Source organism: Danio rerio, chromosome 6 (genome assembly GCF_052040795.2).
Source record: "Danio rerio strain M-AB ecotype USA chromosome 6, GRCz13ab, whole genome shotgun sequence".
In the NCBI taxonomy this organism is placed as follows: domain Eukaryota; kingdom Metazoa; phylum Chordata; class Actinopteri; order Cypriniformes; family Danionidae; genus Danio; species Danio rerio.
In genome coordinates, this window is record NC_141026.1 from 44,060,913 (window position 1) to 44,330,000 (window position 269,088).

At 35.0% G+C, this 269,088-nt stretch overlaps 8 protein-coding genes and 1 long non-coding RNA gene across 19 annotated transcripts in view; 4 read left to right on the forward strand and 5 right to left on the reverse strand.

Moving 5' to 3' along the window:
• The window catches only part of LOC137496000 (uncharacterized), an 18,034-nt gene extending 11,543 nt beyond the window's left edge, over positions 1 to 6,491 (forward strand). Inside the window, exons 5-6 of the mRNA XM_087256241.1 lie at positions 4,397 to 4,503; positions 5,783 to 6,491. Of these exons, the coding sequence (XP_087112367.1) occupies positions 4,397 to 4,503; positions 5,783 to 5,790 (115 nt within the window). The 3' untranslated portion in view covers positions 5,791 to 6,491. The remainder of the gene's footprint in view (positions 1 to 4,396; positions 4,504 to 5,782) is intronic.
• A 44,899-nt stretch (positions 6,492 to 51,390) lies between these two features.
• On the forward strand, positions 51,391 to 72,526 carry oxtra (oxytocin receptor a). Of its 3 annotated transcripts, XR_015492420.1 has the most exons (4): positions 51,391 to 51,492; positions 51,699 to 52,779; positions 68,445 to 71,066; positions 71,133 to 72,526. XR_015492420.1 is itself a non-coding variant. In XM_087254726.1 (3 exons), the coding sequence occupies exons 2-3, from the start codon at positions 51,864 to 51,866 to the stop codon at positions 68,693 to 68,695; spliced, it is 1,167 nt and encodes a 388-aa protein (XP_087110852.1). In that variant the 5' UTR covers positions 51,391 to 51,492; positions 51,699 to 51,863; the 3' UTR covers positions 68,696 to 72,526.
• A 5,605-nt stretch (positions 72,527 to 78,131) lies between these two features.
• On the reverse strand, positions 78,132 to 86,725 carry cav3 (caveolin 3). Its single transcript, NM_205738.1, is given in 2 exon segments — positions 78,132 to 78,814; positions 86,370 to 86,725. Coding segments are annotated over 2 exon segments (453 nt in total). The 5' UTR covers positions 86,481 to 86,725; the 3' UTR covers positions 78,132 to 78,472.
• Positions 86,726 to 98,047: 11,322 nt separating this feature from the next.
• LOC147836447 (uncharacterized) lies at positions 98,048 to 105,980 on the forward strand. Its single transcript, XR_015494044.1, has 2 exons — positions 98,048 to 98,248; positions 105,453 to 105,980. It is a non-coding gene; the product is annotated as an uncharacterized LOC147836447 (long non-coding RNA).
• A 9,900-nt stretch (positions 105,981 to 115,880) lies between these two features.
• Positions 115,881 to 121,896, reverse strand: gpr61l (G protein-coupled receptor 61-like). Of its 4 annotated transcripts, none has more exons than XM_087257815.1 (3): positions 120,115 to 121,896; positions 119,858 to 120,014; positions 115,881 to 117,601 (listed from the first exon to the last, which is right to left on the reverse strand). In XM_087257815.1, the coding sequence occupies exon 3, from the start codon at positions 117,510 to 117,512 to the stop codon at positions 116,235 to 116,237; it is 1,278 nt and encodes a 425-aa protein (XP_087113941.1). In that variant the 5' UTR covers positions 117,513 to 117,601; positions 119,858 to 120,014; positions 120,115 to 121,896; the 3' UTR covers positions 115,881 to 116,234. The 4 variants fall into 4 exon arrangements, with proteins under 4 accessions (XP_087113941.1, XP_087113940.1, XP_087113942.1 ...); XM_087257814.1 differs by having other exon boundaries at positions 119,858 to 120,036; positions 120,115 to 120,939; XM_087257816.1 differs by lacking the exon at positions 119,858 to 120,014 and having other exon boundaries at positions 120,115 to 120,324.
• A 138-nt stretch (positions 121,897 to 122,034) lies between these two features.
• Positions 122,035 to 138,902, reverse strand: parp3 (poly (ADP-ribose) polymerase family, member 3). The gene is given in 11 exon segments (NM_200501.1): positions 122,035 to 122,998; positions 123,106 to 123,249; positions 125,222 to 125,399; positions 125,673 to 125,753; positions 126,214 to 126,369; positions 126,822 to 127,042; positions 128,929 to 129,073; positions 129,196 to 129,375; positions 129,461 to 129,586; positions 136,469 to 136,663; positions 138,838 to 138,902. Coding segments are annotated over 10 exon segments (1,596 nt in total). The 5' UTR covers positions 136,655 to 136,663; positions 138,838 to 138,902; the 3' UTR covers positions 122,035 to 122,819.
• Positions 138,903 to 141,030: 2,128 nt separating this feature from the next.
• Positions 141,031 to 243,455, reverse strand: grm2a (glutamate receptor, metabotropic 2a). Of its 4 annotated transcripts, none has more exons than XM_087255098.1 (6): positions 242,802 to 243,455; positions 199,127 to 199,828; positions 161,744 to 162,581; positions 154,616 to 155,679; positions 144,659 to 144,836; positions 141,031 to 141,513 (listed from the first exon to the last, which is right to left on the reverse strand). In XM_087255098.1, the coding sequence occupies exons 2-6, from the start codon at positions 199,655 to 199,657 to the stop codon at positions 141,440 to 141,442; spliced, it is 2,685 nt and encodes an 894-aa protein (XP_087111224.1). In that variant the 5' UTR covers positions 199,658 to 199,828; positions 242,802 to 243,455; the 3' UTR covers positions 141,031 to 141,439.
• LOC147843600 (sterile alpha motif domain-containing protein 3-like) lies at positions 220,383 to 230,228 on the forward strand. Of its 3 annotated transcripts, none has more exons than XM_087258309.1 (6): positions 220,383 to 220,464; positions 223,568 to 223,588; positions 226,316 to 227,297; positions 227,380 to 227,538; positions 229,250 to 229,342; positions 229,570 to 230,228. In XM_087258309.1, exons 2-6 carry the CDS (start codon positions 223,578 to 223,580, stop codon positions 229,882 to 229,884), a joined length of 1,560 nt encoding a protein of 519 aa, XP_087114435.1. In that variant the 5' UTR covers positions 220,383 to 220,464; positions 223,568 to 223,577; the 3' UTR covers positions 229,885 to 230,228. The 3 variants fall into 3 exon arrangements, with proteins under 3 accessions (XP_087114435.1, XP_087114436.1, XP_087114437.1); XM_087258310.1 differs by having other exon boundaries at positions 220,402 to 220,464; positions 223,568 to 223,676; XM_087258311.1 differs by lacking the exons at positions 220,383 to 220,464; positions 223,568 to 223,588 and having other exon boundaries at positions 223,905 to 227,297.
• A 3,915-nt stretch (positions 243,456 to 247,370) lies between the features above and the next one.
• Positions 247,371 to 269,088, reverse strand: part of tex264a (testis expressed 264, ER-phagy receptor a) — a 145,510-nt gene continuing 123,792 nt past the window's right edge. Inside the window, 2 exon segments of the mRNA NM_205661.1 lie at positions 247,371 to 248,341; positions 265,247 to 265,427. Of these exon segments, the coding sequence (NP_991224.1) occupies positions 248,037 to 248,341; positions 265,247 to 265,427 (486 nt within the window). The 3' untranslated portion in view covers positions 247,371 to 248,036.

Genomic DNA, 269,088 nt, shown 5'->3' on the forward strand with positions numbered 1-269,088 from the left:
TGTATCATGTGATGTGACAATAGAGTATATGCACAGCTAAGGTTTTTCAGCCAATGATAAACTCAGAGAAAGCTTTGTGACTATTTTCAATTTCATCAGGTTCCTTTTACAGCATAGATGTTGTAATGTACTAACAATACATTTAGTTATATACATTTAAGCATTTATTCATTTAGTTGTACAGGCGTAAAATGAGACACAAAAACAGTGTAACCACTAGTGTCGTCAGGATTAGCAGACGAGTGCAAAAACTCTGTTGAAGATACTGGGGTGAAATAAACTGTCATATTTAAATAACATGGCGGGGGGAAATTAAATTTAATGCAGTGCTTCTTGTCCAGTCTGAGACGCACTTTATTGTATATCTATCAAGCAGTGAAGGTCATCAATTTTTAAATGTGGCATTTTGATAATGAAAAGGCAGTTCACTAGAAACGCTGAGGCTGGCTGGCTGAAATTAAAAGTGTGTCCATGTCCCCTATTGCGGACACACTCATTGCAATATACATACTAAAATGATAAATTGTGCGGTCCTAATGTACATTTTAAAATGCTTTTGGTTAGCCTCTCATACAAGTGCTTTGACAGCTGACCAAAAAAGCTGAAGATACTATACTTCATATCAAGTCCTGTGAGATTATATAAAAAAAATCTGTAGCCTATATCCAGTGTTATGTTATTATATGACTAAACTGGACGTCTCCTTGAGCCTGTTTGAATTATCAAGAAGCAAAAATAACAAAACTACTTGCACCGGAAGCGTTTAAAAGTGAAAAAAAATAAAAATTAGAGCAGCAGTTTCTAAACACACACTGTACGTGGGACAGGTTAAAATTAAGGTCAGTGAATTCAGAGTTTTCTTTTCTCATCATGAGGATAAAAAGAATATAATCAATGTAAATAGTGATATTGAGCACAAAGGAAGAACAGAGCTAATTAGTCCATAAAACGAGCTCATTATCTGAGAGACGTTCTCACATGTAATGTGTTGCTTTATTGTCAGCTTTTGTGAATAGAACTGGTGCTGTTTAATTATTTAAAGATTGTGTAATCAGAAGTGGTCACCTAAGCTTGAAACAAAGTTGGCAGTTTTTCTATGGTCATGTTCACGGTTTAGTTTGGTCTTTATCTTCTCAGCAGATAGCAATCTGTATGTGACGAGAATAAATTATATTGCGTTCATGAGAACTAATCTAAATAAAATTTGTACACTTTAATTTAAAGTAGATTCTATAAAGGACCTTTAACGTGCGGAACCTTTTCATTTCACCAAACCTTCTTAGAATTAAAAAAGGTTTTTAACTATATTAAACTGTTCTTCAAATAACTTGTTTGGAATTATTGTTTAGCATCACTGCCTAAACTTTGATCTGAGTTTATAATGAATTTTCTAGTTTAAGTATGAATTATCATATGCAGTTAAAGACAGAACAAAATGCAATCACTGTAGAAGTTTGTGCCATAAACTGAATATCAGCATATCCTAATATAATGTAAATGATGCCTCTCATATAAAATTTGTTGAAAAATACACCTCCATCAAGCAAAAGCTGCATGATGTGGCGTCATATTATTTTGTATCCCCATGTGTGCTGCATATATACAATAGTAATAGATAGAGCCCCAGAGGCGGAGCACCCAGATAACATCATCGACATATTTTCTACATATTTCACAATAAGGTGTCATTTACTTTAGATTAAGGCACACAATTCTTGACACCCAGGGTTCCCTTTCAGACTTTTTCCTTTTTCCGATGCAAGAATCATGAGTTTCTAAAACTTTGAATAGTAACTGTTGGATCTCTAGCTGAACTCCTTTCAACATGCTGGCTATGCTGTTGTATGCTTAAAAAGTATAATTGGTGCTTAAAGGCAGCTAAACAGACTGTAGAAGATGTAATTATGATAAAACAGTCCCAAAGCTACTCTTCTGTTACACACATAGAATAATGTGCTGTTTCTTTGCAAAAACAGCCCAGACGATATAGGATGTGTTATAAGTAGGTTTATAGCGTGCCTTCTTCAGTTCAGGGCAAATATACTGGGGTCTGAACGTCATATTTTAAGCAATAATTTTCAAAATGAGGAAAGTTAAACCCATAGGTAAATATTATGAATTTAGAATTTTTTTTTCAAAGTATAATACCAAATGGAATGCAAATAGAAACACAACTTTTCATTTTGGGATAAAAAAAAAACAAATTAAATTACAAATTTAGCTTCTAGCTTTAAACTCAATGAATGGCTTTTGCGGCTTGTTCAAACTACTTATTTAATCTTGAAACAACACAAGATTTGGGACAACTTAAATATTTTGTTGTTCAATCCATTTAAACTTGTAAAAACAATTAAGTTCACTTAATGTTGGGACAACATGAGGGTTTGTTTGGAGCCCAGCATTTAATTTACAGTGCATCAAAGATATATTGTGTAGACTCAAAAACAAAATAACTCATTGAACGAACTCAATTAAATTGAGTTTAATTCAATCCAATAAGTTTGTTTAGCACCAACCTAAAAAAAAAACTATTTACACACTTAAATACCATTGAGTTGGTCCAACATGATTTTATAAAATATTTTTTGTATTTAACTTAAACTCAAAGATTTGATAATATCATGTACTGTATGTCTATTATGTGTCGTACATCTTTTAGTTTTGTTTGAAGTTATCCTAAATCAACTAAAAAAGAAATTTTAAGCATACTTCATGAGTTACATATACAGTTGATTGAGACTGATCTTAGAACTTATTTTTTTCACAGTGGCCGAGAGAGCTTAACGCACTGCAAATTCTGAACACAAACAACTTAAAAAATGCGCTGCATTTTGTCATAACACAAACAAACGAAGGAACGAATTGCATTTATTAAATGTGCTGCATACTATAAAAACAACGTTTCACATTAATCATCAGTTTATTTAAGATAATAATTTACAAAAGTCAATGTAATTGTTTTATCAAGATATATATATATAAATTTGAAAGACCAAAAACAACTTTACTGAGCAACAGTCACAGCATAATAACACGTCCATATCTCAGCAGGGTTTGTCATGTTTTTGGGTCCCCTAGAAACATTTCTGTTGTGTCACGTGGATAAGTGTTGTGACAAAATGCAGCGCGTTTCTTCAGTTGTTTGTGTTGTGAGCAGTGGTGGAAAGAGTACTGAAAAAGCATACTTAAGTAAAAGTTCCACTACTTGCCTAAAAATGTAGTGTGAGTAGAGTAAAAGTACCTGTTGTAAATATTACTCAAAGTAGAAGTAAAAAGTTGCCCTTTTAAAAGTACTAAAAGTTAATGCATTTACATGTAATTTGTGGATGTGTGTAAACGTAAAATTCTGTAGTGCATTTAGTTATTGCCCAGCAGGCACACAACGTCATAAGACTTTAATATGAGGTTAGGTTTAGGTTGTGATGTCAGGTGACCAAAATTCAATGTCTAGTCAGCGTCTAAGGACAACATTATTTTGATGTCCAGTAATGACATCAAATGACATTGATATTTTGTCGATTTTAGGTTGTTAGAAAGTGACCAAAATCTAATGTCGAGCCAACATCTTAAACCAACGTCATATTGACATCAAATACTGACATTTATTCTGCAGTTATGGCAACCAAAATTCAACGTCTGATAGATGTCATACAGGTAACGTTGACACAACGTTAAGCTGTAACATCATTAGACGTTGATATTTGGTTGGTTTTAGGTTCTACTTTGAACTGTGACATAGGGCTGACGTTGACTTCTGATGTAAACCCGATTTTCATTTCCAAACAAAATGCAGCGTCTCCACGACGTTACAAATTCAATCTGACAGCATGTTTACGTCTTGTGCCTGCTGGGTGTTTACGGCCGTTTCGGTCATCATACAGTAAATATGTGCAGAGTTTATTGATAATGTTTTCATGCAAAGTATATATTTTTAAAAGGGGGAAAACAATAAATCATTGTATGAATGCTGTAATGTTTAAATAATTTACCATTTAAAATGCGTGAAGGTCATGTGAAGGTCTGGTTTCTTCAAACCAGAGCTGGAATTTTATATGTAAGGGATAGTAACAATCTTCAGTAATGACATGTGCTTTCTGTTTAATCTCAATGAATACATTTCACTTTGTTGTCTCACTCACTCAATGTCTGTCCACCATTTCTAATCAAGTGCTGAGTTTTCATGTTGAAATTCCTTAAATGAAGCCTTCTCTGGGTTGTGTCTTCCTTCATTTTCTAGGTTTAAAAGTGGAATGCATGTATAGATTGAGCTAGCAGAGGAAATTGGGCTTCCTTTTTTAAGCTCTGATGATTGAACACAAATTGTCTGGCTTGTGTTTTGGTGAGTAAAACGCAACACAGAAATGACTTTTTTTCCCTCCTTCACTGTTGCTTTTAGATATTGTCCAGCCATGCAGTGGACCATGTTTAGTGAAGGGCCTGAACCAGAAGAGAACCAGATTGATTGCTCTGATTTTCTCCCACTGCAATCTCATGGGCGGAAAGGTGAGTGTGCTCCCATGATGCATTGCCTCTCAGGCGTATGCAACTCCCACAGAGCTTGTCTCCCTCTTGTAACTCGGTTTCTTTCAGGGTTGGTATTTTCAAATAATGGGCACACCGAAGTAAACGCTACACTGCACAAAACCTATAGCCAATGTGTATTTTTAGAAAGATTAACATTCCAGCATGAGGATTATAATTATTTTTATGACCATTATAATCAAATGTAGTGGTTCGAGTCTGATTATCATATATTTTTATTGATTTTCAAAATGAGAAAGACCTAATGGTAAACATGCATTTTTATCAAAGGGAGAGTTTATATATTAAAATATATTATTTTGTGTATAACAGAAGAAAGAACAAATAAATAGTAAGCAAATAATAGCAGGATTATTGTTAAGGTAAACTATAACTTTAAGAGAAGCAATCAGCATCCATGTTTTGCTTATTTACTTTCGGAATAAGATAGGCACTTTACGTCTTCCTATAGTCTAGTGTCAATAGCAGATGCTGATAAATCTCCCACATTGTTTTTACAGCTGACTTCCTATTGAAGAGTCTCCTATCATCAAATTAGCTTTTCATTTGTCCACCTGAATGGCGCTGATAAGTATAACAATGAAGCCCTGTGACAGCAGATGGCTATACGTCTGAAGCTCTTGATTATCTCACGATGGCGTAAATTGAAGCAAACAGCAGCTGGAGATGAGCGTGAAGTTCAGAAGGAACCACCAACTGATGTGATTCGCTCATTCAGTGAAACATACACGCTGCAGAAAAATACTTTGATCAGAACAAATGAAGTTTTTGTAATTAAATATTAATATTAATATAGATTTTTTATTGTTTTCATTCCTTATTCCTTATATATCAGTAAGTAATTACATCAAGAATCGAAACGTTCAAATATTTAATCAGGTCTTTATTGTTGGGAAGTTTTTAAAGGTTATTAAAGCATTCTCATATCAAGACCAAATGGCTCTTTTTTTTGTTTTACACAGCAGATGCCCTTCCAGCTGCATCCCAGTACTGGAAAACACCCATACACACTCATTCACAAACATACACTACAGCTAATTTAGTTTATTCGATTCAACTATAGAACATGTCTTTGGACTGCGGGGGAAACCGGAGTACCCGGAGGAAACCCATGCAAACACGGGGAAAACATCCAAACTCTACTCTGAAACGCCAGCTGGAACTCTAGCGACCTTCTTGATGTGAGGCGACAATGCTAACCACTGAGCCCCCTTGAACATCTTTTCTTCTCTCCCTTCAGGTTTATGATCACTTTAGTATGGAGAAAAAAATACTTCACTGATTCCTCAAATGACCAGTGACATCAAACAACAACACAAACAGGCAGCAATACATCTGCTCTGTTGCTCCACACTTGAGTCCACTTATTTGTCCACTGGAAGAAAAGCCAGCTCTGATAACCCTGATGCGCCAGCAATCACATCTAATTTGTGTTGTGTTCATCTCTTTTGTGATGCTATGGGAGGTTTTCCACATCCCGCAAGTCACATTAAGGAAGAGAAGATGTGGAGTAGATCAGAATCTGTAACATCCAGCTTGATCCCAATCTCTTCTGCTGCCTCCAGATGGCCTTGAGGAATTGAAAACAAACCATCCTGTTGAGGATTCACAAGTCTGATGAGCTGCTGAAGCAGGTTATCTCCAATCATTTCTTATTTTTTCAGGCCCTTTACTTTGTGTTTGTGAAGGTGATAATGCTCACGAGAGTGATTGGCTGCGTTTTGTGTAAATATTATTGTTTTTTTTTTCTTTATTACATTTTGCACAGAGCAAGATTATTTTAAAGAAAACCATCCAGTTATTTCTATGCAACTTGGTTATTTATGCTCTACAGTTCAAAAGTTTAGGGTTGTTGTTTATTGTTCTAAAGTAGTTTCATATCCTCTCCAAGGACAAACACATTAAATGTATCAGAAATACACACACACACACACACACACACACACACACACACACACACACACACACACACACACACACACACACACACACACACACACACACACACACAAAATCACTGGGACTTTCTTGAGAGGTGACAGTGTTAACCACTGTGCCCCCCTATCTGTCAGTCATGTTCTTATTCATTCATTTTCTTTTCGCTTAGTCTCTTTATTAATCAGGAGTCGCCACAGCGGAATGAACTGCCAACTTGACCAACATATGTTTTACGCAGTGGGTGCCCTTCCAACTGAAACCCATCACTGAGGAAAATCCATACACACTCATTCAAACACGCGAACACGGGGAGAACATGCAAACTCCACAAAGAAATGCCAAGGCTTGAACCAGTGACCTTCTTGCTGTTGCCTCCATTACAGTGTCCCTGCTGAAAATGAACAAAACAATAAAAACCATCACTGAAGTAATGATTTCCTTTACAAATACCAATAAAAACTCCAATATACTTCCAATTGTAACCTTTAAAGCAGTACATTTGAATGGTTTCTTGTGTGTTTCAGGACATATTCCATAAGGATTGATTGCTTTTAACATGCAACCAGGCAGGTAATTACCATTAGAAGCATACAGAACCTATAAAACCAATATAATTTTCATTATAACCTATTCAATTCAATTCAGCTTTATTTGTATAGCGCTTTTACAATGTAGATTGTGTCAAAGCAGCTTCACATAAATGGTCATAGTAACTGGAACAGTGTGGTTCAGTTTTTAGTGTTTAAGTTCAGTTCAGTTCAGTTTAGCTCAGTTCAGTGTGATTTAATCATTACTGAGAGTTCAAACACTGAAGAGCAAATTCATAGATGCGTAGCTCTACCAATCCTGAACCATGCGAGGCAGTGGCGACAGCGGAGAGGGAAAAAAAACTTCACCTGATGGGAGTGAAGAAAAAAAAAACCTTGAGAGAACCAGACTCAGTTGGGCACGACCATTTTAATTTCTCCTCTGGCCAAAAGTCTTGTGCAGAGCTTCAGTCGCCGTGGTGGAGGCTGGAAGATGGCCTCAGCGAAGACTCATCTGTCCCTGGAGCGTCACTGGAATCAGACTCATGTTCTCCACTCCCCACGACCCTCAGCGCAGCAGCAGCTCAGGATATGGCCTGGTCCCGGATATGGAATCCTTGGGATCATCTCGTCGTTGGTCTTGGATCCAATCAGTGACTACGCATAATCTGGGGACCTCGGGATGAGTATCCCCAGGTGAAAATAGAGAATAAAGAGAATAATTAGCGTAGCTGCTGTTCATAGTGTATATAAGCAAGATGCAGAAGCCTGTGTGGAACCCGCTAGGTGATGCATTGAGTGTATGCTTTACTAAACAGATAGGTCTTAATTCTAGTTTTGAACTGGGAGAGTGTGTCTGAGCCTCGGACGTTATCAGGAAGGCTATTCCAGAGTGTAGGAGCCATGAAAGAGAAGGCTCGACCTCCTTTACTTGATTTTGCTATTCTAGGTACTACCAGAAGCCCTGAGTTTTGAGATCTTAAAGAGCGAGCTGGATTGTAGCGAGACAGAAGGTTGGTTAGATAAACAGGAGCTAGATTATTTAGAGCTTTATAGGTGAGAAGTAATATTTTAAATTCAATACGCAACTTAACAGGCAGCCAGTGTAAGGAGGATAAAATTGGGGTGATTTGATCATATTTTCTAGTCCTGGTCAGAACTCTGGCTGCTGCAACCTACAAAACCATTACAAACTATTACAAAACCATTAATACTTCTGTGAAGTTTTTATTTATTATTTTTGTCCTGCAGTGTTTATCAGTATTTTAATAATTTTTTTGAGATGTGAATGGAGACTTACTGGTATAAGGATTTCATGTTGTTGCTACACTGTGAAAGTCATTCAGTAATTTTACAGGGTTTACTGTAAAGTGTAAAAGGGTTTATATATATAAGCACAATTGTAGTAAACCAAATAAAATACAAATTCTTTATATTAAAAATAATACCAAATTAATAATAATAGCACATTTGACCCCTGATCCAAACCTCTAACAAACGTATGATTTATAAGCCAACCAATAACAAGTTCATAGACACCTACAATTAGTGGACATGGCAACGTTGAAAGAGTTCCCAAACCATCATGCATCGGTTGTCCATGGTTTAGTTCAAACTGCAAAACATAACAATGGTTTGGTGGTGTAAATTGGGAATAAATAGCTAATAGCCAACATGTGAGATGCCTGACAGGTAGTTACCGCGATGTCAATCATCCAGTTTCAGGAGTGAGATTCTGTACACACGCTGAATGATAATTCTCACCTGTCTGAATGCCTTTGTCACTTCTGAAGATTTTATAATATGTATGATGTTTAAACTATCCAAGTTTCCTCTTATATTTGACGTTTGTTACTACTTTTGAAGCATTTTGCAAACAGTCAGCAGCTATTCAATAATATATGTAACGGTTTATTAAAAAACATGTTTAACCTGTGAAGTGCTTCTTAAAATTCAGTCCAAATTTATTGAGTGTTTCAATCCAAGTCTTTTGAAGAATCCTCAGAAAACCTGAATTAAAATCCTTAATTATTTTGGATTTATTTTTAGCGCTTTATAAATGTTTTGAACTTTTGAGTGAAAATAGATTTTCAATGGTGGGTCAGGAATCTGTCAGGAATTTGTGGTTGTAAGAATAAATGGGAAAAAAATATTTAAATAGTCTTTTTTTCTAGAAATAAGTAATTTTTTATAACAATTTTCTCTTAAATTAATAATTTATTCATTCATTTGATTTGGTTTTGTGTTTGTGAAACTTTTGGTATTTATGTTTGTTATTTATGTTTATGAAACATTTGTGCTCTTTTAGTTGGTGTTTGAAGAATGAAACCGACAGAATATCTTTGTCTTTCTGTTTGTATCTCTGTTTGTATAATTAAAAAATATATACAAATAGAGATGTAAACAGACAGACAAGTGACAAGAAAAAAAGATCACTTTTGTATAAAAAACAAAAAAAAAAAAATACTTCACTGATTCCTCAAATGAGCAGTGACATCAAACAACAACTCTACAAACAGGCAGCAATACATCTGCTCTGTTGCTCCACACTTGAGTCCACTTATTTGTCCAGTGGAAGAAAAGCTAGCTCTGATAACCCTGATGCACCAACAATCACATCTGATTTGTGTTGTGTTCATCTCTTTTGTGATGCTATGGGAGGTTTTCCACATCCCACAAGTCACATTAAGGAAGAGAAGATGTGGAGTAGATCAGAATCTGTAACATCCAGCTTGATCCCAATCTCTTCTGCTGCCTCCAGATGGCCTTGAGGAATTGAAAACAAACCACCCTGTTGAGGATTCACAAGTCTGATGAGCTGCTGAAGCAGGTTATCTCCAATCATTTCTTATTTTTTCAGGCCCTTTACTTTGTGTTTGTGAAAGAGACAATGCTCACGAGAGGGATCTGCAGCGTTTTTGTGTAAATATTGTTAGTATTTTTTGTTCTTAATTACATTTTGCACAGAACAAGATTATTTTGAAGAAAACCATCCAGTTACTTCCATCTATACTCTACACTGTGACAAAAGTCTTGTCACCTATCCAAGTTTTAAGAACAACAAATAATAACTTGTCTTCTAATTGATCACTTGGTATTAGAAGTATGAAAGGCAAAGGCATCTAGATTACACTTATTTTATCTATAGATCATACAGATCAGGGGTGTCAAACTCAATTCCTGGAGGGCCGAAGCCCTGCACAGTTTAGTTCCAACCATGCTCCAACACACTTACCTGTAGGTTTCAAACAAGCTTGAAGGACTCAATTAGTTTGATCAGGTGTGTTTAATTAGGGTTGGAACTAAACTGTGCAGAGCTGCGGCCCTTTTGGAACTGAGTATGACACCTGTGATATAGATGATTCATCTGAAAAATCTACTATCTGCCACTTTTTCAAATGATCAACTAAAAGTCAAAATATTATTTGTTGCAACTGGCATCAACAACTTTTGTCAGGTGGTGAACTGTTCAAAAGTTTTTTTCAAATTGTTTTAAAAGTAGTCTCTTGTCCTTAAGGAAGGATACATTACGTTTATCAGAAATACACAAAAGAATTGTAATGAAATGTAAAAAAACTGAACAGTGTCCAATTCAAAAGTAACGTCCAATAAATAGATGCCAGTGAACTTATTTAGTTTAAGTTAAAGATTTTGTCATTTATTCAGTTGTAATTGCTTGTATATTTACTACTTAAATTAGTTTCATATAGTAATACTGCACAATAGTGATATACAATATTGATGTCATAATTTCAAACCTTGTAATTGTTTTTGCATGTATAACACTTGTTTTTGTTTTTCACATAAAAGGTAACCTGCAATATAATTAGGTGTTTATCATTGTTTAAGATTTATTCTTTCAAATTTGCTGTAATCTTCTATATTTGGCTGTAGAAATCTGTTGTTGCAGCATTGCATATTATGTATTTCAGTTTTATTTGTTCTTGTTCATTAAAAGTGTATCATTAATTTTTTTTTACTTATTATTTCCTAATCTCTAACAGTTTTATATTTACATTTGATGTCAAAATGATTAGTCCTCTTTTGAAATTGTTGTTAAAAAACATTTCCTAAATGCTCTTTAATGGAGAGATTTAAAAAAAACCATTTAATAACATAATAGTTTCTAATATTTTAAATAGATTTATTTTGCCTTTACAGTAATGACAGTGCTAATTATTTTACTATGCATTTCACAAAATACTAGTATTTAGCTAAAAATGCAATTTAACTATAATAATTAGGTTAGTGCTATATTAGGCAATACTGTGAAAATCTTCTTGCTATGTTAAATGTCAATTGGTAAATGTTTGAAAAAGAATACAAATTTTACCTGAGGGCTAATAATTTTGTCTTAAATTATACATACAGTATATGTCTCATTACCATTGTGTGTTTATTTGTTTATTTACTTATTATATTTTCAGGGCTCATCCTCCACATGAAGGTATCCAGTAGCCTGTGAACTTGCAGTTTGTGTTAGTGGAGTGTCTCTCAGGTACCCCTCATCTTTATTAACAAAATTCAAAATACCTCTGCTGTAATAACTGCTCCAGCAAACCAACAGAGTTCCTGGTAAAATTAGATGTGATTTTCTGTAGCGCAACACACTGAGTGCTAGTGCGGGAATGCAGACACATCACACTGCTTAATACCACAGGACCAGTGGGCTGCGACTTCTATTTAACACGTGAAAAAAGCCCTGATTTAATTTAGAAGAAAAGTGGGGAAAAGCGTGCAGGGGTAAATTGAAAGCAAGAGAAAAAAAAACATGTCTTTCATACAGAGAAATCCTTTAAGGCGTACTAGATAAACCTCTATGACTGTATCGTACTGTGTTCCAGGTTGTTTACCTTTAGTGTTGTGTAATTCAGGAGGAGAGGAGCACAGCTTGCTTTCTCAGATCCTCTTTCTTTCCTGTACTCGACGTGCTTTTATATTCCCACAAGGAATTTTCAGCGAGCGGTTGCGTTTATCAGAGCTTTTTGATCTGTCAGATTTTGTTCAGATTCTTCACTTTTACACTTGTTTCATATTAGCACTCTGCTGTTTTACTTATTTGATCATAATTTTAGTTATTAATAATACTACAAATATTAGAAGGGAGCAGTTGCAGTGGAGCTGAGTAATTACTTTTAACACTGCATGTGGAGAGTTTTATTGCCTCTGAATTAATTTGTTCAGATTTTAATACATTTTTAATGCATGAGAATGTCTTTTCGGCATAGTAAAATTATTTTTTTTAGCTAAAACAATGTTTACTGTCACAGGTATTAATCTTTAGGTTTCTAGTCTATATGTGTATGTTATTTAGAGATGTCTTAGAAGGACTTATGGACATGTGTTTTCACCACAGGATGAAAAAAATATAACTGAAACATAAATGATGCATTGACATTTTGACACACAACCTTGCTCAAAACACACACTGTTAGAAAAAAAACCCATAACATTTATGGTCAAAAACAGCAGCTGTGGATGCCAGTGTTTTAATGTTAAAAATATGGTTAAAACCATTAAATAAATGTAATTTTTTTTTTAAATTGTAGTAAACAACTGTATTTCATTAATTTATAATGTTAATTCACCAATGTTTTTAAGTACTAACATCTAAATATTACATCCATCCATCCAAAGCAGGGGTGCCCAAACTTAGTCCTGGAGGGCCAATGTCTAGCAGATTTTGCGCAGATGTTTCTAGAAAGACTAGTAAACAACTGATTAGTCGACCCAGATGTGTCTGATTGGGTTGGAACTAAGCTATGCAGGACACCGGCCCTCCAGAACAAGGGTTGGGTATCATTGGGGGTTATTTCAATACCGGTGCTAAATCATTACTTTTTAAAATGGTAACGGTGCCTAAACCAATACTTTTAAGCCACAAAATTATGGTGGATGACTCTAGATAAATCTTTTATTAGACAAAATCTTTAAAAATAAATTTAATAGAACAATATAATTAAAGTTTAAAGAAAACATCAATATGTATTTTATATATTTAAATTGCATTAATATATTTAGTTTGATCATTTGTTGGTTAGCATGAATTTAAGATTTTCATTATGAAATTACATTAGCTTACTACTGACCTGTGGAAAGGCTGTCATCAAAATACTGAACTTCTTTTTTCTAGGGTTGGCCTTGTAAATATGTTTACATGGTTATCAGTAATCTAATAATTTGCCTTAATCAGAATGAGACAATAATATGATTAAGGTGTTTACATGAGTTGCTTTTTGAATGTTCCTTTCATGATCCCGTCTTACATATCATAGAACCTTGATCTATTAACGTCATTGCGTCACCACGCTATCCATGTTTCCTCCAGAGTTTCATGTAATTTCAGGTGTTTCCTTTTTAAATTTTTTTTCTTTAACTGCAGTTTTTACTTTCATTCAGGAACATTTCATTCATGCCCCCATGACAAACAGGTATTTGATGCGAGCATTAAGTAAGGACTGGTGGAAGATTGCTCTTTTAATGGAATTTGATACCGCACGTTGGATAGAAAGAAAAAAAACTCCACATTTCGCGACGCAGATGTCTTTGGTCCTTTTAGGTAATCAAAAATCACTGTTTACATGGTAGTCTAGACTCTTAATATTCTCTAGACTCTAAGTATTGTCTTAATCATAATAAAATCAGAGCATTGGTGTCCATGTACATACACATTGAAAGTGCCAGATGATGTCACAAGCTTTCAGAGACAGTGCATTCCTCTGTCTTTAAGTTGATTCCAAGAGCCCTCAAATATGTCATTAAATTTGACGTGTTTCCCTCTTAGCGCAACTTTTGTAAAGCATCTGCTTCACATTGCTGTGTTAGAATCCTTAATTGTAAAATGTGCTTTAGAGCACTTAGTTTAAGCAAATTTGATGAACGGAATCATGCGTGTTGATCTGAAGAGAGTTGCTCTCGCTCTCCGAATGCGCTGTACTGCGTGCATTGCGTGCGTCCATTCCCTAAGCAACAAGAACAAATGTCTGACATCACCTGTCCGTATTTCCCAAAGTTGTTTAGAATTAAATGTTTAGAGATGGTGTGACAACGCGTACCTATGTGTGCCTTTGATGCACCCCTTGATGCTTCTTACGTCCTTGTCGCAGCACCAGTGGCACTGAAATTAGGCACCGAAATTCATATGCTGATTTCGTCCTGTACATACCAGTTACAAAGGTAGGTGCTTTGATGGCACCAGGTTTAGGTACCCAACCCTATTCAGGACTGAGTTGGGGCACCCCTGATCTAAAGGAAACTTACTATAAACCAGGTTATGAATGTTTACTGTAAAATATTTGCAGTTTTTTTTTACCTTTGAAATTACGACCATTGTTTACCACATACTTTTAAAGACCCTATTATTAAATCTGAAAAAAAAGATCTCAAGAATAGTTTTTTATGGGTCACTCTTTTGCGACCTTTTTCCCCTCACAAATTTATTTTACCTAAAGAGTGTTTCTCGCAATTTTGAGTTAAAGAGCACCTTCGATGAAAATTCAATTTTAAAAGCTGTTAAAACAGAATAGTGTGTGGGTATAGAGTGTCCACAGTCATACTGGAGTTATAGAAACACAGTAACGCTCTTTTAAAAAATGTTGTGACGTTAAAATAGGATCCAAATCTTTCTCATTTTAAAGCCTACTGCAATGTGATGTAGGAGTGTGGTTTCCTCGTCCATTGTTATAATTGACAGCCGTGTACTAACATGTCTTTGTAGTAAGGCGCAAAACAATATCCACAAGACAGGACATGTCCAGAACAACTGGGATTAAAAGATCTGTTTAGCTCTCTGTGATCATCTGCACTTCAAAAAGTAGTTTTACAAGTTTAAAACTATTTAAAACAGTGCATGTTTATAATAAATACAGTAAAATCACTATGTGTGCGCGCGAGTGTGTGTGAGTGTGTGTGAGTGTGTGTGTGTGAGTGTGCGTGAGTGTGCGTGAGTGTGAGTGTGCGTGTGTGTGCGCGCGTGTGCGCGCGTGTGCGCGTGTGTGCGTGTGTGTGTGTTTGTACAAACTTTATAATGACATTTTGTGTGACTCATCGTTGCAGAAAGGCTTGAATCTACTCCATAACAAATATATAAAATAACAGTTGGGAAGGTTATTACTGTGGTAAGGGAGATCTGCTTCATTCTTTTCTGTCACTGTGCTGTTTATCTACATGAAGGCTACACACACTGACATGCACGTGGAAAGGGTGGGCAGGGAAAATCTTTAATTGCATTAAAGGCACAGGCAACAAAAATAGCTAAAATTCCCCAGAATTAAAAAGGTCTAATAAATAATCTGATGGGTGTTTTGAGCTAAAACTTTACAAACATATTCTAAACACGCAAAAGACTAAAGGGGTAAGGGTAAATATGTGCCCTCACAATACAAAACACTTCTTTTCTTTTTTTGGAGAAGTGAGAATACATGATACAAAGCCAGAATTGTACATTGCAAACCTGATATTTTAAGAAAAAGTATGCAATATATAAAAAGCTATTTATTATGAAGCAATTTATTTTTGCCTGGCATATGATCAAAACATAGTGTAACTGCAAGATAAAAGTCAGTAAGAAAAGTAATAATTTTCAGAACTTAGATTTTATATCTTCAGATTTCGCCCCTCCCTCTCACATAATGCAGAGTTTTTTGTCTTGCACTTGTAAGAAATAAACTTGCAGTTGTACATTTCTTTATACCTTAATTGCAAAATACATTTCAAATTTTCCAATTCTAATGAGATAAAAGCAAACAAGATGTTAACTTGTGAGTTTATTGTTGAATATATAAACTCACAAATCATTTTGATTTTTTTATATTATTGCAGAAACAAGCTTCTGTAGAAGTCTCTCAACACATACTGATTCCAAAAGATCCAATGCAATCTCAGCATGAGGCTCATTTATGAATCACACATTTTCTAAGCATTCAATGTCATAAGACATTCACACACATACAGAATGCTGCTGGAGGTTGATGTTGATCTTGAAGCCTTGATCATGCATTACAGATTAATCACGCTTGTCTGGTGAAGCTTAATTACAGGATAATTTAATCACAGACAATTGTGTCTAGATCAAGCTTTTTTCCCCAGAATTATTATTTTGTGTCTTATGGCTCAATGACTTTTAAATGTTCGAAAAAATACTTTGATGCAAAAACAAAGCCAGCTATTGATTTTTCATTTATGCTTTGTAATCTGACAGACTTCACAAGGAACTTCTGTTGATAAGCTTTTGAGGAGTTAGTTGAGCGACTCCTTACTGAACTTGAAAGCTAGACTAAAATAAGACCAATAAATGCACTGTAAAACAACTTGCCCCATGTTAGGGGGAGATTAAAAAGGGGTATTTATAGATAAGATATCATTTACATCATAAAAATGAAAAAAAAAAGTGGCTCAGTGGTTAGCATTAAAACCAGCTTATGTTTTACAGCAAGTAAAACATATGCTGGAATAGTTGGAAGTTCATTCCATTGTGGCGACCTCTGATAATAAACAAACAAATTAAATAAATGATACAAAAATAGATGTTTTATGCAGAATGTATAAAAATTTCTTATGAATACACCTTTATGGAAATTTTGTCTGATATCGAAAACCAAGAAACCCTTATTTTTTGGAACCCAATAATCAATATATAGACCAATAAATGCAAATATTAATTTAAAATTTTCCTGAGCCTGATTACAAAAACAAAAGACAAACACTTACAGTGAACAACTGGTTGAAACTGGTTTATTACTCGGAAGTTCTGTTTCTTTGGGTTTATAAGCTATGGGTTTGAGTGAGATATTAATAGTTTTATTCCACAATTACATTTATTCTAAATTTCAAATCAAAATATTTTGTTATTTTGAAAAAATCAGGGTTATTCCACAAATATTGATTTCTTAACTTAATATTAAGTTTAAACATTGACATTCTGTTGCCTAAAAATGAATATAAACATGTCTGAAAACCCGGCACCTTTTCTGTTATTTTATTCTGCAAATGACAACAGTTTTATTTAAAATTTGGTTGAAATTACATTAGTATTTTACCGAATAAAACAACAATGTTTTACTCTAACACAAAACCAGGTTATACTTTACAATGTAAACTCAGAACAAATTGAAAATTTTTACATGGGTTCTTTTTTCTGCCTTTCTCTGAAAACATTTCCAAAAGGTTTTCATGGATATTCACCAATATTACATGACACTTATTTTAAACACAAACAAACTAAACTAACCCCCTTATGATTGTGAAGGACTTTAGGTGTATGGCCATTCACGATAAATGCTCTGTAAAAATACATATTTCATTATACATTTGACATAAGATTGATACATACCAATTATTTTTTATCATCATCAAAATTTAATAATCAGTTAAGTGTCTTTAGAATAAACTCAAAAATACATTTGTTATTAAAATCTTTAACTGGAATGGCACAGTCCCAGGGTCTACTGTTGTACCTAAAGAGCTGAAACTGATACCTTTTAGTTACATATTAGTACCTAAAAAATCCAAAAATGCTCCATTTTGGAAATTTTAGATGCTAATACTTTTTAGATTTGAGACTTTTTAGATTTTTTATTTTTTTATTTTAGACACTTACTGTTAAAGTAAATGTCCAGAAAAGTATAACTGCAGGCCCTTTGATCACCCCCTTGGAGGCTGGATGGAGTCATAATCCCTGCCTTCTCCATGTAAACAAATGAGACTTGGATCCAAAAAAAAAAAAAAAAAAAATTGAAATCTTACACTTCTTAATAAAATTTTCAGAATATATACATAATATGGTTTTGGTTATTGTATCTTCTCTCTCGTTGGCTGCAGGTCACTGCTGTTTTCAGTTAACTAGTAACTAATTTCAGACAGCATGATGATGGATTGCTAAAAAGCCAGGTATTGAGCATGCCAAATAATTTATTCATCTGCGATTCTCTCAAATCACGTCTTTGATCATTCACACTTCGTGATTGTCAGTCATGTGAACAATCGTTGATTTGCCTCAGATTGTGGGCATTTGTCAGTGTTTAAAAAAAACCTGTCAGCAAGTAAAAATCAGGGCTAAAATTGTGCATTGTGAACTTGGCATCATGGCTGATCAAATGAGGAGTTCAGGGGCGTGGCTGATTTAGCATGCAAGCCTTTGGTTGGAAATTTGATTCCATGACGTCGCCATTTTTGTCTGACAGCCTGCTCTCCGTCATTGGATTTCAGTTCATTCAATAGAAGAAGGTGATGTCTTGTCGTTCGACTTAAATTTGCCTTAAATTGTATAATATCAATCGTTTTATACAATGATAATTCATTGGAGTTATATCCAATACTTACCTCCCTTTGCTGAAAAGAGGTAACCTCAAAGACCCCAAAGTCAGCATACATGTACGATACCATCACAATTTCATAAGGTTTTGTTGTAAGAAGGCTTCATTGAATCAAGCATTGTCTGCACTCCTTTGCGGAGAGCATACCACAGGTCAGGATCTACAGATTCTTATTCTGCTTATAAATTTAAATGAGCTCCACAGGCTTGGACTTGATGTCTCGGAACAAGCTGAATTAAAATCAATGTGAATGCATAAAGTATGCAACTGTTCTCCTTCCTCGTCCCGCGTCCTTCGACCTGTCTGTGAGACAAAACGGCAGCAAACGCCACAGCGGCAGAACGTGCTGCCAAATGTTCCCGTGATTTACAGTAATCTTTTGAGTTTTTATGGAGAATCATTACCCGTCTCCTTGTGTGTGGTGCAATGGGAGGTTGAGACTGTCGAATCCCGAGATGAAACTGAGTAATTAGTGTCGGAGCGAATGAGGGAAGCCAATTTACTAGCTCTGAATGAATCCTCTGAATGCTGCTGTCCTGCGTCACCACAGCGCCATTATCAGCTCGACATTTCAACATCTTTAATAAGCAGCATTTGCATTCACCGCCTGCCCACGCCATCATTCCAGCATCGGAGACCTTCTCACCAAGTCCCATCGAGAGTCTTGCTTTATGTTGGTGAAAGATGCACTTTAGCTTCAAATGGTAAATGATTTCAGTCATTTAGCAGACTTTATGGCTTTCCTATTGAAGGTTTGGACTTGTGTCAAGATTTCTCCAGTTACCTGCAAAAAAAAAAAAAAAGCTTTTCTAGCATAGCATTTTCTAGACATGTAGAAAACATTTAAAGAAATTATAAATCCAAGGCATTTGAAAAGTAAGTGAAAAATAAAAAGTATTTATTAATATTGCTATTTTATCATTTTTTAGAGAATAGTCATGTTAATAAAGGCTTTTCACATTTTTTCACTTACTTTTCGACTTGATTTATAATTATTTTGTTTATCTTTATGAATCCCTTAAGGCTGATTTATACTTCTGTGTCAAGCACACGTTTGCTCTGGCACAGCCTTTGTGCGGTCGCATAGCCCTTACCATGACTGACGCGCACCTTTAAAAAAATTTTGCTACACGTTGCAACGGCGCATAGCGCAAGCTTTGTGATTGGTCAGCTTGGTGGCGCTGAAGAGTGTGGACGGGACCAAGAGCCGTGCAAACATGTTGGACAACTGTCGAGTCCCATAAAGGAGTTGTAAATGGAAAGTTTTCTTTTGTGTTTATCTTATGGTTAAATTTTTTGCAAGTCCGCTGATTCCCGCCTTAAGGCTTATTTATACTTTTGCATCAAGCCAGGCGTATGCTCCGGCGCAGCCTACACGTGGTTGCAGAGCCCTTGCCGTGGCCGTCGCCGATGCTGACGCACACCTCTCAAAAAATGTAACTACACGTTGCAATGACATGTAGCGCAAGCTCTGTGATTGGTTTACTTGGTAGCGCTGAGTGTGGGTGGGACCGAAAGCTTCGCATACCTGTTGGAGCAAATGTTTACAAGTGTCAAATCCCATGAAGGAGGTCGAGATGAAAAGTTTTGTTTTGTGTTTACCTTATGATTAAAGTTTTTGGACGTCCGCAGGTTCCTGCCTCAAAATGAGTGTGTTCGAACTACTTCTACATTAAAGTAGTGTTCAGAAAAAACAATTGATTTGGATTGATTGATTGATTTTGGATTTAAGTCAAAAATATTGTCTTGTTTTGAGAAGTAAAAAGTCAAAAATTAAGTGAGTGAGATCTGGGTTGCAGCTGGAAGGGCATCTGCTGTATAAAACATATGCTGGATAAGTTGGCGGTTCAGGCGACCCCAGATGAATGTTGGGCGATCCCTCGATAAATAAAGGGACTAATGAATGAATAATAATGATAATAATAATAATGATAATAATAATAAAAATAATAATAATTATAATAAATTAATTTAATAAATAAAGTAAATAAAAAAATACTTTTGCCATTTTATATGTATATATTGCAGTTTTAATCTTATGACTTCTAAACTGTTTTAATTGAACAAAAATTTACGAGTCCCTCACTTGCAAAAACAAATGTCACGGGTCCAAAAGCATTCACAACAAACCTGAATTTATTTACATTTGTAATGATATAGATATGACATACCTCAGTAATATCAAGCATGCAGCTTTCTTGAATATGGGCATGAACATAATCGCAAGTGTGATATTTGACTAACAAAAGTAGCATTGCAGTGTTTCATTGTTTAATTTTTAAATGAATCAGCTGTTTTCAACGGTTGTTACTTATATCAATATTCACTCTCTAATTTATCTTCAGATTTATCTTTTAATGTTATTAAAATGATACATGTTTGTTGCTAATAAAGTATACAGGGTAAATTGTTCTATATAGCATTATGCTTTATAAAAATGTATTGTCATTTTAGATGCCGAATTGCCCTGCATAATATAAACTTAGCAAATGAGCTTTACATCCATATTAAATGAATGAAACATCTGTGTTTATAAAGATCAAAGCTTCCGTGAAAAACAGAGAGACTGTAAATACTTTAATACATTTTTGGGAGGAGGTGAAAAGAGGTTGTAGCTGAAGTTGAATGGTTACCTCAGGAAGAGGTGAAATTTATAACCCGAGGCAGGTATTTTTAGACTAATAGTTCCTTAATGGCAGCTTTTATTAGCTTCCTACTGACAGAAAGCTGCAGGAACTGGACTAAAATGCCTCTTTGTGGACAGAACAGAATGATGCAGTATTAGTACAAATAACCACATTAGAGCTTAAACACTGAGTTCTTCAATAGGTGTAGCCCTAATGAATGTGTTGTTTTATAGCTTTGATATACTCTTGTAGTTTTTGTTAAAAAATGATATCAGTTGATAATGTATCAATAATAGTTTATTTTTATATATGATGTGTTTGTTGTATGATTTGTCATTATTTTATTGGTAACATTTTGGTTGTATTACTTTATCTACTAAATTTACTATAAAGACCAGAAAATGAACAATATATTAAAGTTTTTATTCGGCATGATGAAAATAAAGTTGCTCATTGTTCATGTTAACTCACAGTGCAAAAACTAATGTAAAACGAATGAATTTGGATTTTAATAATGCATTAGCAAATGCTGAACTATAATTAACTATGACATGGTTTAGTACTGTACTATAAACAGTTGAAGTCAGAATTATTAGCCCCCCTTTTAATTTTCTTTTATTTTTTTAAATATTTCCTAAATGAAACAGACCAAGGAAATTTTCAGAGTGTGTCTGATAATTTTTTTAGGTAACACTTTATAATAACTACACACTATAAATCATTTATTAAGAATTAGCAAATAGTGAATTCATTTTCCGTTAAGCATTAACTCTACATTAATAAACGTTAGTAAGCAGTTATAACTGCAGCTACAAATGCTCTATCCTTGACTTATAACCACATTTAAAATATGCTTAATAATTGTATTTTTATACTTAGTAAATGATGAATTTTTCATTACTAAATTAAGTATTGCATTATTTACAATTCAGTTGTATTTAAGAGTAGTTGAGGGTTTTTGGATCATTCAGAATGAGTTAATGATTAATAAACTATTGAAATCAACGTTTATATATATCTTATTATTCAGGCATATACTAATAGTTAACTAATATGTTAATAAATGCTTTATTAACTCAACTTCATGCAGTTTTGTCACCTAATCTAAATTGAGGACTATTTATGCTTAATTAATTCCTTTATAAATGACAAATAAAGGCTCAGAATAAAATGAACTATTATCTTTGCAATCTTTTCTAAAATGTAAAATTACTGTAAAGTTTAAATGTTGCTGAATAACAGGAGTGTCAAAATACAACAAAACTGGATAAAACAACAATATAATAATTAAACAATGTAAAAAATTTAATGTTTAAACTCTGCAATGACTTTATTTTAGATCAGGTTGCAAAAATTTGTTTTTTATTTGAAGTACAGTTTCATTTTTGTATCTATAATTGAATAGGAATGAATAATGTCATTTTTCCTGTTTAGAATTTAACTGAGCCTTTATTTGTCATTTATAAAGGATTTATAAAGCATAAATAGTCCTCATTTTAGATTAGGTCACAAAACTAGGTGAAGTTGAGTTAATGAAGCATTTATTAACATACATAGTAACCATTAATAAATGCCTGAATAATAAGACATATAAACGTTAATTTCAATAGTTTATTAATCATTTACTAACTCATTCTGAATGATCCTAAAAACCCTCAACTACTCTTAAATACAACTGGTTTGTAAATAATACAATACTTAATTTAGTTAATTAACCAATTAACATTAAATTAATGAAAAATAAATCATTTACTAAGTATGAAAATACAATTATTAAGCACATTTTAAATGTGATTATAAGTCAAGAATAGAGCATTTGTAGCTGCATTATAAACTGCTTTCTAACGTTTATTAATGTAGAGTTAATGCTTAACGGATGATGAATTTACTATTTGCTAATGCTTAATAAATGATTTATAGTGTGTAGTTATTAAACAGAACTTAAACTGTAGAAATAAACTGGGGGGTAAAACATATATATATATCATGGACGCCCAATCTGGCCCTTTCTCAACTACATATTTATTTTAATGTACTTCAACATAATTTATCTTAGTTACAAAACTGACATCATTTTAAAATTTAAAACAAAAAAGCTTGGTTCTATTACTATGTCGCAGAGATTGAATTTATGTCCCAAATATCTTGGAATTTTATTGATGATACAGTTTCTTTTAGTTTTTACATTCAGCAATTGGTGTATAAATTAAAAGTGGTTTTAGGCTTCTATTTTAGAATTAAGAACTGCCTTTCTTTTGATGCTAAAAGAAGCTGGTTGATGCAACATTTATGTCGATATTGGACAATGATGATGTTATCTAGATTCATGCTTTGTCTCAGTGTCTGCATGCATTAGATACTGTTTACCATGGTGCACCAAGATTTATAACTATTTTTAAATCCCTTACTCATCATTGTGTGTTTTATGCTAGGGTAGTTTGGTCTGCTTTTTTATCTGATTGGTCTGATTTTATATCTTTTTTTACAAATATATATATTAGGTTTACTTCCATCATATCTTCACAATTACATTTGTGAAAAACCTGTCCTATGGCCTTCAGACACAGGATATGTATTTACTGTCTATTCCTATAGTGCGGACTGAGATGGAAAAAAGGCTGTTAAATACGCAGCACCTTTGCATTAAATAACCCATGAAGTTGCAGTTTAGAGAACTAATTTCACTAAATGCATTTTAAGAGTATAAATGATTTAGAAATCGAAACAGGTTTGGAGATGTTTTGAGTAGTTTATCAATGAGTGATTCATGTTAACCGTTTATTATTGTTGTTGTTTTTGTTGTTATTGTCTGTCAGACCCATGTGACATGTATACTGCATAATCTTGATCAGGACGCTCTTATAAACGAGATTTTTAATCTCAATGTGTCTTTCCTGGTAAAATAAAGTTTATAATAATAATAATAATAATAATAATAATAATAATAATAATAAATGCTGTACAAGTATTATTCATTATTAGGTCATGTTAATTCACATCAATAAAGTTTTTGTGAAATGTAACCCATTTATTTTATTTTTATTATATTTTTAAATTAAATTGTAGTATGTATTGTAGTACAATGCATTCAAATAAATTAAAATGAGAAAAGTTCTCTTTCTGTTTACGTTTTATCTGCTATTGAGCAATGAACATTACTTTTGATGGTTTCAGTGGTCAATAATAACATTCAGATCAATAATAGATTCAGATCTTAAATGAATAAATATGAGGGTTTATCATACAAGTTGAATGTTCATAACATGAATATCTCCCACAGGAACAAAAAAACAACTCTTTATAAATCATAAAAAGCACACATTTGTCTGTTTTTGGACCTCAGAGTGGCCATTTACCCTTCTAGAGCCAGTGTAATTTACTGTGTTTCTCATTCCACAGGCCTGATGATTTGTGCTTTTGTAGCCTCTGCTTTTTCAGACTAATGGTCTAGTTTGGATTTAAGAGCTGCTGAGGTTTAGTTCTGATAGTGCTTGTTTATTTTCATTCGGGGATGTTTTACTGTTATGAAGCCATAATTTCACCCTCTGCTCTTAGTGTGAATTTATAAATAGCTTTGAGGATATGGGATTAGACTGCTTTGAAAATGACCAAACAAAGTGTAACTAATCACAGTGTGTGCAAATCATACAACCCAACTTCTGTAAATGTGGCAATAAAAAAAAATTATGCAATAAATCCCAAAATATGTGTTTTTTTATTTATTTAATCTTCATTTAATTGACAAGAGTAACAATTTAAAATAATGGTCCATTAGTTCATGTAATGTATTTACAGACCATAAGTAATGCATTTATTACATTATTTATTCAACTTTGTTAACATTCCTTATTATTATCTTAGTTTTTTTTTAACTCATAGTGCAATAACTAATGTTAACAAGTACAACTTTGGATTTTGATAACGTACAGTATATGTAAATGTCTCACTGTGATTAATAAACAATTTACAAGATTATCATTATTAATTAGTCTGTAAATGCATCAACTTACATTAACTAATGGACTATTATTCTAAAGTGTTGCCAACAAAAGAACAAAGTCAGAATTTACAATGATTTCTCTGACCAAATAAATGGTATTTTGCATATACTGTAAAATGTATAATAACCCTAACCCATCAAAATCTAAATTAGTTTATTAATGAAAAATTAAAGATTAGTACGTACAAGAAGGAAAAAAATCTAATTTATTATTTACCTTCTTGTTGTTTCAAACTCCTGAGATCTTTGTTCATCTTTCGAACACAAATTAATTTTTTTAGAAGAAATCAGGGAGCTCTCTGGCCATCCGTAAACAGCAATGGTCCTAATGGTCCTAATAATTTTGACCAACTGTACATTTCTGGAGATCCTGAGTTATGTAGTCAGAAGTACGTATGGCTGCATTACATCTTTAAAATAAATGCTACGGGGCGGTATAACGCCGTTCCTTTTTGCGTTTACCAGCTGACCGCTTACCTCCATATTGACAGCTGTTACCATTGTGTCCAGTTAGCTCGCCATGTATGTCGGTGGACTTGAGATGCAGATACAAGTTGACCATGTCAATGGGGTTAGAGTCTGGCAAAGAAAAGTTCCAGAATGCAGTTAAGACAAAAACTAAAGTCAAAAGACAAAAATAAACAAGTAAATAAAGGTGAGAATGTGGTAAAATCTAAAAACGTGATAAAAATCAGGTGACGGCTTTTATCTTTCCGGATTTCTTTTTTAACGTGTCGATTGGGTTTAAAGAAGGGGTCAATAGGTGCTTTTGAAAACACTATTGGTTGGGTTTAGGCAGGCTTGTCCAAACTCGTTCCTGGAGGGCCAGTGTCCTGCAAAATTTAGTTCCAACACCAATCAGACACACCTGGGCTAGCTAATCAACCTCTTACTAGGCTTTCTAGAGACATCCTTGCAGGTGTGTTTAAACAAGTTGGAACTAGTTTGGACACCCCTGGATTTATGGAAGGAGGAAAAATCTCTAAAAATGTATATAGAGGTATGTTTTCAGAATTAGCCTTGGTTGAAGAAATTTTAAAGACTGGAAATCTGTTTTTTGTAAATTATATAAAAGACATAAAAAATGAGCAAATTACAGACTAATGATTCCTATTGCATTTTATAAAATGTGCCAATGTTTTTATAATTTGTGTATTTTTTTTAATCAAGATTTTGGGCTTCATGTTGATTGTCTATGCATATATTGAAACAATCCAGTACAACACTACTGGCTCAGACAATGGAATATTTTCATGCCAGCAGCCCAATTTTATACAATATAAAACTTTGCTCTCATGGCGATTGTAATAATGAGGAGAAAAAAAAAGAGCCCATCAGGTTGTTAAGGGACAGATCTCATAAAATTACACCTCTCTTAATCCCAAGGTTGCTTTGAATGAGTCCGTCGAGCAAGCATGTTTAGCGCCCGGTGTGTCTGAAGTCATTAAATTCATTGCCAGTACTTTTTCCAGCAGTGCGAGAAATCCTATTTTGTCACTGAAGTTGAAGCTGCTTTGTGCGGGCTACATTCCCCAAGCGCTTTATCATCTTTAAAAGGTTGTTTTAGAATCGGAAGTGATGTAAAGGCCAGCGTTCGCCTGCTGACAGATGCTCGTGTTATTATCAGTTTGCACCAGGCGGATTAGTCACTTCTTCCAGGAATCTGCAGTTTGCAATCATCTTACATTTCACGTTATCGGTCATTGAATACTGATGTGACGCCACCAAGAGATTTCTGTGAAAGCAGCAATTAAGTTTTCATGCGTGTCTATTATAATGGATTTGTCAATTGCAGACAAAAAGTCTACGATATACTGACTACAAGTGAACAAGCTAAATGGATTAAGGCTGTAACAAACAAGCAAAAACTTGTCTTGAGTGTTCAAAAGCATTAAAGTAAGAAACTGCACTTCAAAATTTATGAACCTGCCAGTTGTTAATTTTATATTTATTTTATTATTATATATTTTTTGCTTATTTATTAAGTGTTCTTTTAATCTAAGTTTAGAAAAACAGAGAAAACACACTCCGTCCTCTATTTTTGAAAACTGAAATATGGTCACCCTGCTTTATCAACTTGTCTCTTGATTTTCAAATGCAATACATATTTTTTTAAAACCAAACAAAGTTTTTCTCCTGCACTAATCCATAATTGTGACTATTTTCAATTTCATACGGCTCCTTTTACAGCATTGATGCTGTAATGTAATTACAATACAATCAGTTATAGACTTAAGCATTCATTTAGTTGTTCAAGCATAAAACAAGATGAAAGACAGTGTAAGATCAGTAAGCAAGCTCAGAAACTCAGAAAAAAAGGTAAAATAAACTGTCATATTTAAAGGACACAATGGGGTAATTTAATGCAGTGCTTCTTGTCCGGTCTAAGAACCACTTTAAATCATATATCTATTAGGCTGTGAAGATCACTGATTTTTAAAGAAATCAGACCTTAAATGTGGCAATTTTATAATGGAAAGAGTTCTCCAGAAGCGCTGAAGCTGGCTTGCTGAAATTAAAAGTCCCTGTTTTAATTAAATACCCCATTATTTTATGTTTAGTTTTTGTTTTTGGGAAAGTAAAAATGCTTTTAAAAATAGAATAAATCTGAAAAGTATGCATTTGTGTAATCAAACAATCTGTATAAATGATGAAATGATGATGTAAATGACGATACAAGGCCATTTATCCACCATATTCAGACAATTCTATGTTTACCTGAGAAAAATCTTGTCTTCTAGTTGATTATTTGGTATCAGAAGTGGCTTATATGAAAGGCAAAGGCCTCTAGATTAAGCTTATTTTACCAAAATAAAATATGATCATGCCTTGATTTTTCATTATTTAATTAGGACGGTAAGGTCTAACTGTCACTTAACAGAAATAGTGTACAGTATAAAATGTAAAGTCATGATGCAGTGAAAAAATAATTAATATTGCGTATGACTCTCATGAGCTTGGAGGACTGCATCCATACATCTCTGGAATGACTTAAACAACTTATTAATAAAGCCATCTGGAAGAAAGCGTTCTTGCAGGACTCCCAGAGTTCATCAAGATTCATCTTCAATGCCTCCTCCTCCATCTTACCGCAGACATGTTCAATAAGGTTCATGTCTGGTAACTGGTCTGGCCAATCCTGGAGCACCTTCACCTTATTTTCTTTCAGGAACTTTGAAGTGGAGCTGAAGTATGAGAAGGAGCGCTATCCTGCTGAAGAATTTGCCCTCTCCTGTGTTTTTTAATGAAATGGGCAGCACAAATATCTTATTACCTCAGGCTGTTGTTGCCATCCACTCTGCAGTTCTCTCAAACATCCCCATGCTGAATGAAACCCCAAACCATGATTTTTTCTTCAACCAAACTTGACTGATTTTACAACTGGGATCGACAACAAGTTTTTTGTCAGGTTGTGTACCTGGTCCATGTTGTCTTCCCCATTTTAGAGTATCTCTGTTGCAGAATTATAGTTCCACATACTGTACTGCTCTGGCATGTAGACTACATTGTTTTGTACATTGTTTTTAGTCACTTTCAGTGATCTTGTGTGTACACAGATATTTCTATAAGACTACTATATATATATATATATATATATATATATATATATATATATATATATATATATATATATATATATATGTATATATATATATATGTATATATATATGTATATGTATATGTATATATATATGTATATATATATATATATGTATATGTATATGTATATATATATGTATATATATATATATATGTATATGTATATATATATATATATATATATATATATATATATATATATATATATATATATATATATATATATATATATATATATATATCCAGTGATGATATATGTATATATATATTGTTCCGTCATGTCCCCCATAAATAGACTCTGACTTATCTTTTTTTGCAGTTGTTTTGTTCTGCCACAATGCTGGTATTGAAGACATACTGCACGAAGTGAGGTGAGGCAAATGCTCTTGACAGTTTCAGGCAGTCCACTGCTATTGTTGTTGTTTACAGCATCTTTTTCTCTCTGTGCCTCTCAAACACACATTCTCAGCAGTCTTTGTAGAGACCAGACACGCATAATCTCAACATTTTCTCTGGTCTGTGCTGTATTTTCTAGTAAGGGGGACAGAATTGAAGAGCTTCAGTGTTGGATATAGTTTTAGAGCGTCTAATGCAGTAGTTATTTACTTTTCAGAGTAAAACAATCTGAGCGGAGTCTGACTTAATGCTTCAGGTGAGGTTAGCCAAAGAAGCAGTCAGATTTCTGTCTCTGAGCTACTTTCATTGAGTTTAAAGTAAGAGTTCTTATTAAACTCACTACCCATACAGTATGCATTTACAGGTGATTTCATGCTGAGGAAACACAGTGTTACCTCTTGGGTTTGCTTTTTTGCCTTGAGGGGAAAAATATATGTATGCCTATTTTCAATGTCAAATTCATTTTTGAGGTAAATAAAAAGGGATTATAGTATGTTATGTAAAATAATAATTGAATTTCTTGTCTTTATATTTATATGTGAAAGGTACTATTTTCTAAATGGAAATTTTTTGACACTATTTTTGTTTTTCATTGCAAGTTATTTTATTTGTAGTTATAATTATATATTATAATTATATGTTGATATTGTATTGTGATATTGTATATATGTCAAAATGGCAGCAAACTTTCTGATATTTTAAAAAATTTGAAATAATACATGTCTACTGTATAGTATACAGAGGGGAAAATAAAAATTTAACACATGATGTTGTCATTTTATAGAACAAAAATAATCTAAAAAATTAGTTATGCGTAATAACAATGATATGACACATGGAGAAAGTACTGAGCTATTGAAACATGTATAATACGTTTTATAAAAGGCTTTTTTTGGTGATGGAAGCTTAGATGCCTCTCATAGGGAGAATGAAGTCACATAAATTGCTTAGGGGTGAGTTTTTAGAGACTTCAAATCTGATCTTTATTTTGTATTTTCTGTTGGATTCAAGTCAGGCGATTGGCTGGGCCTTTTTACAGCTTGAGTTTCTTTCTCTGAAATCATTTGAGTTTTCTTGGATGTTTTGTATAGTTGACTTCCTCAAATGCCCACCCTGGTTTTATCTTCATCATCCTGGTAATATAGATGTGAGACTGAAGCAGCTAATATTAATTTACAATGATGAGGGACAGAGGGTTGCTGAATAACTACTGAGAGATTTCATTGCCTTTCTACACCTCCCTTTCTTTATGTGTTCAATACTTTTCCCCTTCACCATTTCATTTTATTACGCATAACTGAATTTGTAAACTAATTAGAATAGTTTTCTTTGCATATGTGGATTTCTTTGGTTGTTACCAATATCTGGGGAATTGGCAACGACACCTTTAGAAAGGCAACGGCACCAATAGAAACATGTTTTCTAAAAAAATGGTGACATGTTCAATACTTATTTTCCCCATTTTATATATATATATATATATATATATATATATATATATATATATATATATATATATATATATATATATATATATATATTATGTATGTGTGTGTGTGTGTGTGTGTGTGTGTGTACACATATAACTTTTTAGCAAATAAGTTTTTTAGCCAACTAAAGCATATCCTTATAGCAATCTTATAAGCGATTTGCTGTTTATGATGAAAAATAGTCTGACAATTATGTATAGATTGATTTCAGAGCCTTCAGAATTGTCAATAAGTGCGAACTCTTAACAAAGATCTGTTTTCATTTGTGACTAATCTAAATGCCTCTGATTGGCTATTGGTTAAAAAAAGATGCAGTTTGAAAAAACCTGCAGAGATCTGAATGTTATGCTGCAAACTGACACTTTTTATTCATTTACACATTTGACTCGAATGCCACAGCCTTACCATTTACAGGGACAGCTTACCCAGAAAAAAAGCTTTTTTTTTTCTTTTTTTTTTCCATTTTAAATGCATTTTTTCTTCAAGCCCCATTGATTTCTGACCCTGATCAGTGTCATTAGCAACCTGCTGTTCTTGTGTAAATCCACCAGAGGCTGCTGTTGACTGACTGACCAACCGAACTATCCCCACCATCCTCCTTCCATAAAGCCAACTAGTAGTGTTTTAAAAAGCACAGATTGACGTGCTCACACCCTTTCCCAAATATCTCCAGAAATGTATATACAATAGGGCTATGTTTTCAGAATGAGCTGTGTTGCACAAATTGATTACGTTGACTTAATCTTTTTTGCAAATTTAAGTGGATTGAACATAAGACAAGTGGTTTTCAAAAACTTAAATACTGTGTTCAAACCAAACGTGGTTCGCGCAGATAAATCACGTTATTGATGAGTAAAATAAACGCGTGGACATTTTGAGTTTACTCTTTTCATCTGCCAATCAAATTTGCTTCACAATAGATGCGAATTTATGTCATGGACAGGGCTTCTGTCTACCCGGTGACTCTATCGTATTGGCCAGCATGGATTTTATCGAGAGAATAGCTGTGTTAAGTGCTTTAAGAAGACTGAAAAACAGCGTTGATTCGTTTGGAGCGATGCCTGAGTCCACTAGATCCATTCTGAGGTGCACCTAGCTCTGTATGATTGTAAACTCCTGCAGAAACTATACCTGAATGATGGAAGTTTTAGCCTTGCTTCCGACTAAGCCGAGCTCAGATTGTTGAACTGTTGTCGGGTGTCGGCAGGAGGATTTCCCCCCGGGACACCAACAACAGGCGCTACGTCACTTCCCTATAAAAGAGATAGCTCCTGATTGGTTAATGCGACGTGAATGTCCGCTGAAGTTCAGATTTTCCAACTCGAGCGATTCGCGTGTCACTCGTGGTGCGTTATTCACATGAATAGAGTTATTCTCGCCGCCTCATTTGCACGTATCGTGCCGCAGGATGTGTATTTAAATCTTTGCATTGACTTAACATGTAAATCAGTGGCGCTTGATGCTTCTTCCTCATTTGGTGTGAAGGCAGCATAAGAATTGTGTTGTTTCAACTCATTTTAAATAAGTTGCTAAAACAAGCAGCAACAGTGTTTTTTGTGAACCTCCTATTACCAATATTCCTCACATATCACATTGTATCATTATGTATCATACGCAAGAGAAAGCAGTTCTACCAATCATTTTCAAGAGCCAGAAGGGTTTTAAATTTACATCAAAACACTTTTTTTTTTTCCATTCTTCAAAAATGTTTCATAAGTCCGGTACTCAGGGTGACACAGTGGTTCATAACCCTACTATAGACATTTTCTCTATACTCTCTGGGATTAATTACTGTTACACCTGAATTCAGATTCATGCAAGTCATGTTCCGTATTCTCTCTGTGTTTTTTGCTATCACTGCTGGCACCAGACACTCCAGTGAATATTTTTTTCTCTGGTCTATACAGAAGTTGGCAGGGATGGGAAAACCCAAGAGATTTGCTGGTGAATGGAGGTGAATTTTAAGAACTGCCCTTCAATTTTCCACACTCTCATTATGGCAGTGTTGCCTTCAATGCTACGATAGCCAAGCATGGTCTCTCCCAAAAGGTCACCAACATCTTCCTAGGTCTATTTATTTGCTGGTCTCTAACTCGTGGTTTCTGTCTTTCACAGTCTCTCTCTCTCTCTCATGTGTGTTTGTGGGCTCTGTCAACCATGCAGCAGCATTGTGTCAGTGGGTGCATACCAAGTGTGAACATGTCAATCCTCTTGTCTAGATGTCACACACATCTCATCATGCTGAGCATACATAAAATAGGACTGATGATGAGGTCAGGCAAGGACACAACACATTTCTCATGTTTAAGTGGGCAAACACACAATCCCCCTGTTTCCTACAGGATTTGAGGTTTGCAGTATGGTGGAGACATGCACTGGAAAAAAAACAGATGTAGAAACAGTTCAGTTTTCAGTTCAGAGTTAGAAAGACATGGACAGTCATTTTGAAATAGAAATTCGAAGACAACAGAATTCATAATCAGATGTTTTATTTACATGGTTTCTTAAAATAAATCCAAGTGATACAGTTTGATAATTAACAATTTCATTTAGACTACCTGAAAAAAGGTTTGTCATCGATCCCAGTTAAGAACAACAAATAATAACTTGACTTGACTTGAGTGGCAGAAGTTTGATTTTCAGTTGAATCATCTGTTAAACTACATACCAATCATCACAAATACTGCAGAAGACCTACTGGAACCTGAATGGACCCAATATCCTCACAGAAATCCATCAAGTTTGATGAAGGAAAAATCACAGTTTGGTTTTACATTCAGTATGGGGGCATGCGAGAGATCTGCAGAGTGGATGAAGACATCAACATCCTGATGTATCAATATATTTGTGCATTAAAACCACAGGAGAGAGAAAATTCTTCAGTAGGATAGCTCTCCTTCTCACACTTCAGCCTTTACTTTAAAGTTCCTAAAAGCAAAGAAGGTCAAGGTGCTCCAAGATTGGCTATCCCAGTCACCAGACATGAACATTATTGAGCATGTCTGGGGTAAGATGGGGGAGGCATTGAAATGAATTTAAAGAATCTTGAACTCTGGGAGTCCTGCGAGAATACTTTCTTTGCCATTCCAGATGACTTCATTTGAGATTGAAGTTATTTAAGTCATTGCAGAGATGTATGGATCCGTTCGTCCAAGCTCATGTGAGTTGTACACAATATTAATTATTTTACCACCGCACCGTGACTGTTTGTTTTATTCTGTTTATTATTTCTGTTAAGTGACTTGACTTTTGTCTAAGGAAAGTCAGACTTTACTGTCCTAATTAAATAATTGAAAATCAGGGCATGATCATATTTTATTTTGGTGAAATGGGCGTAATCTAGAGGCCTTTGCCTTTCATATAAGCCACCTCTGATACCAAATGATCAACTAGAAGTCAAGTTAATATTTGTTGTTCCTAAAACTTGGATAGGCGACAAGACTTTTGTCAGGTAGTGTATAGTAACACTTTATTTTGATAGTTTCCTTCATACTATTTATACTTTTGTTTGCAATTTGTGCTTTTGCTTATAATTACCTAAATAACAATAGTCAAAACAAATTTTTTTTAAGTATTAATCACTTTCGTTCTAGTCCCCAATAAACTCTATTAACAAACCATTAACTAACACTGCTAGCTTAATAAACTACTAATTAGTATTTTATTTTATGATATTACTTCTAATATTAATAGTTAGGTGTATTTAGGTTTTGGGTATAGGATTAGGGACATAGAATAAGATCATACTTTATAAGTTTTAATAATCAATATCTCAATAATAGGAGGTAAGAAGCCAGTAGCTACTTTAATAGAATGAGTTGTGAGTTAAACCAAAGTGTTAGCAAAAAGTCATACTTTACTGTTTGTTACACCAAAACAAATGGATAAGGATCAAATTCAGATTCATTTACATCCATTCAGCTCTCTCGAACTCCTAAGAAAATTGAATTATTCATAGAGTATTACTTGTCGCACTGAGGGCTTTTACAGTGGTCATCTGTCTAATCAAATAACAAAGAAGATATTTGTTGAAAATTGAACATGAGTGGCCTTATATTCATTTGATCTCGTTCATGCCCAATGGAAATGACAATGTGTTTCGACTGACCACTTGAATGGATGTCTGAAAATGCATGTTAGGTGAAAACAAGCCCTTTGTTTACCTAGCATAATCAACAGCAAGTCTAAAGGGCACAAGTGTAACCTTGTTATAAATACAGCTTATAATAACTTTCGCATTTGCATTTTTAACAGTGTTTTTTTCAATCGAACACATCAAGATCCTCGGCTCATTTGGAGTCATGGTAACCTCTGGTTCAGTGAGCGAGTAAGTGATCCGAGGTGATTCAATTCTGACTGATTCGCCGACCCAGCTTACGTTGCATGCCAGTCTGACACAGAAATGGCTCTTTCTATTTTTGTGTGATCCTCAGGACACTTCTAACAGATTTGCTGCTATCTCGCCCTGAGCACGCCGACTGGCCATAACACTGCAGCTATCAGGCCTGGAAAATAGAGGGATATTCGGTGAGGCTGAGAGCGTCGGATGACTAAGAGAAAAATGTGAGATGTTGAGAAATATATAACTTTACAGCCCCCAAAATGTTTTAAATCATGTTGTACATGCTAGCAAGCAGCATGTTTCTTTTTTGTCACAAATAATACAATATATCAAATGTTTAAAAGTAAGCTAAAGCCATTTAGAAGTATATATGCTTACAGTTTTTAGTTCAGTTATTGCATTTGTACTAATGTGACTGGAGTAGTTACCAGTACGCATTCCTAGACATTCTGTTGGAAATAAACCTGTCAACTACCTGTGTGTAAGGTTAATAGAATGTCAACTTATGTACAGTGTTTGCAGTGATACTTAAAAGGTTCTGTATAATAAAACAAAATTATGAATGTTAGTTTTAGTATTCAGTTTTAAGGATACTATTTAGCTAGTGTGCTCCAAAACATTGACAATATTTGTGTTTATAAAATATAAAACTCTTTTTGTCATGTGATGAGATGCTGACAACGGTGTCCGGATCCAAATGCAGGTTTATTATGAGAATGGTCAAGCAAGCAACTGTCAACACAGGGGCAAACCAGTACATACAGATCATCCAAAAGATATAGTTATAAACAGGTGATTGGTTAGTCCTGGCGGCAAGCAATGTAAACAACAAAACAAAGCAAAAGGTCAAACACGGCTACGTTAGACAAGGGAAGTGCATCGTAATGTTACAGATAACAAGACTTAGCACTGGTGTGTGCTGCTTTTAAAGTTTGTGTAATCAGTTCTAAATATCTTCAGCTGTGTGTTTTAGCAAACAGTGGAAAACCGGAACAGGTGTGGGTGTGTGGTGCATGACAAGACTTGTAGTTCATATGGTGACAGATTTGTGGTCCTGAGTGAAAGTGAATGGTTCCCAGCGATCTACAAGCCTGGATTGCTGGTGATTGTGACATTTATAAACATCCAAAGCTTGCAGTTTGTCACTTCTGCCTCAATTGATCAAACGTTTGTGTTTTTCTCATCACCTCATACTTTAGTTTCTCATCAAATCCTGAGCAATAAAGTGCTTTCTAGTATCTGACATGCCCCACCTCCTTTAAGACGCTTTTCATTTGATGCACTTGATCTTAACCACTCTCGCTAGCAGGGCTGTAATAAAAACAAGGACATAAAAAAGAGTAAAGCTACTCTGTTCCGCCCTCTCTTCATCTTTTTGCACATCAGTACCTTTGCTCTAAAGTTATAGTTACCATATAGTTACCTGTAGTTGCAAAGCAATACATCAACATATTATCTAAAGGGGACTATCAAAATACAGATTTATGGTTTCTCTCTTTGGAAACCCTTACTTCAAGTCTGCACAGATTAATCACCTTAATAACAACCTTAATAATGTGAGCTAGCAAAACAAACACTGTAAATTTTGACTTTAAATGTGATTGAATAACTTGGCCTACAGTGTATCCACATTTTTTGGATAAATTTTAAAAACAGTTTCAATACTATCAGCTAGCATTTGTCAAGGAACAAAAAACCACCCATTCCCCATGGCCAAACCAGCTGTCGGTGGCTAAAAGTATGAAATGAGGACTGGTGGAATGGTGTTTTGTTCTGCTTCACTAGTGGAAGGAGAATTTTAGAATAGTGGTGCAGTCATTTATGACACTTCTTTCTAAAAATCAACAACAGCAGTTTATAACTTTTGGATTCTGTTCTTCTATTGTAAGAGAATGGCAGCACCTGGTACATATTTTCAGTATCACCTTTGCTTGAATTGACACACTAATTCTGTTTAAATAAAATAATTAAGCCTGCTCAAGAACAGGTTTGAGCTACCAGGCCTGTTGCTATATGACAAAAACTTTCATATGAGTTAAGAAGAGCGACTCTATCCTGGATGAAATTGTCAATAATTAAATTCAGCTAATCAAATAAGCTACGAAGAACATATCACTGGTGTCAAAACCTTACTTTTGCTGCTTGTTCAAGCTACTTATTTAAAATAAGTTGAAACAACACAATTCTTTAGCTTTTTTGGGACAACTTAATTGTTTTATGTTCAATCCACTTAAATATAAAAAATGAAGTTAACTTCATCGATTTGTATTTGGACAACATGAAGGAAATTTTGCGGAACCCAGCATTTTTTACAGTGTACATACACATAAAGTCGGAATTATTAGTCCCCCTTTGAATTTTTTTTTCTTTTTAAATTATTTTCCAAATTATGTTTACCAGAGCAAGGGAATTTTTTATAGTATGTTTGATAATATTTTTTTCTTCTGGAGAAAGCCTTATTTGTTTTATTTCAGCTAAAATAAAAGCAGTTTTTAATAATAATAAAAAAAAAAAAAATTTTAAGGTCAAAATGATCAGCTTTTTTCAATAGTCTACAGAACAAACCACTGTTATTCAATAACTTGCCTAATTACCCTAACCTGTCTAGTAAACTTAATTAACCTAATTAAGCCTTTAAATGTTTCTTTAAGGTGTATAGAAGTGTCTTGAAAAATATCTAGTAAAATAGATTATTTACTGTCATCATGGCAAAGATAAAATAAATCAATTATTAGAAATCAGTTACTAAAACTATTCTGTTTAGAAACGTGTTGAAGAAATCTCTCCATTAATCAGAAATTTGGGAAAATAAACAGGGGGTCTAATAATTCAGTGGGGCTAATAATTCTGACATCAACTGTATATTCTCAATAAAATTACAAAACCTTTCAAAACTTCATATACAGTATATATGTAGCTACACGGCGCCTCAATATTTTTGGTGTCTAACTGCTGTCAGATCGACTAAAATGCTTACATAACATTTTTCCAGTCCTATTGAGCCATATACAATTAATATGGGACATATTACAGTTAAAATGGGACTTTGGGAATATACAGATTAAACTTAACCTCGCATAAACACAACAGTCAATCAAACTAATGTGGTAAAGCTCACAGTCATAGTAACAATAATAAGATTAAGCTGTGGCACACGCCAATTTTAATCACAATAAGCACCTAAGTTGCATTATAACTACTCTGACCAAAGTTTGCCTGTGCTCAGATATACATAGATGCCTTGTGTAATTCACACAAATCCATCAATGAATTCTGTGACATTATTCTGATTGTTGTTTCTATTGATTCTGCATTGCTGAACTGTAAATAAAACTCTCCTAATGGAGCATGAATCCACCGCAATGCCATCAACGAACATATTACTAATATTATTTTTCTGTAATTTTGTGTAAGTTGAGCAGTAACCAGTAATGAATGTTATGCAAATAATTGCAGCAAAAATAACCACACTTCCTAGCAAATAATCAAAAAAAAATATATATATAATGTTCCATGCGTAAACACTGAAATTGTAGGTTGTTCTCTAAATTAGATTTCCACTGAGCAAACATAGGCTTTTCAAAGCTGTTAAAAGTATAAAGTCATAAAGATAATGTGAGATCCCAGGGTTCCTCTGTATCAATATATATCTAAGGCCTCTCTTTATTTCTCTGACAAACTAATAAGCTAATTTTGTGCACTAAGAAGATTAAATTAGTTTCAAGTAAATGAGGTGTTGTCGGCTGCGATTTGCTCTTTTTTGAGTGAGGTTTGTGCATTAATTCCCACATTGCACATCCAATATACACTTCATTACACACTTTAGACTTTGTAAGCATATTAATGTTTCTGTGGATGTATGCCATTCTTAATCTTTTGTTTTTTTGTTCAGAATTTAATTTAGTCTGTTGTTGCTGAAACATAGATTTAAATTAACTTATATATGTTAATAACAAAATGTATATTAAAATAATATATGCTCATATTGTTGTTGTTGATATTATTTATATAGTATTCATATAATTGTTAATTTAATTTTAATATTAGCATGTGTAACTTACAAACGAGTAATTAAGCAATTCAACAAAGAGGAGAATTGTTAATATTAATACTATTTATTCTAAATTCAATTTGATTTATTGTTTATGATTATTATTGTTATCATTTTAAATATACTGTTGTAATGTAAATTTAATTGTTGCTTATTATTATTTAAAAATTTATTATTATATATAATATATGGTTATTGTTATTTAATTATTATTTAAAAATATACTAATATACACTAATATACATTTTAACTGTTTATTATTATCATTATTATTTAAAACAATATTAATACAATTCTAACATACATTTTAATTATTGTTTATATATGAATTTATTATTATTATTAATTGTATTTATTTACTATTCAATAAATTTGTAATTATCATGTATACATATTACACATTTGGTAATGTAGTATGTTTAACTTACAAATGAATGAGCATTGAGCAATTCAACATAAAAGGGGTAGTTATTATTAATATGAATATGAATTATTTTTAAGAATAAATAATTAAAGTGTTCGATTATTATTTTAATATTAGTGTTATTTAAAAATGTACTTATCTAATATCAGTTATTTTTTAATCAATGCATTATTATTATTATTAATATTATTATTATTATCATTTTTAATATACTATTCTAATATAAACCCTAAATATTGATTAATATTTTTAAAGATATAAAATTCTAATATACATTTTAATTTATTATTATTAGTTTTATTAAAATATAATATTCTAAAACACATTTTAAATATTGTTTATATATGTACTTTATATTTTTGTTGTTATTATTATTAAGCTTCCTTTTTATATCATATATTATATAACACGTGTGTATGACAATTATACATAATTGTTCACTTTGTACAGATTACGCTCTGTTTCTATATTAAAATATGATGCAGATATATTTTATGTCTCATAAAAAATGCACAAATGTTTTATTCTGCCTGATACTGCACATACAAGAAGCGTTTTGTAACGCAATTCAGAATTCAATGGCTTTAGCAATTTCAAAGTCCCATTTTGGAAGAGTCTGATGTGAAGATCTATATAGATGAGACGTCTTCATTCATAGAAATACTAAATTCTGACCATATCCAATTTGATTCGAGAATAAGCTCTCACATCTTATATTTATGAACCACCTTCGTGTTATTTTCCATCTTATCTCGGCGCTGTCAGAACAAAAAGAAAAATAACCCTTGAGAAAAGTGAGATGCTAGAAAAACGATGCTATCTCACTCCATATACAGCTCTGTAGACGCTTGCTTTTAGAAATACTTAGCAGAGCATTCGCTTCATTTACTGCTGATTTAAAAGGAATTTCAATACTGGCCCGCAAATGTCTTTCATTTTCTGATGTTTGGGAGCCTGTCTTGAATTTATATCGAACTATTTGATCCAGCGATATCTTGTCATGCTTGTCTATGTTAATAACTTGTGTTCTCTGTCAGCCCTGAAGTGTACAACAGTGCTGCCAAAATCCCAGAATGCATCTCGCAAAATCCCAAGCATGCCAAGATTTATATCTTCTTATCATGACTGTTTTTTTTAGCATTTACAATGTTTTTTAAAGATGCCCCATAGGATAAGAAACAATTAGTAAAGCTTAAATTATTTGTGTGTGTGTGTGTGTGTGTGTGTGTGTGTGTGTGTGTGTGTGTGTGTGTGTGTGCGTGCGTGCGTGCGTGCGTGCGTGTGTGTGTGTGTGTGTGTGTTAGCTTTGGTACAGGTTATTTAACAGTTCATATTGTGTATAATAATAATAAAATAAATCTTGAAACATACCTTAAGGGCAGCCAATGATGAGACCTTACTATTCAGAACAGGCATTGAATTAAACAATGGATTCAAGCTCTGATAAGTGTATAATATTAACAATGATATTTATAATATTAATAATTATTTTTTTAATTTAAATCTATCCTTAATATTTTATTATTAATATTAGTAAAATTTACTTTATTTACTTTCTTGTGCATATACTGTTATCATAATACAAAGCTCAATATTTGTACAACCCCGAATCAGAAAAAGTTGGGACAGTATAGAAAACACAATAAAAAAAAATAAAGTAGTGATTTCCAAATTGTCTGCAATTACACTGACAACAAATATGTAAGTAAAATATCGAAAACAATACTCCTCAAAGAAAGAAAGGAAGACATATGGATATTTGCATTACATTATTAAAAGATTCAAGGAATCTGGAGAAATTTCAGAAGGACAAGGGCGCAAGTCTAAGCTGAGCCATTGTGGTCTCTGATCCCTCAGGTAGCACTACATCAAGAATCGTCATTCATCTATAAGCATTATCACCCCATGGGCTCTGGACTACTTTGGTAAACCTTTGTCAACTACCACTATACATAGTTACATCCACAAATGGCAGGGAAAACTGTACTGTGCCAAAAGGAAGCCCTATGTTAACAGTGTCCAGAAGCACCGTCAACTTCTCTGGACTCGAAGGCATCTGGGATGGATCATCACACAGTGAAAACATTATTATTATTCACTGCTGAGTCCAAACACTGAAGGGCAATCCATCGATGTGCAGCTCTACAAGTCCCAAACTATACAAGACAATGGTGAGGAAAAAAACTTTACCAATTGGCAACATGTAATTTAGTTGGATGAATCAGTATTTTTTGGGAGAAATTGACACTTTGTGCTCTAAACCAAAGAAGAAAATGATCATCCAGACTGTTACCAGCAACAAATCCAAAAGCCAGGGTCTGTCATGGTATGGGGTTATGTCAGTGCCCTTGGCAAAGGTAACTTGCACTTCTGTGATGGCACCATTAATGCTGAAAAGTACAAAGAGATTTTGGAGCACAATATGCTGCCTTCTTTTCCAGGGGCGCCCATGAATCTTTCAACAAAACACTGCAAAACCACATTCTGCACACATTACAAAGTCCTGGCTGTGGAGGAAGAGGATACAGGTACTTGACTGGCCTGCCTGCAGGCCCAACCTGTCTCCAATAGAGAATGTGTGGTTCATTTTTGAAGACCCCGTACTGTTGGAAGAATGGCATAAAATTACACCTGAAACACTTCCTCGTTGGGTGTCTTCAGTCCCTAAATGTCTTAGGTGCTGTGAAAAGGAATGGCAACATCATAAAGTGGTAAATGCTTTACTGTCCCAACATTTTTAAATGCGATCCAAGCAAACAAAATTGTTTAAAAAAATGAATTAAAATCATTAGAAACACCTTAAATAATGTTTGTTGTATTGTCTGCAATAAATTACAAGTCAAAGTAAACTTAGAAATCACTTATTTCTTATTGATTTGCGTTTTTCATACTGTGCCAAAGTGTGTTTTAATTATATATAAGTGTAAATATATAACATTTAATCAGAATTATTTTAACAACTAATTTCTAATAAATCATATGAACTAAATTTGTTTTTGCCATGATGACAGTACATAATATTGTACACGTTATATTGCAAGGCACCAGTATTTAAATTAAAGCTAAAGGCTTAACTAGGTAATTTAGGGTACACTGTACTGTACTACACTGTAAAAAAAAATCCTGGTTGCCTTAAATTTTTAAGCTGAATCAAATTAACTTTCGATTCGATTGAACTTATATTATATTAAAAACGACTTAAAACAGCTTGCATGACTTATAAAATTAAGTTAGAACATGATTAACTTAGTTTAATAAGTTACAATGACCTAAAAACATATGCAGACAGGACTAATTGATAATATAATTTTGAAGGAAAGTCATTGTACAACACTGTTTTTTTTTTTTTCTGTAGCCAATCAAAAATAAACAAATTATTAAATAAAGAGCTAATGAGTCTAATAATATTAACCCTAAATATGATTCTAAAATAATAAATCTGCTTTTATAGTAACTGTTATAAAAATGTTCCATTTGAAAATGCATTACAAAATACATTTTAGTTTCTTCATATGGATGCTTTTAGTCCTCGGTAAATAAAATACAATTCTTAGAAGCTTTTGCATTCTGTAATAGGTACATTTGTCAAATACAAAATCATCTTTAGTGTGATGCAAACTGCACACATTCAGTGTTATAGATCAGTCATAGCTATCACCAGTGTGTGTATTTTACTTTTCTTATCAACACCAAAATAAGCTATAACATATGTGCATCATTTACCATTCAAATCTGCTCAAATATAAGTCTGCTAAAAAGAAATATTTCTGACCAATTGCAAATGGAAAAGTTTCCTTTATGACTATAATTCTACAACCACAATCTCCTACACTATATATCAGTCACAACACCCTTGAATGTATAAGTTTTTCAGTATTACTTATACAATCTATGTATATTTTTTGTCCTTCAGAAGAAGCAACTATGTGCTGTATGTCTAAATATAGAATCAATTTGAAGGCAGTTTTATGCATTTTTGCATTAGAAAAAATTGAAACAGCTTCTTTAGCCTACACATACAGTACATTAGCTTTGATTTTAAAGGCGGTGCTGTATTTTCTCTGTATGCAGCTGCATTTTGATAACACGAGCGGTGTCCTTTTGTCCCTGTTTTGTGTCTTTGTCCTCTCTCTTTCTCTCTATCTCTTGCTGGGTTCGCTCATCTGTCTGTGTAAAGGTAAATACAAAGTCGGACTGCCCTTCACTGACTTGATTTAATTTAATACTCTGCATTCAGTTTATTATCAGATAAACAATGCACCCCTATAGAATCTCAATCAGATCTATCGATGTAAAAAGTCCCATTGTTGATGTATCTAAAAGAATAATAATATAATAATAATTTACTTAGGAGCTCTGCATTCTCTGTATGTCTTTATGATTATGTTGATACAGAACAGACACTCTCACACTCGCAAATGATTATCGACTATATACAGCAATGATCCGTGAAAGGCCAAACACTGCTCAGCAGTAACTTGGTTTCCAGTGGCTGCACGAATGACTTTGAGCCAACCTTATGTTAATGAAAAAAAAGCAAAAAGAAAAAGGTCCATGCATCCTTTAGTACTGCTGAACACAATGTTGCTTTCAGTTCGTGTCTGATGAAGCACGGTTCCACTGATAAAAACAATGTAAAATCAAGGTAAATACTGTGATGCTCTTTTTTCTTACATTTGATTTTTATAACACTATTGGTTAAAGAAGAGTTTAGGTCAGTGGTTAGCTGGTCTAGGTGATCTAACAAGACTCGCTTTCTTTTCGACTTACAACAAAACCCACTCTAAGTCAGAGATGCCAAAGGTAGGGCCACCATTGGCCTATGGTAACCTTTGATTTGGCCCGCCATCCCATCTGAGTAGAGAGGGAGTATGATGGAGGTGGTTTTGAGGTTTCGTCACCTTGGAATTATAAGGTTGTATCTGCGTTCTGAATGAAGCTTCAAAGTTTTTGCATTCCATAGCAAACAGTATGTGTGCAACCAGCATATGCACAAATAAAAAGTCTTAAAATGTAAACAACATATAAAAAACATCCCATAATGTAAATAAGTTGTCAGTTAATAAGAATATGTCAATAACTCAATTTTAACAAAAATATCAGATATACCTTATAATTGTAAGGTGACAATTTGTCAATTCAAATTTAACAATACCATTTGTTTGTTTGTTTCATTGTTAAAAACTACCTGAAATTAAGTGTTTCGATTAAATAGTGTAAATTAAACATGTTTAAATGTAAAAACTGTGACCCGACAATACAGAGAATTTGGTAAACAAATCAAGTCAAAGGCAGCTTCTGCTTAACCAGTGTTTTCAGCATTGATCTCCACTGTGTTATAAATGGGATTGTTTATGTTTTCTTGCTATAAGCAGTGGCAAAGCGCAAAATGTGGGGAGCCCCCTGCACAGATTATTGATGCCACTGGCTATAAGTTATCATTTTAAATGCTATACTGCATTAGATAATATAATTTAAATTATTGTTTTCTATTTATAATGAAATAAATTAGGAAATTACCCACGGCAACTTTATTGTATAAAGTTTGGTATATTTACCTTCTGTCCATGGCTCTCAATGATATTTGGGTTTTGGCCTTTTATACGAAAAAGTTTGGGCACCCCAGCTCTAAGTAATGTATTTCACTATTTGCAAACATTTAGACAGCACCCTCTAGTGGTTTTTATCATTGGAAACGTTCAAAGAAACAAACCTTGAGCAATGTATTTTATGGTTTGCAGAAATGTAGACTGCTGAATACTGTATTTCCAATGAGCCTCCGTTGAAAATCTCCAGTAAGCCCCAGTCCTGTGGGTGAAAATGCCTTGTTGACGCCAGAGGTCAGAGGAGACTGTTTTGAGCAGACATAAAGTCAACATTAACTCAAATAACCACTTAAAACAAATTAGGTCTGTAGAGGAGCATCTCTGAATGCACGACACATTTAAACAAGTTCACCCAAAACTACAGTAGATTCCTGGAAAAAGTTTGCTTGGTTGGATGAGTTTCAATTTTTGTGGTGACATTCAGATAATAGGGTCACAACTGTTGTAAACAAGATGAAAACATGGATCTATCCTACCTTATATCCTGCCATTCAGACTGTTGCTGCATGCTGGTGTAGTGATAGGGGAAGATTTGGACCCCTTAAAGTCTGCGTGATTTGCAAGTTGCTGAGTCTTTATTTCAGTTTGTTGATGTACATCCTAATTGAATTGGAATATCGAGTAGGGGGCAGAGCTTTCTTTCATGCATCATTCCTTCATAGCAAAATAATGGTGGAGAGGATATTAATAGTTGCTATACAAGCCCTTAGGCTGAAAAGAAACAAAAGGACCTCCACGTCAAAGGCAGAAACAAATGGTCAGACTTTCATTAAAGATTACTAAAACAAACTAATTTACAGGGGTTTACCTTGCACAGATTATTCACCTTAAGTGAACTAGCAAAATAAGCAATGTAAACTTTAATTTCACACAGACTTTAAAGGTGGGGGGGGGGGGGGGTGGTTCACTACGATAATATATTTTACATTTTAGTTGATTTGTAATGTAGCTGTGTGAACATACATCTCTGAATGTAAAGTTTAATGCAAAGGGAGACATTAGCTTTTACAGAGTTAGCTTAGCAAAGCCTACAGCAAACGAAGTTTGGGGACTAAAAAAAATACATCAGCTATAATGATGTCATAAACCCTTCCGGTTACGCACATACACCCCGCATAGTAAAGGAGCATGGCCAGAGGCACTGTAATGTTATAACAGAGACACTTCCTGGTGATGTGGAGCTGATCTGCAAATCAAAGTACAGTATGTTAGCTGACCAATCAGAGCCTCTTGAAGGCAGGCCTTTCAGATTTCATGTTAGCTGAATAGCTATATATAATCAAAGTAAGATATATGAAAAAATATGGGATTTTCTACAAATGAAGAATGAGCACAAATTGCTTTGCACTCCATAAACACAACCAAGCCTTAAAAATCAAATCAAGCATCATTTAAGTACCATATTGTTGCTGATGATGTTAATTTTTTAAAAGTACAGTGTATGACTCCAATGTATTCGTTTTATGAAGCTCAAAAAAGCTCAAATAATCTCAGTCTTTTAGTTTGTTTTTAACATGTCAGTGAGTTCACCAGACTCAAAAGGCCTTCATAATGAAACAAGAGATTTGCATCATGTATGTCCAGCCAACAAATCTGCAGCAACTATGTGATGTTATCATGTCAAAATATCTCAGAGATATAGAAAAAACATGAATGTTTTTAGCGCCATGTTGAATTTAAAGAATGACAAATTAAGGCAGTTTCAAGGATAAAGTAGTAGTAAGGTGCACCTAAAATAAGTAGCTTATGAATGTATGTAGTGTATAGTGAAGCTACTAGAAACCAAGTTACTGCTGATGAGTTTTTAGCCTTTCATGGATCATTGCTAGCTAATCAATAATGTGTGTCTGTTCTATATCAGTATTTGTTTTTCCTAGTAGTTTATCGAATAAAAGAAACTTCTTTCAAAAACAAAAACATAGTGAGTATACCTTTTTCTAGGTGCACAGTTTATATCTGTATAATATTGTGTAGCCATATGTCTACATTGCATACTGAAATGTGAGTTATGTACGTTCAGTTAAAGTGTATAACTTTCTCAGGCTGAAAAGGAACAGAAGGACCACCTTTCCAAAGGTGGAAACAAATAATCAGAGTTTCATTGAAGATTACTAAAACAAACAAATTTACAGTGGATTAACTTGCATTAATTATTCACCCTAAGTGAATTAGCAAAATAAACATTGTAAATTTTGATCCCACACAGACTTTAAAACCAACTGAGCATCATTTAAAAACCATATTGCTGCTGACCATGTTCATTTTTTATGACTACAGTGTATTCATTTTAAAAGGTCACTCCCAAGTGGATAACGCATAATGTCAAATTGCCTTTATGGTGAAATAAAAAAATTGCATCATGTACCTACAGCCAACAAATCTGCAGCAACTATGTGATGCTATCATGTCAATATGTACTAATATCTCTGAGGAATGTTTCCAGCACCTTGTTGAATTTAAGGCATAAAGAATTAAGATGGATTTAATGGCAAAATTACTGATACGGTGCACCTAAAATAAGTAGTTGATGAATGTATGTACAGTAAACTGTATAGCAAAGCCACTGGAAACCAAGTTACTACTGATGAGTGTTTGGCCTTTCATGGATCATTGCTACCTAATCGATAATCACGTGTGTCTGTTCCACATCAGTATTTGTTCTTCATCAAATGTATGCAGTTTATTGAGCAAAAGAAACCTCTTTCTAAAACAAAAACATTACACCTTTTTCTAGGTGCACAGTTCATATATGTATAATATTGTGTAGCCATACTGAAATGTGCGTTAAAGGATATCACTTTCTCACTTCATCATTTCATCTGCTTTGTATTTTGTTCAGCACAATAACCAAATATTTGACAAATAAACAAACCCTCTGTACCATTTCATTTTAATTTTATTAATTTTCTCATTTATTTGTTTATAAAGGCATGGCTGACCATTTCTAGATACTTTCTTAGCCTCGTTTTTGTTTTAACCAGCTACACTCGCCAAAGGGAATAAAGGTCAAAAATCAAATTGCAGTGGAGCTGTGCCAGCGAGAATAACGGGCCAATACAAATCAAATTTCTGATAGATGAGACACGTTTTTTTCAGAAATCTACATATGAAAACAGCTTTAATTCTTTAACTGCCCAACAAAGAAAAAACATCGTTGAACTGGATTTCTTAACTTATGTTGTTATAGTAAACACACTCAATGCAATTTTTTCTAACACCTCCTATAATTTCTAAAATATCAACCTCTACCAAATAGTAGATATGTCAGTTTATGGTAAAAGTACCAGAATTAATACCTAAGACCAATTCATTTATATATATATATATATATATATATATATATATATATATATATATATATATATATATATATATATATATATATATATATATATATATATATATATATATATATATGTATATATATATATATATATGTATATATATATATATATATATATATGTGCAAGATAAATCATTTTTGAACACTAAATCATCTTTATTTTTTTAAAGTATGCCATAAAATATTTCAGATTTTCATTTAACATGTTATTTTATATATTTAATTTTTTACAATAAACCAAAATCTAGTGTAATAGTGAGTGCAACAGGATTATGTTTGTTTGATTTTTTGTAAACCAACAATGCTGTTTGTAAACTTATTTAAAACAGTTATTCTTTAAATGACTTCAACAGTCATTATTTAAAACAGTCTAAACTTGGTCAACTATTGGGTGGAGCAAGCTAAAGAGTTCAGAATGTTACCAATCAAACAAAAGTGATGCTTTTTCAAGCCATGGAGGTTCTTTGAAAAGTAAACTAGTTGTTTAAAGTTTGGTGAAGAAGTACAGAGCTGTTCCCTTTCTCCACTGAGAATAATGAGTGAGCTTTGCTGTAAATAAACAGCACTGTAAGAAGAATATGTCTGCTATAGGGTCAGCCAGGTCCTGCTATTTTCTGTAGAAGTAGCCAGACTGTTTTTGAAGCTAAAACTCTGATTATATAAGGTGACTGCAGTCACATTCCGAGCTCCTCTTTGGTGGCCAAAAGAGATTTTAGGATGCTTCTGTGATAGGGAGAGTGTTATTATGCCAATTATGGCCTGTGCGGCATGCCAGGAACCTGCATTTGCACAAGTATTTAGCTTGGATCCTCTATGAGCATCACATATCTGTTAGAAGAATCTCAAGCTGGGAAATCTGTGTGTCATTTCGCAGGAGCTGTTTGGGTAAATTTGTCATAAATTTTGTGATGGCACGTGAAGCCTATTCAGTGGTTTTGCCACTGTACAGTGGAAAGCATCTTGAAATTTAACAAGAGATGCCAATGACAGGTGTAATTTACAGCTCTTTGTGGTCTCAGCAAGATTTTTCTCACCACTGTGAAAAGGATTCTTTATACCTACTTGCAATGTAAGGCAGCTGAACAGTTTTATGCATATTTTCTCCATTGACAGTGGAGGCAGATGTTTTGTTCGGAGCATAATCACAAAGCAGAATGCAGAATCGTTCCCTTTGCACAATACCTTTTTTCTTTCCAGTCCTGGTGACCATGATAGCTAGCACATGGTTTGAAAGTTAAGATGTTAGATTATCTGAGTCAAATAAACCATTTCTTGCAGTTGCCCAGTGGGATATCTGAGGCAAAGTCCAGCTAAATGAGTGATGGTGAGATAGCTGTGCACCAGTGGGGCTGGAAAACATGAAGGCTGTTGTAGCATGAAGTGATTTATTCCCCTCGTATGCCACATTCAGGACATTCCACTTTTGGGTGTTATGAGTGACAGGAAAGTGAGTGATTTGGCTCCATTAATGGATTGAACAGTGACAGTCTATGATACGATGATCTTATCGTGTGTGTGATTCTTCTTATCACATCCTTTCTGACATTAAATATCCTTTAAAGGTGACATTAGATGACTATTTTACACACGTTGATATGATTTTTAAGGGTCTTAATGAAAAGTGTACTCAAAAAATTATATTCGCTGTTTGTTCAAACTACTTTTTCAAACTGAGCTGCAATAATACAATTCTTGAGTTTTTTAGGAGACAAAAAATTGTTTTATTTTCAATCCACTTAAATTTGCAAAAAGTAATGGGTTATTTATTTGTTTCATGTTGTCCCAACACAAATCAGTTGTGTGAAACGCAGCATTTTTACAGATATAAATTACTTTGGTTACATTTCTCAGTGGTGGTTTAAAAACCCCTTTAACCCTGTCAAAGTCCACAGTAATCTGTTTCACGTCTTTAAATGCTGATCCAGACTCTTCATAAACAAGCAAAACAAATTTGTATTGTATAGTATTGAATTATATTTTATATATATTGTCATCATCATCATCATCACAGCATGTAATAATTACTTTAATTGTGTTTACTTAACTGTATGATTTGAATTATACAACTCATTTGAAACACAGAAATTACTTTGATCCTGTCACCTCTATTAACTTGGAATGTGAATGTAGAAACATGCAGTTTTTGTAAAGCTGCTCTGAAACTATATGAAAATATGCAAATTAATTGAATCAAATTTCATTTCAAATGCATTTTTGCTGAAGAATAAAATAAATCTTCATCTAATACTCAAATTGGACGTACACTATTTCAGGTGACTTTCAAATTTCCTTAATATCGTAACAACACTAAAACTATCATAACAAAAAAAGCAAACTGTTTTTATTTCATGTCTAAATTTCTAATAATAGAGCTACACTGCTTATTGAAGTGGTAGCAATACCAGTGGGTTATTAACTATTGTGACATAATTTGAGGACAGTGATCATTTTTTTCAAAACATAAATAAATGTTTTTTATAAACAAAAAAAATCTAAAACTATAAAAAAAAATTGTGTTAATGGACATCTTTTATTTTACAACATGTTATCATCTGACATTAGCAATTTATGTTATTTCCATAACTGATTATGCATGTCATCTTCCTGAAGTGTGTTGACTTTGAGTTATTTTCCTGACCCTGGTGTGTGATGTCCACTGAGAGACACTGACGCAGATCAGGACTCAGGCATTCAGTTGATGGAGTGCGATAAGATCCATTTGGGGCATACTAATAAGTCATCTTGAGATATTCAAAACATGAGCTGCGAGCTAGCAAAGATAACAGTGCTGACTGCTATTTCACATGAATAAGTCAAATATTTTGTGTTGATGTCCTTGAGAGAAAAAGGCTGAAAAATATTATTCATATTTATTATTGCATGTAATTTAAGGATATTTCAGTTTTTTTTAAATATACAAAATAAGACCAGATTTTCCCAATATAAATCATTTGATTTAATTGCTGTAATAACTGCTCCATTTTCAGCATAAATGCCCCTTATGAAAAATGAAATATCGCCTAATTACAACGCAGTATGCAAGAAAACATACAGAGAATTCAGGCTATGACCAGAGGAGCTCAATGGTTTGTAATAGACCACACAGACCCCTAGTGGAAGTCACTGGTAAGGCAGGGTAGGGAGAACCATTGAGAAGATGTATAAGTGGTGATATCGTGACGCGATCCATTCAGTGTGAGCCGAGTGAGAGCAAAGCAGCTCCTCCACCTCCAGAACTCTCATTTACACCTACTCTGCATGCTGCTGGAGAACACCAAGCAATGGATAATAACTGTAAGTACTTGGTCTATTATGATTTAATTATTATTACAATATTTTAAGAAGTAGCCTGTTTTTAAGTTTGTTTAAAGAAATCCAAATGACTGTTTAATTGCATATTTAATACATTTTAGTTGTAAAAAGCGTGGTAATAATTACTCCCTAAAAACTTTAGGCAAAATGTCATATTTTTAAAAATAAAATCTGCTTATATCTCACAGTAAAGGTTGAAACGAGTTGAGGGATCACCACAACAGATCAGCAAAAGGAATATCCCTGTTCCTAGAGATCACCTGTTCGGTTAAAAGCTGCATTATGCGCGAGGAAAACTAGTTTCTGGCGTTTTTGTTTTGTTTTTGGAGACGCGGGCGTGCGCTTTGGACACCATGGAGGACATCTTCAAGGATCAAGACTTTTGGTCCTTTAATGAGTCATCCAGAAACGCCACCAATGAAACCTACGGCGTGAACCAGACGGTGAATCCCCTGAAGCGGAACGAAGAGGTGGCCAAAGTGGAAGTTACCGTGTTGGCCTTGGTGCTGTTCTTGGCGCTCGCCGGTAACCTTTGCGTCCTTATTGCAATCCACACAGCCAAGCACAGCCAGTCTCGCATGTATTACTTCATGAAGCACCTCAGCATTGCAGACCTGGTCGTGGCCGTCTTCCAGGTTCTTCCTCAACTCATTTGGGACATCACTTTTCGCTTTTATGGTCCGGACATCTTGTGTAGGTTGGTGAAGTATCTTCAGACTGTTGGGATGTTCGCCTCCACCTACATGCTGGTGCTGATGTCCATAGACAGATGCATGGCGATCTGCCAACCTCTTCGTTCTTTACACAAGAGAAAGGACCGCTGTTACGTGATTTGTTCATGGGCACTGAGCTTACTTTTCAGCATCCCGCAGGTTTATATCTTCTCCCTACGGGAGGTGGGTTCAGGAGTCTATGATTGCTGGGGAGATTTTGTTCAGCCTTGGGGAGCGAAAGCCTACATTACGTGGATTAGTCTGACAATATACATTATACCAGTGACCATTCTGAGTGTCTGCTACGGGCTGATAAGCTTTAAAATATGGCAAAACTTTAAAAGGAAGACGAAGAGGGACCAGTGCATCACTCTCACACCCAAAGCATCCAAAGGCAACGCGCTCGCGCGGGTCAGCAGCGTCAAACTCATTTCCAAGGCCAAAATCACCACCGTTAAAATGACTTTTGTTATCGTACTGGCTTACATAGTGTGTTGGACTCCGTTTTTCTCCGTGCAGATGTGGTCAGCATGGGATCCTGAAGCACCGAGGGAAGGTGAGTTTTTTTTTTATTTGATTTGTGTTTACGCACGTGCAAATGAATTCAAATGAAATTTGTTGTGATTATTAACTGTAAAATAAATTAGTTTATGGAATCAATCAAAAAAAAATTCATAATCTGTTTACTTTATTATCTTCTGTTCAAATTGCAAATGTTTTCCACCGTGATTTTGCTTTGTTTTTAACATGTTTTGAACTGATATTCTCAGTGACTTTTTGTGATATTCTTTGGGTAGAAAGATTGAGACTACCGAAAATTATCTTGAATTTACGATTTGTTATTGTTTTATTCTATTAAATACTCATGACATTTCTGCCAAATTTAAAAGCTATAAAATATTGATTAATTAATTGATTGATTGATTGATTGATTGTTTGATTGATTGATTGATTGATTGATTGATTGATTGATTGATTGATTGATTGATTGATTGATTGCACGATTACTGCCAAGTTTTGAGATATCTTTAATAAACACAATACGTTTTAGTTTTGAAGTGTTAAGAAATAATATAGCCCTAATTTTCTGTCACATCAAAACTATAAAAATATTTTTAGCAATTGTAAATTTCTTTTAAAAATCGTCACGTGAAAATGTTTATGCATTTTGAAGAAATTTTGACTTCAGAGAATGTATCTTACTTACTGTAAATATATATATAAATGTATACACACACACACACACACACACACACACACACACACACACACACACACACACACACACACACACACACACACAGATAGATAGATAGATAGATAGATAGATAGATAGATAGATAGATAGATAGATAGATAGATAATTCTGCAAGGATATATTTGTTGTCTGTAATATTGATGTTAAATAGGCTAGTTACCAAGCCTTTAGTGTTATTAAATATATAGCAAATTAAACAATTAAACTTTCTTCTAATATTTAGTATTGTCAGGGTGAGTACAAAAATGTAAATGGTTGTACCAAGTTTTTAAAAATCCATTCACAGAGCAAACATTTCTGCACTTGTTTACATTTTAACTGACGTTTTTCCATATTTTTTGGCAAAACATGATGGGCTGTAAAAAAAAAAAATGTGCATACACTCTCGAAAATAAAGGTAGGAGAGCTGTCACTGGGGTGGTACCTTTTCAGAAGATACACATTTGTACTTAAAGGGTCCATATTGGTATCTCAAAAGCTTACTTGTACCTACAAATTTGAAGTGGTAAACTTTTCTACTTTTAGGTACTAATATGTACCTTTGAGGTATCTTTAGGGAACCTATAGGTACAAATGTGTACTTTTGAAAAGGTACTACCCCAGTGACAGCTCTCATACTTTTATTTCTTAGAGTGTACAGTAAGCTTTGATGTGAGTGCTTTTCTTTGATGACATCGATTTTGAGGTCAACCTGGAAGTTTAGTTGATTTGAAAGTTTTTTCAGGGATGGTGGTGATATAATATGGAATAATTTAGCTTTAAAAGACCCTCGAAAACAGGTTACGTAGTCATGCATCAGAAATCAATAAAAAAATTGGCTTAAAGAAATAATCTACTGTCATCTGGATGGTGTTTTCAAGCAATGATGTTTTCACACCATCTAATATCTTTTTTCAGCTGATAAACATTTTCAGCAACCACTTAAACACACTTTTCAAAAAGTCCAAAGGTGAAAACTGTGGTTATCAGTCTGGTCTTGTCAGATAACCAACACATTTTAAAGGGCAGCCTAATGAGTTTTCAGCACTACGTTAAACGCTTCCTGACCATGATATTGTGTTCTTTCAAAAGCTAAGGTGCTTTTAATTTTTTTGTAATTCAAGGTATGAGATGAATAAGATTCTATCAGTCCAGAGCTGGTATTGCTGTGATGGGTATCTCACTTTTAAATCACTACAGATGTAGTCCACTATAAACAGCAGAGCCATAAAGACCGGCCTCGGGGAAACATTAATATTCAGCAGAGCAGCACCGCTTAAATCATGAGCGTCTGTATGAGAAATCACCCACCCAAATAAAACCCCAGACACAACTCCAGATTAAAAAAAATGCTGTTTTGAATATATAAGCATAATGAAGCTAGAAGACATTATTTGCACTACATATGATGAGATCAATGGCTTGACGTTTACAAATAGAGACATCCAGGAGCTCTAAAACTTACAGAGATATTGCATTTTATAGAAATAGTGACAAATTTGACGTTTTGGTAAACTCAAAAGTTCAAGGTTACAGTAACTGCATTTCTCCTCTTGTGTGTTTTAAAGAAAATGTCAATGAGCTAGATTCTTGCCAGGAGTTTTACTATGTTTGTCTTGTAGCAATAAAAAGAGTAAGGCATGGTCACACGTCATACACTTCAGAGAGACAAAATACACACTGTAAACCCCAACAGTCTACTTTAAAATTGACTGAAAGTTAATTCTACTCATTTGAAAAGAGTTTTGAACTCAGTGTTGAAGGTAATGATCTAATTAAATACCTCATTACTTCAACTTAAATGGAGTAAGTTCACAGTCCCATTAGGATTAGTTTTTTTTACTCAATGGTTTGTTGCAATAGGTTTCCTCAATTAGTTTTACAGTGCATACTTTTAAAATGCAAAAAATTCTGTTGTTAGAACTAAGTTCAATTAAGTTCATTGGATTTCACGCAATTCCTTTATGTTCTTAACACAAATCTATTAAGTTAACTTGTTTTTACAAATTTAAATTGATTGAACATAAAACAATTAAGTTATCCCACAAAAACCCCAAGAATTGTGTTGATTCAGCTCATTATAAATAAAGACTGTAGTTTGAAAAAGCAGCAAAAAATATTAGTTACTTAAAGCAAGTAAACCAATGGCATTAAAAGCAACAAGTTAACTTTAGAAAAATAATGTAAGTAAACCCATTGTAACTTGGAACTCCAAAGTTGACCTAATTTTTATAATTATGCTTATTGTTCTTAGTTTTTTTTAAGTCAACTAATCCCTTTTTACTGTGTCAGACTATTTTAGAACGTTTGTTTTCAAATAATTACTAAAATTATCACAATATCTCATATTTGGTGGTTCATTAAGTCTACTGTATGAAATGTACAATTATAGACTGAACACACACTGGAGTCTGGAAGAGCAGATTTAATTTACTATATGTCATTTTGCTTGATACAGAAAAGCTTGGGGAGAAAATCAAATATAATAAAGGTGTATTGGATAAAAAGTGATTAGTTTACTTTTATTTATTTATTTTTTTTAAAGTGAGTACAATTTGCATAATTATAAAAATTAGGTCAACTTAACAGTTTCAAGTTACAATGGGTTTACTTACACTATTTTATAATCAAGTCAACTTGTTGTTTTTAAGGCGGTTGGTTTACTCGCTTTAAGTAACTAATCACTTTTTACAGTTTGTTTATTTAATAATTTTAAGGTGTACTCATTTTTCAAAGTAAAGTCATCTAAACACTTTTTACTGTGTATGAGATACACACAGCCTCACAGCAAGTAACTGGTTCAAATCCTGGCTGGGCAAGTTGGCATTTCTGTGTGAAGTTTGCTTGTTCTCCTGTGTTTGTGTGGGGTTCCTCCGGGTGCTCTGGTTTCCCTACAGTCTATAGGTGAATTGGATAAACTATTGGGCATAGTGTATGGTTGGCGGTTCATTCTGCTGTGTCAGTCTCTGACGATTAAAGGGACAATGCTAAGGAGAATGAATGATTAATTTTTTTTTTTTCAAATTTAAGTGGATTGTTAACTTAAAACAATTAAGTTGGCCCCCAAAACACTTGAGAATTGTGTTGTTTCAACTCATTTTAAATTAAAAAAGCAAAAGTCATTTTTTAGTGTACTGACTTGTTTACTAAAAAAGTAACTCTGATGATGCACACATCATGGCAAAACATAAATATTAAGACAACACAGATTTATGCATTTACAGTGGCTGACATCACAGCTATAGAAAAACCCATGACATTTCTATAAATGTGTGGGGAAAAGCAGTTTCTTTTGGCCGAGAGAAGTGTTGTGTTTGGAAACATTGAAGATATAATGCTCAAAGCTCAGATCTAATAAGATTAAATGAGAGCTTTATGTTGAGACTCTTCTGGGTTTGGCAGTGTCATGGCAGGTTTGGCTGCTAGTGTTGTTCTCCTCTCCATGGCACTTACTTAAATTGCAAGAGCAAAACGGCTTTCCAGTAAGTCTTCCAAACTTTAGGAGTCAAAACATTTGGACAAATGAGAGTAATTGACCTGTTGGACTACAGTAAGAACATGCGTAGAGTTCATTTCATTTTATGCAATGGAGATCAAATATTTTGGGTCAGTAGGATTTTTTAGAAAGAAATTCATGCATTTGTTCAGCAAGTGTGCATTCAATAGAACCCTATTTTTTGTTTGTTTGTGACGCAGTCATAATTTGTTGCTGTTAAACATGGAATGCTATCAATTTGTCACATTTTTAATGAATCAAAAGAAGGTCAGTGCACTTAAATTAAACTGTGATATACACTATTAACCACAAAAAGACTATTTGGGTGCAAACACTGCTTTTGGGGATGTTTTCATCCACTCTGGGGTGATTTTGAAGCTTAATTTGGCCACAACTTTCTCTGTGTTTCAGCAAATAGAATGAATTTTGGTGACAAGTCTTAATTTGGGAGAAGTTTCAAATACACAATAATACACTCTGGGCAAATCTGTCCTTTGTTTTAGTGGCTACTTTTGCCCCCATGACTTCCATTATAATGACATTTTCTGATTTCAAAGCCATGCCATCATATTATTATGTATCTTTATTGTTGGGGGTTTTCCAGTTGGGAAGAAGTCAAATTTTTAATTTTTTTGCTGTTGATCATCAGTTGCAGTTCAAAGAAAGCTTAGTTTCCTGTCGGTGTGTCTGTATGTGTGAGTGAGTTTTGCGCACTTATCTTGGTGTGTCTGAGAAACCAAATCAAAATAAGCACCTCAGCTCTCAGAACACAGTAAACACAGTAAGTGTATTTATGCATGCATGCTAAAATCTGCTGTTTTACTCTATATAAAAGACAGACTCTTTTTTAAGGCCCATCTAAAGGGTGTATGGTGCCAACTGACGATCAACAGCAAGAATTAAAAATTTTTTACTTTTGTCAGCGGTACACAGCGAGAGAGTTGCTGGTTCGAGTCCTGTCTGGAAAAGTTGGCTTTTCTGTGTGGAGTTTGCATGTTCTCCCTGTGTTTGCGTGGGTTTCCTCTGGGTGCTCCGGTTTCCAGTCCAAAGAGCTATAGGTGAATTGAATAAGCTAAATTGGCCAGAGTGTATGTGTGGGTTTAATTCAAGAGTGTATAGGTGTTTCCCAGTGCTGGGTTGTGGCTGGAAGGACATCTGCTGTGTAAAACATATGCTGGATAAGTTGGCGGTTCATTCTGCTGTGGCGACCCCTGATTAATAATGAGACTAAGCCAAAAAAAATAATGAATGAATGGACTTTTGCCAACAGGGAAAAACACCAGCAATCAAAAATGCATGATAATTTGATGCCAAGGCTTTGGAATAGAAAAATGTTGTTATAATGGAAGTCAATAGGGCAAAAACAGCCACAAACATAACAAAAGGTAGTCAATTTGAACAATACACAAGGCTTAATGTCTTTGTGCATTTTAGCATTTTATGTGAAAAAAAAATTCATAATGCGCACAGAACTTAAGAATTGTTATGAATGTGTTACTATCATGCATATTAAGGTTAATCTTATTTTAATAATATTATAATATTAGACGGCACGGTGGCTTAGTGGTTAGCACTGTGACCTGACAGCAAGATGGCCGCTGGTTTGAGTCCCGGCTGGACCAGTTGGCATTTCTGTGTGGAGTTTGCATGTTCTCCACATGTTGGCATGGATTTCCTAAAGGTGCTCCGGTTAAATAAACTAAATTGGCCATGGTGTAGGAGTGTGTATGTAAATGTGAGAGTGTATGAGTGTTTTCCAATGCTGGGTTGCGACTGGAAGGGCATTCGCTGTGTAAAACATACGCTGGAATAGTTGGCGATTCATTCCACTGTGGCAAATCCTGATAAATCAGGGACTAAGCTGAAGTAAATGAATAATAATAATAATAAAAGAGCATAAATTATCCCCATGTTGTAATTACAATAGTACTTTGCCAAAAGAAAAAAAAATAATAATAATATTTCATTTGAATAAAAGATACATTTATGAATTATTAATTAACAATTTATTAATTCATTTACAAAACAAAGTTACATAACACAGAACTTCTTTTTAAAAAGTTAATACTAAAAACACATTTATGGGACTTTTATTACAAAAACAAAGTACAATAAATGATAAAATGTAATGCGGTAATGTAACAATATACACATTTTAATATTTCATTATTAACTCGCATAACTTATGCTTTCAACTTAAAAAAATTGTTTAACCATTAAAACAGTTCCTTTTTTTTCTTTGCACCCTATTTTTTTAAAACCTTTTCATTCTCCCTTTCTTTGTGTTCATTGATCTCCTTTCGATGGTACAGAGATGTGCTTGCCCAGTTTAACTGAGGCCTGTGAGCTCAGCACAAATAGAAAGTAGCAAACAGAAAAGCAATACACTTGACTGAAGCCTCATCTGGGTTTGTTGCTTACTCCTTTATTTCTAAATTCAATTTCCACTTCTCCGAGAGACAGAAGGCTCAAATACTGAATCTTTATGTCTTAACATTTGCTGTGAGTGACCACACAGATACGTACACTGAAAAATAAGTTCTTGCCAACCTGTTTGACTCTCAGTTAATCATTTATTTGCTTACATGTGATCCATATGTCTTATTTTCCAAGCTTGTTTTCCCAGTGCTTGCTCTTATTTAAAATGTGCCACTGCTAATAGGGGCACCCTTGATAAATACAAAGCAAAGAAGGCTGTGAAAAAATGTTTAAATTGTCTAACCATTTGCAATTATTCTTTTTATTTTATAATAATATTATTAATATTGATTACATTTTATTCAATTAATAGTAATAATTATTATTATTATTATTCACAAAACAAATATCTTATTGTTAAATACATGAGTGCTACAAGTATTGGCTCCCCTATGATTTTATATGACCAAAATATTTTTAATGTATATTGATATCTCTCATATAGTACACCTAATTAATGAGGAAGTTGAAATTGTTCAAACATGATATACTGTTTGACAGGACTTTACACATAAATAAACACACATAGTTCAGACTGTCAGTCATTCATCACAGTGGGTAAAACAAAGAACAGAGCTGTGATTAAAGGCAAAGGATTGTTGAGCTTCACAAAATAGAAAGCAGCGTTAAGTAAACAGTAAAAACATTAAATATGACCATTTCCAGAATCAAGGCAGTAATGAAGAAATTCTAGTCAGCTGTAAGTGTTATGGATCAGTCTGGAAGAGTCATGTGTCTGTCTTTTAGGAGGATGGTTTGAGTAGGTAGAGAAATCGCCAAGAATCACAGATGATGGATAATTGCTAAATTTAGTTTGATCTTAAGGTCAGAAAATCTACAAAACTACAACACAATATCACAAACATCACCACAAAGTGTTTGAAAGGGTTTCGTTTTATTTTTTGTATTATTATAATAAAATAAACTGTTAGACTAAAGCAATTCACAGCATTGGCAGGATCAACTATATAAATATATGATAGCTTAGGAGTGACCAAAATTGCTTGGATATTGGATAATCAAAAAACATATATACTAATGTCTCCTCTGCTTGTTTGCAAAAAGAACAGGAGCTATCGATGTCCAAAAATGTAGAAATACTGGAATTTACTGGATAAATTTTATGTAAAATTTTACAATTAATTATTTATTTTATCTTGTTGGAAATACAGTATTTCCCAGGTAAAAGCCATGTTAGCCTTCATTGCTCATATAGCTTATAAAGTGCCAGTATACTGAAAGGCAGTATAAATGAATGCACTGAAAAATGTGGTCCTACACATTTGTTTATTTGTTTTAAATCCCTATTGCTGTTTCCATATAAGCAAAAAATCATTTTAGATATTTAAATTCTGCATCGATTGATTTTTTTATTTTCAAAAATCATTGATGTTCTGTCTTGAATTGATTCTGAGCTTAGTTCTTAACAGCAGATGGCGCTGTATGATTTACAAACAGCCGTACTCTGCTTGCATCCAATTCCTTACAAATACCGCCTGAACCAAAAATACTTAATACATTTTGGAAAGTTGAAGTGCATAACAAGAGTTTGCATTATTTTTGGATCATAAAAACCAGCTTGCACAATGGCTCTTCCTTATAAGTGTTTGAGCGTACACATAAAAACTAGCCTAGAGCGCCATCTGCGCAGAATGATTCAAAAGAGAAAATACCAATGCATTTTTTAAATCTCCAAATCGTTTCATTTAACTGCTTTAAATTCTATTAAATCCTGTGTTAAATTCACTTCTGAGTTGACGCGAATTCGCATCAGGGGCAGGGATTCTGTCTGCCTGGTGACCCCAGCTTTTTGTTGCTAAATGACTAACATGGATTTTATTGAGAGAGTAGCAGTGTGCTTTTTGTGCTTTAGGAATGTTGAAAAACAGTGTAGATTCTTTCAGCATCGTGTCTGAGTCCACTAGATCCTTTCTGAGGTGCACACAGCTCTGTGAGTTCATAAACTCCTCCAGAAACTATACCAGCAGGAGAATTTCCTGTCGAGACACCAACAACAGGTGCTATGTCCTAATTAGGCTTCTACAAGAGCAAGCTCCTGATTAGTTAAGTTCAGATCTTCCAACTCAAGCTAATCACTTGATTCGTGCATCAAACATGCAAAATGCTCAATTTGCATTGCTTCATTTGCACGAATCGCATGGTACAAGACGCCTCATTTGCACAAATCCTGCAGTAGGAAGTCTAGTTGTGTGTATGCATTGTATTAACATGTAAATCACTCACGCTTGATGCTTCATCCACATCTGGTGTGAATGCACCATTGTGGTGTGTTTTTGTTGATCTCCAATATTCATTCCTTCATATGTTTTTTTTCTTCTTTCCACTGGGTTATTCTTTTCTTTCTATGTAGCCTTACCAGCACAACTTAGCTGTTTCTCTATTCCTGACACAGACCAATCTTTTTAAAATGCACCACAGTTTTTGGGGAAAGGTCTGTGGTACAGTAGGTGCATGGTTCATGTCTCAGATTCTTCTTTTTCACCCAGATGCATCATCCATTTTTGTCAGTGTGTGGACATCACTGGAGTTGATATCATACAAGCCAATATACTTTAGTATGCAATAGGCATGTTTAATTTAAAAACAAAGTCTACTTGCCAGCTAAATATTAATCAAAATATTGTCACCTCTTTTCCTCTTTTCATCCTAACAATCATATTTAAGGACTACTCAAGGTGCCAAGCACTGCAGTCATGCCGGTATTTCTAATGATAAACATTATTCATTTATTCATTATTCATGTTTGGATTCACAGAATTTGCAATATATATATATATATATTTTTTTTAGCTAAAAACAGGTTTGCTCAATGCCAGAATTCTCAGAACTCATAGTAGTAACCAAAACTCAGTGCTTTATTTAATTAATTTAGATTAATGGGACCGCACCATGATCAAAACTGACAGAGGGGTCACCCACACTCAAATACAGTACATTACAATACTGTAACAAATACTGTACAGTACATTACAAGTACTTTACATTACAATACTGTACTGTACAATACTTTACATTACAATACTGTACAGTACATTACAATACTGTAACATTACAATACTGTAACAAAAAAAAATATTCATATTCATTTATACATAAATCATAAAAATAAACAATTTATTTTTCTCATTGTTTTTAATATTTACCAGCATGCACTATAGCAAATTAATAATTAGGAACTCATTGTCACCCTTTTCCATGCAAAAAAAAAAAAAAAAAAAAACTAAACAAAAACATAAACTGCATAACTTAGCACACAAATGAAATATAAAAATGAAAATGAAAACATAACAAAACGAACAAATAAATAAGCAATCTTAACTTTTAAATAAACCTTTTTAATTTAAATTATTTTGGCTTCAGTCCTCACACCATAAACTGTAAAAAATATGTACATAGTATTCGCGACATCACCCATAGGTTTCTAAAGGTTCAAGTGGGCATGGCCAATGGTTGCCAATTTGTCCACGGGTCATCGCACCGACTGGGGGTAACCAAAAATGGGCAAAGAGGCGGGGCATGAGCGAGCTACAGATGCCTGCTAGCATTTTGCTTAGATGAGTTTTTTTTTTCTTTGTTTGTGTTCTGAATAGGCATGGGCTGGTATAAGATTCTGACGGTATGATAACCTTGGATATAAATATCACAGTTTCACGGTATGATAGTATTGAGATTACTGCTCTAAAATATATTCTTTTTAAATGTCTGAGTAAAAAACAAAACCTTTTTTCTTCTTTGTACACAATATATTTTAATTGATAACACTTTACAATAAGGTTCATTAGTTAATGCATTTACTAACATGAACTAATCATGAACAACACATGTACAGCATTTATTAATCATAATTGAACCTTTACTAATGCATTAATAACACCCAAGTCAATGCTTGTTAACATTAGTTAATGCACCATGAGTTAACATGAACTAACAATGAACTACTCCATTTTTATTAACTAACATTAACTAACATGAACAAATACAGTAGCAGATGTATTGTTCATTGTTTGTTCATGTTAGTAAATGCATTAATTAACATTAACTAATGAACCTTATTGTAAAGTGTGACCTTTCAATTTGAGGAACATTTAAAGTGTTTTGGAACAGTAAGGTAATTCAAAAAATTATTGACTTCTGTTGCCTTCAAAAACATTTTTTTTTACAATTTAAAACGACATCTTTAGAGATCTTTTCTGCTGGAGATACTGCTGTCCTAAAAAAAAAATGTAAGAACAGTACAGCAGAAAATTTTGATGGTTTTAAAACCTTGACTTTTCCAAACCGCGGCATACCTTGAACACAGTTATCGTCCCATGCTTAGTTCTGACCATGTGCTTGGTTGTGTACTAAAATAACAAATTCTGTTTGGTCTTTTAAAAACACTGTTGTAATACACTGAGCCACTAAGCATTGCTCTTATGATATTTTTCCACAGGAGGAAATTGCGAATTACTTCCAAATACTTCAAATATAGTCTGTGCTAGTAAATGCAACGCTATTTATGAAATCCTGGCATGACACTGCATGACAGTGTTTCAGATGACTGTTAAAGAATTTTTAGGAATAAAAATTTCACTCACCTGGGAAAAAGAGATCACTTGAATGGTTTGTGAGCACAATTATGTGTACACAGCATGCCATATTATCTAATAATTGTAAGAAATAATCCCAAAAGGCCACATAATATGTGTATAGCCACATATAACAAAACAAAAATATGATATATGTGCAGAGCTCAGTGGCTAATCAACTGAGGTGAAGTGACAGCGACCGGTGAGATCTAGCTGTCAATCAAATGGCCATGCCCTTAATTATGCAGACTTGATGTAAATTAAATGTAAAAAAAAGTCAGTTAAGGAATTGCATTTTCAGTTACGTCTGTATTAGCTTCACAAGGGAGAGCTGAATGTTGCCACTTGCCTTGCATTCTCTTTATATATTTATTCATTTGAGTTGCAAGTTCTGTTTGTTTGTTTTTTTTCCCAGGTTTCTTTTTTTTTAATCATAGATTCATTGCTAAAACATTTTTTATGAAAATATTTCACATAACAGTTCCAGTTTTCCGATTCTAATTAGATAAGCTGCTCTCTCTTTTCTATTTTTATCAGCTCTGAAAATGCAACTCAAATTTGAGTAAAATGTTGATAAACCAAACTGTTGTTTCTTTATTGTTACTTGAACAGTTTAACTCCTCCTTGCTAAAGTATGTCATTCTTATGCATCACAGTGTTCTGTAAACTACGGTATACAGTGTTATTAAAAAGCAAAATTGACAGTTAACCCTCTACTGCACAACGTAACCATATGGTAACATGATACTCATGTTCATTTCCCTGCCCCTGTTTCTTTAAGACCAACATATATTTTTTTTTTGAGTAGCCAATGATGTGCTTTGGTTAAGTCACATGACATCCAGTGTTTTTCTGTGGCTCAATTTCTGACAGACTGGCGTTTATTGTGTGTAGTTGTTAAATGCAAATGTAAATGTCAATAAAAGCAAAGGATCAAATTATGTCAGATCCACAAAAAAATCTGAAACATCACCTCCAGTAAGTTTTTTAAATCAAATTAGTTTTTTTGTCGATCAAAATCGATCACATGTATGTTACCAAATGGCAACACTTTGCAATAGTGGAACATGCAATATTGCAAGGGGTTAGCTAGATAGCAAGGTCAGCTGTGAACTTTTAAGTTGTAAGAATAACAACATGAATGCTAGTAATATAATGTTGATTAGTCATGTTAATGACATTTGCATTATGGATAAAATCTAGTTTTAATGGCAATACTACTTTTGAATAGATATGAATACAGGGAACAGTGTATTAGCGAGCACCATGTTCTATGTTAATTCAAAGAAGAAAAGGACAGTACTACTCTTCCTGCAGATGAAAATGAGGATGAGAAGGGTTTAGTGACCATGAGAATAATGCAGACTGGACATTTGATAGGGACATTTCAGGTACGTTAGCTCAGATGCAGATAAGACAGGCGTAGTATAGTATATAGGATAATATATTTAAACATTGTTAGCTAGTAGCTACATTATTCTGATGCATCTGGATATACTAGACTTGTTATTTATTTGTTATAATATTTACTTGAGAAAATATTTATATTTACTGTATGTTGTATATGTGATTCATCCATTTTCTTGTCGGCTTAGTCCCTTTTATAATCCGGGGTCGCCACAGCGGAATGCACCTGCAACTTATCCAGCAAGTTTTTACGCAGCGGATGCCCTTCCAGCCACAACCCATCTTTGGGAAGCATCCACACACACACTCATACACTACGGACAATTTAGCCTACCCAATTCACCTGTACTGCATGTCTTTGGACTGTGGGCGAAACCGGAGCACCCGTAGGAAACCCACGCGAAGGCAGGGAGAACATGCAAACTCCACACAGAAACGGCAACTGAGCCGAGGTTCGAAACAGCGACCTTCTTGCTGTGAGGCGACAGCACTACCTACTGCGCCACTGCCTTGCCGTTGTAAATATGATAATACAATTTTATGATTGTTTTTAATAATATTCAGCAAAAAAGAATAAAATAAATGAAAGCTGTTGGAATATGAGTTGTGGTAAAGTATGTATAAGGTGTCATTTATAAGTTCTAAAGCTCATAATGCTGCAACACCAATTAAATTATTTCAAACTAAATAAATGATTAATTATGCGGAAAGTTTTAAATTTGAAATTTCTCAGGTAGATCCACTGTTGGATGTTGTTGCCATATGGCAACATTTCATAAAGTACCTTAAAAAAAAGAATTGTTTCCTTTTTTTTTTTTACAGCACTTTAAGTTAAGCCATTTTAAGAAAAGAAAGTCAAATATTTTTTTTTTACAGGTTTATCAAAATGCATGCAGTGGAGGGTTAAATCTTACAGTTAAGGGTTTTCTCACTTCAGCTCTTGCTTGCGAACACTCCTTTCCCATGATGAAAATCACAACAACTTTGACCTCGAGTAGCTTATTGCTTAAATGTAAATAGGAGCATAATGAGTTTACCTCTTTCAGTCATCTCCTGCTTTCTAGCTTAGCAGATCTTTCAGCATTGTTATGAGCTAGCAAACAAGTTCTTGTTTATTCTGCCTATATGTGTCTGTTTGTAAAGCAAGGACAGCTCAGTGACAGATTCCACAGGCCGCTAACACTGTTTTTATAATAAAGAAGTCACATGACATCATGCAGTTTTGCAGTGCAAAACAAGATTGTCGGAAATGATAAAGCATGTCTGATTTTGGGGCTCAATGCTGAATGACACCAAAGCTTTTCACATATTTCTTAACTTCTTAGATAAATAAAACAGTGGCGCAGGCCCTTATCAAGATACATAACCAAAATAAATTGCTTCATTTGCAATGACTGTTGTATTAGTGTGCAACGTTTTCCCAGTGACATGTTTTCATCTTTCCTTCTGCAGTTGCTCATTCAGACCTAATCTGTGCTAATATGAGATCTGAGAGATTGCTCTGTATGAGGTTAGATATAGGACACAGCCCATGTCATTCATCTTAATTTTATAGTTTGGCACTGAATATCACTCTTATTTGATGTAAGGTTTACTTAAAAATATTCAGAAATTGCTAACAAACAGTAGATTTGCCTAATGAATCTTTGTTAAAAGTTTGTAGTCTTCTTGATTCAGACACCCGTGTCATAGTAATTTTATTATTTCAGTCACACATCCTTCAAACAATACTTACACTGTAAAAAAGTTGATTTACCTCAAAATTCTAAGGCAACTTGCTGCAGAACTTTTTTGAGTTTACTCAACTTAAATTAAGTCAAGTGCAGTACTCGGGTTAAGACAATTAAAAAAGCTCTGCAGCAAGTTGCCTTACAATTTTGAGTTGAATCAACTTTTTTTACAGTGTGTGTCTTGTCTAGTTACTGCAGCTTAAATTTTCTAGTTAGCTCAAATTTAACTTTCTAGTTAACGCAACTTCATTTTTATAGTTCTCATAGTTTATTCTTTTTCTACTTACAAAACTTAATTTTTTCTAGTTACTGCCACTTAATTTTTATCGTTATAACAGCTTTTTTTCTAGTTACCGCATGTTACATTTTCTAGTTACTGCAACATCATTTTTATAGTTCTCATAGCTTTTTTCTAGCTACTAAAACTTTTTTTCTAATTACTAAAAATTGTGTTCTCATAACTTTCTTTCTAGTTACAGAAATGTAATTTTTCTTGTTACAGCATGTTACGTTTTCTAGTTACTGCAACTTCATTTTTATAGTTCTTATAGCCTTTTTTCTTGTTACTGAAAATAAGTTTTTCTAGTTACCACAAATTCTTTTTTTTCTAGTTGCCGCAACTTAATTTTTTTAGTTACTGCATATTGTTTTCTAGTTACCGCAACTTCATTTTCATCATTCTCATAGCTTTTTTCTAGTTACCGAAACGTAATTTTTTCTAGTTACTGCAAATTATTTTTTAGTTACTGCAGTTTTATTTTTCTAGTTACTGCAAAATAAGTTTTTTAGTTACTGCAACTCTATTTTTATCGTTCTCATAGCTTCTTTTTTCTAGTTACCAAAATTAAATCTTCTAGTTACTATAACTTATTTTTTCTAGTTTCTGTAACTTATACTTTTCTAGTTATAATTACAAAATTATTACGACAAAATTATTAGCCCCTTTAAGCTATTTTTTCCCCAATAGTCTACAGAACAAACCATAACTATACAATAACTTGCCTAGTTACCCTAGCCTGCCCTGTTAACCTTATTAACCTAGTTAAGCCATTAAATGTCACTTTAAGCTGTGTAGAAGTGTCTTGAAAAATATCTAGTAAAATATCATTCACTGTCATTGTGGCAAAAATAAAATAAATCAGTTATTAGAGATGAGTTAATAAAACTATGCTGTTTAGAAATGTGTTGAAAAAATCTTCTCTCCGTTAAACAGAAATTGTAAAAAAAAAACAATAGGGAGCTAATAATTCTGACATTTTAAAGCTGTTTTCTTCTCCTCCACAGCGATGCCCTTTATCATCTCCATGTTGCTGGCCAGTCTGAACAGCTGCTGCAACCCCTGGATCTACATGTTTTTTGCTGGCCATCTCTTCCATGACCTGAAGCAGAATCTGTTTTGCTGCTCCACGCTCTATCTGAAGTCCTCTCAATGCCGCTATGATCCAGAGCAAGATTCCCGTAAGAGCAACTCCTCCACCTACGTCATCAAAAGCACCAGCAGCCAGCGGAGCATCACCCAAACCTCCATCACATAAACCAGACATACAATCCCGAACCCATATACACCACAGGAAAGCTAAGAGACTGCGATGCAAGCTAAATGTCACAATCGGTTTGCTTCAGCTGTGTTTTCATCTGGGAAAAATTCAGAATGTCAGTTTAATTACTCCACTTATGTTTCACCCATTTTCTTATCTCCAAGGACCTCGAGTGGCAGTAATCTGTTTTTCTAGCTTCATGTTTTGTGTTTCTAGACTTTACAGAAGGAATGTTCTTTAATTCTGGTTCATGTTTACACTTAAAACCTGTTTACACACATTACTAAGATGCAGTTTAGGCTTGAAACACAATTAGACTTGGGAGACATTTCATTTTACAAGTGGCATTTTAACCTGTACTTTTTGTCCACTTTTGACCATTTTTCTGATTTCCTTGAAGGGAGGATCTATGGGTGGGTGTATATCTGGGCTTTCAATTTAATATTGCAAAGTAAAGTGTACAAATTGTACAGTGCATCCGGAAAGTATTTATAGCGCTTAGTTTTTCCACCTTTTTTTTAAGTTACAGCCTTATTCCAAAATGGATTAAATTCATTTATTTTCTCAAAATTCTACACACAATACCCTATAATGACAATGTAAAAGAAGAGTTTTTGAAATTGTTGCAAATTTATTGAAAAATAAAAAACCTGAAAATCACATGTACATAAGTATTCTGTGAAGCTCAAAATTAAGCTCAGGTACATTCTGTTTCCACTGATCATTCTTGAGATGTTTCAACAGCTTAATTGTTGTTCATCCTTGGTAAATTCAGTTGATTGAACTTTGATTTTGATTTGAAAAGGCATACACCTGTTTATATAAAGTCCCAGGGTTGACAGTGCATGTCAAAGCACAAATCAAGCATGAAGACAAAGGAATTGTCTGTAGACCTCTGAGACAGGATTGTCTCGACGCACAAGGCTGGGGAAGGTTACAGAAAAAAAATTCTGCTGTTCTGAAAGTTCCAATGAGCACAGTGGTCTCCATCATCCGTAAGTGGAAGATGTTTGGAACCACCAGGACTCCTAGAGCTGACCGGCCATCTAAGCAGAGTGGTCGGGGGAGAAGGGCCTTAGTCAGGGAGGCGATCAATAACCTGATGGTTACTCTGCCTGAGCTCCAGCGTTTTTCTTTGGAGAGAGGAGAACCTTACATGGACAACCATCTGTGCAGCAATCCACCAATCAGGCCTGTACGATAGAGTGGCTAGACGTCCAGACGGAAGCCTCTCCCTGCCTGGAATTTACCAGAAAGCATCTGACGGACTCTCAGTCCATAAGAAACTAAATTCTCTGGTCTGGTGAGATTAAAATTGAACACTTTGGAGTGAATGCCAGGCGTTACGTTTGGAGAAAACCAGGTACTGCTCATCACCAGGCTAATAACATCCCTACAGTGAAGCATGGTGGTGGCAGCATCATGCTGTGGGGATGTTTTTTTAACAGCAGGAACTGGAAGACTAGTGAGGATAGAGAGAAATTTGAATGCAGTAATGTTCAGAGACATCCTGAATGAAATGCTGCTTCAGAGTGCTTTTGACCTCAGACTGGGAAGATGGTTCATCTTTCAGCAGGACAATGACTCAAAGCATACCACCTAAATTTCAATGGAGTGGCTTCACAACAACTCTATGAATGTCCTTGAGTGGCCCAGCCAGAGCCCAGACCTAAATACTATTGAACATCTCTGGAGAGATATGAAAATGGCTGTACACTGTTGCTTCCCATCCAACCTGATAGAGCTTGAGAGGTACTGCAAAGAGAAATGGGCAAAAATTCCCAAAGACAGGTGTGCCAAGCTTGTGGCATCATATTCAAAAAGACTTGAGGCTGTAATTGCTGCCAAACATGCAGCAACAAATGCTTAAGTGTGAATACTTATGTATATGCGATTTTCAGGTTTTTTTTTTTTTAAATACATTTGCAGCAATTTCATAAAATCTTTTTTCACATTGTCATTATGGGGTATTGTGTGTAGAACTTTGAGGAAATAAATTAATTTAATTAATTTTGAATTAAGGCTGTAACATTAAAAAATGTGGAAAAAGTGAAGTGCTATCAATACTTTTCGGATGCACTGTATTTAAACACAACTGGAGGCAACAGAAAATTATACAGACAGCAGTAGATTTTGTTCCTTCTTTCTGAACACTGTGGGTTTGTGTTAGAGATGGATGTACAATACAATTATACACCTATCAATGTGAAACGCTACAGTTGTTTTTTTCTTAAATTTTTAACGATACTGATACTGATGCCAATGCCAATACTACTTTTTATTTTAAAATTGAATGTCATTTTTCAAAATAATGTTTTTGAATAAGATTATTACAAATTATCTAATGCAAATTATTAAATATATAGCAGTGTGATATGGCTGTATGTCAGCACTGATGGGACACTGTTAGTGTCTTACCAGTGATGATATACAGCCATATCGCACTGCTGTGAGAGTAATATTGCAATAATACAACAGTTCGATGGCATAATCATAAGTAACAAAATCCTTTTGCATGAGGAACTACTTCCATTTATTCTTAGGTGATTTTATTCACATGTTAAGATTTTAAGGCTTAACGGCATGCAAATGCATCAGTCTAGAAACATTTCCCTGCATTTCTCTGTTGCAATTGGGATATAGCAATAATTAACCCCAAAAAATCAAAAGCAAAGCAAACACTATCAGACTACTGTATAAATACAGCACTACAACAAACAAGAGAGAGATCAACTTAGAGAAAAACTCAATCAAATTGAGGTAAGCGACTTTCTAAGCGCTTATAATGCAGTCTCTGTTGCCATCTTGTGGTGGAACATCAACCTCCTCTGCTCAGTATGATAGGCTGATGGATGCCAAGGCACTGTATCTCAGAAATTATAAATATTTAAAATAGGCACTATCCTCATAAATAAACTGCATAAATAAACTACATTCTTGACTAAAAAAAGCCTCAAACCTACATTATGTTGTCCAACAGCTGCAATATTTGTCAAAGTGTAGTGAGTTTATTAATCTGCGGTCACTCTATGTGAGCGGAGTAATACAGAAGGGTAAAGAGGCTATACGAGTACTGTTATTAATATTGTTAATTTTTTTACTTTGATACTTTATATAAAACTACTTATTTCGATTTTAAAACTAACAATTTATAATGCTTAAACAACTTAAACATAAATCTTAATAAGGAACAACAGCACCAACAAAAACTGCTAGCAAACATTCACTGATTTCTTAATTTAAAGCGACTTTTTGTCTTCAGCATTCAACTGTCTAGATTTTTGTAGTTTTTATCGAGGCTCTGAAGATCACTAATTTCAGAAAAGCAAGTCTAATTAGATGTGAGTCTGACCAATCAAGAAATAGCAATATACTGTATCATTAGATGCAAGTCTGACCAATCATAAAAGAGCAGTATATCATCGTCTGACTGTCCGATGATCATCCAGCACACAGTACTAAAAACATTTAGTCCTGAATTAACTATTAATATAGTTAAAATATCAATACTTTTAGAAAATAGCAATGCTGAATAAGTAGCTTTGGAGTATTGATTTATTATTGATACACACATCCCTGGTTCAGGAATGGTATGAGTGAATTCAAGCCATATTTACATTTTAAAATAGAAAAAAAATGTAAATGCTTTCTGCTACAGAGCTTCTACACTCCCCGTATAGACTCCCTGTGGAGGTGGTTCAAAGTGGACAAGCTCACAACATTTCAGACAACGTATTCACCTGTATTTTACATTGTCTATTCATGGTCGTATTCACAGAAACACGTTTTAATATCAGTTGTAAACAGTAAATTATTTACAGATCTTTATGATTTGAATGATTGTCTGATTGTGCATGGCTACATAAGTGTGTTTTGGTGCTGGGCATCAAAATTTGCTACATTTAACATGGCTGCTAAAAGCACGACGTGGCTGAATTAGCTTTGACATTTGTGGTACAGAGAATATTGTGTGCCACATTCTCTTATAAGACATCCGTACACTGAGACAGATCTGTTCAGGAGCAGCAAAGTTTGCATATGTGGCCTGAACAGCCAGATGGATTTACACTTGGCTAAATCTCAAAGCACCAGATCGGGTTTCTGTCGGTCTTAAATGTGTCTTAGAGTTCCCAAGTGTAAATATCCCCGCTGTGATGTAAACATGCAAAATCCACTGAACTTTAAAGGCATAGTTTATTCATGTCATTATTTACTTATCTTAAATTAATTCATGTTTCCCATTAAAATGCCTATTCAAGAAAAAAAAGCATAAAAAAGATCATCGTGTGTTCACACTGTCAATGTTTTTATTGACAGCCTTGTTTACTTATATACAGTAGATGTGAATCTCAAAATATTCACACAACAGCTTAAGATAAAGGCTTAACCATCTGTATAAACGCTGAACTAAAGTTGAGTTTGTGCAGAGCTTAGTGAGGAAAGCATATTAAATTTCTGACAGGAATGAAAACAAGGCTCTGAAGGATATTAGTACAGAATGTTCAATGGATTTAATTGTTGTTTGATTTAAAGTGTTAGACCTTTACATGTAAACTTTAAAGTTTAAGCAAAATGATAATTAAACAAAATGACAATGGTACAAGGCTTTAATGAGGAAAACGAATGTAATTCCATGAAGCACTGTAAACAACATAATAAATAAAAATTATGGGGAAATATAAATATATTTAATAAATAAAAAATATAAAATAAATATAAATATAAAATATATATATACCTCTATAATAAAATTGTTGGTTGTATAGCTACAGGAACAGTATTTCAATATGTAACTATATACTGTAACTTTATATAATATTATTGTAGTACTGTATATACAAGCCAGTTAACAGATATTAAAGTTTCTGAGAGTTTAGAGAGATCAGCTTTTTTTTTCTTCTTTGCTGTGCTTCATGGGAGATGGCGGAGCTAAAGATTACTAATAGCTGGTGGATTTGGTTGAAGACATTTACAATTTTTTTGATGTCTATGGGAAAAATTCTTAAGGACTGCTGGGAAAAAGTGTACAGACACTTTATTTACGACTCTTCTAGATTGTGACTTTAGTAGATATCAAATATGGCAATGCAGAAAACGGCAAAGTCACAACTAAAGTTCAAATGATGCACAATTTAATCCATTCATTTTTAATTAACCTACAGAATGTTTATACTTCAGTAAAATCTTGACGTGGTTTATATCAGCCTCTGTAAATTACCCAAACCACACATCACAATGCACATGAAGCATACCTCTAGCTTTTTTTGCACTGTTTGATGTTCATTACACGTTCAACAATGCTATCTCCCAGCAATTTGTACAGTTTAGTCGGATTTGCTCATCCCCAATGATGGTTGGGTTTAGGGGTGAGGTTTGGTGCCATGCCTCCTTTAAAAAAAATTGTACGACGAAACTGACAAAACGTAAAATAGTTAAGTTTCCAAGTGACATCAGGCTGGAAGGAAACTTCATCAGGCTTAAAACACAAGGTAGGGCTTTAGTTAAAATATGGTCAAGACCTGAACATTTAAAGGTGTGAACTGTTCGACACTAAGTTAAAGGAGTGGTTCACTCAAAAATGAACATTTTCCCGTTCCAATTTGTTCCTTTTTTTAATCTGATGTATACACACAGACTCACACAAACAAAGACTTTTCGAAGAATGTTGGAAACTAGTAGTAGTGGAAAGAGTACTAAAAAATCATACTCAAGTAAAAATCCCATTACTTGGCCAAAAATGTGCCAGTCGAGTTTAATGATCTTAAATACTTTTGAAAGTGCTCAAGAGTAGTGAGTAGTGAGTATTACGCTGGGAAATGTTGATGAGTTACATGTAATTTGTACATATGATACAGCACTAAAATGTCCTCAAGGGCATTGGTCCCCAACCTTTTTATCACCACGGACCGGTCAACGGTTGTCAATTTTACAACGGACCGGTGTGGGCCGGGGGGGCTTGGGTCTTCACGTGAACACAGCTGGTGCACTCGTGCATCCAGGTTAATCATGAACAACTCAGTGTGCATGCGCTAGTTGCACTTTCGCGGTCTGATTATGTTTCAATTAAGGTTTATATGCATCAAATACATAACATCTGTGCCAAACATTTCAACTGATGAACATAATAACAATAATACAACCGTATAGCCGAATTAAATGTATGCATTGACATGTTACAGCCCTAATGAGTATGATTATGAGAAACTCCATATACTGTAGATACATATTGCAATGATTTCGGGTACTTACTTAGTTAGTGATGCACGCCAACATAACGTTATAAGCACAATCCTTAAATGCTCTGCTGATTTGGACTCTATAATACCTGTTTTATAACTTTAAACTATCAACAACCACTATGTTTTTCCCGCTTCGTGGTGAATTTTGGCATAGTCCATTTCACGTGAGATGGAGGGGGTGAGTGGAAGAAACCAAGGGGAATATTTTCTACAGAAATAATTTATGATTTCTTATGTGGCCCAGTACCAATTGTTCCACGGAGGTGGTTGGGGACCACTGCTCAAGGGAAAGTAAAAGTACATGTTTTTAAAACTACTCACTAAATTACAATTTCTGAAAAAATCTACTCAATTTGAGTTTTTGTAGTTGATTACTTTACACTAATAGAAACTAGCCATTGAATTCTATAGTTATTTTTTTCTGCTTTGGGTTTCAATGGGTAACAATTTCCAACGATCTTCAAAATGTCTTCATTTGTGTTCAAGAGTAATTGAAAATGAAGATTTACTCATCCGCAAGTGGTTACAAGCTAAGCTTTTTTAAGTTCCAGTACTGACCAGCGCATTCAGCTGATTGCGGCTGATGAAGTTTGACATCATTGGTAGGCCTACTAAAGATGTTATATAATTTTATGGGTTATATGGAAGCCGCTGTCGGACACTGCACAAAACTGCTCATGTGGTTTTGAGCTGAGGAGGTTAACAACACGCAGATGAAAACAAGATGTTGATGAGACACAAAATGTTTCTTCTCTTTCTTTCGTAACCTAATGAGAAACACGGCCAGTCACTCTTCATAGTGAACATGGACTTGTCAAAAGAGAACTTTTTTTGCTGTTTATATTATAAACACAAGCACTTTTATTTTTGGCACATCTACATGTTCTTGATGTTATCACTGTTCTTTATCATTTTACATGTAAACTTTACTGTCAAGCCCACAGGACCACATTCTCTTTGCACAATGTTTCTGCAACGCATCACAGTAATCAAACATGACAAACGAGCAAATCGTTTTTAAAAGTGAAGGACTGGTTGTTTGTTTTGTAAGACAGTGTTTGTAATCGATGAGATTAAAGTGTTTATTGCAGTTACATATTTTTGCTTAATATTGCTCTAAGGAACATGATTTCAGTCTAAGTTTGTTGCTTCATCTTTATATAAAAAGCAGGTTTACAAGAGGACAAGTACATTTCATAAAATTGTATTGAGGGTTGTCAGATGAGGATAAAGAAAATGATAATGGCAGTATTATCACAAAAGATATTTATTTGATAAGATTCAATACACTTACACTTTTATTTTTGACCGTTATAAAGCTGCTGATTTTCCTTCTGAATAATACACTGCTTATTTACATTCAATATGTGTAGTTGTAGCTTTTATTTATTGAAATAAATGTTATGTGTTGATGTCTTACTGTGCATAAATGTGTTGACAAGACGAGTATAATTAGCCAGCTAAAGTGAGGAATTGAAATGTAGTCATGTAGTCATTTCTTACTATGAATGATAGAAACAGTTGTGCTGCTTCAAATTTCTGTAGGGGACACGGTAATTCATCAAAGTGAGCAGTTTTATTTCAGGTAAAATCTGTTATTTGTAAAGTTCCTAATCATGAAAGCTAACTGAGATGTGAGAGGTATTACAGCTACGTGGAAATATAAAGCAAAAAATATATTTTTTTTCAACACTGAACTTGAGCAAGAATTATAATTGATCATAATATATCAGAAAATCTGTATATTTTTATGGTTTCTGAAAGTTCATGTGACATAAAGAGAACACTGTAAAAATGCTGGGTTCAACACAATTCCTTTATGTTGCTCCAACTCAAATCAATTAAGTTAACTTATTCATTTTTACAAATAAAAGTGGATTAAACATAAAAATTAAGTTGACCGCCCAAAAATCCTGATGAATTGTGTTGTTTTAACTCATTTTAAATATGTAGCTTGAAAAAGCAGAAAAGTCATTTTTGAGTGTAGTTACAATTATATTTTACAATACATGCATGTATAAAATATTTTAAATTGAATGTTGTAAAATAAAATTACTGTATATTTAATGTAATAAATGCAGTTGTAAATATAAATTTATAGTTATTTAGACTAGTTTAACTGAATCATTTGGACGTTTCAGAAAGACACAAAAGACTTTATGAATTCATGACAGCAGTTTATGATACAAAATCACACCCATCTATGGGTACAGAATTTCTCAGGACCCTAAAATATCACTAAAACATTATTTCATGATGATTATTTATCACTATGAATATTTACACATATGCCTACATACTCTGTAGAAAATGCAGGGTTTCATACACAATTGCTTCATGTTGCTCCACCTCAAATCAATTAAGTTAACTTAAACATTTTCACAAAAAAGTGGATTTAACGTAAAACAATTAAGTTGTCTGCCAAAAGATTGTGTTGTTTCAACCCATTTTAAATATGTAGTTTAAAAAAGCACAAAAAGTCATTTTTTTACTGTAGTTACAATTATATTTTCCGATAAATACAGGTATAAAATATTTATTTTAAATTAAAATGTTATAAAATACTGTTACTGTATTTGTAATGTAATAAATGCAGTTGTAAGTATAAATATATATAGTACTTAGATTAGTTTAATCAATTTATTTGAAAGTTTCAGATGAACTGAAAATATTTAATAAATTCATGTCTGCAGTTTTTGATACAAAATCAAAGCCAATATCATTGAAACTAAAACATTATTTTAAATGTGATATCACTATGAATATTTATGCCCACACTCAAAAAAATGATGTTTGTTGTTTGTTCAAACTATTAAAATATGCTGAAACAACACAACTCTTGTGGGTTTTTTGGGGACAACTTGATTGTTTTAGGTTCAAACTTTTTAAATTAGTAAAAACTAATAAGTTAACTTATTTTTTTCCATGTTGCCTTAACACAAATCGATTGTGTGGAACCCAGCAAAAATGCTGGGTTCCACACAATTCCTATATGTTGTCCAGACACAAATCGATTAAGCTAGCTTAATCAGTTTTACAAATGTAAGTTGATTGAACATAAAACAATGAAGTTGTCCCCCCATGAAAAAAATAAGAATTGTTTTGCATCAACTTATTTTAAATAAGTAGTTTGAATGTCATTTTTGACTATCTTAGCACATATTTGATAATAAAATACACTAATTCAAAGCATTGTTGTTTAAATTGAAAAGTTTAATTAGCAATTGCTCAGAATACATCTGACATTGATCATGATAAAAATACCACACTCAACAGAACCCCCATTTTAAACCTGTCACACATCGAGAGAGATGATATCACATCAGCTTCACTCTCCGTCGTCTTCCAGAAAGGTCTTTTTCATTGTTCTCTCTGAACAAGCACTTGACTTAATCCTAAATTGCTCCCAAAGCCTCACATACACATACAGAAAATATTTCTTTTCATTTTTGGGCACCTCGAAACCCACTAACCCAAAACAAATAACTGTAAAACAAAAGGACCGAACATGTAAACCTTGATTTGTCGAAGCGATCTAAACCTCTTTGCGTAAGGCCACCCGAACACTGCTGAAGATCTTCCCTAGAGCTTCAAACAAGGGGTCACAGAAGGTGTGGATGCAGAGAGAGTAGATGCGGCTCAGGCATTGCGTCTCGATCAGATAGCTTTTAATGCAAGGCATCACGGCCCATATGTGACAGAAGGAGATGCAGGCGAAGCAGAAGCCCCACAGCAGCGCCACCGGGATGCCAAAGACAGCCGACAGCACACGGTAGCACCAGTACTTGGAGACGGTGAAGGTGGTGTAACTGGCCTTCCACACGCCGTCCATACTGTGGGTGCCATCAGGCTCGGCGATCACATCCTCGAAATCCACCTTGCGTTATTGGGAGAATGAAAAAAAAAAGATGCAACGATTCTGGTTAGTACAATTTTATAAGAGCAAACTACATTACAGACTTTTAAAGGGATAGTTTATCCAAAAAATGATCATTAATTTACCCTGACTGAAGATTACTTTTTTTGGTACTTCATAAAAATACACTAGGCAATGAAATATTTATTAAGCATTAGTTACTTCATTATTTGTTTAACATTAACTGTCCATTAACAGACATTAGTAAACAGTTCATAAAAACATGTACAAATGCTGTATACTTGACTTATAAACACATGTATAATGTGTTAATAATGATTGTGTTTTTACTTTGTTAATGATTAATTTTTCATTAAATTAATAATTGCATTATTTACAAACCAGTTATTTAAGAATAGTTGGTGTTTTTCTGATAAACTATTCAATAATAAACTATAAGTGTTACCCTTTTTTCTTTAGTAGAACATTTTAGCTGAATCTGGGTTCCTTGATGATCTGTATAATGTAAGTCAATGGTTACAGGTTTTTGAGCTTAAAAATAAGCGCATACAACTAACGCCAAATAAATCCCTGTGGTTCCTGATGAAACACTGAGTTCTTATGCCAGAAGCTAAGTCTCAGGGTGCACTCACACTATGCTATCCAAACCATGCCCAGGCACATTTCCTGGTTCTTTTGAGAAGTGTGAGTGCTCAGAATCAGGCTCAGGCTCAGGCTCAGGCTTAGGCGCAGCTCAGTTGGAAGAGGTGTGCCAGAGCATGGTTCACTTGGGCTTTGTTGCGGTATACTTGTAGTGTGAGCCCGAAACTGAAGACTCGACGTCACTTTTAAGGAGCTATTTCATATGGATTTATCAATCATTCTTACTTTTCAAGAGTTCACACTTAGCTCATGATTTATACATAGCTTGTTTGGCATGCTGTCCCTGATCCTCGAGCCCAGGGCTCCCCCCCTTTTGCAGGGCGAGTGGAGATTGAGCTCAGGTCTATCTCAAACTCCCCCGCTGCTGAGGCCAAGGCGAACTTCCTGAGAGTAAGACATAATAAAAAAGGTTTAGGCTTGTTTTATCTATAATACAGAGCACATTTGGATGGTGGGAGGAAACCGGGGAACCCGGGGGAAACCCATGCGGACACGGGGAGAACATGCAAACTCCACACAGAAATACCAGTTGGCTCAGCGAGGACCCAACACCATTGGTATTCTTGCTGTGAGGCAACAGTGCTAGTCACTGGGCCACCGTGCCGCCCATTCTGGATAAAGGAGGAAGAAGGGGAGGAGGGGGGGGTTTCTTCCAGACGAAGATAGTTGTAGAAAGGAAATGAGGATATATAGTGGTTTGGGATCCTTTGATTGGAGGATCATAATTAGTTAATGTGGACCAGCTGGGTAAATCATGAGCACATGCTCCTCTCGAAATTAGTTTAAAACTAAACTTCACTTCAATGAAGGGGAATGGTCGCAGTTTAATAAAGATGCAAACCACTCACTGCACATCAGCTGCACCTTTAGCAAACCTCCAAATAACTGCAGCACAATGACTTTTATAATAATTTATGAGCGTCAAAACTGGTGTATCTGATGAGCAAAATGTTTGATTGCATGTCACTGCATCCCAAATGGTTAAAAATAATAAAAAAAAAACAATATAACTAGAACAATCTCCGCTGTGCTGAAGGAGAGCGCTTCTCTTACTGTTAAACTGATCAGTCGCATCATTGATGATATAAGCGTGCCCAGGTTTTGTAGGTAAAAATACAATGTGAGGGCAGGCCGATGGGAAAAGGGGAGGGGGAGGACAGTCGCGCCTCAGCACAGTTCAGGCATCTAATGTGAGTTAGCCCTCACATGGTTGCCCACTGAAGCCAAGCAGGGCTGCTGTTGGTCAGTACCTGGATGGAGGACCACATTGGAAAGCTTGGTTACTGTGGTTAAGTGGTCTTAATGAGACCAGCAGAGGGCACTCAACCTGCATTCTATGTGGGTCCTAACACCGCAGTATATTGATTGCACTCTAAACTTCTCAGTATGCAACATCTTTTTGGATGAGACATTAAACTGAGGTCCTGACTCTCTGTGGTCATTAAAAATCCCAGGATGTCCTTCATAAAAGTGTAGGGGTTTAACCCCGGCATCCAGGTCAAATTTGCCTCTGCCCATTATGGCCTCCTAATTATCACCATATCATAATTGGCTTTATCACTCTTCTCTCCACCAATCAGCTGGTATGTTGTTTGGTGCAATATGGCTGCAGTTGCGTCATCTAGGTGGATGCTGCACACTTGTGATGGATAAAGAGATTCTCCCCCAAAATGTGCTTTGAGTGTCCACAAAAGCGCTGTATAAATGTAATGAGTTATTATTATTATTATAATGAAGAAAGTCAGTCTGTGCAAGAAACCAAACATTATTTAGAAAATTGTTAGCTTTAATTCAAGTGTAGTGAGCCAGGCTTACAATCAATGACAAATAATTTTGACCAAAAAGTCTCGTCTGAGTACGTGCTCAATGCATACAACATTTAGTTGATGGTTTTGTCCAAAGCGACTTACAATTGAGGAGGCATTCAGCAATTCAACAAGAAGAGGCAATACACACAAGAAGTTCTAATTATACATCCTGTCAGTGCTCAGAGGAATAAAGTGCTACAGTAGATGAAGGAGTTTTTGTTTTGAGAGAGAGAGAAAAGTGTTTCTACAAGTGGTTTGTTGAGCCCACTCACTTGTGTGAAGCACATGTCATCAAGCGACCGGAAGCTCACGCTCACTAAACTTGTGTGTTTGCTTAGAAGTATTTGCTTATAGATGTAAGCCAATAATAGTGTAAATAATGTTCAATTTCTTGCACAGACCAAATGTTAACTTTCTAAGACCGCAGTGGATCACCAGGACCATTGGGATCTGGCTTGTGTAATTTTTAATGTCAAAAACCGATAACCACTGACTGCCATGATAAGAATCACCAAGGAGCATGGATTAATCTTCTTTAATGTTCTTGAAGAAAAAGAAAACAGTAATAATCTATAATGGCTTAAGTGTGAGTAAATCGGCTATAAACTTTCATTTTCAAATAAACTACTCCTTTAAGAAGTTTGTTTTCCATTCTTTTAACTTATTAATTCACCATAATTTTGTCATTTATTATTATTAATGATGTTGTTCTATATTCCAATGCAAGTCTGTATACCAGTTTAATAACATGCAACTAGCAATATTTATCTTTCTTATTTTTGTTACATATTTGATCACACTTTATTTTAATGGTGCGTTTGTTGAATTTAAGTTACATTGCAACTAATTCTCAGTAGATTATAAGAAGACTGTTAGGCTGGGGTTAGGGTTAGTGTAAGTTGACATTTACTTGCAAAGTTTCTTATAATCAATTAAATGTCTGCTAGAAGAGCAGTAGAAACAGATATGAAGCAGCCACCTAATACTCAAATGGACCATTAAAATAAAGTGTTTCCAGATATTTCTTTGTGTTTTTTTTTTTAAGTTTACAATTTTCTTAAACAAATTTAACATTAGTAGTAGTATTTGATTTACATTTATTTATTGCTATTCTGTAAACAAGTGCAAGCAAATGGCAGTGTATAATATCTGTCGTCTGTTTCTTTCTTTCTTTTAAGTCATTAATTAACCACTCTTATTTTAATTATATATAATATAATACAAATTTTATTTTATTTAAATTCATTTAATATGTATTCGCTTTTATTTGTTTTTGTTATGCCCTTTAAGCTACGAATAATGAAAACTATTAATAATTAATAATTTCCTCTGTAATTGTCATTATACCAATAAGATCAAAAATAAAGACTTAAAAACCAGAGAAGTGTTGCCAAAACCTATTTGTCATTTTGTGCAGAAGTCAATGTCAGCAATCTGGCAGTGATGGGCTCTTTTCTAGTTGAGCTCCTAAAATGGATGATGATTAATTCTCTAAACAGCGACATTGGATATCAAAATCCCCCATCAGTAGAGGCAGTCTGACACCTTGTTTATTTTAGCTTCAATCTCATAACAACTCCAGAGTATTAAGACCAACTATTTCAGTTAGTTATTTCAAGTCTTTATGTAGCCTCTATTTAAAATATACTGAAACAAATATCAGTCTTCTACAAATGGGGCAAAGGCCAGGTGTCTTATTTTGGAGTTTGCATCTGAACACATATTAACTCCATGTAAAGGTCTGCTTTGATGTTTAGTTGGTTAAATTCCAAGTGATCATACTAAATTTGAAAAACTATCATTAAACTTTTTGGTTCAAAACATGTGAATGATAGTGACAAAGATTAAGAAATAATCGTAATAATCTTATATAGAGATTAAAATTATAACTTAAGTAGAATTTTAGGAATTTAGAGACTTTTTTTTATTCTTTTTAAAAAATTGCATATTATTAATAATTATTAATAATATTAATAATTTGAAAATATATATTATATTAACCTGGCAATATTTTGGTATATAAACTTAATAATAATTTAAAGTGATTAAATAATTTAGTCAGTGTTATTTGCAAATTGTGGCAAAAATGAATGATAATCACACATTTAGCATACGGAATAAAAACAGAAGAACAGTGACATTAAAGACAATGTAACATTGTAAATTGACATTGTTACAAAAAGTCTTTAAAAAAAATCAGTTCTTTTAACTTTCTGAAAGAAAATGTATAATCATTTTTAAAAACATGGCACATTTTGCAATATTGATAGCAGCAAAACGGCATTAGCATGACTTCTAAAGGATAAAGTGAAAGCAAAGACTGAAGTATTGGTGTTAAAAACTTTGCAATCAAAAAAATTTATTATATTTAAAAACACATTAAGATAGTTAATAAGTTCAAGTGATAAAAAAATCACCATACTTTTAGAATTTTTATTAAACAAATCCAGCCTTAATGAGCATAAACATTTCTTTCAAAATCAAAACCTAATACATAAAACAGTGACAAGTACTAAGCTTTTATGTTGTTTAAAAACTATTCCTCCCACATAATCCCCTGTAGGCCTGATATGTACTTACAAATGGAGCTTTAATTGTTCTATAAACATAATCTCATCATAGCAACAAGTGTTTCTAACCACAACATTGATCATCGACTCACAGTCAACAGCAAAAAAATACCAATTGATGATTTGTATTATACATAGCACAGTGGTCAGTATAAACTGAACATTTTCTTCTACTAATCTCGTGAATTATTAAAAGTCATGGGAAGAAGTAATAGATTTGAATGTCTGACACACCCTTTGAGCTCCTTCTATAAATACTGATAATATGGCCTGTCCTGACAGATGAAGGAGGTTCACTGCTATTTTTGGCTCTACAGCATAAAGTGTTGTGCTTCTCACACGCAAGCAACTCGGTCTCCATGCTCCAGATCACCAGTGCACTCCTATCAACTTCGCCATTTAGGAAGTTACTGGATAGTTTGCATGCTTTATCAGTTTCTCCAAATCTATTTATAGTTATGTGTACATTACATATTTTTGACAAGTAACATATGCCTAATGGGCTTAATTACGGATATATACAGTTGAAGTCAGAATTTATAACCCCCTGAATTATTAGCACTCCTGTTAAATTTTTCCCCCAAAAAGATTTTTTTTCAACACATTTCTAAACATAGTTTTAATAACTCATTTCTAATAACTGATTTATTTTACCTTTGCCATGATGACCATACATAATATTTTACTAGATATTTTTCAAGACACTTCTATACAGCTTAAAGTGACATTTAAAGGCTTAAGGTTAATCAGATAACTAGGCAGGTTAGGGTCATTAGGCAAGTATTTTACAATGATGGTTTGTTCTCTATCGAAAAAAAAAAACTTATAGGGGCTAATAATTTTGACCTTAAAATGTAAAAAATAAAATAAAATAAAAACTGCATTTATACTAGCCGAAATAAAACAAAAAATACTTTTTTCCAGAAGAAAAAAATATTATGAGACATACTATGAAATTTTATTTATTTATATATAATAAATAAATAAATGGGGGCTAATAATTCTGACTTCAACTATATATATATTAAAAAATGTAATGTTGTTATGATTTTTTCTGTGGAAGCTTTCTGAAAATGTTTGCTTAGATGGCATTTAAATACAAATCAGCCACCACATGAAAGAAAAGCAAATTGTAAATACTTTACCTTGCAAATATATGTCAACTAACTTTTGTTGCTTATAAAAAATAACTATGCTTTTACTTAAACTTAAAAAACCAAGTTAGTTTATTTAAACTATGGTAATCACATGGTTTTAATACACTAGTTTAATTCCAGTACTTGCAGTATGGTTTCACTTTGTAATTACAAAACAAACATGATGTACTCAGAAAAAAAAAACATGGTTCATACACTTTTACAATAATAAAACCATGATAGAAGTGTGTAGGGGATTAAAGTATTAGTAGACTTTTAGGTTAAGGTTTTTGGCTTGTATACTTGACATTTGTACATTCTCACAAATAAAGGTACTATAGCTGTCCCTGCGGTAGTACCTTTTCAAAAGGTACAAACTGGTACCTCAGCAGTCCATATTAATACCCCCAGGGTACATATTAATACCTGAAACGTACAAAAAATGTTCTCATAAAATTTGTAGGTACTAATATATCCTTCTGAGGTAACAATATGGATCCTTCAAGTACAAATGTGCACCTTTTGAAAAGGTACCACCCCAGTGACAGCTAGTGTTCTTTTATTTCTGAGAGTGTAAGTTACTTACAGTCAGTTTAATGTCTGTTTGCTGACCTTCAAAGTAAAAATTGTTTTAAAATATGATATGATTGTGATATTAAGAAGATGGTGTACAAATACTGTAACTACTGCTCATTGACTTACTTATAGGCTACTTCTAGTTGTAGGATGGTTATACTTTAAAATATAAAATAAACACCGTAAAAAACATGATGAAGTGCTTATATTCATCAATGTTCTCATATCTTGATTAGCGATAATTTGTCTAACTAACAAGTTTTGGATTCGTAATGGTGTTCCTGAGGTACTAAATATAACATGTTATGCGACTTGAAATTTACAAGCTGTTTTATTGATGCCTTTTCAGGTATGAAACAGATTAAGAAATAACATGAGACGCATACATTTCAGTAAGTTGTATCATTTCTTTTAACATACCATCTAAAATTCATTGATGTTCTTATTCTAATTTTATATCACTGTAGTGTCCAACTTCATTTCCTTACTCTCTCTACTAACAACCGATGACCCCGCCTTCCCCAACTACAAGTTAATCGATATAAAAATGTGATTGGATTGTAATCTTGTTCGTCAAAATATACTGTAACACGATTGGCTACAACTGATTAGGCCATTTTCACCTAACAGAAAAACTGTTATACTACTACTGTATCTACTACGATCATCAACTACTTTCTCTCAGCAATTTTAGACAGGAATACTGTACAAAACATGGTTTTACTTATAAGTAATGACACTAATAAGTTATGACACTAAAAATAGAGGTGACTGTAATAACCAAAAGAAGCCATGCCAAAATAAAGTGTTACTAATGCCATACCTTCACGACATCTTCGTTGATTTGCTTGGGGTCCCTGTTGATCAAGTCGATCTCTTTGGTGTGACTGTCCCTCAGGATCTTCTCCTCGTTAGTGTTGTACTGGTCCGCCATATTGGGCGCCTCTGGCCCAAGAGCTGTCAAAAAGTAATAGTACTGCAGAAGTGTCCGATAGGAGAAGAGTAAAGCAAACTAAGTGAGCGAGTGAAGAAAAAGTGGGGCAGCCTTCAGTCCCTCTTAATTCTCCAATGTGTGGACTGTCGACAGGCCAGGAATGGTAGAGACAGCTGCGGCGGCCAGAGCTCCTGTCTAAAGAAGGCTCCTGTCTCCCTCTCTCTCCTGTCTCACCCTGCTGTGTTAACCCTCCTCTACACCCACACATTACCTATTCTGCCCCACACTGCCCAAACTGCCTGCTCCATAACTCACACACTGGGTAAAACCAGCGTCACATTTCACACACGGCTGTAGGGTCAGCCCGGCAGCAGTTGCACAGTGGCATGAATTTCCACTGTCAAGTGTTGCTCCGAAAGTCAGATAATAATAGTTGTGTATTTCAATACTGACAGTTGCTAGAGCTTGTATGTACAGTATAGTCAATATTTGAAGTAGATTACAAGAGATTTTTAAAATTGTTAATCACAACAATGGGTATAATTCGAAAGTTTTACTTTGATGAAAGAGTTTGATCCACTTAGAATTAAATTAAATTAAAAAAAATAAATAAAACGTAACATACAAAATATTTAATGTATTACATTTAAGTACACAATTTATTAAATAGGTATTATTTATTTTTAAAATTTTGTTTATATTTCTTTATTAAATTATGTTATTAAAATTTCAGTGCTGACTTACTGTGATTTTTTCTTTGTTTACTGTTTTTTTTTCTTACAAATATTTCAATTGTTAATAAAACTACAAATTATTATTGTTATTTTATTGGAAAAAAAAAATAACTTACTCAGAACCATGGAGCCAGATCAGTCTCAAAAATAATACATTTACAAAATAAAATACAATTTGTAAATTCAAAACACGATTCAAAAATACACAAATTAATTTCATTTGCTGGAAAATTAATGCTTTTTAATTGTGAATTCACAAGCTGTGTATTTAAAAATTGGATTATGTAAATTTGAATTGTGTTGTGCATGTATGAATTTTAGTTTATAAATTTATTGTTTTTGAGACTGATCTGGCTTCATAAGAACTGTCTGAGATTTTGAACAAATAGATTAGCTTTATAATGTTAAAATAATTTTAAATCCTTAAAATCAGATATTTTACTTAAGCAAATAAATAAACAAATAAATAAAGCTGGTTGTTCTAATAAAATTCTTATTTTTAACTTTTGCATTTTGTTTTAATTTTTTATTTAGTAGTCACTGATTAAGTAACAGGTTTAGATGTTCTGTATTCTGCAGATACTAAACACTTGATTATACACACTCAATAAGATTGAAAAAAAAATCAGTAATTGAGGAGGTCCCTTTTTTAAATGTACATCTTAGGCACATATGATTACCTACTAAACAATATGAATATTAGCTTTAATATTTATCTTAATGATAAACATTAATGGCTTCTAAAAATACCATCTCAGTGACCAAAAGTTTGTGGTCAGTAGGATTTTGAAATGTTTTAAAATAAGCTAATCTTGCTCACCAAGGCTGCATTAATTTAATCAAAAATACAGTACAAATTGTAAAACTGTGAAATGTTATTGCAATATAAAATAAACATTCAAAAGTAGTTTATAATTTAATTTATTCATTTACTCCAGTGATTTTAAACATGATTTTTCAGCTTCATTACTCCAGTCTTTAGTGAGAAATCACTCTAATATTAATTATTATTATTCATTCATTTATTTTCTTTTTGGCTTAGTCCTTTCAATAATCCGGGGTCGCCACAGCGGAGTGAACCGCCATCTTATCCAGCACACGTTTTACGCAGCGGATGCCCTTTCAGCTGCAACCCATCACTGGGAAACATCCACACACACCCATTCACACACTTACTGTAAACTGTAGACAATTTAGCCTACCCAACTCACCTATACCACAAGTCTTTGGACTTGTGGTGGAAACCGGATCACCCAGACGAACCCACGCCAACACGGGGAGAACATGCAAACTTCACACAAAGACGCCAACTGACCCAGCCAGAGCTCGAACCAGCGATTTTCTTGCTGTGAGGCGAACGTGCTACTCACTGCGTCACCGTGCAGCCATTATTATTATTTTTTTTAGTATTAATTATTAATGGTAATAGTAATAAAATCAATAATGATTAGAATAATAATTTCTATTGAAACTACATATATTAAGTAAGCAGTAATTTATCATTTTAATAAATATTTAACAATTTAACATTTTATTTTACATTTAATACTTCATAAACAGAATAACTTTCTTTAAAAAAACATGGAAAAAAAAACTGACCGGTAGTGTAAATTATATTGTTTTTCTGTGCAGCATCATTATGTGTCTTATATAATGAATGATGTTCTTATTGTGAAAAAAACAAATCAAAGGCATTTTCTGAACTTATTTTTCCCTCAGATGTGCCAAAAATAGGAACGGGGGTTGTAAATGTGCCGGAGGTGTGTGTGGAATGTCTTTCTGCTAATTAGAGAAACATTTGACAGTGTTTTGTGAGTTGGGATGGGGTTCAGGTCCTGAGGGAGAGAGAAGCACAAAAATACCCCACCCAGACATGCCTGTGTCTACTGTTTATATCTGTGCCACTGTTATAACTGTGCATAAGGTGTCAACTATACCAGATACTCACGGTCCACTAAGCTCTTTACAACACAACAAGTTAAAAGTTGAAGTATGACATTCTTTGTTTCTAAAAGAAGTCTATTCGGCTCTCCAAGACTACTCTCCATTATAATCTAAAATACAAACAGTAAAACAGTGAAATAACATTCATTCATTCATTCATTTTCCTTTTGCTTAGTCTCTAACTCAGAAGTTACCACAGCGGAATAAACCGTCAACTATTCCAGCACCTTTTTTACACAGCGGATGCCCTTTAAGCTACAACCCAGTACTGGGAAACACCCTCATACACTATGGCCAATTTGGTTTATTAAATTAAAACCAAAGTCTTTGGACTTTGGGGGAAAGCAGAGCACCCAAAGGAAATATAAAAAAACATGTGGAGAACATGCAATCTCCACACAGAAATGTCTCCTTGCCCAGCCGGGACTCGAAGCAATGACCTTTTCAATCTTTTTGACAGTGCTAACCACTGAGCCATCATACTACCAGTGAAATATTATTACAATTTATAATGTTTCTTATTAAATGTAGCATAAAATGTCATATGTTCCTCTGAATTTTCTGATTTACTCCAGTCTACAGTCACATTAACCTTAATCAATCATTGTAATATGCTGATGTGCTGTTCTATCATGATATTATTTAAACTCAAACATAATGACTCATATTGTTGTCAATGCTAATAAAAACATTCCTTTGCAGCTTTGTCACTGATAAATTTGAGTATTTTTTTAATAAGAGTCCAAATAACATTTAATTTAAACAAAACCGGGCGTCACGGTGGCGCAGTGGGTAGAACGATCGCCTCACAGCAAGAAAATCGCTGGTTCGAGCTCTGGCTGGGTCAGTTGGCATTTCTGTGTGGAGTTCGCAAGTTCTCTTAATGTTCACGTGAGCTTCCTTTGTTCACAAAACCTTTTTACATTATAACTGTCTGACTGTATCTTGGAAATCAATGTACCCTCGATGAATAAAATATAATACAAATTTCATTGTATTTTTTAATGGTACTGTATTGCTGTTGCAAATTTTATGAAGCAGCCCAACAGCTTGCAATGCTGATAACAAATATAAATGTATCCTGAGCCACAGATCATCATATTAGAATAATTTCTGAATAATTATGCTACACTAAAGACTGGAATAATGATAATTCACAATTAAAATTAATACTAATAAAAAAAAACTTTCATTTTAAATAGCAATATTTTTTAATTATATGGAGTTAACTATTTAACAAAGATTTGGCAGTGGGACCATGCCTCGCTTTGGTTCCTTAACCAATCACCTACTCCCTAAAAACTTATTTAAGGCAGACCAGCCCTCTAGAACTGTTCTTCTCGTTCTTTCGAGCCCACCCTCCCTCTATTTCCTTCCTTCCCAATAACAATCCTTATAACCTTTCTTCCCTTCTAGGTTGAATTGGGGGGTCCAATTACTCCACCAAAATATTACAGAGACAGTATCCCCACCTTAAGTCTCTGGGCATCATCGTAGGATGCCTGATCAACCTACATGTTCACTGTTTATCCTCTTGCATTCCCCTTCAGCCCACTGTTCCCTTACCATCCTTTTCATCCCTATAATAAAGTCTAGTTCAAGGTGTGGCTTGGTTCATGCTGCTGAACATATATTTATTTCGTTTTTACATTTACCAATTAAATTCAGCTTTGTAATGACATCATTGTAATATATCCATATGATCAGTATAGTTTCATACAATTGAAGTCAAAATTATTAGCCCTCCTTTGATTTATTATTTTTTTTATTAAAAAATTATTATTTCCCAAATGAGGCTTAACAGAGCAAAAAATTTTCACAGTAATTCCTATAATATTTTTTTTTTCTAGAGAAAGTCTTATTTGTTTTATTTCGGCTAGAAAAAAAAACTAATTTTATTATTTTTTTTAATAATTTAAGGTGAATGTTATTATTCTTAAGTTAAGCTACAGTTAAGCCTTTAAGCTGCACTTTAAGCTGAATACTAGAATCTTGAAAAATATCTAGTGAAATGTACTGTCATCATGGCAAAGATAAAAAAAAAATCAGTTATCAGGAGTGAGTCATTAAAACTATTATGTTTAGAAATGTGTTAAAAAATGCTTTTCATTAAACAGAAATTAGCAAAAAATATTCAGGGCGGCTAATAATTCAGGAGGGCTAATAATTCTGACTTCAACTGTACATTAATAAGCACTGATATTAAAGTCAGAATAAAATCTGAAAGAAAATGATATTCAAAAGTGCAAACCAAAATTAGAACCTAGTGGTTGTATTGATATGCAAAGCTAGCAGCAGCCAATGCTCTGTTAATTTTTTATATTTTTTTAAAGCAACAGATTTCCTAGCCTTATAAAACACTGCGTGTGAAAAAAGTAAGATGAGATTATTCCCAAACTCTCCCATGTGCAGTTTCATTATATTCTTTTTGAATGTTTCTGAATGAAGGAAGGAATGTTGTTGATGCTCATCTATCAGCCATTCTGCATTTTTGCTGTCCCAAGTGTGAAGCATGCAGGGAATTGCCGTAGCTCATCTTTATACATAATATCTCATAAGCCGCATGGTGGAAGAGATGACTACTATTAAAAAGGTGACAAAGAAAGTAGATCGGATGGTTGCAAGCATCATTGATATGCAAATGTGGCTTTTCAAGATTGTGTGTCTTTTTTAAAAGGCCACCATGACAGGCCTCTTATAGGCATGTAACTGTCAATCATAGCATAACCATGCACAATATTCATCCCAATTTCACTCTTGCTCACAATATGTCATCTATAAACATGTGTATGCTTAAATGATGTATACTCCACCTACATGGTCTGCCTTTTAGTGTGTTGATTATTTTGTGCCTAGCCATCTGTCATTAGTCCAAAACTGTTAACTATGCATTTAAACAAAAATAAATGAATAAATAAATGGTACAGAATTAGCAATTAATTATAACGTCTAATAAATAAATGGTACAGAATTAGCAATGAATTATAACGTCTAATAAATAAATGGTACAGAATTAGCAATAAATTATAACGTCTAATTATTGTTACAATTTATGAACAACTATGAATTAGATTTTAATATAATTTAATGTAGTATATACTCACCGGCCACTTTATTAGGTACACCTTACTAGTACTAGGTTGGACCCCCTTTTGCCTTCAGAACTGCTTTAATGATTCATGGCAGAGATTCAACAAGGTACTGGAAAAATTCCTCAGGGATTTTGACATGATAGCATCATGCAGTTGCTGCAGATTTGTCAAATGCACATCCATGATGCGAATCTCCTGTTCCACCACATCCCAAAGGTGCTCTATTGGATTGAAACCTGATAACTGTGGAGGCCATTTGAGTACAGTGAACTAATTGTCATGTTCAAGAAATCAGGCTGAGATGATTAACATTTTAGGGCATAGCATGTTATTCTGCTGGAAGTAGCCATCACTGTAGTTATAAAGGGATGGACATGGTCAGCAAAAATACTCAGGTAGGCTGTGGTGTTGACACAATGCTCAGTTGGTACTAATTGGCCCAAAGTGTGCCAAGAAAACATCCTCCACTTCATTACACCACCCCCATCAACAACCACGCCATGTTCAAAGTCACTTAAATCATCTTTTTCCCCATTCTGATGCTCGATTTGCAGCAGATTGTCTTGACCATGTCTACATGATAATGCATTGAGTTGCTGACATGTAATTGGCTGATTAGAAATTTGCGTTAACGAGCAGTTGGACAGCTGCCAATGAGTGTAAATTTATTATATTATTATTGAGTCTACGAGTCTTCAAAACAAGCATTAATTTAAGATAATAACAAAATCTAAAATACTGCCATTATATTTTTTATTCAATTAGTTGCCTTCAAAATGACGGTGTGATTTTAGACCTGGATAAACATGAAAATCGTAAATGTCAAAAGTTTTTCTACTTACAACAAGCTTTGAAACCAGACCAGACTATTTGTGACTAAACTAAACTAAAATATATAATAAATAACAATATAATAATATTGTAATATATAACTATAATAATAAAAAAAATCAGAAATTACTAGAAAAGTTTTATATATAAAAAATTATTTTTGGAAGAACATGCAATTATTAAAATATATATTTTGGAATTATTTAATTCACTAAATTAATAATAATTACTTGTTTAAATTATTATAATATGTTGTACTATATTAGGGGTGGCACAGTGGCTCAGTGGATAGCACTGTCGCCTCACAGCAAGAAGGTCGCTGGTCTGAGTCCCGACTAGGCCAGTTGGCATATCTGTGTGGAGTTTGCAGTTTTGCTGAAAGAGTGTGTATGCGAATGCAAGAGTGTATGGGTGTTTCCCATATTGGGTTGGAGCTGGCAGAGCGTCCGCTGCGTAAAACCTATGCAGAAATAGTTGCCGATTCATTCCGCAGTGGAATTATATTATATTATATATTGTAATATATACTTTCTATAAATAAACTTTGACAGATGAAACAAGCAGGTTGTTAATTTCAGCAGAACTTAGGTACAGAAGCTCAAACTTACCCATGGCAAATGAAATTAGCGGTCGCCTCACATCAAGAAGGTCGCTGGTTCCAGCCCTGGCTGGGTCAGCTGGCATTTCTGTGTGGAGTTTGCATGTTCTCCCTGTGTTCATGTGGGTTTCCAACGGGTGCTCCGGTTTCCCCCAAAGTCCAAAGACATGGTGAATTAAATAAATTGGTTGTAGTGTTTGTGTGTGAATCAGTGTGTATGGCCGTTTCCCAGTACTGGGTTGCGGCTGGAAAGGCATCTGCTGTGTAAAACATATGCTGGATAAATTGGTGCATCATTCTGATGTGGCGACCCCTGATGAATAAAAGGAGAAGTCGAAGGAAAATGAATGAATGAATGAATGAATGAATGAATGAATGAATGAATGAATGAATGAAAAGTAACAAGATCAAGTTATACTATTGATTTGTGCTTTAATTGAAATGGTGCTGCCAAAGATGACCCCAAGTTCCTAACATTAGAAGGAGAAAGTGGAGCCATCAATATAGATAAAGAAAAACTACAGGACCTGGAAAGGCTAGATTAGACTAGACTGAAGACAAGAGTCTCTATAGGTAGTTTAAGAAAATTAAGTTTAAGAAAATGAACAGAGAATGTCAGAGGTTTTAATTTTGTGGAGACAAGTAAGAAAGCCATGTGGAAGAATGGAGTCAGGTTTAAAAGACATATAAAGCTGCGTGTCATTATAATACCAATGAAAGTCATAACCAAATTCAGAAATTACCAATTGGGAGAAGATGGATCAGGAAGAGTATAGAGAATCAACGAAAGAACCTTGAGGGACACCACAGCTAACTTTTAGAGTTCAAACTTTTTAGTTGTACAAATTGTGTACGGTTAAAAGGATAAGAAGAAAACCAGACAAGAGGAATACAACAGTGATGCTGACAGCAGAAAAATGCTTCAAAAAGATAGTATTGTTGATTTAAGAAATGATCTAAGGATGTTTTTTTGACCTAGGATATATATATATAAAGTTATTGTGGTCGACAAAATAAGGAACTGTTTAAATAGCATAAAAGGGGCACTTAAAGAAAAATAAAGAAAGAAAGCCACTGAGGTATAGATTCTGTATTTCTGTTATGTTCTCGAATATTTTAAATTGGATTCTTTAAAAACTTTTAATGAGTTTAGTTTTTCCAAACTGACTCTAATGAACCCACTGCACTTTCCCAACGCTTTTGAAGAAGGGTCAGATTGTGCTGTCCAGCAAATTATCCCAGACCACCTTTATCTAGTGCAGGTTTATGACTGAGAACTGCGCACTGGGAACAATCAACCTAAAAAGAAGTGAAAGCAGATAAAACCTCATTAGCTTTCCACTCTTCTTTTACACTTTAGTCCAGATTTTTGACACCGCTTACTGCATTTTCTTGGCTGTACTCGTGGTGTCAGATAAGCCTTTGTGGCAAATATATTGATTTACTTGACAAACCATGCTATTTTAAGTGCACTTGGCAATTACTTCTCCAGAAGAAAAGTGACATCATATGCGAGTCTCTTATCCCCAATCCACGTGTTTCAAATGATCAGTCTTTACCAGCTTGGTCTGTTAAATCACCTCAAATGACTCTGTGTCACCTTGAACAAGTCTATTACTGGCCTTCATCTTTTTAAGCAAAACAAATGACTCTTGTGTAATGAAAACATCCATAGTAGAAATAAAAATCATCACACACACACTAAAAGCTGTGATGCTTATTAGCCAGCAGCTAGCTCTCTGCAACTCTCACATGGTCGCCCACTGAAGCTAAGCAGGACTGCACCCGGTCAATACCTGGATGGGAGGCCAGCAGGGGGTGCTCAACCTGCAGTCTGTGTGGGTCCTAACACCCCAGTTTAGTGAAGAAGACTCTATACTGCTCAGTGAATGCCGTCTTTCAGATGTGGTGTCTTCGATAAAGAGTAGAGGTTTAATCCCGCTGTCCATCATGGCCTCCTAACTGTTCCCATATTATAATTGGCTTCATCACTTTCTCTCCTTTCCTCTTCACCAATTAGGTGGTGTGTGGTGTACATTCTTGTGAAATGTGGCTGCCGTTGTGTCATCCAGGTGGATGCTGCACACTGGTGGTAAATGAGAAGATTGCCCCCAAAAAATGTGTAAACGCTTTGAGTGTCCAGAAAAGTGCAATATAAATGTAAGGAATTATTAATAATGAGGTGTAATTTTGGAAAATTTGAAAGATATGAGTGTGTTGCTACAGTAACTACTATTTTTATATGTTAACTGTAAATTACTGTATGTTTAGAAGTTCTTTTGTTTTGTTTTTTCTATATGATCAAGTTCTAGGTTACCCTTGGATAAAGCATTTAAACATTTACCAATATTTTTACAGTAACTGAAATATTAACACTTCAATAAATAATATACATATTTACATTTACATTTAGTGATTTAGCAGGTACTTTCATCTAAAGCAACATGAAATTGAGGATATAGAAGCATTCATGTCAGAGAACAGCAAAATATAAATGCCCTGAAATGGAGTGTGTCCTCACTGCAGTCTGTAGCCACCACCGCGACTGAAGCTCTGCACAAGACTTTTGGCCAGCGGAGAAATTAAAATGGTCGTGCCCAACTGAGTCTGGTTCTCAAGGTTTTTTTTCTTCACTCCCATCAGGTGAAGTATTTTTTCCCTCTCCGCTGTCGCCACTGCCTCACATGGTTCAGGATTGGTAGAGCTACGCATCGATGAATTTGCTCTTCAGTGTTTGAACTCTCAGTAATGATTAAATCACACTGAACTGAGCTAAACTGAACTGAACTTAAACACTAAAACCTGAACCACACTGTTCCAGTTACTATGACCATTTATGTGAAGCTGCTTTGACACAATCTACATTGTAAAAGCGATATACAAATAAAGCTGAATTGAATTGAATTGAATTGAATTGTAGCATGATAACTGGATCAGATCCAATACGATGGGTGTGTATTTGCGAGCGGTTGTTTCAATAAAAAAAATTATTATTTACAATAATTATTAAATTAAGGCAGTCACGTTGTCGGTAGCACTGTCCCCTCACAGCAAGAAGGTCACTGGTTTGAGCCCTGGCTGGGTCAGTTGGCATTCCAAAGACATGTGCTATAAGTGAATTGGGTAAGCTAATTTGTCCGTAATGTATGTGTGTATGTCCTGGTCCTCCCGGTTAAGGGGTTGAGCATTGGGCTAATGACCCATCTCGTAAAAATTGGATGTTATAAATCTTAAACAGTGCGGCAAAATATCAACTTCGATATAAACGAGAGTGAGTAATTATTAAATTACCACTACTGTTTGTTATTAATTTCTACACCAACCCAGGTGAAAAAATATATAATTAAATGCAATTAAAATACACTTATATACCCGCAAATACATTTTTAGTACATTGTTATTTTTTTGTGTTAAATAAAAGTTTGATGGTTTTACACTATAAATATACTAATTAAAAGTATGTTTATACTTCAGTAGGACTTTAGTACACTTGACAAAAGTATGCTAAATACCAGTAATACTTAAATCAATTTTTAGTGTACTACAATAAAGTACACTACAAAAAAAAACATACAAAACAGTTGTATTAGTGTAACCTGAGGAGTGACACAAACAACAGAGATGGGTTCCACGTGCAGGTTTGTAAGTATACTTAAATAAGTGTATTTTAGTGCACTTTTTTTTCACCTGGGTACCCCAACTCTGAACCCAACTTTCATAGTTATTAATGTCTAAAGCTACCCCAACCCTAAACCTAACCATCACAGTAACATAGGTGTTATAATGTCTACTGCGTATTGGACCTGATCCAAAACACAATTGTGCTAGAGACTGCAGCAATGACATCTTGCTGAATTACCCGGTTTGGCCTATTTTTTTCTAAACTAACTAACTAACTAACTAACTAACTAACTAACTAACTAACTAACTAACTAACTAGCAATTGCTATTGTCAGAAGTTAAGTGTTTATGTCATATATGTGTATTCTAATGTTTTTTTAAAGATGGCCAGAGACTCATTTTATCTGGATGGGACGTTAAAGGTGAAAGTCTTGCAATTGATTTTGTGCCCCTCTGGGATGGGACCACAAAGCAATAATGCTCAGCAGCAAAACACAGAGCTCTGCTGGGCACATTAGCCTCAACTAGAGGATTAAGGTAAAGGGGTGATGAGTGGGGGGTTGTTTTGTAGGCAATTGACAGCGGCCTGAATTTGATGCAAGCATCGATTTTCAACCCATGTAAACAGAAGAAGAAGGGTGTGACATGCGCTCTTTTCGGTTTGTTGAAAACCATTCTTTCGGCTGCATTCTGGATCAGCTGCAGAGGCTTGATAGTGTTGGTTGGGAGGCCAGCCAAGAGAGCGTTGCAGTAGTCCAGCCTGGACAGGAAAAGAATCTTGCCAATTAGTTGAGCAGCAAGCTCAAATAGAAAGGGTCCTCCTGTTATAGCAAATCAGTATGAACAGGTGACTGCAGTAATGTCAGTAAATTTCAACTCAAGAACCGCTCCTAGGTTCCTGATGGTCCTGGGAGGAGTGATGGGTAGGTGTCCAGCTGTGGTGAAATTGTGAGTAGGTGTTTGGAAGACTGGTATTACCAGCAGTTCAGTTTTTGAAAGTTTGTGGTAAAGGTGATTGTCCTTCATCAAGCAATAGATATCTGTTAGATATGTTTGTGCAGCAATTGTCAGGTCATCCGGCTGGAATGAGAGGTGTGTACAGTAGAATTGTGGTTCATCGACATAGACAAAGCCGTTTTTTTTTTTTTTTTTTTTTTTTATGGAGAAATTAGTTAACAATTGCTTTAAAGTAGTATTTTTTTCCAGATATGGGAACTTCCATTTAAATCAACTGAAACAAGTAACTTCAAATAACGAAGTTGTTACAAATATTTAATTTACATATAGTGAAATTTGAGTAAATATCTTTGGATTTTCGTTAGGAAAATAAACATATGCTTCATATTTTAATGGTAAATAAGTAGGCCAAGCACAGGCCTATTTGTGACCAAGTTTTTATTTTTTAGTTCAGTGTCGTGTTTGTTCAGATTATTTTCCTTTTTGTATTTATTTTTTTTTTTTCAGAGTGGTAATTCTACTGGGGGGTCCTAAATTGTTAGTTTGTCCAACCGCCCATTCAAAAAGTAGGAAGCACATTGATTCAATGCGCTATCAAATTTTGCTGCCAGTGTAAATTTTAATATGGAGTAGTGTGATATCAAGCTGTATCGGCCTAACCTACCTAATCCCTAACCCCAACCTCATACATATATAAGAAATTTTAGATATTTATACTAGAAACAAGACAAAAAAATCTAAGCAAGAAAAGCATTTTTTGCAGTGTACCCATTCAAATACAACGTTGTTAGCATGCATACCGATGGGTTGGTTAAAACGTCAGGACAGACAGACAGAGGCATAAAATTCCGCTACAACAAACTTTGCTAAAGAACGTGAAGTAAGCTTAAGTTGAACAGTAGCCTAGTGAGGATATAACATTGTGACTATGTAACGTTAACTGGCCATGTCGTAATAATGATTTTAATGACCATTTATGTTTCTTTATTTGTAATTTATCGTTCATTCACTGTGACTTACAATGAGCAGAGTGGTAACAGTTGATCACAGACCATATTCAGTTAATCATCCCTAACAGTTTCTGAAAACAACTTCTTGACTCACCACACCCACATCTACTGTAGGATATTTACATCCGTGCGTATTTATCTTTGCAAGTACTGCAATGCCGTTGTTAAACGTAAGAGGGCGGTGTAGCATTACAAACGCGCTATTTACGCTTATACCGTTCTTTCAAATGTAAGACTGTATGACAGCACCTGTTGTAAAAAATAATAATATTTAATCACACCCAGCAGAGGGTTAATTATATAATTAAGATACATTTCAAAACAAAAATAAGACGCCTATTGGAACAGTTTGATTCTCTAACTTCCCAGTTTAACTGGCCTACTGAAAGAATGATTTAAACATTGGTATGAAGTGCTATATTACTAATGAACAATACATTATAATAATACTTTTATCTCAGTTAAAAAAAAGAGGTTACACTTTTTATATGTTGCTTATTTGTTTAGTTGAAAGTCATGTTTAAATAAACAATATTTTTAAAATATATACTGATACCATTTTAATATAATGTTTATTTAAAAATAACTTCCTACTGAATAAAAAAGCAACATATAAAATCGTAAACAGACAAGATTGTTATTGTGTTAGTATATATAATTTGCATTTAGGCTGATATAGTATAATTTCAGCTATGAAATAAAAAAAATAATGATTTACTATGCCTTAAAACTAAAAGTCAAAACTGAAATTCAACAGCCATAGAAATATAGATTAAAAACTCTATTAAAAAAATGGCAAAACCACAACTGAATTACTAAAGCATAAAATTCTACCTATCAAAAAAAAATGCATACGTGTATATATCTGAATAATTATTCTGATGCTACAGAAATACAGACAGAAGGGCAGGATTCACAGCAACACAAAGACTCTGATCTTGGACAGAGACCCAAAGGGAATCAACAAGTGTCCCTTTGGGTCTCTGTCCAAGATCAGAGTCTTTGTGTTGCTGTGAATCCTGCCCTTCTGTCTGTATTTCTGTAGCATCAGAATAATTATTCAGATATATACACATATGCATTTTATTATATATATATATTTTATTATATATATATAATAAAATAAAACAATAAGATTTAATTAAATTAAAAAGAAATTAAAAAGATAAAACAGTAAAAAATAAAATAAAATAAAATAATAAAGCCCTGGCTGAGTCAGTTGCCATTTCTGTGTGGAGCTTGCATGTTCTCCACCTGTTTGCGTAGGTTTCCTCTGGGTGCTCCAGTTTCCCCCACAGTCCAAAAACATGTGGTATAATTGGGTAAGCTAAATTGTCTGTAGTGTATAGGTATTTCCCAGTAATGGGTTGCAGCTGGAAGGGCATCTGCTGTATAAAACATATGCTGGATAAGTTGGCGGTTCATTCCGCTGTGGCATTCCCAGATTAATAAACGGACTAAGCCGAAAACAAATAAATGAATGAAAATAAAATAAAACTATATTGTCCAAACAGAAAATGTTTGTTGTCCTCATAAGGCTTATTTTTTTCCACATATAAATGTGTGTGTGCGTGCGTGCGTGCGTGCGTGTCCGTGTGTGTGTGTGTGTGTGTGTGTCCAACAGGCCATTACTCTGCACTTTGTTGGTTAATTATATGACTCACTTTAAGACACTTGTTGATTCCCTTTGGGTCTCTGTCCAAGATCAGAGTCTTTGTGTTGCTGTGAATCCTGCCCTTCTGTCTGTATTTCTGTAGCATCAGAATAATTATTCAGATTAATGCCACACTCATCCAAGACTGAGATCCTTCTCAATTATCTCTGTGTCTGTATAGCAATCTCCTGCAGTGATGCTCCTTGTTGTGTTGTGTGCAGTTATATTTGCATGTTTGTGTGATTGTCTTTGTATAGTATTGAGGACAAGCATTCTTCCTATACAAGATGTAATCACTTACACCGGCATGGCACATTGCAGAAATATTTGTGGAGCATTATCACAGTCCTAATTAGCATTGTAGAGAACAGCTGACTTAAAATGAAAGAAAATATATATTTAGCACATGGCAGTGGTTAGTTAACTGACATAGGCTGAAACTGTTTAGAGCTGAATGAGTAAATATACAATGTGAAGTAATTTAGACATTACTTCATAGACTTTATTGTTTGTATTTATGCACAATGGTTGGGCATATTCTGTGAATCCTATGGATGTTTTATATTACATATTTTTTTTATTTTATAGTACAAAAAAATTGATGTCATTGCCATTTTTTTAATTATTATTATTATTATTATTATTTTGCTATTTTTTTAGCTAGGAATAACTTTTACTGAGATTTAAAATCTCTTTTACAAGAGAGACCTTGCCAAGGTAACAGCCATACAGTAAAACTATTTTAAATAAGCACCGCATAACATTTCATCAGTCCTCTCAAGAAAAACAATGACATGCTTTCAATACCACTCTCTTTATAATGCTTTCAAATTCCTTGAAAGAAACAATTTTATTTAGTTTGAAGTCTTTTTGCTAAATATTCCATGCCCAACATGCACAATAAAAAATGTAGTTTTTCCTAGCTCTGTACAAACTCGAGGTATATTAAAAAGCTAACATTTGGAAGAGCGTAGCTGGTAATTCCCAGAACCCAGAATATCGGGAAAACACTCACATCTTCGTTAATTAAATATGTGCCTTTGATGAATGGACACCTACTAACATCTATAATCAGGATTTTTGGGGGGACGGCAAAATTGCAAGAGGATGAAATTAAGTTTCAGTTGTATAACATTGATTATAGGATCAATTTCATCAATGTGTTTTTGCCGTAGTTTTTTGAATGTTTTTTTTTTTTTTTTTGGAAATTGTATTTTCCTTTTTATAAATCTATTTTATATAAGACAAAAAAGAAAAGAGAGAAAAACTTCTCTCAGAAGAAAAAAGACTGGTAAAGAAATCTATAGTGAAATGCTTAAAGTTTAAAGATAAGGATTTTTTTGTCCTTATTTATGTTCCCCACTGATTTTTTTTTCAAGCAGTACTTAATCCAATAAAAAAGTATATTTCATTTTAGTTTAATATTATTTGTTTTATTTTTCAAGTAATAGATTTTAAGTTAAAATAAGTTAAAAATGTTTTATATTTAAAACTAAGAAATATTTGTTTTGACCTGTATGTGGACCCTTGTGTAGCTTTTTGTATTGACATACAATGATTAATTCTGGAAAATTTCTGGATATTTTTCCAGAAAAGTCTGTACGTGTGAAAGAGGCTAATGTCTTTTTGGAGTAGATAGATGACAGTTAAATGACAGTTAAAAAAATCACAGATGTTTGCACAAATCTGTAATAGAAACCAGGCTACTGGCACCAAAAACAAGTTTAGAAAGGTGCACTGAGGAAAATCGTGAAGGACAGGGAATATCAAAGGTCACTGCCTACAAAATGAGAAGTGTGGAGTCTTTGTGTTTGGCTTTCATGGGAGTGAAGGAAGCATCTGTGTCGAGGAGTAAAGGTCAGGCCTGAAGGGTATCTGTGGTCATGAAGGTCCTTGAGGGAAAACAAAATAATCTGCATCATAATACTGTAGGGAAAATACAGCTGGACTGAATATTATTCTGTTTTTATTTTACTATAATACTGACGGGATTGACCTGAAGAAGCTTTTCATCAGGGTCTATGGATATTTGATGATGATTGCACCTTATAAATGACAATCTGATGCAATTTCAGGTCAAAGGTCACTGGTGCAATAGTCACTGGTAGACCATTGCCCATACTGACCTTGAGGTGGGATGTTACTAGATTGGTTATTTTACATTATACTGCAGTATTTTTCTTGATGTAAGGTGACAGTGCTAACCACTGAGCCACCGTGTTGCCCAATATTCCACGTTATATCCAAACGTTTTCCATGTTTTGTGATTCATGTTTTTCCCTCTCACTTATTCATGATTTGAATTGCTTTAGGGTACTTGATATTTCCTCAAAAAACTTTTGATGTTGAAAAGGTTACATTTATTGACATTTTTATCAGTTTGAGGATATATATTGCCAGTGTTTTCTGTTTTTTTATACTTCTGGTCTCATGTCTAATATTTTATAGGTTGAATTTTCAAACTCAAAAGTCGACAGACCAGAGATCAAGATCCCATAATGCAATCCATAACCATAAAAAAAGAAAAATATTTAAGAATCGCAAAGTTCTGAAACTGTTCTTTTTTTCCTTGTAGTAGTTCCACACTTTAATACTTTTTCTCTTATTTAAGGTTTATTACAGCATACAATAGTGAATATAAAAATGTAAATACAATAAACTGAACAAAAAATACATATTTTTCTTCCCCATTAAATTGTGTTTTAATTTTAGGCAAAATCACAGGATCAAATTCACATACAATAAAATTAGCATATTTTCAGCACAGGCACATGCTCACATACAGTACAAGCATCCTTACATATTACAAATTAGTTATTTTACTGCAAATAAAAGGCTACAACGGAGTCTCGGTGGCGCAATAAGTAGCACGATCGCCTCACAGCAAGAAGGTCACTGGTTTAAACCCCGGCTGAGTCAGTTGGCATTTCTGCATTTGCATGTTCTCTCCGTGTTCGTGTGGGTTTCCTCCGGGTGCTCCGGTTTCCCTCACAGTCCATAGACATGCGGTATAGGTGAATTGAATGAGGTCAATTGTCCGTAGTGTATGTGAGTGAATATAAGAGTGTATTGGTGTTTCCTAGTGTTGGGTTGCAGCTGGAAAAGCGTAAAACACATGCTGGATAAGTTGGCAGTTCATTCTGCTGTGCCAATCCCTGATTAATAAAGGGACTAAGCCGAACAGAAAATGAATGAATAAATAAAAGGCTACAAAAAATTGTGGTTGCTACTTTAATAAAACCACTTAATGACTAAATATAATGACTAATGCCAATAGTGCCATCTCAGATGCAAACGCTGGCAGCTGGTAAATGTATGTGTCCATATAGTGCAATTGGACTGATGATCTTAGTGTCCAAAATCAGGGTCTACAGGGTCTTAAAAAATCTTTAGGCCTTAAAATGTCTTAAATCTACTGAAATATCATGCTTAAATCATTTTGAACGGGTCTTAATTTTCCTATGTCCATGTAAAGGTATGCCCAATTAGCCCAACACCCATCCAAAAACAACAACAATATATTTCAATAAAAGTTTTAAGAAATGTTTATTTATTAACTCTATTTATTTATTAAAATGGACTAATTATCTTCTTTAAGTTGGCCATAAAAAATCTTTGGCGTTTACCTTGTGTAAGTCTGATATTTCATTCATTATGGTCCTAAAATGGCCTTAAAAATTCTTACATTTTACTTGACAAAACCTGTAGAAATACTGAAAATGGATGGTGGTGATACACACTCAACCTAAGATGACAAACTGATGCCCCATTCAGTTTCATAACATATCCAAATTTGAATAAATGAATGTGTCTCATAAGTATGCACATTAATGATGCCCATCCTTAAATGACCATCAGTAATGTGTATAGATTTAAAGGTTTATCGACGATTAATCAGCAATTACTCATAGGCACGCCTAAAGCTACTAAATTACAATCAATATAACTGACTCTGGGACATTATTATTATTAGATTTATTAGTATGACAATGCACCCCTGAGGCTTCATTTCCTTGGTTATACAAATGTTTTTCACTTACATTATTCAAAGAAAATTACTCAACTCTAGTTATAAAAACACATCCCAGTAAGATACTGCATGTCAAAGTTACATCTGCTTTTTTTTTATATGAGCTGAAACAACACAATTCCTTTGTGTTTTTGGGACACCTTAATTGTTTTATTTATCAGCTTAAATTTGTAAAAAAAAAAAAAAAAAAACATGATGAAGTTAACTTAATTAATTTGTGTTAGAACAACATAAGGCAACTGTGTGGAACCCAGCATTATTTTACAAAGTAAAGTATACTTGGCTGTAATTTCCATGATATGATCTTAGTAGAGAATCTCCTGTTATACAAATTATATATTACAAGACTAATTTCTTCCAAAACTATATTAAATACTGTTAACAAGTGATTTATAATCGATAATAAACACAAAAAACTCCATACGGTAAATATTATCCCTTTTTGTGTGTATGAAAGCTACTGTGGATTTTTAAAAACATCTGCATTGTCCAATCTTTCAGCCATGAAGAGATCATCTTCCAGAACCTCCTATTAATAACCACTGCCAGCCTTGACTGTCTGCACGAGTACGTTTTTTTTTTTCATCTGAGAGCTGGAACATTGTTAATCTCTCCTGACTGTCCTTCCAGAGCAGAGACTCAGATGAGCAGGGATAGAAGATGACGAATTTCCACCCAAAAGATCCTGAATTATATGATATTTAATATGTCTTTAAGTGGAAGGCTCCTCATCTCTGAGATTCATTTTGTGTGTTATAGAGATACTACAGTGTTTCACCTTCATGCACCAGAGATGTTTCGATACTTCAGATAATCACACTGATTAGGTTAAAAATGGTTGTGTAACAGAACTAATTCCCCACACGGCTCAGCCTGGACACATCTGGCTTCTGCAAATGAAGGATTCAACTCTGCTCTGCCACTGACGCAGACTTGTATGTGATTCAGAATGGAATTTAGTTTTACCCAAGTCTGCTTATAATGTTTTGAATGTGACTCTTTAGAAGTAAAAGTTTTTAAGGAGCTGAATTTTTTATTTTTTTTATCTGGCTATTTTTCCGTTTGACTAAGTCAGTAAACTAGTCTTGCTATTAGCGGAAATTTTCAATTAAAATTCCAACTTTAAATGGAGGCAATTCAGTTTTTGATTCATAGTTCTTGAGTCTATATTTGCTATTTCTCTTTCAATTGTTCTCTATTTCCATCTGGGGATGTGCATCTTAATGCCTCTAGAGATTGTAAAGTGCCACTCGATCAGATCCCACAGCTATGAAGAGATGATGCCCACCAATGAGGACTTGAAAAGACGATGCCCACTCTTCAAGGACTTTGAGGAAAACACAAACCCTTAATACACAAATATACTTCATCAAACATGTATTACGCACAAAAACATAATTTGGAAAGACATTATCTACTGTATAACTGCAGTTTGAAGAGATTATGCCCACCCACTAAAGACTTTGAGGAAAACAGTAACCTTAATACACAAATATACTTCATTGAACATGTATTACACATACACACATCATTTGGAAAGACATTATATAGTGTATAACTGCATCTTAACTGTGTAATTTTGACTATAATGTATTAATGTTGCACACAGCGGCTTTGAAATGATACTTATTGTAAAAAGCACTATACAAATAATTTGAATTTAATATAACGAAGCTTATGAATAAACGGCCACTATTTTGTTCAGTTTATGACTATAAAAGAGAAATTCAGCACTACAGTAAGCAGTTTTATAGTATACAGCAGCAGTGTTGGGGAAAGTTACTTTTGAAAGTACTTCATTACAATATTAAGTTACTCCTCCAAAAAAGTTAATATTTGCATTACTTTGTTACTGTTTATGAGATTTAGTGTGTTATATTATTTTTGAGTTACTTTTGCATTACTTTTTCTTACCTGTGTGAGGTTTGATCTCTGTCAGAACTTGCAGGTGTTTTTTCACCTTTTTGTATAGAGAAGCGCTGCATTAAACAACCACATACTGTATATACTGTACACTCTCATTTTCCTTTAAAAAATGTAGGACATTATTCTGAACCCAGAGCTTTAAATGCTGTATATACATATTAATAAAAGCAAGAAAGTAATGTTTGCTACTATTTTTTCAGTGTAAATAGTTATGTAAATTTACTGACCATTGAAATAAAGATTGCAATAAAGCCTAAGGGTACTAACATAAAATAATTTATATTAAGGCAAAAACAGATTTTAAACTTTTAAAATATTTAATAAAATGATCAGTAAGACGATTAAAACATCCCCAAATCAAAATAAATCTTTGAGCTTTAAACACTGAATAACTTGCTTCACGTTGCCTTAACAAATGTGTAATTAGTTTCATAAAAGAGAAAAAATCTAGTGTCTGCATCTCCCAATGCAATCTTTAAGCAATTTGTGACTTTTTGATTTAGTGGCTAATTCGTATGAATTCGTACAATCTAATTCGTACAACTTAGTACAATTTGCTCACCTGGAGAACATGAACTGATGTCAATCGTTTGTTGTTTAGCTGGAGGTGGGGTGCGGGTGTAGGGCTTTGCATCCCTTTTTTATGTTTTGTTTCTTGCAGTTGTCAAGAGTTTTACTTACACATAATCTAAACTTAACAACAATCCACCACTTTTCTTTGATGAGTTCAAAATAACAAGAATCAATTGCCAAAATGTAAGTCATTGCCATAGATTCTGTTACTGACTGTCTGTAGCATTGAAGGGTGATTCGCATATGCATCGTATGTTTTTAACCGGATCTTCTAAGTGAACGAGTCAAACCAGTTCAATAAATTGTCAATTGAGTTATCATGAAAGGGTTTGCGTTTTTAGTACTAATAAACCTGACACCCGCTCTGACTCGAAATAAACCAATATCCAGAGTTATTCAGTTACTAGAACAGTACACTGACCTATGCTGTGAGAAAGTAGACCTGATGATGAGTGCGAGCCGACTGTCTGTTCCCTCACAGCACGCTCTCTCATTGAGTGTGTAATCCACTTAAGGTAATTTTCATTCCGCAATATATTTTAAAAGCCAATAAAGCAAAGTAAAAAGTTTCTTGCCTTATTAAAAGTAAACCACATAATATTATTTATATATTAAAAATATATGTTACTTTACTTGGTACTTAAAAAAGTTACATTACTACATAACGTGCGTTACTTACTGTATAATGCATTACCACCAACACTGCACAGTAGAAATATTATCTGGATTTGCATAAAATGGTGTGATGGTGATGGTTATGGTGTCAAAAAGGCCATCAAATTGAGATCATGACATCTAACCGCCTTGTGCCAGTGAACTGATATAATAAAGTGCTATCCCATAGCATAAGTGGATTTCAACAGCAGGATTCAGAGCACAGTGTCCAACACTCACACCTGCCCGTCCAGCTGTTGCTGCGCTTATGGATCATTTTATTCCAGATCTGCCAAATCCAAAAACCTGATTTGAACCAGCAGCTTCACACCGCATTGCATTGAAACCGTTAAGCTTTTATGTGTCTGTAGAGTATCATCAGATATTAGCCCTGTCTTTACTACAAATGGGTCAAAGCATCATAGAATATAAATAATACAGCTTTAAATTTAGTTTCCCTTCTCATACCAGGGGTGCCCAAACTTTTTCTTATGAAGCGCCAAAAACCAAACTTGATTGAGGCTAGTGGGCCAAAGATAATTAGTTATTAGTTGCCATGGGTAATTTCCTAATTTATTAAATAATGTTTAAAAAAGACAAGAAAACATTGCTTTATCTAATATAAAGCTATATATATATATATATATATATATATATATATATATATATATATATATATATATATATATATATATATATATATATATATATTACATTTTATAATGAACTTATTACTTATAAAATAAAATAATCTAATTTAAAAAGAAAACAGAAATTATAAATTAAATTATTTTTAAAAATGTAAAAAGCAAATCAAGGCAAAAACTATGTAATTCTGTTCCCTTCCTGTCATGTTCAGGGTCAAATCTGACCGATTTACAACTTAGAACACTTACAAATATTGTGCTTTACATCTGATTGCCTCAAGGCCTTATGAAATACTCCACACTATGCACTTAAACATATAAAAGTGATGATCATCTCTTTTGTTGAATTTTGAGTGTTTTAATCAACCGTGTTACACACTTGCAAAGATCCAGGTCAAAAGTGACCACCATAAAAAAAAATGGTGTATCCAGACTATATTCAACCAACAAACAGAAAACATCCCCATACACGCCACTCCAACTCACACATTTCACACTGAACAACATCTTTTGTGGGTACACATCTTATTCCTATGCCTTTGTGCCGATCCTCCCATGTGATTACCCCCATGAAATTACATGTTCATTTTGTAATACATTTTCAGTGTCTATTTGTGTTTTCACTGCAGTTATTTCATGCCTATTTCTATGAATTCATGTTAAACACTAGTTTGAGACATTGTTCACAGCTAAAGAATGTTGAATAAATATTTGGTGGTGAAAAATGCTTTTTGAGCAATTTAAGAGCAGTTATAGAGAGCGGTCAATTTTGACCAGGAACACTAAAGTAAGGGGCGGGAACACGACAGCAGGGTTGAATTCGTTTTCGTGGCCAAAAATAATGACCATGATTTAGAGAAGATACCCAGTGAAATGTCAGTGCAACATTTGTTTATATATCAAAAACAAAAAACACCTGATGGCATATTAAGTCTTTATAAGGTATAGTTCAAATTCTGCCAATTTGTTCCAAAAGAAGATATTTTGAAAAATGTTGGAAACCTGTAAGCACTGACATCCTTAGTCAGTGGTTACAGATTTTCAAACAATCTTCAAAATATCTTCTTTTGTGTTCAATAATCAATATAATCCCTGGGTAAACATTGTCCTGGGTTATCTTGCATCCAACTTATATATTTTGACATTTAATCCTGGGTATTAGCCTACTGATGTTTCACACTATGCAATCCTAAACCCTGGGTTAACCTCCTGATTTGCATATTTGCTGTGCCTGCTCATTGATTGAATGAAGAGCTGACTTTATTATGTTCTTCCTGAATGGTCTTTTGGACTATAAAGGTAAATTCTTCACAAGTTCCACATTTTCCCCATTTGACTTTTTTTACTTAAATAAAATTTAAACCTTAAATAACTTTGTGGACTGCAAGTTTTGTTTTGTTTTTTTACTTCATTTTGCATTGTGTATGTAGGCCTATTTAAACTATTTTGTGAAACCTTTACTTTACTAGACTCAAAAACAAAAATTTTATTAAAACAAGTTTTCCTCATTATGTTGACTGTAGTGATTGATTCTGGATCTGAGAAGACAAATAATAATTAAACAATTTAATGAAAATAAATTAAACAGCATTTCGTGAGTCGTGACCCCTATTTTAATGTGATTCATATCAGAATTTTCCTAAAACATTTGGCCATTTGTAACCCACACACTCTTCCCACCATTGCTTTATTTCTGTGTCCATTGTACAGAGGTGGGGTTTGTGCTGCTGATCATCTGACCATGGTTTCCCTCCTCTTTATACATTTTCCTTTAATCTTCACCTCAACATGTCTAAATCCTTTCAGGTTCTATTTTTGCCTGGCCTTGTTTTGATCATGACAGGGACACTCAAGTTTATGAATCCCTAATCATGCTTCGTGTACCTGTGCCTCTCTCTCTCTTTCTCTATTTCCCTCGCTCTCTCACTCTCTCTCCTCATGCATGGCTCGTGGCTTCATTGTTTGAAGTAACAGATCAGGTCAGCCTCTATTGAATCACTGATGAGAAAGACCTGTTTTGAACCGGAGACTAATCCACAGCAAGAAAACCTCATGCTAGCTTCCGAGAATATGTTTTCATTCAATCTTTTTTCCTCTCCACATACAGTGGGCTATTCATAATGACTCTAAAAGGCATAGAGCTGCTTGATATTTAAAAACATGTTCACAATATATTTTAACCCTAAAAAAAAAGAAACGGAAATAAAAAAAGATTATGAATATAATTATTGCCAAATAATTTAAAAATATATAAAAAATTATGCTTAAACTTTTAAATGTTAATTAAAAATCTGTAGTTTTTGTTGTAGTTCTAATTTATGCTAAAATGTAGCAGCAATGAGAATCACCAAACTAATAAAACAATTTCTTCATTCTGTTTTTTTTTTTTTTTTGGCTTAGTCCCTTTATTAATCAGAGGTCACCACAGCGTAATGAACCGCCAACTTATTCAGCATATGTTTTACGCAGCGAATGTTTCTCCAGCCGCAACCCATCACTGGAAAATACCCATACACACTCATACACTATAGACAAATTTACACGACTGTCAAGTAAGTTGACATGTACTTCCAAAGTTTCTTATAGTCAGTTAAATGTCTGTTGAAGGAGCAGTATCAGCAGATAATAAGCAGACAGTCTACTAATACTCAAATGGACCATCTAAACAAAGTGTTACCAAACATAATCCTTTTTTTCCTTTCGCTTTTTCTCGTTCACTCAACTTTTGAAAATCACTGAGCTTAAATTATTTGTCAGAAATACAAAAAACATTTAGTTGGGTTAACATTAGATTATTAGTTTTCTGGAGAAGTAAACGACTCTGTAACAAAACTTAAGATGCAACTAAAAAAAGGTCAGCAAAACCTTTCCTGACGTTTAGTGAACAAACAAACAAAAAAAAATCATAATCTTTATTTCCTTTCATTTTTTTCATGTAGTCAAAATTTTTTTTAACACCTTTAACTGACAGGACAGTAGAGGGTATAGACAGAATAGCATGGGGAAAGGAGAGAGGGGAAGGATCGGCATAGAACCTCAAGGCTGGAATCTGATGATGTCTTTTGAAAACATCAGTTGCGCTGACCTAAACGTCTGAAGTGAAAAAAAAAAAAACTCTTAGAAATTTGTACTTAGAAATAATACATTATCAGAACAAATAAACAGTTTAAACTAAAAAAAAACAACAACAACAACCTAAAACAGAGGCAAATGTTAACAAAACATTTATTAGACAGAATTAGAAACAGGACAGGAGGTGAAACTACAATAACGGTAAACAAGACAAGGATCAAAACATGCAGGACAAAAAGAAAAATTATTAAAAAAGAGACTAATAAAGATTAGTAAATGGACTAAGCCCAAAATAAAATAAATGAATGTTCTGATTATGTATTATTTCTTAAAGAGTTTTTTTGTTCACTCAACTTGGCGATTGTGCTATCCACTACACCACCGTGACACCCATAAATAATTTTATGTAACCCAACTAAATACCCTTTGTATTGCCAACAAAAAATTAGCTCAGTGCAGCTGATGTTTTCAAAAGTTGAGTGAACAAGAAAAAGCGAAAGGAAATAAGGATTATGTTGCTTTTTTTGTTGTTGTTGTTGTTGTTGTTGTTGTTGTTGTTGTTGTACTGAGTTTTTTACACTGAAAGAACTGACAGTTTTTTACAGTGTTCATACTCCTTCCCAAATATCATTGTAATAAAATAAAATAAAATAAAATAAAGGAATGATGCTTAAACATTGAACTGTTGATTAAAAATCACATGTTTTAATGTACTAAAGTTTAAATTTATGCTAAAATGTTGAAATGTGCTCCATTGCCTAATGTGAATAATGCTAAAATAATAATACTATACACTATTATTACAAGCAGATCCCATACATGACACATCATGGACAGTACTACCACCAGAAAACGAATCTGTTATGTTTACACGGTAAAAAAAAAGCTCATTAAATTACAGAAAATTACTGTAAAATAACAGACGTCAAATACAGAAATTTACTGTAAAATAACAGACATTAAGTTATCTGAAATTAAAATTTAAGTAAGCTTCTGTAATTTCATGGCGTGATTTTACGGTAAATTTCTGTAATATAATGGTATTATTTTATGGTAAATTTCTGTAATTTTATGGCGTAATTTACCGGCCATTATTTTACGTTTTTTGTGTAACTACGACAATACATGTTCACACTTGAAACAAATTCAACTACTAGTCTGCAACATGAACCATGCAGTAACAAGGTCATTGTTGCTGTTTGCTGAGAACAAACAAGCTGGCTCCAGATTTTTGCCCTCTGTTTGTTAAAGTTGTACACTAAAAGGCAAAAGACCATAAAATTATACTACGTTATCTCACTCTGCACTTGCATTTCATGGTAATGATTTCTAATATGCTGCTCTCAAAGGTTACATTACAAAAGTATAAGATCTTCCTGCATATAAAACACACGGTTCCATATTGTGCAGCTTACAAGCTTGCCTGAAATCCTTTTTGGATTTTCTTTTTATTCAATCTGTTCGGACTATACTCAAATGTGCCCTGTTGCTATGCATGCCTCATCACATTTCCATATTAACAGGGCAACAAGAATTAGCAATGAACATCCGAGCTCCCTCACATACATGAAGAAGACTTTTTCCTAAAAATAAGCTGATACTCAGTAGTACAGTATTGTGATAATGAGCATATTGTTATCATCGGCACTTACAAATTTTATTAATAATTATGTTTTTTAAGTTTTTAGAATGCTTTTTAAGTATTTGCAGACTGTTGTATTGGCACTTTTGTTCGTTTAGGTAAGGACTAAATAGGCTGTTTATTATTTTAACTTGAACATTATATTCACATATTCACTGTGACATGCCTGAGATATTGACTGAGTATCTGTATCTTTGTAGGTCTGTTATTCATTAACACATACAATAAGGATCATGTGTTAGCATTAGGTAATTACACTAAAGTGACAATAACAACTTATAGAGCATGTTAATCTTATAGGTGGTCTTAATTTCACCGATAATGTTTAGGATTACTCTGAAAGTAATAACAAATACATCGAGCTAATAACAAATAAAGTTAACTTACATTACCATAATTTTTGCTACAAATGCAGACATTTCTCACTGTTGATGTTATTAACTGGTGTTTACTAATGACACTTTTTATTCTCTTTTAAGCTTAACTTTTTTAACTATAAAAAAGTCCTGTAAATTGACCAATTAAAGCTGAATTTTTTTTATCATTATTTTCACCAAAATAATGCAGATTATTTTATCATTAATGAATATCTATGTCAGAGGAATATCTAGGAAGAGGAATTATATACAGTTGAAGCAGGATTATTAGCCCCCCTTTGATTTATTTATTTTTTTTGAAATATTTCCCAAATTATGTTCAACAGAGCAAGGAAATTTTCACAGTATGTCTGATAATATTTTTTCTTCTGAAGAAAGTCTTATTTGTTTTATTTTGGCTAGAATAAAAGCAGTTTTACATGTTTTAAAATCCATTTTAAGGTCAAAATAATTTGTCCCTTTGAGCTATATAATTTTTCAATTATCTACAGAACAAACCATTGTTACACAATAACTTGCCTAATTTCCCTAACCTGCCAAGTAAACATAATTCAATAATAATTCTGACTTTAACTGTATATATTTTTGCATTATGAATATAAGGATTAATGAGAATTTAATAATATATTTTTAAAAATTTAAAAAAATAAAGCATAACATCAGAGCCAGGGCAATGTTTTCTCTCTCTCTCTCTCTCTCTCTCTTTTAATAGCAATAATTCATTAATTTGAATGATATTTTCCAAAACAAAATGAAGATTGTGATGTCATTGCATGTCAACTTTTCAAACATTAATTTTTTTTTTTTGTTTGTTTTTTTGTTTAAGTAATTCCAATGATTTTGTTATCTGTGTTGTTGTAGATGATGTGAATGGACCCTTAAGGCATAATCACATAAAATAAATAATAAATAAATTTGAATTTCACTTCTTATCAAAAGCTGTTTGAGAGTTTCATATGTAACTGTAAAAGTGGCAACTTGTAATGGAAAGACAGTTCACCAGAAGCCATCAGGTAAGCAGTTTGAAAGTTAAATGTCTGTGTGCATAGATATATTTTATAATGGGGCATTATATAATACAGGGTTTCTGCAGGTATCAATTAAGTAAAATTTAAGACTTTTTAAGACCATTATGATTGAAATTTCAGACTTAAACAAGGCCAAATGCTAAGGTTTGTTTTTTTTCTTATAGAGTTGGGCCAGGAGAAAAGTCTTTTACTTGCCCTATCAAAAAAAGTATTTCGACATACATTTTTTTTTTTTTTAAAGAAGTTTTTAAAATAATAATCTGTAAAATGAAAATAAATTGACATGGAAAAAATTAAGACTCATTTAATATTATTTAAGACTTACAAGACATTCTTTTGTTGAATTTAAGACTTCTTAAGGCCTGTAATAGATCTTCCTTAAAGAACCCCTTAGTGAACAGCTCTTAAAGAAAATAAGATAAATAATATATATATTTATATATATATATATATATATATATATATATATATATATATATATATATATATATATATATATATATATATATTTTTTTTTTTTTTTTTTTTTTAAGACCATTTTAATAAATTGTTTTTTAATAAATGAATAACAGTATTTCACTATAAATAAATCTTGTGGAATGTTAAAGGTTCTTCATAGGACCATCAATGCAAATAAATACCCTTAATTTTTAAGAGTGTTGTCTGAGAAATCATTTATTTGTGAGGGAAATCAAAAGGATGTAATACTGTGATGTTTACTACTCTGTAATGTCAAAGTGCCATGCAAATTTAATTCAAAATATAAGAGCCAGATTTATATTGTCTCTCAGAAATACCTTATAATCAAACTGCCATGGATCAATTAATTACTTAATCAGTTGACATGAAGCCAGTGATTTTTTCTCCATCACTACGATCAGTCATCTTTTTCTTGTGTGTTTAAAATGTAAAGAGGAAATAGCACTGCAGATGTTCATAGAAAAAAACATTGCTTTCAGAAAAAAATCGATGATGTTTGGATGTTAGTTAACAATATTATGCTGCAAATATAGTATCAAAATTATTTTTATTTCTAATCAGAGAACAACAAAAAAAGCTGTATACTGAACAACATTAAGTCTCTTGTATGTACAGTGTGCAGGAGTGCAAGCACAAGCAATAAGTTGCTGCAGTTCACGGGTGTCATTAATAACAAGCGTTTCTGAATTCTACACATAGCCCCTTTAAACATGACATTATTACTGTTGCCACTGATCTATGGCAACCATAACAACAAATTATAGATACGTAGATTACACTAGTCCAAAGAGCATTTCCAGGCGATTTTTGCATGGACCTACAGTAGTTCCATGCACATACTCTAATGCTCTTCTTATTCAAAATGACACATGAATTTTACTCAGTCATTCCTCAGGGATCTGTCCAGGTAACCTGGCCCCCTGATCAACAGTGTTCCTTGGGCTAGAATTTCCACAACTGGGTCTGGTGGTCTCAGCCGTGCTGCTGGTCCTCTGCAGAAACTGGAGAAAGTTTTCCTGGATGGAACCTTCATGACTAGAGGCTCGCAGTTCAACAGGTCTACTAGCACAGCATTTTCTCAGTTTGATCAGCTCCTCGCGAATCTGCCGGTTCAGAAGGCCGTAGAAGAACGGATTCACAGCAAACGAGGAGTACGCAAGCCACGTGACGGCTTCCTCGATGTCCCCTGGGCTTTGTAGTGGAGCGGTGATGGACATGTGAAGGTGGAAACTGAAGTACGGCAGCCAGCAGATGAGAAACTGGCCCACGATGACAACCAGGGTGATAGCAGCCTTTCCGCCCCCAAAAACTCTCTCAGGGGACAGTCTTTGGGGCAAACTGCGGGTGGTGGTGATGATAGTGGTCTGGCTGTTGATCGAATCTGAACGTCGCTTAGCTTGGTTGGCCGCCCAGGTTGGCATTGGTACATTCTGACGGGCGGCCGTTCGTGCCACTTTATATACATTGCAATATACAGCAAAAATCACAACAGCAGGCACCAAGAAGCAAAGCACGCTGAAAAGAATTGCAAAGACCTTTCTCAGGCGACTGTGGCTCCAGTGTAAAGAGCAATGGGCTGCTGCGATGGAGCTCTGGTTCCCATATGCTGGCCAACCGAGAAGTGTAACTAAAGCCAACAGGATAGATTTGATCCAAATGAAGACCATAACACCAAGAGCAAGGTTTAGGGTCATCTTCACCTCATAACGCAACGGATGTACAATGTAGTAATAGCGTTCAATGCTGATCGCAGTAACAGTAAGAATCGAGGCACAGATAAGGAACACGTTTAAAAAGATGTACACTTGGCACTCCAGAACAGTAAACGATACAGTGCTGAAGAGCGGGGAACTAGAGACGATTCCTAGAGGCATCAGTAGTATGGCACAAAGCAAATCCACTGCACAGAGATGACACACAAACACATATTTCTTCATATGAGGAGCTCGGGCAATTGCCACCATGACTCCGCTGTTGCCCAATAGGGCTGCCAGGTTTAGGGTCACCATGCAAAAGAGTCCAACCAGATGCTTAATCTGGGATTCGGAGTGGATGACCTCCTCCACACTGGGAAGGGTTGGTTTACTTTGGCTAGATGTGGCATTTGGAGTGCTGTGATTGGTCAGGAGACCCAGCATTAGACCCTGCATGACTTTCTCCATACCTTACGGACTTGAGTTGGAGGCAGGTTTCTCCATGTTTAAATAGGGTTTGCTCTTCTGTTTGTTAAGAGCTTGTCTGGAAACCATGTCTGAGAAGAAATAAGAAGATCTATTAATACTGAACACTATGTTAATGTCAAGACGACACACACACACTGAAAAAAATTATGGATTTATAAAGTTTTCTTTAGGTAAGTGGTTGCAAACAATTTATATGGGCTGAATTAAAAAAATAGTAATGTTCCAACTTATTTAGTTTGTTTCAAGAGTTCACACTTGATGATTTATAATAAGCTTGTTTGGCATGCTGTCCCTAGAGAAAGCCCTGAGCTCAAGGAATCCTCGGGCCCAGGACTCCCTCCTGTTCGTGAGAGGGGAGATTGAGCACAGGTAGATCTAAAAAAAACTCCACTGCTGATGTGGGTAAGGTGAACTATTTTGAGAAGGAAAAATACTGATGCTGGGAGCAAGACTATGGTGTCCATTAGGTTTAGGCGTTATAGATATGACGCACATCTTTGAACGGTGGAAGGAAACCCATGCGGACACGAGGAGAACATGCAAAGTCCGCACAGAAATGCCAACCAGTCTGACGAGGGCAAGATTTGCACGGGACTAAAAAATTGGTCACTATCCCGCAAGGTTTTATTCTGCACTCGACCATTCCAACTGTATATTCAGCCTTTGTTCACCCGCTGCCTGACCGGCCCCGTGTTTTATCCGACTCGACTGTTCTTGCTAAATTTAGTCTGGAACACTTAAGTTTGGAAGTAAACTTCCGAACGGAAATAGTTGTAAAATGAAGACTGTGGTTATTTACAGTGACTTAGGAGTAATATGATTTGAAAATTATGATAATGAGGGACCGGCTGTGGTCAATCATAAACATGTGATACTCTCGAAATTAGTTTACAAATAAACTTCAACTATATTCAACCCATATAAATTGTTTGCAATCATGTAACTTAAAAACATTTAGTAAATCCAATGAATCCTTTTTTCAACAAAATGTTGCTTCAAAGAAAAACCTTGCCAAGAAGTGAGGCTGCATATTGACAACCACAGTCCTTAGGGCATAACAGAATATTACTCTACGATAATTCAGTGTGCAAGAAGTCATTAAGAGGATTGGTGACATGCCCGTAATGATTAGTTATTTAAATTTAAACACCTCCATCACTCATCATTCAGAGAGAAAAACAGAAATCCCCCTTGTGTCAAACTAAACATGCATTTTTTTATCAGAATACAGTAGCTGTCACTAAGCACTCGAGTGCAAATCAAAAGGAAATTTCCTTGTTCTGTTAATGAACATTTCACTAAATGCATATGGGTATTTATTACTCCAAGAAAGGAATTAGTTGCTGTTCTTTAATGTACCGGATAGGCATAGGACGATAAATATTTTTAAGGTTTACCGCAGTTTGGAAAAGTCAGAGTTTCAAAACCAATAAAATTTTCTGCTATTCCGTTCCTATGGTATATGTTTTTTTGTTTTTGTTGTTGTTTTTTTAGACAACAACATACCCAAAAATTCTGTTTTAAATTGTAAAGAAATCTGTGTTTTTGAAACTAATGAAGACAGTAAAAGTCAATAATTCATTTGAATGATTTAGCCTGACATGTTTACTGCTCCAAAATGTTTTAAATGTTTCTCAAAATAAAATACATTGTGTTCAAAGGGGAAAAAGTATTTGTTTTTTTACCCACAGATTTAAAAAGAACATATTTTAGAGCAGTAATACAAATAGGATGAAACTGTAATATTTTTATCCATGGTTATCATATCATCAGAGTTTTAAACCGGCCCATGCCTAGTACCAGATCATTCCCAGAACCAGAGTGTCATTTTCTTTTACCTTGAAACTTCATGGAAAATTCTCCCTATTTTTTTTCCTTCATCCCACTAAACATCTCTATATGCTAATGAGGGCACAACATAATCTTGTCCATCCTTCTTGCCAATTTACAGATTGTTTTCACCCAACAGATGTACAATTTTTGTTGTTGCACAAATTGGTTTGTTGACCTTCATAGATCAATGAAGTTGCCGGACATTACTAAAAGCTATTGTTTTTGTACTATTGTTGTTTTGTCAGTGGGAGTCAAATGACTCATACCTGATTGTGTCACGGGCTTCCCACAAACACCCAACCATCCCCTGACCCACACACATTTTAGCCCACTATGCTAGAAATCTGAAAACACGTTTTATTTTTTCCTCCACCAAATTAAAATGAATGACCTGCTGTCATGTCATCTTGTGCTCTGCTGTTCTCAATTATCCTCACGTGGTTCCCAGCTCACAACATTCAGCGAAAGAACACATCATGAGCTGCTCTCACCTTTCAGTTGCTTTTTTGATGATCCTCCAATCAGAGTTGAGATTTGAACATCTGGACATGCTTTCACGCAGTGGAAATGTTGCTAAAATAAGTGCGCTGCAATCCCATTTGAGGCCTGAGATTTAGCACTCAACATCTCAGGTGTGGATCAGGATCCCTCAAAAAGTAAAAAGCTTCGACTCCAAGAAGCAAAGTTCATACAGGTTACACTTTCTATCTAACAAAACCTTGGTGAAGCAAAAAAGATATGGTCCCACCTGCTCTTCCAGTTTCCAGCAGTGTTGATCAGTATTCGCACCACTTAAGCCGGTGTCTGTCGGGATGCTCTTCCACACTGTGTCCGGTGCTGTGAAGGGCTGTGACTGTCACACATTGTGTCTCTGTGATTTTTTCTTCCTCTTTCAAACAGACACATACTCCTCTGTCCTCCAGAGTGCCTGTCATCCCCTGGGTCCTAACGCACACCACTCAAACACAAGATGTTTTTATGGCCTACTGTAAGTCATCTGGCCACTCATAAAGATCCATTTTTAAAGCATATTGGGCATTTGCACAGATATAAAGATGCAACAATATTAAATATTACCTTGTGGGAGCAAATATTTTTTAGGCAAGAGCACTCTCTTGAGGAGACAGTTCTGAAGTACAGTATACTAGGCTTCTTTAGGAGCTTCGTCAAGTATGTCTTTAGCTTTAGTCGTTTTTTATTATTGTATTGTTTTAATCGCGCATCCCCTCTACAGTTTTCAGTTCGGGACACTGTGGAGGCCAGTTCAAGACTTTCAGTAGCCCGATTGTCTTTACAGATTGACAGAAAACAGAGGTTTTAAAAATTTTGATAGAAAACTATTGCAAAATTATGACTTTCCATTAACAGATGTTTTTTTTTTCTTTTGCTATACATCATTAAAAAAATTCATGACAGCAGGAGTTGGTAGGATTATCTATGTGCGGTATTTAGGAATATGCCATTCATATTCGGAAACTAAAAACAGGAAACTGAAGCTAGAATTAACATCCAGTCAACAGAATTGGTCTATAGAAAAATTGAAAAAGCTGCAAGGATTGACAAGATCAGAATTCAGCTATTATATTCAGATATTCAGGGTGATCATTTGCATAAACAACATCACAGTATTCATCGTGTCTTGTATCAGTTTTTCAAGCAGCTGCTGGCGGTGAAGTGAAGACTATTTCCTCGGTATACTCTGGACCCCTTAGTACTAAGTGAACATTGTGTAAACATTACAGATACTATAGGGCTGCACAATAGTTTTAGCATCAATATCCCACTGTACATCGGCAACAGATACATTGCACAAACTACAACGTTGAATTGGGAATATAGTTTCTAAGATAGTTTCTACCAGATTCTTACTATAATGGAGCAAAAGTTGATCATTTACACAGGTTTTAAGGCCTGTTACTGTCTTATGACTATTTATTGAATTAATTATAAAAGTAAATCTATGCAGTGCTATTTAACATTTGATTACTTAACTTCTGTACCTGAATTCTTACCAAAAGCTATTTTAGTCTGGTGAAACTGTATTCATATCAATATTCATTCATTTTCTTTTTTTTAATAGCGCATGTCTTTGGACTTTGGGGAAAACCGGAGCACCTGGAGGAAACCCACGCTAACACGAGGAGAACATGCAAACTCCACACAGAAATGCCAGCTGACATAGCCGGGGCTCGAACCAGTGACCTTCTTGCTGTGAATCGATCGTGCTACCCACTGCGCCACCGTATTGCCCCCATATCACAATATATATCACAGTAAAACAAAACATTGCAATGCTGCAGCCATTCTGAACATCACAATTTGACCAATACCATGTCTTTATCACCACAGAGTTCTATCTTTGAGAGTTCTAGCATGATAACACACCATGTGAACATCTTAAACTGGATTTTTAAAAATGTCAGTGGCTTCACTATTTTAAAATGTTTACAGTTCACAGATCTTAGTCCAATAGAGCACTTTTGAGATTTGCTGGACCAAGAGATTCACATCATGGATGTGCAGCTGATAAATCTCAACAACCACATGATGCTGAATCTGTGATTTACAGCCCCTTCTTGAATATATGCCACAAGGAATTTAGGCAAACCTTTGTAGTTTGAAAAAAGTGACATCTACTGGCCATAAGGAAACACAACATAGCAAGATAATAAGTATAATGATTTATTATCTTCAGATTGTTTAAGTGCCAAGTCCTCACATTAACATTTATGTTGGAACTTCAAAACTCACCATAAGATGTAAAGAAAAAGATAACTATGAAGATAAGTAACTTTAAGTATAAGTATATAAGAAAAGATAACTATAAACAAACAATACAGTATGTTGCATTTGTGCATGTATAAGACCTTTCCTTTAACATCAAGCAAATATATAAGGGTCCAGAGCATCACATTACCTTCACAAGCTATGCTTTTCAGCAATGAGTCAGCAAGTCACATGCACATTACTGTATTGATTAGTGCAAAATTAAACTTCAAAAACAAAAAACAATTACAATCTTTTATCTGGCTTCATTTCCCCCTAAATTACTATAGATATATGTATATATACATATATGCTCCCTGACTCAAGTTTTTATAAATGCTTAAAGATGTTTAAACACATGTAATAACTTGTTGTTCTGACACTACTGAAACCAGTAAATCTGTTTCGAACTTGAATAAGATATTGCAGAAAATAAATGATAAAAGACATTTAAACTTCACTCAGGGATATGACAAAATGAGCAAACATATTGTAAGATCACACTAAGGTTTACAGTACATAAAAACGTTGTTGTCTACTGTAGCTTTCAAAAACAGAACTTCAATGAATTTCCAACTCAGTAATTACCTCAAACATTCAGCACTTTATACGAGCGAAACCACATATCAGAAGTGGCTTTTATAAGTGGCTGTGCTGTATGTAGATACAGTTTCTTGATTTGCATCTCTAGTAATAATTGAACTTCAACTCCAGGAGGTATCGGATGCGGCACTGGCTTTCCTTATAGATGAGGTACTCACTGTTGTAGAAATGACTTCCCTCGTATTGCTGCTGTTTTATGGCTTTTCCCTGAGGAACCACCACCTTTTTACCATCAAGTTCAATGAAGACATCTTTTGAAGGATCTAAACAAGAAAAAAGACTTAAACTTTGCCAAGAACTCATGTTTTATATTATGTCTAGTAATGGAAATTTTTTATTTAATTATATAAAAAATAAAAATAAAAATAACCTGGTTCTTGGTTTCCACGTGCAATTACACTGTCATAGCCAGCGGGTGCCTTTCTTAAGCTGGGATCGTCCCGTGTGATAGTGTACTCCTTACCCAAAGCAACTTCATTTAGAAACATGATGCCAATTTTGTTTGATGGACGCACTGCAAACACAAAACAGAAGTTACGAAAAATCTGATTAAAAGTACCTGTTATTAATGTCTACTACATTACCATGTTTTGTAAACTGGAAATACGGGTTGACATTAACTTTTTTTGATCACCCGCCACTGTGTGGCTAGTAGTTTTTCAATATTACTAGCCATTTGCCAATTTCACTAGCCATAATTTTGTTGTTGGGAAAATATATTTTATATGCATAAATCTGACTTTGGTATGCTAAAATGACTTGATTTATATGTTGTGTTATGTCCACACGCCTCCTTATTAATCACACGTTTTTGTGTGTTGTATATGAGCTTGCTTAATGAACATGAGGAACTGGGTTGTGCTTTCAAAGTGTTTCACATGACTTTTCAGGGTTCAACATTAAGAATTTACCTATATTTTTGTTCTATTGCCACACCTAATATAAATAAACAAATAACTCATTACTTCTACACATTTTAACTAATTTAAAAAAATAAAAACAAGGTAAATATAGCTTTGTACATGCACTTTTTACTAATCAAAAAATTATTTTAAAAATTTAAAAAACTATTGTTATATATCTAAATCGATATCCTATTAAACCAATGTTAATGTAAAGGATGTTAATTAAACCTGAAATAAAAAATAATTCTAACCAAAAGAAAGCAGGTGAAAAATACTATGTGTGATATTGAAATGATGATCACCTCTACACAGTTAACGTTAAGCCCATTAACAATCTGTTCAAAGAATGGTTAAAGTGAAAGCGGCAACAGCTGCTGCTTACAAAAAGACATTTTTAAAAAGAATTTGGAGCTCTTGAAAGCAGCAAAAATGTGGGTGGAGGAGCATCATTTTTTTCTATTTTAAAGAAAAGCAATCACAAAAGTTGCGTTTGCAGGCATGGTTGCTTCACACAAGGAAACAGGAGTGTGTAAGCTTTATAAACACTTGCGCGCATCACATCAGCCTTGCATGCGATAATAAAGCCCTCATCGGTGAAAAAAGCCGGCATCTCGCCATGAACGTGATCATCTTCTCATTCGGTATTCACCTGCTTTCTTTTGCTCACACGAACTGTTATTTTGTCAGTCATGCTGCTTCTCGATGAATTACATCTTAAAATTGATTTTCAACCAGCCAAAGTGGCTAGTGGGATTGACAAAAAAAGAATTATGTAGTGCATTTTTCACACATAATTATATTGGTGATCTTAGCTAAAATGTACTTACACTGAAACTAATCATTTGTTATGTGCATACTGTGTAAATACAAGTTTTTACATTGAACTTATGATTGAATATGAATAATAACAGCATGTAATTTAATTAATTTCTTTAATTACAATGTTGACCATCCCTTACACCTTAACTCACCCTTAAACCTACTCATACCACTAAACCTGTCCCTAACCCTACTCGTATCCCACCTCAAGAATACTGAATTCTGCAATACATTTGAAACACAGTAAGTACATTGTATTTATTTTTTGTTGCATGTACATAGTAGTTAAGGCCACCTAATATAAACTAGGACCAATAAAAGTTTGACATTTATAATAAATATTGCTTGTAATGAATTGAATTCTTTGAATATTTCTAAATGTTAAAGATTTGTTGAGGAGAGGGGAAATAAAATATGTTTTAAGGCAACTGCTAGACCAAGGGCCCAACCTCGGTCCTGGAGGGCCGGTGTCCTGCATAATTTAGTTCCAACCCTAATTAAATACACCTGAACCAGCTAATCAAGCTCTTTCCAGGTATACTAGAAAATTCCAGGCTGGTGTGTTGAAAAAAGTTAGAGCTAAACTATGCAGAACACCAGCCCACAATCGAGTTTGGGCATTAAATAGTGAAAAAAATTTTTAAAGCAACTTTCCCTCAAAAACTCACTTATGAAATGTATTTAGCAGAAAAAAAAGAGTACTCTTGCGCAGCCATGTTGTATCAATTGTTTTCTTTTCAATGCTTATACTGCGTTCCTCACCATAGCCAGCAGATTTACTGTTTTCAGAGGCAAAATAGATTCCCCTGCCCACACGTCCACCAGAATGAGGCATGATGCGAAGACCACTCTTCAGAATGGCTGCAACCACTGCCACATTTGTTCCATGCCAAAGCAGCTTCCGGTTCTCCAATGCATCATTTTCCCTGAAGCGTTCAGCCTACACACACACAAAAGATTTAATTAGAATAAGAAGACTCACTAATGAACCAAATTCAGCACACCCATTGAGGCTCACTGCTGGTTTTAAATGAAATTAGGGTTTTAATTTATAACACATAATTAGTCTTTTATTGTTACCTTTTTACTGTATATATACTGCAATGTAATGCTACTATGCATTTGCTTTACACATTATTAAGTGTATACTTTACAAATTACTATTCACATACGGTACTATTCATAAATTTAAACAATGCAATACTGTATTTACCTCTGTTTCTCTGTCAACTTCCCATACATCCACGAGAGTGAGTCCTTCTTGTCCAGTGGCCTTCAAGTACTTCTCAATGATCTTAATTGCAAAAAAGGCAGAGAGAAAGCATTTCTGAACATCTATTTACAAACATGAACTAATAATGAACAATACTTGTACAGCATTTATTAATCATAGTTCAACATTTACTAATGCATTATTAAAATCCAATTTCATGCTTGTTAACATAACGTGAACTAACAATGAATAACTTTATTTCCATTAACTAACATAAAAAAATTATAAATACGGTAATAAATGTATTCTTTATTGTTTGTTCATATTATTAAATACATTACTAATGCAACCTTATTGTAAAATGTTACCACCTAAATAACATCACTTAATGAAGTCATGCATTCTGCAAAAAAAATTCTGCAGGGAGAATAAATGATGAGTGAATTTACTATCCCGTTTGTAAGTTTGTTTACTAGATTAAAAACACATTGTGAATCCCGTATTTCCAGTGTGGACTATAAAGGTTGTTGTGCAATAAAACCTTATATTCCTTTGACTTCTTATCCACCAGATTCAGACTGCATTTCAGAGACTGGTAATTTTGGTCAACTGGATGAGGCACAGTGTCCTCCATCTCTTCTTTGGCTTTCTCAGATTCAGCTTTAAGACTCTGGGCAACCTCAATATCTGCAAGAACCTACAAGAGAAAATATGAGAACGTTTGCATTTTGGTCTTTCTTATATCAAGATGGAAAAAGCATCACCCTCACCATCAATGTGTGCATTTTCTGTAGCCAAGACTTTTTTGTTAATGTATGATTTGACATTAAAGGCATATAGTTCATGCAAAACTAAAATATCTGTCATCGTTTACTCATCCTAAACTTGTTCCAAACAGGTTTGAGTTTTTTCTTCTGTTGAACACAAAAGAAGTCATACTGAAGAATGTTCAGGCGTTGACTTTCATTGTTCCTACTATGGATGTCTATGGCTGTTTTTTTTTCCCACATTCTTCAGAATATTATGTTTTGTGTTCAACAGAAGAAAGAAAACTTGGGGCCCCTTGAGTGTGAGTAAATTGTAAGGACATTTGCATTTTTTGTGAACAATCCCTTTAACAATCCTACCCAAAATTATAAATGTTCTCACCAAAAGCATCTCCTTCTTGCTCTGAAGAACAGAATCATCAGAAATGACAGGGGGTCTGTTGCGGCCAAAGTTATGAGGAATTATGGTAAAGAATTTGTTGGTGAGTTCTTCAAACTTGCTCCGTTCACTTTTCTTTATTGCAGCTTCAATTTCCTCCAAAGCCTCAAAGCCTTTGGCTATCTGCTGCTTGCTGAGTTTCCCCAAGGGCATCTTCTTAATATCTGAAAGAGAAATATGTGACACATAAAACTCCTCCACAAAAATGAATCTTATTTAATGTTACAGATGAGGCTCAGAAAAGCTGTATATAGGCATCTTCAGTTGACAACCACACGGCCAAACTCCCCAGTGATGTTCAGTGAATGTTAAATGGGAAATGAATCTCTGAGTGATCTGCAGTCTTTTAAAGGAACATTCCACTTTTTTTCGGAAATAGGCTCATTTTACAATTCTTGCATAGTTAAACAGTGGAGTTTTACTATCTTTAAATCCATTCATTCAAATCCATTAGCTAAGCTAGGCATAAATTCAGATTAGACCATTAGCATCTCCCTCAAAAATAACAAAAGCAAAGTGAGTTTCGATAATTTTCCTATTTAAAGGGTCACGAAACACCAAAACACATTTTTTGAGCTGTTGACAGTCGTATATGTGTCCCACACTGCTAAAAACACTATTAGGACACCTATATTTCACTAAAAAGTGTAAATTGGTTGTTTTTGCGTTATTTCAAGCAAATTCGTACTTCCTGTTTGAAACGAATTTTTGAAGCTGCGTCACGGCCATGACATAATAGCGTGTATTCCAGAGTACAGACTGGGCGTCTGTGCCAGAGTGAGTCTTATTACGTCTTACAGTGTGATACATTAATGCATGAGTAAGGCTTGGTTCAAACCAATCAGCGCGCTCTATTGTGCAACTTCATTAATATTCATAAGTGTCACCGTGTTTACAACACAGAGACGCCACGTTGTGTTGGCAAAACAAGCGTGAAGTGTTGCTTTTATAGTTTGCTGCCATTAAGTTTCGTTTTCATTTTCTCTCTGTGAGAGCTTAGCCTCACGTGTGGATTACAGTGTACGCGACGCTCGACAACAATAACTTACGTGTCTAAGGAGGATTATTGTTTACCTGAGAGCTGTTCTCATCTGCAAACGCTGAAATCTGGATTCGCTTGTAGTATTCTCTCCATAAAGACGCGGCTCTAGTTGCTGGTGATTGTCCTGTCTCTACAGATTTGGTAAGTGAGCGACCAGTGCTCTTTGTTTATTCAGTTTGTTCGTATCGAATTAAGTTATCTATTGCACTGGGTGCAGACATGTTAGCACCGCATTTTGTGACCGGAATAACACATGCGGCTTTCTGACGCTACCTGCCGTGTGCATCTAAGTTTCCGGGAAATGCAGAGTTTTTTTTTCTCTCATTCGCCGTGCGGTATCAAACATTGCATGAAAAATACACGCTTAGAGCAGTTCCTCGAATCAAATATCTCGATTGTCGCGAGGGGCATGAATGAATTCCCTGAATGAAAGAGCCAAACTGCAGTTAAAGTCCAACTTTTAATAATTTGGCAAATAATTCGACTACAGATGTCCATGTAGGTTAAACACCATCACTTCCTCTTGTGTGTATTTTGACTGAAACTGGCGCATGCCCAAAAAGACACTCCTACACCCTCCCACTTTAGTTCCTCCGACACTACCCCCTAAACAGAGCTGGACACGCCCACTTTTCTGACTTTTTCCAAAGTAGAGGTGTGAAAACACCCTGCTGAAACGAGGGGGTTTCATGGCCCTTTAAAGACAGACTCTTCGTTAGTTACATTGTGTATAAAGACTGACGGAAAATTAAAAGTCGCTATTTTACAGATTGATATGGCTAAAAACTAAACTAAACTTTCATTCTGGCATATTAATCAAGGGAATTAGCTGCCATATCATTACTAGAGGAGCAATGACATTGAGCAAGACAAAAAAAAAGGAGAGTTCCTTTAAGATGTAACTTTTCTCGCAGCAATCGAAATCTAGTTATAAAAGAACTGCAGTATTATAGCTATTGAATACAGTACAGTATAGTCAATTCAATAGCTTTGTCGCAATAAACTAACCTAGGTCCATGCTGGTCATGGCTTCTTTGAACATGTCATTGTCGAAGATGAATCGCATGAGTCTTTGAGTTTCAGCATCCAATGTACAAGGCAAAACATTTTGTTCTCTTTTCACCTTCACAGCTCCACCATCCACAGAGTCCACCTGTAAGAAACACAATCATTAGAAACTGTTTAATGTGCATGTGAGTGTTTTTTGACAATAACAAGAACATGAGTTCAGTCAAATCAAGAACAAAATAAATCTATTCACGTTGCAAAATTGACCTTCACTTCTGCATCTTGGTCCCCGTCCACTTCTATCAATGTGTATTTCCCAGAATGTGAGACAAAGTTTTCTCGGTCGCTCCAATTATTCTTGGTCTTCTCTTTGAATTTCTTCTCAAAACTCTTAATGGCTGCATCAGCGGCAGATGGACCAGCTAAAGCGTTTTGGCCCGACTCTCCCTGCAAATGGTGAAAGATGGAAAAGCCAAGTCATTCATTAGAAGTTACATCAAGTTGTACAAAAAACAGAAATAAAGAAGCATACCACTCTTCCCCATCTTGTCCAGCAGTAGTACTTCCCTCCAGACACTAAGACCTGGATTACATAGAATTTGTTGTTGTTGTTTCCTATGTTGGTTTGGTTAAGCATACAGTCGTAATCCTCGTGAACCTGTTGGTTTGGATCACACAAGATTTTTCTTTGAATCAGGCCAAGCTTTTATGTACAACAGAAAAAAAAATCTGAATGCATCAATGGAAGTTTAAACAAGGGTAAATTAATTTCAATTACTGACATAGTTTTTAATTTCAATTAGTGGTGTAACGGATCACAGATCTCACAGTTTGGATCAGGAAATGGTCTTTTAGTCACGAATCACACCATTTTTCGGATGAATCAAAAAGGGGAGAAGACCAATGTAATTTGCTTTCCATTTATTACAAAAACAGTACTGCTAGAAACTTTTAGTTTTAACAAACAGAACTTAGAACCTGTAATTTTATTTAAAAAATGTAATTGTAAAATATTTAGTACTGTGAAAAATTTAGTTACTACAACTGTTGCTGATGATACTAAATGTGTAAATCTAACATTATAATTTGTACAATTTATATTAATTTTAAGTATTATTTTCAATAAATTATTCACTTAATCACTCACAAAACTTAATGTTTCATTGCTAGATACAGTAAGTAATTTTTGAAAAATTATTTAGTGGCATATTTTTAATGTTTGGTTGTCACCACCTTTTGGTTAAATAATATAACTGCTGCCTACAATTTTCTCTTTTGAGCACATGATTACTGTTATCCCAGTACTTTTGTGTTATTTGACTGTTTGTAACTTCATAGCTAATTCAAAACTAGCTCTAGAAACTGACTATCTTTCTTGATTTTTGCAATTTTTAATCACAGACTTAAATGCAGCAATTCGAATGTTGCGTGGGTGTAGAGATTCCGATCTTTTAATGGTTAATCATGTAGCTTACACTGAATGCATTGATGCAGAATAAACAAGTAGTGATAGAAAACAACTTTAATAACCTAAGAAACTCACCACATCACGAATAACCTTCCACAGCTTCTTCCATCATCATTATACTTTACAGGAAAGCCTAACGCCTGTTTCACACCGCAAGCGTCAGCGGCGCGTGAGCAGAGCGTGAGCAGCCCGTATGTCGAGCAGTAGCAGCACGCAGGCGTTTGCCTTTCACACCAGCTGCGTCTGCAGCGCGCAGCTCTTCGGCAGCTGCTGCAGAGATCAACCTATCTCTGTCTATTCTATCTAGTTACCCATGTCTCTCTATATACAAATACACTTTTAAAACTTTTCATCTGCACCAAAGCCCCTCCTATGCTGTTTCTTTAACCTGCAAATGTTTATTTGACAAATTTTATAGATCAAATAGTACTGTATGCTTCTCAAGCTAACTTATATGAGAAGTGTCTACAGTCAGAGGACAATCGCCTTTGATATCATGTCATTTGTTTTTTTGATTATCAGGTTGCTGTAGACCTAGTTTTAATCATATTTATACAATATAGTTATAATAATATTTATACATGATCAAACTAGTGTTAATTTCTCCACTTCAGTGATGTCCAGCGGCAGAATAACAGCTCGTTAATTCATGCTCGTGCAGATGATGAGACGGACAAAAGTAACCAATGCATGCCATTCTTTTACTTATTTTCATGTTGTCAGATTCACAGTGCAAACAGCTCCCGGTAGGAATAACTCGAGTGAACATAAAACAAAGCCAATTAAAAATTTCTTGCTCTGCTCAGCTTAACAGAACACAGCGAGCTCACATAATCCAGTATGCGTGTCGAACTACACTACCCACAATACACTTCGCTATGGACTACAAAACCCGTAAATATTCTATTTCCCCTCTCCTACAACACTAGTGTGCAACTTAAGCAAAACTGATACTAAAATTGTTTTACATTTGGTTTTGTAGTTCGGGTATAAATGTTTGTTGCCGTTTTTAATCGTTTTAAGTTGATTTGAATGACTATATATAAACCATTTGACATTATTAACCCATTTATTGGGTAAAATTGCTACTTTTTACTGTCATTCAATGTGTTTTGGTCATTATCAATGCACTGTCACTTTAATTGAGCGTGAGCAGCGCGTCAAAAATAGACCCAGCTCTGAAACTATCGCTGCACTGCTGCTTCGGCGACGCTCAAGCCTCGCTCTGACGCGCTGCTGCTGCGTGCGGTATGAAAGCTCTAATCTGTTAACATGGACGCCGAAAACACATGCGCTGCTCACGCGCCGCTGACGCTTGCGGTGTGAAACAGGCGTAAATGCTTCATAAATATGATGTGAATGATGCGAGAGGCGATCTCTCTGCGACCGTTACAAATTTAGTGTTAATCTACAAGCAAAAAAAAAATGTTTTTAAAGTGGGTCATGTGTGTTCTGAACTGTGGGTTGTGATCCATACGAATCACGGAAAAACTGTCAAACAATACACCCCTAATTACAATCCATAAGAAGTCTAGTCATTCTCATGAACACAAATACATATATTTTAAATCTGAGAGACTTCTGTTCCTCCATTTAAAGCCCATCCATAGAAAATGCTTCTTTTCTAAAGGCAACTAAATTAAGCATTTTAATCCAAGTCTCCTAAACAGACATGCCTGCTTCATAAGATGAACAGATGGTTAAGCTTCTGCTTATGTTTGCTGATCAATGTTTATCGCACATGAATAAAAACCAAAATAACATCGGTTCACCATTTAAACTGATCTCTTTATAAATCTTGACTGATCACTTAAGTTAACTTTTTGATCTATGGAACAAAATTAATGCCTAAAGTCTTGAATTAAAAAGCTTGTTGAATATCACAAACTGAAAAAAATAATACAGCGTATTAACAAGTTCTTGCATTTTAATGACTTGAATTCCAGGGTTTGTATTTTTAGGTCCTGAAATTTAACATTTCTGTTTATTTAAGCTGTGAATATTTCAACGAAAAATATTTCAAACACGTTTTCATACTTAAAAATTCAATAATTCATATTCAATTTTCAGATTTCACTTACAAAATATTCAATACCCTTTAAAAATACGATGTATAATATTCAAAAGGTCATTTTCAGTTCATTTTATTTCAGTTCAAATATTCGCTTCCATAAATTCAGTGGATCAAATTCGACTGATAAAATTCAACATTACATCCGGGAACTGCAGGAAAAGCAATAGATTGCCGATTGAAGATCGCCAGCTGCTCTAGCTTTCACCAGCAGGTGGAGATGGAATAATGTAAGATTTTTAACCCAGTAAAAAGGCGAGAAAAAGGCTAATAAAGGCACAAAAGTAGCATTCAATTTTAATATCAATGCCTTGGACATTATAAATAATAAAAAGTATGAGTAAAATGAGTAAATGAGGGTTTAGTCATTTATATTTGCCCTTATGTAACGGAAGCCAGCTGGTGATCGCGTAAAGCTCACTCCTCGGATCCAGGGACAGACGTTGTTCTGCAATCTTATCGGAGCTTGTCTCCCATGCTGGCTCGTTACCTGCTCGGACCGGTGCGGTTACTTGCATATAAAATGTCTTTTGATGAATATGATGTTACACATTGTCTATCTTTATTGACTCTTTCTTCCATAGACGCGAAGTATTATATTGACAGCTAAAGAATATAAACGTAAGAGAAATAGGAGAGGAAATATTATAATAATAATACAAAATAGATAAACATTGACAGGGCTAAGAACAATTACGAACAAAGATTTTCAAAACCAGAGAGATTTTATGAGAATGTCACAAAACAGTTTACTTGGAACTGTTAAACAGAGAGTTCAGGTATGATTTAAGGTTGGTTATGGATGGGGCGTCTGATTTAAAATAATTTAACATGCGAATGCATTAAAGGGGCGTCTTCAGTTATTCACACAGAACCGTCTAATATGGCATAACTATAAGGAGTAATGTTTGCGCTGTTTAAACGCAGCTATGTCAGGATTGGGATAGGTTATACATTTAATTATTTAAATTATGATTGTTATTCTTTTTAGCTATCACTTTGCTATCGTCTTTCTCTTCTTTTTTTTCTAGTTTTTGGGGTTCTGCCACGGTTAAACGTTTGCAAAATGTCTTTGGTTTGTCCAGATTATTGCTTTTCCTCTAAAATAGAGACGAAGCAGAAGGAAAATGAATGAATTGATGAATGAATGAAATGATTGACGTTTTTATGCATGTGCTGTGCAGCTTGCTCACGACAAAGTCGAACGAGTGGCCGCGAGCTCCGGTGGCCAGTCAGAGCCAGCGCCGCATATCAAACTGATTAAGAGATGCTGGATGGCTGTCAATATATGATAGGAATTCTTCCAAAGTTTCAGATGACATCTGGGCGTGTGCATAATAATGTAAAATGAAAGTGAAAGTCATGACATTTGGCCAAGCATAAGAATAGCCTACAAGAGTGTTTCGATTATTATATTAATCATGACATATGTCATGCTTGGGCTTATATGAATAACACCTCGCTGTTTATCATTTCCGAAAGTGGAGCTGACGTCGGCGCGAAATTGCTTGTATAATTGTAAAAAGAGTGATGAATATTAATGGATTTCTTATATCTGTAATTTCTGATAATATAATTGATTTAGTGTGAGCTTATGAGTTTCCAACACAGCAAAAATGCATCAAGAATCCTAAACTAATAACTTTGTCAAGCAAAAATTATGATTTTATAAGCTACTGATTTTTTTTAAAAAACAAGAAAAAAGAAACTATTAGCTACCCTAGCAATTGTTTATTTAAATATGATCATCTCAAAATATAAAATAAAAACATAATGGTTTGACTTTGTGAAATCATAAAACACACTTGCAGAAAAGAGTTATAAATGAGCAAATATTCTCTCCAGTAGATGGCGATTAAAGCTCAGTAATACCCCATGAGGATGAATTGAGCTGCTTTGCAGGAACCCTCAACCACGCATGTCAAACCACGCATTATAAACATTAATCTTATGAAACTAGCTCAAGTGACAACTATATTAAGTTTAAACCAGTTTAAATAAGTTTATATGTTTAATAACTGCAAAAAAGATCAACATTGCTAATCATAAAATACAAACGGTCGCTGAAAAGTTATAAATAACGGTTTTCTCGTTTAATAAAAACAAAGTCAGTTATAACTGCCTTTTATCAAACCACAGGCGACTCATTTTATTAGTTATCATTGGCTGCGACATTGCCACTTTTGCGTTATTACCTTTTTCTCGCCTATAGGCTACATAACAATAAAACAATAATCTGGACAAACTAAGACATTTTGCAAACGTTTAACCATGGCAGAACCCCAAAAATTAGAAAAATTGTCATACAATAATAATATTAACAATCATAATAATAATTTAAATGATGAAAATGTATAACCTATCCCAATCCTGACATAGCTGCGTTTAAACAGCGCAAACATTACTCCTTATAGTTATGCCATATTAGACGGTTCTGTGTGAATAACTGAAGACGCCCCTTTAATGCATTCGCATGTTAAATTATTTTAAATCAGACGCCCCATCCATAACCAACCTTAAATCATACCTGAACTCTCTGTTTAACAGTTCCAAGTAAACTGTTTTGTGACATTCTCATAAAATCTCTCTGGTTTTGAAAATCTTTGTTCGTAATTGTTCTTAGCCCTGTCAATGTTTATCTATTTTGTATTATTATTATAATATTTCCTCTCCTATTTCTCTTACGTTTATATTCTTTAGCTGTCAATATAATACTTCGCGTCTATGGAAGAAAGAGTCAATAAAGATAGACAATGTGTAACATCATATTCATCAAAAGACATTTTATATGCAAGTAACCGCACCGGTCCGAGCAGGTAACGAGCCAGCATGGGAGACAAGCTCCGATAAGATTGCAGAACAACGTCTGTCCCTGGATCCGAGGAGTGAGCTTTACGCGATCACCAGCTGGCTTCCGTTACATAAGGGCAAATATAAATGACTAAACCCTCATTTACTCATTTTACTCATACTTTTTATTATTTATAATGTCCAAGGCATTGATATTAAAATTGAATGCTACTTTTGTGCCTTTATTAACCTTTTTCTCGCCTTTTTACTGGGTTAAAAATCTTACATTATTCCATCTCCACCTGCTGGTGAAAGCTAGAGCAGCTGGCGATCTTCAATCGGCAATCTATTGCTTTTCCTGCAGTTCCCGGATGTAATGTTGAATTTTATCAGTCGAATTTGATCCACTGAATTTATGGAAGCGAATATTTGAACTGAAATAAAATGAACTGAAAATGACCTTTTGAATATTATACATCGTATTTTTAAAGGGTATTGAATATTTTGTAAGTGAAATCTGAAAATTGAATATGAATTATTGAATTTTTAAGTATGAAAACGTGTTTGAAATATTTTTCGTTGAAATATTCACAGCTTAAATAAACAGATATGTTAAATTTCAGGACCTTAAAATACAAACCCTGGAATTCACGTCATTAAAATGCAAGAACTTGTTAATACGGTGTATTATTTTTTTCAGTTTGTGATATTCAACAAGCTTTTTAATTCAAGACTTTAGGCATTAATTTTGTTCCATATTGATCTCTTTAGAAATATTTTAAAGTCTTAATGTCATTATTCTACAATGCAGAAGTGTGCACATTTTTGCAATTGTTTCAGAACTTCCAATTCAATTGCCTAAAGTTGAAATGACAAGGAATAATAAAGAAAAACGGTCAAACTATTTCCCTTACAAACAAGTGTGTTCATGACTACATAAAAGCAGAATAAATTAATAAAAAAGGTGTGTTTGCAAAATTAAGCAGCATAACAAGCGCCTTATAACATCTAAAAACCAATGAAAGTGAATGAGACTGGAGCCAAAAAAATTCCAATGGCTGCACCCACTCATACGTCAAGAATAAGGTCAATAGTTTTAGGTGAATCCGATTTTAATAAAGAGTGTAATAAAAATGTTTTCATTTGTGTAAAAAAGTAGTTATTAACTTAATTTAGTGGTAAACTAGACTTAAACATTTGTTCAGTCTCACCTCAGCATTTGACAGATGACATACGCTGTCTGGGTTCCTTGTGCCCTTCACCTGCGGTCCTGTTGCCTTCAGGGCCTCTTTGGCTGAAGTGAATTTGTCCTTGGGTGGAGCTTCAGGCTGCGTCTCCTGCTTGACTTTCTTCCCTCCAGCTTTGGTGCTCGATGCTGCCCTTCTCTTGGGTGCCATCTTTGTCCTCTTTGTTCATAATCAATCATATGATGTTAAAATATAATATATTAAACATTCAATAAAGTCTTAATCAGCAATTAAAGTGTGTCATAAAGTATGCCATAAAACCAGTTATAAGGGTACATTTTATCGAAATTGAGATTTATACATCTTACAAAACTTGAATAAATAAGCTTTCCACTGATGTTTGTTAGAATGAATAATGTACAGCTCAGAAGATACAACTATTTGAAAATATGGAATCTGTGAGTTAAAAAATAATCAAAACACTGAAATAGCCTTTAAAGTTTACTAACGGAAGTGCACATTACAAATCAAAATTATTTTTTGCTATATTTACTGTAGGACATTCACAAAATGTCTGCATGGTAAATGATGTTTACTTAATGTTCTAATAATTGTTTCGGCATATAACAGAAATCTATGGTTACTGCCAAAAACACACCTGTCCATCATTAGAACAGTAAGTTAGACCAAAAAGCCCAATGTCTCATATGCAGAACATGCAGTGTATAGTTATATTCATTAATAAATAAACAAGCTAAAAATAATGTGTTTGTTTTCTTTATTTATTACATATAATGTAATGTTATTTAACCTTAAAAAATCAAATACACATATGTCATAGTAATAGCATTACTCTAGAAGTTTTATATTACATTTAATCTGCAGCATTGTTAAATGGTCCTGAGTGCATTCACAATAATGACTATATGCAAATTATTAAATGTAATAATGCTGAGAGCTAGTTTCTTGCTTAGACTGATTGTTTTCCTCCATACACCTTTCTAGTACTTAGTTGGACCCCCCATTTCTTTCATTACTGTCGTAATCCTTTGAGGCAAAGATACAACAAGGTACTGGAAATATTCCAGGTAAGGTAAGACGGATCCATGCTTTCATGTTGCTGACACCAAATTCTGACTTTACCATCTGAATGTTGCAGCAGAAATCGAGACTCAACAGACCAAGCAATGTTTTTCCAACCTTCTATTGTCCAGTTTTGGTGACTGTGCGAATTGTAGGCTCAGTTTCCTGTTCAGTTTCCACTCCTGTTCCTTAGCTGACAGGAGTGGCACCTGGTGTGGTCCTCTGCTGCTGTAGCCCATCCGCCTTATGGTTGGATGTGTTGTGCATTCAGAGATGCTCTTTTTCATACCTCGGTTGTAACAAGTGGTTATTTGAGTGCCTTTTTATCAGCTTGAACAAGTCAGCTTGAACCATTCTCCTCTGACCTCTGGCATCATCAAGGCATTTGCGCCCACAAAACCGCCGCTTACTGGATATTTTCTCTTTGTCAGACCATTCTCTTTAAACCCTAGAGATGGTTGTGCATGAAAATCCCAGTAGATCAGCAGTTTCTGAAATACTTAGACCAGCCTGTCTGGCACCAAAAACCATGCCTTGTTTAAAGTCACTAATATCACCTTTCTTCCCCATTCTGATGCTCGGTTTGAACTGCAGCAGATCGTCTTGACCATGTGTAAATGCCTAAATGCAGTGAGTTGCTGCCATGTGCTTGTCTGATTGGAACTTTGCGTTAACAAGCAGTTGGACAGATGTACCTAAAACAGTGGCCGGTGAGTGTAGAACCTCACTGTATCTAAAGTATTTTATTTTTACTTTTAAAGTGTCAGTAGACATTAACTTGAATATTATGAATCTAACAACCACACTTACAGCTAAAACTACTAAATAGTGTTCTGCTGAAACAGTCGTATCTTGCATGCTCTAATGATATTTAAACTAACAGCAAACCTTGACTTCAATGTGAACCTTGATGTGAACTAACACCAAATCACCACAGCACTGCTGGGACATGTGGAGACATGCCGGAGTTTACAGTAAGTGACGTAGATGCTCCTGGCAGCCTATCAGCTTATCTGCACTGCAAATTCGTTTATAGAAACCACGGGGGTGTGTCTATTCAACGAGAGAGCATTTATTAACTGACCAAATATGTTTAGGATTTCATGCCATATGACAAACGTCAAGTGTTTACAATCGCAGCGTGACAATGTTTTGCGTTTAGTGTAACAGGCGTGCGATTAAAATGGGTTCTTGACGCATACTGGCATTTTCAGCTTCACGTGTAACTATCGAAATATATATATAAAAAGCAACGTCGCCGATAAATATGATTCGATATTTTATAACCAGTCGGATAAAAAGGCACTGACCTGATACTGGCGGTACAGGGAAAGTTTGCAGATTCACTCTCACTGTTCGACACTGTCTGCAGACTGAACTTCCGTGTTTCCGACAGTGTACGTCACAATCACACTCCTCCCTACGTTACTGTAGCTTACTACAACATACAACAATTGCCACAGGACTAAACTTTAAGTTAATACTAGATAGGCTATATAATTTACAGTTTGAGTTATATATAATAATAATTATACATATTACCATAGGCTATATTAATTTATATTAACAACGTTATAAACGTTAAAAAAAACTATTTATTCAATATTCATTTTCCTCAAATACTCAGATTCTCTGTGTGACAAATTATATTTTATATATATATATATATATATATATATATATATATATATATATATATATATATATATATATATATATATATATATATATATATATATATACATACATACATACATACATACATACATACATACATACATACATATATTTTTCAAGACACTTCTATACAGCTTAAAGTGACATTTAAAGGCTTAACTAGGTTAAAAATGTGAACTAGGCAGGTTAGGGTAATTAGGCAAGTTATTCTATAACAATGGTTTGTTCTGTAGACTATCGAAAAAAAAAATAGCTTAAAGGGGCTAATAATTTAATAATAATAATTATCCATGTTGTTGGCAAACCAGGCACCATTTCTGTCCAACCTTCATTCATTTTCTTTTCAGCTTAATCCCTTTATTAATCAGGGGTTGCCATAGCGGAATGAACTACCAACTTATCCAGCAAATGTTTTACACAACGGATTCCCCTCCATCTGCAACCCATCACTGAGAAACACCCATACACCCCTAATTACACACACACACTCCGGACAATTTTTGGCTTACCCAATTCACCTATACCACATGTCTTTGGACTTGTGGGGGAAACCGGAGCACTAAGGAAACCCAAGCGAACACAGGGCGAACATACTCCACACAGAAATGACAACTGACCCAGCCGAGGCCCGAACCAATGACCTTCTTGCTGTGAGGTGACAGCACTACCCACTGCACCGCCCTTTGCCAAATCTTTTATTGTCTAATTTTAGGGAACCCTTTGTGATTTGTGGCCTCAGTTTGGTGTTCATGTCTGACAGTAGCGTCACATGTGTCTCTTTTGCTGCTGTAGCTCATCTGCTTTATAAATGTATTGTTCAGTCTGCAGGTGTCAGCTGTTGTAATAAGTGTTTACTGTATGTGAGTTTCTGTCATGCCACTCTTACTTTTAGCCCATATGGCCATCCTTCTCTAGCATCAACAAGGCATTTTTGTCCAGAGAGCTGGTGTACTTACTATATTTTCTATTTTTCAGACTATTCCTTGTAAACCCTGGAAATGTAAAAATGCAAATAGATTGTTAGTTTCTGAATACTCAGACCAGTCTGTCTGGCCAACATCCATGCCACCTGGGTTAAACTTTAGTATCATCTTGATCATGCTTTACCTAATTGCATTGAATTTATGCACTTTACATTAATGTTGAACTGGTGTATACCTAATGATAAGTATGCATTTGTAGAAGTGAACTCAGTAGCCTCTAACTTCTGAGATTTTTCTGTAGATGCTGCTTAAATCTGTTAAAACACTATCAAAGTAGCATATAAAATGGAGAATTCAGCAGCACAGGAAACAACAGACCTGTCACAAATTATTAAATCACTCATAAAAAATAGAATTACTGCAGATAAAAGCATCACAAAAATTATTTTATAAACTTGACAAGAAAATTTCCAATTTCACCACTAGTGATGAGTGTATATATCAATAACCCTTTTGTAACATTGTTCAGCCAGTGATAGGCTGCATATGTGGATATTGTGATTATGAAGGATATAAATATTAAATTTATAACATAAGTAGTAAGTAGATAATGTAATGAAATGTTATAACAATGAAATTCGAGGCACAATGTATTAGCCTTACCAACTTGATGTAATGAGCCCCTACATCCTCTAGATGGGGATAATGTACAAGGTTTACTATGTGCAGACCCATTGGTGCAGACATCAAAGGAAGTGTGTGGATAATATAATATAATATAATATAATATAATATAATATAATATAATATAATATAATATAATATAATATAATATAATATAATATAATATAATATAATATAATATAATATAATATAATAAAGACAGTAAATCAACCACAAAGCTTGAATTCATATAAAACACATTTTATTTACATAAATTACAAGAAAGCACAAACCAGTATCACCATAAATCTACATTAAAAACATCTCGTATATAATACTTTAAACAGATTTACTATATTTTAACTCCATATCTCAAACAATACTTTATTATGGTTTCCATAAAAAGAATGGGTATACAGAGTTTAAACTGGCATCCCACTGATATGATCTAACTAGTCAGATAGAGAAAGAGTAAGAGAAAGAGAAACAAATGGGATATTGTACTCACAGCACGTTGAGAACAACATAACAGGCTTTATTCTTTATCCAGAATAGCCTTCTCAACATTAGCAAACACTTGATTTCATGACTAGTGAAGATAGGATTTATCAGTAAATCGCATTTGGCAAACAAACAGGAATCCTGTTTCTCAGAGTGAAGATGTTGTTGAGTCCACTACCTCTCTGCCATTACATACTGTAGGCACAATGTTGGAGGCCGAGGCTGGAAAGACACAATAGAAATAATATTAACTCGGGCTCATTCTGATTACGTAGCCTTTTATACATTTCTGGGGAGCGCCAAATATGTCTCAGGAGATAATTTTTTTGCAATATTTGTTTCCGCAACTTCACCAGAGGCCACTGTGTGTGCTTTTTCAGATCTCAAATTTGCCATTTGTGGCTGCTGTTCTAGTGTAAATCCACCAGAGGCCTCTGTCGACTAATTGACCGAGCGACTGACCCCGCCACCCACCCCCTTCCATATACCCAACCAACAGTGTTTTCAAAAACAATCCATGAAAAGAAAAGCCCTCACGGCAGCCTGATTTTTACCATCTTTTCAGATTTGACCAAATTCTCACCCTGGTATTTACTTGTTTATTTTATTGTTTGCCTTTTGTTTTTGCCTTATGTGCTTTCTGGAACCATTCTTCGCCAGACTTGAACCACGTCTTCACGGTCAACTCTGCGTCTCAAATCCTCCAATTTACGCAGTGAGCCACTGTACAAACTGGTAACAGCAAAAAAAAAAAAAAAAAACATCCATATGGAGGTAAGCAGTCAGCTGGTTGCATGAAAAGGAACAGCATCATACTGCCCCGTTGCGTTCGTTTTAAAGATGAAATGCAGCCATACGTACTTCTGGTTACATAATTCGCGATCTCCAGAAATGTATATAGGGCTACGTTTTCAGAATGAGCCTATGTTGCAACATACAGTAGAAATATGCAAATCAAGGTATTGCTAAGCATCTGGATATGGTGTCTGATAAAAAGAAATCACTCATGCATGCATACTCAAACACCCATTTAATGTTCTAATGATTTTAGCAATTATTATTGCTGCAATAAAAATAAGAAAAAATAACTGAGGTGTACATCTTTAATCAGAGCTACAATATTATATCATTTAAAATATTCAGCTATTACTTTCACATTAAATTATTAAGAATGCTATTTTTTGACCTGTTGATTCCCTTATGCAGTACTCTGCATATATGAGTACACCCCTCACAAATCTTAAAAATATATATTTTTAATAGGAAGCTATACAATATTGTATTTGTGCATATACATTAAATTAGTCAGCACTGTAGCCAAATCTGGTGTTTATCCAAAGAAATAACTTATGATAACAGTCCAAAAACTAGTACACCTTATAGAAAAAAATAATTATATAAGAAAAACCTTAAAAAAAGAGGAAAAATCAAAAGAAGTAAAAATATGAAAAATGAAGTTTAATTTATATTTGCTATATTTTGCTTGAATTTAATTGTGTCATCTTTCCATTTTTAAATATGTTTGGTGACTAAAATATTATTTTAATAAATGTTTCTGTTTACAGTTTTTCTCAGTCGCTTTGGTGCGTTTCTCACAACACTAGTGCATTTCTGCAAAACAGTTAATGTATTTCTCAAAACAATTAGTACAAACTGCTAAACCTAGTTGATAACCTGCACGTCACTTGCTCAAAATGGATAATTCATTCGTCAAAAGCAAGTATCAATGTCAATCAAAGTGTCAGTGTCATCAAGATGAAAAGGCCTGACACCATTGTTTATGAACATGATAGTCAAATGGCTTTGTCATGTTTTCATTATAACAGTTTACTCTGGACAGTTAGTGAGATTTTGAGATTTTTTAAGTCAGATTTTGGTGACACTTCCTGAAAATGCTCAAGACAGCACTATATACTATTTGCACAGACATTTGAAAACTACAGTAAAGTTAGACATCACTGCATTTAGTGAGGTATCTGAGTACAAGACACTGAATATGTATGTTTGACATGTTTACTGCATTTGCTCTTTACAATTCTAATGTATTCACAGCATTGTGCAAAAGAATAAATACATGCTTATTTACAACAAACATAAACTTCCTTTGGGTAGAGCTGTGCACAACTGTAAACCATATTGCAGAACATATTGGAACTGAACCTACAACACACACAGGTCTGTAAATCATTCATCAAATTGTTCAATTTTTAAGACATTTTCCGAAAAATAAAGATTAAATTTTTTTATAAATTTGCTTGCCAAATTTCGACAACTAGTTCAACATTTTTGTATGTAATGACTCAAGTAATAAAATGAGGACTATTAGTTTTATATAGAATTACTTTTCAGCATTTACTAGTTTAGTTAATTTTGACTGACATGGCATAAGCAACTGATAATGTTATAAACAGCAGAGAGTTGTATGAAAGCAATTGATGCATGTCCAAAAGCATCTGCAATGTGTTGGAATGAATTAGAAACTGCTACTAGGATGTGCACAAATATGTAATTGTATTGCAAAATGAAATAACTGTTGTGCAAATGTAAATAGTGTTGTGAGAAATGCAGCAAAGTGACTGAGAAAAACTGTAATAAATCTGTTTTGTTCAAATGCACCAAAATAAATTGCCTATAATCACTGAGAAATGAATGAAAATATTCATTTTCAAAATGAGGTATACTTAATTTTGCTGAGCACTCTAACTATATTAATAACTACATTAGAGAAAAGTTGCAATTACATTTTCAAAAGTGAATTTATATAAATGATGTGAGTAAAGTGTTTTTAATATTTTCAAAATAGTTTTATCAAAAATAAAATGCCAAAATATGGGTAAAATCATGTTTCAAATTTGTTTTTGTTTTCTTTTTTTTTCTCAGAAAAAAATGCATCAAAACTAATACTGTACATTCTGTTAAATTCTGTTATTCTATAATAGGTAAAGCCATTTTATAACTAAAAGTAAATTGATATTTTTTGAGTTTTATATATATATTCTTATTATTAACTATATATTATATAATAATTCATCGGCAACAGAGTGTAGTTCATTTGTCCCATGAGTTTGAGGTTAAATTTGTTATTGATCCATTTCATTCGATTCCCAGACTTCCATGTAATTCAATAAACCCCAATCCATTCACTCTCAAGCTCAATAATACTTCATGTTTATGCTCCAATATTACTCCACCATCAAAAAGTCCTCAATAATTTCATCAATATCTTTCACTTAAAATGCTGGTTCAGCAATTGCCAATCCATATTTCTTTTAATAAAACTCACACCAACAAGTTTGATTTATGCAGCAGCTGTTGATTATATTGATGAAGATGCAGATTTACTGAGGAAGGAGATCAGAAGTGATACCTTGAGAGAAGCTGGAGCCGGGGCCGGTGGTCACACTAAAGCGCGTGGTGGCCACTCTGAGTGTGGTGACGTTCTTTTGCGGCTGAAAGAGGATGATGTGGATTTTGGGAGCGAAGAGGCAGCCCAGAACCACCGAACCGCTCAGACTCACAGAGATGCACATGGTTGTGGTCTGTACCTGAAAGAGCAAAATATATTTGAAGTCAACATGATTAATAGCCATCCTATGATTTTTTTTTTTTTTCAAATATTTCTCAAATTATGTTTAACAGAGCTTTAAATTTTTCACAGTATTTCCTATAGTATTTTTTTTTATATGGAGAAATTCTTATTTGTTTTATTTAGGCTAGAATAAATGCAGTTTTAATTTTAAAAAAAACTTCAAGGACAATATTATTAGCCCCCTTAAGCAATATTTTTCCAAATGTGTACAGAACAAGCCATCGTTATACAATAATTTGCCCAACCTAATTACCCCAGTTAAGCCTTTAAATGTCACTTTAAGCTGAATACTGGTCTTGAAAAACATCAGTAAAATATTATGAACTGTCATCATGGCTAAGATTAAAAGGAAAAAATGATTAGAAATTAGTTAATAAAACTATAATGTTTAGAAATGTGTTGAAAAAATCTCTCATTAAACAGAAACTGTGAAAGAAAATACGGGAAGGCTAATAATTTTAACTTCAACTGTATGTAAAAGTTATTTCACAACATTTACAGCACATTTACACAGTGATACCATCTGACTGGCTGATTGTACTGTAGCTCACAATTGAGATTTCTTTTTATTACAATTAATGCTTAACATTTTTATTGTTGCTATACAGAAGGAGGAAATCAATCTGGTGTTCCTCTTTAGTCAGTGCTACGTTACTACTTTCATAATACATTACATTATATTACGTTACATTATTAAGCATGCACATGCACATGGACATTTTAGCCTGTTGGTTCCAAATAAAACAACTATAATTAAAACAAGAATTACAATAGGGACTGCTGATATTAAAAAGTGATTACACCCCATTTACAGTACAGTACAGTGACTGGCTGATTCATATTTTAGCTCATAATTCATAATTTTTTCCTTATAGTTAAATGTACATACCTGACTGTTATTTGTTTTCACAGAATTGAAATAGGAATGTTTATTTATTTATTTATTTATTTTTGACAAGTTTGCCTTTATTTGACAGGATAGTAGGCTGACAGGAAGTGAAATGGGGGTGGGATTGGGAAAGGTCCACAAGCCAGGATTCAAACTCAAGACGCCCGGAGCACTGCATACAGTATGTCAGCACACTAACCACTGGGCTATCGCACGTTTATAACTTCATTTCTTTTGTTATTGTTATTGTTATGCCATATCAGAAATTAACAAAGGGTTGAGTTATGTTAAAAGTGTCACAAAAAGAGAAAGCTGTTTACATGAATATGAACATGAGGGCAAACATGCAGAAAAAAAGAAAGAAAAAACCCCAATAATTTAAAATTCTGTAAAATTTTAAGATAAAGTTTTAAACACACATTTGGGCTCAAAGTCCTACTTTATATTTAAGTATAAAGACACATATATTTTAAAAAGGTATTTTATATTTAAATATACATGATTTAAATGTTTATTTTTTAAAACATTATTTATTAATTTATGGTAAAATTGAATTTATCTTCTTTTACAAAGATTACTTTCGATGTTAGTAATTTAATATAATTAATTACAGCTTCGTACTTTCTTATCCTAATTGTATTTATTTATATGTATTGTATATAACAAAAGTCCCTTGCAGTAAATGTGGATCTTTAAGCTACATAGACAGAACTGCAAGAAATAAATTCTCATTTTGGGATGAAAACTCAGAATAGTGTGATTTAACATCAAAAATTGTCAGAAAAAAAGTAATTCTGACTTTACATCTTGCTATTTCTTTCTACAAACTGAAAAAAAAAATCTGTATTTTAAGCCATGAACTCAGTATTGCAGGTAATGAATGCTGAAGTTTAGAATGTAAACTGAGAATCTAAATTTTAGAATATAGAATTGCATGAACAAAGTACAAATTCTGGAATATTAACTCAGAATAAACTAGTATAAAAATACAAAATGCAAGGTATAAACACTGAATTCAGAATATAAACAATTTAAACTCAACTTATTCTAAGTTAAAATCCTGCAATTGTTATTATTTTGCAGAACGCTAAGAGAAACTGTAAGGCATAAATTGCGATGTCGAACCTCCAAGTAATAAATTTAGAATTTTGAGATGTACAGTACAGAAAACTCAGAATTTTAAAATGTATACTCAAAATTATTATTATTATGATTATTATTATTTTTTTTTTTCAAATTAAAAAAATTCAGTCTTGCAGTTCTGAGTTTATATTTTTAAAATTTGAAATTTATATTGTTGTATAACAAGTCTGCATTAATTGTATTGGAGATAATTGTATTCGATCAAATCATATTCAGCAAGCATGTTAACATGGGTCTAAATTAATTTTGGACTTAATTCCAGTGTTGGTAAAGCCTGTGTATCTGAAGATGATGATGCATCTTCAGAGGATGCATCCATGTGCAAAGCAGGTGTGTGTGCCTTGAATAAGCAACCCCATGCATACTAATACAGGTATTAGAGACATGCATCGCCAAATAACATTTTGATGCAAGGCAGGAGAATCAACAGGAACTGTTTCTTCGCAGTTTTGGATGTTTGCTTTCTATCATTGTACATTTAATTAGGGAAGAGGTTTTCCTCCAAATCGAGGTGCATTCAAACGGTACATTTTTATTGCTTTGGGCATTGCCACAGATTCAAACACCATAGCTTTGGCATTCCTATTCTCTTTCTTTTGGGAAATCAGAAATGTTTCATGATAGAAATATTAGAATTTTCAATCTGAGCACACCGTTTTGATCTGAACAGGTTTGCAAACATTCAAATCTATTGTTAACAGCCCTCGCAGGGTCACGCACTGGAGAAACTTTTGTGACCTTGTTGAATTATTTCAAAGCAGGGTTCAGCTGCACTGAATGCGTTTTTTCTCAATGCCAGATAAACAAAGAGTAGTTCATTCTTCTGTGTGATAGATTTAAAAGAGTTTCTGTGAGAGCGGCAATGCGTCAGAATAAACCAAAGTGCTTTAAATTATGCATCGTTCAGAGGAGAGCTGTGCTTGTAAAGGACTTGTTTGTAATTTCCTAGCAAAGCTTTGCTCTTCTTTCCATAAACATACATGTTTCATGTAGAATCTCACACTGAATGAGACATTACGTTATAGTCGACGTTTCCTCCATAATTGATAATCATCATTATTATTGAACAAAATATCTCAACATTGAAAGACTGGTGTCTGGCTCCAGCTAATGACTATACAAAGAGCAAGGCAGACAAGAACTTGACAGCATACTCAAATCTGCTTCTTCAGTATCATTACATGGCCCTGGAATATCTCATTTTGATTTGTCAATTGTGGTATTCCAAAGTTTTGCATAATTACAATATGTTTTAAAATTATTTATTGACTAAAACTCTTAATATTTTATTTTAATATATTAAGCATCACATCATAAATGACTTTAGACATAAGAGAGCCATGATCTTTTAGAAATCATATACTGTATGTCTAGCTTTATTCAGTGGTTTTTGAATGCTTGTCTTTTTTGTCATCTAAAATTTCTGTGTTCATTTGTATTTTTTTTTTTTTTGTATATAGTGTGCATGCACAGAATATGTAATATTTTTATTACTGTAATATACACAAAAATCAAACATAATATATATCCAGGATATGTATAGTCCTTCCAGGATTTGCAAGTCTAATGGTTCTAGAGATCACAAAATAAAAATAAAAAAATGTACAAGATGTTTATTTATTTTGACAGCAAGTTCTTGATTCGAAGCCAACAATGCCATAAGTTATGAGAAGAGTTAACAAAATCAGTTAATGTAGGCAGCAAATATATCTCGCAGCTCATAGACAAAAAGTGTTACTCAATGCATAGTATTACATTCATTCATTCATTAATTCATTCATTTTCCTTCGGCTTAGTCCCACTACAGCAGAATGAACAACCAATTTTTCCAGCATATGTTTTGTGCAATGGATTCCCTTCCAAATGCAAACCATTATTGGAAAACACCCATACACTATAGCAGGGGTCACCAATCCTGGTCCTGGAGGGCCGGTGACTCTGCAGTGTTTAGCTCCAACTTGCCTCAACACACCTGCCTGGATGTTTCAAGTATACCTAGTAAGACCTTGATTAGCTTGTTCAGGTGTGTTTGATTAGGGTTGGAGCTAAAATCTGCAGGGCACCGGCCCTCCAGGAACAAGTTTGATGACCCCTGCACTATAGCATTCACACACGCACTCATAAACTAAGGTCAATTATTGTTTACCCAATTCACCTATACCGCATGTCTTTGTATGGTGGGGGAAATCGGAGCACCCAGAGGAAACCCACGTGAACACAGGAAGAACATGCAGACTCTACACAGAAATCCCAACTCACCCAGCTGGGACTTAAACCAGCGACCTTCTTGCTGCGACCAACAGTGCTAACCATTGAGCCACCATGCCACCCCATTTGCAATGTACATTACATATTACTCAAATTAAACAAAATGTTCTGCAGTTATAATATTACTACAGTATAACAATTTCATATATTTCTTTTCATCACAAACATCTGACACTAGAATATTTTTAATTTGATACCAATTTACACTGTATTATATTTATTTTGAGGTGAAGGCCAATCTTTTTACTATGGTTTCAGAATTTTGCACTCTACTTTGAAAAAAAAAAATTTTTTTTACTATAATTATTGTTTATTTTCCAAATTTAGGATTTAATTTTTTAATTCACAATCTGAAGATGAACTATTTTAGCACACACATCCTACAAGGGGCACATACTGGATCAGTGGTGTGCTGTAATTGGTAGGTGAGAGACAGAAATGCTTCAACTAGAATGATATGTGCAGGATGAATGAGGCTGTATAGCATCTCCTATGAGTGTGTGTGGGAGTGTGTCTCAGTCTCGGTCTCAAAGGCACACCTTGCTATCTGAACAGAGGCCCCAGCTGGGAATCATCCTCCCATGCTCTAACACATCACCTCGCACACACCTCGCAGAGAGAGAGACAGAGAGAGACGCAGAAACCCTGAGCAGAGAATGACATCCTGTCCAATCAGAACTCGAGGAGATTCCCTTCTCTCTTGACACCTTTTTGTCTCTCTGTTTTTTCCCCTGTATTCTTTCTTCTAGCCTTGATGGATGATGTAGACTGACCCTTACAGAAGCCCCTACAGCCATAACATCTCTGGATCATGTTTCTATCCTTTTATTTTTGCTCACTGGATCATCCAAATGCAATATACTGTACAGTGGCCATTATAGCAGATATGCTGCTGTCTGCACCACTACTGGACGGTCAGAATATCTGGACACACACATGTAAAAAGATGTATGTATGTATGTATGTATGTATGTATGTATGTATTTATGTATGTATGTATGTATGTATAGATGAATAAATGAATGAATGAATGAATGAATGAATGAATGAATGAATGAATGAATGAATGGATGGATGGATGGATGGATGGATGGATGGATGGATGGATGGATGGATGGATGGATGGATGAACAGACGGATGGATGAATAGATATACAGTCTGATAGATAGATAGATAGATAGATAGATAGATAGATAGATAGATAGATAGATAGATAGATAGATAGATAGATAGATAGATAGATAGATAGATAGATAGATAGATACTGTAGATAGATAGATAGATAGATAGATAGATAGATAGATAGATAGATAGATAGATAGATAGATAGATAGATAGATAGATAGATAGATAGATAGATAGATAGATAGATAGATAGATAGATAGATAGATAGATAGATACTGTAGATAGATAGATAGATATAGACGGTCAGAATATCTGGACACACACATGTAAAAAGATGTATGTATGTATGTATGTATGTATGTATAGATAAATGAATGAATGAATGAATGAATGGATGGATGGATGGATGGATGGATGGATGGATGGATGGATGGACGGATGGATGGATGGATGGATATATAGATATACAGTCTGATAGATAGATAGATAGATAGATAGATAGATAGATAGATAGATAGATAGATAGATAGATAGATAGATAGATAGATAGATAGATAGATAGATAGATAGATAGATAGATAGATAGACAGACGGACGGACGGACGGACGGACGGACGGACGGACGGACGGACGGACGGACGGACGGACGGACGGACGGACAGACAGACAGACAGACAGACGGACGGGTTGGTGGATGGGTGGGTGGCTGGATGGGTGGATGCGTGGATGGATGTTTTATAGAATAATGCAACATAGTCATGAAAATCTATAGTTTTTTTTAATTGACATAAATAATAAAAATGTTCTATTTAGATGTGCACGCAAGCATTCTTTAGGAAATGTAAAGGTGTTTATTTAATAGTGTCTGTCCTGAGGCACTTGACAGAAGGATACTCATATCATCTGAATAGCGTGTTTTCACAGGCTAGTCATTTGTCGGGATGAAATATCCCCACTTTCTTTGTTCTGCATTGAACAGCTTTTGAGCCACATGAAATGTGAGCTTCTCCTTTCATCAGTGCAAAAGACAGGTGATCAAAGAGATTTCTCTATCTGCCATCTGAATTGGCAGGTACGATAACAAAAAAAATCAATCAGGCAAACTCCTGAACTCACGCACTTAGGGAAATTGTATATATGCTAAAAATAAAGGATAAAGTCATTGTCAGAAAATGATTAAGGGATACAAGAGAAGCTCATTATCTAAATGATGAAAAATATTCCATGCTGTCATTGTGTGTGCAGTCTGATTTGAAACAGCCCCTCTGATATCTGTTCCCAGAGGAGAACCGGTAAAATCCCCCAGCACAAGATTCACTTCTCTAGGAGATCACATTGTTGTAAAGAACACCAAAGCTTTCATTAACAATATTGCTGGAGAGAAAAGCCAAATCTACACTAAGCAAAGCAAAAAAATTAATTTAGAGATGTCTTCAAAGAAACTTTTCAATATTGTTTTTTTAATGACATATTGTAGTCGTTACAAGACTAAATTTAAATGGTCGTTTTTTTTTCAGATTTTGTTCTCCATAGACTTTTAAATTATATATTTTTATATAAATGATAAAAATATGCTTAACATTTTATGTGCAAAACTAAAATGTTTGAAAATTAGTTTGAAATTTATATTAGTTAGATAAGAAGTTTTTGTTAAAGAAAGTGTGCTAAAAAAAACTTAAATAAATAAATAAAAATAAATTAATTAATCAATAAATAAATAAAATAAATGAAAATAAATAAATAAATAAATATGAAAAGTTATGCTTTTTAGACTAAAATAACATGATTCTCTGAAACCAAATTATGAAACATAAATGTTTTAAATGAAAGTTCCTAAATGTAGCTCCTCATTTAAAAAAACGAAATACCTATATCTTATACCAAAATATGCTGCAATGCGTCATATTATAATCCCAGTATTACATTATCATGTAATCATATTCCTTTCATAATACACCCCCAGTTAAAAGAAGAACTTGAACCTACGAACAATTGATTTGTACCATTTTTGAAAATTCATTTAGCCGATCTCTGGGTCTGGTGGGAGCACCTGGCTTAGCTTAAATCATTGAATCGCATTAGACAATTAGCATCTTGCTGAAAATGTTCAACAGCACCTGAAAAAATAGTCCTCAGGTAACAGCTTTCAGCTCTACATAATATCATTACACCAGCTTAAGCCTTGGTACGGCAACAAAGATCCTTGATTTTTATCCCAGAATGAGAATATAGTTCCTATCCATACCGACCTAAAAACAGCAACATTTTAGTTTCCATAGGTATTAATACCAACTCAGGTTCATTCTGAAAATGTACCTCTATATTCATTTCTGAAGACTGCCAAATACGTGCCAGGAGCTACATTTTGTGTATTTTTTATTTTATTTATTTTTTATGTTTTGTTTTTGTTTTCGCAAATCCACGAGAGGTTGCTGTATACGTATTTTGAGATCTCAAATTTCTCTTGGGAGTGCCATTTACGCCTGCTGTTCTCTCATAAACCCACCAGAGGCTGCTGTTAACTGTTTGACTGACTGAAGGACTGACTGACCGACCGATCGACTGTACCCTCTTCCCCTTCCCTAAATCCAATCAATAGTTTTCAAAAACACAGATTGACCCGCGTCTGTTTTTGTCTTAACTGCTTTCTGGAACCATTCTTCACTGGACTCAAATCCTGTCGTCGTGGGCAATTCCTCTCTGCATCTCAAGTCCACCGACGTACATGGCGAGCTAACGGAACAAACTTTTAACAGCCTGTAATCCATCTACATGGAGGTAAGCAGTCAGCTGGTAATCGCAAAAAGGAATGGTGTCATACCAAGCGGTGGCATTCATTTAAAAATGAAGTGCAGGCATACGTATTTCTAGCTACATAATTCACAGTCTCCAGAAATGTATATAGGGCTACCTTATCAGAATGATCCAATGTTGCTTAGTACATGATGTAACTACAGAAGAAACAAGCTTTAAATAGGAAAATTATCAAAACTCCTTTTTGAGATGCTAATAGTTTAATCCAATTTAATGATTTATGCTAGGCTAAAGGTGCTCCTGCCAGATGTGGAGATTGACTGAATGGATTAAAAAATGATAAAATGCAGTTGTTTAACTCTAGGGGGCTTGTAAAATTATAATATTTCCCTCCAAAACCCTTAATATTCTTTTAATAATTTTTAATAAGCAGCAAATAATGTGTTTATTGAGCTAAAAATCAGTTAATGGATTGTTAATAGCAAGAACTGTACCAAACCTTTTATAACTAGGGGTGCTTTCACACCTGCCTTATTTAGTTCGATTAAATCGCACTAGAGTTTGTTTCCCCTTTTGGTACGGTTCGTTTGGGCAGGTAAAAATGCAGCAATCGTACTTGAGTGCGCACCAAAAGCGGACCAAATAAGCGTACCGAGACCTGCTTGAAGAGGTGGTCTAGGTACGCTTTCTAACGAACCCTGGAGCGGTTCGTTTGTGGTGAGAATATGATCCGTACTAAAACAGGTCCAACCGCAAAAAGTACTGCGCGTTTTGGACTAATTCAGCTGCTGTAGGCTGATGTGCTGTGCATTATGGAATATGGAGGAAAAATATTTGTTGACAGCGCTTTACCAACAGAGAGAGAGAGAGAGGGGAAAACATTCCCTGATGGATCGTTGGTAATATTTCCGCAAGATGACCATATTGCAGTTTAGCTAAATTAATTCACGGCTCCTCCTGAAGCGACGAGTGATGCATTAAACACTGTTTTCCAGCCGCGGCCGTGCTTCATTTTCGTAATGTATAGTTTGTCTAAAGCAGGCATACAATCAGCCAGCGCAGTCGTCCCTTCAGAGTAAAAGGTTTTGTTTACCTGCGGGAGTTCACTGGCATTTTCCCGCACGTGAATTCTGACCAATCAATAAGCAGTTTAGGAAATATGTTTAACAACATCTGGCCAATGAGAGATGTGGATTTTGTCAGATGACTGCATTTTGGTTCGTTTCAACTGGTTCAGACCAAAGCCAGCAGTGTGGTGTGAAAACGACTCAAAGACGGCAGAAGATGCAACAATGTATGCTTTATTGCACTTGGTCCGGACCAAATGAAGCGAACTACAGATGTGAAAGCACCCTAGGTCTACTTCAGTGCTTCTTAACTCTGCTTGACTGAATGTATATTTTTGTATTGTTTATTAGGGTGACAATTTTAACATCTGTCCAGGAGCAATGGATGAAAAATAGCCTACTAGGTTATTCTGGTGCATTTGCAGCAATGCTAATTAATGCACACTGTCCCTGCCAAATAAACAAATAACTACATATTTGTACTTACCCTATAGTCACTGGCAGTAACATAGAAGATGGGCTGGAAAGCCAGCCAGATTATACATGTGGTGTACATGGTGAAGCCGATGAACTTGGCTTCGTTGAAGTTCTCTGGGCACTTTCGAGTCTTAAAGGCATAAAAGGTACAGAGGATGATGAGGACACAGTTGTAGGTTAAGGACATCAGCATGCTCGAGTCCTTGCTGTTGCACTTCAATGTCACCACGTCTCTTCTTTCAGGACTGACCTCCTTTCTCACCCCCGGAGCCTCGACCAGGAGCCAGACCACTACCACAAGAAGCTGACAGGAGATAAGAGCAGCGCAGATGGCCACCTGTGAGGCTGGACTGATGAACCTCGGCCTTTGAGCTCCATCTTTAACACCGTTGAAAATCCGAGCAATGCGATTGGTCTTGGTGAGTAATGCAGAGTAGCAAACGGCGAAGGACGTGCCCAGACCGAGCCGTCGTAACGTGCACACAACGGCTGAAGGTTTGCTGATGTAGATGAAAGTCATGAAATAGCAAAGAAGGACGCCTAGGAGAAGAATATAGGAAAGTTCCCGTCCACTAGCCTTCACCACCGGAGTCTCGTTGTTTTTTAGGAAGAGGCCAATGACGAAGAGCGTGCAAAGCATGCCGAGGCAAGCAATAGAGACAGGTCCAATTGCCCAGGCATCCTCCCAATGAATGTACTCCTCAGGTAAGTCATAACAGCCTGTGAGATTGTCTAGAGGCCACTGTCCGAAGCTACAATCCGCACATGTGAATTCATCCAGGAGGTATTGGTAGGGCTGACAGGGAATGCAAATCCAGCAGCAAACATCTCCAGGCTGCATGCTTTTAATTTCGTTTTTCCTACATGGGTCGCTGCACTGGGATGTGGGCACCGCTTGGCTCTCCCAAGGAATTAAGGTTGTGTTCAGAGTCAAATCCTGAGCCCAGTAGCCCACCTTTCTATAGACGTACTCATCATTCTCTTTGTGATAATGGAAGATGTTGTAGCGGCCCAAACTGTCTCCGTATGCATCAAAGTGAATGATGTTATCAGTATCGGCCGGGCGAAATGGAGCTGTGGACACAAAAGGGCAAATGAGAAACATCATTTATTTACATTCTCAAAGATATTCCACAGCCGCAAAGTGTTTTTTATTGTGTACTTTCTTCAGAGTCGTGCCCTGCAAATTTCTCATTAGGTTTGTAGATGCACTGGACTCAGGTGTGAACGGTACATTTACATAATTGAGGTCAGGAGGCTGAAACATAGTCTGCTTTCTATGATGTAATTTGGCATTCTTGGAAGAACGTAGTGAAAACAGCAATCAAGATTAGACATGTGCCAATATTCAATGAGATAATATGCCTGTCGAGCTTTATTCTACAATAACAAACGCCTGGATGTACTTTATGCCTTATTATACGGATGTCACTAAATGTAATTAACATTGTTCTGAGTTGTAATCAGTGTTAGGCAATAATGTCTTACTAGTTATGGCACTACTTTCGACAGTAACTAATACTGTAACACATTACCTTTTAAATATATTAACCCCGTTATTTTTTACAATATGATGCATTTGTTCGTTACTTGGTAAATTAATACATTTTGGCTGCAGTCTAGCCTACATCTTTATGTTTACAGCTGTGACACATTGTGGGATTGGTGGATGCCAGCCAACTAATGTAAAGAAGCCATGTCGTGTACGAGGCGCCAGACTAGACAAAAGAGCAGAGAGACAGAATGAGCTCGAGCTACACCAAGTGTGCGCGCGAGAGAGATTGAGAGACTATTTACGTTACTATTATTAATTACTTTTTTAATATTACTATGTTTGTTGTTTCAAATAAACAAGCACACATTTGTTATCTTTAGTTTAGTAGACACAGAGACACATTTCTGTTATATTTCAGAACAGGTTATTTTAAATGTATAGTGTAGTAAAGCAGATTTTGCAATTTGAATATACTCAGCTTACTTTCTGTAAGTTGTTTACACACCACATGTAGTTTGTGGTTAGTTTGAAAATAGCTCATTTCATTATTGAGCAGCTGTTTTGTTTTGTTTTGTTTTGTTTTTTGTTTAGAATGCATAAAATGTATGGTTGTTTATAATAGCAGTGTTTTTGGTGCTGAGGTAATAGTAATTTCAGATTACTTTCAGGTATATATTTCAAAATGTTTTTGTGTTTGTTGCATATTGTTGCTAGTTTTCATACTCACGCTGTGAAGGAACATGTTTAATGATTAAATACAAACTTTATGACACTAAAGTAACCTTTTTTTTTTGCTTCTGAACAAATTATTCAGCTGGTTTATAACCTTGTGATATTTTTATTTCTGTGCTGCTGGTCTGACTTAAATAAATTAGTGTTAAAAATGACTTTTTATTTAAGTTTGTCTTGTGTTTTAGTTCTGAGAATGCAAATTAATTAAAACTGTGAAGATGATCAACGGTGTATTTTCCATCCAGCACTGAAGTGATATTATAAAGGCATTAATGGGAGCATTAAAACGCTTTTTGGAAAAACAACTCAGAAGTTACATTTAACAGAAATGCATAACTTTTTGGTGTAAGTAATTGATAAAGTAGTTGCGTTACTTTTTGAATAAAAAACAACTTGTTACTGTGACTAGTTATTATTTTTCAGTGACTAGCACAACAATGGTTGTGATAGTTTATTAATTATTAAATTAAATGCAAAACTGACAGAAACAAAAATGGCTGAATGGAGCACACACTAACCTACTGTACTCACCACACCATAACAAGATGGCATCAAACAGTAAAAAAAAAATATATATATGCAGGTGAAGTCTGAATTATTAGACCCCCCCCCCCAACCCCCCTGGATTTATTAGCCCCAAATTTATTTTTCCCCAAATTTCTGTTTAACGAAGAGAAGACGTTTTTTTAACACATTTCTAGACTCAATAGTTTTAATGACTCATTTTTAATAACACGTTTATTTTATCTCTGCCATGATGACAGTAAATAATATTTTACTAGTTATTTTTCAAGACACTTCTGAATAGCTTAAAGTGACATTTGAAGGCTTGACCAGGTTAATAAGGTTAACTAAACAGGGTAATTAGGCAAGTTATCGTATAACGATGGTTTGTTCTGTAGACTATCGAAAAAATATATAGCTTAGTGGCTAATAATTTTGACCTTAAAATGTTTTTTAAAAAATTAAAAACTTTTTTTTTTTTTGTAGTTAAAATAAAACAAATAAGACTTTTTACTGAAGAAAAAAATATTATCAGAAATACTGTGAAAATTTTCTTGGTCTGTTAGACATCATTTAGGAAATATTTAAAAAAGAAAAAAATTAAAAGGGGGGCTAATAATAGTCATGATAAAATCTTCAGCAATTTTCACAAAAAGAAAATGTGTACATCCTCATGGGTTTCACTTTACAATGGTGTTTCATTAAATTCATTAGTTAATATATTTACTAACATGAACTAATTATGAACAATACTTGTATAGCATTTATTAATCGTAGTTCAACATTTACTAGTGAAAATCCTGCATTAAAAGCTCGAAAGTTCATTTTCATGTCTGTTAACATTAGTTAATGCACTGAGAGTTGACATAAACTAACAATGAACGACTGTATTTTCAATTACTAACAAGAACAAATAATGTATTGTTCATTGTTTGTTCATGTTAGTAGATGCATTATTTAACATTAACTAACACAACCTTATTGTAAAGGGTTCTCATATATTTACATGATATGTATCCCTGCTTTTACTTGTTTAAATCATTTAGATGTTAGCGTGGAGTTAATGAGACTAATGCATGTAATAAAACACTCCACTGTACATGGGTCATATGTTGGATTCATGCATTAGTCTAATCTATTTTACAGCAGCTGTTTTCCCCTGGGGGAAACTTCCTCCATCCATTTATCTTTCAAATTGATTTCTTTGACTAAAGGAATAGATGTTAATGTATTAAGATATACTGCTGAAGGTAAAGCTAGCCTTTGTTTTGACATTTAAATTACTGTAACAGGGAAAATATTAACTTAAGACTCAAATGGGCTTCCAAGAATCAAAGTCTTGGACATGTAATACAAGTGTAATACTATTTTTGTTGTATACATTAGATTGTGTCTTGATTAATTTTTGTTTAACATTTTTATCATGATTTATAGAAGACACTCTCTAAAATGTAATTCAGTATAACAATAGTTTATATACAGTACCAAAAAAACAAGAATACTTTAGTGATGTACATTTTACATAACATGACAAACATTATTTCACTCTTATTTTGTCTTTTTATTTCCATAAAAGTCGTTTGAAACATTACAGTAGGCTTTTTACTTGTGTTTAATATGTTTTGTATTAATATAAAATCCCTTCTGTCATGAACACTCTCAGGATTTACCATGGTAATGAATATGTATATGGCAATGTTGATGTATTTAGTCTTGGTGGTATGGATCTAGTACGCTGCTGCTGTTGCTTTGATTATTATGGCAGAGCAAGTACCGAGACCTGCTACTGCCAGTATATACACAGACATGCCGTCTAAGAATATAATACACTGCTGCTGCAAACAAAATATACAGTTAAAATCACAAATATTAGCCCCCCTTTGAATATTTTTTCACATAACAAATAATTGTTAACAATTCATTCATTTTATCAATAATATCTGTTACATGCCTGGTGGTGTTGCTCTGTTGATCCCTCCTCCCCTTTCCATTTTTATTTGCTGTCTGCTGTTGTTTTAAAATCAAGGTGTCTGACTGGAGTTTTCACGAGTGGAACAATGAGAAGAGGATGGGGGTCATTTGAGCACTCCAGTGGTGATTTGATCAGAATGGGGGGATCCTTTGTCTCTTGTCACTGCTCTGTCTTTCTGTGTGACATATGTGTGCCTGTCCTGTTTTCTGGTTCGCTTCATTTATTTATTTAATTTATTATTTTTTTGAGTTGTACTTCTATTCCAAATGTCCAAGCTAAATCTGCTTTAATCTATTAAAAGGGAAGAAAAAGTGAAACAGCTAGGAGACGTGACTTACATTTTACACACACAAAGTTGATTCTCTGTTAATCCATTAGATCAGATGCGGGTGCTACCCTTTGTATGTTTTCTCCAGCAAGTGCAGTTTAGTTTTTTTTTTTTTTTTTCAGATATCTCTTTAGTTATTTAGAGGTGGGGAGGGTTTAGTTAGCATGTGTTTAATTTGTTATTTTCTTTGATTTGGCAATGCTTGTTTTCCTTCCCACTCTCAGGTTTGTTTCAATTGATTTGTTTTCTTATTTTGTAGTTATTGTACACATTTGTAAATATACTTTGGGTGATTAAAAATTCCTTTTTTCATTCTTCTCTTTATTGTAAATAAAGCAAACCACTTTTTGCCATGTTCGTTGTCTGTGTTGATCCATAGCAGCTTACTTCTCAGTTGAATTAAATAAAAATAGGTTGTCATAATTATATTTAGCCCTTTTCATCCTCCGAGCCACACAAGGCGTACATAATCATTTAATTATACGTATGTTGTTTAATAATATAGGTTAATGTTAGGATTAGGGTTTTGAGGAAATAAATTAATTTAATCCATTTTGGAATAAGGCTGTAACATAAAAAAATGTGGAAAAAGTAAAGCGCTATGAATACTTTCCAGATGCACTGTATAGCACAATGATGATAGTTATGTGGTTGTTTTTAGGCTCTTTTCAGTATCTCCTCTTAAAAAAAAAAAAAAAAACATTTAGCAGCATAGACTATTATAACCAGAGGATAGAAACTTGTACGGAATTTTTATTAGGTGAAGCTTAGACAAAATTTGCAAGAATTTTAGGTGAAATAATGGACCTGTCGCTAAACCTTGCCCTCCTTAGTTACTGTTGCTACGCCTGTCAAGCTTTTGTGCCTGGTACGGATTTTTCAATGTGTGTGTGCCGGTTTCAGACATTGCCAGGGATATAATGTAATTTTTGGCGAACAGGTGAGAAATCCGAGAAAGCCAGACAAAAAAGGAATGCAGTATGCATTACAGGGGTATGTTCACCACATAATAGGCAACCGGTTAGAGAATAATTCAATCAAAATTGAAGCTAGCTTAGCCTAGCCGCCTCATACGCTAACCATTCAACAGCTGAGCTCATGCTCAGCAGGAGAGGTGAAATTTAAAAATAATCTAATAATAATAAATGAAACCGTGACATATTTTTAATCAAAAAGCCTGATAGACTAATTGGTGTGCAATAAAATATAGCCTTACTAACCGATGAGGAAACACTCATGACAGTGCTTTTACATATAGTTCATTCATAGAAAGAGCAGCCAGAAAGGGAAACTGATGGATTTGTACCAAATATTAGCATCATTGACCCATAACAATGTACAGTAAGTTACCTATTACTGTCAGTATGTTTGTGTGCTCTTTATAAATGACTGAAAAACAGCTGGGGGTAAAGTATTTTGATCGCAGCTGCTCAGCTGCTCATATCTCGGTTTTGTTTTGTTGATTTGTAATTTTAAATGTTCGTAGCTTGAAATAGATGGAAATATTAAGTTCAGTCAAGTTAGCAACAGTTTCGCAGATTTGTATTTTCCGGATTAATAACTCATGTCATTATGATCTATTCGCTATTAATATGACTATGTTACTAACGTTATGGCGAAGGCTTAAACTCTGCATTACTCATAATATCAAGCGGAAAAAAAAAGAATAAGACAGCTGTAAAACATAACCAGCTTTGTGTTTTGTAGGAAACACAGTTTAGATCACAGTTAAGAGGTGTGTGAGGTATTGCTGTCTGTCTATCACTGACTGTGTCAGGAATATCAAAACAAAACGAACTTAGCTCTGCTCCTTTAGCGCCCCTCACACAGCTTGATCCATGCTGGCATTTCTCCTCTTGGATTTTAGGTTTTGAAAAGGTAAAAAATTCCACCATCCCGTCCAAACTTTAAGGAGACCGGGTATCAGATTTGCACAATCCATATGCACTAGCTTGAAAGTTTGACAGAGCCCCTGCGTGTAGCTACAGTTGCTAAGCCACGATTGGTGGATGGCTGTTTTTGGGCGTGGCTTAGCGAAGGGTCAATTCTCCTAATCACCAATTCCAAGTATTCTTAAATGACATAATCTATATATTTTTTTACTCACCATCAAACTTTGTCTTCAGGATGTAGTCCTTATACAGCCTTTTCCCGTTCACAGGCTTCATGGCACTGCAAAGTTTGGTGCTATTGGCGCACAATGCCTGCCTCATGTGGTGAAGCGCATTGGCCATAGCATACACTGCATTCACCACAAACATGATTTTAGACTCCTGCTCGAATTTACCATCCCGAAGAGAATGTTTCCCACAGGTAATATCATGCAGACTGCACTGGAATTTGTTCTCCCAGAACTCTCTGAACCACGGGTTACGTGTGTTGTTATACGGATTGAGGTTTGTAAAGTACGCTGCGAATTCAGGGATGGTATATGACGCAAGCTCAATAGTAAAAGCTCCATCCGCTACACTTTCACTCCCTCTCACCACAACCTCCTGCGCTCCCCATCCATCACTGGCCACCCAGATGAAGGAGACATTCATTCGCTTCGCAGCGACCAACAACTCTCTTGCATCTTCACTTCTGGTGAACAGGATTACCACTTTAGCGTTGGACTTCTGCAACAGAGATCTAATCACTCCATCGTAACTGTATTGGTCCATGGAGCGACTGACTTTGGCAGATGTTGCGATGCAGATTTGTAAGGCCCGAGCTTCTTGCTGAAAGGCATCGATGCCCGTCTCGCCGTAATCTCCCTCTGAGGCCACAGTGGAGACGTACGTCCAGTTGAAGAAGCGTAGGATCTCAGCCATGGCTTTGGCTTGGTAGAAGTCAGGAGGTACAGTCCGGGCAAAGTAATCATAGCGGGATTTGTCACTCAGTTTTGCACTGGTGGAGGCATAACTGATCTGAGGGATCTGGAAAAGGCGTAGGAGATTGGCCACCTGAAAAAGGACAAGTGAAAAAACTGATGAGAAACTAGTCAAGTGTGTAAATGGGCACACTTTTACACTGTGATTTGCAGGTGGTGGCTCAGTGCAATTCTATTTTAGACTTAGATGCTGATTTGATATTATTACATTGTAAAAAGCTATTTGTTTCTTTGCTTTAAAAATGGTGCTATCTGTCAGTGCAGTTCTATTTTAGACATAGATTCTGATTTCATTTTTTTAAATTGATGTTTATTACACTGTAAAAAGCTATTTGTTTCCTTACATTAAAATGAGTTCAAGAGTTCACACTCAGCTGATGATTGATTATAAAGCCTGTTTGGCATGGTGTCCTGGGAGAGAGCACTGAGCTCATAAGTTATTCGAGCCTGGGACTCCCTCCTGTTTGCAGGGGAAGAGGGAAGTTTGAGCTCAGGTAGGTCTCGAGAACTATTTAAGCTGAACTTATTTATGGCTAATGACACATTAGGGATTGCTGCGGAAAATTACACTGCTGATTAAGAGCTCATCTAGGGTGTTAATTTGGTTTGGTCAATTTACCTATGTTGCAAGTTTTTGGACTGTGGGAGGAAACCGGAGATGTGGAGATGTAAACTCTGCACAGAAACGTTGACTGGCCTGTTAGAGACTTGGACCAGTGACATTCTAGCTGTGAGACAACAGTGGTAAACACTGGGACACCATTTTCTAGGAAAAGAAAGAAGGAGTAGGGGTGGAAGAGGGGATCCTCTCCCACCAATCATCGATTTGTAAGTCATGCATAACCTAATGAGGGACCAGCTGTGGTCAATCGTAAGCATGTGATCTTCTCAAATTGGTTTATAAATAAACTTCACTAAACCTATTGCTTTAAAAGCATGAAGTTGACTTTAAATATATTTGTCATATTTTTTATAAATAAGCACAGTTCAATTACCTAGTATTTTAAGGGTTTTCTCATTCATTCATTAATTCAATCATTTTCCTTATTGCTTATTCTCTTATTTATCAGTGGTGGCCACAGCGAAATGAACCACCAACTATTCCAGCATATGTATCATAAATTACAAGATCTGCCCCTGCTTATGATTGATCATGGTTAGTTCTGTATTAGCTAACGTATGATTCACCAATCAGATGACTCCTAACTCACAATAAATAAAGTCTCTCACTTCAATTATCTTCACCTTGAAGAATCCCCCTTCCACCCCTACTCCTCCTCCTTTCCCTTTATAGGGTGGTACACTGGCCCACTTTTGCCTCACAGCAAGAACATCACTGCTTCAGGTCCTTAACAGGCCAGTTGACGTTTCTGTGTGGCACTATACTATAGTACTATACTATAATAAATCGGCACTATACATTCAAGCTCTTAACCAGCAGTACATCCATAGAGCAATTTATAATTTGTCATTAGCCCTAAATAAAGGGGAGTTCTCAAGATCTACATGAGCTCAAACTTCCCTCTCACTCTGCAAACAGGAGGGAGCCCCAGGCTTGAGGATCTTATGAGCTCAGGGCTATCTCCCAGGACAGCATATCAAACACACTTTATAAACAATCATTAGCGAAGTGTAAACTCTTAAAAAATATTTTTAATGTCATTGTACTTACTTTGTGTATAGGTGTATATATAGTGTATAAGACACAAGAAAAAGAAAAATGTCCCATGATATACAGAAAAAAGCTGAAAATGGCAGTTATAAGTCAAAAGGGGGTTATGTCTGGCACTTAGGACTAAGCACGAGAATGTAATTCCTCTGATAAAACAAATTAGAGCAGTTCACTAGATGCTTAGCATACAGCTGTGATTAGTAAGTCTCACCCTTCTTACTTGTCTAAGGCATAATGGGGAGGCTTCCCATTTTCATTTTCTTAATGAAATAATATAAGACGAAGGAAATTACTTCCGGAAACCCTATCAACATCTCTATATCTGACATTACACAGCATTGTCAGCAGCAATTCATGAAACTGTGGTTATCTATTTTTGCGGTTATTAAACTTTAAGGGTGTTTTCCCACTTGCAGCACAATACACCTTTTTTTACTCATTTGTTTATGTTTTGCTTGGACACTAAAGAACTACATCTACAGTATATGCTTTTGCACAGTGAAAGGTTTCACACAGTAAACCTGCTGTATGTGAGTCTGTTACTTTTGTGATCTTGTAATATCCAGTCAAACCTTAAGGTTTTTGCCTTAGGCAGTTCCTTAGAAACCTAGGAAAACCTATGAAACACCAGCAAGTAGAGGCCAGCAGCGAATTTATATATGTATAAAAAATCTTTTTCTCACTACAGTATATGTCAACATGTGATGTAAATATGGCTGCTGTGTCATCCTGGTGAATGCTGCACATTGGTGGTGAATCAGGAGTTTCTCCACAAAAAATATGTAAAGCATTTTGAGTGTCCAGAAAAGAATGCAAGGAATTATTTTTATAATACAGCTTGACATAATTATATCATGCAACAAAAGCATTGTGAATATGCAAGTACATAAGAACAGGGGTGGATTTAGAGATTTGGGGGCCCTAAGCAATTCCAGCCATGGGGCCCAAGTCCTGAAATGCATGCTTTCTACTTTTATTTAATATTTATTAATATTGCTGTTTTTTATATTAATCAGTCTTCTTTTCAACATTTTAAATAATTAGCTTTCTTAATCTGAATTTACAACTAAAAATAATATATATATATATATATATATATATATATATATATATATATATATATATATATATATATATATATATATATATATATATATATATATATATATATATAAATTTTATAAATAGACTAGACTGCTCTATGATGAATATTATATTTTGTAAAATCATTATGTTTACATAACATTACGTTATTATAATATTATTATATTTGATTGTATACTAAAGTATATTTAATTACGTTAAAATTGTATTTGTTTAACTCTCACGATACAAAATATGGTTTTATATAGTTTATAGGTATAATTTATACTTCTAGATATTTATTAGGGTCCCCTAAGTGGATGCTTACCTTGCTTATTGGTTGAATGAGCCCGTGCATAAGAATACAAATATATTGATCAAATATTAAATTACATGTAGTGTAAAATATGTATAATATAATTCAAGTTCTAAAGTGCTCTTAAGATGAACGTTTTTTTCTGTTACATGTACCCTCATACACTAGCCTGATCTCACGAGGAAACATAACTATTTAACGTTTTGTCGGTTCAGTGGCTAATGCATACAAATTTGTGAAAGTTCAGTCATATGAAATTGTACGATTATAAAAAGGAGGCATGGCACCAAACCCCGCCCCTAAACCCAACCGTCATTGGGAGATAAATTGTGCTAAGTTCAATCAATGAGATCATACGAATTCATCCGAATTAGCCACTACATCAAAAAGTTATTGTTGTGAGACTGTGTTACTTTTACAGACCAAGCGACAACCTCCCACTCTCCCTCGTGAAGCAAGTACGGAGGTAACTAAAACTGCAATTCATGGAAATTCCGCTAGGCCTGGCTCCATAGTAGAGCAAATTTCTATTGAGCCCACTGTTAAAATGGCCAATTTTACAGCAGAAAAAAAGCTGTTTACAGCCTGGTGCAAAGAACAATTTTGTATCGTATAGCTAATATAACCCTTCATGACAACTGTGAGTGGGTGATTTTTTTTATAACTCATCCATTTTGTTTATATTGAGTTATATTAAGTCTGCATAATTAATGGCGTGGCCACTTGAGTGGTCACTTGAGGTCTCGCTGGTCGCCGTCTCGCCACCTCAGCTGATTCCGGCTGATTAGCCTCTGAACTCGGCATATACGTCATATTTTTGTTTTGTTTTATGTGGCTTCACACAGTCAGTTGCCTTTTGGAATCGTTACGAATAACAATTATCAGCTAATATGGCATGCTGTGTGCACTTAATTGTGTTCACAAACCATTCACGTGGCGTCCATTTCCCAGGTGAGTGAAATTATATACTTATATACCATATTAATAAATGTATTTGTTTTATTTGAGATAATTTATCTTTTTTTTTCTTCTTTAAACCTGTAATGCACTTTAGAATCTGACAGATTGAATACAGTAGCTGTAGGCTCTGCTCGTTCCAGTGTGCGATTGAGGATGAAAGCTGACCGCATGCTTCTGACACATACTGTAAGGACGCGGTCATTACAGCACATGCTTTTAGCCATTTTCACGTGGATCTGAGCTTTGCATAGCAACAAATGTGTACAACTCGAAAGGGGGCGATTATCGTTTATTTCGATTAATGGTTTTTCATAATCGTTAGAAGCCAAAATCGAAATCGGAGTTTAGATTAATTGCACAGCCCTAGCCACGCCCATATGTAGCTTTATTTACGTCCTTCAGAAACCTATGGGTGATGTCACAGATACTATGTCAGTCTATGATACAGACCCAACATTATCGTTCCTTTAAATTTAATTTCAAATCTGTCAAAATTGTAAAAGTAGTTGCAGTATGCACTATGTATGAATGCAAAATGATCAAATTAATGAAACTATTGACCAAAATGAGGGGTATAAAGAAATCATTAATAAGATAATAGAGCGCCAAGGCCAAAGCTGCTCTTCACATCCTCCTGGCTTTCTCTTTCAAACAAAAGGCAACAAATTATTAATGTAACTGCCTTACCTGATGTACTTAAACAGCCACTTAGGAATACCTGTCTGTTATGATGGTAGTAAAATGTCTATTGCACACTGGCCTACTTACTGTAAGTGCTTTACCTCAGGAATGCATACAAGAGCCATTTTCAACTGATTTTATGGTTGCTAAGACATGAAAGCGTGTTTGCGTTAATATTAATAACACGCTTGACTATGCAACACAGCTCAGCCTCAGATTGCTAATACTGTCCACAACAATGCTAACATTTGGTTTTCACTGCAAAATAAGCCATGATGCATTTAAGTGCTTTTATGGTGTGTTTGCATTGCGAGCATTTTCAATTCATTTATATGAAAGATTAGTGTCAATGCTAGTCATTATGCTCAACTTCCATATGAATGAACTGCAAAGGCTCGCTTTTCTGAGCTTGCAATGTGCTAGAAATGCAGCGTTAAACTTAAACAAATGCTTTTAAAAGCCTTATAATGCTTTAAATATTAACAGAATATTAATAATAATATTCACTTTTTCAATTTCTATCTCGTAATTCTCACTTTTTCCTTATAATTAGTTTATAAATGCAATTTAAAAAAGAAAAATTTGTATAATTCTGAGTTTCATCTAACAGTTCTCACTTATTTTCTCAGAATTTTCCATTTCCATTTTGCAATTATCACTTTTTTCTCACAATTATGAGTTTACACCTCACATTTTAAAGAATTGTTTTCAGAATTTAGAGTTTCCATTTTGTAATTATCACTTTTTCCTTATTTACACTTTGTATTTTTAAAGATTATTCTGATAATTTTGAGTTTCCATCTTGTAATTCTCTCTTTTTTATAATTATAAGTTTAAACCTCACATTTTTCAAGATTCATTTAATAATTTTGAGTTTCCATCTTGTAATTCTCTTTATTTCTCATAATGATCAGTTTATATTTCACATTTTTCAAGATTTATCCCATAATTTGTAGTTTCCATCTTGTAATTATCTTTTTTCTCATAAATATGAGTTTACACCTTACATTTTCCAAGATTTATCTTATACCTTTGAATTTCCATCTTGTAATTCTCACTTTTTTACTCATAATTATGTTCACTTCACATTCATGTTTTATAATTATGAGGGGGAAAAAGGGAATTAAGAGTTTACACCTGACATTTTTCAAGATTTTTGTCATAATTTTTAGTTTCCATTCTCCAATTCTCACTTTTTTTTTTATCATAATTACCCTGTTAAACCAGAAAAGTGAAGATAAATCAAACCATTTGAGGAAAGCAATTGCAACAAACCATTTATTTTCAAAACTAATCTTAATGAGTACTGTAAATTTAATCTATTTAAGTAAACAAAACATTTTGAGCACAGTAAACCCCTAATAAATGAAGAGTACTCAAACCAACTGAGTACTGTAAAACCCAATAAGTTAAGGCAACTCAAACCGCTTGAGGAAACCAATTGCTACAAACAATTTGAGTTAAAAAAACAAATCTATGAGAACTGCAAACTTGCTCTATTTAATTGAAGTAATGAGGTATTTAATTAACTCATTACCTTCAACACTGAGTTCAAAACTCTTTTCAAATGAGAAGAATTAACTTTTAGTCAATTTTGAGTTAACTACACTCATTTCATTTGATAAAGTTGACTATTGATTTTAAACCTTAAATTTTTAAGATTATTCTCGTAAATTTGAGGTTCCATCTTGTAATTCTCCTTTTTTCCTCATAATTATGAGTTTACACCTCACATTTTTAAATTTTTTCTCAGAATTATGATTTTACACCTTGTAATTCTTACTTTTTTCTGATTTTACACCTCACATTTATCAAGATTATTCTCATAATTTTGAGTTTACATCTCACAATTCTCACATTTTTTCTCTCAGAATTCTGAGTTTACGTCTCACAATTTTCTTTTTTTTTTTTCCCACAGAAATTATTAGTTAACATCTTGCAGTTCTGATAGGTGGAGTACAAATTGTTAATATCAACCACCATGGTACGCTGGTGATTACATATATGATATACAATAAATAATGATAAAAAAAGCATGATAAAGTGATCAAGCTCTCTTAAATTTAAAATAATTGTTCACCAAATAAATAATTATACAGACAAAAAACCCAGATAAAAATTTGTGAGCTGATTAATACTGCATGACAGAGATTATTATAGCAAATATCAAATGCAGTATCCAGCGACTGACCAAATCAAATATTCTGTTTAATAAAACACTATATGAAAATCTAATAAGAGCAGAAGTACGAAGTTTTACAGATAACCTTAATGAAAGTCTGTTATTCACAGTATGACCAATGCAGATTCATTCATCTCATATGTAGGAATTTCCAGCGGCGTTTACGTACAGATATCAGAGAGACGCAATATAAAAAGTTCAGCATACATTTTTCATATCTGTTGCTATAGAAACAAGTTGGACTGAAAAAGAAGGGTGCCTTTGAGAAGCAGAGGTTAATGTTGTTACTTTGTTCCCCAGAGGTTTTCTACCTCAGCCTATCTGACGGTTTCATGTCATATAACATTAACTTAAACCAAAATCCTCCTTCTGTGACTAGTCAGGCTGTCTGTGCTTAAAAGTATTAGAAGACAGCTGCCAGATTTGCTTTCTGTTTTATACCTTTTTTTTTCCTTCACGCGTCCTTTACTTTGATTCCACACTGCAAGGTGAATCAACAACATGTTTATTTAAAAGTGAATTTTTAATGGATAAGTTGTTGCGTGCATCTAAGTAACGCCATGGGTGTTTCAGAAATATAACTGGAGACTATCAGTAATTATCTAAATTGCAGTCTATGCTCTAATCACCTCTTAATTACGGTCCATTTTTTAATTTGCTCTTAAATTAGATTTAATAGCAGTCTTGTATTCATTAGCCAGCTTTGTATACAGTAGCTCGGCATTTACTGCCATCAGTCTGAAGTGCATGCAGGTGCTCATGCTTATTTATTGATTACGTTCAGGGTTTTTAATTGAAACGTTGGTTCTGTCTGTTGACATTTCTTATGCGCTACATTAGAAAGCTGCAATTAACGGTGGGATGAAAGATTATTTTCTCCAGTTCGTACATTTACAGCTTGATAAGTATGAGTGTGCAAACAAGTTAAAAACAACAGGTAGCTACCATCATTTTTGGACAAAGCACCACGGTGAATATTTCACAAACATTGTAGGGAAGGATGTATTTAAAGTAATTATTTACTAATTACAATTATAATTAAAATGCAATTATTAAATTACTTTAATTTAATTAAATGTAAATTAGAAAGTAATTAAATTACTAGACTAAATAGTAATCCACATAAACCTCAGTGCATACACAACAAAAAGTAAACTCTTAATGCTTTAATTTTGAGTCAAACTAAATATTTTAGTTTAGTTTTTTTTAAATACACCTAGTCTATCTATCTATCTATCTATCTATCTATCTATCTATCTATCTATCTATCTATCTATCTATCTATCTATCTATCTATCTATCTATCTATCTATCTATCTATCTATCTATCTATCTATCTATCTGTCTGTCTGTCTGTCTGTCTGTCTGTCTGTCTGTCTGTCTGTCTGTCTGTCTGTCTGTCTGTCTGTCTGTCTGTCTGTCTGTCTGTCTATAGACAGATATGTGAAGAGTTCAGATGCAAAACCCTCTAAATCCATCAGACCTCTTTTCTTGTAAATGAGCATTTTCTATTAGGCTCCTATAATTAGGTTCAGAAGTTTCATTTGATATGTAATGATAAGGTTATTAGTAAGCCCACACAGAATATGTGCGCGTAGAAATCCACAGATTATTAACTCTTTTCTTAAGTATATCCAGTTGTTTTGGTGAATTATAATCTTTCTTTAGTTGAAAAATAGAATTATTCTGATATTCTGATATATATATATATATATATATATATATATATATATATATATATATATATATATATATATATATATATATATATATATATACACATACATACATACATACATATATATATATATATATATATATATATATATATATATATATATATATATATATATATAATCCTGTACTACACCAACACTTTTCAATATAAAATGATTTAAAATATACAAACAAATACCAAAAATAAATTAATTTTTTGCCATTTTATATATATAAGTTACATATTTTTTAAAATAATTGACACATTCAATCTATTGTAAGGTTAGAAATGTACATTCTTTGCCCTAAAATACATTAATATTCGTATTTTAAGTTTCAAATTATATACATTCTAAATTTCTTTAATGTATTTCACTGAGCCTCACTGTCACAATCACCAAAGATCTAGCAGTTGCAGATCGCTGGAAAACTACAAATCTGTCATAAAACTGGACTTCAAATCCCATCATGCACCTCACATACACACCAGTTCCAGTTCTCTCCCTGATTGCACACACACAGCTGGAAACAAATCATAGACTGATTACGTGGATTATATATTCACCCCTCACACACACATACGCACAGACACACATACACTGCTGAGTCTTGTTGTTGATGGTTTACTGTAACATTTCAAAGTATTCTATTATCTAGACTTTTTTTCTGGATCCTTGCCTTGTTGTACTGTTAACCAAGATGACGCTTTTGAATTCTCCTTATAATACTGTTTGTTCCTGTTTTGACCATTGCCTGCATGACTCAGCTGTATTTGGACCTTCAACTCGCTTATCACCCGACTCCTAATGATACACTCCCAGTTTAAAAAAAAAAAAAAAACATTTAGCTTATATTATAATTTATTATAAAATTTATTTAGCATATATTTAAAATGTATTTCAGCCAGAAATAGCCTTTTTACAACTCTGTAGGACTGTTTTATGCTGTATTGTTACTTGTTTCTTGTGTTAAAAAGCAGATGGCTGCTTGACACTAAAAGATCATCAAAGGTTTCAGAATTGAAATTGGTCTCAGATATAGTACCAGCATAATGTTCCCAACAGGAATTTCAATCATATTTTGAGGAGCATTTCAATCCAATTGATTAGTGCTGATTAGCTGGGGGTCGCTTTCCTATTATGCCAAATGGCTTTGTGTGACTTAAACACATTAGATATGGAGCTAATGCCCTTTTTCATAATGTCATGATGCTGAGAGTCTGCCTTCGAGACACAGCCTTGGATTTAATTAAGAAAACCACCAGCCACATGGATTTGCAGACAGAAGAGTTGGCTGTTAAGTGGATTAATTATTCTGGAGAAGAGGACGACTCTTGTGTTTGGCAGAAGAAGTGGACATACTGTTTGTTTGGTATTTGACATTTGCAACAATTTCTATTATGTGATACATTGTTCATGATTCTATATTTAATGATGATGATGATGATAATAAAGCCTTTATTTGTAACATAAACTTTTATATACACCCAACCCCACCCACCCTCCCCCTTTGAAATGAGAGAAAAAAAAATATCAAATTAAAATCTAGAACTGTCAGTAAAAATAAATAAATAAGTTACTCTGTGATGATGATTCAATGCACCTCATCATTCTATATGATGGTAAATATATTTATTTAACATATTTAAATGTGTATGTAATGACATCTTTTTACTACTATTAAGATAACAATATTTATTAAAATTTAGATAATTAATATTTTATAGCACTTTTTTACGGTGGCTGAGAGCTTAACGTGCTGCAATTTAAGAAAACACAAGCAATTACAAAAAAATGACAGAAAAATAAGAAAAAATCTTCATCTGTTTGACAGCACACATGCTGCAAATCCTCACAACACAAACACATTTATGAAACAAACACTACATTTTCTCACAACGCACACAAATTAATAAAACATGCTACCTTTTCTCACTATGGAAACAATTTACGAAAACGCTACATTTTCTCACAACAGAAACAATGTACGAAAATGCGCTCCGTTTTCATCAAATGGAAACAATTTACAAAAACGCACTATATTTTCTCAAAACGGAAACAATTTACAAAAACGCACTTAATTTTCTTAAAGCGGAAACAATTTACGAAAACACACATTTTCTCAAAATGTAAACAATTTGAGAGGGGTCTGGCTGCAGACCTGATGCAGTGCAATGCTTTTTAATGGGTTCACCTAACCCCACACCTAACCTTACCCATCACAGTGACGTCACTAGCTCTATTTGAGTGCATTGTGTCTGACATTGCATCGCTGAGTGATGCAGTCTCAGCTTGCACCATAAAGGCTGCATCCAGATACTATTGAACAGTTTACAAAAACACACTACATTTTCTCAAAATGGAAACAATTTACAAAAACATGCTACATTTTCTCAAAACGGAAACAATTTACATAAACATGCTACATTTACTCAAATTGGAAACAATTTATGAAAACATGCTGCATTTTTAAATAGCTTGGAACACAACGGATATGTTTCAAGGGGAACCTAAAACAAGACGGACCCGGCTATTCAGTTTATGGTTATTTAGGCTAATAAAATACAAAAAACAAGGGAATCAGGATGTTAAAATAAGCAAACAAAAAACTCACCTTTCAAAGATCACCCACAACTTCACTGAGCAATAGTTGCGGCACATCGGCATCCATCACATTTTAGGGTCCACTTGAAAAATTTTGAGTTTTCGCCAATTGTTTATGTTGTGAAAAATGCAGTGCATTTTATTCATTTGTTTGCATTGTGTTTCTTAAATTGCAGCACGTTAAGCTCTCTCCGTCACCATACTTTTTAATTAACCATAAATCTAACACTACAGTAAGGTTGTGTTAATGATAATTAGCACTAACATGAACAAACAATAAATATAATAATCTTTGTTAATGTTAGTTAATGGAAATAAAGTTGTTCATTGCTTGTTCATGTTAACTCACAGCACATTACGTTACGTTAACATTAACAAGCACAAACTTATATTTTAATAATGCGTTAGTAAATGTTAAACTATGATGAATAAATGCTGTACAAGCATTGTTCATTATTACTTCATGTGAGTAAATACTGTACATTAACTCACATGAACTAATAAAACCCCAATAAAACCAAGTAAACATATGATAAATGTCACATTTAACTTAATATAATATAGAATTTGTTAAACAAAAATATTATAATAAAAATAGATAAATTTCCTCCGTACCAGGAATCCCCTACATCTTTGATTTCCTCAAGAACATGAAAAAAACCTTCCCCATAAAGATGTGTTTGCAGTCTGACAGTGCGCTCATGTCTTATTCATTCACACAGCTGCTTAACACAGACCTGCTGTCAGCCACTCCATCAATACATCGTCTGCACTGCCTCCATATTGACATTATAGAATAGGAATGATCCAGACACAAAAAAGAGAGAGGGAAAATGAAGAATAGAGGCCGATTATGCTGTATAGCTCCAGTAAGGTAAACTTGTTTGTAAGACTCTGTATCTTGAGCAGAGCAGAAGATAACAGGGTATTGCACTACTGTATTTCCCTGCTCCAGTGACTCACAGTTTCTGCTGAAATCCACGATTTTGGCTTCCTCCATGATACAAGAAACAGAAGCATCAGAGCAGAGAGAAACACACTCAGGGTTGCATTACAAAAAAAAAAAAAAAAACAGAGAGAAACTAGGATTATTTTTGCATTCGTAAATCGAGGATTGCTCTGTTTACAGCTCAAGAATGAACTGATCTGACTAGTGTTTATTACTGGATGTACAGTTGCATCCATCTACTCTCCCACTCATCTGTTGGTCACCGATGCTCTTTTACCTTTCATATTGTCACACATTGTGCTTTTACACATTCGCCTATACAGCGCTGGCTCTACTGAGTAAATTTGTTCGCTAGCACAGAAAGTGTTACTATGAAATATGTATAAACAGAGTACTGCAGAAAATGCGAATCACTCTGCTCAGGGACAGAGATGGAGCCAGATGAAGAATTAGAAATACAAAAATGCTTCGTAAATCAATGGGAATGACACTGAAAATGGATCATCTTCAAGTTTATTTATTTAAAATAAATAAATAATAAATAAGTATCAAAAAGATATCAGGGCCATAACTGTGGTATTCTCTTTAAAATTAAGGTTTCAAAATAGATGTTTTGTAGCAATAGAACTATTTTCGTTCATTAAAAAAACTCTTAAAATCTTAAGAACCATTTTCCCCCTAATGAAAAGTTCAGACTACAAGATTTTAGCCCTGATTTTGACTTGCCGACAGGTTGAGAAATCGCTGACAAATGGTCAAAATCACAGGCAAATCTGTGCTTGTTCCTGTGAGTAACAATCACATAGTATGAACTATTAAAGAGGTGATCTTTAATGACACCTGTGAGACATTTGGCATTCTAAACATCAGCGATCACCTACAGCCAATGAGAGAGCAGCATCCACAAGTATAGGTATCTGCAGGCCAGTGGGAGGTTGGGGGAGAAGTTTAAAGGGCTTCTTTTCAGTATATTTGGACTCAAGAAATTGAGGAAAAAATAGTGTACATTTGGCAGGAGCAGCTGTGTCTGTTTGTTTCATCTGAACAATACCACAACCGGGTCGAAAAAAAAAAGGCTGAGGAGAAATTGCTAATTCCCTTCAAAATCAGGTTAGCAAAATAAGTACATTTTCTAGCCCACTAAAGGCTTCTTAATCATTATGTAGTTAATAACAAAAGTGACCTTTCACTGTTTCCATGTCACCTCTCACATGTGTTTGGTTGTGAGACGTAGTTTGGACAAAGTTGTCAGCGGTTCTTCCTATTGTAAAGTCATACAGTTTGAAACCCCCCGCCGACAAAATCCATCTTGCAGTGTAAACACAGCACTGACAGAAACAGTCATGGAGTGTAAAAACATCTGTGACACGACTACTTTAAACATCATGCAGTCTGAACTCTAAATACTGTACGTGTAAGGATTGAAATGTTTCAATTTTTAACTTTAAAGAATCTTATGTTGATTTAAATCCTTCTATTTATTTTGATGGAACGATAATCCCAATAAAGGACTTTGGTTTTAAAGGTGATGTAGGTTTTTGACTCTTTGAAAGCATTAAAATACAATGTTATTGCAGAAAGTTAAATGTTCAAGTCCTTTGAAAAGTGCATTTTTTATTCAATGTTTTATGAGAAAGGGTGGGACATAGAGAAGATCTCCCATTTAAAAAAAAGCTGCCAATAATGTTTTGTTTTTATCACAGCTCTGCCAGTGAGAGTGGTTGAAGTCAATGCATCCAACAAAAAGCAAATGAGAAGTCTCTTGAAGAGGTGGGGAGAGCATTTGATTGGTCAAGATTTGATGAGAAATGAAGTATGAAGTGACGGGAGAAAAAAACATTAAACCATTTACTTTACAAAGACTACAAAGTAGTCGTATCACAGATGTTTTTACACTCCATAGCTATCTGGGGTATATTCTGTCAGTGCTTCAATTGTATTTTATTAACGTCTACCCTTAACGAAATCAAGTGACGTAATTTTGCAGGTCAGAGTTCACCAAGCTTGATCTTTGAAATGCAGTGACATGTGAAACTTGATGCTGCAGTCACATGTCTTTAAATGGAAGACTATGGGGCGAAAAGTGCACTGTGACCGTGGCTTAAAGGTTTTTGCACACGAAGTCCGAAATGCGATTTTTTCATATTCATATGCAAAAAATTAATCATGTAAACAAATCTTGCACACTTCAATGGGCATTAATTAATCCATTACAAAAAAAAAAAACTCAAAACATTTCAGAGTCAGTTCAAGCAGAGATACTTTGTTCTCTCTTTTCTCTAAAGTAGAAAAAGAAAGAGGAATAGGCTACATATTGTGTTCATCCTATAATGTATGGAGAGGACGGAGAGTTCTCGTTTTTATCAAAGAGCTGCGCTATGATTATCCCGAATTGCAAAGTTTATTTCAGGAAATCAGTGGAATTTTAATACATTGTTTATGACACTTTACACATTCACGCACCAAAATAAATATTGAACAGAGACTGGGAGTATCTACAGTTGTTAAAATAGATGGTGGCCGTGTTGACGTGTTGAAGCAACGGACCGAAACCAGGCTTTCTATTGTAATATCTATGGGCAGTACGTCAAATGAAAGGACTCACACACCAAGCAGCAGAAGGGGAGGGGCACTTAATCCAGCATAGAGGGGTTCTCAACTGTCCGCTATATTTTGTCTTTATTTTATGCACTGTGCTTGTCATAATGTTATCTGTAGCTCAAATGATGGCATTCTGTATTTAGCTTTCCGCTTGTATGGTGGCTCTGAACTGTCAAAACACCTCTCAAAGCGTTTTTTCAGATGTGAAAAGCGCAAAAAAGCAAACTCGGTTTTAATTTTTTTGTGACAGACGAAAGTTTTGAAGGTAGTGTGTCAATACAATTCATACAAATTGAGACTAAATTTTTTTTTTACATGCAAAAATTACAGACAAATTTTTTTATTCATTGTGCAATAACCTTAAGACTCAATTGTCAGGCACATTTTTTTTTGTCATGATTATAACCTGATTGTGTTTCAAGTCAGAAGAGAATGAGTCAATTGAAAAAAAAAAAAAAAACTAATTAAATATTTTGAATTTGCACTGCAATACTTCGTTCAACCACCAGGTGTCAATGACACATGCAGCCTATTTTTTGGTTTACACAAGTGTTTCCCACCCTGTTCCTGAAGGCACACCAACAGTACATATTTTGCATGTCTCACTTATGTAACCCATTAACTTCTCTTCTAATGTTCTGATAAGATGAGGTGTGTTTGATCAGGAAGAGGTTGATAATGTGTACTGTTGCTGTGCCTTCAGGAACAGGGTTGGGAAACACTGGTTTAAAGCACATAATTTTGAATAAAATGTAAAGAAATAGCTTAATTTAAGCTTCAGAATTTCAAAAATTTACCATGCTTCCCCTAAATTTAAATGGCCAAATCGTTTGCTTCGTAAGGATGTCATGACTTTTTCAACATGAAAAAGCCATCTGTTTGTCTCTAGAGATCGTCTCATCCTACTTTAGCATGATAACACATCCCTACTAACTACACAAGGGCACGCACATTCAAACACAACCCAAAGCTGCACTCAGGATCAAAAAAATAAACATTCTGAAAATGACACTTTTACACACGCAGAGGGACGTGTGAGGAATCCAGCATGAGGATTATGATGAATGCAGTGATGGTGATGACAAAAATCATATTTCTGATGATGCTGCAGACAGTGACAGCTCTTTGTTTGCCTTAACAGCAAGAAAGCCACTTAAAATGTTTTTTTTTTTTCAAAGCACCTTTCATATTTGGAAAGTTATGGGTTCTGAGTGACACTTAAATACTTTTAACAGTTCTTCACATCAAATAAGACTGTTTTTGTTTTATTGCAAAAACCAGCACGAGTTCAAATTGCAAACTTAAAATAAAATAAAACAAATAAAAGATAAATAAATAAAATAAATTAATCTGACCATGAAATATGATCAAGCATTTTCAAGTTGCTCTATCAAACTGTCATAACTTTTAAGATTACTATTACTAAGATTACTATTTAGTTTACTGTAAATATTTACTACTATTTTATTGTTTGTTTACTGTAAATAGGTACTAAAATGCTAACTCAAAATTCACATTTCCTGTCAACATGAGAAAAAAAAAAACATTTGTTTTCCCTAGAGATCATCTCATCCTACTTTATCATGATAATACACATCACAACCACATCCAAACATATTAAAATAATAAACATGTTGAGAAAAACATTTTATACATGCAGAAGGATGCGTGAGGAATGCAATATGAGTATTATGATATGTTCAGAGATAGTGATGATCAGTACATTTCTACTATGCACATTTTGTAATGTCGCATTAAAAATATTAACAGAAATGCCAGCCTGATCTCATGAGAAAACATAATTTATATATATATATATATATATATATATATATATATATATATATATATATATATATATATATATATATATATATATATATATATATATATATATATATAATAAAACAAATTTACCAAATAAATATGCGCATCAGAAAAGTTATGTAATTTTGTTTTAACAGATCATGAATGAATGAATCATGAATTAAAAAATGTCTATATTTTTTTAGCATGAAACTTTCTATGGACCATAGTTAAGCTCAAAGTGTCTTCTTTTCAATGATACCTAATTTATGTTTATAGATCACTGGGGTCAAGAACTGTTACTATTTAAAGTTAGGTAGATGTAAATCCCCAAAAGTGAGTGCTGGCTAACAGGTTAATGGAAGAATCAGCTGACTAGCCACATCTGAAATGTTGTTTTGATTATTTTTGGATAAATGCAGTGATAGTGTGATTACTATTTCATCCTGGCAAGTGCTTTAATTTATTTGTTCTATGAGTGTTATTTCTATTATTTATATTGATTGAGTGTGACACAGATTGTATGGGTTCACAAAGATAATATGATAATAATCAATGTGTCTGTATTGCTGAATGTAAATCCCTCAGAAATAAACTGCAAAAAAAAAAAAAAAAAATACAAAATTCAAATATTCTGTTTTGCCAATCATGATACAGAATCTTTACCTATTGCATGAAAAAATGATCATTGGACTGGCCAAAATGTGCATAGATTTTGAAAGTGTGCATATACTGAGTAGGATAAGCCTTTTCAGTCGACAAGGAAAAAAACTGTGCACAAACTGATATAAACACATTTACCAAATTCCAGCATGCCTATAAAAAATGTCAATGTAATCTTGTTTTAACAGATCATGTGATGACAAAAATGTCACAATGAGATAGCATTAATTGACAAGTCAGCCCAGCAAGCAGTTTTGGTTTCTAAAGATGTCTAATAGATGTTTAATGGACGTCTAAAGTCGTCTTGGCAAAAAAAAAGGCTAAATTTAAGCAGTCAGTGAAAATCTAATAAACATCTAAAAATAGGCCAAAACTAGATTAGTCATCAAATAAACAGAAATGAATGACTACACAGATAAAATCTGTCTAATCTGTCTATATGACAACTAGTCTCAATCCTTCTTACACATAAACTTTACTTAAGCAGGCCGCCCAAGAATATTTGGTGATATTTTTATTTTTTTACTTTAATTATGTCATACTTTTTATTGTTATTATCATTTTTATTGTTTCCGCCCAATGTAACCAAACATCTGGGATCGATCAAGTAGTTCTCTTGCTTACCTGTTTCGTTCAGTGTGTGCATGAACTGTCAACATTCCCACAGGTAATCTCCCATGCTCTGCAGAGACCCCTAGAGATGCATCTTTTTGAGACTTAAAAAAATTTGCCGGGAGGGTTTCTAAATCTCCTTAAATCCAGGATTTGGCTTTTGATTTCTCTTTCTAAAACTGTTATATTTTATTACCTTTTAAATCTACTTTCTCTTTACTTCATAGCTGACAGTATGCGCACAGTCGCAGGAGAGAGAGAGAGAAACAAAATAATTAATTCTTTAATCTAAATGGCTCTTTATCTAAACTTTACATATACTCTGAGAGGACTAAATGACTGAACTGGCTGCACAATTTATGTACACCATTAGTAATGGTTAATCAACACATTTGCCTTATTTAAATATTCTACACATTTTAATCTTCTAATTATTATTTTTTAGAGATATTGTCTATTTTTATTTATTTTTCTGTCATTTATTTCTCATTTGCTGTATATTTTATTAATTTTATGATGTCAGTATATAACATATTTTATACATATCTAAATGCTTTGGCTTAAAAGAGAGAAGCAAATTTTGGGTGCACATGGCTACTGAATAGTAGAAAAGTATGAGAAATAGTCAATTTCTTTTTTATTCCAGCAGTCTTGTTTTTACATTAACCCATAAAAATAAGCAGTGTATAACAATGTTATAATAAATAGGTTTAGAGTCAAGTTTTGGGCTACTTTTAGATTTTTAGATAGATATTTTCAGTGACTGCCCAAGTTTAGCCTTGTTTTAGCCAAGCTGTCTACATTTAGACATCTATCAGACATCTAAGAAACACAAAATTGTTTGCTGGGAGCAGACAAGCCACATCTGAAATGTTGTTTCGGTTATTCTAATATCCCTTAGAACATGTGGTGGCTTTAGGAAGTGCTAGAGCACTCTTTAGCGGAGCCACTCAAGACAGTTCTGTAAACCACTTTGATGCCAGACTTCATCAACAGTCAGACAGTCTATCATCAAAGTGATTTACAGAACTGTCTTGAGTGGCTGCACTACCAAAGAGCATTCTAGCTCTTTCAAAAGCCACCACACGTTCATTTTACTTCAGCTTCATCTTTTGTGTTATATGTAGTTTATTATAAAATTTAAAAAAGGCCCAATGTCTTTTTGATATTTGGTGCCAGTTTATCAGGAATTTACAATTTTGTTCTTCTTGGTGCCTTACAAATATGCTATGTGATAGTTCAGTTTTGCACATAAGTTTAATTAGCAACTTTTTACTGCTGTCCCATCACAATAAAGCCAAAAAAATACAAAATAAATTTTAAAAATGTGTTCATAGAAATACAAATAACTTTTTTTTTAACATGAAAAATGTACCCAAGTCTGATTATACTGCAGATATCAGTGATGACGTATAACGGCAATTTAAATATCACTGACACGGAGGATGATATGAAAGATGAAGTATATGAATGATGATATGAACGATGAAGAGTAACGCCACAATGACAGCTCTTTGTTTGCCTCTACATCAGAGGAGGTGAACGCTCCACATTGGGGATTTTGAAGAGTTCGGGTTGCCAGGCAACAGCTGTGGATGTGTTTGGTCAGGTGGAAGTGTGACCCGGTTCGGGAGGAGAGGATCTCTCTAATCTAACAATGATCCTTCACCCCGGCCTGACAGAGGAGGAGCTCTTTCTCCAACCGGGCCCTTTACTTTTATCTGCCCTTTAGGTGGCATCAAAGTCACTATAGCCACCTTTCTCGCTCTCTATCACAATCTCGACACTCCCAGAGTACACGAATTACAGATTATTGATGTTGATGATAGTCTGATTGTGGACAGTTATGTAGCTTTGGTGTACCAAATAAGCTAAATAGTCAAAGTATTCTGGTTGGAGGATCACAGAGCTGCTCATTACATTGTACACAGCTGATTTTACAATTCAACCTGCAATTAGAGGGAGACAATGTTAGTCTTAGCTCTACTTTAAGAGATCTGGATGTCGTTTTAGACAGCAATGTAACTTTGAAAACCGTATCTTGCATGTCACAAAAACCACCTTCTTTCATCTGAGAAATATCGCTAAGTTATGAAGTATTCTATATAAACTTCAGTTATTGCTAAATGTAGCTGCCAGAGTTCTTACCAGATGTGGAAAATATAGTCATATCACCCCATTTATTCTCCTTACACTGACTGCCTGTTAAGTTCCGTATTGATTATAAAATATTGCTTTTTACCTATAAAGCTTTAAGTAATCTAGCTCCTGTTTATCTAACCTATTGTCGCTACAATCCAAGCCGCTCTTTAAGAACTCAAATCTCAGGGCTTCTGGAAGTCCCTAGAATAGCAAAGTCTACTAAAGGAGGTTTAGCCTTCTCATTTATGGCTCCTAAACTCTGGAATAGCCTTCCTGATAATGTCAGAGGCGCAGACACACTTTCTCAGTTTAAAACTAGATTAATGACCTATCTTTTTAGTAAAGCATACTCACAATGCATCACATAACTGTATGATGCATGAGTATGCTCTACGCAGGTGAGTGGGCTTGACAACCACCTGTAGGACACACTCCTCCTGTTTTAATGCACCCGACATTTTGTTAGAAACTCTCATATGCTTTACATGTTTGTTTCTATGTTTGGTTATATAACTGCTATTCTCTTTTACAGCACATCATTTTTGCATTGATGTTTAATATCTCTTGTTCGAGTACATTGTAAACAGCAGCTATGGTAATTGTTTTCTTTGTTCTCTATTTCCACCCAGGGATACTTCCGAGGCTTCTAGAGATTGTGCCGCACCCTTGATGTGATCCATAAACAGTGAAGAGATGATGCCAACCCTCGAGGACCTCAATGACAACACACATCCATCCATCCATCCATCCATCCATCCATCCATCCATCCATCCATCCATCCATCCATCCATCCATCCATCCATCCATCCATCCATCCATCCATCTATCTATCTATCTATCTATCTATCTATCTATCTATCTATCTATCTATCTATCTATCTATCTATCTATCTATCTATCTATCTATCTACTGTATCCATCCATCCGTCCATCTGTTATCTATCTATCTATCTATCTATCTATCTATCTATCTATCTATCTATCTATCTATCTATCTATCTATCTATCTATCTATCTATCTATCTATCTATCTATCTATCTATCTATCTATCTACTGTATCCATCCATCCGTCCATCTGTTTGTCTATCTATTTACTCCATTCATCCATCCATCCGTCTATCCATCCGTCTATCTATCCATCCATCCATCCATCCATCTATCTATCTATCTATCTATCTATCTATCTATCTATCTATCTATCTATCTATCTATCTATCTATCTATCTATCTATCTATCTATCTATCTATCTATCTATCTATCTATCTATCTATCTATCTATCTATCTATCTACTGTATCCATCCATCCGTCCATCTGTTTGTCTATCTATTTACTCCATTCATCCATCCATCCGTCTATCCATCCATCTATCTATCCATCCATCCGTCTATCTATCCATCCATCCATCCATCTATCTATCTATCTATCTATCTATCTATCTATCTATCTATCTATCTATCTATCTATCTATCTATCTATCTATCTATCTATCTATCTATCTATCTATCTATCTATCTATCTATCTATCTATCTATCTATCTATCTATCTATCTTTTTATCTATCTACTGTATCCATCCATCCGTCCTTCTGTCTGTTTGTCTATCTATTTACTCCATCCATCCATCCATCCATTCATCCATCCATCCATCCATCCATCCATCCATCCATCCGTCCATCCATCCGTCTATCCATTCATTCATCCATCCATCCATCCATCCATCCATCCATCCATCCATCCATCCATCCATCCATCCATCCATCCATCCATCTATCTATCTATCTATCTATCTATCTATCTATCTATCTATCTATCTATCTATCTATCTATCTATCTATCTATCGATCTATCTATCTATGGTGAAAACCAGCTTCCATAATACATCATGTGCACATAAGTTAAATATTAAAGGTTACTCATTAATATATATATATAATAATATATCAGGCTCTAATTCACATTATAAAATAGACGTGTCTATGAGATTACTTGGAAAAACTAATTTTTGCTCTTCCAGCTGAATGAAAATATTAATAAAATTCAGACAGTAAGATATTTAACAGCACATATTTGCTTTTCTTTAAACAAACTTTACTAAAATTGATGAATAAAACAGAAGAATGATCAATGGTGCAAATATACTCGAAAAAAGTATAATTAGGTTATCTTCACTGAACCCTTTTATAGAGTCTTCCAAAATGGAATCACAGACTACAATTGGGTGCAGTTATTAAAGCAGACAGATGTCGAGTGTTGATGAAGCATTTCGAGAGATAAACTGCTGCTCATTACGGCACCAATAAACAGTGTCAGTCATGCAGACAGAGGTAATGGTATGTTTCTAACAGCCAGAGAGAGTCCTTCTATCTAACTGTCACTAAGAACGGTGCACACAGTCAATTGACTTTCATCTTTCTGTGCCAATACTTACGAAATGCTCAATTACCTAACGCATTTTTTCTTTATTGTTGGTTATTAAAAGAAAGCTCTACATTAGACATCTGTATTTCAGAGATTTCGCTGCTTGCCGAATTGCTTTGCTGATATATTTGTTGTCGCTCTGTTAGCATTAGTTCAGGATTCCGCTTCATTTTCGGTCACACAAAGAACTCCAATGAGCTGAATAGAGCTGTAGTTGCCAGTATGAATTAATCGCTTGCTATTCCTGAGGCTAAATGTTCCTCTATGTGATTACAGAATGGAGGCAATCAAGAATTAATGCTGAGCATTTAAATATAGAATTCCACTTCAATAGGATTATCATTAAGTGCTTTGCAAGAGCATTGAAAATTGTTGGTAAAGTCCAATTTTATACCTTTAACTTCCCTTAGTAAGCCATGCTGCTGTTTGAGCCTAATAAAGTAAAGTTATAAAGAGCAAAGTCCACATAAAAGAAGTTTGTCTCTATTCTCAGTAAGTACCGTTTCCATAGTTTAAAAGAGACAAAGCCTGGGTGACCTGCATGGGTGTATCTAACATTCAGATGCATTTTTTCCTGAACTCTACATTCACAGACATAACCAACACAATCTCACAAAAATGCATAACTTATAAGCTCTCGTTTATACATCCCCCCATGATGGTCTGGTTTATAGGGGTGAAGCGCACCTCTTTTTAAAAATCATGTTTTCAGACAAGTGAAATCATTTGACTTCATACAAATTATCCACTTTTCTGACAATATGAAAAATAGTTAAGTTTCCCTGTGAGATTGGACAGAACATATGCAAAATTTAAGAGATAGTTCACCCCAAAATTTCCTATGATTGAGCCCCAATCCCAATTATACCCCTTAGCTTTTCCCCTTACCCCTTGTTTTGCAATTTCTCGTGAAGGGGTAAGGGTGTCCCAATTCGCTTAAGCTTGAAGGCGTAGGTCTAAGGGGAAGGGCTAGATAGCCCTTGAAACTGAGATTATTTAGGACCACACTCGAAACCAAGGGGTACGAAATTTTCCCACAATGCAACAGCAACGGCAGCATGGCATGGCAGCATGGTTTACAGTAGGCAACTATTTTCATTTTCGTAAAGTTTCTTTTACAGCATCGGTGTTGTAATGTAATTCAAATATAATCAGTTAAATAGACTTAAACATTAATTTGGTTGTGAAAGCTTAAAAAGAGACAAAAAAAAACGTTTAAATGCAGGCACTGTCATTAGCAGCAGGCTAGCGTATAAACTCCATTGAAAATACTGGGGTAAATTTAATTTGCATACTTTAAAGACATGACATTACAAAACACAAAAGAGTATTTTTCAACTTAAATGGCCATAATTGACCACAAGCATTTCAGTGTTCGCTGTACCCCCCACCTATGGAAGTATGTCCCTTAAAAAAGGGATAGGCTGAGATAGGCTGAGCCTGTATAGTAGGCAGCTTTTACGGATTGCCCAGGAAATAAGCTGTAGCTCTCATCCTCTGTCTGAGAAGTTTATTCTACTCCCTTTGGGTCGAAGGTTTCAGATGCTTTTTAGTAGGAAAAAACGTTACAGGAATAGCTTTGTCCCATCATATTGTCGCTCTGAATAAAGTGTAATATTCTAAGGTTCTTTGTATATGTATATGTGGGTATGTATAAGTGATTTAATTGTTTGTATCAAATGCCAAACTTTGCTGCAAAAAGAATCTACCTACGGGTACCAATAAAGTCAACTCAACTCAACTCAACACAACTTTTAGACCAGGGGTGACCAAACTCGGTCCTGGAGGGCCGGTGTCCTGCTGAGTTTAGCTTCAATTTGCTTTAACACACCTCCCAGGAAGTTTCTACCGGGGTGCCCAAACTCAGTCCTGAAGGGCCAGTGTCCTGCATAATTTAGTTCCAACCCCAATTAAACACACTAGAACCGGCTATTTAAGCTCTTTGTAGGCATACTAGAAAGTTCCAGCCAGTTGTGTTGAAGTAAGATGGAGCTAAACTATGCAGGACACCGGCCCTCAAGAACCCAGTTTGGGCACCCCTGTTCTAGTATATCTAGCAAGACATTGATCAGCTGGTTCAGGTGTTTTTGATTAGGGTTGGAGCAGGGCTTAATTTGTGTCGGAACACACCAGATCGGCACCTCTAAATCTGATCCGGCACCTCATTTTACCGATCCCCCTACTCACCCGTCCTCCTCCTTGTCCGCTTTTATCTCAGTTCATGACCCCTTAAAATGTGGAATTTTTTCTTGACACAAACGCATCACTTCTTTTCTTAGCTTTTATTAACTCATGCAGTTGTGTGAAGCACTGTTTTGATTGATAGATAATCTATCTTCTTCTGGCAGGGGAAACAGGGGTTCATTTGCATGTAAAGAGACACACAATTATTATTTATTTAGTTATGTATGTATGTATTTATTTATTTGTGTAATTTTTTCTTGCTTTTTTTAGTGTGTTTGTTACTAGGCCTCTATAGCAAGGTATAACAAATCATCTGTGGGATTGCGATTGCAGTTGCATTGATAAGCAAACACTTTAGACCTGGAAATGAAATAAGAAAAGATATCAATTACGAAGTTTCTACACCTGCTTCCCTGTGAGTCATTCAAGTGTGGTGAATCACACTCGCAGCACACGGACACAAGCAAGCATGCAAAAGCACTGGTGGGAGTTTTTTTACAGGTGAAGACTTCTGTATAACAGCACCAATACCTTGTAAAAAAAGAGTAGCTAGAGCACAGGAAAGGGTGGGGGTCAGATGAATATATCAGCAGAGGTTTTTATCTGACCAGCAGTCCAGAAAATTCATTAAGCATTCAAACACCAGGCTTTCCTCTCAGCTGCTGTCAGGGAATGCTATCACAGCTTTGAGGCCAACACAAAGAGATTCAGAAAACTACTCTGGGCTGCTGCTAGGGTGGGAGCTGTGTTGGGGGAGTTGTTACATGGTTTCTAGGGTTTTCTGGATTGCTAGAGCTGCACAATGGTCAATACATAAAAGTGCCCAATGGTGCATCTAAATTGCATATTTTCTGAGTAGACACTTTGGTCATACTTTACAATAAGGTTCATTAGTTAATGCATTTACTAACATGAACAAACAATGAACATACATATACCACTGTATTTGTTCGTGTTAGTTAACGTTAGTTAATGAAAATACAGTAGTTCATTTTTAGTTCATGTTAACTCATGGTGCATTAACTAATGTTAACAAGCATGTACTTAGATTTTAATAATGCATTAGTAAATGTTCAATTATGATTAATAAATGCTGTAAAAGTGTTGTTCATGATTAGTTCATTTTAGTAAATGCATTAACTAATGAACCTTATTGTAAAGTGCTACCAACACTTTATTTAAACTTTGCAACTGTTATGAAAAAAAATCAGAAAATGCTACTATAAAAAGAGGGTAAAAGAGGTTACCATTTATTTAAGCTATATAAAATGTTTAATGCATAATGTAAAATAAAATTACTTAAGTTAAATGGATTCAGCTTAAACACTTATGGAAGGAACATTTCCTTTTCCCCACAGAAATCGTGTGCAAAGTGTTTCACAATAATCATTGCCATTTATTGCTTAAGAGGTGTAATAATATTGAGCTTAATTTTTATTTTTTACCTTTATTTTTTACATAAACCTGCTTTTATTCTAGCCAATATAAAATGAGTAAAAATACTTTCTCTAGAAGAAAAAATATTATAGTAAATACTCCAAATTCCTTGCTCTGTTAACATAATTTGGGAAAATAAAAAATAAAAAAAAGAGACAAGAGGGCTCAAAATGTTTACTTCAACTGTATACAGTATACACTCACCGGCCACTTTATTAGGTACACTTTACTAATATCGGGTTGGACCACCTTTTGCCATCAGAACTACCTTAATCCTTCGTGTCAGATTTAACAAGGTACTGGAAATATTCCTCATAGATTTTGGTCCATATTGACATGATAGCATCACGCAGTTGCTGTAGATTTGTGGCTGCACATCCATTACAGTATGTGAATCTCCCATTCCACCACATCCCAAAGGTGCTCTATTGGATTGAGGCCTGGTGACTGTGGAGGCCATTTGAGTAGAGTAAACTCATTGTCATGTTAAAAAACCAGTCTGAGATGATTCACGCTTTTTGACATGGCGTGTTATCCTACTGAAAGTAGCCATCAGAAGATGGGTAGTACATTGTGGTCATAAAGAGATGGACATGGTCAGCAACATCACTCAGGTAGGCTGTGCCGTTAACACAATGCTCAATTGGTACTAATGTAATGGGCCCAAAGTGTGCCAAGAAACTATCCCCCACACCATTACACCCCCAACAACAACTTAAACTGTTGATACAAGGCAGGATGGATCCATGCCTTCATATTGTTGACATCAACTTCTGACCCTACCACCTGAATGTTGCAGCAGAAATTGAGAATCATCAGACCAGGCAACGTTTTTCAAATCTTCTGTTGTCTAATTTTGGTGATCCTGTGTGAATTGAAGCCTCAGTTTCTTGTTCTTAGCTGGCATTAGTGGTACCCAGTGTGGTCTTCTGCTGCTGTAGCCCATTCGCCTCAAGGTTTGATGTGTTGTGTGTTCAGAGATGCTCTTCTGCATACCTCGGTTGTAACGAGTGGATATTTCAGTTGCTGCTCACTGGATATTTTCTCTTATTCAGGTCATTCTTTGTAATCCTGTAGAGATGTTTTGGCATGGAAATACCAGTAAATCAGCAGTTTCTGAAATACTCAGACCATGCCATGTTCAAAGTTACTTAAATCACCTTTCCTCTCCATTTTGATGCTTGGTTTAAACTGCAGCAGATCGTCTTGACCATGTCTACATGCCTAAATGCATTGAGTTGCTGCCATGTGATTGGCTGACTAGGAAATTTGCATTAACAAGCAGTTGGACAGGTGTACCTAATAAAGAGGCCGTGGGTGTATATCCCAACAAGCTTTTAAGAAAAAACCTTTATTCTCAGCTTTTTGTTTAAAATGTCTTTTTTTTATTTTATTTAATTTAAAAAAAAAGAAAGTTACCAATATTTAAGGACAAAAAATAAAAAGGCAAATAAAAAGTTTCTGATTAAAATCTACTGTACATATTCATACAAGAAAACTATTCTAGATGGCATCATAAAAATGTCATCAAACACGACAAAACAAAAAACGTGTTAAAATGAGTAAAGAGGACACAAAGCAATCAATATTTCAGTGCAAAAATTTACGAAGGATACAAAAACAGTCCAAGTTAGAACAAGCAAAAGCATGACTTATGAATCGACTACCACTTAAAGATGCCTTTTTTTCTTTCACAACAAGGCAGGAAATTTTGGAGCATGGAATAAGCGGAGCATGAAAGACTACAGTCATTAGTCTCGCTTTTCAAAATATTAACATTAATGAACTGAATGCATGTTTATTTCGAGATTTTAAGGCCTTTAATTAGTAGGAATCACTGCATATTTCTGTCATCACTTGTCTCAGTTACACCAGAAACAGATCATGCGTATAGTCTCTGTGTATACGCTATCTCTGGAACAGCATTGTAAACCAGTCTACATGCCTTCAGCTTTGATGTACTGTCAAGCGGATGATATATGTTTCAGATTTAGGGGGTTGGGGCTGTGCTTTGGACCAGACACTTTACAACACCACCTTCATAAATAGCTGCCAGGCAAGGACATGCACATTTTATGAGAAAGGCCCCAAATACCAACCTCAACCAAAATTACATCTCGTTTATCAGACTCTCTCGCTCTCTCTCTCTCTCTCTCTCTCTCTCTCTCGCTCTCTTTCTCACGCTCAAGCCCTAAAAGCTTCTTTAGCTTTGCGTCTGCTCTGTCAAAGCCTACCATTCTTATCGCTCCACGGGAGAAAATGCCAATAAAGGAGAGTGGAGAAGCTCTAAAAGCCTAAAGCAACCTCCCGCCTGCTTCAGTCGACTCCACGCAGCTACCAAAGAGTTCATGCCGCTGTCAAGCAAGTCTCACCTTTACAAGCCCGCTCTCATTTCCCAGCCATACACTTGCCTGAGTAAAAAAAAATTACAGCTTAAAAATTCATGGACGGATGCATGGTTATCAGCTCATAAGTGTGACATGAGAAAGCGTTCAAGAGCATTTCGGGAACACGCGCTGGATAATGGATTTTTTTTATTCCCTCTTACCGTAACCCAAATCCCAAGTGTTATAAAGAAGGAGCATGTCATGAATAAAATGCAAGGAAAATGGTTTTGCAAAATTCTGATTCGAGGAACTGGCTGGCTTTCAGTTCACGAGAGGGAGTGAAGAGAGGTTTAAAGCAGGAAGACATTTAACACATCTTATGTAATCTGGGAGAAAATGTCTGTCAGTGCGTGTCCTAAAAATGTACTGGTGACACTTTAGAATATTGGTCCATTAGTTAATTCATTTACTAACATTAACAAACAAAGAATAATCTTGTAAAGTATTAACTAAGCATAGTTCAACATTTACTAATGCATTATTAAAACCCAAAGTTTTGCTTGTTACATTAGTAAATGCAGTGAAATGCAGTGTTATTTGACATAACATTAACTAACATTAGCAATGGTGAATTATTACCATAATAAATGCATTATAAATTGTTTGTTCGTTTTAATAAATACATTAACTAACATTAACTTATAGATTATTTTACAGGCCTGTAGCCAGACTGGTGAAAGGGGTGGTTCTATAGAAGTGGACCTTTTTTGCAGTTAAACACCTCATTTAGGCTACTATTTAATTTTAAGATTTAAATGCTGCATTTTAGTAACATTTTAAGCACTATTTTAGCTTAAATAGATTGTTGGATGGTCATTATAACTAAAAAAAAAAATACATTTAAAAATTCATGGATAACAACAATAGCAATAATAGTACTCAAATACATTTTAATATTGGTCGTTTTTGGTGCTTTACAGCTTTTCATTGGTCATTTTTTGTTCCAAGATATAGAGTAAAAGTTACTTGTAAAATGTTTTCTCTATTTAAAAACAATACAGTGGTAAAGAATACTTCACTTCATCAGATTTTATGTTTTCTTGGACAACTGGATATTGTGTTGTGTGCACTGGCTAAAACTGATTAGCTGAAGTCACACTGAAGCGACAGCCAAGAGGATTCCACTTGGCCTTAAAACGTTTTTCAATGGGTTATTTTCACTATTCATGATGAGATAGAAGTCAAAATAGGACAAATGAGCTCACATATGGGACAAATATTCAGGATATTGCACCAAAGCGATGCTTGTGCCGGGCCAGGAATCAAAGATGCCACTCAGCCCTATCAGGGACTGTTCCTACCACTAGCTTCTGGGAGGAGGTTATAGGTTCCATAGAAGCTTTCTGCCACTGGTCATCAGACTGTTAAACTCTTAAAGGGTCCAAAATTTTAAAACTTGAATGCACTATTGTTATTTGCACTGTAGAGCCGCCTGACGATGAGGACCATCAGTCAGCTGCTGTGTATGTGATTTTTAATAAATTAATTTATTGTCTAGGGAAATTTTTGTTGAAACCGTTGAGCCAATGCTACGAAATTTCATTCTGTGTATACATGTGAATGACAATAAAGTAAAACTTGAACTTGAATAAATTTCAAGAGTAGGTAAATGTAGGTGGTTTTGTACTAGACAGCCTCTAATCACAGCATCCTATGATACAGTGTATATGTACAAAACCAGCTTGAAATTGTAATATTTTGAGTGACACAAGATAGGTTGTTTGCAATCACGTGCGAAATTCAGATGAAGGGCAGAAAATTAAAAAAAACTGAATGGGAGACATAGTGGAAAATCCGTACTTCAAAGGATAAATATTTTTGTAAGGGGGAAAGTGCTCCATAATAATAACCGTCTAGTTTTGTCGCAAAGGCTGCATTTTTTTTTTGTTCTGTCGATGCACTTACCATCAACAAACATTCACTGCTGCTGCTCATCTTAATGTGTAACGTTACAATTGTTTATTCCACCAAAATGCCAGTAAAGACAGAGATTTCATTGCAGCGTTAACATGGCAGGGTGCGGTATTTATATTCTTCTGGATTTTGTATTAGTGTTTTGGTGTTTGTATCTCATTTTTATATAACACATTAACATATACTACACATAGTTAGGCCTGTATGTAATCTTTATTGGTGTTGTCAAACGAATTATCGCATTCAAAAAAGTTTGTACACATGGACGACTAAAATAAATGTTTATTACATGCCGCCTTTTCTTCAGTTTTTCAGCCAGTTTCTTGAACTTTCTCCTCTTCATGAGCAAAAACATTTGGAAGTCTATAAAAGCTGTTTGGCATTTCTAATTTGTCAGATTTAAACGATTATGAACAACATGAAACAGAAACATTTTAATGTTCTGATAGCAATTCCTATGTAGTAGAATCACTTCCTGCTCTCCTCCATCTGAATTTCGCACATCAATGATGTCATGTGAAAACAACTAAATAACAGAATTTTCACTTTTGAGAGCAAATTATTGTTCTAAGTAACAGAAAACAGCAGAGGAACAGGGAATCCCCAACGACATTTTTAGCAGAGAGCTTTGAGAAAAGTCTCAGTCCAGAAAGCATCTCTCTTTCTCTCTCTACTGCATGAAGTTCTCTTTCACAGCATGCAGTGGACAGACACATGCATTAAAGTTTGCTAAAAACTGGAAGATTAGTAAAAAAAAAAAAGTTATTAGGGGAAAAAGAAAGCAACAAAAAAGGAAGAGGAAGGCACTTTCTGTATAGGGATACCATCAAATCTAAAACACACTCAACTCTCTCTTCCTCCTTGTCTGTTTTTTCTGCATTATTAATGCACTCCGTGTCCCTGTGCGGACACTGCAGTAATTATGCTCACGAAACCTTAAGAATGAACAAATTTCTCCATCTCAAAGAGTGACTCATATACTGCAACCACAGCGAGGATCCGACCGCCGCTGATTTTAATGTGTTATTTAAAAGCCTGCATTCGTCAGCCAACATTTCTTCTGTTGGGGGATAAATAATTAACATGTTATTTCAATTCAGCAAGGCTCAAATTGTCAAATGTGCTATTATTGCTGTTTGCAGTAGGGCCTAATGAGCACCTCGTTACCTGTGATGCCAAGAGCAATTCAAGAATTTTACTGTAATAAGGCAAGAAGCATATATTTCTGTTCTTCATTTTTTGAAAATGACTCGTTCTTGATTATAATAGTCACCTGTGAATTATTTTACAGTGTTCCACAGAAACAAGCCTAATCCATATTTTACTACCTCTCCAGTGTAGAGTTTTGTTGTATTTTTTTACTTATACATCTAATCACTTAGAAAAGTAACACAACAGCTCAGAAAGCAACATAGTTTATGGCTGTTTCTCAATATGTGTTCTTCAGTGATATTGCATCTTCGTGTTCTTGTGTAACGTCATCATCAACTGCCAAAGTTCAGTTCCAAAACCTATGACCAAAAGAACGGATGACGCGTGAAAGTTCTTGGGTGTGTTCTTGACATCAAGGACTTAAGCGCACCCCTCACTCTAGAAGTCGCAGAAGTCATTGCGGCTGAATAAAGGAGGTTGGAAGCTCAGCATTTTATATAGAGTTACTATTTAGGTTAAAAAAAATAACTTATTTGTGTCAGGAGTTTTCTTATACGAGACGGTAAAAGCAAACATTACCATGAAAATCTTTATAAAGGCATGAACAAATTAAGGGTGTTTGTTTGCTGAAATTCATATTAAGATTAGTTTTATGTAATGTTTAAATAATTTTATGTTAAAAATGCTTGAAGGTCATGTGGCCAACAGGAGGAACCAGGGAAGAATTCATTCAGCATCTTATTTCTCACAGGACGCGTTCTCTATTCACACATTGTAAAATAAGTTAAATGTTATTGCACAATAAAATAACTGTTCAAAAGTAGTTTTTCATTTAATTTTGTAATTTATTACAGTGACTTTACAGAAATCAGTCTAATAATAATAATAATAATAATAATAATAATAATGATAATAATGATAATAATAATTAATATTATTATTATTATTATTATTAATGGCTTTAGTAATAAAGGCAATAATGATGGAGTAATAATTTAATTTAAAACTACATACAATAAGTAAGAAGTTATTTAATTTTTTTTATAAATATTTAACAATTGTATTTTTTTTTTTACATTTAATAAATGCTGCTTTGATGAACAGAACAATTTGCTTTAAAAACATGAAAAAAACTGACCCCAAATAAGTAAGTAAACTAATCATTGAGTCTTTTAACCCTTTCACGCATAAAGATTACACCGATGTCAGTCATATCTGGTCCCTTAAGCATACGATCACACTGGTGTGATTAGAAAGTTCAGAGCGCACATAATCAACTGCTAAAATTCAAATCTGACAGCGCCCACTAAGGCACAGGATAAGGTGTGCAGCAATTGTCATAAATAACAACTTATTTGTGCTTTCAAACAAATAACATCTATTTTAGATTTCAGACATTCATACACATACTGTAACTATAAGCCATTTAGGGTTTGTAAAATACACACGGATGTCTATAGAGAAGGCAATTAGAATTATTTTTCAACATAACTGGATAATGAACTTTGTTCACACTATTTCTGTGTGTATAGTATTTTCTCTATTCCTCCTCCAGAAGAAAACTATGAATAACATGACATAAATACAGCAGCTCAGATCTGTCCTAGAAGCGATACAGCTACAATCGGAAGTTAACAAGAAGTATTTTTATTATTTATTAAATTATGCATTAATTGTATTTCATTAACGTTTTCATATAACAAATAAATAAATCATTATTACGCTGTTCAAAAGACAAAATATATGTATCACATATTTGTGAAACAGCTGTTGTATCAGAATATATATATATATATATATATATATATATATATATATATATATATATATATATATATATATATATATATATATATATATATATATATATATATATATATATACATTTCAGTAGTATCAGATATTTCATTATTTAATAAAAATTTTTTCAATATTTACAGAAAAGGGCAAAAAAATCCAAAATACGATATATACATAGATTATTGGGGCTGGTGGGTCACATGATAAACAACATGTTGCATAGGGAACTTTATAAAGCACTGGATTCAAAGCAATGCTCACAAAACAAGTCGAGCAGGAGGGTCAGCTGGAGTATTTAAAACTCATGCGTTAAAGGGTTAATTTATTCCGTAGCTCTATATTTTACTATATGGATAAGAATTGTTATAAGAATATAATTATTGTTATAACATCATGTGAAGATGACCACATAACATCGCAAAACGAGTTTGAAATAAAACATTAATTCAAATCATTTTAATCGCTGCGACTGCCTCTTGATGTGATTCATCCATGAAACAGTGTAGATGAATTTTCATTAGCACAGGAAGAGTCATACTCCAGGAATGTTCATCAATTTAATCAATTTATCATGCGTATTACACATTTTCTTCCAATTACCGTTCCCGCTCTCTTTCTTTAATATATTTAGATGTGCAGATCTGTGGAGAGTGTGATCAAGCTGTCACTGTCTGGATTTCTTAAAGCTAACATCTGCAGCATGTCTGATCCTGACATCCCAGAAAGTGTCAGCAAACGCCACACGCTTGGTGGCAAATTGGATGGCTCGAGCATATGGATGACAGGTAGCCAGACACCACCACTTTTATCCTCATTAGGAGACTGCAGATTTGTTAGACTAAATGCTACAGTAGGAGCCCATGGAATTGAGATTGTTAATGATATCTAATTATGTTAAAATAAGGGAAAATGTCCTTAATTTAAATTGTAAATCTTTTTAATTTTTACACCAGCTATTACACCAGTAAGTGGCAGCAATATACTGTATATATGAGTGAATCAGTTTAAGTTCAAATGAAATGAAAACAGAATATATATATATATATATATACATATATATATATATATATATATATATATATATATATATATATATATATATATATATATATATATATATATATATATATATATATACATTTATACAACAGTTCTGTCTGGTTCTCAAATCTGATTGACTGATAGCCGTGCGATATTCTGCAATATCAGAACTTCTACAGCCTCTTTACCCTTTGTGTATTACTCTGCCCACATATATCCAGCAAAAAGCAGACACTACAGATCTAAAGTTTAAAAGATGCACGCTCAACTGTTTAACTGTCAGCTTATGATTTGAATCCGGAATCATGTCTGATTTTGTTTTTATATACACGACTATGCCGTAGGCGAGGCAGTGGCGCAGTAGGTAGTGCTGTCGCCTCACAGCAGGAAGGTCGCTGGGTCGCTGGTTCGAACCTCGGCTCAGTTGGCTTTTCTGTGTGCTGTTTGCATGTTCTCCCTCTGGGTGCTCCGGTTTCCCCCACTGTCCAAAAGACATGTGGTATAGGTGAATTGGGTAGGCTAAATTTTCCGTAGTCTATGAGTGTGTGTGTGTGTGAATGTGTGTGTGGATGTTTCCCAGAGATGGGTTGCGGCTAAAAGTGCATCCGCTGCGTAAAAACTTGCTGGATAAGTTGGCGGTTCATTCTGCTGTGGCCAACCCGGATTAATAAAGGGACTAAGCCGACAAGAAAATGAATGAATGAACTATGCCGTCAAACTGTTGTATAAATGCAATATCACACTCGTAGCAGTGCGATATGGCTGTATATCGGCACTGGTGGGGGCACTAAGGCCCCGTTTACACTAATGCGTTTTCGTTTTAAAACGCATAAGTTTTGCTACGGTTACGCCATCCGTCCACACTACGCCGGAGTTCTCGAGAGCCGAAAACGGAGCTTTTTGATAATGCTGTAGAGGCCGTTTTCATTCTAAAACGCTGCTGCTCCCTTTCAGTGTGGATGAGGAAAAACGGAGACATCTGAAAATGAAGCGGGACTGCTGAGATTGGCTACCTGATTGGGGCTTTTGTGTCATTGCGTATCCTTCCCTTATTCGTCAAGTCCCAATCACATGACTATAACACATGGCTTTAACGCTACCGGAAGACAGCAGACCAGCCTTTACTATAGACAACAACATGGACACAGAAATGGGAGCGTTGTTTGCACTATTGTCTGTTTTAGAAGCCATTGTGCAGTTATTCATTTGTTACGTTTAGTAACAACTCGACCTCATCGTCTGTCCAAAAAAATACCTCTCTTGCTTTCTTTGCCATCGCATTTAATGTTCAACTGGTGTTTGTTGACTAACAATAACCAAATGCAGAGCGAGGCACATGAGTGCACGAAGGGTCACGTGATATACGTTTTTGGTGGCGTAGTGTGGACGGAGATATATTCAGAGGCGCTAGGTGAAACGCTAGTGTGGACGCAGATCGTTTTTAATCTAAAACCCTGTTAAAACGCCGTTAAAACGCACTAGTGTAAACGGGGCCAGTGCACGCCTCCCACCAGTGCCGATATACAGCCATATCGCACTGCTACTCATGTGATATTGCTTATATATATACATACATTAATATATAACAGCCAACTTATCCAGCATAAGTTTTACGCAGCGGACGCCCTTTCAGCTGCAACCCATGTCTGGGAAACATCCATACACACCCATTCACACTCATACACCACGGACAATTTAGCCTACCCAATTCACCTATACAAGATGTCTTTGGACTGTGGGGGAAACCGCAGCACCTGGAGGAAACCCACACGAACGCAGGGAGAACATGCAAACTCCACACAGAAACGCCAACTGATGCCGTAAATGGGGTCTAGCAATGCCCCTGCCTGCAGCATCTTCTGTATTTGGCTGTGTTGTTAACTTTTGCACCACTTTTCTGTATTTAGTTGCATTGTGAATATTAAGAGGACTTTTTTGTCATGTTTCTGTATTTGGTTGTGCTGTGAGTATTAGCATATGTTGTCACAATGGCGATGTATTCTTAATTTGTTTTAGTTTTTATATATGCATACATTTTCTTCAGTTGAAGCTTTATCTGTCATCATACAGTACGCTTTTATTTGATTAAAGTTTTAACTGAACTAAACTGCGGGCTTGTGCCTTGGTTTGATTGACAGCCACAGTGTGATAAACGCAATATACATGCAAATGAACCCTCATGCACATTTATGACTTTATGACATCTGATTATCAAGAAGACCTACTGGGAAAATATATATATATATATATATATATATATATGTATTTATTAAACTGAGTGACGAAAAATCAGTACCTGTATGGATACATCGCTGTAGGATCCTCCAATCACGCCTGATATTGCGAGCGGAACGTCATCGTGGATGGCGTAGGATCCATCCGGACACGTGTACTCACTATCGTCCACTTTCGTAAGCGAAGCACGCACAAATTCAAGTGACTGCTCGAGTGCGTATGTGTCTTTGGAGCAAGTGTCCAGAATGTGGGCACCTAACGTCACCCCGGGCAAAATCTGATCATCCTGATTGATCTTGTCCAAAGCTAACAGCATTGCCTCAAGTCTCTGAATCCCTCTCTGTGTATTAATTCGGCCACAGTCCTGAGCTCCTTCCCCTTTATGATGAACAGGGAACAGGCCTCCGATCACTAGATCTCCATCCATTACGATCTCCTTCTTGGAGGTGTCAGTGTTGTACCCTGGAATTGCCAATGCTTGAGGTGTCCTGGCCAACAGAAGCAGCAGCAGAGTGAGGTGAAGCGGCCAGGAGGGCCCGTGACCTCTAAAATGAGCTGACCTCTGAGCCATGGTGCGCAAAGATCGGTGCATTTAACAGGGTCAATCCCTGTTTGCCAGTCTTTGGTCCTTTCGCTTATTGGAAAGGAGGAATGCTTAGACTAGTGCTAGAGTAAGACTTCAGACAGTTGAGTGTGAGAGTAAGCAGGCATAAGCAAACTGGAGGATCTCCGCCATCTCCCACTTGTTAGAAAAGATCACAATCTGTGGATCAAACAGACAGATTGAGCATTAGATGATGCATAATCTGCAAATTCACCATTGCCCTGAGGTCTGTTTATTAAAGTCAACAGAGGTGACGAATGGGCTGGGGATGTGTTCACCTTGAAATAAAATGTGTCCTATGCATTTTTTCATGTTATTTGTTTGTTACTTCAAGCAAAAATACTACCATCATGTAGCTATTTACCTTCATGACTTTCCAACCTTTGTGTTTTGCTAAACATTGTGTGGACTCATAGTGGAAGTCAGTAAAAACTGTCACGATTTTCGAATAAAGAAAATTTTGATAAATCAGACATGAATGAACCCAAGGTAAAGTTTTACATCTCCTTCACTTTTTTAAAACCAGATTAAGTACAATTTTTCTCTCTGCATCCCTGAAATGTGATAGATGCAGTGATGACCTATCTTAGGAGTCTTGGGAAATTAGCATTTTAAGTTTGTAAATCTTCATCTTTAATTTTAACCTATGAAGTCAGAATTATTAGCCTCCCTGAATTATTAGACCCCGTTTGTTTTTCCCCATTTTCTGTTTAACAAAAAGAAGATTTTCTTCAACACATTTCTAAACAAAATAGTTTTAATAACTCATTCTAATAACTGCTTTATTTTATCTTTGACAGTAAATAATATTTTACTAAATATTTCCAAGACACTTCTATACAGCTTAAAGGGACATTTAAAGGCTTAATTGGGTTAACTAGGCAGGTTAGGGTGATTAGGCAAGTTATTGTATAACAGTGGTTTGTTCGGTAGAACATTAAAGGTAAGTTAGCTAAAAAGGGCTAATAATTTTGACCTTAATTTGGTTTAGAAATTAAAATCTGCTTGTGTTTTAGCCAAAATAAAACAAAAATACTTTCTCCAGAAGAAAAAAACATTATCAGACATACTGTGAAAATTGTCCTTGCTCTGTCATCATTCGGGAAATATTTAAAAAAAGGAAAACAAAAAAAAATCAAAGGGGGGCTAATAATTCTGACTTTAACTGTATATGAGGTGTTTACAGGTATATTTGCACGCAGCATGTTTATATGTATGTGTGTATGTTAATATGGGTGTTAATGCAAGGATAGAGTTTATATGTATGTGTGTATGCATACGTGAAGTTTACATGTATATATGCAAGATTCATATATGTTGTTTGTTTGTGTGTGTGTGTGTGTGTGTGTGTGTGTGTGTGTGTGTGTGTGTGTGTGTGTGTGTGTGTGTGTGTGTGTGTGTGTGTGTGTGTGTGTGTGTGTGTGTGTGTGTGTGTGTGTGGGTGTGTGTGTGTGTAAGTGTTTTTGTGACATATCAGGATACAAAAAGGAGGTGAAATATGAGGACATTGGTAACATCCTCATTTCTTAAAATGCTTATAAATCCCACAGGAGGAGTTTAATCAGAGTAAAGCTGCACAACGTCTCCTGTGATTGTTGGGTTTAGGGGTAGGGTGGGGTGAGGGCAATACAATATACAGTTTGGACAGTATAAAATGAATGGAAACCTATTCATAATTAGGAATTCATAATTAGGACTCTGTTCAAAAACGTACATACCATTCAATCTGCGTTTTCTGCATTTTTCTGTATTTTTATTAATTTATTCTTTCTTTTGTGCTGAAGAGTTAAACCCACTTTCTGTGTATTCTTGGTTTTTTAGCATCTTTTTCATGATTGAAGACTTTCAGTGGCGATGATTTTGTTTGCTCACTGAGGACAACTGAAGGACTCAAACATTTGCACAGGATGATTTTGTGTAACTTAAAAAAATTTAAAATATAAATGTTTAAAGAATTAGTATTTCCCTCTAGAAGCTACATTGAATCCTTATGTTTCCCTAGAATCAAAATAATAACCAAATATTGGTTGTTTATTTTTAATAGTGGAATGTTTAATAGGGGAAAGGAATTAATTATGAAGAAGATGCCAGAAAACCATGGAAGTTTTTATGGAGAAGTGAGCTGATGACAAAAAGGGACACAAGAACTATTAATACTACAAAAAGTGCTGTATTATGCATGTCATTCATTGTACTAGAACTTTTGTTTGATGTAAAAGGGCTCACTATCTGACAAAAGTCTTTAATTAGGACAGTAAGGTCTGACCTTGCGCAGACAAAATTCTTGTCACTTAACAGAAATAATGTGCAGAATAGAATATAAAGTCACGATGCAGATGAAAAAGAATTAATATTTTGTATGACTCCCATGAGTTTGGAGGTCTGCATCCATACATCTCTGCAATGACTCAAATAACTTTTTCATAAAGCCATCTGGAATGGTAAAGAAAGCTTTCTTCAGTGCCTCCTCCTTCATCTTATCCCAGACATGCTCAACATTGTTCATGTCTGGTGACTGGGTTGGCCAATCTTGTAGCACCTTGACCTTCTTTGCCTTGATGTAGAGGCTAAAGTATGAGAAGGAGCACTATCCTGCTTAAGAATTTGCCCTCTCCTGTGGTTTGTAATATAATTGGCAGCACAAATGTCTTAATATCTCAGCGACAGGCACTCTGCAGATCTCTTGCATGCCTCTATACTGAACGTAACCCCGAACCATGATATTTCCTTCACCAAACTAGACTGATTTCTAGGAGACTGAAGGTTCCACTAGGTCTTCTGCAGTGTTTGTGATGATTGGAATGGAGTTCAACAGATGATTAATCTGAAAAAATCAACCTTCTGCCACTTTTCCAAATGATCAATTAGAAGTCAAGTGGGATCGACGACAAGACTTTTGTCAGGTAAATATATAAACAATTTTACTGTATGTAAATACCTGTTCTGTTAAAGAGCATACAATTATCCCCACAGTGTATTGACATTATTAACATTTTGACATAAAGTAAAGAAACAACATGAGGGTGAGAGTTATCAAATTGCATAAACTGTCCCTTTAACTGAACTGCAGGTGCTACAGCAACACAAATCCTGAACTAAATATGTCACAATCCACTTAAACAGGTAAAATAGTGGTTTACATAACCCGTTTGTGTTGGAACCTCATGAATAATTTCTGTTTGTGTTAATGTTGCATTCCTGCATCTGGACAGGGGAATTCTTGTATGCATTGCTTGGGACTGGATGGGGAGAGCAAATGTTGAAATTAAGTGTTATTCCATGTATTTTTAAGCAAGATGAAAAACGTAGGATCTCATCAATCTTTCATGTTCTGCTATGTTGGGATTTTAAAGTTTTGTGGTGAAGAGCTGCTTTAAATCGAAAAAGAAATTTGCTGTACAGACGCCAGTTCGCTTTCTTTAGTCTTGTAATGCAATTTGCATACAATTTGCAAAATCCAGCATGCAAATGTCATGTCCAAATGTTTATGAACCAGAAAGTTATTTCATCAGTCATTTCATCAAGACCACGGCGAGGGAAATTAGATGCCAAGTATAACAATCATAAATATCACAGTTTCATATTCATATATATTCATAGCACAGTTTAACGTAATTGTTTCAAATATTTTACATTGATAAAAGACTCCAGGACATTTATATCCCACAATACATCACTGGGATACAAATCCGAATAGTTCATTTCAGTGCGTACAATGAACAACTGACTAAAACTGAGGGTGAATTAGCATTTGCTTTATTCTTTGCCTATCAGTATTCAAGAGCAGCTCAGAAATCCCCAACTAAGGGACTCCAGCATCATTTGTTGTACAGATGAAGTATCCTCATTTGGCTGCACTAAACTGAATTTCTCAGAATTTCTCAGTTATTCCATCAGGCCATTGGATTGTTAGCTTACAGCGCAAAGTTTGGGTTCCCTAAGGCCCCTTTCCCTTAGGCTACTGGGCAGTCCACTGAGGGCTTTGTTCGTTGTGTGTGTTTGGGTGTGTGTGGCTCTGAGCTCAAGGGACAGTGTGACCATTGTAGTGTAAAGCTATAGCTCGCCTGAACTCATGTAGAGGATCACTATCAGACAGCTTGTAAGCCAACATCTGCTTCACACACACTCATAAGGATCACAAACACATCAGCGCTTGCATATATTTACACTTGTCAAGACGGCGACCTTAAGAAATGCAGATACAGCAAGCATGTCGAACCACAATGATTCATAAAGGATTCAGCAAATTGACCAAACAGGGCCATTTTTATTTGTCCTTCTCTCCTTCTTGCATGCTACGCAGGAGGACAATTTCACACATGCTAAGAGGTGTAGAGTTTAGCTTTCAGATGCTGTGAGTGATGTAATTATGAGCTTCCTGGAGTGTGTGAGAGTGTGCAAGGTTGTTATTTACTTACACATTACAATGACTTTTCCACTACACCTCTGGAATTTCAATGAGTGAAACAAAAAAAGAAACCACACTCTGATGTAAAAACATGCATAACTATAAGGATAAAGATAAGAATTCACTAGAAGTATTGCGTCATGTGCACATATGCTTTCTGAATGCTTTCTGCACAACATCTACTAAAATAATTATGCAAATCAGGTACAGTATAGCAGCCCCAACACCTTTTAAGAAGTTGAGCGCACAGTCTGCATGGTACGATTGCCCAATTTGTAGGCCAGTCGAGACTGCTGAACTTGCCAAATCAGCGGTTTCAAATGCTAAAAGTGTGCTCTATATATGTGCACACACAATGTTTGCTTGAAAAAAAACCTGTCTGCAGTATCACCTGATCATTTGATTAAGTATTGCTGCCATGATTCATGAAGGTTTACAGAAAATGGAAGTTTCTGAAAAGTCTGCACTGCAGCTACTTTATGATACAACAGAGGGTTAAAGCATTGATATCTATCAAATAAGTTTTCATTAAATCAGAGGAAGAATATGAAGATAATGAATATTTTAGGCATTAATCATGGTAGACACGGGGACCCTAAAAATTAAACAGATGGCTCACCTAGAAATAAAAATTGCCTGTTAATTTATTCACCCTCAAGCCATTCAAGGTAGGTGCCTTTTTTCATCAGTAGATCATTAATGAAGGTTTTTAGAGGAAACTATAGTGACTTTGAGAATCAAAAACATACACAGAATTAAAAAAAAAAAAAGATTTAGCATAAAGGATCAGTCTACACAAGAAACTAAACATCATTACAAAGTTGTTACCTTCTATCCAGCATTGAAAAAAATGTTCTCAACTAGTAAATGATAATCTGGAGTCTTCTTGCTAAGACCAAAGGTTGGGACAGTGTATAAATCACACATATTAATTATGTTGTGTATGTATATATAGACCCTGTAAGTGTGAATAGTAGTTCTATTTACTGTATGTAAACCCAAAACACACAGAAATGTCTACAAAACCCCCACAAAAGTTGCAGGGGTACATTTTGGCAGAAGCCAACAATACATAGTATTAGATAGTAGGTGTAGAGTATTTGTCAAAATAATTTATTTTCTTTTTATATCTTTATGTATCAAAAATAAATTTTTGGTTAGTAATATGCAATGCATAGAACTTAATTTGAACCATTTTAAGCGCCCTATCATACAACCAGCGGAATAAGGTGCAAGACATGTATGGCACGATTTATTGCTATTTTTAGACCAGCATAACTGTAATTTTCACGTTTTGCACCACGTTGTTTAAATGGCAAATCCATTTGTGCCACCTTGTGGACTCATGGGTGTGCTAAGATGTGTTAAGACGCACTGTTGGCGTGATGCCATTCTGAGGAACTGAAATAGACCGTGCCTTTTGTTCAGTTTATCCATGACAATTTGCATTTGTATAATGGTACTATTTTTAGCAGTATTATTTATTATATTCATATTTATATTTGTTTTAATAAAAACAAGTTTAGATTTGTCTACGTGTCAGGGAGTCGTATACATCACCAATATGGGCATAAGAATAGGACTTGTGTTTGGATACAACTCAACAAGTTGTTTGACCACACTTCGTTATTATTGTTTATTTAGTAATTTATGCTGGAAATTAGAATTGAATTAAGAAATGGTTTTGAAACAAATCTTTGCAATCAACAAACAAAAGTAAATATGTAGGCTAATGGATGTCTTTAGTGGAATGTGTACAACACCGTTTTCTTATCCATGAAAGTAAAGGAGTAAAGTAAAAAGAAAAAGTAAAGTAAATAGAAAGTAAAGTGGCCAAAGAGAGGAGGCTTATTCTTATTCTTTGCAATGCAGATGGTCTGTTTAACTATTTTCTTGCTAGTATAGCATTAGATTTTTCCTGCTTACAACGTTCGACATGGACAATAAACTGGTGCAATGCAATTGACACTTAAATGGAATGGAAGATGAGACACTGATTGGTTTAATGCACATTATGCTCAAACACAACCATAACTCAATAAGAAAATAAGCATAACCCTGTTTGATCATGCGCTGGGGAGCAAAGCCTATTTTTCCATCCTTAAAATAGCAAAAGAGGATTTGGACGCACACTTAATGCTTTTGCTCCATGCACTTTAAACGTTGCACTAAGATCGTTAAAATAGAGCTCTAAAGGTGATTTTTATTTTTTTTATTTTTTTTTGAACGCTAAAATTTAATTTGTAAACAGTTATATTGTCAAATCCAAACACACATCAATGAAAAACTTTTCTTTTTATGTCTTCAAGATCAAGGATTTTTTTTTAAAAACAACAAAATTTTGTGTGAACTATTCCTTTAATGCTTTTTAACAAAAATTACATTCTTTTTTTACTGAATAAGTACATCATATAAATGTATAAAATGCATTTATAATTTTAAGAAACTACACTGTGAATGCACTATACTTTTTTTACTATGAAACGGCATAGAATAGTGCACAAGTATCCAATTTAGGACACGCTGTATTTCTTTTCAACAGGAGTGTCATAAACATCAAATGAAAAATGAACAGCCAAACAACAGTCAAATGACCAATAGGAGAGTGAGCATTTGGGAACTGGAGTGTGTGTGTCCATATCTCAACGATATATGTGTTCATCTCGGTGAGACACACACTTACTCATTAGGGTCTTCTCCCTACCCTTTGTTTCCATGGAAACTTGCCAGACGAGAGAGAGAGAGAGAGAGAGAGAGAGAAAGAGAGAGAGAGAGAGAGAGAGAGAGAGAGAGAGAGGCTGAAAGGGCCAATCTAGTCTGCTAGTATGGGAGTGGAGATCCTATGGGAATTCTTGTAAAGCTGGTGTAAATTGGCTATATCTTTTTTATGACATACATGCCCTGAACCGCATCTCTTAAGGATTAATACTCACATCCCTTCTGAACCATAAAGATTATTTGAGACCGCTGTTCTATACAACACAATTTATTTATTGGATGATAAGCTTTTTAAGTAATATTTGACACCATACACTGCAGGTGTGAAAGTACATTAACATGAGGTTCTATTGAAGTCAGTCAAGGGCTGGTGTGTAATAAGATGGTAAAGTGCTGAAAATGCCCCCTATTTGTGAACAGGAATCAGGTGTGGCGAAGAAAGCACTGTGGAAGAAATAAAGCAGTGGAGCCTTTAAGACGTACAGAAAAATAGTATGGAGTGAAATCTGTGGCAACAAATTTGGCATTTCGCAAGCAAACAATACAAGGGATCAGCCAACTCACAAACAATCAGAAACCACTTTGCAAAAGCAAATGTCAGTTTGAGTAAAAATCCAGTGATGTTAATAAATAAACGTATAGACTAATTTCATAGGGCCGCCATTTTAACAGTGAAAGTGAGGCTGTGGTGAGAAGAAACGTGGAAGTATCGCCTGGAGTAACACAGGAACTGCATCTGCGATGACATAATGTTGTGTACCTGCTGCATATCTTATCAGCGAAACGAAAGTGACACAAATTTGTCATTTCACTGCTTTCCAAATGAACGGTCCGTCCTGAATGTATAGTGAAGATAAGAAATGGATATCAGACCTTATTTTTAGCTAAGTTAAGGGAAATGGCATTTGTTAGCTAACATCATCTTTCCCAAACACACGTTTTAGTTGCCATTCAAACTCAAGTTAATGACCTGATTCTTTCACTATATTATACTTGTCGCAATACTGGGGTTACGCATCAATCAGTACTGAAATAAAAAAATAAAAAAAACGACCATTTAAAAAACCCACCAAGAGCAGTAAACTGATGACCTTCACGGCCAATCACAGTCATTTCTGTTGGTCAACACTAGGGATGTTCATATCCGATTATGTGATTATAAATCAGACTCAATCACACAGATTCAGACTCCGGATCAGGACTCCAATATATATATGACATCACTTAGTTGCAGAGATGCTATTTGTTAATGCTATTTGCCAGCAAAGTAGAATATAGAAGCAGATTGAAGCAGAAAGGGAGAGTATGTCTGCTGTCTGGAGGTATTATAAAGTTGAGGATGACAACATTGCCACAACAAACTGCGAGATATGTTAACTTGAGGTTGCAAGAGGTGGAAAGGAAAAGGCTTCATTTAACACAACAAACAGACAGAGTTGTTAAATGTTAAAATAAGGTGAATTAAATAAAAAATAAGGAACATGGATCTGTTTCTTCGCTCTTCTCTATTCTTTTTTTTATGCAGTATAGAAGTATCGGATCGGGTTTCGGTATTGGTAGATACTCAAAATTAAATGACTCGAGGGCAAAAAAAAACTGATCAGTACATCCCTAGTCAACACTATGGCAAATCAACAGTGTTAAAGTGCTGTTGAGCGCATTCTTAAATGTTAGTGGGAAATAGACATTTTTAAAACATCTGCACTGATTGGTACTGAAATTCCAGCATTATGACAACATGAGGGTGTGCTCCAAACATTTTACACAGGATTGCATTGTTTTCTCGTTCACCGGGTTACATAGGCTGATGCAAGGAAGCGTCCTATGGTGTTTACCTGGTGCCATGAAGCCTATAGGACACTTAAGCTTTTCACCTGCATTTATACTGCAGATCTTGATGATCAATTCCGATTTTGTGACTGTATCTGATTTTTTTTAATGACCCGCTTATATCATCTTTTTAAAAGTGACTCGAATCCGATTGTCTGCATTTACATTGCACACAATGACACAACGCAATGTCCAGGAAAAAAGAGAGCGAGCGCTGACTGAGCTAATATTAAGAGTGGCCTCTTTTACACTCCTGTATTTAATCTGTTCACAAGGTTTACTTTTTAAAATTCTTTTTGACAAGTTGTTTTACTATAGTTCATGACAGAAAAGTTCTCATTTGGCTGCCATCTTTTAATCTAGGCTTTTTTTTAAACCAGTAGGCATTCTAATGTAATGGTGATGATGTGAATTATGTACATGATATACGCAATAGGTTTATATTGGTTATGGGCGGATGTTGCGTTCTCCCTCTCGTTCTCATTAACATGCTTAAATAGGCTCTTTGTGCTACATGACAATATAAAAGCTTTTTTGTCTTAGTATATGAAATGTAAGGTTTGGGTCTCTGCTGAAGTCTGTTCTGAAATGAAAGCATCAGAGTTGACGTCATTCACTACAGATTTTAATGATGCATGACTCACATTGACAGGTGAAAATCTAAACTATCTGCTTACCGTGCAGACACGAGGGCATGGATTCGATTCATATTAAATACATTTTCATATATGAACAAGGCCTGAATCTAATTTGAGTAAATCGGAATCTATGTGATTTTTTTTTCTTGTTTTCATGCACATGGGCCATATTCAATCTGTGCCACATAAGAGTAAAAAAATCTGAGTTGGGTCATTTGAATTATGCGGTGTAAATGCAGGGAGACTGTGTTTTTGTGTAATGCCTAACATGCTTTGTTTAAATTAAACATAACTGAATGATATTAAATTGATGTTTGCACCACATTTGCACTTTGAAATCGCAGCAACAGCTGGACGTTTGTAGTCCACACCATCTTGTGGCAAAGTTTAAAGTGCTGGTTATATCTACTTCCGGGTTTCTTCTCACCGCAGCCTACTTTCATTGTTAAAATGGCAGCAGCATGACATACGCATATTGTATTTTACAAATAAATATTATTCAAATTTGTTCGAAAATAACATAAGATATATTAAAATATATTGAAATATCGGCAAAGATTTTGCTCCATACTTCTGTTGCTTAAAAGTTTTTCCTTAAGTCTTAAAGTGACAGTTATCCTTAAAATGTAAATGTTGTCATTATTTACTCACTTTAGTGCCTTTCCACATTTGTACGATAGTCACTGAAATGTCCAGTCCAAAAATACCCAACCAAACCATTGTATACACATAAATAAATGGACATTTTTCTAAATTTGAAGGTTTGCTTAATTAAATAGTAAAAGATTGTATTTTTGGGTGAACAACCTTTTATATATATATATATATATATATATATATATATATATATATATATATATATATATATATATTCTGCATGCATAATGCACATTGTCTCTCCAACCTATCATTGTGACAATGTCTACATCCAGTCGATAAATCAATAAAAATAATGTGAGTCAATCCCATAATATCTAAATGGTATAGGCCTCCCTGCATTAGCACAAACAAGTCAATTGATTCAAGGCTTTTAGGATGCTTTACACTATAATAAGAGAACTTTCTGGACCACTCAGGACCATTGGCAGAGGCTGTGAATTTATGGTAACAATGCTGTTAATAATGTATATAAAGTTAATGTTATAATAATAATAAAAATAATGTTTTTTGTGCAGACCAGTTATTTAGCTTAATAATATCTCATTTATTACCAGAGGCCACAATTATATTTCGCATACATACTGTATCAATTTTTAGACTTTCAAAGTAACAAAAGCAATTGACTTAATTTTTTTAATAGCATTTAAATCAACATTTTCTGTTTAAAAAAAAATTACATCTTGGTTGGAAGCAAATTAACAGTAAAATTTTCCTCTCATGTGAACTATCACTTTAAAATATGACTGTCTGAATTTACTAGCCTTTTATTTTTAGTGAAACACACACACACACACACACACACACACACACACACACACACACACACACACACACACACACACACACACACACACACACACAATGCATGTTCAAAACTAACAATAAAAATCATTTGAGTCCAATGCAAAACATATAGTCAGCATGAAATACATTTGACTTCTGTAATGCAGCATATTTCTGAGTAAAATAATGACTTTTCTCCAGCCAGTGGAAATGAATTGTAAAAAGTTGTCTCTGTGAGACAGGTGGTTGGAAAGAATGGGTAGAAAGATTCAGTGCTGACATCAGGCGTAAATGAGCTTTTTGAGAAGCAGAGCATTTTTATAGATTGATGGTAATACATATATTTGACATAAATGTGTATTTAAGGAATAGATCAACCAAAACAGATTGTGCCATCCTTTATTCACCCTCAAAATCTGTATGTATTCTGTTTTTAGCAGAACACAAAAGTTCTTTTCTAAGAATGAAAGTGAATAGTAAGCAACAAACCGGAAGGTCTTCCGTGAACAATTTGTCACTTTTATTAACACAAATAAATCAAATGGCCTCAAAAGTTCTGGAATAAGGTGATTTGTATGTGCTACTTTTATGATAATTCCTACAGTTTTTAAATTTTTTTTTTTACCTTTGGCAGTGTATGCTCTTCAAAGTAAAGATTCCTACTGTTATTGAATGTTCCACTGTCATCATCGCCAGCAATCTATGCTGAGGGAGATCACTGGTGAACTACAGACTGGTAACAAACTACAAATCCCTACATTCTGCTATGCACACACCGGCTTCCACTTCCCCTGATCACATACTCACAGCTGTTACCTGTATTCTAGGATTGTTTGGACTATAAATATACCCCGCACACTTAGTTTGTGACGGAGCCTTTGATTGCCTTGTCATATGTGTGTACCAGAGATTTGTCTTAGTTTCGTTTGTATCTTCAAGACGAAGATAGCTAAGGTAAGATACTCTGGTTATTTATAGTGATTTAGGAATCATCTGATGGGTGGATTATACATTAGCTAATGCAGGTCCAGCTGCTGTCCATCATAAGCACATGCTCCTCTTGAAATTAGTTTATGAATAAACTTCACTTAATGGTCAACAAACATACTGGAAACTCAGCAAATACTTGCTTCACAGACATAAGAAATATATTCACATAAAGCTTGAAATCTGTACTTTTAAATGAGCCAAATACACTTAAAAACAAATGTTTTCTGGTTTTGTAATCTGCATGAAATAAACACGAGGTACAGTGCATCCTGTCAAACGTACATCACATGATAGCAGCAATTACTTAGACACCCATAAACTTATAAACAAAGAGATGCTGTCATTTCTGGATGAGATTCGTCATCAAGACCATGTTGTGGATTACTTCAGAAAAACAGCACGATCAGATGTGATTACACATTATCCAGAGGATGATAATGTGTGGAACGGCCATGAATGAGGTTGGTGTTGTGATCTTGTTCTTCAAGTGCGGATATGGACTGGTTCGGGCAATCTGAAAAAATGCCAATTTTGATTGATTCGAACATTTAGAAACAAAACTAGAGACAGCTGATGCTTAATTTTATTGGTGATTCCATATAATACAATCGTAAGCTTGGCTAACAGCTCTAAAGAATTTAATGTTTCCACTTTTAGACAGAATGGCCGAGCATACTATCTGAGAGGTGTTTCAAAGATGGCCGTCGAGTGAAATGACTTGCCTTAAAAAGACCTAGGTCAAACTCAGTTCCTGGAGGGCCGCAGCTCTGTACAGTTTAGTTCTAACCCTAATTAAACAAACCAGATCAAACTAATTGAGTCCTTCAGGCTTGTTTTAAACCTACAGGTAAGTGTGATGAAGCAGGGTTGGAACTTAACTGTAGGGCTGTGGCCCACCAGGAACTGAGTTTGACACCCCTGCCTTAAGGATACCACAAGGTAAACATTTGTACTTTTTAGGTACCTTGTGGCCTTTAAGGTACCAAAGTGTACCTTTTGAAAAGGTGCCAGCCCATTGACCGCTTTTGTAACTATATTTCTGAGAGTGTACAGAATAGTCAAGCTTTAAATTGAATAATTATCAAAGCTCTTCTTTGAAATTTTTGGTCTATCCAATTCAGTGATTTATGCTAAGCTAAAAGTGCTCCGGCCAGATCCAGAGATCAGCTGAATGCATTCAAAAAGGGAAATTGTAAAATGAGTCTATTTCCAAAAAAAGTGGAGTGTTCCTTTAAGAACTGTTGACTGAAACATTCTCAAGACCAAAACGGCGTGTGTTGAAAGAAGCAATAGAGCGAATTGAATTTTTTTTTTTTAAAGTAACTTTCATGTTGACTTTCAAGCCATGTAGTTTATCTCCACTTACAGAGATGTCTGCATTTTTACACTTGAGATATGCCCATTCACTGTAACCACTGTGTAACTGCGTCGAAGTGGAATATTACATTTACATTTATTCAAATTATGTAAATACATGGCAATTAAAGACCCATAAATTTGCCTGAACATCTAATCCAATTTCCCCACGTCTCTCTCTCGCTCTACTTTCCACTATCACTTGCATCTTCCGCTTCACCAGATGGCCTCTTCAATTTGATGGCGCTGCTTTTGCCAGTCTTCAAGACTGCTTCAGCCGTGCAGTGCGAAGACACAGGGGAACGAGACATGCTGGAGAAACGCAAATAATAAAGAGGAAAGAGAAGCAGGAGGAGTTGTGAAGACCCTCACAAAGTGTTAATCCATTTCAGTATTTTCAATCTCATGATGGCAAAAAGAGCAGCATGAATATGGTAATAGCACATCTAGGAGAGAGGTCATCTTTGTGTAACTGCAGGGTGGAAAGAGGAAGAAGTAAAGAGAGGATTTACACACAAGAGCTCTTGTGCACTGATTAGAGAGGAGAAACTGTGTAAATGAATCTCAGGGCGCAATTCAAACAGCACAATTGTTCGTGGAAGCGGGGCAGCTGTGATTTTACAGTAACCTGATGCTTTATTTAAAGTAGACCGCATCAATCAGAAGTTAAACTGTTATCACAGAATACCAAACACTTTGTTTTCAAAACTCCATTTTCCATAAATGCAGACGTGTAAGAACATTGTGAGTCTTAGAAATGCACATTTGACAGTTAAATGAGAATGTCAGGATCATGAGCTGAAAATTTGGTTTCATTAAAAAATACGAAATCATCTGATGAATTCTAATAGATTACTACTGTATAACAACCCTCACACTACTATAGTAAACACTAAAATTAGATTAACTTTACACTATCCGTGACATTCATTCATTTTCTTTTTGGCTTAGTCCCTTTGTTAATTAGGGGTTGCCACAGTGGAATGAACCACCAACTAATTCAGCAAATATTTTACTCAGCGGATACCTTTCCAGCTGCAATCCATCACTGGGAAACACCCATACACTTTCATTCACACATATACATTACGGACAATTTAGCTTACCCTATTCACCTATGGAACATGTCCGAACTTGTGAGTGACACCCAATCACCCGGAGGAAATCCACACGAACACGGGGAAAACATGATAACTACACATAGAAATGGCAACAGACCCAGCTGAGGCTCGAACCAACAACCTTCTTGCTGTAGACTAGAATATGGGACAAAGCCGAGGGAAAATGAGTGAATGAATATGCTATATTTCTGCCAAATGTTGCCATTAGGTATTACTAGAGTAAAACTAGTTTTTAATTTGGGCCAAACCTGAATGTTCTAACCTGATTGTTGTTGTACAATATGGAATGAAACAATTTGGCTTTAAACTAGTTTGCTTTGTAGTTTGTATCAGAGTTGTGTAATGAAATATCTCAGTACTGTTTAGTGGTCATGTAAATGACTGTTCCAGAAAAACACATTTACAGTAGATGGTGCAATGCTGTCTTTTGTTTACAGTAGATCTAACTTTTAACTTCAACAATTATTAACTTTTCTAATTTTATTTTGTTGAAATAATCTCCATATAACTGTAATACTCAGATTTTTCATAAATTTGTGTATATTTCATTCCAACATTGTTATTGCATAAAAATGTCAAAATGCAAAAGAGTTCTCGGTATCAATAGACCATATACAGTACATTTAAGCATTCAATTAATTTACCCAAAAAAGAAGCTCTTCGACTTTGAATTTGCTTGAATGTTTAGGTTGCCTAGCAACTTTTGGCTAACAAAAACATGTTTCTGGCAGCAAAATCATGTTTTATTTCATAAATGTCTTTAAAACTTAAAAAATAGCCCTTATAGTGCTCTGAAAAACACATGACAAAGCTTACTGAACAAAGTCATAACTTCATACATATTTTACTTCATAAAATATGAGATATTCAAAATGTAATTCTAAAATCTCAATAGAAGCTTTAAATTTAAACATGAGTTGGTAAAAATTCAATTCAACATAGTCCTAAATGAATAATCAGAATAACAGCTATGATTATTCTAGTAGTTTCAGAGTTAAAGGAGCTGATGAATCAGACCCCCCACTTTTTTGCAATTTTGCAATCGCTGAATAAAATACAATAACAACAAAAAGTCATAAAATCTTGCGACCCTGCAAAATTCTTAATTAAACATAAAATAATCGCAAAAAATGTAAACAATCTAATAAAACATCCAATTCCAAACAATATAATTAAATTATATTAATGTTAGTTTGCATTTAATTGTTGTACATGACATAAAGACGTTACATCCGCAGCACACAAAACATCCGCAGGGGGGGTGTAGACGAGATATAGATATCCTGTGGTGTGAATTGGATGTTTTGTGCATTTGACGTGCTTCTGAATGAAACAGAAAATGGGAGCAAACAACTAACAACAGAGCAGTGAAATAGTCGCTGGACATGACCGAATTGAAAGACATTATTTGTGCTTTACATGTATGGCTGGTTTTATATTGTGCGTCAAGCCGATAAATGATTTTGTTTAACTCTTTCTCTGCAGTTAAAAAGAGAAAACACTTCCCTGCCTTTGACGAGTTTTACTGCAATCCGTGTTTTAGGTGTATTACGGTATTATTATTAGCCCCCTTTAAATTTTTTATTTATTTTTTAAAAATATTTCTTAAATGATGTTTAACAGAGCAAGGACATTTTCACAGTATGTCTGATAATATTTTTTTCTTCTGGAGAAAGTCTTTTTTGTTTTATTTTGGTTAGAATAAAAGCAGTTTTACATTTTAAACACCATTTTAAAATAAAAATTATTGGCCCCTTTAAGCTATATTTTTTGATAGTCTACAAAACAAACCACTGTTATACAATAACTTGCCTAATTATTGGTAATAGTAATTGGTAATACTTGGTTATAGCAGTCTGAAGACATGGCTTCTCATGGTATCTGCTACTTTGGTGCCTCTGCTTTGCCAAGCCCAATCTGGCAGTGATAAATCTGAAAACAATAAGCTGACAGAATTACAACTTCAATTTCTGCAAATCGTCAGATTACAGTGCATGTTCTGACAAGCTGACAAATGTCTTTTTAATTTGGAGCTCCAAAACCACAAATCCAATTCGAACAATTGTGAGTGTGAGTAACGGCACGACCCAGCAGGCATGATATTTGATAACCATCCAAAGAGTCTGTGGCTGCTGTCCAAATGAGGTTTTGAACACCTTACTTTGGGCTCTTTGAGCGGCCAAATCATCAGCCACCATTTGAAGGGGAATTGCAATCAAGTGTGTACAACAGCTCACTGCATGAGGCCAGAATGATCATTAGATAAGGCTAAACGCAGTGAGCACTTTCTGGAAATCAGACCAGGAAACAATCCAATGACTCTCTTCACAATGATGTCTGCTTCAAAAGTGCGACATGTAAATTAAATCAGAGTTCTGGTCTTATCCCATTTTTTTTAAGCATTCATTGGAACAGTGCTGCTCATGTTGTATTTACTAAATTAAAGGATAAGTTCACCCATAAAAGAAAGTTCTGTCATCGTATTAACCCTCACATCATTCCAGACTTTTGTTTATATTCAGAACACCACTGAAGATATTGTTATTAATATCTGACAGGTTTCCATCCCTTCATTGAAAGTCTACTGAAATAAAAATCTGAATGTTTTTAAAGACATCCAAAACTCAACTTAAAAAGATTTATAAAAGAGACAGAAGCTTAGATTTGATAAACAATATCTTCATTTATGTTGTGAAGATGAACACATTCCTCATGAAGTGAGGGTGAATAATTACTGAGACAATTTATTTTGGGGTAAACTGCTAACCTTTTAATGATTAAACACACTTTCATTTTGAATGTGTAACTATACTCATATTAAAGGTACAAGGGGGATTTATTTAACAAAACAAAAAAACAACAAAGAAATAATAGTAAAAACTATGAAGTAACACTGTTCAATAGTGACAACAGCACATAATGGAATAATGCCCACATATTATATTCACAGCCTATTATGTTCATAACATGGCCTGAATGGGTCAAGGAGCAATCGATTGTTGTAACCCAGTGGCCCAGTCAGACATCATTTTCAGTAATTTCAGAGTCCACAGGGACTAAAAGCCTGTGATGAAGCTTGTTTTAATGAAAATAAATGTTCCAAAAGAGGATTTTTTTACTAGAAGAACTATTTTTAGTTCTCCCCAAGCAATCTTTAAGTCAATAGATCTAAAGAGAACCTATTATTTTTAATTTAAAGAACATTATAGGAAATGTTTTGTTTTCATTGCCTAAAGTAGCTGTAAATTAAATATTAGCAACACTTTACAAGAACAGTACATAAACAATGCATCACGATTGATAACTGTTCGTGCGAGCATAAGAAAGCAGGTGAATCCCGAATGAGAGGATGATCAGGTGCACAGTGAGACAAAGGCGATCCTCGTTCACTGACGACAGTGTTGTCTTGCACCAAGCAACTGTGCCTGGAAACGCAACTGGTGTGATTGTTTCTCTTTGAAATAGATTGGAAAAAAGCAGTGCTTATGCACCCACAGTCCTGCTACTTTCAAGAGATCGAGATATTTTTGTAAGCTGCAGTGGTTGCCGCTTTCACTTTAACCATTCCTTGAACAAATTATTAACACTTGTGCGTTAACCGTGTTCATTCTTTCATTATCGCACACAGAATGTTTGCAATTATTTTTCTTAATATGGTTTTAATTATCATCTTTTACATAAACATTGCTTTAATATGAGCATAAATTGAACTTTCTATTTATCTATAGTTACTTGATGATCTTTGACCTTTAGACTGCTGTGTACTGTATTTTTTATATATTAGATACAAAAATAATTTTTCAAATGTCGATTTTTTTTATTTTTAAGAACCTTTTGGTTGAATAAAAAGTAATATTTTGCTTTTTGTGACCCAATATTTAAAATTTGGTGTGGCCAGAGAACAAAATTGTTAAATTCTTAGTGTTGAGCCCTTAAAAGACATAAAATAAAACTAATTGCAATGCGACACTATGAAAGGACAACCCATTAGCTCATGCTCATTAAGCAAGCTTATGCACAACATATAATTTAAATCAAGTAATTTTAGCATGCCAAAGTCAAATTTATGCAAATAAAATATATTTTCCCAAAAACAAAATTGTGGCTAGTAAAGATAGCAAGTGGCTAATACGTTGGAAAACTACTAGCCACAGTGGCAGGTGATCAAAAAAGTTAATGTCAAACCAGGTAGTATTATATAATGCATCTAAACTTTCAAACTTTCAAGCACCAAAACAATAAAAACCAGTAACAAAGGACTAAACGAGGGTTAAAGCAACAATTTATAGATCTAATTTAAGATATCTGACAATATATCAATGATACAATATATTTTAACTGTTCTCTTATGCAGCTTTAGAAGATAGATTTTTAGATTGTTTAATTTCAGAACACGCTAAGAGACAAGGTAACCCAAATGTAAATAAATGTTCAAACATTAAAATGATGGAAATCAAATTCCACACACTCCAAAAATAACTAAATCAATCAAGATAAATAAATAAATGAATGCAATGCGGAAAAAGATAAACAACTGCTTAGCTGCAAAATGGAATTCTCACTAAAATACACTGTAAAAAATCCAACTTGACAAATGTTGAAATTGCTTGTTTTTTTTTGTTGGTTCAGCAAAAATCTGTAAAAAATTATGTACAACTACATTTAACACATTCAATCAACTTAAACAAAGATTTTATTCATTAAGTTAAAAAGATAAGTTTTGTGAGCAACGCTTTGCTAGTTCATCCAAAAAAGCTTCTGCCAACTTGTTTTTTTGTGTTAAGTCAATCTCTGACTTTTTAAATGCAATGAACATACAAGTAGCATAACCTTTTATTGATTGAAAAGGTTTCAAACATGTTAAATGTTTTAAAAAGAATAATCAATGGCAGCATAGAACCTTTCATAGTTTGTATCAGGGGCGGACTGGGACTAAAAATCAGCCCTGTCACTGTAGCCACACCAGCTCTTACCACACTGACACACTCCCATGCACGGACGTGCACATTCACAACTTTGTACAGATGGTGAAATAATATAAGCAGTACCGTAATAGATATCTAAACATTTAATGTATGTGACTGTAACAAAAACAACCCATTTATAACAAATTTATATATGCAATCATTTCATTCATTCATTTTTTTTCGACTTTGTTCCCTTATTAATCTGGGGTCATCACAGCGGAATGAACCGCCAACTTATCCAGCATATGTTTTACGCAGCGGATGCCCTCCAAGCTGCAACCCATCACTTGGAAACCTCTATGCACACACATTCACAAACATGCACTAGGGACAATTAAGCCTACCCAATTCACCTATAGCACATGTGTTTGGACTTGTGAGGGAAACCAGGAGGAAACCTACGCGAACATGCAAACTCCACAAAGAAACACCAACTGACCCAGTCGAGGCTCGAAATAGCGATCTTCTTGCGCCATGCGCTGCCCCCTTTCAAGACTATTTCATTTAATTTTATGCATTTGGCATTTTGATTTTAGAGACTTTTTTTGTTTTCTCTGAGCTTTTTGGCACTGCCTTTAATTTTTTATGGTCCATCTTTGACAATTAGCTTGTTTATAGCTTTATTTAACATTCTTGCCAGGTTTTTGATTATGTCCGGTTTACCTCTGATTGGGTTGGCCCATTTCAAAACCATGCAGTTGTTGCCGATTGGGTCAATGCTTAACATTTATTATTATTATTACTATTATCATCATCATCGGCATCATCATCCTCATAATATTCACATCTTACAAGACATAAAAGCTGCCTGCATGTAAAAACAATACATATAAAAATAAATAAATAAAAAAAAACTGACCGGCTCACATTTTAAAAATGGTCCGGCACTTCTGGCATTTGCCAGAATTGCCAGATGGTCATTCCGCCCCTGGTTTGTATTAAAAAGTAAATGCTGAGTGAAAATGCTATTAATATTTTTATTATTTTCATCTCGTGTTTACGGAGTACCTTGTACAAAAAGATATGCATACTTTGATATTCCAATATATATATATATATATATATATATATATATATATATATATATATATATATATATATATATATATATATATATATATATTACTACGCACACAAAAAAAATTGTTTCCCGAAGAACGATAGCATATTCTCTCCTGAGCTAAACCACGCCCTCGTTACGCGATGGCTGCGCTTACGTAACGTCAACGTCTCAGTGCAGGAGAAGTGCGGGAGAAACTTCAGGAAGCATTGAACTTCGGTGGAGGAAGAGACTCAAACAAGCCGTGGAAGAGCATTCTTAAAAGTAAGTGTGCAAAGATTGTTGTTCTTTGTTTAAAACACTTCATCTAAATTTGTTAAAAAAAACTTTGCTAACTTTGTAAGTTATTAACGTCCATGGACGTTTAAATTCAACTGTGAACTTAACCCTGATCTGTCAAGGTTAAACAATTAACCGTATGGATTTATATCTGTGACTAATTTTGATATGCAAACTTTTTATAATTGTAACGTTAACAAAGTGCATTAGATTCATTTATGTTTTTAAAAACACGATGGAGAGCCTCGAGACGGAACAGAACACAGACATGTAAAGTCATCTTTTAGTTCAAGTTCCACCTTAATGTTAATATACGCGCTAAAATGTGTGCAGATGCGGCGCTTAGTGATTATTTACATAAGCTCTCTCTTGTTATGTGATAAATTAACGTTTAATAGTGGATGTCTGGATGAATATGAGTTTTGCCATTGTGCTGAAATCTGTGACCCGTCGAAAACTGGGACCAGAGGGCGCTGTTCAGTAAAAATTTCACTCGGGAACATGCTTGTCGCTCATGCACGCGACCGTGAACCCGCAGACACTGAAATCAAGCGATCAGCATCGAGCGGTGCTGTGAAGCAGTGTTCCCCAACCTTTTTTATCACCGCGGACCGGTCAATGGTTGTCAATTTTACAACGGACCGGTGTGGGCCGGGGGGAGGGGGGGTTGTCTTCACGTGAACACAGCTGCTGCGTTTGTGCATCCAGGTTAATCATGAACAACTCAGTGCGCATGCGCTAGTTGCACTATCGCGGTATGATTATGTTTCAATTAAGATTTATATGCATCAAATACATAACATCTGTGCCAAACATCTCAACTGACGAACATATTAACAATAAAACAACCGTATAGCCGAATTAAATGTAATCATTGGCATGTCACAGCCCTATTAAGTATGATTTTGTGAAACTCCATATAGATACATATTGCAATGATTTCGGGTATCTACTTAGCGATGCACGCACACATATATGCACAATCCTTAAATGTTCTGCTGATTTGGACTCCATAATACCCGTTTTATAACTTTAAACTATCTTCCCGCTCCGTGGTGGATTTTGGCATAGTCCATTTCACGTGAGATGGCGGGGGTGAGTGGAAGAAACCAAGTCGCGGGGGGAATATTTTATACAGAAATAATTTATGATTTCTTATGTGGCCCGGTACCAATTGTTCGGTGGTTGGGGACCACTGCTGTAAAGGATGTTTTAAATGCTGGGATTCAGAATAAAGGCTTATGGAAGAACTTGAACGTAGTCCTGATATTTTGACCATCCAAATTCTTGTAAAGAAGAAATAAAAAAAGGTTTTCTGTCGCTGATGTTGTCTCCTGATAGACTCGTATTTGTAGGTTTCATTATGATATTGTTTATGCATTCCAAAGTACTGACACATAACTGTAGATCGGCTTCACAAAATCTGAGGTAACATTCAGAGTCATCTAAATATATGCCAGATTACAATGTTTACATTTAATAGAGTCAGGCAATCTTCTTTTTATTTGTATAACATTTTGACAAGATTTTAGACTAATATATATTGTATAAACTGTGTTGGAAATTCAGCTGTAGAAATGCCATATCTCTTTTATTTGTGTGATTATGTTTAATAAAATAACTTTGTCATATCTTATGTTGACCAGATATTTATTTACAAATGCTGAAATTAATAGCCATAGGCCCTTCTTATTTTCATATGAATGATAATAATGCTTATTAAAATGACTCATGACATTCTAATTTATTGAGATGTTTAATTTGTATACTTAACATACAAATATTTATTTTATTAATCACACAAATAAAAGAGGGATGGCATTTCAATAGCTTAATTTCAGATTCCAGACACAGTTTATAAAATATATATTAGTCTAATATCTGGTCAAAATGTTATAATAGAAAGAAGATTATCTGACTTTATTAAACATTTATTAAACGTTAATCTGGCATATACAGTAGAATATTTAGATGGAATGTTACTAATCCACAGTTATGTGTCAGTACTTTGGAATGAATAAACTATATCATAACGAAACCTACAAATACGAGTTTATCAGGAGACAACATCAGCGACAGAATACATTTTTTATTTCTTCTTTACAAGAATTTGGATGGTCAAAATATCAGGACTACATTGAAGTTCTTCCATGAACCTGTATTCTGAATCCGAGCATTTAAAAAATCCTTTACAGCACCGCTCGATGCTGATCACTTGATTTCAGTGTCTGCGTGTTTCCAGTCGCATACATGAGCGACAAGCATGTTCCCGAGTGAAATTTTTACTGAACAGCGCCCCCTGGTCACAGTTTTCGACGGGTCACAGATTTCGGCACTACACCGGAAATCATATCCGTGTGGCTCTTAAAGTGACAGCTCGTATATTCCAACTGCTTATTATCAAGCAAACTAAATCAAATCAAAACCAAAATAATAGTAATAAATCATTCATTTTGAACCGAAGGTGTATACAGTGGAACACTTATTGAAAGTAAGATTATTTACTGGCAGTTTTAATAACATTTATCTATGACCAGCCAAGGTTCCAGCACAAAACATGTAATTATGCAAGTATAGATTTTGAAATGAATTACAACAAATACTAAGATTTATATCTCAAGGCAACTAGTAATTCAGATTGATTGCCTTGGTGAAAAAAACTGCATATGCTAATGAAGTATATTTTGATGCTGGTATGCTGGTCTTGCTTGTTTCAATGCTGGTTTTGCTAATTTCAATGCTAGTTTTTCTGGTCTCAATGCTGGTTTTGCTGGTCTCAATGTTGGTCTTGCTGGTCTTAATGCTGGTCAGGAGCAGCACTGAGACCAGCAAAACCAGCATTGAGGCCAGCACTGAAATCAGCATTAAGACCAGCATACCAGCATCAAAACATACCTTACCAGTATGCTGTTTTTCAGCAGGGTGTTGTGAATAGTTTATGGGATATTCTGAGGTTATTATAATTAATAGTGTAAGGTAGTTTCATAGATGTGCTTTAATGTCATACAACAATAACAATATAATTGTTTATTTCCTTTTTTTTTATGTGATTAATCTGACTATTAATGTTTGTGTGTTTTTTTTACAGATCTACATTGATGCAATGCAGGTACTGTAAATACGCATCTGCCAGTCAAAATTTGCTGTTAAGACACTACAGGCTCAAGCACTGGTACCCAAGCCGACGTGTACCATTGGTATGTCTGTTCCCTGAGTGTGTCTGCACTTTCAAAACACCAGGAGCACTAAAAAGTCATCTATATAGAGTCCACAGAAATTCTGATAAAAGGACAGAGCAAGCCACATTTAACTGTTACTTGTGTGATTATCACAATGTTTGTTCTGAAACAGTTTTTATGCGCCATTTGGGTACACACCTGAAAAGAAATGAGACTGTACAATGCCCGTTTCTGCACTGTAATTTTCAGACCAATGTCTATGTTACATTTCATAGCCACAAGTCCAAACATCACAAAACACAGACTGCAAGTGATTATAAGTCATCAGTTGTAACTGTCAGTTGCAGAGATTCCGATAACTCACCAGATTTAACTTCAGATTGCTTTGAAGATACATCAGATAAAGAAATAGAATCAGAAGCCGATGAAGTTGATGTTGACCAAATTCTTGAGAAGAAATTGGCGTCTCTGTTTCTTTGTATGCAGACAGAATTGGGTGTATCTAGAAATGCTACAAAGCAGATTTTCCATTGTCTCAATGAAATACAAATTCTTTCTAAACCATCCATAGAAAAGGTAATTCGAGATATTTTATGCAACCATAACTGTAATGTTGAGCAGTCATTGATCACAGAAATCACTGAGGCTGTGCACAGGACAAATCCTCTTTATGCTACCACTGAAAAGGGAACCTTGTCTACTGATTATAAACGGAACATTTATTTCAAACAACATTTTGATGTTGTTCAACCAGTTGAGTTTGTGTTCAGTAGACCAAAAAACAAAACCTTTGTGTATGTTCCGATTCTTGAGGTCTTGAAAAAGTTTCTAAGCACTAGTGAGATAAGTCAGAAGACTTTTTCTACTACTTCCACAGATGGCTTTTATGCATCTTGTTTTGATGGCCAGCACTTTAAAGAGCATCCTTTGCTCTGTGCTGAGAATTTCTCTATATCACTTGGCCTGTATATTGATGACTTTGAAGTTGCCAATCCATTGGGAACTTCACGTAAAAAACACAAGATTACAGCAGTCTACTGGGTGATTCTGAACTGGCCCTCCCAATTCAGAACAAATCTGCACTCGATTCAACTAGCCCTGTTGGGTAAGAGTTGTGATGTAAGAGAATATGGCTATGACATGTTTTTTGAGCCATTAGTGAAGGATATACAGACTCTTGAGAAGGAAGGTTTGTATTTAGATCAGTTTGGGGAAAATTTTAAAGGGACTGTTGTGACTGTGTCTGCAGACAATCTAGGGGCACATGGCCTGGCGGGATTCCAGGAATGTTTTCATGTTGGCAAGTTCTGTAGGTTTTGTCTTGCTTCTTTTCAGGACATACAGACATCTAGTGTGAGCAAGGGACATTTTCCCCTAAGAAATATTGAACAGCACAATCAATTTGTTGAGGAATTGAAAGCAAACCCAGCTTTGTCAAATGTGCAGGGGGTAAAAGGTGAATGTGTCCTGCAGTCTCATCTCAAATGGTTTCATCCAGTAACTGGATTTCCGCCCGATCTGTTGCATGATTTGTTTGAAGGAATTGTGCCATTTGAGTTGTCTTTATGTCTCCAGAAGCTAATAGCTGAAAAGTACTTCACTCTTGACCAGTTGAATGGTACAATTCAATCTTTCCCTTACTGCTTTTCTGACAAAGTGAACCGCCCTCAAAAAATACCCAAATCATTTTCCTCCAAAAAATCAATTGGTGGAAATGGGCATGAAAATTGGACCCTGATTAGGCTCCTACCACTCATGATTGGTCACATTGTTTCAGAAACTAATAAAGCATGGCAACTTTTGATGGAACTAAAAGATATAGTTGAGCTTGTTGTTTCATCCAAATTTTCAGAGGACAGTCTTTCCTACCTGGAGACTAAAATATCTGACCATCGCAGCCTTTTTCAAGAAGTGTTTCCAAATGAAAAATTAAAACCAAAACACCATTTCCTGGAACATTACCCAGGCCTCATACGCTACTTTGGTCCTTGTGTGGAGTTGTGGACAATGCGGTTTGAGGCTAAGCATAGTTTCTTTAAACGAGTTGTCCATAACACACACAATTATAAAAACATATTACAGACATTGTCTACCCAGCACCAACTGATGGTTGCACATGCCCTGCAGTCTCCCAACTTTTTCACACAGTCCATTCATGTTGAAAAATTAAAAGTTTTGAAGATGTCCTCTCTAGAAAGACGGGTGAAAACAGCTGTAGAGAAAAAGTTTTGCAACCTTAAAACTTTATCTCTTGTGTCAAATGCTGTGATGCATGGGACCTCATACTCCAAAGATATGATGGTGTCAGTTGGAATCTGTGGCGGCTTGCCAGAGTTTGCAAAGATCTGGTGCATTTTGTTAGTGGACAGTGAGGTCTCATTTGTGCTGGAGAGATATTCTTCTTGGTATGTAGAACATCTTAGGGCCTTTAAGGTTGAATCTCTACCATACGAAGATCTGATTGTTACTGAGCTGAAGTGTTTAAATGACTTCTACCCACTTGTAGCCTACAGTATTGGAAGAAACCTCATGGTGACACCGAAACGTTTTTTGTTACATTAAAGTGAATTTGTCCTCTAAAACTGATAGAGGCATTAACACGAGCACACAAGTTAACATAATTATTTTTGAACTCAAATGGTTTTTTTTTATTTCAGAAAAACGATGTTGCTGCGAGTGATTGTAGCTCCAGATTGCATACAAAAGCTGTCACTTAACGATGTGCCAAAATCAGTTGATGAGCTAAAAGAGATACTTTGCAACAAACTGAAAATTGCTACAAACTTTGTGATCCAGTATGAGGACCCTGATTTTGGTGGTCAGCTTTGCAATTTGAGTAGCATAGAAGAACTTCCACCTGATAAGGCCACGCTAAAAATTTTCTGGGAAGTGTTAACAGAATCAGAAACTGAACCAGAAGAACAAAGAAATGAGAGCCCTGCATCTAACTCTGATTTTACACTCGACACTGCAAGTATTTCGTCCAATCTCTCCAGTTCATCATCTTCCACAGTCAGAGAAGAACGCTGGCCACAAGTTTTTGTGATACCAAAATTTTCTTATGATGTTGAGTTCAGGCTGAGGAAAGCAAATGAAGTCTATGAAAAACAGAAGACTACCATGGATGTTACTCGAGATGTGAAGACTGAAATACTGGAAAAGTTGGCGGAAACAATGTACTCTTTTAAAGCTTACCCCACTGATCCAGAACTGGAGCAAGTGGCAGTTGCATTAGTTTCCACACATCCATGTTTAAGGGAACTTGGCTGTGACACCGGATGCAAGGGCTGGAAGATGAGTTTAAGATTTAAAATGGGAAATTACAGACAAAAATTACGCAGTTCTGGATGTTTTGAGCTGGATAATATAAGAAGTGATGGATCAAGAGTTCCACCAAAGAAACCAAGAAGATCAGAAATCAACTTTCTTCCAGACAATCCAGTTGGTTTGGATGATACTACATTGGAGCAAGAAAGAGAACAGCTTGAGCTAGAAGTCAAGAGAAAGAACATGGATATGACAATTCTGAAAACCAAGATGGAAACTACTTTCCCGCTCAGAAGAAAAGAAATTATCACTGAGCAGCCCTTGGTACATGTGATCAAAAACAGATGGCCTGGCCTCTTTTTGCAAGAGCAGGTAATTGTCATTTTGTCAAATTTGTCACTATTTTCTTTTTAAATTATTGTTCCTAGACCTTTTTTTTTGTTAACTTCCCCAGGTTTGTGCCGAGTTCCAAAGGATCACTTGTGTTGACCTAAAAAAATCATTCATGGCGAATCTCCACAAACACAGCAATGCCCTGATCAAACTGTATCGAAAAAAGTGCAAAGACCTTGCAGACGACATGAAAATGATACTGGACCATTTTGATAATCAGGTATGATTTCTTGTAAACCTTTTGGTGTTTTTACCTGTAAACATTTACAATTTATGTAACAAATTTGTGACACAGCTCTTCTTTTACTTGTTATATGTCTGGGAAATTTGTTAATTTCTGTTTCATTTAGTAAATTACTGATGATGAGTTGTTAAAATTGTTTTGGTACGGTAATATTAAAGACATTCATGTTAACATTTAAGCACTGTTATGCAGGTTCTTAAACACAGATCTGACCATGATTGGCTCCAGTGATCATTGCTTCACCGCTCTACACTAAGTGCTTTCACATGGACACTTAACTGTTTGAAACCCGTGTCTATCAGGATTTGTCCGTAAGCAGATATGAGCTTTTAAATGCCTGTGTACGTGTATCAGTGTGAGCACTTGGTGAAGAGTGGTGAAGCGATGATCTTAGCGATGTTCATTTTGTCCGGTAACCTATTTACTGACATTAAGATTTTGACAAATCAGTTAAATGGTAAAAAATGAAATAAAGTTATATTTTTGTTTGTAGAAAGAAAATCTGCAAAAAATCTGTATTGGCAGTAGGGCTGTGTAATTAATTGAAAATCCGATTTCGATTTTGGCTTCTAACATTTATGAAAAACCATTAATCGAGATAAATGATTATTGCATCATATACCGCCCCTTTCCAGTTGTACACGTGTTGCTCTTAAAAGCACAAAAGACCGCATGCTTCTGTGTATGTGTGTGTGTGCAGCATGCATTTGGTCTCATTCGCACACTGAGCAGAGCACACACATCTCATCTTAACGTGAGCGCTTTAATGGTCAAATAGGTGTCAAAACGCGGTGTTTAGTAATTATTCATATTACCCCCATTTGAGTAATAAACAAACGAGCTGAGAATCAAAAGACATGTGAAAGAGAAATTCTTAAAGTGACAGCACGCAATTCCTACTGCTGCCTGTTTTTATCATTAATCAAACAAAACGAGAAAATCCCTCACTGCTCTGGACTAGCTAAAGTGTTTTTCTTAAAGTAAAGATGCTTAAGGCACAGTTTGTTTCATATTTTTATTCTATTGTAGTAATTTCTCTTTCCTTTGCAAGGAGGAAAATATATATGCAGTTGAAGTCAGAACTATTATAGCTCTCCTGATTATTAGCAACCCTTTTCCCCCAATTTCTGTTTAATGGAAAGAAGATTTCTGAACATAATAGTTTTAATAACTCATTCAAAATATTTAAACCTGCTTTTATTCTAGCCAAAATAAAACAAATAAGCCTTTCTCCCGAAGAGAAAATATTAGAGGAAATACTGTTAAAATTCCTTGCTCTGTTAAACATCATTTGGGAAATATTTATTTAAAAAAAAAACTCTCAGGAGCGCTAATCATTTTGACTTCAACTGATAATCAATTTGAATAATTGTGATTACAATTATGACCAAAATAATTGTGATTATGATTTTTCACAAAATCAATCAGCCCTATTTGGCAGCTCACATTTTACCTAAAAATCAGAAATTGAAATCGGTCAAGAAAATTGCTATCAGTAAATCTTTAAAACAACACCATCCTAATGTTATTACTTTGTAATTTTAAGCAACTCTATCCTAATGTTGTTATTACTTCTGAAATCATTATTAGGTAAAATAACTGTTTTTGTATTTTTAAATTTCTTAAACATTGTTTAAGAAAAAAAATTGATTTTATCCATGGTTAATTATTTATATTCTTTCTACAGACAACAGACATCATACTTCACAGAGCAACTACTGCCCTACAGGGACTTCCCTTGTACCTAAGGGAGTATGACAAAATAACCAAGACTTGTCTGGTAGGTGTTTAGCTTTAAAATCTCGCTAAATTTCTAATTTTAAATTTAAATTTATTTTATGGAAATTGTTGTTTTATTAAATAAAAGTGCTGACATGCAATAAGTTTTTAAAGTGAGGAAACAAAAGTTATTTGCCAGTATCTCTTTTGGGCCTTTTTAAAATTATTTCAATATTAGTTCTATACTATTATTTATTTATTAATGTATTACATTTATATTATTTTTAGGACACTGATTTGGAGGAGACCTACACTAGAGGAGTGAATTTGGCCATCCTTGAAGTGATGGAAGATGACCTGTCTCAGGCAACAAAGAGATGTATAAACTTTGGCATCATTCTGGAGGAGACTGTGGTCATGGATGATCTACCGGACTTTTCTACTGCTTTTATGGTACTCTTTGGACTTCTTTACGCACTGAATATTGAGTACCCAAAGGGGCTAAAATACACATTTGAGGCAGTGCAGAATATCTTTGTAGGACTGGGAGAAAAGTCCACAAACAGAGTGCAGTCCCTGAAGAACAAGCTTTTTACTTTGTAAGAGTTGTAAGATGCTTGAAGAATGGTGCTTTTCTTGTGTACCTTTTGCATTACATTGTTGTTTAACCAGATGTGACTGCATGCTGTAGACTTGTGCGTTTGGAAATTAGGACAAGCAGTCTTTTTTTTTGTTTGTTTGTTTCCTTAATACCTCAAAAAAATGTTAATGGGTAAACTAGCTCAGTTTATGTGAGCAAGGGACTTTCACCTTACAGTATGTTCTTACTGTATTACATGGCACTTAGGCATTGTTGTGGTGGCAATGTTAAAATGTTTGCTGTAGTTACACTACCTCATTTTTGTACTTTAGTGAAGTACTGCAAAAAAATAAATGTTTTGGTAAAATTTGTATCTGTTTTGTTTTTGCCATGTGCGTTTGCTCTGAAAACATATAATTTCTTAGTACTAATTTCCTTTTGTATTTTCTTGTTTACTCAACTTCTGTCATTTCAGGCCATTCAGACAAGAAATGGTTAGTTAGCACAACTTAAAAAACTGAGCCATGTGTGTTTGCTCTGAAAACATATAATTTCTTAGTACTAATTTCCTTTTGTATTTTCTTGTTTACTCAACTTCTGTCATTTCAGGCCATCCAGACAAGAAATGTTCAGTTAACACAACTTTTGCTCTGGTAACATATAATTTCTTAGTACTAATTTCCTTTTGTATTTTCTTGTTCACTCAACTTATGTCATTTCAATCCTGCAGACAAGAAATGTTCAGTTTGCACAACTTAAAAATATTTGTTGTGCTGCAGGTCCAGGTTTCCAAAAAACTACTAATGTTAAGTTGACTCAACTAGACATTTTTTGTTTCACTGACAAATTATTTTCAGTCAGTGTAGCTGATGTTTTAAAAAATTGAGTAAACAAGAAAAAACAGAAGGAAATTAGTACTAAGATTTTTTTTGTTGAACTGGCTTAAAATTTTTTACAGTGTACATCGCTTTTTTTAACACATGCTCCCTTAACAGTCTCTCACTTTCTCTAATTACTGTCTGTGGTGTCTTATACAAACAGAAGGACATAAGGAAAGCTTCTCCTCTGCATTCTTTTGGTCTCTCCAATCCCTCTCTAAACCTGTGCATTATTCATGTCCCGGTCACTGGAGAGCTGAGAGCTGCTGCATACAGGGTTTCCCTTTTGCCTTTAAACACTTTAACGCAACCCTAATTCATCACATTATGCATTTATCTGACACACACAGTACTATCAGGACTGTGAATGAACTCACACGTGGTTCTTTCTCCCTACACCCAATATTAAACACTGCAACAAGGCCACCTTTAGTTTGGCGTATTTGCATTCGTTTTAATTCGTCCTCCCGTTACTCTCAGAAGTACACACAAATACACACGATCGCACAGATGCACGAAAGACACACAAATCCTCCTGTCTCTGTGCATGAGTCTCTCCTGGGATCTGCATGGTCACACAGTTTCTCTGTAAGTATTTTACCAGATGCTTGACAAGAAACACACACCATCTGCTATCAAATGCGCCTGACGGATTGCAGAGGATCCTCCAACAGCCATAGTGAAAATAAAGACTTTATTAGCATAGATCTTTTTAGTTGATGTTCACTAATTGGTGCCGTTAATAAGCTGCTGCATGGTGCAAATAGCGTTACATATAGAGTATAAAAAAAAGATCAACATTGATGCAACCCTGAATCAATGATCTTGGCTATTTGTGGTCAATTAAACGGCATAAGAATGCACTATTAATGTGTTGTGTTATTATTTTGTCCATAAAGTGTAGCAATGAAAACTTTATTATGCCGTCAAGCGATAAGAGTGAATTAAGCCGCCTCGTTTCATCCAACAATCATTTGATCTGTTAATCGTGTGATAGATTAATAAAGTGATCTGCAATAGTCTGGGATGAAAATGTGACGAGATCGATATCTGTTTAATGAAAACACTCACTCATTCTTATTGTTCTCTTGTGAAATCACAACCAAGAGAGCCAACGTAAAAAGTAAAATCTGTAGCTTTACTTTAAAGGGACCGTTCTCAGAAAATTTCAAACAGTAAGGATCAGATTTACTAACCGCTTAAACTCCATTTTAGTATTGTTTAATAGCCAAAAACATGTTTTTAGCCATTTTACGCTCGTGACGGGTGTGATAGTTGCTGCAATAAGTGGAAAAACAGCCCGATCTCATACATAACCATTTTACATTTTGTCCGAAAAGTGGCTTATTTATATGATTTCCGATTTCATTTCTATAAAAACTTATGATTTTTAAAAAGAGGTGTGTCACAACACCCGATGCATAATCACAGCCCTCATTGCAGATGAGCAAATCGCACAAATGAGATCAAACTAATTAATATAAGCCACTAAATCAAAAGTTATACGTAAACTGCTGTAAAAGCATTGGGATGACGGCAGAAATTTAGCATTTTAAAATGTCATATTTGGTTTTGGGGTTTCCAACAACAGGCTGGTAGTCTTGCAAGGTCAAAAACACTTTCCATTGTTATATAATATGCATTTATGTTTACCTAATTATCCCAACAATCCCCAACAACTGTTCAGCAATTCATTTGTTCTCAAACCCCTCCTTTGCAAGAGGCTAATTTGCAGTCCGATGACCCAGTCTGTTGTGATTGGTCGACTGGGTTCAGCGCGAGACAGAGAGAAACGCCTACCTGTAACGCCGGGGAGTAACACCACAACAGAAGGTAGGATCCAATATGGAGGTTTATTCACAGTCAGGCAAGCAGTGGTCCATACGGGAGCAAACAGGTATGTGAGGACAATCCAGAATCGTAGTCAGTTTAACAATCAAAAGGTCGAAAGGCAGGCGGCAGACAAGGATAACTAAATAAACAAGGCTAGGTTCAAAACAGGAAAACAAGACAAGGAAAACGCGTTGTAATGCTACTATACAGTGAACAAGACTCGGCAAACTGAAGGGGTGAATGTGTGGCTTAAATAGTGTGTGTTAATCAGTCTCTGAAAGTCCTCAGGTGTGCAAATGTAATCAAGCTGGATGAGTGAGCAGGCGTGAGTGTCTAGGAGAAGTGCATGTATGCATATGTAGTCCAGAAGAAGGCAGATATGTAGTTTTATGAGTGAGTGTTTACCAGCGACATCTGGTGGTTGTTCGCTGGTGAACATGACAGAGCCCCCCCTCTAAGGAGTGGCTTCCAGACACTCCTAATACTGTTCAGGCGGGAGGTGGAGCGGAGGCGGAACTGGGGGAGGGATGGAGGGCCAGGACCATGCAGCGGGGGCAGGACTGGAGCATGGAGCTGCGGAGGGCCTGGAGCGTGGAGCAGCGGAGGGCCTGGAGCGTGCAGCTGCGGAGGGCCTGGAGCGTGGAGCTGCGGAGGGCCTGGAGCGTGGAGCTGCGGAGGGCCTGGAGCGTGGAGCTGCGGAGGGCCTGGAGCGTGGAGCTGCGGAGGGCCTGGAGCGTGGAGCTGCGGAGGGCCTGGAGCGTGGAGCTGCGGAGGGCCTGGAGCGTGGAGCTGCGGAGGGCCTGGAGCGTGGAGCTGCGGAAGGCCTGGAGCGTGGAGCTGCGGAGGGCCTGGAGCGTGGAGCTGCGGAGGGCCTGGAGCGTGGAGCTGCGGAGGGCCTGGAGCATGGAGCTGCGGAGGGCCTGGAGCGTGGAACTGCAGTGGCCCTGGATCATGAGGCTGCGACCATTGAGGAAGCTTAGGAGGCGGTGGCCATTCAGGTAGTTCAGCAGGCGGCGGCCATTCAGGGAGTTCAGGCGGCGGCGGCCATTCAGGAAGCTCAGGAGGCGGCGGCCATTCAGGAAGCTCAGGAGGCGGCGGCCATTCAGGAAGCTCAGGAGGCGGCGGCCATTCAGGAAGCTCAGGAGGCGGCGGCCATTCAGGAAGCTCAGGAGGCGGCGGCCATTCAGGAAGCTCAGGAGGCGGCGGCCATTCAGGAAGCTCAGGAGGCGGCGGCCATTCAGGAAGCTCAGGAGGCGGCGGCCATTCAGGAAGCTCAGGCGGCGGCGGCCATTCAGGAAGCTCAGGCGGCGGCCATTCAGGAAGCTCAGGCGGCGGCCATTCAGGAAGCTCAGGCGGCGGCGGCCATTCAGGAAGCTCAGGCGGCGGCCATTCAGGAAGCTCAGGCGGCGGCGGCCATTCAGGAAGCTCAGGCGGCGGCGGCCATTCAGGAAGCTCAGGCGGCGGCGGCCATTCAGGAAGTTCTGGAGGGTCTGGCAGCTCTGGCAGCTCTGGAGGGTCTGGCAGCTCTGGAGGGTCTGGCAGCTCTGGAGGGTCTGGCAGCTCTGGAGGTGGCAGTGGCAGCTCTGGAGGTGGCGGTGGCAGCTCTGGAGGTGGCGGTGGCAGCTCTGGAGGTGGCGGTGGCAGCTCTGGCAGTAACAGCTCTGGTGGTGGCATCAGCTCTGGCAACTCAGGTGGTGGTGGCCATTCTGGGGGCTCAGTTGATGGCATTTCAGGAACTAGAACAGGAACAAGGACAGGAACGGACTCGGAACAAGAAGCCATCTTGTGAGCTGGTGGCAGATTGGCGCTTACCACATTGTGAGTTGGAGGGCTGGAGGCAGTCATCTTGTGAGCTGTAGGACTGGAGTCGGCCATCTTGTGAGCTGGAGGACTGGAGTCGGCCATCTTGTGTGCTGGAGGACTGGAGTCGGCCATCTTGTGAGCTGGAGGACTGGAGTCGGCCATCTTGTGAGCTGGAGCAGCCATCTTGCAAGCTGGAGGACTGGAGGTGGCCATCTTGTAAGCTGGAGGACTAGAGGCGGCCATCTTGTGAGCTGGAGCAGCCATCTTGTAAGCTGGAGGACTAGATGCGGCCATTTTCTGAGCTGGGTGTGTGGTGGTGGAATGAGCAGCAAGCCCCGTTGCCATCGGGTTTTGCTGTCCTATGCCCCCCCCCAAAAAATATTTAGGAGTGTCCTCCACCTCGCCTACGGTGAAGGGGGACCCACTTATTTGCAATGCCAAGTCTACGTAATGCCTTATTGTCCAGTGGGGCTCATGTAGTGGCATACATGAATAAAGGGGCTCAGCTAGACCACCACGAAAAAATATCATAAGGCATAAATCATCCATAGATGTTAAATGAGCCAAAGAGATAAAATCCTCTACATACTTTTCAATTGTTCGGGCTTCCTGACGAAGACACATAATCTTGATACCCGCTGGATCCATAGTGTGGCCGAGTCTTCTGTAACGCCGGGGAGTAACACCACAACAGAAGGTAGGATCCAATATGCAGGTTTATTCACAGTCAGGCAAGCAGTGGTCCATACGGGAGCAAACAGGTATGTGAGGACAATCCAGAATCGTAGTCAGTTTAACAATCAAAAGGTCGAAAGGCAGGCGGCAGACAAGGATAACTAAATAAACAAGGCTAGGTTCAAAACAGGAAAACAAGACAAGGAAAACGCGTTGTAATGCTACTATACAGTGAACAAGACTCGGCAAACTGAAGGGGTGAATGTGTGGCTTAAATAGTGTGTGTTAATCAGTCTCTGAAAGTCCTCAGGTGTGCAAATGTAATCAAGCTGGATGAGTGAGCAGGCGTGAGTGTCTAGGAAAAGTGCATGTATGCATATGTAGTCCAGAAGAAGGCAGATATGTAGTTTTATGAGTGAGTGTTTACCAGCGACATCTGGTGGTTGTTCGCTGGTGAACATGACACTACCACAGAGTATGTGAGAGCCCAATGCAGGAATGCCGTAAAGTAATGCAGTTCGTTTAAAAAATGAAATGCAGTCATACGTACCTCCGGATACATAATCCGCGGTCTTCAAAAATGTCCGCAGGACTACTTTTTCAGAATGAGCCTGTGTTGAGCATATTACTCTACTATTAACGCTAACCCCAAGTAATAACAACGACACACATTCAGTATTAATCTACACATTGGCAAAATTAAACTATTTTGAAAATTGACCATGCCACACATGTTAGGAACAGCTGATGGTGGCCATAGCAAAGACAAACAGCAGAGGATCGCGAGTTTAGAAATGCATTTAAATTGGTTAAGAAAGAAGCATGTGTTGCATTTTCAACATGGTTTAGGATGCAATATGTAAACAGCCCCATGAAAGTTTAACCTGAGAGACAGTACAAGCACTGATCCATAATAGATAAGTGATTACAAGCCATGTAGAGCGATTACAAGTTACAATTAAACACTTATTTTGCAAACTACACAAAATGAGGTAACAATTTTGTACAATTAATAATTGCACTTACATGTTATGATGCAGAGGAAGAAGAAATTAGTCCATATGAACTGTAACAGTTACTGACAAATTCCCGGTCAAAGTCTGACAAAGTCCAATACATAAAAGTCTCTGCTGCTCCTTTCTTTAATAGCAAACGGCCGCTGAATCCCACATTGCAGCATAGGTTATTGTGCAGTCAATCAAAAAAAAAAAAAATGACAGTAACAAACATAGCATTAAGTTGGCTATACTGTGGTGTTGTTGTGAAAATGAACTTTAACCCTTTATTCCCTGCAGCTGAATCTCCATCTGTCAAAGATCTTCATATTCGTGTCATGATCAGTCCCGTGCTAGGTGTCTAAAGGGAAAGGCGCGTTCACGTTTTACTGCATCCAGTATTACATATTAGTGATGTCCAATATCAATGTCAACCCGTTCAAGTAAAAGATCCCAACCCAGTTGTCCACTATAGTCCACTATTTCGTTAAAGAATTAATGTTAATTAAAATGTTAACATGGTGCACTTTTAGATTTAAACCTCAGTTGAATGCTTTCTTTTACTCAGTGCTGTTACACACTGCATTGAAGCTCATTTTCAAAAAAAAACGTAATATTGGCTCTTTAACAGTCATGTGAAGGTGAGGAACTGAAAGTAACATATGAATTTGATTGTTTTCCAAATTTGCAATAACATAATGGGGTCTGTGTTGCCTTTACACTCTTTAGTGTAAAAAATAATGATCATTTTGAACAAATCTTATTTTGTTTTAAAGTCTGGTAAGATGTCTCCAAGTAACATTTTTGATGCTAACACCAGATCATTTGTTTTATTTCACTTTATTTTGAATCCTTGTTACAATGTGGTGATTTCATGTTGATTTGGATTGCTTTAAGTAGGCAGTATTTTAAAGGCAGGGACACACTAAACCGTAAGTCTGCCATTGGGCAGCATCTGTCAGGCAGGCTTGTTTGTTTTGTTTCACATGTTAATTCCCGCCTGGCTCACATTAGAGAGAGATCACCTGATTCAGCATGTAGAATCAGTGTCGGCCATCAGTGAAGGAGAGCAATCCGATTGGCTGTCCAACTTAGACACTTGGATGATGCGATGGCAGCCACAGGACAACGGTCCCAGTGCGCTCACCACACACTAGCTATGCGCTTGGCCATGATGGTTCAGAGCTGACGGAGGGAAATTGGCCAAGACACCAGGGTTATACCCCTACTCTTTACAAGAAGTGCCATGGGATTTTTAATGACAACAGAAAGTAAGGACCTCAGTTTATTTGCCTCACTCTAAAGACGGATGAATAAATCAAGGAACAAAAACTGAAGTGACAAAACTAAGCTAACGATGCAAGTCAAGCGGGAACACAAAGAAAGCAGCTGTCATTGTGTCACATTTCTTATATATTTCCAAGCTATATAGTCTCCGATATATTTGTATAAACAAATCCTGCTGGTTTGTTTACGGTTTGTATGTGTGGCACACTATTTCTTATTTCCCTTTGTGAAATGACAATATAGGCAGGTGAGGAAAGTACATTCTTGTCCAGACCACTGTTGTCCATTTGGTCAACACAAGGTGACAACACAGTCATTTTTCATCACCACTAGATCTTTAGAATGTTTCTGTAATCTTTCATTTCATTATAGTCATAAAAGAACAGTTTATATTCCAGAATTTACATCAGTCAGACTTTCTTTTTTTTTGTAGATGTCTTATAAACACTCACTGGCCACTTTATTAGGTACACCTTACTAGTACCAGGTTGGACCAACTTTTGCCTTCAGAACTGCCATAATCCTCCGTGGCATAGATTCAACAAGGTACTGGAAATATTCCTCAGAGATTTTTGACCATAATGACATGATAGCATCATAGAGTTGTGGCATTTGTCAGCTGCACATTCATGATGCGAATCTCTCATTCCAACAAATGTGTTCTATTGGGTTGGGATCTGGTGACTGTGGAGGCCATTTGAGTACAGTGAACTTATTGTTATGTTCAAGAAACCAATCTGAGATGATTCATGCTTCATGATGGCACGTTATCCTGCTGGAAGTAGCCATCAGAAGATGGGTCCACAAAATTTGTATCATTTTGTTAAATTTAATGGTATTTTTTATAAGTTTTGAACAGCATTTTAAATACTGTATATTCTTCCGACCAAATATCAGTTCGTCATTTCATACCATCTTTGCCCCACAAATTATTCTAAGATGCTGAAAAACAAACGCTGCTATTTTTCTCACAGTGAATATAATAACTCATCATACATCGGGATAAAGCCTGGTTCATTAGGTCGGTTTGCTTTCTCACCACAAATTAACCACTCCAGAAATTGCTTTCAAGGGGGGCCAAACACCCCCATTTAGGCAATTTCAGACAACAGTGTGGATTTAAGAGCAATTGCCATGCTCACAAAACAAACTGAGCAAAGGAACAAAATTTGACATGTTCCAAAACGAATCAAATGTGAAACCATAAGGTTTCGTAAGTCTCCACCAAAAGCAGATTGCTACATCAAATAACATTCAACCAACAGAAAATCATCATTATTTTTCACACGAACCCTAACTTTAAATCTAGGGCTTTGCAGTGCTACAATAAAGTGCATGTAATGCATATTTTCACATGTTGAATATATTATACATTGAGTTATGATTCTAAAGGAACCACAATGTGTGACATTAAATTACAACAACTGCAGCATTTAGTAAAATTTCAGGTTCTCATAGTCTAGTGTGACAAACAGAGATCAATCCAAACATCAATAACCATCTCAGCACATGTGTTACAGATTTGCAGTGATTCTGGTAGATTGCATTGGTCTTGACTGAACTGAGTTCATCAGTGTTCTTTCATTTATGCATTGACAGTAGATCACCTGTAGATCTTTCAACTGCCATCGCTGCTTATACTGTGGCTTAAAAATTATTATTGGAAATTGATGCAGTTAGAATGTATGGGTGTTTTCCAGTACTGAGTTGCAGCTGGAAGAGTATCTGCTGCTTAAAACATATGGCGGAATAGTTGGCAGTTTATTCCGCTGGGGTGGCCCCTGATAAATAAGGGACTAAGCAGAAAGAAAATGAATGAATGAGTTTGGCAGTTTAGCCCTCAACAATTCTTTACATAAGTCATTTAAGATTGCAATAAGGCTGAAAGCACGTAAACTCTCCGCTGCAAGGCCACCCAGCACAGACAAGGCTCAAACCAGAGATCTCCTGCTTTAGCTGTGAGGTGACAATCATCCCACTGAGCAGCTGTGACACCCCACTTTACACCTCCATTACGTTCACTGTCTTTGTCACTGGAACCTATCAATCACTCCACTGCAGATTAATCTCACGAGAGGTTAATCTATTTCCTGACAAATACACTTGTCAGCATCTGTGACCTATCCCGCTACCGTAAATTGTTCTCCAAAATGCTTGCTGTCCGGACTAAAAAGCCATTATAGGTGAATTCTGTGTTAGCAATTCCCTGTTTTATTGTTGATCAATTCTGAATGTGGTTGTGTTACTCACAGATAAGAAGGTGCGTTTACATGCAATGGCGCTGATAAAGCATCTTTGCTGTGCTCACAAACGCATCTCCACTTTGCTGGATCACTGAAACCTGAAGGAATGGCTTTTATTTATCACTCTTTAGCCCATGCTTTGCCCCATTTCTTTTTTGCTCATTTTAGATTTGACAAAACAGACATAAAAATACAGAAATACGGAAGAACATGGTAATATAAAACCGTCGAGTGTCTTCTGCTAGTTAGCAAAGCATTAAAGAACTTTCTAATCTGCTAAATACCAGATTGGAGATCAAAATAGCAGATTTGTCTTGATTAAAATAAACACTAAAAACTGAGATGAAACATTTACTTCAGCCAGAAGTGTACATTTGTGATGGTTAAATAAATGTTCAATTGTATCTTCAAAAGATTTTTTGAATTTTATCACGCTTTTCCTTAAATATTGTCGATTAAGCAATAAGTAAATGGATTGAGTTTTGTTACTTACACCATGTGTGGAAATGTTTGTGTTACCCTGCTCACCTCTAAATGTAATATAAATGACTTTTCACACCTCAAACATACTAATCAAGCATATTGTTAATCATATAATAATTTTTGTATGCTATCAAACATCGTACACAGATATTTAAATATAGTATCATTAAAATAACAGAACGTATTATATCAAATACATGCAAACCTGATTAAAACTGCGCTTAATAATTGAACAGACTCAAAGTAAAAACTCATTTTTGGAGAATTGGAAAGCATAAGCCGCGTGGGTAAAATTAGTTTGAGAACAGTTAACACAAACTTTAAAAACACTCAGGTTCTCAGTGTTTTTAAAACTCTCTGCTAAATAACAGATTGGAGATTAAGATAGCAGAATTGTCTTAATTTAAATAAATACTAAAAACTGAGATGAAACATTTTGGCTACTTTGCTATATGTACATTTGTGATGGTTAAATGTTCAACTGTATCTTCAAAAGATTTTTTGCATTTTGGCACATTTTTCCCTTAAATAGGGTTGATATGGCAATAAGTAAATTAGGTTTTGTTACTTACACCATGTGTGGAAATGTTGAAACAATGTGTGTTAATTACCCTGCTCACCTCTAAATGTAATATAACGGACTTCTCAATCTACAAAAATATGTTTCAAGCATAATGTGAATAATATCATCATTTTTTGTATCCTATCAAACACAGATATTTAAATATATTTATATTATATTTATATATAAAGTAGGCCTAACACTAAAATAAGAGAACTTACTAATACAGTGCTCAGCATAACTACACCCCATTTTAAAAATGAATATTTTTATCCATATCTCATTGAATATAGGCAATGTATTTTGGTACAATTAAACACAATTAATACAATTAAATTCAAACAAGTATTGCAGAAAATTACGACCAACACAATTTCAACTAAAATTTCATTTATTGTTTTTATTCGTTTTTATTTTATTTTTTTGCTTCTTTTGATAAAACTGTATTTAATATTTTTCTATAACATGTAAATCTGAGAAATAGTTTTTGGAAAATTATGCATGGAAGTTATTTTGTTAGATAATCTCTAGATTTGGCTTCAGTACTGACTATTATTAAAATATATTTGTGAGGGGTGTACTTATGATGAGCACTGTACATGCAAACCTTAGACTGATTCAAAACTGTGTTTGATTCACTAAATAGAACCGACTCAAAAGAATCACTCATTTTTCGAGAATCGGATATCATTGGTCGCGTGGGCAAATTTAGTTCGAGAACAGTATAATATTGCGAATAACGCAAACATTAAAAACGTTCAGGTTATTAGTTTAAAAAAAGCGATGAAATTTATGCTCGTTTAACCTTGTTACGCAGAGATATGCGCGTGTGACGCGATTCCTGAGTCTCGTGCACGTTTTCTGAGGAAGAAGATAACACATGTCCGGCGCGAGCTTGAATTATTTAAACTAACCAGCCGACGGTTGTTCGCCTCGGTTTGGTTTGTTATTTTTAAACCACAGCTGCCCTGCTCACCGAAAGAAACACAAATAGTGGACGTGTATTTATTAATTTCCATCTTGATTGCATTTAGTGTCATTCTTTTTAAACTCATAATTAGGGGAGATTAAATTTTATTTTTTAAGAGACAACATGGTTAAATCAGCAAAGTTGATTTTATCATTTCACATTGTTTCTATGACCAATTAAGGCATGAACTGCTATTATTAGGCAACTGTGATTTCAAACAATGAAGGGCTATAAAAAACACAAAGGACACATAAACCCACAAAAACAATAGATAAAAATTCACTTTTCCATGTGACGGTTCTCATCTTGGATGAAAATAACCTCACAAAGTCAGTGTAAAAACAAAAGCCTATATGAAATGTAATGTATACACTGTAATGTAAAACACTGCACAAATAAATATACAGTAGCCATAACTGACATGATTTTATGGTTTTGGAAAATATTACTAAAATGGAATGGAGTAAATTTAAACATCTTATAAACTAATGTCAAATTTTAATTTCGTAAATCACATTAAAATCGAAGCAAAGCATTGTAGGCTATAAAAAAGTGCATGCTATAAATATTTTGAGAGTTAATAAGATTCACGAAGTTTTAAGGCGGTGTGAAAAGTCGAGGAGAGATTAAATGACTTAAAACGATGCACCTCTAAACTCGGGTTAAAAAGATGTCACGTAAACCATCAACAAACGTGTGAGGATGTGTTAATCTGAAGCTGGCTAAATATATATATAAACGCTTTCTCACTTCTGGAAAAGACCAAAAGTCACGCATTTTACACAAATAAAGTTGAAATACTGGCTCCATGCTCTCTATAGATTCTCCAAGATGCGTTCAGACACACCCCGGAGCGGGAGTGTTTTGCTATTCAAAGCGGTCTGTGAAGAGATGTTACCTGTGCGCTTGTTTATCTGATATGACGCTTGTTTATGTTGCCTTTTTGAACATGTCTCATTCCGAATATCGTGTACAAATGTAATACAATGCAATGTGTTTGAATTTTTAACAGAACCATTCTCTAAAATCTCATTATCTTTATTTCTTGATTTGATCAGGTGTCAAAATACAACGCGTTTTATGTTTTAACCAACTGTTAGCAACGCTAAGTTTCCATCTTCATTTCTCTTACAAACCAATATGCAGAAATCCCACATGATAAATGTACATCAACAGATGATTAGATTCAGATGATAACGATCTTACCTGACCTGTCCAGTTCACCTCTCATCGACAGCTTCCTGGCGGATCTTTTCCAAGACATCCGGTTAAGACTCTGTATTTTTCTTCGTATCCTTCCAGACAGTTTGGTGTTACTCTAATGTTGCATTAAAAAAAAAACATATGGCTGAATTCCAGCAGTGGAATCCAGGTTTCATTCAGCGGGTGAAGTTTGCATTGAGCGCGCGCCTCAGAGACGCTGTGCGCGCGTGGAGCTGTCCGTGGTACTGAAAAGGCATCGCGCGCGTCATTGGATTCCTTGAGATTTTTCCCCCTTTTAGAACGAATTACCTTGAATTGCTATGCACAATACACGCAAAACTTTTAATAACCATTACAGAGTATTAAAGAAAGACAAGACAGTCATTATAATGCATAAGTTTTAGGCTATAACCTATTGATGACTCGGAGCGCGTGTGCGTGATGCTCTGATGAGATGACACTGATTTGATGTCTAACCCTGAAACGGTGAGCTCTAAATATCGACTGGATTTCTGCAACAGCAAAACAACACAAAAGTGTTCATATGTGCTAGATGCACATCTAATTCCCCGACCACTGGCAGAGAAACATCGTCAACTGCGTTTCTATCTGACAACACTGACCGCAAACCATCAAGACAACAACTTCTCTCAGTCTGCTCTGCTCTAACTGATCCGTGAGACACTGAATATGTAAATGTGCAGAACGACGTCAGATTGGGTCGATTTTGTTTAATTGGTCGATGTATTAAGGTTGGCTTGTCAGAATCACACATCATCAGATCAATGTCCCGTTTCAGGTCGATGGACAAGTTTCAACATGACACGAGTGGAAAGCGTGTCACGTTCTCGTGAGGATGTGCTCTCAAAACCAACATAGATTGTGTGTTGACCTCTCATCCTTTGAGCCAGTCACATCCCAACTTGTCTTATTAATGTTTTAAAACTTGCGAGAGAAGACCATGTGAAATCATTTGGTGGTTGACCCGCCACCAATATCTTGAAAAGTATACTTACACTTGGGAGTATTCATCATACAAACACTGTGTTAGTGGATAATAAATAGATTTGAAAAAGAACACAATGTGCATTAAAGACCAGAGGCAAAACATTTAAAGAGCTTTTGCAAAAAGATCAACGTTTAGTCATTATTTACTCACCTTCATGTTGTTCCAAATTCATTTGGGTTTCTTTCTTCTGTAAAACACAAGATGTAAGGCTTCAGATTTAAAAGTATAGTTTATTCAAAATGAAACATTTGCTGTTAGATTTCACCCTAAGGACATTCTAGCTGAAATAGCAGCCCTTTGGTGCTTCATTTAATGTAATTCAACAGCTACCACCACTTTGACAGTCAATCAATTTGTCAATCAATAAACACGCTAAACAAAAACTAATACCTGTGGCTCCTGATGATGCACTGAGATCCAGGTTGACCTTAGGGTGAATAAATTAGTAGCATTTCATGATTTTGGGGTTAACTTTTCCATTACTAAATTTTTCAGTCACCATTTACTTTCATGCTCGATTGAATGGGTGTTATCAGTGCTTATCAGCTGATGGACATGGCCCAGTAGGGGGCGTCTGCGCCAACTGGGAGGCTCAGAAGGCTGTTATCGTCCATCCACATGGTTAATCAGCTATAGATCACATATGACTGCGGCCAGCAGTTACTGACAATTATTTATATTATTTAATAAATTCCCCATTAATTGTATTTTATAAACGTCTACCTCTACCCCAACCCTAAACCCAGCTGTCACAGTAACGTAAAAACAGATCTAGATCTGGAGTCTTCTTTATTATTATAGCTGATTAACCATGTGGATGAATGATAACAGCCTTCTGAGCCTATCAGTAGGTGCAGAAGGCCCCTACTGGCCCATATCTATCAGCTGATAACCACTGATAACCCCCATCTTATCGAGTGATAACATTGGAAGTGGGTGCATTCCGAGAGTTTGTTGAATAACATCAAAAAATGCAAATATCACACTGGTAATACTACTATTGTACGAGTAAAACAATTCAGCCGCAGGTAAGCTGGGTTCTTATTGAGTAAAGCAACCGTATTGCAAATGTGAAGCTAATGTAGAATAAATGACACAATATGCCCTAATATTGAGCTTCTTTTTGCTCCACCTATGAATATGGGTTAAAATAAGCATAACTTGAATGCTCCTATATTTCACAAAGCTCATTGCAATCATGTGATAAAGTGTTTAGTTGGCAGAGAACCTGCTGGAGCTTTTTGGCACAATAGTTGTATTGATCTGTGTTGTCAGAGGCAAACACTGACATAACATCAGAACAAATCTAATGACTTTTTTTTTTTTACAGAGGACAATTTCAGATAGGATTTCCTGAGCTTAAAATAGTAAATAAGACTCTCTTCTGTTCCTTTAACATCAGGAATCATGAAAACAAGCAGATTTAAAAGAAGAAATTATATTACAAAGTGTAAGAGACATGTGATATTATAATAATTCAATAAATAATTGTTGTATTTTCACACTACATTAAACATATAGTACTTATATATAAAAGTTTTTTAATGTTACCAAATATCTTTTAAGAAAAGTAAGCCTGTATCATTTCAACTTTACAATGTATTTAAAGATTATATTGCAATATAATGTTGTTTCGATTGCAATATTTCACAATATTACTGCTTTGATTGAATTTTTTAACTAATCTCTCTCAGTCTTGACAAAATAATGTCTAAAAGCATGTCTTTAAAATCAAAAAACATTTTATAGACCTCAAGCTTTAGAAAGGCAGTGTGTGTGCTATATATTCCATCAGTAAAACAAAATATCTCTTGCAAAAAAACACATATCTCTTGCAGAATTACACTGCAAAAGACATTACAGTGCAACTGTCAGCATCAAAATGAGAAAATAACAGTATGAGATTCCAACATTCACAAAAAATGCGATGACAAAAAACAAGCAAACAAATACATGGTAAAGAGAACATTTTCTGGTTTTACTTTAATATCTTTTATATATTGATCAAAGTCAAGACCTCACATTTTCAAATAAAACAACACATCATACACCACCTGACAAAAGTCTTGTCATTGATCCCAGTTGTAAGAGCAACAAATAATACTTTGACATTTAGTTGATCATTTGGAAAAGTGGCAAAAGGTCGATTTTTCAGACGAATTATCTGTTGAACTGCATCCCAATCATCACAAATACTGCAAAAGACCTACTGGAACTTGCATGGACCAAAGATTCTCACAGAAATCAGTCAAGTTTGTTTAAGGAAAATCCTGGTTTGAGGTTACATTCAGTATGTGAGCGCTCGTGAGATTTGCGGAGTGGATGGCAACATCAACAGCCTGAGGTATCAAGACATTTGTGCTGCCCATTATAAACCACAGGAGAGGGCAAATTCTTCAGCAGGAGAGCGCTCCTTCTCATACTTCAGCCTCCACATCAAAGCAAAGAAGGTCAAGGTGCTACAGAATTGACCAGCCCAGTTACCAGACATGAACATTATTGAGCATGTCTGGGGTAAGATGAAAGAGGCATTGAAGATGAAACCAAAGAATCTTGATGAACTCTGGGAGTCCTGCTAGAATGCTTTCTTTGCCACTCCAGATGACTTTATTATAAAGTTATTTGAGTTATTGCAGAGATGTATTAATGCAGTCCTCCAAGCTCATGGGAGTCATACACAATATTAATTCTTTTTATACTGCGTCATGACTTTATATTCTATACTTCACATTATTTCTGTTTAGTGACAAGACTTTTGTCTAAGCAAAGTCAGACTTTACTGTCCTAATTAAATAATTAAAAATCAAACCATGATCATATATTATTTTAGTAAAATAAGCGTAATCTAGAGGTATTTACCTTTCATATAAGCCATTTCTGATACCAAATGATCATGTAGAAGTCAAGTTATTATTTGCTGTTCCTACAACATGGATAGGCAACAAGGCTTTTGTCAGGTAGTGTATAGACCATTTTAATGTGGTCATGTTACTAGCCCATGAACATTTCCTGCTTGTCAAACAATTTTTTTTTAATCTGTAATGAGGCGATTCAATCCTTACTTGATGTTAAAATAGCTATCTTAACATTATTTATTAATATGTGAAACTTTTTGGAGCTCAGAAGCTATGGAAATTTAAAAAGTAAAACAGGAAATATGTCAGGACCATTGTTTATGTTTACATCCCTCAAAATGCTAACACTGAACATTCTGTCCTCATTTATGTCCCCTTGTTCCAAACCTGGATTGACTTTCTTCTATTGAACACTTGTTAGTTTAGTTTTTCTTTAACACAAATGGTTAAAACTAGTGGTTTGAATGATTTAAAATGAGAATTAAATAGCATTTTAGGCCTGCACCGTTATCTTTAAATCCAGTCTTTTAATATTTAATCATGAGATACTTTTTGTAAATAAAAATCCTCTTTAAAATGTTATACTGAATAATATCTTAGTGTGTCTTCTCTAAATCTGGATAGAAATACATGAATTACATTGAATTAAATACATTTTTGCAAAGATAAACCAAAAAGTGATGTCAAAAAATTGAATCCACAAAGAAACAAACTAAAGCTGTTACACTTTTATTGTTTTGATGCTTGAAACCTTTCATTTGTGACCCATACTCAAAGTACAGAAGTGTAGAAAACAATACTAATTAATTAAATGCACAAAATAGTATAAGCAGCTCATATTAAGCACACTCCAACCACTAATATCATCATGCACTTTTAAAAAAAATTCTCACTCTTCTCCCACTTCTATTCTACAGCGAAAGACAGCATTTGGAATGAGCTAATCATGTTTTAAAGCAAACACTAGTGAACACATCATCTGTAGGACATGTTAATGAAATCAAATCTCTGATTAAGCTTCATTTAGTTGCATTAACAGTGTATCCTCGTCTTCAATCCGCACCTGATTTACTCGCCTGAATGCAGATCACCGTGGAAAAACAAACACTAAAGCAACATAAACAATTTGTTTCCTCGGAAATAAATACAAAGCCGAAAAATATAATGTGCATTTCATTAAGTCTTTAATAGAAGCTTCTAAAGGGGATAATTGCTTGTTTGCTGATAAGAAAGAAGTAACTTTTAGGATATTAAGAGATGTTAATTCCAAAGATTAATGAAGGGGGGGAGCCTTTGATGATTTCAAAGACAACCTTTCTCTCTCTTTCTCACACATGCACTCATCATTCATCCACATTCTCTCTAATCCACTTCATCCCTCACTCTTCCCTGTTGCCCATTGTTTCTCCCATCACCACAGGCTTCTGCTGTCCATTATGGTCTTCTTCGTCTGCTTCGCTTTGCTTCTCCTCTTCAACTTCCAGGTCTAGTTCTTCAAAGGAGGAGCCGCTGCCTACAGAATCACTGGATGCTTTCTCCACCTGTTCTCCATCCTCACTGCGAGCCTCTTCTTCAGGCAGAGCTGACTGAGGGCTCTCCAGCAGCGGGGCCGAGGCCTCCACAGCATCTCGGCTCTCTTCAACTACTTCCGGGGTCTCTGAGGTGGACTTCTGCTCTGGCTCGCCTGGAACATGGAGCACATTGACAGTTTTCACAACTGACACTTTATAGTAGAGTTTACCTGTACAAACTCAAAAAAGTGCACCTATTACGCCGTTTTGGATATTATTTAGCAATATACTCAATAAAGTCCTCATTAGAAAACGCCAACTTTGATGTACACTTCAAAAAATGCAGGGTTCCCCACAATCAATTTGTGTTAGGACAACATGAAGGAATTAAGTTAACTTGTTTGTTTCTACAAATTTAAGTGGATTAAAGATCTCAATAAAAAAATATATTACAGACTCACACATTGTGATATCGATGCTGAAACCATATATTGTGCAACCCTAATTCATTCTATGATTCCATAACAGAACCATTTGCCCTAAAGAACCTTTTAGTAAACAGATTTTCAAAACATTTTTCAAAAACCTCTTTATGTGATGGAATTTTATCAGCTGGAAACTCCAGATGTGTATTTAATGTTTGTATTGAACTGTAACGAGCAACTAAGATGAGGAAAAAAACAACTTTTATGATTCTTTCCTTTTATTATTAAATCTTGCGACATGCCCAATTTAAGGTTAATTCAATGACTTTTATTCAATACTTCAGTTGAACTTTCTGTTTGGAGCTTTTGTTCTGCTTGGTCTCCAAAAGATCTGTTTGGTGAAAACCAGGGTTGAATGGCAGCGTTCACACTAATAGAGTTTGTGACACGCTAAACTAATCTTTTTCTGTCTGTACTGTATGTAAGTGTGTGTATATATGGTTTTTGAGGACACAAAATTGTATAATTACATAGGTATGACCTAGTTGTACTCTATTAAGGTTGTTTATAAGGACTTGTTTCATGTCCTTGTTAATCGAAACCCTTAAAATCAATTTGCCACAGGTTTCATGTGAGGGTTGAGGTTAAGGTTTTTAATAGTATAAAGTATAATAAGCTCATGGAGAGTCCTCATAATCCACATCAGAACACTTTTGGAGGCAGCACATGACATATGAGCTCCTGAAGATGTATTAGGAACCATTTTGAGTGAACATACTGTAAAATATCACAATAAATAAGCTAAGAAAAGTTTAAGTTAACTGAAATGATAAAACAAAAAGAGAGAAAGAGATGTAGTTTAAAGTCTTACTGTTATCACTGATAGCCTTCGGGGATCCTTTAATGGCATTTCAGCATCAGAGAGTCACAGTCATTTACTAACAGCAGTATAATTGCGTGAAGCTGTGCTGTTATCGTGACGCACACCAGGTGAGAGTTATAATTGCCAAAAAGCTAAATATGAGCTAAAACAACCCCCAAAGGCAGCGTTTGTGCCAAATTAAAAAACGCCTCTAAAGAGATTTCAAATATTTAACTCTGAATTAAAGGTGAGGTGCCTGGAAACTGCTGGGATATTCTTAAGGGGGGAATGAATTTCTAAAAGAGGAAGAGCAGATTTATGAATTGAGTTTGTTCGTTACTCACTACACAAACATGCTAAATATAGCCTCAAAGCAGTGCTTAAAGGGATAGTTCAACCAAAAATGAAAATTCTATCAATTCTATTCTTAATTTGTTTGAAACTTGCCTGAGTTAATTTCTTCTGTTGAACACAAATGCCAATATTTTGAATGCAAATAGCCAAAAATTGGAACCAAAGATAACTGGAATACATACATAATTGTACCAACACAGAATACCTATCAGCATTTCCAAAAAAATAAAAGAAAGAAAGAAAGAAAGAAAGAAAGAAAGAAAGAAAGAAAGAAAGAAAGAAAGAAAGAAAGAAAGAAAGAAAGAAAGAAAGGCAATAGCCATTGATTTGCATACTAAATTCTATAAGGATGTGACTGGATTTCAGTTTTCTAAAGTATATTCTTCTAAATATCTTAAGGCAACTCAAACCATTTGAGGAAACCGATTGCTACTAACTATATTTGAGAGTTAAAGACTAATCTATATGAGTACTGTGAACTTACTCCATTTAAGTTGAAGTAACAAAGGTCAACACCGAGTTCAAAACTCTTTACAAACGAGTAGAATTAACTTTCAGTCAATTTTGAGTTTACTACACTCATTTCATTTGATAAAGTTGAATGTTGGGTTTTACAGGAAAAAAAAGAAAAGAATAATGTTTTGTAAGCTGTTACATCCCTGTGTTGTTTTGCAATTTTCTCCTTACGCCAGTGTCTCTCTCTCTCTCTCTCTCTCTCTTTAAATTGGTGAAAGGATGCTACTCGCCTGGGCCAGAACACTTAGAATTTCTGTGCTGTGTGTCAGTGAATCATTTCAATCTGTTCAGTCAGTGTGTTACATTTTGGTATATGTCCATTTTTGTTATCTATTCTCCATTTGTCCACCATCAGTTTTACGCACATCTGAGGTTTGAAAGTGGGACAGGTAAGGATGTTGGCGACATACATTGTGTTTTGAATATCACTTTTGTTATTCACACCAGATTAGGGGCGAGTTCCACTGTACTTTTAGTTTTCTGTTATGTTAGTGTAGGTAAGGTAGTGTGTCAGAGACGTGAAGATTTTCTTTTCAATATTGGTATATTTTTGATTTTAGATAGTTAGGGTCGAAGTTGGGCCAATACAATAGGTTATTTTGTTTTATTTATTTCAATTAGTTGGACGGGCCCACGTCTCTGAAACTCTCCCATCTACTTGTTTAAACATTTTGTACCCCGTTTATGCCTTTGATTTTTAATATATTTCTGAAAATATTTATTCTTTTATATATATATATATATATATATATATATAGTAGCGCTGTCAAAATTAACGCGTTAACGCATGCGATTAATTTTAAATAATTAACGCGTTAAAAAAAATTAACGCAATTAACGCATGCAGGTTTTTTTACTTCCTGTTGTGGTAGACGTGTGTTCAACATGCAATAAATGTGGATAAGACCAAGGAAGCACTTTTTGAAGGAAAGTTCCAGTATAAAACAATTAGGTACATCACAGGTTATCCAGAATTTCATGCAATTTCGGGTGTTTCATTTTTAACTTTCGACTTCTGTTGTAAGTTGATACCGCATGGCGAACAGAAAGAAAATCCTCTGCATTTCGTGACTCGGTGTTCCTTTAAGGTAAGGTTCCTTTTAAGGCTACACGGTAGAATTTTAAGAGTATTATCTTAATCATATTAAAATCGGAGTATTGGTGTCTTATGTAAATGTACTCAGTACGTCTGGTGAAGTCGCGGGCTGTCAAAGACAGGGCATTACTCTGCCTTTCAGCATGATCCCTCCAAGTTTAGCGTGTTTTCTCATTAAACGCAATGAAAGCGTATGCTTCGCATTGTTGTCAGAATCCTTGTGAAATACAGTAGTACTTTAGGACGCTTAGTTTAAGCAAATTTGATGAACGTGATCATGCGTGTTGAATCTGAGGTGAGTCGCTCCAGTATGGAAGGCCGTTAGGTCCAAAACGTCTGCAGCGCGTTGTGTGTGTGTCTGTCTGTGTGTGTGTGTCTGTGTCAGGCCCGTTGAGAGGTGTCAGGGGTGGAGTGAGGTATCTGAGTAGGGGCGAGAGGGGTGTGCAATGTATTTAACGACCGGTTTGCAAGAAATTATCAGTCATTTGCAGGCATTTGGGAGTCTCTGTGCACTTACGGGATACTCCTAGTCTTAGCAACTGGATGAATGTAAAGGAGGATTAAGCAAAATTGTTTCTACTCTATAACTAATGTTCTCAACTCACAGCAATAAAACTTTACAATGAGTGCAACAGTTTGTATTCTATAGTTTATTATTATAATTTTTCATTTTCCATATCTGCAATCCCTGTATTTTGGCATTTTTTTGCAGTCCACTTAGAATCCAACATGGAAATCAGTGTTTTCTTTATTGGCATTGATTGTTTTAAAATTTAATTGTCATTAACATGCCTGTGTTTTATTTCTGTAATAAATATGGCTGTCAAGCCAGGATCTTGATGGTTTATTGTGGGTATGTTGTTTGCATGAAGAAATCTGTGTTACAAGTTAAACAAAAGTAATTTAGAGTTAATCAATAGTTAGGGAAAATGTAAAAATCATGATAGAGTTGTTGAAGATAACTTAAACACACTACTGTATTATGGCAGTTAAATAAAGCAATAGATGAATAAGTAAGTGAGAGTTTATTTATATAGCACCTTTCACACACACAAAGTGCTTCACAATCAAAGAAAACTGGAAAGCGGGTAAAAGAAAACATATCAAAACAAGTAATGTAATATGTAATATATTATAATATAATAAATAGATTTTTTAAGAGCTTTACATGTAAATAGATTCATTATGTAGAGATAACCGAACATAAGTCTAACCACAGACCAAATTTCTCATGAAAATGTGCTGTTTTTCCCAAAATGGAGAGTAAAGTAACTTTAAAAATAGACAAGAAGCAGAATCATGAAAAATGCACTAAATCTTTTAAACAAGAGGCCACAAACTCTTTGTAAGGTGCCATTTAGGAGGGTCGCGAATGCAAACCCTTGCTAAAACTATTTTAAAATGCCTCGAATGATCAAATAAAGTGACAAAATCCCCATGAGGATGGAGAATGAAAGAAGTAGAGAGAGAGAGAGGAAGGAAAAAAGAGACAGTGCCCACACTGTGAATCTAATATCAGCCATTTAAATGAGAATAAAACTTCCCATTCTGCCTAATTTCTTTTAATACAGCAGTGAATGTGACCTCTCGTCCCTCCCTGCCTGTATTATTTTAGATGGAAAGAAATGATAGTGCTCTCATCTTGGCCATCTCAACATATTAGATATGGCATCTCAATTAAGATGAGCTCAGTGTTGATTGTGAAGATCCAGAGCAGCGGAGGAGAGGAGCACAGAGGGGAAGACCTTTTCAAAGCCCATTAGGTGCCACAACACACCTTATATATTTGCACACCACACAAATATGCATAAATGTCACTCAAAGTAAATGAATGGTCCACAAGGAGCCTAGATGAATGGTCCTTTTATAACAGTAAATAAAACCTGTCTAAGAAAAGGCTAACTAAATTAGATGAATATTTGATTAATCAAAATATTAACACCATAGGCTGATTGTTCCAGCAGTGCATACATTAAAATGTAGCCTAGTTGTGACTTAAAGGAACGCTACAGTAAGTTATAACTTACACACTACTAAATATTTTTGTGTTGCATCACTGAACTTAGTTTAAATGCAACGCTAAGGTCCAACTAAATATTTACAGCAACATCCCCCCATGTATAATAGTAAAAAAGAGAAGACAGTGAAATTAGTTTACATTGAGGAGCTTGCGATGATAATGAAGAAGAGTTATTCTCCCTTTTATATATATCCTGTTGGATATATATATATATATATATATATATATATATATATATATATATATATATATATATATATATATATATAAAAATCAAGTTTAATGTTTTGATAACTTCATTTGTACTTTCTGTGCTTTCACGGCTTGTGATGCAGGTATGTGCGTCGTCTGTAATGGTGACTGACTGTAATGTAATTTGTCATTTCATTTTCATAGGACAGTTATATAGGCGCATTAGTTGCAAAATTATAAAGCAGTTAACAATTTAAATGTTTATTATTCGATATTAGATCATTCAATGCGACTGCATGACTTTACAGAGAGCTTACGACCAACTAACTAAAGTTTGCCTAAATTTACGACCTAAATTTAGTTACAAATTAGCAAGCAGTTACTAAACCCCTAGTGTAGACTTCACATTCCAGTTTAGGAAAGAACTTACGAACAGCTGGTGCAACCTCACCCTTATTTCTATCTTTATGCTGATTAAGTTATTATTATGAGAAAGTTACCTTAAATTTTTATAGATTTCATAAAAAAAAACTGTAAAGACTGTGTAAAAATAAGAAAAAATAAAGAATAATGCAAATATAACAGTTCAGTCTGGTTCTTAAATCTGATTGGCTGATAGCCGTACGATATTTAGCAAATAACAGCACTCGTCCAACCTCTCCACCCTTATCCCTTGTGTATTATTCTGCCCACATACAGCGACAAGCAGAGAACACTTTTCAGTTTGACAAATATTGCAGCTGTTGGACAACATAATGTTCTTCTGAGGCTTTTTTAGTTGAGAATGTAGTTGTTAAGAATGTAGATTATGCAGTTTATTTATAAAGATAGTGCCTATTTTAAAATATTTAACATTGTCAGTCAGATTCAGTGCAATGGCTGCCATCAGCCTGTCTGAACAGACCAAAGAAAGTGACGGTTGATGTTCTGCAACAAGATGGCATCAGAGACTGCATAATAAGTCCTCCGGTACGAATAACTATGTTCTCAGGTTCTCAGGTATGTTCGTAGGTTTCAAACTACAACTGAACAAATCATTATAAATCAGGTAAGTGACATCCTAAGTCGATCTCTGTCTTTTGTATTTTGTAGTGATGTATTTATGCCACAGAAACGGGTAGTTTTTGCACTGCTTTGACTTTTTTGGGGTAAATTATTGTGATATCCCAATTGCAACAGAGAAATACTGGGAAAAGTTACTAGACTGAAGGCATTTCATGCCGTTCAGCCTTTTAATCTTTAAATGTCAGCAAAATCACCTGTTTTGTCATCATTTTAGACATTATGCTAGAGAACCATTCAAATACTAAGCTCTAAAATGAAGTTGGTAAAGTAGCAATGGTTTCTGCTGTTTTATTTTCTATTGTTTTATATACACGATTATGCCGTCAAACTGTTGTATAAATGTATAAACGCAATATCACACTCGTAGAAGTGCGATATGGCTGTATAGCGTCACTGGTGGGACACTAAGGCACTCGCCCTGCGGCCTGGTGTCAACATACGCCTCACACCACTGCCGATATACAGCCATATCGCAATACTACTAGTGTGATAGACAGACAGACAGACAGATGGATAGATGGATCGACAGATAGATAGATGAATAGATGAATCAATAGATGGATAGATTAGATAGATAGACACAGACAGACAGACAGACAGACAGACAGACAGACAGACAGACAGACAGACAGACAGACAGACAGACAGACAGACAGACAGACAGACAGATAGATAGATAGATAGATAGATAGATAGATAGATAGATAGATAGATAGATAGATAGATAGATAGATAGATAGATAGATAGATAGATAGATAGGGACGGACGGACGGACGGACGGACGGACGGACAGACAGATAGATCTTTGTCATTTCATTTGTATACCTTTATCTTTTATATTTTAAAGACTTTTTACATAATCAAAAAAATAGAAATGTTTGTGATTCTTAGTTATTAACTATCAACCACACTGTTCATCTAAACCAGTCTAGTTAGATGGCTTCTTCCTCTCTATGTCCTAGTCACCACACCTAATTATAACCTCTCAGCCGGAGTAAGCGAGAAACCTTTTCACAACCCAAAAGGGCACCGCTAAGATTAGCCTGGGCTTTCCGGTGTTGGTGAATCTGCCTGTGCTTGTCCTTCAGATTGAGCGCAATGTCCCTTCGGTGCTCTTGACACTAGAATTAGCTCTGTTCACAGCCTGGATGACACCCTCCAAAAGATCATTGTCACATCTGAGAGCTCACACAAGACACTTTTCCTAATCACTCTCATATCTTAATAACTCACCTTACTATCATTATCGGCTTCGGTTCTAGACAGATCCCAGCCTGCCCGAGACCACACGAGATTAAAGACTGAAAATAAGACACTGTGGACATTTAGCAGCACTATGGCAATAAATAGCATAGTGATTACACTCTTTTCATTGAACTCAGTATACTGTACTCAGGTTTTAGGCTACATCATAGTACAGATACTGCAATTACAAATTACCTGCTTCTTGCATCAGACAAAGACAACAATCCCCTATTTTTTAACTCCCATTATGTTTAACTTGATCTGTTGCTTTTGATATAGATCATAACATTATCATAAGATGGTGTAAATCTTATCTGTCAGACCAGTGCTGATTTGTTAATTTAAATGGGGAATCATTCAAATTGTCTGTACAGTATGTGCAGTGCCACAAGGATCTGTTTTAAGCCTCCTTGCGTCTTTTTTATTATTATTATTATTATTATTTTTTGGCACTTTGTCAGTATTATTTGAAACATGCGGTTAGTTTTTACTGCACTGATGATGATACTCGGATATATATTTCATCAAAACCAGGTGAAATGTCAAAACTATCAATGTTAACCGAGTGTGAGAATAATTTTCATCTGTTAAATTCAGAAAAGGCAAAAATATTAGTCATTGAACCAAAAAGCTGCACACGGATGCTTTCTGGAAGAGAAATAACTGATCTAAATGGATGTATTGTTCCTTCATCCTCCACAGTTAAACCTGGGTATTTTATTAGCAAAATGACTTTTAAAAATCATCTTTAAAATCATTCAAAAACCATAGAAACACCGTGAAGTGATGGAAAAATCTGGTCTATCACTGATCCCATAAAGCTGTAGGCTGGTTATTAACCATACACTCATATATTCATAAGGCAGAGCATTTGTATGTGTTTGTGTTTTTGAGAAAGAAATGTTTCTGCCTGGTTAGTAAAAAAAAATTGAAGTCATTGAAACAAGGCCGTGAAACACACAGAGAACATTTCTGCACCAGACTTTTGAGAACTGGATCTTGTAGCCCAGTGTTTTTGCTTCAAAATGATGTGACAATCGTCTTGTTTACTTGCTCACAGAAAACAATATAATGAATAAAAATTTCTAAGTCACTTTTTGAGTGAAATTGGTATATGCGAGAAGGCGTGAACTATCATTACTATGCAATAAGTCATACCTGAGCGTTTGTTATTGTTGTGAGTGTACACAAAAAAAAGTAGACACATAACACATAATTCATCTTATCTGTACGATCAAAACTGAAAGTGAAATTTAAGTTCTAAGGGGGTTAACTTTATTCAATTCAATTTATGTTAATTTCTATAGTGCTTTTCCAATGCAGATTGTGTCAAAGCAACTTAACATAGAAGCTCAAAATTTAAACTGTGCCACACCAGTTTCCAGAGTTAAAGTTCAGTTTAGTTCATTTCAGTGTGGTTTATTTTTTCACTGCTGAGTCCAAACACTGAAGAGCAAATCCATTGATGCACAGTTCCACGAGTCCCAAACCAGTGGCGACAGTGGCAAGGAACAAACTTTATAAATGGTAGTTTTCAGTTCAGATGGTATCAGAAAGAAATTAGATGCAAGCAGAGTACGGCTGATAGTAAAGCACACAGCTATGACTGTTGTTAAAAATTATGCTCAGAATCGATTCAAGTGAGAATGAGATACATGTTTAAGGACACACAATTCTGGCCACACAATCTAGGCCAGGGCGAATCATATATGTTCAATGACAGATAATTACGAAACTAACTCCTTAGGAGCATTATCACCACCTACTGTATTTCACAAATATGGCGATTAAGGCTATCCGTGCTACTGCCATTGATTAGACTGTGAACAGTTTACTATTTCAGTCATTATTTCATTATTATATATCTTAACTATAATTTCAAATCTGTGCAAGGAACTATGTGTTTTGGTACTCAAATTATGTAAATAGAAATTATTAGTTAAAACACATTACTTTATTTACATATCCACACACACAAAGAAAACATAATAGATGTCTAATTGTAGGATTAAGTATAATAAACTAATTCCTTATCCTAATGTTGTTGTACTTAGTTTACTTACTTAAAATCCTTTTGTGGCAAAATATAGAAAACAAACAATAATGCGTCACATTAATATGAATTACTATAGTTAATAATATTAAACTAATATAGTTATGAACTGATGAACTATTTTGTCTTTTACTAAACTGTAGCAACTCTTAGTAATAGATAAATTTAAATGAATTATTAACAGTTAATTTGTTTCTATTACTATATTTGTTGCAACTATAATTACCACAAATTACAAAACAATATATTCCTTACTATAAATTATTATAGTATTTAATATGGGAAAACATTAATAAAAAAGTTATTAGAATATTAAGCAAATAAATACTATTCAACCACAGAAGTAAAACATTAATATAGTATATAGTGATTTGTATTGCATATAAAGATGGGTTATATACTTATTAACTTGCTTTTGTTTCTTTCATTATAATAAATCTATTATATAAATTAAATCCGTCCAATTTAGATCATTTTTATATCTCTGAAAAATGCATCAGCAAAGCCAACAAACGGGTATCAGCTATATTGACTCTGTCAGAAAAATAATGACTTATCATCTACAGTATGTGGCTGATAAAAAAACTGTTCATTCTATTATATTGAATGGCAATGGAATGAATCCCTGTTTGCCCGTCTCGATAGTCATATTTGTGAAATACAGTGCTCAGCATATATAAGTACACCCCTCACAAATCTCTCATTTAAATGAATATTTTCTATGTTATAAAAATCACAGAATTTAAACACTTCTTTAGTCATGCACATATCTGCTCAATACTGTCATGCTGCCTCATAATTATATCTGTAAACTTACAGGAATATAGCCATACTGACATAGACCTGTGATTAACACATTGCTCTAACTTGTAAAGTAGGAACATACCTTATCTGTGAAGTTATTTTTGAATTACATGTACCATGCCAAGTGCTATACAAATAAACATAAATTAAACTGAAATAAATTACAGGATAATAGATATCAGGATCTATAAATAAAAATGGTAAGAAAAAAAGTAATGCTCAAATTTCATCGCAGCATTGCATATCACTGTATAAACAAGATTCATTCTTTTGGCAGTACAGTAGGAGGTCAAATATTGGATTTGTGAGGAAGACCTTCCTGTGCAGGAAATTGCTTGCAGAATCTCTAAACAGTTTGAGATCTGAACAAAGCTGAAGCACATCTTTCTACGCAAAGCCTCTTAAATCACATTTGCCTGAATTAGTTTCTAAATTGGGTCCAGTGGGATTGTTAGCCAAGCTTCAGGATTTTTGTTCAGTAAAATGTTTCAGACAGAAGGGATTTTGAAGGTGAAAAGAACTACGAAAAATAATACAGTAGCTAAAGTTGAAGAAAACACTGAGAATGAGATAAAGTGAGAAAGAGATCTACTAATTATGTAAAATAGTGTGTGTGTGTATATATATAAGGTGGGGGTAGTAAGTATTAAACACGTCACCATTTTTCTCAGAAAGCATATTTTAAAAGGTGCTGTTGACTTGAAATTTTCATTGGATGTTATATATATATATATATATATATATATATATATATATATATATATATATATATATATATATATATATATATATATATATATATATATAATAACAACATGAAATGACACAGGGAAAAAAGTATTGAACACATGAAGAAAGGAAGGTGTAGAAAGTCAGTGAAAGCCCAGACAGCAGCTAAAGTCTCTTAGTAGTTGATCAGAACCCTCTGCCGTTTGTCAGTGTAAATGAAAATTAGCTGCTTCAGTCCAACATCTACATTAGCAGGATGATGAAGATGAAACCAGGGTGGATTTTTTAGCTGTTGGCAGTTTGCTTGGCTGTGTTTTGGATCATGGTTTTGCTGAAATAACCACCCATGGTTTCATCTTCACCATCCTGATAAAGTAGATGTTGGACTGAAGCAGCTAATGTTCATTTACACTGACGAAGGGCAGAGAGTTGCTGAATAACTACTGAGAAAGTTCAGTTGCTGTCTGGGCTTTCACTGCCTTTCTGCACCTCCCTTTCTTCATGTGTTCAAAACTTTTTTCTGTGTCAATTCATTTTATTACACATAACTTGTAACATAAATTTGTAAACTCATTAGATTATTTTATTTGCATATATGGATTTCTTTGGTTGTTATCAACATCGGGTGAAAAATTCAAGTCAACAGAACCTCTAGAAATATGATTTCTGAGAAAAATGGTGACGTGTTGATAACTTATTTCTCCCCCAGAAAATATACAGTTGAAGTAAGAATTATTAGCCCTCCTGAAATATTAACCCTCCTGTGTATATATATTTTTCACAGATGGACCCTTTTCACAAGCCTGTTATGAAACGTTTAACTGTCATGAGCATTTTAAATCTTTGAAAGTTTTATTTAGATTTAAAAAACCAAAGTATGAACATTTATATATGTAGTATATCATCTTTGCTTTAAAGTTCTTGGCGACATCATCATGGAGTTTTCCTTTATTTATTTGAGCAAATAAGATTGTAAAATAATCATTTGTTGTACTCTCTCATTTACTGCTAACTATGACGACTTCCCCTGCTGAGAAACACGAAAATGTGAAAAGAGTCTATTTCAGTTTAACGGACAGATTTTTTTTCAACTCATTTCAAAACATAATAGTTTTATTAACTCATATCTAATAACTGATTTCTTTTATCTTGGCCATGATGACAGTAAATAATATTTGACTAGATATTTTTCACGATGCTAGTATTGAACTTAAAGTGACATTTAAAAGCTTAAATAGGGTAATTAGGCAGGTTAGTGTAATTAGGCAAGTCGTTGTATAACAGGTTTGTTCTGTAGACAATAAAAATATATAGCTTAAGGGGGGTAATAATTTTGACTTTAAAATGTTTTTGTTTTTTTAAATAAAAAAATGCTTTTATTCTAGCCAAAATAAAACAAATAAGACTCTCTAGAAGAAAAAAATATTGTAGTGAATACTGTGAAAAAAAATCCTCCTCTTTTAAAGGTTCAGGACACCCTGGAGTACTTTTTTTGGACATTTTAACAGATTTGTGCTTGTTGAGCATAAATTAAGACAACATTCGCAACTGTCAGCTTTAATTGTGGGGAAAACCGGATAATTTTAAGCTTTAATCAGCTAATTTAATCTTCAAGGTTTAAAATCATTTTTGCGGCAGGATCAAAATTAGTGATGTAGCGCAAGTCTGCTAGTGGAGTGATGTCGCCTCGGTTTCTCACTGTTATTCATAGTGAAGTTTTCTCATCCTATGAGAAGACCCTGCTTCTTAATTATTCATAAGAGAAAGTGCTTTTCGAGAGCAAGGCAGACCTGCCAAGCTGTGACCCAATGACTGGGTGAAACTGCATCTGTCAGCCACAGGACGTATGTGTTTGTTTTCATGATTCAAGGGGTTTGTTGCATATTTTTCCCCGCGATTCTGTCAGGCCCGATATACAGCAAAGCTTTAAGCTGGTTTGCAGCAAGTGTTTTTGTTAGGAGAGCTGTACATGAATGCTGGAGAATGGCAGACTGTGTTCTCATTTTGTGCACCAACTGACAACAGTTATTTACTCCCCTCTTTCTGCCCTGCTTTGTTGGTCATGCTCACTCTTCCCTCTGCTTGCAGCGCTCCACTGCCATTATGAAGCTTTTTTTTAATTCTGAGGTAGACTTGAACCAAAAGAGGGGGGTTTCAGGACCCCTTAAACATGATTTGGGAAATATTTGAAAAAGAATCACAGGAGGGCTAATAATTTTGACTTCAACTGTATATATAAAAATAAAACATATATTTGTTTGGTCAGTCAAGGTACTATACAGTCTTCTCAAATGTTAAGTACATTTTAGTATGGCTACATGATGTTACTGTGAAAGCACAATTCATCCCAGATCCAATGGTGTATGCGTTTATACTGTTGTGAACAAAGGTCAGTGCAGGTTCACACTGAACTCGCTGAACGCAGCCAATCATCTTCAGCTACCTGCACCAAAAGCCAAGCCTTGATGGAGGCATTTCTCAAAGCGAAAATCTAAAGTTCAAGTTAAAGAGGGGAGAAGAGGAACGGATGAAGAGAGAGATGTGCTCAACTGCCCTGCAATCCTCCAAACCAAGGAGTTTGATTCACAACCTGCACTTGACAGATCCAGCTGAGCAGCTGTGATTGAAAGCCCTTTAATTAAGAGAGCTGAAGGCAGGCACGGACACACACACACACACACACAATCTGAACCCACACAAACACAATCACACATACACACACACACACATTCATACAGACACACACACAATAAGCAAACACACATACCAAGCACACACATTCTAAATACACACATGCACACAAACACACACAAGGATCATGCACACACAAATACACATTTTGAACACACACACATGCAGGAAATATTGTATATATACACAAATACAATACAATACATGTGAACAAACACACTCACACACAAACATACCCAAGCACACACTAGCACATACATATGCAAGTCCACAACAGACATACATTCTAGACACACACGTTCTAAACACACACACATGCACACACAAACAAACTAAGCCTACAAGCACATGCACTTAGACACAAACATACACATTCACACACACATGCACAAACACATACATAAAGTACATGTGCACAAACACACACTCACACACAGACACCCATGCGCGCACGCACACACACACACACACACACACACACACACGCGCACACACACACACACACACACACACACACACACACACACACACACACACACACACACACACAAATACACAAACAAACAAACAGGCAAGCACAACCACAGAGACACATTCAGAACATACACACTGCACACACATTCTAAACACACACACATATACACAAACACACACTGAGCACACACATACACACATTAAAACATACACAAACTAAGCAAATAAGCGCACACACACACACACACACACACACACACACACACACACACTGGGCTTAGCTGTTGTCCCTCTGGAGTAATGACTCTGTTTAGCTGTGCGGAGCAGAAAACAGCCCTCGGACTTTAGCATCAATCTTCACAGCCATTTGTTTTACTGACCACAGAGTGAATTGTGAACAACCGCTGCTGTGACTCTCATTTTTCTCTGTTTCACCGAGCTTGTCGGCTCACAACAGAGACGTTACCCCACACACTGCTGTGAGATTGCTCTGGAATAAACGCACATGATGAATGGCTTTTAATGTTTCTTGCAGGTTCTGACAGATCTGTAATGCTCAGAATGAGGGTGTCAGTTTGGGATCCTCAGGAGGGACGACTGAACGACTGGACATTGAACATGGTAATAACACGAGCCATCTGTCTTTTTCTTTGTGTGTAACGCGGTAAAAAGCACAGCTGCTGTTTTACTTTGTTAGACCGTGATATTATTAGACAAGGGACACACATGAAAAGACAGCTTTTGCAGTGTTTTAATGGAATGATTTTCGTGATGCTGGTTTTTGTTTATGGAATATCCAGATTTTTAACACTTATTTATGAAATAGATGCGTCAACACACTGAAATGATGAATAAAATCTGAAGCTTTAATAGGTATAATGACACGAACAAAAATAAATGAATAGAGTAAATAGTGAGAACTGAAAAAACGTTGGCGAGGCAGTGGCGCAGAACGTAGTGCTTTCGCCTCACAGCAAGAAGGTCGCTGGTTCGAACCTCGGCTCAGTTGGCGTTTCTGTATGGAGTTTGCATGTTCTCCCTGCCTTCGCGTGGGTTTCCTCCGGGTGCTCCGGTTTCCCCCACAGTCCAAAGACATGTGGTACAGGTGAATTGGGTAGGCTAAATTGTCCGTATTGTGTGAGAGTGTGTGTGGATGCTTCCCAAAGATGGGTTGTGGCTGGAAGGGCATCCGCTGTGTAAAAACTTGCTGGATAAGTTGGCGGTTCATTCCGCTGTGGCGACCCCGTAATAATAAAGGGACTAAGCCGACAAGAAAATGAATGAATGAATGAAAAAACGTTTTGAAACAAACCCTTGATAGATTTCTAAAGATTCAAAATTGAGCCCCAGCCAGGGCTCAAACTAGCGACCTTCTTGCTGTGAGGTGATCGTGCTACCCACTGCATCACCGTGATGCCCTAAATTATTATTTAGAAATTTTCGGCATTGTAGAATATAAATGTAAAACCTTCAAATAATTAGATTTTAGTTAATATAATAATAACAAGAAGACATACAAATCTGAATTGTTAATGCTATTAACTACTACTACTACTTCTACTACTACTACTACTACTACTACTACTACTAATAATAATAAATATAAATAAAAAATATATAAACAAAATAAAAAAAGTCTAAATATAATGACATGGCCACAGCCTTATCACTTATCACCCTACAGCTCAAGACCAGGTTAATCACTGAAGCTAAGCAGGGCTGAGCCTGGTCAGTACCTAGATGGGAGACCACATGGGAAAACTAGGTTGCTGTTGGAAGTGGTGTTAGTAAGGCCAGCAGGGGGCGCTCAACCTGAGGTCTGTGTGACTCCAAATCCCCCAGTTTAGTGAAGGGGACACTATACTGTCAGTGAGTGCAGTCTTTCGGATGAGATGCTAAACTGAGGTCCTGACTATCTGTGGTCATTAAAAATCCTACGGCACTTCTCATAATGAGTAGGGGTGTAACCCTGGTGTCCAGGCCAAATTCCCTCTATTGGCCTCCTAATCATCCCCACCCATTGGCTCTATCACTGTCTTTTCACTCCACCAATAGCTGGTGTGTGGTGAGCGCACTGGTGCCATTGTCCTGTGGCTGCAGTCACATCATCCAAGTGGATGCTGCACACTGGTGGTGATGTGGAGAGACCCCCCTCATGATTGTGAAGTGTTCTGAGTGTTTGGCCATTAAAATACACATTACATTACATTACATAATTAGCACTATTTTTAACAATTTGATTGCACAACTTTAAATAAAATCTTGTTGTTTTTTTATAAATGTTTTCATTATATTTCATATAATAATACAATATTGTAAATTGTCACCATTATTATTGTTACTGTTAAGTATTAAGATAACATTAATACAATAATACAAAAAAAAACATATGGTTATATCTCATAATATCACATAGGCTTAAGGTTGCCTATATACTGTACATTATAAACAACTAAAACAAAGTATTACAACACAGTCAGAATAGTTGAATTGTTTATTTCTAAATTCTTCTTCATACTGGCTCAATGATTAAAGTAATAAAAATACATACCTGACACCATCTCTGTGACATCAGCTTCTTCACACTCCACTGTTTCCTCTGTGTCATCAGATGCTTTCTTCTCCAGAAGTTCAGGCACACAGAATTCCTCCTGCTTCTCCAGAGGACACATGTAATGGATCAGACCTCCTCTGCATATCTCCAGGAATGGGCACGCATTTAGACTTCTCTCCTACAGGTGAAACAAAAAGAGAAAAATGATGTTACATCATATGGATTTAAATGCACATCTTGTCATTTTCATTTAGCATTAACATAGATGGATGGAAACAAAGCTGATCTTTGTCCATTTAAAAACTTAAAAACAAAAAAGCCGTAACGTAAAATGTAAAACAATAAAGTCTAAGCATAGATCTTAATGCAGGAAGGGTGGAGTATTTCAAATTTTTCTATATTAGTACAGACGTAGTCTTAGACTGAAAACAAAACACCAAACTGCTACATTTTAATAAGATTCAAACCTCTCAACTGGACAAAGCAAACTAAGGTTTGATGGATGTCTACTAAAATCAAGGTATGGAGATACAGTACTGTAAATACAGAATATACATGTACAGCTGAAGTCAGAATTATTAGCCATCCTTTTAATTTTTCTCCTTTTTTAAATATTTCAAAAATGATGTTTAACAGAGCAAGGAAATTTTTACAAAATGCCTGATAATATTTTTTCTTTCAGAGAAAGTCTTTCTTGTTTTTTTTTTCGGCTAGAATTTAGGCCCCTGTAATCAAAATTCATGTTGCTTTTATACAGTAACAGATGCTGCAGAAAAAAAGATTAAATTCTGTACAGGCACAATACTGTATTTATATTTTTCATTCAAAATCCCAAAAGAACATTATTATATATTTAGCTGATTTGTGTACTTGCATTATGCCAAGTGTTTCTAAAAATGTTGCTAAAAAATATATATGCAAATTTAACTAGTGATACAAATCCCTGTCTAGATTTTTAGTTTGGTCTATAGAAAACAAGGGAAACACCAAAGATGCATAAATGTGTTGCATGTTATTGTTAAGGCTGGGTCGATAAACAAAACTGAGCCAGCATTGCGATCCTCCGCCCTGCCACATTGCAGCACCAACCCGCTCGTGAAAAATATACACTTAGTTTTAAAAACACTTCTTAGTTTTAAAATAACATTTTAGAACAAAAACTAGCCACGTCCACACTGGCGTTTCATATAGCATTACTGAAAAGCCCTCAATCCACACTATACCGCTGAAACACATCACGCGACAACACACTCACCCTCTGTCATGTGCTCTAGGCTAGCACAGTGGTTCTCAAAAATTTTTTATTAAGTACCACCTCAGAAAAAAATTGTCACTCCAAGTACCACCAAAATGAGCAGTATTGAAATACAGTAGTGTAGTAGGCCCAGTAAAGCAGCCATAACTCTGCACAGTAAAACAAACATGGCAGATTACCTCAGAAATATAGGCTATATGTCATATATGGCACATTATATACATAATTTTTGATACATTTTGAAATATATGTAGCATGTACATGACATATTTCATTCCTCCGCGTACCACTAGAAGGAAGCCCGCGTACCACAGTTTGAGAACCACTGCTCTAACATATGCGCATGTCAGAGATCCAGGCAGTCAGTGGGTGCTTTGAGCACAAAACCCCAAAGTGCAGTGCATGTCAGACATTTATCAAGGATATACCGCTGGATCGCGTCTCACTATAGTTGTTAAACGTGATACTAATCTCGTCTCTATCTAACGACTCTTCGGTCTTTTGAATCTATCAGGTAACGTGTCAGTCTCAGTACACTGCTTCAATCCTTCACTTTCACGTTTGTATTTAGTCATATTAGCGAAAACCTCAGACACTGTTGATTGGTTTCTGCTGGTTGTGAAGTGGTAGGCTACAAATAATAAATTTGTTATGAATGAATGCATTATTCATAAATAATTTACTGCCACCTATGATGAAGATTCTATCGCAATGTTTCACATTAGACATAGTACAATGCCAAATTGGTCAACATCGTCCAAATCTATTGCATGTTATCTAAATCTATTTAGTATGAGAAAACAGTGCTCTCATCATGAACAGCATTTACTCTTTAGCTCATCCATAAACGTGGTTTCTGCAGGAGTCCCATAGGATGTAATGAAGATGACAACTCCTGTGATTCCACACTCCCATGTCCAAACATACATGGGTATTTTTATAAACAGAGTTTTCCCTGCCTTCATTAAAAAAAAAAAAAACTCTATCCCCGAGAAAATGCAAAAACACTCTGTGATGCATGTTAAGTGTACGCCAAACCAACAGGGGGAGATAAAAGCCCTTTATGCTGGGTTCACACCAAATGCAGATTAAAGTTTGTGCGCAAGTACATTGCATACAAGTTAATGCAGATATAAGAACCAAGCAATATTGGCCAATCAGAGAGCAGAAAACAGTGCGCATGTTTACGTCACGATGCAAAAACTCTGGTTGTAGTTGTCACATGACTACACAGAGTTTTGTAATATCTTCACCCTGGCCAGTGTTTTCAAAAACTGTGTTTTTGTGTTGACAAAAAGCCAAACCACATTAAAAAAAAAATGGTTTTGAAAATACTCACATTCGTGTGGACAGGGCCTCAGTCACCACATCATTGGACTTAATTCCATTGACAAAATTTTTTTGTCATAAACTGATGAAAACTAGATGAAAACTAAATAAAAATTAAGTGATGATGACAACTTTAATAAAAAACTAAATCTTATGAAATTTAGTTGACTAAAACTAGACCAAAACTAAAATGATTCAGAAGAATAAAATATGACTAAAACTAAAATGGAATTTTAGTCAAAAGACTAAGACTAAATCAAAACTTGCTGTCAGAACTAACACTGATTATGCCTTGTTTGTTGTGAACACACGCCCTCTAGTGGCAAAAACATTACACTGTGCCTTTTTTGACTAACACAATTTAGCTATTGATATTTTCTGGCAACTTAATGGTTATATAAACAACAAACCATGCGCTGAGAGATTAGTGGTGACATCAAGCTATTTGCTCTTTAATACATTCAGTACTAATTATTCCTGTTCATAATTGCTAAGACGGGAATGGCACTGTCCTCTGCAAAAAGACCTTCAATGATGTCCCGCCTCATTAGAATCAAACTTAGGTCAGACCTTTACTGATCAAACACACCAGCCTTTTGACAACTTTGCAGCTGGATGAGGCAGGAGTTTACAGCAATTAGTCTGCTTTTAATGAAGCGGCCTCATTAAGGATTAGACCAAATGCCACTGTAATGATCTGAAAGAACAATGCTAAACAGTAAGCTGGTCAGGCAGTTGCGCAAATAAAACTGCTACGCGTGAAATCATGGACGAAGGTTAAGGCTTTGAGGAGTATTGTTTGTTTGCGATCTTTAAACAGGCATTTAGATGTAAATAAACCACTGTGACTTATCAGAGAGGATCCAAATTTATTTATTTAATTCCATATTTCCAGAGCAAATGCACATTAAGTCATGCGTTAGGTTTATTTTTAGATCCAAATCATTATGTAGATCGTAAAGTTAACATGCAACTGGCTAGAAGCTCATTGTTTCCAATTGCATTCACATAAGAACAGATTTAAAGTACTAAGAACTTGAGAATATTAGATTCGACATGTCATAAGACATCATTAACGCTTCCTCGTATAGAAGCAGAATACTTGTGCAGTGAATACTTTGCAATAAAAATGTAGATGCTAGCAGCATCAGACAGGGCTGCAATATTCTTTTGTGCTGTGAATGATTTGATATATTTATATATATGGAGGATGTTATGTTCTACCAAGCCCTCAGGACAGAACTGTGCTTCCATT

Excerpts from the sequence above, each read along its gene's own strand:
- oxtra (XM_087254726.1), top strand. The coding sequence starts at position 51,864 with ATGGAGGACATCTTCAAGGATCAAGACTTTTGGTCCTTTAATGAGTCA. Across the intron at positions 52,780-68,444 it reads TCCTGAAGCACCGAGGGAAG|CGATGCCCTTTATCATCTCC; the intron begins GTGAGTTTTTTT and ends TCTCCTCCACAG.
- gpr61l (XM_087257815.1), bottom strand. The coding sequence starts at position 117,512 with ATGGAGAAAGTCATGCAGGGTCTAATGCTGGGTCTCCTGACCAATCAC.
- grm2a (XM_087255098.1), bottom strand. The coding sequence starts at position 199,657 with ATGCACCGATCTTTGCGCACCATGGCTCAGAGGTCAGCTCATTTTAGA. Across the intron at positions 162,582-199,126 it reads ACAGCGATGTATCCATACAG|GTGGCCAATCTCCTACGCCT; the intron begins GTACTGATTTTT and ends GTCCTTTTTCAG. Across the intron at positions 141,514-144,658 it reads CGGCTCCAGCTTCTCTCAAG|CCTCGGCCTCCAACATTGTG; the intron begins GTATCACTTCTG and ends GTGTCTTTCCAG.
- LOC147843600 (XM_087258311.1), top strand. The coding sequence starts at position 226,296 with ATGGTTTTTTTTTATTTCAGAAAAACGATGTTGCTGCGAGTGATTGTA. Across the intron at positions 227,298-227,379 it reads GCCTCTTTTTGCAAGAGCAG|GTTTGTGCCGAGTTCCAAAG; the intron begins GTAATTGTCATT and ends TAACTTCCCCAG. Across the intron at positions 227,539-229,249 it reads TGGACCATTTTGATAATCAG|ACAACAGACATCATACTTCA; the intron begins GTATGATTTCTT and ends TTCTTTCTACAG.